The 288,358-nt window shown below is 22.6% G+C and overlaps 9 protein-coding genes and 3 long non-coding RNA genes across 22 annotated transcripts; 7 read left to right on the top strand and 5 right to left on the bottom strand.

The window, feature by feature from the left end:
- Window positions 1-18,142: 18,142 nt before the first annotated feature.
- On the bottom strand, window positions 18,143-22,172 carry LOC129609287 (uncharacterized). The gene is made up of 3 exons (XR_008696939.1): window positions 22,107-22,172; window positions 21,224-21,607; window positions 18,143-18,697 (listed from the first exon to the last, which is right to left on the bottom strand). It is a non-coding gene; the product is annotated as an uncharacterized LOC129609287 (long non-coding RNA).
- A 32,021-nt stretch (window positions 22,173-54,193) lies between these two features.
- Window positions 54,194-175,267, bottom strand: LOC129609170 (poly(rC)-binding protein 3). Of its 10 annotated transcripts, none has more exons than XR_008696934.1 (11): window positions 174,024-175,267; window positions 124,691-125,227; window positions 82,316-82,372; window positions 81,544-81,757; window positions 81,289-81,452; window positions 80,667-80,786; window positions 76,843-76,974; window positions 68,223-68,307; window positions 64,830-65,112; window positions 57,105-57,545; window positions 54,194-55,163 (listed from the first exon to the last, which is right to left on the bottom strand). XR_008696934.1 is itself a non-coding variant. In XM_055521084.1 (11 exons), exons 3-11 carry the CDS (start codon window positions 124,769-124,771, stop codon window positions 62,710-62,712), a joined length of 1,593 nt encoding a protein of 530 aa, XP_055377059.1. In that variant the 5' UTR covers window positions 124,772-125,227; window positions 174,024-174,922; window positions 175,027-175,267; the 3' UTR covers window positions 62,570-62,709. The 10 variants fall into 10 exon arrangements, 9 of the variants coding, with proteins under 9 accessions (XP_055377064.1, XP_055377065.1, XP_055377066.1 ...); XM_055521084.1 differs by lacking the exons at window positions 54,194-55,163; window positions 57,105-57,545 and adding an exon at window positions 62,570-63,166 and having other exon boundaries at window positions 174,024-174,922; window positions 175,027-175,267; XM_055521089.1 differs by lacking the exon at window positions 57,105-57,545 and having other exon boundaries at window positions 54,201-55,163.
- A 1,513-nt stretch (window positions 175,268-176,780) lies between these two features.
- LOC129609325 (membrane-associated protein Hem) lies at window positions 176,781-180,600 on the bottom strand. Its single transcript, XM_055521290.1, has 3 exons — window positions 179,349-180,600; window positions 177,995-179,294; window positions 176,781-177,926 (listed from the first exon to the last, which is right to left on the bottom strand). Exons 1-3 carry the CDS (start codon window positions 180,418-180,420, stop codon window positions 176,924-176,926), a joined length of 3,375 nt encoding a protein of 1,124 aa, XP_055377265.1. The 5' UTR covers window positions 180,421-180,600; the 3' UTR covers window positions 176,781-176,923.
- An 896-nt stretch (window positions 180,601-181,496) lies between these two features.
- Window positions 181,497-191,592, top strand: LOC129608975 (protein RFT1 homolog). Its single transcript, XM_055520781.1, has 7 exons — window positions 181,497-181,635; window positions 183,981-184,195; window positions 184,268-184,736; window positions 184,800-185,063; window positions 190,290-190,672; window positions 190,742-190,862; window positions 191,216-191,592. The coding sequence occupies exons 1-7, from the start codon at window positions 181,576-181,578 to the stop codon at window positions 191,411-191,413; spliced, it is 1,710 nt and encodes a 569-aa protein (XP_055376756.1). The 5' UTR covers window positions 181,497-181,575; the 3' UTR covers window positions 191,414-191,592.
- Window positions 182,357-183,866, top strand: LOC129608977 (transcription initiation factor TFIID subunit 8). Its single transcript, XM_055520782.1, has 2 exons — window positions 182,357-182,651; window positions 182,728-183,866. Exon 2 carries the CDS (start codon window positions 182,876-182,878, stop codon window positions 183,776-183,778), a length of 903 nt encoding a protein of 300 aa, XP_055376757.1. The 5' UTR covers window positions 182,357-182,651; window positions 182,728-182,875; the 3' UTR covers window positions 183,779-183,866.
- LOC129608974 (tectonin beta-propeller repeat-containing protein) lies at window positions 185,325-189,955 on the bottom strand. The gene is made up of 2 exons (XM_055520780.1): window positions 189,857-189,955; window positions 185,325-189,801 (listed from the first exon to the last, which is right to left on the bottom strand). The coding sequence occupies exon 2, from the start codon at window positions 189,707-189,709 to the stop codon at window positions 185,750-185,752; it is 3,960 nt and encodes a 1,319-aa protein (XP_055376755.1). The 5' UTR covers window positions 189,710-189,801; window positions 189,857-189,955; the 3' UTR covers window positions 185,325-185,749.
- A 1,851-nt stretch (window positions 191,593-193,443) lies between the features above and the next one.
- On the top strand, window positions 193,444-234,690 carry LOC129609218 (uncharacterized). The gene is made up of 2 exons (XR_008696938.1): window positions 193,444-193,866; window positions 234,646-234,690. It is a non-coding gene; the product is annotated as an uncharacterized LOC129609218 (long non-coding RNA).
- A 30,480-nt stretch (window positions 234,691-265,170) lies between these two features.
- LOC129609051 (protein I'm not dead yet) lies at window positions 265,171-270,159 on the top strand. The gene is made up of 14 exons (XM_055520905.1): window positions 265,171-265,243; window positions 265,324-265,486; window positions 265,556-265,672; window positions 266,297-266,330; window positions 266,407-266,521; window positions 266,587-266,701; window positions 268,156-268,205; window positions 268,312-268,437; window positions 268,504-268,833; window positions 268,920-269,014; window positions 269,078-269,164; window positions 269,230-269,423; window positions 269,507-269,644; window positions 269,698-270,159. The coding sequence occupies exons 1-14, from the start codon at window positions 265,197-265,199 to the stop codon at window positions 269,869-269,871; spliced, it is 1,785 nt and encodes a 594-aa protein (XP_055376880.1). The 5' UTR covers window positions 265,171-265,196; the 3' UTR covers window positions 269,872-270,159.
- Window positions 270,160-272,059: 1,900 nt separating this feature from the next.
- On the top strand, window positions 272,060-276,428 carry LOC129609121 (coronin-2B-like). Its single transcript, XM_055521001.1, is given in 10 exon segments — window positions 272,060-272,192; window positions 273,733-273,807; window positions 273,893-274,078; window positions 274,140-274,256; window positions 274,344-274,493; window positions 274,557-274,724; window positions 274,791-274,994; window positions 275,057-275,644; window positions 275,710-275,874; window positions 276,067-276,428. Coding segments are annotated over 9 exon segments (1,716 nt in total). The 5' UTR covers window positions 272,060-272,192; window positions 273,733-273,792; the 3' UTR covers window positions 276,190-276,428.
- Window positions 276,429-279,253: 2,825 nt separating this feature from the next.
- LOC129609132 (U-scoloptoxin(05)-Sm1a) lies at window positions 279,254-281,006 on the bottom strand. Of its 2 annotated transcripts, none has more exons than XM_055521022.1 (3): window positions 280,730-281,006; window positions 280,406-280,567; window positions 279,254-279,617 (listed from the first exon to the last, which is right to left on the bottom strand). In XM_055521022.1, exons 1-3 carry the CDS (start codon window positions 280,779-280,781, stop codon window positions 279,406-279,408), a joined length of 426 nt encoding a protein of 141 aa, XP_055376997.1. In that variant the 5' UTR covers window positions 280,782-281,006; the 3' UTR covers window positions 279,254-279,405. The 2 variants fall into 2 exon arrangements, with proteins under 2 accessions (XP_055376997.1, XP_055376998.1); XM_055521023.1 differs by lacking the exon at window positions 280,406-280,567 and adding an exon at window positions 280,019-280,168.
- Window positions 281,007-282,187: 1,181 nt separating this feature from the next.
- Window positions 282,188-283,797, top strand: LOC129608945 (RNA 3'-terminal phosphate cyclase). Its single transcript, XM_055520752.1, has 6 exons — window positions 282,188-282,232; window positions 282,309-282,553; window positions 282,628-282,813; window positions 282,883-283,140; window positions 283,221-283,479; window positions 283,568-283,797. The coding sequence occupies exons 1-6, from the start codon at window positions 282,188-282,190 to the stop codon at window positions 283,649-283,651; spliced, it is 1,077 nt and encodes a 358-aa protein (XP_055376727.1). The 3' UTR covers window positions 283,652-283,797.
- A 185-nt stretch (window positions 283,798-283,982) lies between these two features.
- LOC129609294 (uncharacterized) lies at window positions 283,983-285,084 on the top strand. The gene is made up of 2 exons (XR_008696941.1): window positions 283,983-284,148; window positions 284,389-285,084. It is a non-coding gene; the product is annotated as an uncharacterized LOC129609294 (long non-coding RNA).
- The last annotated feature ends 3,274 nt before the right edge of the window (window positions 285,085-288,358 follow it).

Here is a 288,358-nt window from a genome sequence, read left to right as displayed (position 1 = left end):
ATGTTCGTTATAAAATATTTGAAATTTTTAAAATGTAAAAGAAGAGATTTCCTTTTCTGTTTTCCATTTTACGCACTTTGAATACAACGGCGTCTATTTGCTATAGTTCAATTAAAGAATAGTTCAAAAGGCTGATTATCATTAATGATTTCTAATGATATATAATTGCAAATATGTACAATGCAAATTTTTTCAGAAATTTCAAAAAAATTTTCGCTCATTTCACAAAATGCAGTAACCACAGCATATCACTTTCTAGTAAAATCAATCCATTTAAAGAATTTGAACCAAAAAAATGTTCGAAATGGTCGAATTAATTTTTTAAAACTTAATATCTTTTATACTCAAAGATTTTTTCATAACTATATTAAAATTATCAATTTAATATTTTATTTTTCTACTGATTCTAGGAGACCAAATTTATATGTTCCCCACATTAAAATTAAAATATTCCAAGGAAATAATTTCTTATATTACAGAAAAAGCAAACAAAAAAAAATCCTTTAATTTTATTTAACTGAATAAATTTTCCCCTTTATAATATTCTGGAAATATTTTATTATATTTTAAATAATTTAAGTACATCTTTCAAAATTTAATATAAGCATATAAAAAAAAAAAATGATTTCATATCGGGTACTTTTATTAAAAGTTAAAAATAATTAAATTTTATTAAAGTAAAAAAAAAATATTAACAAAAAAAGGAAGTAGAAAAAAAAAAATAAACATTTTTTTTCCTTTTTTTTTTTTTTTAATTAAAAATTTTATTTTTATCGTAAAAAACACTGTACATTTTATTAGCATCACCATATTATACTTATAAAATAATTTATAAAAGTAAAAACACAACAAAAAAAGTACAAAGCGAAAAAAAAAATTATGAATTATTAAAGAGGAAAAAGATGTCCTTGGAAAAATTTTCCAAAGAGTTACTCTGCTCATCACTTTCAATATATTTATACATGATATATGTACATGTGTGTAATTTATAAAAAGGATATATATATATATATAAATTAAATACAACTACAATTACACTAAATGCTCATGTAATAAATATAAAGAACATGATAACATACAGGTATGTAGTTATATGCTCTATATGAACTCTAGTAATGGGCAATGATGTAATCATATATAAAAATTGAAAGAAAATTATTATTCTCTTTATATAGGAAATTGTAAATCAAGGTACTATATTTTACTATTTTATCTAATTTTAAAATGAAATTTAAACTAATCAAACCAATACAGGACATACTTAAGACCTCCCCTCATATATTATTATAAATGAATTCTCAAGTGAAAATTTTCAAGTACCTAAATTAAGTACCTACTAAAACATACACATGTTTTGTACACATTATATGATATAACACTTATATTCACTTTATTCTATGATATAGGTTTAAAAGGGAATAAAACAGGAACAAGGACGATTAATGTTTTTTTTTTGATTTAAAATAAATGTCAAAATGAATAAATATATTTTACTGCCCAGAACTGCTCTTAAAGTGTAGTAACTCAAAAAATATCATTCTTTAGCTTAATAAGATGTGCTTTAGTTTAATAAGATGTTTTTCAACGAAATTCAAAAAAGTTACTGCTAAAATTAATTAATTAAAAATTTTTACAATTTTTTCAGATATCGGACAGCACATACTACAATTGCATTATTGTATAAATGACTAAATATATTATATATCTGAAGAAACTATAGATAATATTAGGGAGGGTTTTAAAAAATCCCCTTTAAACAACTATTTCCAATTCTATATGAAAATTTGTAACTATAGCCTCTAGTTAATTCTTTTAGAAAAATGTAAAATTTTGTTATTAGAAAAGAGTAATTTTGTGTGATTCGATTTTCCTACAAAATTTCCCAGTTAATTTTTACCATAATGGAAATATTAAATTTAAGGGTATTCAATCAAATAATTCCATTTTGTTCGCGAGATCTAATGTATCCAAAAATAATACTGGTACATTACGATTAAATAATTGATAAATATAATTTTCAAGGAAATCTGTTAATCATTTCTCTGTGCATGATCAAAAATGTAAATTCGGCTCGTCTGACATCTGATTTCATTAAAAATTTAAATTACTTGTTACATTATCAGACAAAACTTATATATATGATGAAAAAATCAGGAAAATCCACAAATATTTGTTTTAAATCAATTTATATATAAAAATCAACGTTTATCACAATAAATTCTGAGCGAAAACTGTTGAGCTGAACAAGCTGATCTGTTGATATTATACTCAGTTCTCTGGACGAGTTCTGAAAATTTTGTTCGAGCTCTTTATTCCGAGATAAGTGACTGTATATGGTTTAAATATATCATAAAAAACATGTTAAACATACCGAGAAAGGTTTGTCTCTGGAAAATAAAATTAAAGACTTTTAAAAATAAGTTATTATAAATAAAATACAGGTGGTGTAGGGTGAAAGATTTAGAAAAAATTTTAATAAATTTTTGTATTCAATTTAGTACACAACAAAAATTGTTTTTAACGAAAAATCAATTAGAGTATTAATTTGATTATTAATTTCCTAAATTTAAAATCAGAAAGCGAATATTTGTTTTTAAATTTAACTGACCAACATTCAGAACCTCCCAAATTAAATATTTGAAAAATAAGCAACAAGCAAATTGTAAAGACTTTCATTTCGTGGACAATTAAATTTAAAACCAGTTGTGTATAGAAAATTATTTTGTCACTGATTCGCTAATCAATCAATGTAATAAAATAGAATTTTTCTACAACAACGTTTCCGAACCCTTTTATAATTTCGGACCTATTCTTCTTATGACCGTATTCTGCATATTCTGTTAAGAATAATTGCTCTAAAACATTATATGTTAAAATTTATTGTTTTTTTTTTATTTTAATTCAACTGAATTTCTATGAATTTAACAGTAAAAATAGCAAAATTTCGAAAAATTTGTTTTACGGTCCCATGAGCAATTTCCTTTCTTTAAATGATTTCGAACACTGTAGCATAGGGAAATTTTGTTACTTTGAATGAAATATTTGTTTTTTTTTTTATGAAAAACCTAATCGACATGATAAGAACATTTTAATTGGAGCTCATATCCCATATATCCTCTTGCTCAAAAATTAAATATACTTATTAAGTTTATACTTCCAAGACCACATTATAAATTTATTTTTCAAATATTTTTCCATACATAAATTTAAGGAAAATTTTTTATATATTTTATAATATTGTTATTTTTTAATTTTTAACAACAGATCAAAAAATATATGTGACAACTGCATACATGCATAAATATTTTTTTTTTTGTTCTATGAAAGAATATTCTACCATATGATATATGTGAAAATTCTACCTTACCAAGTACCTAACCACATTTCCCTTACTATTAATAAAATATGTTGAAAAAAATCAAAAAAAGAAAAAAAATGATTTAAGTCAATTAATATCCATAGTTTACAAAGTAGTACTTTTCCTTATAACAATTAAAGTCAAGAATTTGATCTAGTATTTACAAATGAAAACGATCTAAAAATATTTCTATTTCCATATAATTTTGCATAAATCTAGGGGAATATTTTTCAAAAAATTTATACTACATCAATAGCTTGCAATATTGTAATATTAGCAATTTAGTTATGGGATGGAAGGCTACATTCAGTTAAAAAAATTAATATTTTGCTAGATTTTCGCTTTAATAGCAGTCCAATAAAGCATAAAGTAACGAATAAATTGAGTTCAGGAAATAATTGTATTTTATAAATTATTTAAGAGCAATAGATGGGATAGAAAGATTATAAAACAAACATTTTTATTTCAGTAAAATACAATATTTATCGATATAGAAAAAAAATTTCTACGAAAATTAACGAAAAATTGGTTTAAAACACCGTTTAAATTTTTAATATTTTGTTAAAAACGTGCATTTCTATAAAGATCTAACTCAATTTGGAGTAGGGACACGAAAAAAATTTTATGCTAGAAAAAATAATCTCTTCTCCCAAATCTATTTCTACATAAAATTTCATTTTTCTATTTAAAATGGTTTAGAAATTTTGTAAAACAGAACGGACAGGCAGAATAAAATTAATAATGAAATTTTTTCAAAATAATTTTCTTTTTTCCAAAAATGTACCAAAACTAAACGATTCGAAAAATAGTTTTTATATGTGAAAATATTTAGCTATATACATGCATACTTACATGTATATTAGTGAAAACTATTTTACAATGGTCAACAAGCTGAAAATTTTCATTGCAAAAATTTTTATAAAAATTTTCAGTAAATTTTTTTTTTTTGTTTTTTCGTAATAAAATATGACTTTTTTGAAAAACAGGTTTATTTTCCCTGTTTTATTTTTTTTTATTTATTTATTTTTTATTTTTTTTTATTATAATGTGAAAAATCTCGAGGACAAATTTATCATTTATGTATAATATTGTTGTAATACACGAATGTTCAAGTGATGTTAAGCTTAATTTATACCAGTGACAGAGGGAGAGAGGGAGAAAAAAAAACACAACAAAATGTTGGGAAAAATTTTTGTAAAAATTTTTCTCTTGTGGATTTTTATTAACAACTTTTAAATATTTTATAATACATGGTAGCAAGTAAAAAATTTTTTTTTTTGAAAAATTATCTACCATAAATTACATTGTATGTAGTGTGAAAAATTTAAAATCGTAAATTGTTATTTTGAAAACAAACTACTGAGTTATTTTAAATTTTTTTTTATTTTTAAATTGAATAAACAAACTTATGGTCAGATGTAAAAATTTTTTGAAAAAAAATACGAATATAACAAATGTATAACATGGAAATTGTATTAACAATAAAATTTTAGTCAAATATCTTAAAGTAAATAAATGAGAAATATTTGTTTCAGGAACCTTATAATACCGGAATTTCAGCGGAAATAACCATTAAGAAATTCGAAAATATCATTATTAATTCATATTTTATAGAATTGTTGAGTTATTGAAAATGCATGCAGAATGAAACCAATTTTGCAATAGAAGCTTCTATTATCATAGCATTACCTTTGAAATTATAAAAGTTTTTCAAATTACTGCTTTTGAAATTTCAATCTTCTTAAATTTTTGCCATAAGTCGTATTGTATATAATTTATGTTCCACTTCTTTCATTTTACTTGATATAAGTTAGATAAAATGTAAAATTTTAAAATCGCTTGAAAACATTTTAATATTTTTTAAAATTACTCAGTCATTTTTTCAAAATCACTCAGTCATTAATATTTTAAGGGTTAAAGTCATTTTGTAAATTATATTTTCGCAATATTTGAGTATTCCTCATACATTCATAGGTACTGTTTGGTAAATCCATCTTGGAAATCATCATGATTTTTATTTCAATTTGAAAATCATTTTCTACAATTATTTGATAATTTTCTTTAAAATCTTTTTAGAAAAATAAATTTCTCTTCATAATTCAGTGTTTGGAACTAAGAACCAGAAAGGATGTTTCTTACAGATTCTGTTATTTTAATTTATTTGCTTATATTTTTTAATGATTTAAGATTAAATCTATCTATATATTTTTAAATAATTTAGATATTATGTACTTAAATATATTATTATTAATTAAATTAAAATATTAAATTTTCTTCATACAATAAGATTTAAATTAATTTTCATAGTAAATTTATTTTTTTTTTTTTTTTTTTAATATCGAATGTTAGGAATATTTGAAAATTACTTGTATATTTTTATTAGTATTGTATATTAAGTTACGAGTATAATAATATTGAATATAATTTTTATAGTGACCTGACCGGGGTTTGAACCCGAGACCCTTCGGTTAAAGGACCGGTGCCAAAACCACTGCACCAATGGTCAGATATAGTAAATTTATAAATAACTTTTAATTTTTCCAAGAGAATATTGTGACCTAATAGAATATATTTGGTGTCAATGTTGTCCAATTTTATATACGGTAACATTACACTCTATTATATTTCTATATAATTAGAAATTCTTTATAATTCTATTGTAGTCTTAAATATGTCGTCCGTAGCGCTCATATATGCATGTACAATTTAAAAATAAAATCAATTTTTCCGCACTTTTTTTTAAAATTCCTATTTTAAAATAATTTTTTTTTGTAATTATATAGTTAATTTAAAAATTATAATATAATTATATTATAATTCAATAACTTCTGTATTATAATTCAATAACTTCTGTATAGGGTGAGCTCCCCTATATATTTCGGCACAAAAAAAAGTTAAAAATGCAACAGATAAAATTAAAAAATAACTAATCTATTAAGAATAATATAAAAGACTAACTTTTAGTGGCAATTTACTGTACTCATTTATTGTACTATTACGAAAATATTATGATCTATTTAATCTTTTTTAGTGTATTAAGAAAGGTGGAGCAATTAATTTCAGATAGACAGGAATCACATGATATACTAAATCTGTAATTTCCTCTTTTCGATAAAATAATATGTATTTTTTAATATCAACTTCAAAAAACACTAAAAAAAATTTTTTTGTTTTCAAAGCGAACAAGTTTCTAAAATGATTTAAAAGGACATCATAACGAATAAGAGCAACAAATTGTTTCTAAAAGTGCAAAACATTTTCTGAAAGCGTATGCCACTTAATAAAAACTTATATAATGAAATTTTCGGAGATATTGCTACTATTAATGAGTAATGCCGTACATACGTGCAAAAACTCACCCTACACATTTATAAAAAATATTTCAATTACAAATTTTTTTTAATAATTATTTATTTTATGCAATATACCATTTCCCCCACACCTTAATTTTCATATAGATACACTACACTATAATGTGTATAACAATATAATGTACAAATGTAATACGTAAATTATTCAATGGTAAATCTTTTGTAACTATTAAAAAAATTTCCTATATATATGTATATATATATGTATATATATATGTATATATGTATATATATGTATATATATGTATATATATATATATATATACATATAAAATCCTTCAAAATTTATTTTATTAAAGCAACATAATTATTTCTCTCAAAAAAATTTTTTTTAACACACAAAAAAAAAAGACAAGAGGAAATTCTTTTCACTTTATTACTGAAAATATTGAAAAAAAAAATTAAAAAAAAAAACTGAATTTTAATACACCATGCATAAAAATTAAACCAAAAAAAAAAATCTAAAACACTAAAGTAAAAACAAAAAAAAAAAAATTCATCAAAGTTCTAGAATTTAATCTCTCCTCTTCTCCACCACATATATGCAAAAAATATACTTGTATAATAACATTATTATGGTTCCTTCTCCCGGAAAAAAACCTAATGGAAAAACTTTCATATATATATATATATATATGTATATTTGCAATATGATAACATCAAATTAAAAGTCATTTACAATGATTATTATACAAAATGTGGAAAAAAAGAAGAAGAACAAAAACAAAAACAATAAATTAATAAAATTATATAAAAAAAAACAAAATATCCTTTAAAAGTCCTTGTTAAAAGAAAGAATCTGTTTTTGTTTTTGGTTTTCTCTTCTGTTTTTGTTCCTGTTGTGCTGATGATGACATTAAGAACTGACTTTGATCATTTTAAAATTTTTGTTTTTTATTGTTTTATTTTGTTTTTGGTGTATGTGCATGCAGGTACCATATAGGTGTTTTTCAAAAAATCTTTTATTCATTATCCTTATACAATTGTATATATATATGCATATAAGAGTGTAATATTGTACATATAAATGAAAATATATATATAATTGTTTTATATAAACCTATATATATCATAATGATATATATATACAAATATATATGAAATGCAACAGAAGATTAAAAGTTTCTATGTGGTTTTTAATGTTATTCTTTTCGTTTTTTTAACTTATTTTAAATACAGTTGTTGTTATGCATACATTATTATCTAAAATAATAGAGAGTATATACTAAATATACACTATATAAATACTATATATATATATATATATATTGTGCATATATACCTGCATATTATTGTGGAGAATATTCAAAATGCATATAATAACGATTGTATACATATATATACAAATATTTATATATACTTATAGACGAATTCTTGACTAAACCCACAAAATTAATTGCTTACAGGAAAATTTATATTTATATATGTATACAGAGAATATACATTTTAATAAGTATGTTTCATAGTGATAATATACGTATGTTTATATGAATATAATTATAAAATATTTCACTTCACAGTAAATTTGTATGTTTGTATGAATGTAAATACCAAAAAAAAATATTATTAGTACACTTGAAATTATATGAGGTCTTATTTTATTCAGAAAAAAAGAAACTCTTTTATATATATATGTAGATAGAAGCTATAGTTGATTTTACATACGAGTATATGTAAATGCCTAATATATACTATTATAGTCTTAAATATTAAATTGTTATAACTACAAAAATTAATAATTAAATAATTGAATTGAATATAATTTTGATCTAACAATAAGAATTTTTTATTATTACAATAGCAATTAATGGAATAAAATTGAAATTTCCAGGTCTTGGGTCTCAAATCTGAGTATGAACCCAATAAAAAACTATTTCAAATAATTTTTTTTTAAAATAATTCATAATCATTGGTTCAACCTACTTCCATGTAAAAGAATCCAACTTGAAATTATTTTCTTAAAATTATCTAACGGGGTAGAAGGCCTACCACAGCAAACGCTTTCGTGTATAATTTTCTCACATTATATTAGCATACACGTACCAACCCATATTAACTTTTAAATGCATAAATGCATTACGTTGCGTCCTTTACAAAATTAGGAAATATGCACTTATTTAGTTATTTATTTTGTATACATAATTTTATACATAATACATTAAGTATTTTTAACTCTTTAAAATTTTAAAAATAATATTTTATATTATAAAAGTTATTTTTTTTTTCTAATATTATTGTTATTATTATTTTTATTATTATTGAATTAAGTATATTTATTTTTGTAGAACATATTTTCTTTATTCATATTCTATTTTTACGCATATATGCACACTATTTTGTTATCTATAAATTATATTAACCCGGTATTCAAACAAAATTCATTGTCAGAAATTGGTGGAAACAGAAGTAAATTGAGCAAACATTACTGGCACTTCAGTGGCAGTGTAAGTTACAACTGATTCAGTCAGCATTTGTTAGTTTTCAATTTGTTCCTTAAAGAAGATAATCTGATAAAATTTTGTAAGGGCTGTATCTCACTTAAATTTCTCTAAAATTGTTTTACCAAAAGAATTTTTTCAGGCTCGAATTTTTTCGAACTTCACATGTACATTGAACGTTGGCAGCGCCGCACCGCTGTCCAAGAGCACATAAATAATATGACTTTTATACCCACTTCTAAGTTGGCTCACAGACTGATCTTTATGGCATTTATTTCTGTTTAAAATTCTGTCTATACATGACGCATATATACGCGAATTCGGGCGGTCACCAATTATAACCGAGTCCACTCCCGATTCCTCCTGGACATGTCCACGTACTACATGATTGAACTCGACTCATGTACTGACCCGCCCCTATCTCTCGTCCATCGATTGGAAAACAAAACCTTATAACTGTAGTCAAAATTACACCATGATACTCAGGAATCCGGTATAATTATACCCACAATCAAATCGCCCTCAGAGAAGCCACTGTGAGTGCTGTTTGCTAACTTTCAGCCTGCCTCGTTCTCACCAAAGAGAAGTCGATAAGTCTTTTTCCGAACTTCTTTTACTATAAGGAAGTGCAGGCGTGGCAACCATCTCCAACGCCGATTAGATTATAAAAAACTTCATTTAAATTAATTTTTTAAAAAATTTCAAAGACTTTTATGTATTCATAGCTTGCAAATTAAAAAATAATTAGTTCGTTCTTGCAACCAAAAACATTCTGCTTAAATAATTTTGCATATAATAGACACAACAATACTACTTTTCTTAAGTGGTTATATTCGTTAAAAGTGAAACAATATCACGACAGGGCAGTATAACGAAAGGGATCAACTGGAAAAGTAAAATAGAACCATAAACTTTAACTTGTCTTAAAAAAATTGAAAAGTTTAAAATTTTTACTATTCAATTTTTTATATTATTGTAGGAAAAAAACTCTTAACTCCACAATTCTTAATACCAAAATTTTTTCAACCAAAATTTATTATATTTTCACTGTACTGTGATTATTGCAACTGTAATGTATATATATTTGCAGTATACTATTTGAATTATTATGGAAACAAACTTAATTAAAATTTGGAGTTTCATATTAAAAACTCCAATGGAATTCAGTTTTCGTAAATTTTCTTTCTAAATAAAGAATAACTCCCATAATATTTTTGATCTGTTACTTGGAATAATATTATTTTCACTACATATACATTGTATACATTGTATAAATTATGCTCTTACATAAATACTTATTGTATACACATATGTATATGGATGCAATATTCCTTTGTTTTCTATATGTTTCTTATTATTAGAACAAAATTTGTTAACTGAATAACAATAACTATTTACACAGAAATAAATGTATACCTATATATAATAGGATACAAAATATATAATACATAACATATGTATATACATTCTAGCATTATATTCTAGCAACGTTTATTATATAAACATACAAACTAACTTTTATTTAATATAATTATATTTTATACATGTTACTCACATACATTATTACACATATAACAACAAACTAATAATAACATTAAAGAGAAATATAATAAAAGAACTATTTATAATGGAAATGAAGTGTGTTTTTGAATAAAAGGAAAAAAAGAAAACAAAAACAAATACTCAGAAAAAACAATGGAAAATAATAACAAATATAAAACAAAATATAGAAAAAACAACAACAAAACGAAACAAAAAAAAAACTGGGTATCTGTTGCGCTGCGTTGCATCAATAATTTATTAATATCAATATATACGCACACAATATACATATTAATACATAATTTTTATGTATACAGATTTATTTACTTAATACGCATCTGTATATATATATATATCTGATATATTTACATTATACAGTATAAGTTAAGAATAATAATAACAAATAGTAATAATAATAAATCTGCAAAATATAATATCAGAAATTTAATATGTATGTGCATAATATGTAAAAACAACAGTTAGTTTTCGAATTCAATTCATTATATTGTGTTACATATGCAAAAAAAACTACCCGTATATTTTTGTATATCAGTTTTAATATACTTCTAATAATGTAATATAAACGTGTACCTGTATAGTACTACTCGTATATTACATAAACTTTTTTGTTATACAAAATTTTCCATTACAACACCACACATATGTATGTATGTTGCATACACCAACATACATTCATATATGTACGCGTCATACTACACGCATGCATATAAAATATGTAAGTCTATATACTTTTTAATGTAAATGTGTATATATATACTTATTATATTTCATTACATCCTTTACATTTTTACTTTTTTTGATTTGTTGCTATTAATACATTAATACAAAATAATAAATATTTCCTCGCTAGTCTCTCTCTCTCTCTCTCTCTCTCTAATAAATATTTTCGCTCTCAATCTCAATTTTTCTCTCTATATCTCTCCTTTAAATCTCATATAATGCTAGTTTCCACCTCATTTCGAATGCAACATATTAAGTATATATACGAAAATATTGTTTTCGTTTCTTTCCCAATTTTTATTATTATTATTTTATTAATAATATATTTTATTAATATTACATTTATGTATTTATAATAAAATAAAATTATATAATATTAATAAAAAGTAATATATGTATTTTATTTATGTAACTATTATAATATATTATTAACAGCAATATATATAATTTTAATATATTATATATATTATTCGTGTTCACTATAAATAACTTGTTGTTGGTTTTTTTTATTAATTTATATTACAAAATATTATATATGTATATATATGTACTCATAATATACTCATATATAGTTATGATATATATGTATTATCAATATATAAATATAAAATGCCACCTATGTAATATTACAAATATATTATATTCACCTTGTATGAACATATAATAAAACAGGACTATTATTATAAGAGAATTTCAATTTATAATATAAAAAACAAAAAGAAAGAATAAGAAAAATATAAAGAGAGAAAGCAATTAAGTAAGTTAAATAAGTAAAATAAGCAATCAATTGAGAGATAGAGAGTGAAAGAAAGAAAGAGAGAAGGGGAAATTGTTATATAGAAAAGCAACAAACTGTATGTGGTAACCATATTACTTTTCTAATTTCAAATATAATATTTTATGTAACATATACAATATATCAATATATATATATTGTTATACAATATATTGTTATACAACTATTTTTGTATTACATTGTAATATTAAGTAATTCACCTTTGTTTTATACAAATAACATTAATTTCAATATAAGGGCACATTTATATATTTTATAATATATTTTGTTTTTTTTTTGTAAATGTGCATAAATTGTGTATATTTATTATATTAATATTATACCTAATTTTGTATCTGATGAAAATAAATAAAAGAAAATCAACAAAACAAAAAAAAACAAGAATAAAAACAAAATTTGCTGTAATAGCTTTTTTCTAATCAGTAAAATAACTTTATTTCGAAAGCACCCCCACACTTCATCCCTGTTCCCTCCCTTGTACATTTACTCTCTCTCTCTCTTTCTCTCTTTCTCTCTTTATACTCATATTCATTCTTTTAATTTCCTTTTTAGTAACTAGTTTTTTTTTGTCATTTTTATTATTCCTTTATTTTTTAGCTTATAGTCTCTATGTATATTATTTCTCCTCTTTTTTTTTCCATTATATTATTATGTTTTTCTTGTATGTTTTTATTTTTATTATCCTTTGTTGCTTCTTTACTATTTTTATATTCGCTTTCAAAATAACTTATAGTTGATTAATTTATTGTTTTGAATATTTTCCTTTTGCGTATACTTTTATATTGCATATATAATTTTCTTTATCCTGTGCTCTTAGAATATTATATTCTTTTCATATATATATACCTAGTTGATATATATATACTATCATTATACATACATATTATATTGTAATACAATATTTTCAAAATAAGAAAAACGGAAATCATCAAAACAAAAAAAAAAGCTAAAACTTATTGCATAGGTTAAAAAAAGGTCATAAAAGAACATAAAAATTTATATATAAATAGATCAATAGAAAAATTAAATATATATATATATATATGTGTATATAATACATTAATTAATTAAAATATTTATATATTTCTTTTTTAATTTCAATGTTTATAATAATAATAATAAATTTTGTAAAGAAAATATTTCGGATAAAATTAGAATTATAAATGAAAAATGTAAAAAAATAAATCTTCCAAAATATATTTACATAATATATTTATTGACTAATATACTGTTTTAAATCTAAATATTCATATACAAGGGTCATATATTACACTTCACTTATATAAACAATTCTTGACGATCCTATATACCTATATAAAAAGAAAATATTCGGTAAAATCCTTTTATCCTTATAAAATTTTAATATGCATTTTAATATATATTAAGATATACTCATATATACTTAACTTATTATATACTTAACCTACGTATACCTAAATAAAAACTGTTTTAAAATGCATATGTTACAACATTATATATGTATATAATACATACATAAAACCTATTATGTATATAATTATGTGTATGTGCACAGAAAATATGCAACCAGTGGTAGAGCTTTTTTTAAATTTGAAGTAATTTTACTCTATATATATAATTTTAATAATAATATGCGTATGAAAAGTATATTTTTGAATTTCAAAAAAATTTAAGAAATTTAAAATGACATTTTTTTCAGATTTAAAATATTGAATGTGAATTATTATGCGATATATAGTATATTCGATGAAGGTATTTTTCTAAAATTGTAAAATCCTTTAAGGACTTTCTTAATTTAAGAATATTCCTCTTCTAGCGCGTAAGAAATCTAATTATTTTAGCACTTATAATGCAAACTAGCTAAAATATATTAAATTCGAATATTGAATATTTCTCGCATATAACGAATTTTTTCCCATAAAAGAGAAATTAGAATTTCTATTTTGATTATTGGTCTGAAATGAAATCAATTTTGAGTCAATTGAAAAATATCTATACATTTGGTTTTTTTTTTAATTTAAATTAGAAATTATTTACTAAGGTCATTTTAGCTGTAAATGGAAAAAAAAATATAAAAAACAAATTAATAGAAAATATCACAAAATTTAAATAGCACAAAATTCTATAATTCATTAAATTAAATAGCCTAAAGAAACTATGTATTTTGAACAAGTAAAATTCATACATGAAATTGCATTTAATTTTTTTTTTAAATTTCAAAAATCTTATTATAAATTTATATAAAATAATATTTAAAATTCAATATTATTTCAATATTATCGCAATATTATGTAGCTGCTACAATTAAGCATCCTAAAAGTATGCAAAATCAATTTAAAAGTAAAATAATTGAAATAATACTGGTTGGTTGGTTAGTTTGACGTGCCAAGTACAGCATGTCTACCACACCCCAATTACCACAAATGTGTCATTTTGCTACCATTACCCCGTGATAGCCAGGCCAGCATGGCTTAAATATGCTACGTGTGGTACGCTCCATGCTGAATAACCTTGAATGACAATAATATGTTTAGAATGCTGTTAAAACGGCTTTAGAGTAAATGAATGGTATTTATAGGAATTAAATTTCAGATTTAAGTTTAATATTTACTCGGTGTTCGAACAGTAAGTAATACTGGTGGAATATTCATGTTTAAATTCGTAAAGGTAATTCTATATTTAAATTTCTTTTAATACATATTTAATATTAAAAGAAAATTCCCAAAATATATAAATTTCAATAATATTAATTAAATAAAGAAATAAATTTCTTCATATCCTCATATAGCTCACAATGCAATATACTGTTATAATATTATGTATAAGAATATACTTTAGTATTTTAATATTCTATTTACAAGTACGTGTATTATTTATATTATGCTATATTTTAATATTATATTCTTATCAATAATATAATTTTATAATTAATTTTATTACGCATATATATATATATATATATATAAATTCATATATATATATACATATATATACATATATATATATATATATATATATATATATATGTATATATATATAAATTGTATATAACTCTATGATTCATAAAATAATATTTTCAATCAGAAAATTAAACAATATAATAGGAAAATCAATTAAAATTCAAAATTTATAATTAAAATATTATACGTATATAAGTATATATTTGTACTCTTACAATGTAAATGCACTTAATTTTACGTATATAACATTATAATCAATTTATACAATATAATATATATATATTATATATTTATGTAAGAGTTCATATTATAAAGTATGAACCTATATATAAAATTAACACAATATTTTAATATAACACTAACATAAATACATACATATATATATTGCAAGTTTGTTTCTATAATATATGTAAGTATATAATTTTATTATTTTATAAAATTTCATATTACATACTAAAGTATTATAATATTACATAGTGTTCATAACCTTTTATTTTTTAAAACCAAACTTTTTCAAATAAAAATGCATAATATATGCATTTAATGTGTATATAATATATCTGCATATGGATATATATATACACACATATATTTTCTATATAAAAGCAATATAATTAACCTATTTTTAACCTTCTGTATATAATAATATCACATATTAACTATAATATTATTATGTACATGTATATATGCTAAGTATATATGCATTTTGTATAGCGAGGATTACAAGTTATAACAAATGTTATGTGAATAACTTTAGAAGTATGTGTACGTATACTCGTACAATAATATATATAAGCTATGTATACCTAGCTATATGCAATATATTAAATTTTATTCAAAATTTATTCTATAAAACTGAAATAAAAATTAAATATTATCAATTATATTCCTAAATAATATATTAATTTTTTTTTTTCATTACTATGCATATAATTACCAAAATAATACATAAAATATTTTAATATTTCAAAATATATACACACACACACACATTTTTTGTGATTTGGAAATATCGATACAAAAATATAATATACATTAGTTCAAAACAATAAAAATTGAATTTTACAGGAGAGCAATTTGAAAGCTTGCCAGTATATTATGTAGCGTGCATGGAAATGGTGCTTTCATTGATATTTGATATAGTTTGTTGGTCATTTCCATTAATGCTATGGTAATTCAATAATTCACATGATAATTATTTTAGAAAAACCATCACTTAGCATAATGTTCGTACTAGAGTGTCGAAATATACATGAATATTTATCAATTTTTTATTAGCCATTCTTATGAATCTTAATTCGACTGACCACATAACACGAATTATAATAGATTTCATAAATTATTATAATATAAAAAAGAATCCACATATTATCAAAAACTTACTATCCTATGACATTCAATGAAACAAGAAAATTTGTATATGTTAACCATTACTTTATAACTATAAGTTGATATTGGAATAATTGATATAAAATTGTAGTATTAAAATGGGTATATATTATAATATGATAAACTAGAACTAAAAACTATTAATCTTAAGACATTTACTTACATAATCGAGCATTTTATGTCAAGTTTTGCCTTCAAAATCTTATTAAAAGCAAAACAAATTTATTTTTCGAAAATAGTTCTAAATATTTTTTTACAAAAATTTTCTAATTTTAAAGCTAAAACGTCATATATTTTATTCAAATTTGCTGAACTGCATGAAAAATGTCAAATTTAATGCAAAATCTCTCTTAAAAATTTTGACTTAAGCCGCAAAAATTTTATTTTTTTTTTTTTTAATTTTACAATTAAAAATTATTTAATATTGAAAACAAAAGCCCATAAATAAATTTCAATTATAAGATCAGAGGACAAGTTCTCTTAAATAAAATAGTACCAATGGCAACCCTAATATAAAAAATTTCTTAATAATAAAATTTAGAACAAAAACCAAAAACTTACCTGATGTCTTCAAAGACATTTGTAAAAATTTTCTTCTTTTTCTTATTTGTAATTTTATTTTTTTATTTTTTTTTTTTCTTCTTCTTTTTATATGAGTTTATTAAATATTTTGTTATATATATATGTAAGTATTCTGTTTGTATATATTTAATAATTAATTTTAATTTCTTAAAATAATTTTTTTTTTATTTTGTAATTATTATTATTATTATTTTTTTTTGTCTTATTTTAATTTTTATTATTCAATATTATTTGTTTTTTTTATTTTTTTTTTTTATTTTATATTTTGTTTAAATAACATCACAGAATTTCTAGATGGAAATAAGTGTATATATATGTATACTTATGTGTACACATATATATGTATTATATATATTATATATATATATATTTTTTTTGTTTTTTCTCTAATTGTTTTTCTTTAAAAGTATATTGTATTTATTATAATAATTTGTTATATAAGTAACGTATATAATTTAATATATATAATTTAATAATTATTATATATATATATATTATTTTTAAATAATAAAATCTATAATTTTCTATTTAATATTTTATTTTCATTATTATTACTATTATTATGAATGTAGTATAGTATTATATACTTAAAATGTTTTAGTTATTTTAATAAACTATAACTATATTGTTGCTTATAATTTTATATATATATATATATATATATATATATATAGCGTTTATTTACTATAATATATATGTATGTATAACTTTTTTTTTTTTTTAATATATAATATATAGGTGGTGGTAATTCAATTCAATTATTATTATTCAATTTATATTATTATTATTGTTATTTATGTTTTATCGTAAATTTTCTTTATAATAATAATTTTAATTATACATATAGTTTGTATTAAAATTTTAAAAAGTTTAAATTTAAAAAATGAAAATAATTTTTCTCTTTAATATAATTTTTGTTTTTTGTTTTTTTTTTTTTTTGTAATAATAATTATTATTATAATAATTGTTTTTGTTTGTAATTTAATTTTAACTATGTATATATAATTTTTTATTATATTATTTTTTTATATAATTAATAAGCGTTAAGTATTATTTTTAAAATTATATTTAATTATAATATTATGATTTCTATTTTAATTGAATTATTCAATTATTATAGTATTCTTAAAATTCATTAATTATTATTATTATTTATTAGCGGTGTATCGTCGGTGGTGGTATTAAGCTTCCAAAAAAAAAAATTAAATATTAAAAATATTTTATAAATTTTTTTCTGACTCTTTTTTTTTTTTGTTTGTTAATTATTTAATTCTTTCCGCAACAATTTTATTAACACAATTTCTTTAATAATAATTCACAAATGTTATCATAGAATTGTTAAAATCATTAAAGTTTTTAAACTATTCAAGTATAACATATAAAAGTCCTTTACTCCTTTTACATTTTATATAATGAAATTGTTTTTATAATAATTTTTCTACTACACTTTTCCAATTTTTAGTTAATATTTTTTTATTATATTTTTTATTATTTCTTTAATTTTTATATAATTTACTGCATCAACAACATATGTAATTTTTCTAAAAAAAAAAAAAATATAATAATAATAAAGAATAAAAGTTCATGTGTTTTTTGTTTTCTTTTATTTAAAAAAAAAATTTTTTTAATTAAAACAAATAATATACAAAATTTTATGAATAAAAAAAAAAATACCAACAAAATTTAAACCAAAAAATATATTTTATAATAATATATGTGTGTGTTTATGTGACAAAAAGGAACGCAATTATGATAAGAGAATATTTTAAAACGAGAGAAAATGAGAGAAGAGCAAGATGAAAAAAAAGCAAGAAAAAAACTTTTTTTTTTTTGCTTTTAATTTTTTTTGTTTTTCTTTTAAGATCAAAAATTTCGGCTAAAGCTTTCTCTTTTTTTAATATATTTGCTATATTTTTCGTGTTACCCCTATATGTATGCAATATTTTTTTTCAAATATTTTCACTTTGGTTTTACTTTAGAGTTGTGTTTTTATGTATTTAATTTTTATTATATATTTTTTAAAACTTCTCTTTGAATTTAATTGAATTTGTATGTATGTATGTATACAAACACAGATTTGTGTATATGTGTCAAAATAAAATTGTGTATTATATAAATATTTATGTATTTATAAGAGTGAAGTTCATAAGTTCATGCACTTTTTTATTTTGAATTTTTTTTATTTTTGAATTTTTTTTTTTTTATTAAATTTCTATCTTTTATAGGTTACCACATATATGTTCATAGTATATAATAGGTTATGTTATAATATTATATGATATATGATTTAAAATATATAGGAGCACAACTGTGAAATTTTCTAAAATATCCTTGGATGACAAGTATTTTTTTTTTTGTTTTTTTTTGAAAACTGTTTTTCATTTCTAAATTCTTTTAAAAAATTCTCTCTATTTTCATATGTAATTTTTTTTCACTTTTTATTTTATAATCTAGTTTCTTTTTTTTTTTTTTTGCTTATTTAACTGAGTAATTTTGTAATTTTTTTATATAAAAAAAAAAAAGAAGAAAATTTGAATGTTTTCCAATTCTATAGCTTTATAATTTATCCGTACTTTAAAAATATTTACTAGAAATTACAGAAATTTGGGAGCTAAATTATTATTAATAAAAAAAAAAAAAACTCAACACATTATACAAGTATTGTGTGAATATTGTGTGAATATTGTGTGGCTATTGTGAATTATTAAAATTTGAACTACTTATAATACTTTAAAATTCATTATTAAATTCATAAACAATATGAATTTTATTATCCGATTATTTTTAATATAAAATATAATTTAATTTTTTTTTATTAAGATTTTCAAATAATAGTAAAATTAATAATGAGATTCTCTTATTTTATGAATGCAGAAGATTTATAATAGTAAAGCGTATGTATATATACTACAGTAGATGTATATATATAATTAATTTTCAAAACATATGGAAATGTCAATAATCGAAACACAATTATATATACTCATATACATACATAAATAAATATAATATAAAGTAATGAAAATAATGATTCTTTTTTTTTCTTTTTTTCTTCTATAATTTTAAATAATAATTTTGAAAATTATCAAAGAATTTTAGGTAAAAAAACCAAAACAAATATTTTATTTTTAAATGTTATAATTTTAAATTTCTTCACAATAATTTTAAATTTCATCTGTTATACATATTTCAAGTAATATTAATTCAATGAATTAGTAACCAAAATTTTTATCAATAAATATACGAACAAGTTTAGTATATATAGAAATTTGTCATTTTTTTCAATATTGAAAATTTAATATATTTAGAAAATTTCATGTATATGTATTTTAAATTTAACACAAATTCTTATATTTTGAAATAATTTTATAATTTTAAATAAATATTAATGAAATTTGTGAGAGAATATTAAAATATTTAATATATTATTTTTAATTTTTAATATTTTTTGAATATAAAAATGTTATGTGTTATGTTATTTTATATTAAGTAATTGTGAAAGAAGAGAAATGAAGAGAAATAGCAAATAATTATTATGGTATATATATAACAGTAGGTATATACACACACGCACACAATATGAATATAGTAATATACACAATTTTATATAAAACTGTTACAATGTTTTAAGTTAAAATATGTGTAACAGAAGAGAACAGCCAAAAGGATAATAAATGATAATAAATATTTTGCACAAAATATATTATGTACTTTTGTTTATATATTAAAATTTATATGATATATAAAATATTATTTTACTATTTACTTTTTTTCCGGACTCTCTCTCTCTTTCTCTTTCTCTCGCTCTCTCTCTCAGTATAATTTATTATCTTCACTTGGTTTTTAAAACTCTTCTTATTACTATTATTATTTTATTATTAATAATATTTATAATAATTAATAATTATAATAAAATAATAATTATTATGCTCTGTCAAAAAAAAATTTATTATATTAGATATGTATATAACCCAAAAAGTGAACCAAAAAAAAAAATAGAACAAAAAATTACTATACAAAAACAAAAATAAATTGAACACAATTTTCCACAATTTTTTTTTTTTTACTTGTTTTTATTGTTTTTTTCGTTTCTGTTTCTATTCAGTTTTCCTCTTATTGTATATCGTAATTATTATATTTTAAATAAATTACACGTTTATATTATAACAGTTTTGTTAATATATTAGTTTTTTTTCATTCTTTATACAATTAACCATTTTATTATTAAAAGTTTTTTTGGTAATTTTTAAAAATATATATACTTGTTATTATAATTATTATATACTTTATGTTATATACCGAATTCTGTTTTATATACACATAATAATTTGGTATATTTTATATAGAGTTCTTAATTTCACTTCTTAAAGAAATATTTATTATATTTACGTACTATATATTCGGTTATATATATATATATAAATTATTAATCGTCTTTTGATTTACAATCTCTGTAATAAGATTTTTTTTTTAAATATTTCGTAATATCATAATTTAATTTAATAATTAAAATAATATATTTAATAATATGAATTTTATACCAATATATATTATATGATAATATTGATATATATGTATATATCATATAATAATTTAAAAAGTATAAAAAAATCATAATAATTCATTTTGTTGTTATTTATTATTTACTTATATTATATATTAATTATTATAAATATATAGGTAAATGTGAACATTATCCTTTATATGAACATTATTTATTATAAATTATATATACATATATATCACAATATTATATAAAATTCGAATATAAAATAATATAAAAATGAAATAAAAAAAAAATTTTGTTGTTTTTAAAAAACATTTTTAAATAATTTAATTTTTATTTGAAAAATTTCCCAAAAAAAAATTGAAAAAACAAAATAACAAAAAATTATTTAATATTATTAAATATATTTTAATTTTTTTTTTTTTTCAAATTTTTTGATTCACATTAAATAATGAAAATTCGCACGACACTTTAAAAAAGATAAAAGCTTATTATATTGTATATTGGACACACAAGTCATTTATGAAGAATAGAATTGTGGAAAAAAAAATTATTGTAAGAAATTTTCTTCGACAGAAAAAAAATTATCTACATTCATAATGTATATATAGTTGTATCATGTACACACTTTTATATAATACTATATTTATGTGTACACACTTATGTATTTACTCTTTTTCGCTTTTTATATTCCTTTTTTAATAATATTCTTATTCCAAATATTTAATATGTACCAACATATTATTTTATGTACATACAGATATATATTTGTATCTGTATATATGTTACTATATAATGATATATATGAATTTTAAATACATATAACAATATTATATATTCGGATGATGAGAGATGGTGATGATGATGATGCGATGTTCAAATAGATTTTATAGTATAGTGAAAATCACAAAATAAAATATTAAAAAAAATAAAAATAAAAGAAAAAATAAAAAAAAAAAATATTGAAATAAAATATAAAAGCTTCTATGGATATTTTTTTTTTCTTTTGTTCTTAAATATTAACAGTATATATATATATATATATATATATATATATATATATATACATCTATATATATACTATATATATATTTGTATTTAGATCTCTTTAACATTTGTTTAATACTTGCATATATATAATTATATATTTAAATAAAATGTGTGTGTACACATGTGTACCAAATTAAAGAATGTTATATATCATGTATATATACACGTATATATCAGATTTTATAATGCAAAAGGAGCCGAATATTATTCATAAAGTAAGTAAATAATATATAGAAAGCTTCTTTTTTAATATATATCACCAATTCGATATATATATATATATATATATATACCATATATACCAATCTGGATATATAAACATAGTATATATTTTATTGAAAACTTAATAAATACATGCAATATTCTATATCATATGTTTATAAACACGTATATATATATATATATGCATATATACAATAAATATGTGCTCTTCTGTACCCAAAAGTTCGTGGTCTTTCAATATTTTCTCTACATTTTCTCAATGTTTCTGCTTTTTTTTTATTATTCTTTTTTTTCTATATTTTGGAAATGAAATTAACTTTTTATCATCATCATATAATGTGTATTATGTAGATATATATGAATGCTATATGAAAAAGATTCTAGAAAGAGTAAAAAGAAAACAAAACTAAACAGGATAAAATAATAAAAATTTTCAATGCACAATAATAATATACAATATGTTGTCGGGCTATCGTCAAAATCATAAATTTATACATATATTTTTTTTATGTCATTTCTTTTTTTTTTTTGTTATAATATATATGACAGATTAATATGTACGTGAATTCAGCGAATTTACAAAAAAAAATGAAATATCCTGCAAAAAACGAAAAGAAAATTGCAATTTTTAATAACAAAAGAAAATAATCAGCTCTTAAATTTTATACTCTAGCAAATTTTTAAAAATCAGCTACAATTTAATTTTTACTTAGATCCTCTATTTGAATTATTCAGTTCAAATTAATTTTATATATTTACATTTAATTAGTGTTTCTTTTACAACGTATTGTCAAAACAAACTGGGCTTAATTGTTTTATTACAAAATTTTCTCTGCAAATAAATTCTGTTTTTTAAACTGTTTTATGTAACTATCACTCTGCCATATTAATGTTGTAAGGTTATAAATCAGTTAAAAGAATGATGACCATACTGGTAATATGTCGTTATAGAACCCTAACTGAACGCCAGCTTTGTCTCCTGTTTAATAAAATCGAGAATGCCAATTACACGTCTCCTATAAAATCCCTTTAAAGGGAAAAGACTCTATGATAACCTCCGTTGCAATCTTACAGCATCTTGAAATGCTAAAAAGTTTAAACGAAATCTTCGCGATGTCACTTGGTATCGGTTGGGAATAAAATAAATCAAATTTCATTAAATGAAATTTTATATTAAGCCTATGAAATGTGTTTTTAGTATACTTTTATTTTTATTTTTATAATATGATTCGGATTATTTATTTTGTATAATGGGTTTAAAAATCGAATTGTATATTATTTTGAGTAAATAAAAATATTTAACTATCAATATAACCAATATAATATTTGATAATAATTTGAAAAATATTACAAAATCTCATTTTACAATATGTAACAATAAAATTAAGAACATTTAATTATTGAGCCCTTCTTATTTTATATTGTACAATATGGCAAACATAATGTTCAAATAAAAAAAAAATTCACTGTATACCAAAAAATTTCTGATCACATTTTGTCTATACATTACCTTGCTACACTAAAAAGAAGCGGAACATGTGTGTTGCATACATAAAAATTTATACATATACACACATACAAAAATATATAGGAGTAAATTACCATAATAAATAATATGTTCAACTGGAAATAATGTATATTAGCATTTATATACGAAAATTTATATAAAAGAAATTTTGAGCATTTAAATAGCTATACTATTGAACCGAATAATAAAATATTTCACATGCATATACATTAAAATACCCATACATAAATGTGTAAATATATATATATATATATATTTTAATATTTCTACATATTATATACATGAAACTTGAATGTAATCTATATACCAGAATATGAGCTATATTCAAAAGGGTATTATAAAATCTATATTTATTTTGTAACACTTAGATATAATTAAATTTAACTATGGGCACATGACTCTTATGAACTACGAAAAAGATGAGTAAGCAGGTATATTAAACTTTCTTTAAAAGAGAAATTAACAGAAAAGATTCCATAGTGCAGAAGCAACGGCTTAGTGTTTAGTCATTGTATTCCAATAAAAACGAAGTATATAGAAGCCTAGTGTGACTATATAACTGTACTCATGTACACAGGAAATTAAAAGAGTTATCAGAGCCCATGATATGAACTTCTGAAAAAATTTTTTTACAGTTTCACAAATGTTTAAAATTGAAAATGTCACAATTCAAACAGTGTTACAATTAGCTATTTAAAATAATTCAACTAACAATTCTGTAATAACAATCTCTTCCTACACTCCTTTATTCACTACAGCCTTTTACAAATAAGATAAGAAGAGTCAGTCAAAAAACTATTTTATCATAACAATTTTTCAATTCTCGAAATTTAATTGAATTTAAAATTCAGCATGACCTAATTAATTGTTTAAAATAATTATGTTCAAGTTTTGGTAATAATATGGTAAATCTCGTTATAAAATATAGTATATAATAATCTCATATAATTTTATACTCATAACATATAATAGTCAAAGAAGCATGTATATTTTCAGTGTCGAATTCTAAATCAGTGAATAATAAGTTGCCTTCTCAACACTTAAATTGCCCGTATCAACTCTACCTATATATTATTCTTATTTCATTAAGAATCAATTTATTTTTGCATAAATGTATATATTTATGTAGATTTGTATGTTTCTATCACGTAATATACAAATAATTTTCGGTAACATATAAATGTCAAGATTCTGTATATTGTTATATGTATAAATAAAATATAATACACACATTATATACATGATATATATCCAATATATGCTACGTATATTTTTATATTTGAAAATAGAATAATATTATTCAAATATATATATATATACAAAATATATATATATGTATATGAAATGTTATCGCTCAAACTTTTCTTATACAAAATATTCTTTGTAATTTTTGCAAAATATTTTTCTATTCTTTCATTATAAAACTTATAATATTATTCTATATTCCTTTGAAGTCCTTCTTAAATGTCAAATGTGAAGAATATAATAAATAGGTGTACATACATATATCGTAAAAACATAATAAGAAATCTATGTTACACACATTTGACGAACAATGTTAATATAGAAATTGAAGAGCAGAAAAAATAAAGAGAGGGTGAAAAATGTGAAGTGCAAAGAGCTGTGTACAACACAACATCAAAAAAAAAAAAATTTACTGTCATGTGTACACAAATTTTAAATATATGAGTATATACATTTGTGTAATAGAATGTATATTATATATATACTTATAAATATTATATATATTCTTATATATATTATATATATATATATGTATATGGAATTATAATGTTATTATACCCTCGAATTTTTCCATTTATTTTTTTTTTTTGTATTATCATTTTTATAAAAATATTGTGTATTCACAGGATATACCCAATATTATTGTCAACGGTATAATGTTTGTATAATTATATAGTGTATATTTGAGTATCAAGTTTTTTTTTCCATAATTTCTTTCTTCTTTTTCTTCAGTATACACGAATAACAATTTCTCTCATTTCATTATGTTTTCTAAATTTATTAAGTATATAATAATGGTATTTTGTTTGTGTACATAAATATTATATACTTAAGATATCATCAAGTGTTGTTGTGAATATGTGTGTATAACATAACGACCTTTTTTTTTTTTGTTTTTCCTTTTTATTATTCCTAATACAACTTAATCAGATAGCAACAGGCATTTAAAAAGTTTTACAATTCGATTTGGGTTTTTATTTTTGTTGTTTCAATATTCTTTAATAATTTCGTATATACTTAATTTTTTTCGGATTTTTCATTCTTTCATCACAACTTTCATGATGGTATTAGTTAAATATATCTATTTGTATTTTATGAATGTATGTGTAAGAGATTTTCTTTATATATTTTAAAATTCTTTTATACGAGCAGTATTGTGTTTGCGGAGAGAATTTAAAAAAAGGAATGAAAACACACAAAAAGAGAATAAAAAAATAAATATGTAAAAGCACTTCCATTCAGCACAGTAACCTTTATAAAGGTAAAAAAAAATTGTGATGGAAGAAATTTTTGTTGTTATTTGTTTGTTTTTTCGGTTTTTTGTTATTTTTCCCTCTTTAAAAGTTTATAATAACAAAATTTTCAAATAAAATAAAAATTTTTTTTTTTAGCTTTTATTGAAAAAAATGATTTAAGAAATTTTTTTGTAAAAAGGATGTTTGTTGAATTTCGGAGAGAAAGAAGAAACTGTCAAAGAAAGCTTTCATTTCTATTATGTTTCGTTTTTGTTCCTTTTTATGTTTTGTTTGTTTTTTTTTTTCACTCGCAATTTTTTTTTATATTTCATATTTTGTATCCCTAAAGATTAATAATTCCTTAAGTGATGGAATGTATTTGAAATATTTCTCTTTTTTTTTTCAACTATTTTTCAACAGTAAATAATTGTGCCAAGAGATACTTAAATATAAAATATCAATTTATAAATAAAAGAAACATGTACAAAAGATGTTGTTATTTGTACTTAAACCCATTAAGAAAATAATTTTATATTCAATAACATTGTAGATAATCATGCACACAAATCATAAATTACATATTACTACTTATATTGTAGTTTAATCGCATATAAACTACTCTACCAAATGCAGTACTTTAGAAGGTTGTTTGAGGTTATATATACAATTTAAGATTATCTTTTTCCTTAATTATTTTATAACATAACTAATTGTAAAAAAAAAAAAAAACAAATAAAAAAAAGTTATTTAGAAATCAAAAAAATACCTAGGAGCTAGCTAGTTATTATGAAAAAATTTTAAAAAACTAGTAAAATATTAAATGTGCGCCGTGGCGGTATGCAATATTTTGAAAATTTGGGAAATTTTTAAGAAATATTATTTAAATTTTACAATTTTTGAGAAATTATTTATTAAATTCTAAATTACAAATGATTCTTGCTTTCAGATACTCATATTATGCTATTTTTAAAAACGTTCCCTGTCGCAATACAAAAATGCAAAATTGATCGACAAGTCTAATATTTTTTAGTATGACCCGGTGTTTTTCTTTACTTCATTATCGTACCAGCACTTCTAGTGCAGAAACTGTACAGTTTCGTAACGTACAGTCGAATAATTTCCTTTAGAAATTTCATATACCCTCTGACGCACAGGAACGTATCAGTGCTTATCAAGCGCACGTTTCCTGAACCATATATGGTTTAGCGGACAGGGAACATGTTAATATTGTTTTAATATTTATCTGGTCGGTTTTACATAATATATAGAAGAGTAATATCAAATAAACTCTCTACAAATATCAAAAATTTAGATTTTAACAGAAAATATTTTAGAATTGATGAACAAAATTTTAAATAATGGTAATACTTACATTAACTTATTTATAATTTCAGATCTTATTAACAGGTCTGTAATCACTGTTTTTTTTTTTATTCAAATTTTTGCAAACCAATATCATTTATTTTTAATGTTAACATATCAAGAAAAAATGAACTGCCAAAAATAGTAGCAATTTTAGACGAAAAAAAAATTCAATGTCATCATATAAACTATCACTCCACAACATTTTATTTTTGGTTATCTTTTTTAGCTGTGAGACGAAGAAGGTTACCTGACTCTTCAAATCCTTTACTATCTAACAATAGAAAAAAAATTTGTTTTCTGAGCTTTGAGTTTTGTCTCGATTTGGGCACTGATCATTAGTTCATCAACAATTTTCAAAAAATGAAAAGTTTCACAAATTTTTGATATTCATGACACTAATTTGGGTCCTTCACACATTTTCCTTTTTTTCTTAGTGAAAATAATGAGTATAGCTTACATTTTTTTTGTATAATTATAACGTCTCCTGTTCTAATGCTGTCATTTTTAACACATTATACGTAGAAACAGTACAAAGTTATTTTATATTTTAATGTTTTTATACCTGATAATTATTGAAAAATTAATAAATCTTTCATTTGACAAGTATTTAGTTGAATAAAGTACAAACTCTGTAACAATGTAAATTTTTGTATACGAACAAATGAACGTACCTTAAGTATGTAATATTATAAGAACATTCGATTTGGAAGAAATTTTAGGCTAAAAATTATTTCAGTCCATATAAAGTACAATAATTATTGTTTAACTTGTCGCATTTTGCACAAAATTTACAAGCTTAAAAAAATAAAGCCAAAACTCTTCCAGAAACTATATACATGTATATGTATATGTTTTAATATTTTAAAGGAATATTTTTTACAATCTGATTATGTATCAAATTTTTTTTCTCTCAAAATATCGACTGAATTTGTCACCATCTAAAACAAAAATAAAATAAATATGGTCGAAATTTTGGAATTGTGTTTAAATTTCGGAAAAAACTAGATATGTACTCAACTTTCTTCTTATTCGCCGAGTAAAAATACAATATACATAATCTAATCCTTAGTTTTAGTTCTATCGTACAAAGAGGAAAATATTGAAAGACATTACAAAATGAGGTATTACTATATAATGTGACTTTCCCAATACATAAATCTACTATAGTACCCATAAAATATACTAAAAAAAATTTAAGTGTAACACTAGAAAATTAAAAAATATTAAAATTCCACTGAAATCGTAGATAATTCAGTAATGGTTACAATACGTAGTACACCTATTTCTATTGCCGTACTACAATTGCAATAATTCTTCAACACTGACCGCTTAATTCTTTAGCACTGACAGTGGTCAACAAAAGCTAAAAAGAAATATAAAATAAAAAATCATAAAGATTTTATTTGGAAAATTTTCCATTTTTATTTAAGTGCAACATTTAAAAAAAGTTACCAAATATAACATTTATATTTGAATAATTTCAAATCAATTTTATTTTGTTTCATTTGTTTCTTTTTTTTTTCATTTTTATTAATTTTATTTAATCATAATTTGTTTTTTTTTTTTTCATTTTTTTGATAAATTTTTTTTTTGTCTTAAATTTTTATAAATAATTTTTTTTTTTTTATGTTTTAAATTTAGCTTTTCTCTACTTCGCAGTCGACTAGAACTTACAAACAAATTTCGGCATTTTTGGATATGCGAAACGGAAAAAATTTTTTTTTGTGTACTCTTTTGTTTTTATTTTTTGTTTTTTTTTTTTAATTCAATGGTTCTCTTGCATATTTTTTGTTTTGTTTTAAATTTAATTAAATTTTTTTATATTTAATTAATTTATTTTTTTTTTCCATTTAATTTTCCTTCTTCTTTTTTTTATTGGTTTTACTTTTTATATTCCGATTTTGGTTTTTTTTTTTTTAATGCACTTATATTTGCACAAAAAGTTTGCATATACAATATAGATTATGTAATTGTGTTGGTTGGTTTCTTTTTTAATATGGTGTAAGCGTGTGAGTAAAAATTATTATTTTTTTGTTTTCATATGAAATTTGAAAAGATTTTTGGTTTTTTTTTTTTTTAATTTTTTTATGTTGTTTTACATAAAATTTATTCTCCGTTATTTTAATTTTTGTGGTTTAAATTTTATTTTAAATGTTTATTTTTTTCTTGGTTTTTTTTTTGTGAATCTGGAATTTTTGCCCTACGGAGGACCGACATGTCAAATATACGATTTTATAACTATGTATAAATTATTATAGTTAACAAAAATATGAAAAAATTAAATATAAAAAAATTTGCAAAAATTGAAAAAAGAGAGAGGGAAAAAAATTTAGGAAATAAAAAAAAACAATTTTTCTTTTCTTGGTATTTTCCAGGGAGCTTTCAGTTTGTTTTTTTTTTTTTGGAAAGGTTGCAGCAGCTGGGAAAGAGTCATGTTTTTTGTATGTTTTTAGGATTATAATATTATAATAGAATTGTATTGAAATTATTACTAAAAAAAATAAAATATTTTAAGAAATAAAAAATAAATATAATTAAAGTAATGAATTTTAATAACATAACATGTAACATTACATAATGTTTTTAATAAATTTTAAAAACAGAAGCGTTACTTTAAATTGGAAAATATTCAATATTTTTTTAGAAAGTAATCGTTCTTTACAAGTTTTTAAAAAACTTGATATCATACCCTGAGTTCCATATTGCTATAGCCAATTCGGGTTTGACATAAATTAAATGCAACAGTTTATAAATTAATCTAGATTCGATATTGAGTAATATAAATTTTGAACTTCTATAAAATTAATATTTGTGGTTTGATATGCTCATTAAAACTTTGGAAACATCTTGAAATTATAAATAATTTCAAATTTGCATATAACATTTAATTTCGAAAATTTAATTTTCGATAATTCAATAAAATATTCAATGCTCTGGGAATACATTTAGAGTTTTGTGTTTTGTTTTCGAAAAAATGGAACGCATTTATTTTTTATTTTTAATTAAATTATGTAATTATTGAATTTTTAATAATAATTTAATTCAATATAAAACCTAATTTTAGGATTAGCTTCTTGCAACCAAACAAAATGTTACTAGAAGCCTTTCCTTACAATAGGATTTAAACATTTTTAAAAACCAAAAATTTTTTAAGAATTTAATCAGAAGTTTTGTGAATATGTAATATTTTGAAATTTTGAGTACATAATATTATTTCAGATTTTTGAACAATAATTGTGAATATGTGAGTAATTTGAATTTTCAACTAATTACTCGTTCAGTACTCAATATTTTTAAAGCTAAGTAATTTGTATTTAGTGATATAATATTAAATACTCATTTAATACATATCTACGTTTATGTTTTAGGTAATTTAAAACTACATAAGTAGAAGAAAAATTACTATTACTTGTATGACACAGTATACAATTGTATGACCTATATGCAACAATATAATTCATAAATGTTTTATTAATTCACTTTTGCATACATGTCTAGTAAAATACTGGGATTATAGATTTTGAAAAATCGACATGAATTTTCTCTTAATATTATTAATTAATATTGAAAATTTTAATAAACAAAATTAGAAAATTATTATTAACGCAGTATTGTTACATTACCATATGTTATTTAAAATTAAATAAAATTAATTAAAATAAAAAATTAAATTTAATAAAAATTTTAAAATAAAAAATTATTTTCTTATATAATTTTAGTACTCTTTATTAAGGTGGATTTGATTTTTAAAATGATTTTAAGTAAAGATTGTTCTTTTGTTTTTCATTTTTCTTTTCTTTTTCTACTATTTTTATTTAAATTCATTTGATATTTTTCTTTATTTTTTAAATATCTTTTTAATTATTTTCATTTTATTTTTAAATTTTATAAAAAAAAAAATTTTTCTATTTGCCTATTACGCTCACATTTATAGTATCGTGCAGCCTACTATTTAAAAAATTAAAAAATAATTTAAAAAATTATTAATTTTAAGAGAATAATAATAAAAAAGAAAATGATTGAAAGAGTCGCATAAATATTCAATTTTTAATATTTTTAAACGTTTTTCTTTGTTTTTCTTTTTTTTTTTTTTTATTAAAGTTTTATGTCATTGAAACCTAGTACATAAGTATTGATTTTTTCTTTTAAATATTTATTAAATTTTTTTTTATTCATTTTGTTATTTTTATTTATTATTTGATCATTGTATTTGAAAATTTTAAATGAATTTTAGAAATAAAATAAAATTTTCTTAATATCGTGCTATTCTTTTGCGACAATTGAATAAAATAACCTTGTGTTTTTGTTTTTGTTTTTTAATATCACGAATATTAAAATATATTTTTTTTAATTATATTTTATATATTTTTATTTTATTTATTTTCAAATTTTATGTATGTTTGTTTTATAATATGTTTATTTTTTTTTTTATTTAAAATATATTCTTTTCAATCTTATCCATTGTAATCGCGTACGAACGTTTATAAATATGATGAATATAAGAAAACGATGAAGAATAATAGATGTATTCATGCCAATGATTTTGATTATGTATAAGTACAATATCGATACCACAAAAGCAACAAGACTTGCCACACTCTTAATTTAAAAAAATTTGAAAAACAAATAATAAAATTCATGAAATTAAAGTGAAAAAATGCAATTAAAAGAGGAGGAAAAATGTTGGCTTAATTTAAAAAAAAATGGAAAAAATGGGCGCGTAATATGAAATAATTTGACCCGAAATGGTAACACTGAACGCAACCATTAATCAAAACATTAAATTAAGAAATTAAAATAAAAGTAATGTTTAGAAAACAAATTAGTCTCATTATTTTTTTTTAATATTTCTGAATTTTAAGGAAATATTTTATTAAAATATATTCCAAATAAGTACAAACTAAGAAGTATTTATTAGATTGCAAATAATATTAGAATGCGACTGTGAAAAAATTGTTTTAAGAAAATTACTACAATAAATAATATAGAACGTGTGGAGTGATTTACAAATTAATCCAATCTTATTTCACATAAAATCATTAATTATAAATAATTTTATCATAAATTAAAGCACAAATCTAGTACAGTACTAGAAAATTTTTGTCAAATTCGATAAAATTTTTGCTCTGAGGTATCGATACATGAACATTTAAGATATATTTTTTAATATATGAATCTATTACAGTGCAATTGAATATTGTTTTTAATAATGTTTTAACAAAAAATGAACAATTTTTTGTTTTTTCTTCTTATTTTTATAAAATTAACATGAAAATTTGTATTTTTTGAATACACAATATTTAACTATTATATTATTCTAATAACTATTTTAATATATTCAATTTTACTCCCTGTATATAAAGCTGTTTTTGTTAAAATTTTTTCTTTAAATATATTATATAACAATACACATAAATATGTATGTATATTTTTTGAAAAAAAAAAAAAAAAAATTAGTAAACTGACTGAAATGACGTACAAAATTAAATGAAATTTAAATTACGCATGTAAATTTAACGAATTGAGGTTTAAAATAAACACTTAAGCTTATAAAATTTTTAAAATATAATATGATTCTAATAAATTTTGTAAATCAGGTATAATAGATTTTAAAAATTTAATAAATTAATTCTAATAATTTAATAAATTAATTAAAACGATATCTTTTTGTATAATTTTTGAATTTAAATAAGTTTTTCATGTCTATAATTGAATTCGCATTTGCAATTCGGACTGTGAGAAATCTTATTAGTTAAAACTAACAGAAAATCTTTTACAGTATCACCAACAAAAAATGGAATGCTTTTTACAGCAAACTACAAAAACGTGCTGCCCTTGCAAATATTTGTTAGAGCTGCAAACACGAATTCAAACTATTTTCAATTATTTCTGATTAATGCAATAATTGTTCATACTTATATAAGTTTCATACTCATTCAAGTTTTAAATATTATTAATATTCACACAAGTTTTATTTTACGAAAAATTATTATTAAAAATAAATTAATCAATTCATTATTAAAATTAAAATTAAATTTGATGGGAATAATTAATTAAAATATATTATGTTTGGTAAATTTACTTTGAAATTTTTTTGTGTATATTACAAAATTGATATGAATACATCTAATACTATATATTTAAATATCTTTTTTATGCTTATATAGTTAAATTTTGATGTTTCATTTAAAAATATTCAAAAAAAAAAAAATAAAAAAAAAAATTTTTCTAAGCTTTTTTGTTTTTTTGATTGTCATACAGTATTTTATGTATTTTTTAATAGTTAAATAAAAATTAAACAAAAAAAAACAAATGTAAAATTTAATTTTAGCAGAAAAAAATTTAAAATTATGAAAAAGTATAAATTATTTTAAATAAAAATTATTTATAAATCAATTTATCAAAATTGGCAGTTATATAATATAAATTGAAAAGTAATTTACAAAAACAAAGAAATTCCCTAAAAAAAATTTTCTAACTTAAATTTAACAATAATAATATTTGCAATACATAATCATATAAAAATTTAACACTTAACTATCTTTTATTAGGGCTTAATAAACTCTTTATTGCCAGATACAATGGTATTAAAAAATAAAAAAATTAAAGCTTTAAAGCTAATATGGAACCATAACTTATAAAACAACTTCTTCTTTAAATAAAAATTGAAACTCTTGATTCCCGGAAATATTCAGCTTTGTTACACAGGTAACAATCACCGATTTCTGCCTTCTGCACATTCAGCAATCAATTCAATAGAGAGACAATATTAACTCCGAAAAATCTCTTATTATGCTTCAGCTGATATAATACAGGTAAAAAACCTTAAATTCCTTGAATATTCTGCAACTGTTTGATGGGATGCACTACTGCATAGATCCCAAATGTATTTTCCCAATTGGCCATTTCTTAGTTTGCCGAAATACAAGTCAATCTCAAATTCTTAAATTGCATAGATATATATATATATATAATTGGCGGCACATCAACATATTTTCTTCTTTAATTTTCATTTTGAAACATGCTACAAATGTTTGAAATTTCATTAATTTATTCCTTAGTCATTGAATCTTCATTACTGCCTCTAAAATATCAAAAACATTATATTAAAAAGCCGTGGCATGTTTTTCTTAGTATACAGCCTTAGTATAGACGGTTCCATTGGTGCAGAAAAAGATTTTTCTCTGGCGAGTTTTCCTAAAATTTTTATTAAGAAATAGTTAAGTGTTACAAATAATCATTAATTATAATAAAAAATAATAATAATATTTTTATGATTTATTAAATTTATTAAATAACTATTTTTATACTTTTAAATATTTAAAAAGAAAATTTGTTTTTGTAATTGTCTTTCCACCTTTCCCTGTGATTAATTTCTATTCAATTTCTATACTAACATACACTTTATTTTCCTACACAGAAAACAAAAAAAAAAAAGTTTATTACAAGTAAGTATAGAGTCCTTTACATACCAAATAATAAAATTGGAAAAAAAAAATTAATAATTTCTAATTTAATTCCCGATGATTCCGTTAATTGTTTTCGATACGCCAATTAAATGAATTTTTAAATAGAAAATTTTTAAAATAAAATTTTATTTTACGAGTAAATTTTAAATAAAGAAGATAATTTAGAAAATTTGTTTTTAAAAATTTTTTAATTTCTTTTAATTTTTATTTTAATCTTTAATTTTTTTTTTTTTTGTTTAATAAATTTCGTTTTGTTTCAGTCTAGTCTAGTTGATCCCTTTTTTTTTTTAATTTTTCTTTAATTAAATTTCAAATATTTTCAGGCAATCAAATTTATTTAATATTTTTCTTTGGAAAATAAAAATTTTAAAAAATAATATTAACTTTATTTTTTCTTTTAATTGAATTTTTTCAATTTTTTTTAAATGTAAAATTTTAAAATTTTTAATTATTTTCATTTTAATTTTTTTTTTTTACACTTCAGAATTTTTATATTTTTTGTGTATAAATTTCTTTTGTTTCTTTGCTGTTTAAAAAACATATTTGTTAACCCTTAAGTACTATAAAATATGCATACAGAATCTTAAATACATTTTTACGCTTTATTGTATAGCCTGTAACGTAAGTTTTATTATAGAGGGCAATGAACATGCAAAATTCATTATATTTTGTAAAAATATTTACTGCACAAATTTCTATTTTGTTATTTTATTGATTAAATAATTATTGAAAATAATTTTAATGATATACTCGTAAGACTGTTGAATTAACATAAAATCAATTTCATGTACTTAAGTGACCGTAGTATACACTCAAAACTGAGAGAAAATGTGGTAAGATTTTAAATTTAGCCATTATTTTTTTCATTAATTCAATTATTAAACTATTGTTTTCAGTATAAATTAATACTTGTAAAGATTTTCCAGTGATTTTAATGTTCGGTGAAGTCACTGAAAAAAAAATGGCATTTAAAAATGAATTAAAAATTAATTATAATTATTTTTTTTTTAATTGCATAATAATATTGTAATAATAAATATTGGCATAATATTATTTTTGAATTCCTTCAAAAAAACTCATTCAATAAGCACTTTTTTTGAATGCATAACGGCTCAGGCGAACATACAATTTTTAGTTTTATTGTAATTACAGTTTAATTGCAAAACTAATTGCACGCACATTTACAAAGCAATAAAACTATTTGAAATTATTAAATTGCAATCAATTTGTAATAATTTACAAACTGCTTGATTGTTAAATTTTATGCCATCATACAAGTTGCATGTATTGCGCCTTAAATCAAACAATTTTAAAACTAAATATTGCATATCTGATAGAGCCATAATTAAAAAGTATTTAATCAAATATTAGTATAGTGAGAAAAAATTAATTAAGAAAAATAAAAGAAAAAATATTTATAAATATTTTTCCCCCCAGTTGTTTCCAATAGTTTCCAATTACTGAAGTTATTGAGTATATTTTACAAGTATTTTAACGCATGACTAAATATTTGTCTTGTCTTTTGTTTTTTTAAATATATACTGTAGATTCACATATAAAATGCAAAGTACAGAAAATATAGAGTATGTTAAAAAAATTGAAAATAAATTTTTTTTTTAAATTGAAAATTATTAATTTTTAACTTAAAATTTTTTGAATTTGAAATGAAATTTCTTATAATTCTATTAATTTTATTTCCTTTGCATTCTTTTGCGTTATACAAAATTTATTAACCAAAAATTAATTTTTATTATTTAGAATTTTTTTATTATTTTAATTTTTCATTCATTTTTAGAGAATTGAAAATTATTCAATTTGATTTTTGAAATAATTATAATTAAATAATTGATTATTAATAAAAATATTGAATATTTTATAATTATTTCTTAAAATTTTTTATATTTAGTACTTAAGGATTAAATCAATTAATATTGTTTTTTCTTTTTTTTATATTCTTATATATTTTTTATAAATAATTCTGCTAAAGACATCAATGAATATAAAGAACAGATTTGTTTTTTTTTTATTTTTTTTTTTTATTTTTATTAATTTTATTAAATTCTTTTATTTTTTTTTTACATTTAAATATGCAATTTCTAATTATTAAATTGGTTAATGTATTTTTTTTTGGGTTTTTTTGTTGTATTTGTTATAATTTTTGTTTTGTTTTGTTTGAAAAATACACTGTTTGTGCAAATATTTTAATTTAAATTTTGAAAAAATTGAACAAAATAGAGAAAAAAAAAAGCTGATTTTTTTTTTCCGTGGCTCTATTCTCAAAAATTTTAAATATTTTTTTTTTAATTTTATTTTTTTTTTGTTTGTTTGTTAATGCGATTTTAAACATTGAATTCGATTTTGGAGAATGTTTTTTTTTTTATTGGTATTAAATGTGTGCTCTTTTAATAATTTTTATCGAGAGGGGGGTGGGGGAGGAGGAAAAAAAAGACGAGAAAAATTTTATTTGTTTTTTTTTTTTTTTTTGTAAAAGAAAAAGAAATTTTTTTGTATATTTTTATTAAATTGTATAAATATTTAAATATTTTCAATTAATTTTTTTTTGTTTTGCTTATAATTAAATGTTTTTTTTTTGTTTTTTTTTTTAATTTAATTTTTTTTTATATTTTATTATTATTATTTGATAACATTAAAGCAACTTTGATCCATTCTACAATTTTTATTACGTTTTTTTTTTTTTTATTTTTTTTTTTGTTTGTATTTATGATATTTCCATTATAAATATTTTTACTACGAATTTATACTCAAAAGTACGTTTAAAACATGCTTCTAAAAAATATGCACTTATTTTGTTTTTTTTTTTTTTATTTTTTTTTTCTTGCTTATTTTGACAGTACGTTGTATAAAAACAATTTTTTTTCTTTTTAATTATTTGTAATATTTTTTTATTTAATAATTTAATATTTATTTATAATTTTTTTTTTTTTTGTTTTCTTTTTATATTTTAGTATATATCGCTTTTATATTATATTAAATATTAAATATTGTTTTAAAGTTTGTTTTATATTTGAAAAAAAAATTTTGTTTCTTGCTAATTTTGTATTTTTTTGTTTTTAATATTTGAACAGAAATAGTTTTTGTAAATGTGCAAAAAAAAAAAATTATTATTGTTTTTAAGAAGAGAGAGTAAAATATTCATTTGTTGTTTTGTTTTTTTTTTTTCTTTTGTTAATTATTTTCAATCATAATTTTAAATATGTAAATTCTTGTGTTTGTTATTTTGGTTTATACGGTTTCTAATAATTATCTAGACACATTATCATATAATATACACATGGGTACAAATAATTTCAAACTAATGAAAAAAAAAAAAATCAATTTCAAGAAAATTGTGAATTTAATTTAGAAAAATTGTGAACTTAATTCAGAAAATTCGAATTTAATACTGAATTCAATTAAGATGAATTCTAAAATATAAATAAAAAAATTATTGCGAATTCAATTTAGAAAAATTTTTAATTTGTTTCAGAAAATTCTAAATTTAATTCAGAAAATTCGAACATAAAAAAAGTTCTGAAGTTGATTTAGTAGATTTCTCGGGTATAAATAGAAAAACAAAAAGATGAAATTAATTTAGAAAAATTCTGAATTCATTTCAGAAAATTTTAAATTTATTTCAAAAAAATTCCAAACTTAAATTATGAAAAAATAAAATATGAAAAACCATGTTTAAGACATTAAATTAAATTTTTACATTCACAATAACGAAAATTTCATTTACAATAACTTTTAATAAAAAGTTAAAAATTCTCAATTGAAATTTATTCTCAATTTCATGTAGTTCATAATTTTACGAATTTTATCTATGATATGCGAGTGAATATTTTTAATCATTTTAATCAGAATAATTCGAAGTTAGAATTATTATAGCGCTAGAATGAAATTATTTTATTTGACAATGTGCCGTTAAGAATTTTTTTTTTTTTTTATTTATAAATATTATTTTGTTTTCTTTTTTCTTTTGGGATGTTGTTTATTGTTGAGAGGCGGCAAAATGTATTTTATATTTCATGTTAGTTTTGTTATGATTTTGTTTTTCATTTTTTTTTTTTTTTGTTGAATTAAGGAAGTGAACTGCACGTACCTAAAATGTTATTGTGTACAATTAATGGTTATATGTGTTTTTTGCTGTTTATTTTTTTTATTAGCAAATGAAATAGATAATAATTTTTGTTTTTTTGAATAATGGCAAGAATTGAAAAATATGTTTATTGTTTTTCTTTTTTTTTAAATATTGGTTGTTGGTTTCTGTTGTTGATGATGTTCTTTTTTGGTAATTTTTTAAAAATTTGAAGAAAAAAAAAATGCGAAAAATTTTAAAAAATTTGAAAAAAAAAAATAATTAAATAAGAAACTAAAATTTTTCAAAATATTGCTTTTCATTCTTTCGAAATAAATTTTGGATTCTTATATCACATTTTTAATAAAATAAAAATTTTATTATTTTCTTCCATTTTCTCTTAATTTTTCATTTTAAAATTTATTTTTTTTTTTTTAATTATTTATTTTTATTCCATATTTGTGTTTCAATTATTTTTATAAATTGTATTTTTTTTTTGTTTTTTTTTTTTAAATATTTTTTAATTTTTTTTTTTGTTTTATAAATATTTTTGGCACTTAGTGCAAAAAAAAAAAAGAATAATCTTATTAAACACACATTTTTTTTTTATTTTATGCATTTTTTTTAAATTCTTCTTTAATTCTCTGAGCACTTTTTGTTTGTTTGTTTTTTGTTTATTAATTTTTTACTCAATAGGTACACTTTTAATAATCTAACGAATTTTTACGACTTTTATTTTTTTTTTTTTTTTTTGTGTAATTTTGGTTGCATTTGTTTTTACATTTCTAAATATAATTATATAATTAAATATAGTAATTATATTAATATACATATTTTCTATTAATACATAGCATATATATATATATATCTTCTATTTATATTGGTATATAGAGTAAATAATAAAATAAATATAATTATTATGTATGTAATTATATATATATATATATATATATATATATATATATATTTGATGCTAGCTTTAATTAGTAATTTTCAATTTTATTTAAAATTTATTAGAAAAAATTAAAACAGAATTTAATTTATAAATTTATTTCAGAAACAGAATAAATAAAGAGAATAAGCAAATTTTTTAAGAATATAAGATTAAAAATTGCTTAGTTTTAATAGTCGAAATCGCAGTTTTTTAATCAAAATTCAAAGCTTTTTTTAGTATGAAGAATATTGAATGAATATTTTGATTTATGGCAAAGTTTGATTGAATTTGAAAAATACAAAATGAATTTCTCATTGAATTAAGAAAATAATTACTTCATTAATCCAATAGATTTAAAAACTTTATTTAGTCATGTTATCAGTAAAACCGGTAATGGGCCTGAAATATCTTTATTAGTTAGAAAGATATTACAGAATACATAAGTTTTATTTAACGCGAATTTCTCGTGTTTCACTCTACATAAATCGGAAGAATTAATTGCAATTTATTTTTTTCAATTTTAAAATATTTTGCTCTTATTTTTAATTTTTTTTTTTTTTTTTGTAACTTTAAATAGGCTTAAAATTACATAAAATACGAAAAAACAAAATTAATATCGGCATTAAGTCAGGTTGAAAAATGTTAAGAAAATTCAATTTTTTTTCAATAAAATATTTACGATTTTCGTATTTTACAGATTTTACCAAATTTTTGAAGGTATTAATTACAATTAAATTCTGTAAGGTTTATAATTGGGCATACGTATTATTTGATAACAACAAATTATCACCCCTAATATGAAATGTCCTCGTTAACAGGTTTTAACTGTAATTACAATATTATTTCTATTAACAATTAATTTTTGCAAAATATTTATTGATTTTGATGTTAATACGAGTAATTTGAATAATTTATACAAATAAATTTGAAATATTTTTTTGCAAAATAAAATTTTTTTTAAAATACTTTTAATAATACAATATAATTTTTTATTATAAAATATATATAGGTATTTAATATTTCTTTATATATGAATGAAATTCTTGGATCCTTGAATTATACTAATATTTTATATACGATTGGTTTTTTTTTAATGTTTTATACATTTTGGTTGATATTGGTGTTTTTTATTGTTGATTTCGTACTTTCTTTTTTTTTTAAAATTGAAAACCACTAATTTGTTTTTCTTTTCTTATTTTTTTTTTTAATTTTAAATATTTTAACTACATTTATATATTTATTTTTTTATGTATCGTTTATTAATATAATATTTATATGTATATGAATTGTATAATTGATAAAAAATAATTAAAATATTTAATAATAATAATTATATAAATAATAATAATTATATAATAATAATGATAATAATAGAAATTATAAATTAATAAAATATTATATGTAAAAAGAGTTGTGTGTATTTATTTATTTTGCTGATTTTCATTACGTGATTGTATCTTTTTCAAAAAACATCATTTTTTTTGTTTCCTTTTAAACTTATGAATTAAAAGTTTTTTATTTGTTATTTGTTTTGTTTTTTTTTTTGCTTTTATATAAATTTATTCTAAAATCAATTTTTTTAGTTATGTGTTTTACTACCTTACTACTCCGTATAATAATTTAATAATGAAAAGAGATACAATATTTGTTATTTTTTACTTGTTTCTTTGTTATTTAAATTTTAAATATTAGAAAAAAATTTTAAATTTAATTTAAAATTTCTAACTTGTTCCCAATTTCCATTTTTTTTTTTGTTTTTACTTTAATGATTGATTTTAAATACTTAAGTTTTTTTTTTTTTGTTTTATTTTAAATTTCAATACATTGTTTCTATCACTTTCAATTTTTATTTTATTTTTAATTTTTGTTAATTTTTTTTTTTTGGTATTTTTTAATTTAATTTATTTTAATATTTAAATTTAATTTTAATCTTAACAACTGAACAAATTTCTTGTTAAATAATTGAAAATAATCAGAATAATAGGAGAATTTTCAGAAAAAAAAAACACAAAAGAGAAGCATTTAGTATTATGGCGAAAATACAAAATTTTTTAATTTTATTTTTATTAAACTTTTGTAATGTGTTATAACATTAGTCCTTTTAAATCATATTTCATTAAAAATTATTGATCATGTACGGTTTATAGGGAAATAAATTTATTTTTTAAATAAAAATTTAATTTAACATCAGAAATTTTGGAAATTAATTTACTAAAAAAACAAGTTGGTATTAATATTATTAATATTATTAATATCAAATAATTTTATGAATAATAACAATGTCTAATTAAAATATTATATTTTAATTATTTGTAAATAAATTTTAATTTAACCTTCGAATATTTTATAAAAATTATTTTCATTTTATTTCAAATTATTTTTAATATGAAAAACAAATTTTTTTTTATAGCATTCTAATTGATCACATTTTAAATTGAGCAAAAAATTAATACTATATTTTATTTTAATTTAATATTTATTATAGTATTTAATTTTATAACAATAAAATTTTATTAAATATTATTAATATTGATATTACCAATATTGGATTATTTTCTTATATATATTTTTCAAAATAATTTAATAAAATTAAATTTTATTGAAAATTTACTATTGGAGTAAAATAAAATTTCAAATGACACAATTCTATATAGAACATAGAATTTATATAGTTTTCATTATTGTCTAATAGATTGTGTGTGTGTGCAATCTTATTTAAGATTATGCATTTCTTATTTAAAATGCAATATAATTCAACAATTTTTTCCAATTTTCCGAATAAAATCAATTTCGTAGTTTAAAATTAAATTACTGAAAAACCACAAGTGATGCATTATCTATTTTAACAGAATATGAGTGAATATTCTATATTTCTGTTATTATTATTAATGTTTAATTATTAGGAAGTAAAAATTATTTCTTTTTGTCGGATTTCTAGGAGAGAAAATATAATAGAGCAAAATAATGTCAATTTTAATATAAAATAAAAATTCTATAAAATTTGAGGAATATTGTTTTAGAATGTATCATAAATATTTTCAAAATTTTTTACTTCTATTTTTACTTTTAAAAACAAAATTTATTTATGATATTTAATGAACTAAATATATGTAAATTCTTATTAATTAATTTAAATTATTATAATTTTATTATATTAATAACAAATTATTCAAAAGAATATATTATGATAATTTACCAATTTTAATTAATTTTAATTATTCGATTAATTTTCAATTAATAATCAATATTTTATATTAAACAATTTTCTAATTAAATATAAATATAATTTCTGATGTTAAATTAAATATTTTTAATTCAATATTTTAATGCATTTTTAATGAATTATGATAAAAAGGATATTACTTTTGTTTGCATTTTTTTTTTTCTGGTTTTTTTCATTTTTTGTTATAATTGATATAATTAATATTTTGTAATAATCATAATATGGAATAGGTTAAATGTGTGTTATAATAATGTGGGAATATTAATTGATTATAATATTATATATATATATATATAATATTAAATAATTAAACACAATTAAATGTATTATTAAATTTTATTTATATAAAATGTTTCTTTTTTTTTTTTTTTAGCATTTCGAATTTGAATGACTTATTTCTTGTCAGATTTTTAACAATATAAAGTTTGCATTTTTATTATATTTTGCATTTACAAATACATTTATTGCTTATTTTTTTTTTTTTTTGTTTTTTGTTTTCTCTTCTTGTTCCTTTATTTTTGTTTTTAAACATTTAAATTGGATTATAAATTTATAACAATCATTGTTCTTGTTTATTATTATAAATATTATCTTATGATTGTATAATAATTAATGATAATATAAAAATAATAAAGAATATAAATAAAATAATGAAGAAATTAAATTAAGAGAGAATTGTTAAAATTTTTATTAAGAAAAAAAATTTTATTATTTATAAAATGTATTCAAAATTTGAATTGTTTTTAATAAAATTGTCTTACTCTTTTACAGAACTAAATAAATATAATAAATTAGTTGATTAATGAATGGTAAACCATTTTAAGAAACCTTAAAAAATGTAAAGGAAAATAAGAGTTGAAGAGTAAACGAAAAAAATTAAAAAAATATTTTTAATTTAACAAAACAAAAAAGCGTTATTTTTTTTTTTGTTTTTCATTTTTAATAATTAATAATTAATAATATTTTTTTTGTTTTGCTTGTATACAATAATTAATGTAATAATAATTAATATATAATAGTAATAATAATAATAATAGTTTAATAATATAATATACGTAATTTAACAATAAAATACTTAATTACTAATATGATTAAGTTTTTTTTTTTTTTTTTTAATGTGTAATATTAAATTTTTAATACTTTTTTGTTTTTTTTTTTTCATTTTTTGTTTTTAAGTTGATCCCGATTTTTCAGTTAAATTTCATTTATTTTTTTTTTTTCTAATTATTGCATTTTATACGAATAAAAACATCTTTTCTTTATTTTGTTATTTTGTAACATTTGAAATATTTCTTGTTGGTTGAATACACTGTTTGGTTGGTGCCTTAAAAATGAAAAGGATTAATTTTCATTTGTTTTTTCATTTTTCTTTTGCATTAAGGATAAACTATTAATAATATAATTATGGTTTTCCTTCAAAAATGACAATAATATATATGTATACGTAAAATGGTTATGTGATTTGAAGGAAAAAAAAAATTTAAGAATTATTGAAAATATATAAATTTTTTTTTTTATTTTATTTTTTTCTTTATTTTCTTATTCCATTTTCGTTATAAGGCATAATTATAATATTATAATCTAATTATGAATTATAACTATAATAGAATAAAAATTTGAAAATACCAATTTATGTGTTTTTTTTTTTTTTTTTGTATTTTAATATTATTTAATTAAATATTTTTGTTTTGAGAGTAAATGGTGTTTTCATCTTATTATTATTTTTTTTATATTTATTTTTTTTTTTTGTTTTCTTAATTTTCATAATATGTGATGGAAAAAGGCCATTTTTAAAAAATTTCATTTGTTTTTATTCATGTTATAAATTTTTCTGTATTTTTATTATTTTTATTTTCTTCTTCTTTTTTTTTTTTGATATCGTAATATCTTTTATTCAAAGCAATTTAAATATTATTTTTCAATTCCTTTCATATATAAAATATATGATTTATTTAAAAAAAAAAAAAGAGGTTTTTTTTTTTTTCAAATTCATTTCAAGAAGCTAAAATTTATTATACAATCAAATATTCATTTAGCGAAAGAAAAATGTAAATATTAAATAATTTACAATATAAAAGATAAATTAAAATCAAAATCGAATTGTGTATGAAATTTAGAAAATTAATTTTTGCCTTTCAATTGAAAATTTGAAACGTTTTGCTTTTAAATTATAAGATAAAAATTTGATGATAAATAAACAAATAATTTTATATATTATTTTTATTAAATTATTTATTTATTTATCATCGTTAATTAATTTGATGATAAATAAATAATTAACAATTAATAAATTAATAATTAACATAAAAAGTTTTTGCAATTTTTAATGAATTACATTTTTAATATATTTTTAATTATTAAATAAATAAAAATTTTAATTTAAAAAAGAAATATTTAAAAGAAAATTTTGGCAAAACGATTACGATATTTTGTTTTAATCAATTCTAATAGTAAGAAAATATTTAATTCAATTTAATATTTAATTCTTACTATTAGCTCGAAGGGGTTCTCTTACCCCACTCGGTTCCCTTGAAATCTACAATCTACAAGAAAATATTTAATTTAGTTTTGAAATAATATAAAATTAATAAATGAAATTGAACAAAATTTAACAGTTAATATTATAAAATACAACAAATTTAATTAAAATAAATTGATTGATATTAAAAATTAAATAATTTTCATATTAAATGAACATTGATTGTATATATTTTTTATTAAGGGAGGTCCTTTTTATTATATTTTATAATCTGATTAAAATTGAATATTAAAATTAATGGACCTATATTTTTTAGCGTTTTTTTTTTTTTCTTTATACATTGTTAAATGATAAATTAACTAATTAACAGTGTATTATAATATTGGTAATATAATGACAAATTTATTATTTATTATAGCGGTTCTATTATTAAAGGATTTTAATATCGAATATATTTTATATTATAAATATATGTATATGTAGATTTTAAATAGCAAATAGTTATATAAATTGATGTTAAATTTGGTATGGTAATTTGTGATGGTAAATTGTATTGTTTTTTTGTTGGTAAAATTAATAAGAAATAGGATTTTTTTTTTTTTTTTGTGATTGCTTGTTATTAGCAAATATATTTTCTTTTTTTATTTTAATTAAAATGGCCTTATATTTTTTTATGTTAAAATTTACAATTGTGTTTATTTTTAAGAGTTTTTTTTAAATATAAAAAAAAAAAAAAAAAAACAAAAAAGCAAATTATTTTAAATTCTAAAAAAATTCTTTTTTTTTTCTTTTTACTTAATTTTTTCTCTGTCGGTTAAAGTTTATTCTTTTTTTTTTGTTTGAAAATATGGTTTTCATAAAGATGCTTCAATTTAATACAAAGAGTATATATATATATATGTATATATATAATTAATATTTTTTTTTAAATATATTTAATATTATTTTTGTTTTGTTTTATCAATAACATCTTGGTTTTATTTATTTTTTTTTAAATTAATTATACACACACAATATTGTCTTTTTGTTTCAAGAATAAATTGTAATTATTTTAATTTTTTTTTTTCATTTATCATCTGTCGTTTTTATTTATTTTATTTAATTTTTTTTTTTTACATTTTTTTATATTTAATATTTTTTATAATATTACAATACCTAAAAATAAACATTAATTCTCAAAATTTTGCTATTTTTACAATTAATAATTCTAATTTGCTTAACATTTTTTTTTTTCATTTTTTGTTAAATTTTTTTGTTAATTAAATTTTAATTGTTTTTTCTATCATGATTTCTTTTCTGTTTTTTTTTTTTTGTTGATCTTTACGCTTTAAATTAAATTTGCTATGTAATTATTTTTATGAATTCTCTTTTTCATACTCTTTATATAATTAATAATATGTGTACGTTTTGTAATTTTTTTCATTTCTTTTAATATTTTAATTATTTATTGCTCGCAAAAAACGAATCATTCTGTTTAAAAAAATTAAAAGCAGTTAAAAATATTTTGTGTTAATAAAATATTTTAAAAAACAATTCTAAAAAAAAAAAAAATTTTTTTTTGTTTCCTGGAAGTACAAATCTTAGTAATTTAAAAAATATATAATATTATCACGATTTTCAAATGAAAAATGAACATTTTTATGAAAAAGAAAAATTTCCAAATTTAATGAATATTTAAATAAAAATATAAAATTTAAGTAAAAGCTGTAAAATTTTAAAATTTTTAATGAATTAAGTTCAAAAAAAAATGTTTTTTAATTGCAAAATATCAAATTGCAAATTCAAACGTAATTTAACTTACATTATAATAATTAAAAATTAAAAAGTAAGAAACATTTAAAATTTTCAGATTTCTAAAATATTTTTATATTTTTAATGTATTATTGATTTTCATTTGCTATTTTCAAGATTTATGATTAAAATTTACAATAATAAAATCTAAAATAATCAAAAAAAAATTTCTATAAAAAAATTTAAGAAAAATTTTTTTTTTTTGTTTCTAAAGATTTGTACAAAAAAAAAAGAAAATATTAATTTTCTCTCTTTTACATAAAATAATTACAAAATTTTTTTAATTTTTTTTTTTGTTAATTTTTTAACAAACTTTTTAAACAAATTATTTTTTTTTTTAAAATTGCATTTTATTATAATTAAAAAATATTTTCTTCTAAAAAAAAAAATTCTATTCGTATAATATTTTTCATATATATTTTATTATCTATTATAATTTTATTTAAAATAACAAAATTTGAAATAATTATTTATTCTTTTTTGTTTTACTTAAATATATATAAAAATTGTTTATTAATAAAATGCTATATCAGTAAATAAAATACTGCATACAGTTTTACGTTAAAAAAAATAAACAAAAAATTCATAATAATTTTTAATAATGAATAATAAATTTTAATAATAATGATAATAGTAATAATAATAATAATAATAATAATAATAGTACAATATTACTAATAATAAGATGATAAAAAAAAATTTATATATATTTTATTTTATTAGTTCTATCAATCGTTTTTTTTTTGTTTTCAATATTCTTCAATCAAATATATTTTAATCAAATTTAAAAATTATTTTTTTTTTATTAAAATTTAAAATAAATTTCTCTTAACAAATAAAATTTCTTTAAGTCTTTTTTTCTTCATTTTGTTTTCTTTAATTATTTCATATTCTTTTATGCTGTATATAATAATAATAATATATATTTATATATTTAATGTACGTATATTTTCATATTATATATAATTATATTTATTAATACATAATTTTTTTTTTAAAACGTCCCATAATATAATAATATTATAATAATTAATAACTAGTAAAAATTTTCAACATATTTTAAGTTATATTATATGTAACTAAGTTTTGTTTTTTTTTTTTATTTTTTGGTAATATAATTGTGTGTTTATAATATTTTATGTAAAAAGTATAATTTAATAAAAAATAAAATACGATATGCTGGTTAAATTGTTTTTTTGTTTTGTTTTAATTATTTAAATATTGGTTATTTACCATACCTGATTGAATAATATAAATTAAATCTGTTGTGTATGAAATGTTTTTTTTTTTTGTTTGATTTAAATTTATTCATTCATTTTGTTTTCTTTAATTTCTTTTATTTTTTTTTTTTTTTGTGAAAAATTTGGTTATTACTTCAACAAAACTACTTTAAATATACAATAATATAATATGGTATTTGAAATTTTTTTTTTTTTGTTTTAATATAATTTAATTGTTTTTATTTGATATGATAAGATTTGATTTTTTTTACTTAAACAGACAGAAATTCGATTAAATTTTTTTACTCATATATTTGTTTGGTTTTTGATAAGGAAATAGATATGTTTTTCATTAAGATAAAATGATTATGTTTTATTATTATTTGCTTTCTTTGCTTTTGTTTTTTCTTGTTTAACTGTGGTTTATAAAATTTCTTTTATTTGTTTTAAAATATTTAAACTTTTTGTTATATAAATTTAAATATGAATTTTTTTTTTTTACCATGATTTCAATCAAATTACATAATCAAAAATATTGAAGAATTCATAATAAAAAAAAAACGGAAAAAATTAAAAAATAATGCCATAATAAAAATTATAATATTTAAAAATCAAAACAAAAAAAAAAATACTATTAAATATTTTATTTATGATAAATTTTTTTTTATTTTGTTTTTGAATAAATTTACCATAAAATAGTTACCCATATTTTATACCTTGTCTTTAAATACTTTTTTTGTGTTTTTATTTATTTGTTATTTTGTTCATTTTTTTCTCTAAATATTTATCACTACATGCATAAGATTTGATGATTTTTTTTTTACAATGTGATTTGAAAATTTATAAAACAAAAAATCATGTGTAAATAAATAATAAAAATGACAAATATCCAAGTCTAAATTAATATCAAATTTCAAATTGAAACATTAGTATTAGAAAAAAAAAATAAAAAACAATTAACACATACTTTTACCATATAATATGAAATATTTATTTGGCTTCTGGACATAAATGAAAATGAAATATTTAATTAAATTATGAATTAATTGGGACCTTATGAAATTTTTTAATATTGCAGAAATTTCAAAGAAATAGAATTTTAAATTTGAATAAATGAATTTATCTAAATTCGTTTAATAGAATAAATTTTTATGAATTAAAATAAATGTAATTAAAAAAATACCAGTTTAAATAATATATTAATGATTACTATTGTATATAATTAAAAAACCAATAAAAAATTATCAAAAAATTAATTAATGAATAATTTTGTCTAGCAAAATTTTATCGATAATTTTTTTAAGCTAAAAACTTTAATTAATAATTTTAACGATTTTCATATAAAATATTTATTTTTTCATTAACTATTAACCAAAATATTGATTACTTCAATTAACTCTTTATTTATTTTAAGAAAAATTTTTACTATACTTATAAGCTCTTAAATAAAATATTTAATATAACACTTTAAAAATTTAAAATATTTGAGATTTTTTTTTTTTTCTTTTGATAAAATATTTAATGCTCAATAATTCTGTTGAGCAATTTCAGTTCGAAATAATACCATTACCAAATCCATAATTTAAAATATGAATTTGTAACTCTAATATTAAATTAATTTGAAAATAAAATAAGTTATATTAAAAATCTCTTTAAATATAAAGTAAAATAGAAATTTTAAAAGAATTTATTGAATTTTACTGATTCAATTGAATAAGTAAATAATTGTTTAGAATAAATAATATTATAAATATTACTAAATTGCAGACAATAAAATACAATATTAGAAATTAAGAATAAGATCTTTTTGTTTTAGAGATTATAAAGTGTCCCTCCTTTAAGCAAGTCTTTTCTATCAGAATTTTTTTATTCTTCCACATAAAAATTAACTTAAAAAAAAAAAAATAATAAAAAAAAAGTCTATTATATTTTAAAACTCTTTGAGTTTTTGCTTCTTTTATTTAAAATAAATTCAATTGCTTATTTCCAAATTATATAAAATAAAAACTAATTACGTAATTAAACATATAATTAAAAAAAAAAAAACGAAATAAAATAAAAACAAAATTTTTAAAGCCTAAAATCAAATTTTGATTGTCATTAATTGTAAATATTTTAAAATTTCTTTTTTGTTTTATTTTTTTTTTTGTATTTTTTTTACATTTTATATTTTATATTTTCACACTTAAGCTAGGTTTAAATATTTCATGCAAATTGCAATAAAATCTTCAAAAAAAAAATTTATTTAATTATCATAGAAGACTGACATACAAAGTTAATTTTTAAATACTATTCAAATTATTTGTTTTTTATTATTATTTTTGTACAGATTCTATTTGAATTCGCATGAAAATATTATAAACTCATACTTTAAATTAAAAAACTAGAAAATTTTTTCCTAAACATTTTTCCTAAAATCACAACATTTTTTTTTTTAATTAATTTTTTATATTTTTTTTTTATTTTTTTGCTTTATATTTTGTTTAATAATTATATTATGCTTTTTTTTGTTTTGTTTTATTTAACAAAGTAATATTTAAGTGGCAACATTCAGTCAAAAACAAAATAAATTTAATAATTATTAAAAAAAAATTTTTTCAAACTCTATTCAATATGTATACAAATATATATATATGTATATATGTATCCATTCATAATATATATATGTATTTAAACAAATAATATATATATATATTTATACACATAATTGATATAATTTTTATGATCTATGAATATATTCGAATATATTGTAATAATTAAAATATATCTAACAATACGATCAACAAAAAAAAATGTTTAATCAACGTTCAAAGTTTATTTAGTTTAATTAAATAGGGCTATTGGTTATTTGTTATTGGTTATTGGCTTTAAATGTATTTAAAAATATAATTGCATTTGGATACAAAATCCGCAATATAATTGAAATAAAATAAAAAAAAAAGAAATATTAAAAAGGAGAGAAAAATAGAAAGAAAAAAAAAACTTTATAAATGCGCGTTATAAGTTTTGAGTTTAATTATTATATAACAGTATCGTCACTGATCAATTTTAAAAGCTTTAATATTTTAATAACTTTCCCTTTATGCTTAACAATTTAAATCAACAGAATTTTGTGTTTTTTTTTTTTAAACACTTGTAACAAAATGTAAAATTAAAAAAATTATTTTAATTAATAATATAATAAAATAATTTATTAATATATATATATATTATATATATTTTTTATTTCATTTATGAAAGAATTTAAAAAATAAAATAAAATTTTTTGTAAAAAATTTGAAATAATATTTTTAAAAACATAATATTTTTGTATCTATTATTTAAAAAAAAAAAAAAAAATGATAAATTCTTGGGGGCGTTTAAATTAAAATTAAAATTTCACGTAATTATTCAATAATAATATTTTATGAGTTTCATTAAAATTACAAATAATAATATTTTGTATAATATACTTTAAAGAAGTAAAAGTTGTATTGTAATGCAAAATAATTATTAAAAGCAATCAATTAAATTAAAAGTAAATATTAAAATTATATGTTAAAAAATTAAATTGATTTTGAAAACCTGATTTTTTTATTTCTTTTTGTTTTTAATAATTTTAATTTTTTTAATAGTAAAAATTAAATAAGAATTAATATTGAAAATAAATTAAATATTATAATAATTGTAATAATAATAAAAAATATTCTATAAAATTAAAAAACAAAAAAAAAAAAAATCTTAAAAAAAATTTAATTAATATTAAAAATTTTTTTGTTTTTAATATCCGATCAAAATCTTAATACAAGTTAGAAAAATACCAATATAGTATTAAATATATATATGTATATACATATATTTGTTAGTAAATTTTTCAATAATATCATTTTTATTATAGTAGTTTTGTTTTTCAAATCAATTCCTTTTCATTTGGAAATCAATTAAAATTTCAATAATTTCTAAATGTGCAATAATATATTTTTTTTTTGCATTTTTTTTTTTTGTTGTATATTAAAAATTATACTGGAAATAAAGCCTATATTGAACTATATTTTCTGGCTAAATTTTTAATATATAAATTTTATATAAAACAAAAAATTTAATGCATCTTCTATTCGAAAAAATTTAAAAAAGAAAATGAAAAATTAAAATACTGTTTTGGTATTAATCTAATATGTTTTAAGAATAAAATTTTTCTTTTTAAATAAAACAATTTTAAATTTAATTTTCTAAAAATAATTTTCGAGAAACAAAAAACATTTGTTATTATTATTAATTTTTCTTTTTAATTTAACTACAAACTAAAAAAAAAAAAAAAGTTAATATAAGTCTTTTTCTTTTCATACGTTTATTATATAAATATAATATGTGTTTCTTTTATATATTTGTTTAATAATTTGTTTTACATATATATATATGTAATTATATATGTATATATTAATAATTATTAATAAAAATTTATACTCGATTGCTTTTCCTGTTTTTTTTTTTGTTTTCCTTAATTTTTTTTTTTTAAATTAATTTATTTATTTTAAGTATCGCTTTTATAATCTTGTAAATATTCATTTTCTCGTAATTTTTATTTATATGTATATATATATATATATATTTACTATATATATAATATATACAGATATCTATAACATATACATATATATTGGAGTTTATAGATATATATATATCCATAAACAAACTCCTGTTCAAATATTTTTTGTTTTCTTTTTTTAATATTACTTTGTTTACAAATTAATAAATTAAATATATAATTTTATATTTTTGCTTATTTTAAATTATTATATAAGTAATACATAAAGTATTAATATATATATATATAAAGATATATTTTTTGCTTTAATTAAATTGCTTTGATGATGTCTCATAGTTGTTTGATGTTTTTTAATTTATTAAAAAATTTTAATTTATCATTATTGTTGTTTTTTTCCATAATTTAATTGTTTTTTTTTGGTTGTTGTTACTTTGTTAATTTGAATTGTATTTTTATGTTGTTTGTTGTTACATAATATTATTAAAGTTGATGTTATTGTTGTTTATTCTTATTATTATGGCTGTTACTCCCGCTGATATGCTATTATACTCGTAATAATAATATTGATGTTGAATATTTGTAGCATATACGTACAGTTCAAAATAATAATATTTTTAAAAATTTGAAATTATATTATATAATAATAATATAATATTTCCATTGTGTTGTATATTTTCTTTTTTCTATTATGTCTTCTTTCATAATATATATTATGTACGTTTCAAAAAAAATCCTTTCTCTTATTTAATTTGTTTTCCATATTTCTTCTATTTTATTAACATATTATTTTTTTTTTAATTAATTATTAAATATATATATATATATTTATATGAACATTACATATATATATAATTATAAATATGCTAAAAATACATATATATATATAATATATTTAATAATATATGTTATACATGTATATATATATTTATATATATTTCACGATGCGATGCAATTTATTTTGATGATGTTATTCGCAAAATTTTCTAATTGCTGATTTTTCTTCTTTTATACTTTTTATATGAAAACATAATTATAATATTTCTCTTGTCTTTTAATGAATTGATGTTTTAACTATATGATTTGGAGCAATGTAATGGTATCCGGGTATTGGAAGTCCTGCCGTTTCCATTGAAATCCTGAAAAATTATGAAATAAATACGAAATATTAAATGTAATTTTGATTTTTATTTTGAACATAAAGAAAATAAGTAAGTAAATAAAATAAAAAACAAAAAAAAAATGTAAGAAAAAACAAAAAAAAAATAAATTTTTTCAAATATTTCATTTTTAATTTATGTTTGTATATTAAGAGAACAGAACGGAATGAAAAAATGTTTATTATAAAAAAAAATTTTGCTTTTTTTTTTTCAAAATTTCTTCTACATTTCATTTTTTAATATATTTTCTAACGACATTTTAAGTTTAAGCGACTAATTTCTGAAATATGTTATTTAAGCTTAACAAATAATAACTGTTTGGTTCAATAGCATGAATACTTAAATTTTAAAACACCTGCAGTATATCATGTGCAAACTCATGCCTCTTTTTAACCACAACTAATTGTTATAAGTTTTATAACGGTAGGTGTTTTCATAAACGCAATATATCATGATATATAGCATCAATTTTCGTTTTTTAAATTTTCTTAATTAAAAAAATTAGTTTTTTTTTTTTGTATAAAGTGTTATTTCGATTGTTTATATATTATATTTTAAATTATACATTTTTTATAATAAACATTTTTTGTTTTTTGAGAACTATATGGAATTTTAAATTTCAAATTAAAAAAAAATATGTTTATTTACTAAAGATAAAAAAATTTGTTTTTTAAATATGTTTTAAAGAAAAAACATGGGTAATTTTAAAATAAAAAAATATGTATAATAAAAGTAAGGTATATGTAATTCATTTGTTTTCTCATTCTTTTAAGGGAAACAAAATTCTTTCTGGGACGGTTTTGAACAAAATAAAAAATTTAAACATGTAAAATAAATGGTTTTTTTTAATTAATTTTAATTATTTAAAATTTTTTTTTAAATTATTGTAAGTTTTACGCTTTTTTTTCTCGTAGTATATAGTTTCTTTTTTAGGTTGTGACTATATATATATATATATAAAATATATAGTATACAAATGGAATTTTGGTTGATGTATAAGTATTAAAATTAAATAATTAAATAAAATTAAATAAGTATACAATAATATGGAAAAAACATTTAGGTTTTTCTGTTTTAAAACAGTTTTTAATATTAGAATTGAAAAGCTTAAAAACTACTAGGTCTTTTCCCATTATGTCAACCTGTTTATTTTGTAATTCACAATAGTATGTTATTAAGTAGTAATCGTCACATGTTGCAAACCTTATTGACATACTGTGATTTGCCTTCTTTTTTATATTTTATTATGCTCTTTTAAAGCTTTCCACTACTAATATTAAGAACTGCATTTTAATCTATATTAGACTTATAATTTATGTAGGTGGTAGTGGTATATAATATAACAAAAAGGATGCAATATAACATTTTTTTATTTATATATATCATATATATATATATATATATATATATATATATATATATTATACATATAATATATATATATTATATATAATAATGTTATAGTAATTTGTTTTGGATTTCAGTTTTGATTTTTTTATTGTTTCTTGGTAGGGATTTTTTTATTAAATACGGTTTTATTTTTTTAATCAAAATTTGAATATTATATTGGAAATATATATAGTTACTAAATATATCATATACTTGTATATAGATATAAAAAATTTTTATATGAATTATGTATATATTATTAACGTTCCTTTAATTATTTTTTTTTGGTCAAAAATGCAAACAAAAATTTATATTATTACAGACAATAAATATAAATATATATATATATATGTATATATATATATATATATATATATATATATATATATATATGTAGGTATATAAAATGGCAATGGATTTTTGATATATTTTGGTTTGTCTTGTAAATATATAAAAATACTTCAAAAAAAAAAAAATCGTATTTCTTTATCAAGGGGAAGGAAATTGTATGAATACAAGGGAAATAAATACCTTCCTCCATTTATTCAGAAATCAATTTTAGTTTTTTATTTTTTATTATTTTTTTAATTTTTTCTTTTTCTCATATCAAAAACTTAATTTTTTTTCACATCAATTCCTCCCATTTAATACACAAGTTGATCTGAATCTTGAATTTTATATTCTCCCTCGGAATTTCGATTCCTTTTATTTTATTGTGAATACGTTCTATAATATTGTGAATTGTTTTCAATATTTTCTTTTTCAAATTTTGAAAAAAAAAAATTATTTCTTTATGTTTAAAGCTCAAATTAAGAGATTTTTCTTTTGCCTATAAATTTTTATATTAACTTTGTCATTGTATTTTTTTTTGTGATATTTCATTCTTTTTTTTTATTATAATATTCAATCAAAAAGTCCAGGATCAGATGAACCATATTTATTGACGAAGTAGTTATATATAAGGTGTACCACCTAATTATACATAGAAAAGCTCTTGTTAAAAACTCACGTTTTTTTATTTAATAATTTAATTAAAATATTTAACAACAAAAAAAAAAAAGACAAAATTTTGCAAAAAAAAAAAAGAGAATAATAAAATATATAATAAAAATATTTCAATTCAATTTAACAAAAAAATAAATAAATAAATAATAAACTTCAACATATACAATTAAATATTAAAAAAAAAAAAGGTTTTCTTGGATTCCTTATTATTTTTTTTTTTTTTGCAAGTTAATAAACAACAAAATTAAATAAGGTATAATGCCTATATTTATCCTTTAAATGAATAAAAGTATATATATAATATTTATATAGAATAAAATGGCAAATGAAAATGAACTAAGAGAAACAGAGAGAGAGTAAGAGAGAGAGAGAGAGAGAACGATTAAAAAAAAAAAAAGAGATTTATGAGGGAATGTTTCTTTTGTGTATATTAGTGTTTCTTAAAATATGTATGTATATATATTATGGTGATGGTCATACAAAATTTAATATAACAATATATTATATAAAAATGTATATGTATATTATAAAGAATGGTTCTGGAAATGGATATTTAATATTTTATGGAAAATAAATAAACAAAAAATAAAAAAATCTTCTGGCTCTTTTAATTGGATTAAATGTAATTGACAGATTTGAGATATCATATATGTATTATTGTTATTGTTATTTATTATAGCTCACATACATTTATATAGAATATAGTCGCTCAAGGTATATTTAATACTATAGAATTCGAAATATAATATCAAAAAGAATACATTTAATTCTAAGAAAAATAAAAAGGATTATTGTGAAAATCCGTTTTGAAATCCAGTATAAAATATATTTTTATTCAAAGTATAACAATAAAATTTGAAAAAGAAATGGGATATATGTAAAAGTTTTAATTATTTAATTATATAAGAGAAATCCGTTTCCTTATATAGCGAATTAATTGAATAAATATAAATATGTACTTGATTTACGTTCATTTTATTGTATTATTTTATTAATTCTGTTTAAGAAGTTCAATTAAATCTTTAACCTGTAAATTTTTAAAGAATTTCGTTCAAAAATTAATCTCATAAACGCAAATCAAAAATACCATCGTGATAAAAATTAACAGTACATTTTTCGATTATAATCAATAAAATCGATTATTTAAACTGTCAAAATGAAATAGAATGATTACTGTGTTCTACTTTGAATATTCTTAAAAAATTTTTTATTCAACAGAATTTCAGTAATTAAATTTTTTTTCTTTCTTTAGTATTTAACATTGAGAGTTTGAATTGAAATTAAGATTTCTTAATATTTTTGTTTTCCCAGTACAATTTATTCTCAAATACATGATATATATCATTTTGCAAATTCCATAAATTTTAGCATACAAATATAGAATTGAAAAATTTAAAATAATAAAAATATTTTTAAATTCTTTATCATTTAGTATGGAATACAAAATTCATCAATTTTTTTTTTTAAAATATATGAAAATTTAATAAATTTTCAATATTTTTACAAACATTAGTCAAATTTTGAGCTTAATATTCTATACATTTCCATGTATTATAATTATAATAAATCTTAAGAGTACAAAGGGTAAAATAATAAATATTAAAAGTTCGATTTGTATAGAACAATAAAAAAATATAAATAAATAAAAGAATTTAACGTAAAGGTAAAAAAAATTTGTTATCATCTAATTTAATTGAATTTAATTATAGATTTACTAAATCATATTCTTTGAAGGAGAAGATATTATGTATTTGTTTGTAAAAGTTTCCATATAATTTTATTATATATAGAACAAAAGGTCAAAAATATATTTTTTTATCTATAAGTATATATATTTTTTAATTTATAATATTATTTTATAATTTATTTGATATTTAACAATAATTTATAATTCATAATAAAATATAAATAATATAGTCAATATATTATAATATAGAGAAATATTCTTTTATTTTTAATTTTATATTATTTTAAATAAAAAAAAAATAATTATATTTTATAATAATAATTGTTTAAAAAGGAATTTATTGTATTGTTTTTTTTTTTTTTGTTTAATTGATTTTATTAATTTACTTACTTTAAAAATAGTTAAAATCTTCATTCCTATTTATTTTATATATGTGTATACATATAAAATATATTCAAATATAATAAATAAGTTTAAATTGAAAAAATTTAATTTTAAAATTTTTGCCGAATTTAATTGAATAAAATCCGAAATAAAAACTTTATTTATTTGAACATTTTTTTTTTATTCAATAAATTATATAACTATATATATAATATAATATATTATATATTGAAAATTTAATAATTTTTTATAAAAATTTTGATTTTGAATAAATTTATATAAATTATGAATAAGTAGATTTTTAAATAGAAAAAATGACAAAAAAAAATCATAGATTTGAGAAAAAAAAAAGATTTTAATCCTTTCTTCTTTTTCACACCCCTTTTTATTCTTTTTATTATTTTATAATATTATCATTGAAATTATAATGAAAAAAAAAGAAAATCGATTATACAAATTGCCTGTCAAAATAAGCAGCAAAGTACCACTAGTTTATGTTATTAAAAAAAATTTTTTTTTTGCACAACATTTTAATGATTAATGTAACACACGCCCGCCTGCCTGCCTGCCACTGAAATTTTTCAAATATTTTTTTGTATTTTTAATTTTAATTTTAAAAATTATTCATTCTAATATGGTTCCTATTTTTGTTTTTTTTACAAACAAGCATTATGAATAAATATAATGCTAATATTGATCAAATTTAATATAAAAAGCTCTCAAAATGGTTGTTAATTAAAAAATGTCGTTGTTACTTTTCAAATAAATCTGATAAATCAGCTTTCATAATAATTCTTTAACTAAATCATTTGAAATTAATTATTTTTTTAGTAGAATCATTGTGAATTTGTATTCTAGTTTAATTAAATTTGTATTCTAGTTAAATTTTTACAAATAAAGTCAAACAAGAACCGATTTATTTCTATTAAAATTTAAAAGGAATTCACTAATTGGTGACAACAAAAGACTGATAATTTTTGACCTGAACAAAAATATTAATTTTCAAGACATTAAAATGTCCATCTTATATTTTATCTTAATAATGAAATATTAATGTAGAGATTATAAATTATGTATAACTTGTTATTATTAAAATGTATTCCTGTGTATGTATGTATATGTGTAGAAATAATAAAAAATTAAAAATTATTTTGAATATAGCACCAAAAACTGCCAATATTAAAATTAATATATTATATTAATTAACCACACCAAATGGTATTTTTTTTTATTGTAATGTATTTTAAATGTATAATTGTATGTAAAATAATATTTACATGTATGTATTTAATATACATGATAATAAAATGTGTTGATTTTTTCCTCTTTCCTTTATAATAATGTAGAATAGAAGACAATAATAATTATAAGTTATTAAATTTTATATATTCAAAGCTAATTATAATTTAATGAAATTTTTTATGTATAACGAAATTATTCTCAAGAAATAAAGAAAATACGTTTTAAATATATTAAGAAATTTTTAAGAATGATAATCAATACACTTTTATATACAATAGTAATCAACAAATAACTCAAATTTCGTAGAATAAGACAACAATACGGTATGAATAAAATAGATACCCAATGAATAATTTCATATAGTGGGTAATTTTTTATTGGATTGTTTGTATATTAAATATGCAATTGCATATTTTTAAAATAAAATATCATTATGAATTTCAATAATTTCAATAAAATTAATTTATCAGAATTACTTAAAGTATAGAATTTGATTTAATATTATTTTAAGTATGCGTACGTACATATGAAAAATCTGTGATCCATGTGTCGCGTAATTGCCACTTTATAACAAAATAATTTTAAAATTTTTAAAAGAAATCAAACTTCGATCATTAAATTAATATGTGGATGAAGCATATATAAAATTGGTAATATGTCAAATATTATGGATAGTTTAAAAACAATAAGTTAAAAGCCTTTCAAATTTCTGATATATTTTTTAAAAGAGTTTTTATAGAAATATGTATGACGTAATATATATTATTTTGGTTATTATAATTAGAGGCAATTTTCACCTCATTTTAAAAAACATTTACAATTATTGTATAAATCACAAAATATTTTAAAATATTTTTTTTTTTTTTTTAATTTTTGGTTCCTCATTTTTCTTAAGTTTTAAAAAAAATTTTTTTTTTTTTAAATTTTGCGTTTTAGTTCGCATTTAATTCCTATACAATAAAATATGCATTTTCTAGCTACTCTAAAAAGATTATTTCAATAACGTTGTATATCTCGTAATATGTATATATATATATATATGTATTAATATAATATAAGAGAAATAAATTAAATCAATTTTTTTTTCTTATAACTTCTTAAGCAGTTTATTAAGTTTCAAATATCATTTATATAGTTTATTATATAGTGTATATAATTATGTATATATAAATATGTATGTAGTATGTATATATTTATTTGTATATAAATTCAAAAAACTTTTTTTGTTTTTTTAATGCAAGTGTATTATATACTGTGTATAATAAATTTTTTTTGTCTTAATATTGAAAAATTTTTAATTAATAATGAAAATTAAAATATATTATTATATAATATTTTATAATTATTTTACTTGTTTTAACATTTAGAAAATAATAATAATTAAAAAGAGTGTGTAATAATTATAATTATTTTAATAATAATTATAATAACATAATAAATCAATGTACAATTATTGTAATAATGGTATATACTTTATATAAATTATTTATTATATATTTATATATATATATATGTAAGTATATATAAATTCGAGTCTATTATATTTAATTAATAAAAATCTAATAATAATAATAATTAATTTTAAGAATTAATTTATTAAATAATTAATTCCATTATGAAATTTTTCAATAATTTTTGTTTCAATTTCTATTTTCTTTCTTGTTTTATTTTTAAACAGATGTTGCCAAAAATCTTTAATTATTTAATTTTGAAACAAAAAAAAAAACAATTTTTATTTTTTAATAATAATGATATTAAATTTTTAAAAATTATAAATCATCATCTGTTTCATATTTTCTTTATATTTTCATTCATTTTTCAATATGGTTTAAATTTATTTCTTTCATTACGTTTATCGCCACCATTATAATTATTTGAATTATCTGAACGTCTTGTATAATTTTTATTTCTATGAACGCCAGTTGTTTGAATTGGTGGTCCCAAATTATTTGCTAAGCCACCTAATAATTCAGTTAAACCGCCTAATGCTGTTAAACTTGATAGGGCATTTAATGCACCTGGTTTTGATAATAATTGAGCCAGTGGTACTGCTGAAGCTAAAGGATTATTGCTGATAATGGGTGTTGTATTATTATTATTATTACTGTTACTATTACTGTTATTATTATTATTATTATTATTACTATTATTATTATTGTTACAGGATGAATTAGAGGATGTTGAGGACGTTGCCTGTGATGTGTTTGATGTGGACGATTGATTTCCAATTGATGTGTTATTTGCTTCTTGGAGATTGGCCTTCTGGAGTTCTACGCTGTTGGGAAAGAATAAATGGATGGATTTTTTTGTTAGGTGTGTGGTGGTTGGGAAGGCGGAGGATTTTTTTTTTTTTTTTTTTTTTCTTAAATAAAAATATTATTTTTTTTTCCTTTTTTTTTTTGTTTGTTTTAAGCGCATGTAATGATAAAATAATTTAAAATGAATATTAAACAAAAAAATATTAAAATTAAAAAAAAAAAAAAAATTAATAAATAAAATTTAAATTTTTAAAAATTCCATCACATGAGTCAATTTTTCTTTATATTTATATAATCTAATATATATAATCTAATTCCGTTAAATACAAAACAGAAAGTAATTAGATATTTTGAAATAAAACCAAAACATACAAAATAATAATTCAAGTTCCGAATGATCACAGATATAATGCTAATAAATATTACAGAAAACAAAATAATTTTTTTTTACTCATGTTTTAGCTTCATTATACGAATAATATATTGGTATATAACAATTATACAAGTTCAAAAATTAAATCAACATTTTAATGTTAGAAAACAAGTGAAAACGTTTGAACATCACACTTTTTAAGATTCGGCCTATTATAAAATTTTATAAACAACAAATCTTCTATAAACTATTTTTAAAAGAAATATGTGTACAGCTAAAAAAATAAACTTATATCAAAGAGCTGGGGAAAGAACCTTGTGCTTTTAATAGATTTTTTGATACAGTTTTAAAGAAATAAATAGCTGATCACTCTATTCCAATAAACCATCTTTGTTAATATTTTATACGTATCTTATAATTATTATGAATTTATTAATAATTACAAAAATTAAGCTATATTTAAAGATTTTGGTTCAATGAATATATATACAGAAACAGATTTCCCAAATATCGAAATAAAATTAATGAATGGTTATAAATTAATGAATAAAATTAATATGTAAATTATATAACAAATTACCATTAATTTTTAATAAAATTTATATAGCGTTTAATTTATATAATTTGTATTTAAGACATAAAAGATGAATGAATTATTATGCAATGAACATTATGGTATAGAAAAATTGACTCAAACCATAGAATATTAAATTAATATGAAATATATCAAATCACCATAGCACAAAATGAAAATTTCAATTTTATTTAAATTTTTAATTAAAAAATTATTTTTTTGCAAATTTTTTCATTTCTGTGCTACATGAAGCTCTTTATATACTTAAACCAAATAAATATTAAAATGAAAATTTATATATTTAGCAAATTAAAAAAAAAATTAAAAATAAATTTTAAATAATAATTTATTTAAAAAAAAAAAAAAAATTAAAATATAAAACGGAAAATTAAACGGTGTATGAATGAATAAAAAATGATCTACACTGATTTGTGGATTTTTATAATTTTTTTTTTTCGTAACTGGTTGGTTGTATTTTTTTTTTCTTATTTAGGAATTTAATTGCATTTTTATTATGTATATATAAAGCTAACAACAAAAAAAAAAATATATATTTACTTTAAAAAAAAAAATATATAAATTTTTTTTTTATTTGTACTTGTTTTTATTTATTCTATTTGACTGGCTCTGTTACATAACTTAACGAAAAAAAAAAAGATATTTTCTAACAAAAAAAAAATAAACTAATTTTTTCTATTTTTCTCCTTATTTTTTTAAACATTATAAAACTCACCTCATATTAATTAAATATTGCGCCAATGCAACAGAATCTGGATTACCGCTAATGGTAATTGTACGATCGGTATTACCACCATCACGTTCTTCACAATTTGATATACGTATCATAGCACCAGATATTTGGCGTATTTCAGCTATTTTAGTACCACCTTTACCAATGATACAACCTATTAAGTCATTTGGCACTGTCATTTCATGTTGTTGTTGATTACGATTTGTATTATTTGTACGTAACTGAGATCCAGCTAATGCGGCAAGAGCTAAAAAATTAAATTGACCTAAATAAAAATAACAATGGATATTTGTTTATTGTCATTTCAAAACCAGGGAGCAAAAAATCGGGAAAAAAAAACAACAACGTTGAAATTATATAAAAAAAAAAGAAGAAGAAAAAAAAACGAAAAATACAATTTGTTTGTTTTTTTTTTATTTTTATTTTTGTTGTTTTTTGGATTTTTATTGTTTTTTTATTTTGAATTTATAATAAGATAAAAAAAAAAAATAACTACATGAGATTTTTTCTTTAAAAACAAGGTGAAATATTAAAAAAAAAATCAAAAAAGGAAAAAAATGATATAAAAAATAAAAATTTTATATAATTTGAATCAGTGTTATTAGTTTGAATTCATCTGTAATTGTGTGATTGACATTAAATCATTAAAATTGGATCGTGTAAAACTTTACTTATCATCTCTATATTCTCAGTGCTTAGCCTCTCTCAGTAAATAGGCTACAAATCGATAATTAGAATTTTGTATAACAATAATTATAGTTTTTTGTATAACAATAGCTGTTATATTTTCTTTATAAATTTTATATGCAAATAACGAATTAAGACGGAATGAAAAAAAATATCGAACAAATAAAGACGGAATTACACTAAAAAAAAATACATTACTACATCTGCCATAGTCTTGTATCCATGTTTTATTGCACTATCAAAAATACAAGTTGTTTCCGTTACACAAAGCCATATTTTATTACCGATACAGCATAAAACTTTATTTTTCCAATTATTTATTTCAGTCAACACTATGTAATTTGACTCAAGTACGTATTGTCTTCCAGATTTTTTATATAGAAAAAGATGCTATTGATAAATCGACCAAATTGTTGGCATATATTTTAGCTATTACAGCAATATTTTATTACTGCATAATCAAAAGCAATTACAGTGAGAGTAATATAAGTGAACAAGTTCTGTTTGCAGAAACTATCATAATATTTAACTAAATTTTCAATATTACGCAGTAATTTTAGAATTTTTTTTTTTATTTGTGATATACAGATGAAAAATCTCACAAGGTCTATTCATAGTTATAAAATCTAGCTACATTTTACAATATGTAACAAGTCAGCTATATACATTACTTTTTAGCAACTTCAGATATAAAATTGTTATGTTTTTTCAGTGTATAAATTAATTGATTATTTTTAAAAATATTTTTAAGTTATTTAAGCGAAAATCTAGTTAATTCTACCATTAATTGAATTTTAGTAAATTACTTTAGCAAATTTGCTCAGTTATTTTCTCTAAATATATAATAGAATTTTCAGAATGAAATTGCCAAGAAAATTCTTTAATATTTCAATTTAAAACAAAAAAAAATCGAATACCTTTGTGAAGTATATAAAATACCGACTGGGCATATCTAGGAAACCAATTATTTTTTTAATAAAATTTTTAATTTTTAAAAAAGCTTTGTCTTATTTAATTTTTCGATTATTTATCAAATAACTTCTAAAATTCTTATCTTACATGAACTTATCAAAAGGAATTTAATTAAAAAATTTATTATTGTTAAAATAAATTGGGTTTTTCTTTTCCATTTAGAACATTTTGTAAAATTCAACATTGTTATATTTTCTAATAATTTCAAACTCTCGAATTAAAACACTGATTCAAATAAATAAAGGTAAAAAGGAAAAAAAATGAAATTAGTATTTTAATTATCTATGCAATTAATTGATGTAAGAAATTTTATTTTATAAATTTAAAAAAAAAAAAATTTTGATTTTTGTTTTCTACTACAATTATTACAAGTTTACAAATTCAAATGTTGGGAAAATAACATGGCCATCATACGTCATACATATGTATGTATAAATAATGTACTACTAAAGTGTAAATTACATTCTCATGCCAAAAATAATCAATTACAGTCGAATAAAATGATTGTTTCATTTAATATACAAATTTAAATAATTAAAAATTATAAAACTAATATGTATAGAAATATTTAAGAAAAAAAAAATTGAAAATTATTATTTCAATTTTTTCTATTTTTACGTAATTGAAAAAGGTTTTGTTTCTTTAATAATAAATTTAAAATACAATAAGAATTTTTTTTATTAAATCAACAATTTTGTGTTAGTTTTAAAATTTAATTTTATAAAATTTATTTAAAAATTTAAAATGATAAAATTTTGTGTAAACAGCATACTTCTTTTTTCATAAATGACATAAATTATTTAATATAAAAAATGATTAATAAATGAGTAAATTATATAAATGCGATTTGTGATATTCCCAAATAAAAATTTACAAATTCATTGTTTTAAAACCTTGAATTTAAACATTGACTTCCAAGGAAATTGGTTGATTATTTCGCTTTATGTAAGCTAAAATGTTAATTTGGCTCATAGTAAACGTCCAGTTGCTATCACTTGATTTCTTCCAAAAGTAAGGTAATTTCTCGCACTGTCAAACTTAACTTTTAGATAAAATTTTAAGAAAACTTGTTAAATATTTTCTCAAAAATTATCAAAAATGCAAAACCGGTCCGTAAAAAGACCTACTTTACGAGGCCTGGCATATCGCAAAAATTGTTTAATCCGTGACATAACCGAAATAAAATCACACATAAAATTTCATCAAAATCGATTCAGCCAAACTTGATATACACGCGTACACATAGACAGACAGGCAGACAGACAGACAGGCAGTCAGACATACAGATAGGAAGACAGACAGACTGACATCTCTCTAAAATATGCTGAACTTTTTTATTTTTACATTTTTTCCGAATCAAATTTAAAAAATGAATACAACTCTAATATTCGACTGCTATTTTTAATTTAAACATAACCAGAACAGAACAAATAAAATAGTAAAGTATATTATTTACAATAGGACAAAAACTATACAAAAAAAATAACTAAATATTATAAAAATTAAAAAGGAAAATAAAATAAAATAAAATATCATCATGCATACCAGGATCATACCATCACAAAATAATTTGGAATTTTTACATTATCATGAAATTTACAAGTAAATTTTCGATGTTTTTTTTATTTTTTTTTTATTTACTATTATTTTAAACAGTAATGGTTAATTATTTTCTATTTAAAAAAAAAGATCTTTTGTTGTAATCTTTGTACATACCAGCTGGATTTAAACCACCTGTATTTGCTGGTGCCATTTGGGCTAATCCCAAAGCTGCTAAACTGGCCAAAGGATTTTTTGAGACCTAAAAATAATTAAAAAATTAATTTGCTGAAGAAAAATAATATTGTTTTTTTTTCGTGTTTTATTTTTCATTATTAATTTGTTATAATCAATTATTAATTTAATTGAAATAAAAAGACAGAACAAAAACTATTTAAATTAAAATTAATAGAGAATTACAAATATTAAAAGAAAAAAAACTAAATGGAATTGATTTGAAAAAAAAAATAAATAAACAAATAAATGAAAAGTTTATACACATATATACGTATATGCTAATAGAATTATAATAAACAAAATATAAAATTTTAAGTAAATTATAAAATCTTTTAATTAAAATTGAAAATTAATTCCTAAAAAAAGAGACGATTTCTTTACATCACTGGAAAAAATTAAAATATTAAAGGAAAAGGGACAATAAGGCTTATTCTAAGCATCAAATCAGTAACTGATAGTGATATCGTAAAAGTTTCAAAAATTTTATTATACACACAAACCATTTCATACAAATGGTTTGTGTTTACAATAATAATATCGAATTATTTACAATATTTATCAATATCACTAATCAAAATTTATTTCTAGTAATATGAAATTTGAACCAGTCCCCTTCTGTTTTCCAAATATGCACGTCATAAACTGCGATACGGTGATGTAAAGAAACTATCAAAAATTTGTTAATAACTTTTGCAGTAATACATAATAATTTTATAGATATTTTACTTCTATACCAAAAATTAAAAAATAGAATGATGTAATTTAAATTATAAAATTATTTAGTCACTAATAAAAAATAGTTTTTCTGTGTTACAATTTAATTTAAATTAAAATTGTGATAGAAATAAATTTTATATTTTCTAAAAAATTTCCAAAAATGCATGTGATCAATATAATTTTCAGTTTGTCTATGTTCTATTAATGATTATAATTTACTAACTCTAAAGTAACAATATTCACTTATTTAATTAAATTAATATTTAAGGCTACTTAAAATATTATACGAACATTATCTAAAATTTCTATTCCAAGAACAAGTAATTTTTAATATTTAATTTCGAGTATAATTTTAAATATGTTTATTAAAATCTTATCTCTATTTCGAGCATAATATTATCAAAAAATCATTAATTCAAATGAAAACTATTTAAAGCAATTAGCTAATAAAGTTTTAAGGAACAAAAACTTGAATGAAATTTTAAATAACTAAAAACTTTTGAATTTGAATTGCAAATCATGTAAACTTTGATAACAAACAATTTACATTTTTTTTTTCAAAAGAATTTAAAAAAAAAACTGTCTAAAGTATAAGTGTTATACGAAATTAATTTTAAACCGAATATTTATAATTATTAATTAATTAAATTGAAAAACTTATATGATTTTAAATGAAATTTAAAATTATGTAAGTTTTCCAATGATATAATTAATTCTTAATTTTTGCACATAAAAACCACGACCTACTGAATTTATATAAAGGAAATTTTAATTTTAAATATTTTGAATATATGGCATATAAAAATTATGATTACCTAATTGAAATGTATTTAGAAAATTGTTTGATATTTTCATATTAGAAGTATTTAATATTAAAGTAAAAACATATGCTAATTAAAATAATGATATTTGCTATATAGAAGTTTACAGATGTTAGGCACACTGCAAAAGCGAAAAATTAATATTTAAATAACTTTAAAAATTATATTTCATTAAAATTTAAGTGAAAACAATACCCTCAATCATTAATTACAAATACAATGTGTAGTTGTTTATATTTATTATTAATTTTTAAAAGAATATTTAATGAAAATTTCTTCATACAATTGCATCCAGATGGATGAAGTAATCTTCATACCATCTTCATACATCTTCATACCAGATGGATGAAGTAATCAAAGGAACGAGTTCAGGGAGAAAAATTTCGAACTAGAAATTAAAGACTCGAATCAGTGACCTACCGCTTTCTAAACAGACGCTCTACCTAGATAGTTATGCAATTGTATTAAGTAATTTCCATTAGTTATTCTTATATCCTCTATTTCAATAAAATTAATATTATCAACCGCTAAATAATTTTCTTTTTAATATTTTAAAAACTCTTTATAATATACTCCCCCCCCCTCTGCATTCAAAAATAATTAACAATTTTCAATGAATAAAAAACATTAACAATTTTCAATGAATAACCGAAATTAACGAACCCATAAATGTCAGCCATATTGAATTCTTAATATATATATATAATAATTTAAGAAATTTTTCATTATAAATAACAATAATTAAATAAATTTTATTATATTTTAATTTGTAATTTATAAATAGAAAAATTTAGTTAAACAACACAGAAAAACTTAATTTTTATAATGTATATAATAATTATTGAAACATGTATAACCAAAAACATATATATATTCTTTTAATATATAAGAATTTTGTAAATATATAAATTTTAAAATGAATTCAAATTGAATACAAAACTAATCATTTAACCTTACAAAATATTTTTGAAAAAAAAAGAAAATATTATTATTTATGCATATTTATGTTGCAATTTATATCATGTATATATGTATATAATTATATTTATAGATTATTTTCTAAAAAAAAAAAATTCCTATAATAAAATAATCTACTTTAATTATTTTATTTTAATTTAATTTTAAATTTTTTGGTGCAATTATTATTTTTGAATAATACAAAAATTCTTAAATAACAAACACATATAAAAATATTTAAAAGAAGAAAAACAATATTTAATTTTAATAATTAAATATAAAGAAGAACAACAAAATTTTTAAATGATTAAATTAATTAATATAATAATTAAAAAAGACAATAAATATATAGATATGTATGTAAATTAAGGTACATTTATATTGAAAAATTAAATAATAATGATTTAATAATAAAATATACAAATCGAAAAAAAAAATATTATTCGACATATATGCATATATATATATATATATATATATATATATATATATAAATTATACATATACATGCATATATATTTATATATATAATATGAATAAATATATATATATATGTGTATAAAATTAACAAACAAAATTTCCACATGCTTTGAAAATTTTTCATTTTAATTTTGTTTAATATTTTCAAAATATCCGATTGTTTAGGAGCCACAAGGTAGATATGATATATATGATATATATATGATATATATTATAATTAATATATTAATATTTAAAGAATATATATGTATGTATATAAAAACAATAATATATGTGTAAATTTATTGAAAAAAAAACATTATACCTTATACATTTACTTTAACATTATAAATTTTTCCAATTATATTCCATTTGAATTAATTTTCAGAAAGAAAAAAAAGTTTTTTTGAATATAATTTTTTTTTTATACATATTATAACATAATGCACTAATTTATATATATTACACATGTATATGTATTTAAATATTAAAAAAGTTTTTGTTGCTTTAATTTGTAAAGTTTTAAACCTTGAAGTTCATAAGGATTAACATTTTGATTCAATAAAATTTTACTTCTCTTATATTTTCTATTAAAATAAATAATTTTAGTTAATGTTCCTAAAATACAGAGATTTCAAAAAATTTTTAATCACAATTCACAATAAAATAAAATCACAATTTAACATTTAATGCATTTTGTGCTTCGATATTTTGAAATAGACCATAGAATGAAATTTTTAATTTTGTCAACTTAATGACATTCCGGTCTCGTAACCTTTGATATTTAAATTGATCACAATATTTCGAACTTTTTTTTTGTTTAAATAATTTCACTTGCTACAATTTTCTTTTTTTTTTTATATATGTATAAATGGTGTTTGATAAAAAATTTAGCAGAATATAATTCCATTATGCTATTTAAAATAATATTAAGTCATTTTCCGTGACTTGAAAATTACAATAGCATTATCTATATTGATATATAACTTAAAAATTATTAGTTATAAGCTTAATTGCGTTTTAATACCGTATATTACGGGAGTTTTGAAATCAAAGATAATTTAGAATATTTTTCGATAAAATTTTTCAAATGAGCAAATGAAATTTTTTACCCACTCAGCAAAGTGAAAACTCCCAGTAGTTATCACTAATGTGAAAATATCACAGCTATGTATAAAATAGTTTAAATAAGCGATATCATTTATGCTTAAATGTCATAAAAATTTTGTAATGTAAAATTTTATGGTATACAAATTAAATATTAAATATGAGAAAGGAAGAATTTAAGTATTTGAATAAATTAGTATTGAAAACTATTTATTATTCAGTTTTTAAAATAAAACTTTTCCAGTTAAATTAAGAAGTTAAAGTAAGAAGCTTTAAATTGAAAATTTAATGTAAAAATAAAAATTTCAAGGGTTTTTTTAATTAAAATTTGAATTGATTCCTTTTTAACTCATTACTTCTAAATATTTTGTCATAAAAAACAGTTTAATCTGTACTCGTAATCATTTAACGTTTCTTGTGGTGACACTAAAGTTTTTTTAATATTTTATATTTTTGTTGAAATGTTCGCATTTAAGAGTTTTAGACATGTTATGAAAAACTATTACCATATAATAGAACATTTTTCAAATCATTTTTTTAGAATCACTATAGTGGAATCAACAATATTTAATCACAAATTTTACATTTTATTATTTGAATTTTTTAATATTGAATTAAAGGAAACAGAAATCGAAAAAAATTTATTTAACAGAATAAAATTTTTATTTAATGTTTTAAGATGTAAAATATCGCCTAATAATTTCAATATTTTAATTTAATAATTCGAAATATCAAAAAATCGAAATTCATAATTATATTACAAAATGAATTTTAAAATTTTTTAAATTATTTTATTAAACATTTCATTGGATTGTATGATTTGCAAATTCGAAAAGTAATTTAGTAAATATTACAATAATAACATTTTAAACTTTTTCAATATTAAAAGACAATAAATATTTCATATAAAAATTAAATTTGGAATATTATTTATAAAATATAATATTTATGTATATGTATAATAATAAATATGGATATGTATGTATTATATTGGTATGTTATATGTGATTCGGTAAGTTTAAGGGGTAGGTACAATATTAAGATGTCATAAATGTATTTTAAGGCAGAATTTACAAAGAAAAAAAAAAGAACAAAAAATAAATTAAAACATATGTAATATACAATATATATATTATATAATCATATATATTCAACAAAACAAATATTATAATTATTTAAAAAATTATACAGAGTGCATCAAAAATATGATGTCTATCAAAGATTTCTTTAACGGTGTTAAAAATAAACATTAAAGATATTTACAACTACTAAAGATTTATATCTAAACGGAAACAATTTCGCGATAGACTAATTATTATAAAATTAACCCTAATCTGATTCACTATATCTCTAATATATAAAAATAAAATTATATAACAAAATCTATTTTATATTTTCTATTTACACAAAAATTTACCAATTTTATACTAGATTAAATTGCATATTTTGCGGCTTATTGAATTTATTCAACTAAATACAATAATAAAAGCAACTGTCTAGATTGATGGACCTAGATCTATTAATAATTCATTTTTAATTAACTGCCTTAAATGTTGTATTTTTGTAAAATAAAATATTAAAAATTAAACAAAATAAAATACTCTTGCAAGACCTTGTATTTTATAATCACAATACGCATAAGTTATTGTGCGTATTGTGATGATAAAATTCTTAATTTAGAAAGTACTAGATATGATTGAAATAAATGAAACTTTGAAATTTTTTTGAAAAATCATCATTTTATAATTTTTTCATATAAAACAACATACGATTTAGCAATTTAAAATTTATAATATAGAAAATATTAAATTGATTCCCGTAGAAACAAGAATTTATTGAAATTTTACTTTTTTTTTTGTATAATTAAATAAATTATTTATTTTTTAAACAAATGTTCTTAAAATATTATTAAACAATGCGATAATTTTTATATTTCAGCTATATATAATATTTAATTAAGTTAAATAAATACTTTGATTAAACATTAAAAAAATTTAAACTACTACTTTTGTTTGTACTACATTTTTTATATAAAAACAAAAACAAAAATGAAACATATTTCGTTTTTATTAATTATATTTAATCTAAAATTAGAATAATTATTTGAATACAAATTAAAATTTGATGATTTTTCAATTAAAATTTTTTCAAAAATTTATAAATTATTTAAGAAATTTTTGCAACATATTTTCTAATTTAAAATTAAAATTCCTATTGTACATTTGTATTGTTTATTGTTTTTTGAAAAGCACAAGAGCATTTTAACTTAATTCAAACTTTAATTTGAATCAAAACCTGAATCTTAATATAAATCTTAGAGCCTAATCGTGTATCTCGCCAAAAGAAAAGAAAGTGAATAACTATCATATTATATTTGTATAATGTAATTTTCGAGTGGGAAGAATTATTCAGCATTATGTAATTATTCAGCATCGTTTTTTCTAAAATGTATACAAAATTAATTCACTTTATTTTTGATGGTGAGACGTTCAGTCGATAATTTGAAAAAAAAAAAATACAAAAATCCAATTGAAAAAAATTAGTAATCTTATTGGAAAAATGGAATATACATCAGAAAAATGATGAATTCTAATTTGAAAGTGATTAAAATGTGAGGTGAAAAAGTAAGATACACGATCAGGCTGTTAATTTAAGGTAATAAAAATTATTTAATTCTATTTAAAATGATTCTAAGTAAATCGTATATTTTCTGTTCAGATAATCAAATTTTAACAGCCTTATTCATGTATCTCGGTTTTTAATCTCACTGTTCGATCATTTTCTAATCAAGATTCTCCAATAAGAATATTTTATTTTCGAATGAAAAATACGAGATACGCAATATGGAAAAATTCCACTCATTCGAAAATTACATTAAACAAATACATATATGTTAGTCATTCAACTTACATGATATACACGATCTTACACCCTATATACAAAATAACGAGGTGAAATACATGATCTTACGCCCTATATTTCCTAACTTAATATAGAATCAAAATTCAAAACGTTATCAAAATTAATGTTAAAAGTTTATTTCAAGTATTAATTTTAAAAATAATTCTACTAAGTAATTTATGAACTAATTATTTAAAATATTTAATAAATTCATAAATAATTATTTATGAATTTCGGATTATGAAAAAAATTTTTACACTCTGTATAATTTTTTTAACATAATTTTACTAATTTGTTCTCATTCTTTTAATATTGTTTCCATTATATTATATTAAACAAATTTACGGTATTTACATATAAATTTGTAAAGAAATAATTTAAATAAAATACGAAAAACAAAAAATTAACATAAAACAAAAATCAATCAGAAAAAACATTTTATGACAATATTTGAACTTTGTTGTTTGTTTTTTGATTTTTTCTTTTTTTAAGATAATGAATTACAAAAATTTAAATTTCAAACAGAAAAAAGGCGGTTAGGTCCGGGATTATTAAAAGGGGGGTATTTTACTTATATTCAATTTTTTTTTAATTGTTTTAAATATGCAAATATATATATATACACATATATGTATGTATATATATACATATTTAAAATTTAAAAGAATAAAAAAAAACATTAATTTTTTATTAGAGAAAATAAGATGGACAATGTAGAAAATTATTATAGGGATTTTCATAGCTTGATGTATTAGTGTTAAAAAAAAGTAAGAGAAAATACAATTTCCTCCAGCCTGTATCGCAACCCTTATGGTTGCAGTAGAAAGTACAATTCAAGATAATTAACTTTTTCAATGTGAAAACTCTAAAAAAAAAAATTAAAGGTAATTTTTGATTTTTACAGTTTTACAGCTTTGCTGTACAGTTTTACTGCACAGTTTTACAGTTTTACTGTAAAGATAAAAAATTACTATAACAAGTTTTCACATTTGTTAAATTTTCATTTGCGGAGGAAATTTTTACACTAATGAGGGAAATTTGAATTTACCGTAATTTTTACATCAAGCTGTGAAAACCCCTATCGTATATATAATATATTCGCAAATCTGTATATATATATATATATTTGATTACATTTAAAAAAAATTATTGAATTTAACAAAATTGAAAAGAAAAATCTTTTTTTTTTTTTTAGAATGAAAATCAATACAAGGGGGAATAACAAGATTATTAAAAAATAATTATTTTCATTAAAACATGGGGTGGAAAAAGGGGCCATAATATAACTTTAAACATTTTTAAATATAAAAAATATATTATGTAATTAAATCGTAAACATTAATTGAAAAAAAAATTTTATATATTATTTATTAATAATAATAAATTAATTAATAAAAAAAAAAAAATTCAAGGAAAAAAAATATGACAAAATTTTTTTATATTATATTTTTATTTTTAATTTTTTTTTAAAAAGGGGGAACATTAAATATTTCAATAAAAATAAATGACAAAAAAAAAAATTAACAAATTAACAAAAATAAAGGGAAAAAAATAGTTAAGGTAAAAAGGGCAGCACCAATTCAATACGATTAACTCACATCAGTTACATGTTGAAGATGATGCTGAGGTAATGCTCCCGACAGATGTACCCCCCTTAATAATGGATCTCCTAAACATGACATGCCTGCATGAAGACCACCGGCCAATGCAAGTGGAAATACTGAGCACGTCTATTTTAATTTAGCATTTTTTTTTTATATATAGTTTTTCGATATTTTATTTTTTATTTATTGTTTTTTTTTTTTTTTTTTTGTGGAATTATTTGAAAATATTAAAGAAAAATTATAAATGTTTTTTTTTTTTTAATAAGAAAAAGTTAATAAAATATTCATTAAGAAAAAAAAAAAATATTTTTGAATATGTTTAATTTATATATGTTTGAATTTATAAAAAAAAAAAAACTTAAAATAATATTTTTAATACTTTATATATATATATACTTTTATATATATATAAATATATATATATATAAAAAACAACATTTATTGTTGAATAGTTAATTAGTTTAGATAATTTTGTTTTTCAAATAATATTTAAAAAATTTTTTCTTAAAATTTATTTTAAACTTAATAGTAAAATATTAAATACAAAAAATTAATTGAAAAAAAAAAATTAACAAATAATTTAGAACATATAGGGAAAATTTTAATATAAAAATATAATTATAAATAAAATAAAATTATATATTTTATAGAGTAAATAATAAAAATATACATAAATAAATATAAAATATTATACGAGTATATATTTTAAAAAGAGGAAAAATTAAATGCTATATTTTTCATATTTAATTGCTTGAACAAAATTTAAAAAAAAAAAAATCAGTTTTATTTTATTCTTGTTACTCTAATTAGCCCTATCATTCGAAAAAGCGAAACAATTCTTAATTAGGATAAAAAAAAGACTTAATTTCGCTCAAATAATATTTATAGTAGCTTATACAATTTGATGGTAAATTCAGTATTTAAATAATTCATAATTTCATAAAATTCATTGAACGTGTTCAATAATTACTAAAAATTTAACAAAACCAATTGCTAAATCTTTACAAAATATCTATAAACATTAATTTTCTAAATAAATTGATAGATTATGTGCAACGCAAAACAAATAATTTCCGTCAGTTTATTTTTCTTCCTAAAAATTTCAGTTCTATGACTTGTGCTCCTTTGAATACCCTCCTTATAGATATATTAACAATAAATTTTGTGAATTTAATAGCACTCTAAATTATGGTTTTTACTCATACAATATCTTTATCATTAAAAATTTAACAATCAAAATTATAAATATATAGGTTGTTGTAACACATGAATCAAATAAAAAGTTTAAAAGTCAAACGTAAAAATTAACGCCAGGCAAATTATCAAAATGCTGACTATTCTTAAATTTACTGTTCGAATTATTCATTTCTATTAGTTACTCTCAACAAATTCATATTAAAATAATGATAAAAAAAAATAAGCTAAAGATAAAGATAAAATTAGATTTATTTTTTTCATATTGATCAGGAAAATGAGATTTTATTTCGAAATTAAGGCACTAGTTAGCAAGAAAGTTCATTATAATTCTTCTTTTTAAATGAGTGAATCGAATCACCTCCCTTTTCTCGCTCATTTTCAATTTCATTTACGATGACTGTCTATGTATCATTAGTCTGCTAAAGATACATAGACAGTCAGTGTGATCTCCTATATTATTTCATTTATTCTTTTATATAAATTTTCCAATAATATACTTATAAGATTTTCATAATATACTTATAAGATTTTAAAAAAATTCTCATATTTTCTTTCATAAAATTCTTGAATCTCTTGAATTACTTAAATTTCTTGAATTCTTCAAATGATTATATTCGTTATTCGATACGCTTCATACTTCTATAATATCAGTCTCACACATAAAACGCATTTTTCCTATTTTCATATTTTTCTTTTACTACTTTATCCGCAAAACCGCATCTAAAATATCAATTGATTTTTTATTGTTTTATTTTTGTAAATTATTAAAATACATAAATAATTTAGATTTTTAAAAATTATCATCAGTTTACATTTATACTTGAACATTTTATACCTTGTCTTATCAAAAATCCCAGCACAGCTACCGTTATTTTTATAATTTTATGACCGTATTTTAACTTGAATTCGGGGTATTTGTTTTTTTGTAAATAAATATATTGTACAGCTCAAGGATATTTTTATCAGAAAATAATTTATTATGAAATATTTTTGTTCTTAAATTTTTAAAAAAGTTTTATTTCATGTAAATGCACGTACAACACACTTCAGCGATTCTAGGATAAATTTCATTCTTAAATATATTTCCTAGATGAAAAAAAAATTAAAATATTTTTTATATTTAAATTTAAAAATTTCGAATTCGGATTTCAGTAAAGAAATTCTTTTCTTATAATTATAATCATAATTAAAATTTTTGTCTTCTTCTTGCATTTCACAAAATAAACTACAAAATACGAAAAAAAAAATTTTTTTTTTTAAAACTTTAACATTGACAATGAAAAATTTCTTTTTATTTGTTTTTTCAATTAAATATTGCTATTCATATATTTATATATATGTGCATATATAATTTTACGTATTTACTGTGTGTACCAACATCGATAGTATTCCCGTAGCAAAATGATAGAACAGACCCAGGCGAATGAGAAATAATTGAAAACATTTTCCTTTTTTCGAACCCTTTCTCAAATTATGCGGTTGGAGACCTTTGTGAAAAGCGTTTGTTTATCTTTGCAAATTCTGATCTTTCTGATCTTCAAATCAAATGTTACCGTGAAAATTTCGGGAATAACGAGACGAAAATTTGAGTGTCAATTGGCTAAGTTAATTTTACCTGTCGTAATTCCAGGTTCGTACGAAAAAAAGTAAATGGTGCTTAGCAGCGTGACCTTGAATATTGTTACTTTTTATTTGTCACGACCCATTCTTCATTGTCTCTACTTCGAAAGTAACATCGAATTTCGGATACCCTGTACATTTCTTTTTTATATTTTCATAAATATTGTACTACTTCTACGTGAAATAAGTATATAGCAAAATAATAAGAATATATGAAAAATAATATTATTCATATATGCTTATACGTTATATGTTTATTCAAATTTGAAGAGTAGTCAGAAAATCATAGGAAAAACAAAAACGAAAAATATAATAAAATTTTATATCACTTTAACAAAATAGTGAGTGAATAATACACGTAATAAAATTTGTAATAATGTCTTAATTAATTTTATACATTAAAAGATAAATACTGAAAGCAAATTATTTAAGAAAATTATTTATGCAATTGCATAATAATATCAAGGAAAAAAATATAAATTTAAAAAAAATAATAATTATTTCAATGTCAGAAATTTGGTGAGAAAATCTTAAACCACTTTCAATTAATCAGTGTTGTTTCTTCGTGATTTGTAAATGAAAATTCTTCATTCTTCTGATAATTTAGTAATATTAATTCATATAGAACAATTAAAATCTTTTAATTATTAAAATTGAATACTAGATAATTAGCAAATTTGATCCGAAAACTACTCTGCTGGGGCTGTAAATATAACAATTTTTACCGAAGGCGGTACAACAACTGCTTTCCAAAGATGAGAACTATAAATTAAAGTATGAAATTTAAAATTGATCGCGGTCAGTTTAGGGTGAAATCTCTAAATAACAACAAATGCAAATTATTCAATTATTAAAATTTTTCCTCTTTTTAAAAATATAAATAAAATTAAATAATAATATTTGTATATACTTAGAAATAAATTCATTATAAGCAACAGAGAAAGCAATATATTAAAATACAAAAAAAAAAAAAAATAAAAAAATAAAAATAAAAAATTTACCTCTGGTCCCGGTACACCAAAATTTCCTTGAATTGTATATGCTTGACCATTGGCAAGTATTACTGGTCCATTTACTTGTGGTTTTGGTCGATATGGTATGGTAGCTCCCTTTGGTGGTGACTATTTTTTAAAAGAAAAAAATATAAAAATTTACTTTTTTAATTCATAATTGTATTTCAAATTTATTTTTAATTTATATAAAACTGAAATTCATAGGAATTAAATTTTTATTGTTTTTAGTCTACAACATAAGGTTTCGATTTTAGATTTACTCCAGTATCTGATTTGCAATTGTATTTTTGAAAATTGGATTCAAAAATCCAGAAAAATTAGCTGTGATAATATAAAATTATGAATTTTGGATATCAGAATTCAAAATTAACATTTTTATTGAAAACAGAGTGAACTTTCATATCAGAGTTACAAATTTTTAGCTTAATTAGCAGAATTTAGTATATTTCTTGAAAAATTTAAATACATTATACGAAATATTTTCCTTACATTAAAATTACATTATTAAAGAATATGTGATTATGCACTAATTTCAACTCATTTCATCGGGTGAATAAAAAATTTACAGAACATTACTGAAGTTACAGAAGATTACTACAAAGATACTTACTTCCAACATAACTAAACATATTTGATATATGCATTGAGTTATTTGTTCTGCTGTTCCATTTAATGTAACAGCACGTTCTGTTGAATTTGGCAGCATTTCACTAGCTACTTGAATTGAACATCCAGTCGTGCTGCGAATTTCTTTAATTTTTGAACCACCTTTACCTAATAACAGGAATAATACAAGCAAATTGTAAGTATTTCATTTAATACTAACATTAAATTAATATATGAATATAAAAAAGCAAAAAATTACCAATCAATGAGCCGCACTGACTAGCTGGTACAATTAAACGTATTGGTATTTGAGTTTTACCACCAGATGCACCAGAATCATTAAACTGTGAACACCATTCTTCAAATTTTTTTGTTATCAACGAAAAAGCTGAATATATAGCACCTGTAGTACCGGTTACTGTAACAATACGTTCTGGACATGATCCATCAGAAATATTGATTTTTGCTCCCGACTTAAAAAAAAAAAACAAAAAAATAGTAAATTATTATTATAGTTATTATAACAATTACAAATTATTTATCTAGATAATATTAATGATTGTTTCTCATTCATAAACAAGAGTCCAAGTAAATATTCGGTAAAACAAAAAAATTATAAATGAATTGCTGAAAATGCGAAATATTTTAAAAATATGGTGAAATAAGATCCAATCCCGTGATCAAATTTTAAACTTGATTAATAAAAGTTCTGATCTTTTCTAACAAAATTGTAGAAATTATGCAAACGTGAAATTGGTGAAAAATGTATCTACAAACAAAGTTATAGAATTTATGGTGAATGTCAAATAGCAATAATGTCAGACAGCCAGGCGTCACTCTAACTCAAAAGTCAGGCGCCAATAAAATTCTAGCCGAATTTCTTCTCGAATGGGATTATGATAAGAGATTCGGTCAAGTTTTCAAAAACATTTTCTACCGTTCGAAGGTCAAATGTTTAAAACTGACATACTAATTTCCCTCCACTATTTTCCAAAAAAATTTTAATAAAAATTTAATAAATTTTAACTTACCTCTTCTCGAAATCTGTTGACGATTTCACCTTTTTTACCGATAATACTTCCAACTTCCTAAAATTAAGAAAAAAATAGATAATTCAAATATTAACAAATTGATTTTACATAGATAAGAAAAAAATTTATTGCTTAAATTTAAAGAAAATAATTCTTAAACCTCATTATTTAATTATTTAAAAGAATTATGTATATCAAAATGTTAAGAATTTTAATATATTTTCTTAAAAGACGTCAACAAAAACAAATGTTATGTAAAATATTCAAATAAAAGAATTTCAAATTCTTTTCAGCTTTCAATGAAATTGTTTGATCATCTTAAAGACAGAATGCGAAGTGAATTAAGTGGTGTATTGCAAAAAAATGAAGGAAGAAATTAATGAAAAAGAAAATTTCCCAAACATTGAATATAGTAGGTTTGAAACGAATAAATTTCAGTGAGCAACTATGTTAAAAGAAAATTTTTGGAATAAATGATCTTAAGGAACCTTGATGATTATATATTTGATCATTACCCTCCTTAAGGAGTCGGAGCATCGGAAAACCCCGCATTATTTAAAGTAAACAAGTGAATATATCCAAAAAGTTGATTCAATTTTCGATAACACTAAAATAAATTCTCAGAATTTAAATATTGTTACTATTTAATGCCCGAATTTTTTTTATAATTTCTATACAATTGTTTAAACAAAATTTTAAAACATGAACAAACAATAACCTTTAACAGACAATAAAGAATAAACCTTAAATAATAAACTTAAATTTTGTAGGTTATCTTTTATTCACGTCTAATATTTTACCTTAGAAGCTGAAATTAAAATTGAATTATATAATATTAATATTATATAATATTAAATTTTATTAATTTAATAACCAATTTTATTTTAGTATATTATATAATTTATTATTTCTTAAATAAACTTGAGTAAACTTTCACACATTGATTAAACACATTGTATTGAACAACATTGTTGTTTACCTAACACAGGTTAAATTTTATTTACCAATATACTAAAAATGGAACTCAAATTTAAGTGGGGATACTATTAACGTTAATTACGTAAATATTAAGTTTACCTTTGGTAAATATTTGAAAATTTTTCTCCACTCAAGCACGTGTTTTCAAGTTTTAAATAAAAAATTTAATTGTGAAATAAAATCATTTCTTAATGTTTTCGAATTATAAAAAAAATTCGTCACCAATAAAATATCAGACCATTGCTCAGTAAAAGCATCTAGTGTAGCACAAAAAATATCACTTATCCAACAAACATAGCTATCAGTAACTATAACTAAAATCATCATCATTTATAGATGGAAAGAGAAGGGAAAAGGTGAGGAAAAAATAATATTAGTAGAATATTAATTTAACATTAATAAGTAACTTAAAAATTAAATGACTAAAAACAAACTTATACTACTACTGTACTGCGAGATAATAGATCAATACTACCGTACAGTCTGGCCTTAAGCACCCTCTTACTTACGTTCGTACAAAAAAACAACGAATACAAGTTAGCTTCGCACATCATACGCGTCACTGGCTAATGCATCCCATAGTCTGTAGTATTACGCGGAACACTGAAAAGCTCGACCAAATAAAGTAAGGACAATCACGTTACCAATAAGTCAAAAACCTAATGCCTAACGAATCAAACCAGTCAATATCACGAAAAGCAAAACGAAAATAATGTGCCATTTTTTTTCATAACTGATTTTTTCATAAGCAATTTATAATACCTCGGTAATTTTATGTTTGATAATCTTTCTATTGCTGAAGTATCAGATATCATAGTTGGAACTAAAATTTGCTGACATATTGTTCTAAATTTACTACTATAAAATACTCTAAAACTCGAGACTATTCTCATGTGAGCATAAATATTAAATTTAACAAAATCTGATTGATTTCCGAAATATTCTATATAAAAATTTGTTTAATTTTCGAATCACTTTATGTAACATTTAAGAACTGATAGAAATTTGAAATCGAAAAATTTCTATCAAAATTTCCCTCAGATTTTTCTTGATTCCTTTATTTTTCTTGATTTCTATGCAAAATATCACAAAAATTTCCATTTGCAAACTACTTCCAACTACTTTGAGTTAAATTCCAATAAATGGAGCACAAGGAAACGTAACAAGAAAATTATATATTTTTTATTATAGGTTGTTATTTCTTTTGGACTTATTTCATAAAACCTATATACAAAACCTATACTTATCAATGATGATTTTTTATGACTCTTCCTTTTTTGTAAATTTAACAATGAAACAAAATAGTTTAAATTTAAAATTTTCAATAATTCTGTTTAAAATTATAAAATTTCTTTTGAAATAGATAGAATTGCATTTGATTTTTAATATCAATCAAGAAAATAAGAATAAAAAAAAATTATTGAAAGTTTAATTTATATTGTACTTATACACAACACACCATTCAAAATACTTTCACACAATGAAAATTTGTTACAAAAAAAAAAAAAGGATAGCCTTTACAACAACCAATAGCACAAAAGGTTTATTGTTTATGGCAAGGACTCTCGAAATATTAAATAAAATTATAAATTAAAAAGAGAAAAAAATGGTGTTATTTACGAAATGCATTTTTTTTTTCATATGAAATTGAACAAAATAGAAAATAAATATCCTTTTTTTTTCTGTGTAAATTGTTGAATTGAATATTAAAATATAATCTGTTGCATTTCTCCCTTTTTTGCTAAAATTCAATTTTATTTTAAAAAGCCATACGTTTTTAATAGTGATTTTTAATATATTTTTATAAATTACATGTATAGAATATAAAATAATTATGAATTCAACAAATGAATAAAATGCTTTTTTTTTTCATTGATTATGTCCATTATAGAAAAATTGTTATAGAAGAATTATTTAAAATTCCGGTGAATAAAGTGCTTTAGAAACAAAAATTAATTTTGAAATATGTGCATACTTAATTAAAAATTGAACATTAATAAATAATGCCAAATGAAATTCGAAAGTCATTTCCATATTTCCAATTTCAATTTGAGTCATTAACAAATCAACCATCTAAACACACGTCCCAAAATTTAATTTTGAAATTTTTTACGATATTGCACAATAATATCGACTGTATATTTATTGTATGCTGACATCATATTATAAAAAAATTATTAATAATACTTTCAAAAAAATAATTTTTAGTAAAAGATAAAGCTAAAATGTCTGCTAATTACGAAAATGAAAAATAAATTCTTAAAGCTTGTAACTAACTTTTAAGAAATTGAATTACCACATTAAAAATTCAGATCTGAAAATGCCGATTTTAAAAATCATTTATCAAAAAGGTGAAAACAAATTTTTTTTTTTTAAAAAATAAGCGCATTTTACATTTTCAAATAATTTAATGAAAATTTTCAATTTTTGTTCTAGGTTTTCTTTAAATTTCAAGATTCAATGCTTTAAATTAACACCTATTATGAATTATTTTAATTTTTATTAATTAAAAAATGAAAGTACATTCACAGACAATATTGATTGTATTCTTATATTGTTAAATTAAAAGTTTCCTTAATAGCACATAACAAATACTTTAATAACAAGAACACCATTTCTACCACTTATGGTTACTGATCAAGATAAGGTGCAAATCTTATAAAAATTTTTCCTTACAAATTTGATCCTTATATATTTACATATACGAAAAATAGTGTATATAACACATTATTTTCACAATTCTTTTATATATTACAGGTGACTTTATCTGTTATACAGGTTTTTCATATGCCGATCTAGGCAGAAAAAAAACTAGCATCCAATTTAAATATTCTTTATTTTCAATAATAATTTATTATATATTTTCACTTTTCAAAAATTATGTATTCACTTTCAAAAATATGTATACTATACCTCCTACGTCTATTTTATTTGTTTTATAAGTCAATGATATATAATAATTTTCGATACTAGTATACATTATACATATTGCATATATTGCATATACTTACAAAGTATTTCTAAATTATTGCAAAATATGCAACATAATGAAAATAATATGCACAAAATTATTTTTTTTTTTTTCGTTTTTAGTAAAAGGAGGGTAAAAAACTCTTATGCACTTTTTTTTTTTACAGATTCTCCACAAAGCAATTTTTTTTTTGTTATTTAGCTTTTATTTAAGTATATATAGAAGAATACACTTTTTACGAACATATATTATTTAGGTTATTTACGAAAAGGATAATTTTAAAAGTATATAATAAATATATAAAACTATTATTTTATAATATTTCTATAATATTATGTTCAAATATATCTATAATATGCTTATAATATTATATATGTATATATACTCGTATATAGTTCCATGTACGAAAATTTATTATTTGAATTTTACATTTTTTAGCTCTAAACTCTTGTAAAAGAAAAGAAAACAAAAAAAAATAAAGCTGAAATCTCTTATATTATAAAATATACTTATAAATATGCATAATACCCTATTATCTGGAGCAAAACTCTTAGTATAAAAATTCATAGAAGAATAAAAACCAACAATCTTATAAAGTTATAAACTTATGCAATGTTTTTTATTTTTTCATTACAGGGATGGCATAGAAATTTTATCAGAGTATATCGACATGAAGACATAATTTTCAGAAAAATTCACCCAAATGTTCACCAAGTCACTAGCAAAAACAGAAATAAATTTAGAAAGTTATGCTTTTATTACAACAGCATTCTATTCCAAATTATTATTACTAAACCCAGAAATATATAATTATACAATTAATTTTTTAAGTATGGCGTTAGCAAGAAAAATATCTGAGTTTTCAATTGAAAAAATCTAATTTAACAAATTATAATTGATAGCCATTATTGCAGATTTGCCAATAATATATAAAAATTACTGAAAATATGCACTACTAAGAAATTTAAAGTTCAACAAGCCAATATATAAATAAATCCCTAAAAGTATGCAATGAAAATCATCAATTTAGAATTTTAATTATGCATGTGTTACGCGTCAACTTAAGTTTTTTTTTTAGCAATTTGCTTTCCTATTTTGATATAATTGACGTAATCGAAAAATCGCCCACGAATTTAAAAAGTTTTACCATCTCTGTATTTGTGTATACACAAATACACTTTCTGTAAACTTTAAGTATTTTGTATATTGTTGACAGAATTAGATTTTTAATATTTGTTTTTTTCTTTCAATTTCTCATAAAATATAATTTACATACATACATATACAATATGATTTTATGATTTAATACAGGAAAAATAACAGTAGAGCAATAACACTTAATACAATATGAAAACTAATGTGCATGTATGTATATATAAAAAAAAATTTTGTATTGAAACGATATTTGGTGTGTTCGAACTATAAAAATAAGAAAATTTAATGATTGAACTGAAATCAATTTTTTAAATATATTCAATCCCTTTAATATTTTTTGAAATATGATTAAATTATTTGTGTAGTTGCATGGCAGGTATACCATTAGAAAAAAAATACTTTAACCAAATTTTGATCACAACACTTGGAATTTGATCATAATGCAAAATTTAATTGTTGTAGCTCGAATAGTTTTTAAGATATAATAAAATGAAGGAGGATAAATGTGAATGTAAGACTGTGCTCCGGTTTAAACTCAAGTGTTTCGAGCGCTCCTTTGTAGCCCCTTTGAAGATCTCACGACTCGAAGTGGACATAATACTGAGATTTGTCAGGGGCTTAGAAATAGTTCTCATGTAATCACAAAAAATCCCATGAGTCGAGATGAGAATCGTTACGGAAGTCCTGGTTCCTCTATTTTAAATTGTAAATATCTGAATAATTTAAAAAGTTAGTATTACAGATTGAATTGATACTCTTATATGGCATAAAATTTGTAGTTCAATTGTATTCGATTGCAATAAAATTTCTAATCAAACGATTTTTTCCTGTCGTACTCGTACTCACCAACTTTTTACTTTTATCGGGCATTAAAATTAAATTTTCTTTTATGATTAAATTATACAAATTTTTTGACATTGTCAGATTTAAAATCCAGAAAAAGGAAATCTAGATAAATAAATATAAATGTTAGTAGAAACCAAAAGATTTCAAAACTATTTAAATTATTCTTTTTTATTCTTTAAGATGTTCTTGTAATAAGTATTCAAAAATTTAGCAAATTATAAAATTTGTTTTTGAAATATCTTGAGGTATACAAGCTCCCTTCTCTCCATCCCTTCTCCCTTCACCTAAAATACTATATTAGATACAATTATATTGTTGGTTTGTTTATGTACCTTTATTTTTTTTGTTTTTTATTTCTTAAAGAAATTTTTAATTAATTTTGTTTTTTGTTTCCTAATTCGATTGAAAATTTTTTCAAGTATTTTTCTTATTTGAATTTTTTTAAAACTATATTGAACTATTATTAAAAGTTATTTAATTTAATTTTTAACAACAGATTTCGTACTGATCCAAAAAAAAAAAAAAATAAGAAAAAAAAACAGAAGTAATATAGGGTGATTTTTTGAAGGTTCATAATGTGATTTATTGGTTGTCAACGTTAAATGTACCCATTTGGTTTGTCAATTCGCCGTGGAGAGTATGACACCGGGAAAACATTCGTAATTAATTAATTATTTAATTTATTAAATTATTTGGCGTTTGGCTGGCATTTTCAGGTATTACAAATGATGGTCACCGATATTACGGCCCCATATAGATTATTTTCTCTGGGGTTACGTGAAATTACTCTTATTTTCATCAAAACGAATATTAAATTTTTGAAAAATTGAACGCGTGAAAAGTTCGTGGTGAAAACTGTTAAGGTTGGGCCCTTCAAATAAATCATTTAAAATGTAATCTTGACAAACATTTTCTTCAAATCTCATTAAAAACGTAAACGATAATGATTTACTTATAGATTCAAATAAATGTTTCATGGAAAATTCATGCGCTTTTCTTCAAATTTAAAAACCAAATTCTTAAAAAAATTATTTTAAATTTAAAAAAAAACAAAAATTTGAAATTCATTTTGAATTTAAAAAAATTTAAATTATTTTCTAACAATAATTTATTAAAATTTAAAAAAATATTTTAATTTTACACTTTGACTTCGACCTGCCATCATTTTAATTTTCTGATAAAATTCTTTTAATTATGAACATTCTTTACCGGTATTGCAATTTTTTCTTACATTTAAAACTAAAAATTTATTAATATATTTTCTTTATTTTAAGTAATCCATAAAATATTTTGATGAACTTTAACATTTTATATAGAACGCAAAAGATTTTCTGTTTTTATAAATTAAAATAATAGCTACACATATACATACAGTGTTGCCAAATTTCATAAATATTTTACGAAGGTTTTTTGTTTTTGTGTTAAGAAATTGCATAAGAACGCAATATTTTTAAAATAATACAAAAATAAATTATAAATTTAAATTTATAAATTCTTAGAAAAACAAGGAAGAAAAATTTTTAATGTTTACATGCATGCACAAATACATGTATCCAAACATAATTCAATTACATTACATATGAACGTGTGTGTGCGTATGTAAATTGTAAAATATACACAAGTTGATTTTACCTTAATTTTTTTTTTATTTCTAAAACTAAATATGTATGTCAATAAAACAAAATGAATTTTTTATGCAAAATTAAAATATTTAATTAAATAAAAATGAAATTTCTTATTTGCAAATTTTATAAAAACAAAAAAATTTTTTTTGTAACCACACTAGTTATTCTTGTTTGTTCGAACGCAGAGCTCATCATACACATATATTATATTATTTTTGAATTTGTGAGAATGATATAAGAAATTCTCCTAAAATATTGTTACATTTTGATTCCCGTTGAGTTGCAACTCAAAATTTTGTAGTCTCTGAATTGTCAAAATTTATTCAAATATTTATTTAAATATTTAAATAATAAAATAATGACACAATGACGCTTTTACCAATAAAAATTTATGTTTTCAGAAACAAAATGATTAAAGCAACGGTTGGTTCACTGATTTTTTAGTAAATAAAGGCATTTCAGGAAAATTGTTTGACAGCTGAAGAAAATAATCTTGACAAGATGGTCTTTTTCTTTGATAGCTTTCCCTACTTTTTTTTTTATTTATAGGTTTATTTATTTCTCTCTCCTGAACAAACGTACTGACCTAGATGAGCTGTCCTGACTTAAAACTATTAGTTGGGGTGCTCAATGAAGGTTATTTCTTCATAGTCCATATTAAAAGAATAGACAAGGTAGAAAGTGAACTGCGCCGGTTCTATAAAATATAACGGTTCAAATATATAGCGGTAGCTCGCTTGAGACTACTCTGCTTCGAGCTCTCTTTCTAGTTTTCACGATTCCATCCACACGCTACTCTCAGATTCGTCAGATGTCTAGAAATAGCGTTCATGTATAATTAAGCTTGAAAAAAAAAATTTAATTCAATTAATAAACAAAATGGAAAATCCTATTTAAGGATGCAGAATAAATCAATTTTGCATTTAGGTAAAAATTAAAGACGACCCCCAGAAAATTAATGTAAACAGCAGACATAATTAAATCGACTCAGAATTCGAGACTGATCGAAAACATGTACTTGAGTCTACAACTCAGATAATTATTTCTTAGCGTTACAAAGGGTAAAAAAAAATTATTCTACCCTCTGAACAAACGTTCGTACGGGTATAAAGGTGGGAATTTTCATAATTAATTTTCAGTAAATTTTTTTTAAAAAAATTAATACCTTTTTCTTAATTATTTAAACTTTTGTAATATTCCCTCCGATTCCCTTATTATTTTACCTGTACAATTCACAAATTATGGTCTCCTTATAAAAAAACCGTGTCAAAATGTGAAAATAAAATATCGTCTCCTCGTTTTTTAGCACTTTTCCAAAAAATTTTTTGAAAAAAGTGCTTATTAGTTTCACTCTGTCCGTCCGTCCGTCCGTCCATCCGTCCGTCCGTGGACACTTTTTTTGTTTACAAAACTTCTACACCCTTGAAGATAGAAAGCTGAAATTTTATATGTACATAGATCTTTACTAGAAACTTACTTCCGTAGAACAAAATTTTTACCTATCTCCCCCCCTCTAGAAGTTATACCCCCCCAAAACCTTAAAAATGGCCTTTTTTAACTTTTTGTTGCAATGAAACCATAAGCATTTTTGAAATTTTGCAAACGCAGAAAGGCAGCGGCTTGCTTTCCCTAGCGCGGTATACTACAGTTAAACTTCAGAAAAACAAAATGGCCGTTCAAATTTACCGTTATCTAAAGTCTTTTTTTTCCAAATTTTTGATGTCGTTTTTCTTCTAGACCCCAGCTTGTAGAAGCTTGAAATTTTAGAGACTTTTAGACATTAACAAATAGTTCATTTCGTTAGAAGAAAATTTTTTTCCATCTCCACCCCCTTTCAAGTTATCGCCCCTTGAAATTTGTAAAATTTGAATTTTTGACACCTTATATTTCCGAAATCGTACGTTTTTTCAAATTTCTATAAACGCAAAAAGCTAACGGTAAATTCCATGACATTAAAAAATATAATTATTTTCCTTAACTCACACAATTAACCCTTAAAATCGAGCATTATGTTAACCCCTTTTTATATTAATTTTTGCTTTATTTCAGACTGCATAAATCGTTCATCCTAAATATATGCAATCCTAGAAAGAGTTTTGTATATGAATGAAAATAATTTTAATAGTGTGATAGGTATACATAGACTGTATTTAAAAGCAGAATTTTCACTTGTTGAAGGGAAAAGTGCTACAATACAAACCATTGGTTTGACCCAACTTTATTTTCTTTATTTATTGTCTTATTCTTAATTATTCTTTTGATAATTTGAAAAAAATGTACTTGCATACTTAATTATAAGTAACTATAAATATAACCACAAAAACAGACTACATATTAAGTACACCTTTATTTTGTTGCTATAATTATACGTTTTCATTATGCTTCCGTCATTCATTATAAATGTTCTTTGAATTCAATTTATCAAATATAAAATTTAAAAAAAAAGAACAAAATTTCTCAACACAATTTTTAAATTCTGATAAAGTGTACATGTATAGATAAACGAATAAAATAATAGCGCCATTTTAATTTGACATAGCTAACAATAGATGACATTTTTTTTTTGGCTTTGCAAAAAAAAAATTCTGAAAAATAAATTTAAAATAAATAAAAAAAAAATTCTTATCCCTTGCCACATTGACGGCAGCAATTGTATAAATGGATGTAGAAATAATTACACTTGTACAAATTGAATTTTATATACAGGTAAGTATAACTTATTTATCTATAAATTTTATATCAAAATTAATTAAATTTTCTTAAATAAAAAACCAATTATTATTATGCTTATGCTTCATTTTGTTGCTCACTTCAATAAAAATTTCAATTCAATTTTTTTTATTTTGAATTTCAAAAATTTTAGTAAATGAAATGAATTCGCAAATTATAGGACGATATACACATATACTCATAATTTCGATATCATATTTAATTATTAAATTCGAATATCAGAAGGATTTACTTTACATACGTTCATATATGGACATAGTTTTAAATATGATTTTATATAAAAACTATAGAAGAGTTTCAAACAATGTATTTAAAGCAAAATATAAAAAAAATCTGATGTGATCAGCACATAACAGACCGCAATGTGTATTGTCTAGTTAAGTGAAAGTGTGACGGAATATTATAAAAATGACTGTTAAATACTTCTTTCCAATTTTTAGGGCATTAGTAAGCTTATGGTTAACATACCTAGAAAAATGTAAATTTGGCTCTTAGTAGAGTTTCGCTTTGTGCTACCCGAATTCCCTGAAATGCTGGCCAGTTGTAACAACCAGAACTTAAATATCAAATTTCAAGAAATTCCATCAATCCGTTCCGTAGATATGGTAAAAAAATGTAAAATCGGCCCGAAGAGCAGTTTTGGAGCCGTATTCTTTCCAAAAAATTTATATGTTCATTGTTTTAATACAAAAAATTTAAATATTAAATTTCAATGAAATCGGCTGATTATTTTCTTCAAAATGATCAAAAATGTAAAACAGGCCCGCTAAAACTCGAAGTCGAAATAAACTTACACAAAAATTTCATTAACCGGACCGACAGACCAACAGTTTGCTAAAAATAGTTTATTTACACTTTCCTAATATAGAGAAGTGCATTCCCGCCGAAAACTCGATATTCAAAATTTGTTGCCATCACAAAACCTACCTATTGTATACACAATACGGTCTGTAAAAATATTCAAGTACATGAAATCGAGATTAAAGTGAAATGTATATATTTACTGGTATACTAACATACAATATCCTTACCCTTATATATACATAAGTTTATACTTGAATATCATCTTAAGGATCTACGCAATACGCAATAGTTTAATTACAGGAAATCTGAACAACTGCAAAAAATTTCTACAAAATGTGTTGTTGTATAAACGAGTACAAAAAATCAGTTTTAATCAATCTTGCCGAATTTCAAAAAACCACCTATTCCAAATTCTTTATATTGAAGTAATTTTGCAAAATTCATTTTTATTTAATTAGAGAGAGTATTAAAATAATATATTAAAAGTATAATAAACAATAAATAAGTACAACACGAAAATTTGCATATTTTCAGGATACTGTTACACCCTCAACACATTTAATAATCTCTGATATCGGAATTTTAATAATACCATATCGATACACAATTCAGCAAATTGGCATTTATAAACTGAATTCTTCATTAATGCAGTATATAATTACATTTCCGCTATAAGGGAATTTAATTAACTTATAAACTTTTTCATTCTATTTATTTTATTTTATGACACTACGAAAATTCGAGAACTGTAATGAAAAATTTGAATAAACCAAAATTTATTTTATGGATATTAATTGATTTAGAAATAACTTTGATCAAATGAATAGTGCCTTATTGTTACCATAGAAAAATATAAAAAATAACTGTAATTTAATAATTAAACATCTCTAAAAACAGATGTTATTATACAAATATTAATTTTATAAGTAAAGTAAGATGATTATAGGAAAAATTAGAACAAATAATGAAATACTGTTATAAATATTAGAATTTTTTCTTGTACCACATATATATGAGTCCATATTTTTTAAATGTATGTACAGTACTTTAAATTCAACTATAGTCATATTCATTACTTATATAATTAGTTCAATATAAAATATTTTAAATTTGAATACTGTCAAATGACCAGCGAATAAAATATATACGTTAAAGAGTACAAGACAAAGAAAATTAATTCTTAACTTCACACTAAAAATTTACATATACAAATAAATTATTTCTATATATGAATAATTTATAAAACTATGCAGAGGTAAATTTATATATTTTTTTCGAAATTCATTCCAAAAATTATTTCGGAAGGGAACTTAACTTTATAATCTTACTAATACTACCTACACAGTACCTATATAATACGTATATAGTAAGTACATGGTATATAAACATTGAGTATTATTGAACTGAAAATTCTATCTAAGCAATTTTATACAATTATTATTCTCCAAAAAAAAAAAAAATCAATGAAAAAAATACTTCAAAAATAAAAAAAAAATATTAAATAAAAATGTTCTTTTTTTATATATATAAAATATAAAAAAACAAAAGCTTAACCCTGATTGAAAATAAATTTTGATCTGACCTAAATTTTAAATAATATTTCGTGTCATAATAAAATAATAAGAACCAAAAAAGGTAAATATGTACACAAAAAAAAAAAAAAAAATCTATTGTAATTTTCATAAAAAACAATAGTGACGTATCCTTCAATAATCTTATGAACCAACGAGATTTTCTAGAGTCTTTTTGTTGAATTTTATTTGCATTAATCTTGAATGCATGCATGTGTCCTTAATTTGAAAAAGTATAGCTATATTATATTATTTGTTGTAATATAATTAAATTTATTTAATAAGAAAATTTTAATAAAATCAATTAAAATTTTGTTAAATGAAAATTTTTAATATTTTCAGAGATATTTAGGGAATATGATTAACAATAAAATAAAAAATCATAAATTTGCATACTTATGGGGGTGTATAAAAAAAAATTAATGATTAATATTATTAAATATCGAGAAATATTTTTCGAGAAATATTATTTGAGATTATAAAACTAACTAAAATTTCTAATAAGTTTATGGTAATACTCAAAAATTTTTGAAGCACATTATTGAACTTTCGAAAATGCTATTATGACAGTATCGGGCATAAATAAATAATTTTATCAGGAAACTATAAATGTATAAATAATTATATAGATAATTATTTTTTGAAAAAAGAAAATCGTGACTTTACAGCACGTACAATAATTTAAAATACATATTTTCGTTAGCATATTTCAAAATTTACTTTACTCCGACGTCTATGCGCCTATTGAAAATATTTAAAAAAAAAAAAAACTGCACTTTTATTCACTAACATCTTTGTCAGTAAAACCTACTTTCTGTAACGCAGTTTTTCCATACACATCTTCGCTCCCTCGCCTTAAGGTAGGGTACTTTGCGGTTATAGCCTTTTAGGGGGAATCGTGCTTCAAAGTTTTGAAAAATTTCGGCCATAATGTTGAAATCAATAGTTTTCGTTTAAACATAGTGGTCCTTTTAATTTCCATTATGTCAAGATTTCTTTTAATTTATGTTCTTATTCTAAATGTATACAACAAAAAAATGTACTACGATAAAATTAATTTTAGTTTTTAGAGGGAAAATGCCTTAGTTCTAATATCTCAGTAATTTGTGGTATTAACATAATATTAGGATATATTCAATATCATAGTTATGATATGTACATTAACATGTGATATACACATTGTTAACAATTTAAGTGGTTTATAAAATTAAACCGCAGATAAATTGTTTACAAGGAAATGTGCTGCCTTTACAAAACCATCGAATTTATACCCCACTTTATTTAATTGTAAAACTTTGTGGTAGTAGCACAGTTTAAAATGAAATCGAATACAATTTTAGGTTTCAATATATACATATATATATATTTATGAATAGCTATTGTTATTTCTAATACATTTAGTATACAAAATCACACTTACAAAAATACATTTATGAAATTAAAATTCATATTATTTTTTGCAGAACTTTTAAATTTATCAAATTAAAATCTGGATGATTTTAAAACTAACTACTCCCAATTTATTATTTAGATTTTATTCATTACGATATTAAATTTAATAAATTTATTAATGATTTCTGGAAAATAAATCTTTAAATAAAATTCAATTTATATGAGAAAACTATTCAAAGAAATGGAATAAATGTAAATATTTAAAAAAAAAAAAGGAAAAAATTTTAAGTAGAAAAAAAAAAATCAATTTCTGTAATCAAACTTGTTTTGTATACAGGGTAATTCAGTAATGAACGTTTTGATTTTAAAAATTTTCTTCTTCAAAATTTTTATTGCTTGTTACTTCGAAAATTCAAAAGAAAGTCACGTTTTATCTTAGCCACTCAATAAACGATTTTCCCAAAAAAAAAAAAAAAAAAAAAAAAAAAAAAAAAAAAAAAAGGATCGAAGTCCGCATCTTTCTTAGACCGCATAATAAAAGCAAAATAATAAGAACTTTACGAAGTTCCTTTGCTACACGTCAAATTAGGTATGCCAAACAAAAACATTTTCTATTTCAGACGCCCTAAACAATGGTACATGTTTAACCACTTATTTCTGAATCACCCTTTTGGAATTTGGTGTAATTGCATGAAAATTTCAAATTTTTTGATATTAATCATTCGTCGTTGTTACATGCAAAAAAAAAAGAAAAAAGAAAACTAAATAAATAATCACTTGGTGTCGGTTGGAATTAGAATTTGTTTAAAAATAACATTAATTACATTTATTGAAATACAAAAATATATTTTTCAAATCTAATCGAAAGTGACACGTAATTCATTTGGTATGTTTTTTTTTTCTTCTCTAAACTTTTAATAAAAATTTCACTCAAAATACATGAGAATAAATTAAAGAAAATATTGAAATTGGAAAATGATAATTTATTGAACTAAATTTTCATATAGGAAGTGTAAGTTTAGATTAAATGAATGTGCTTAATAAAAACTTAAATCTGAATTTTAAAATATAATTAATTTAAGGTATGGTTATGGTAAGTAGTTTAAAACAATCACAGGTGAGCAAAAAATAAGTTGTAATGATATTATTTTCAAATGAGAAATGAAAATATTTTCCAAATTTATCTTTGTAGTTAGTATAATTTTTCAAATTTATTTTATTTATAAAAATCTGATTGAATATTTGTGTAAATTTTATTCGATTTCGTTTGAAAGATGACAAATTATAGAAAATATTTTAAAATTTTATAAGAAATATTAAGGGAAAAACAAAAAATATAATAAATTATAGTTCAAAATTAAAAACTATAATCAATCATACTCATACGTATGGTTTGAAATTAGCACATTTTCATTTAATAATCTAAATTTACAGTTTTAATTTACTATATAATTTTAGTCTTAAGCAGTGGTGTAGTGGTAGAATTCGAGGTGCCGGTACCACGATAAAAAAAAATAAAAATATTTATATAAAAAATAAATATTTGTAGAAAAAGAAAACTTACAAGTTAATTTCTGATACTTAATTTAATTTTAATAAAAATAAAATAAAAAATACAAAAAAAAATTCAATTTATACATAAAAGACAACAAAAAACGAAAAAAATGACTTCATGAATAAGTTAATAACAAAAGCCATTTCTATAAATATTTCCAAATTGGATCTATTTCTCCCACAATTTCTTTGGCAATTCTCGTACGCTCGTCAGTTGCTGATCGATGGTGAATTAGCCAGTATTTAACGTATTCATCAGGGTTAAAACGGCTTAGAGGAGGGCCATGAGTTTTAATAAAAATTAATGATGATACGTGGTTAACAGTGATACGGGATCGTTTTTCTGTTATTATTAAATTCATATTACTAAAGCCCCTTTCACACTCAGCCGTACTGCATAGAATATCAAAACGACAACATAACTCACGTATTTCATTTTCTCCATAATTTGCCGCTAGTTCCGATGTAATTTCTATATGATCTAAAACTTTGAGTTGATTTATTAGGGATTGAGATGAAAAAAGTCGCTTTTCCATCATATTAGTTAAACTTGTTAAGAATGAATTATAATTAATTTTTAATACTTTTGTATTGTCTCTTAGGTCTATCGTCTTAAATTTATTTTCTGTTTCAGCAATTCGAGCTTCTTTAACTCGCTTACCTGGAACTTCTTTCATATACGAGTATTGAATATTTTTTATAGCTCTACGAATCAATCGATCTGCATATACAATAGTTGTATTGCGATTTTGCAAAGACTCTGATAATATAATAAAATAAAAAAATAATATAATATAATATAATAAAATCAGTTTGAGGCCCCGGAGTCATGGTACCGGCACCTAAAACACAACCGGAGTCGGACTCCGGGAAACACCGGCTCCACTACACTACTGGTCTTAAGTAATATAAACGATTCACATATTGAAATAATAAACTTACAATTTAATTTTGCATAATTTTAGGAGGATTGGTTCTAAATAGTTTTATTAATATAAGGTTGTACCGCTTTTGAATAAGAGTACGATTACTGCTAAATTTTTTGTTTTATATAGATGTTCAATAGGATTACTGTTAAAAAAATAGTAGACCAAAAATTAAATTTTACAAATCTGATCGGGTTTTATAAATCGAGCTAGAAAAACACACAAACAAATTTATAGTAATATTATTGATTTGTGGTTTTTATAACTGTTAAAATTTAAGATAATTGGAGATGCCATCTTAACTTAAGCAATTAGTGGAAAGCGGGTTTTAATTAGCGCTCAATTTAAATGGTCAATTCAAAAGCCTGACTCTTTCTGCATATTACAGAAATTGTTTTAGGTTTATTTATTTCTTTATTTAATTTAAGATCTAAGGGCATCTTCCTTATTTAATTTAAGATCTAATGTTTAAGATTTGAACAGAGTGGAGAGAATGACAAGTAAATAAATTTTCAGAGTGGAAAGAAGGGTGAATAATTTTCAATGTTCAATAAATAAATCATTTTCATATGTTCGACTCCGAACCCACCCGATATTTTGATAACAAAAACACAAACGAATATAAATTTCTATTTAATCTAAAAATCTGAAATTTTTATAGAATATATATCATTATTACAATATATTGTAAATGGTTTTTGTTCAACTCCTGATGAAATATCATAAATTCAAAAAAAAAAAAAAAATATTAAAACTACTTTACTTTATAATTTATATTACAAAGTTATTATACTTTTATTATAAATTTCAATAATAACAATACCAAAATCGGAACAATAGTTCAGACAAAAAAGATTCACATGAACCACACACTCAACAAAATGACTTTTTTTTAAATTGACAATATTTTTCAATTATATTGCTCTTATAATTTTTTTTTTTTTGGATAAAAGATATAAATTATAAAGAATATTACAAAATTAAAGCCTCTATATTAAAAATTATAAAATACATAAGTGAAAACTATAATTGAACAACAATGTAATAAAAATAAAATTTTTTTTTTTTTATTTTAGAATTCAGATCAACTCTATATTTTGTATTTGTATGTAAGGCGAGATATTCAAATAAATTTTTATACAAAAATTATTGTTATATTATTTTTTATTAATATTTTGAGTGTGTGTACTTCAAAAAAAATAAATATTATTATTGTAATTGAAAATACAAAAAAAAATTCTATTCAATTTATGTATTTTTCTTTTTTTTGATTGTCACTTATAACTAAATTAAATAGCACACAGACACATACTTTGTATCTTTAAGGGTACAAAGTGAAGTGAACAAAAAAAAACGAAATAATTGGGACAATATTTAATCAAATTTTCAAGAAAAAAAAAAATGAAAATTCTTAATTCACTTATGTAAAATATTTATGCATTATACAATTATTTTATTAAGCACGAAAAATTCATATAAAATAAAAGAAAAAGAAAAATTCAAATCTAATATTAAAAACAAATTATTTTGTAACATTTTTATAACAATTGTTTCAAATTTCGAAAAAAAAAAGAGCCTACGTAGAATAAAATCAAATTAGTTTTTTTTTTAAATAAAATAAGAAGAAGAAGGAGAAGAGGAATAGAAAATTTCAGGTTGAAAATGCGCAATGATTCATGATTATTATTGTTATACAACAGTAATTTTCAAACTGTTTTCTTAAAATTAACAATTGTAATAAAAAAATCTGTAAGAAAGGTCAAATTAAACATCTGCTCTTGATATTAATTTTTGTTTTTTTTTGTTTACACTACATTGATTTTTTTGTAAATTATACTTTTTATGTGAATATAATTACTGAAGCATATAATATCTGTGGTGAGAAGACAAAGCTACATAAGAAAGTCAAAATAAATGAGTTTCGAATAAAGTAAATTTGAAAAAAATTTAAATTAATTTACTGAAAAAAAAAAATTTGACATTGTAAAATTTGAGACAACCTTCTTATTCCTATTTCAAATCTTGCTTATTTAACATAGTCTTGCATCAGTATTTTGAAATTGCAGTATTTAATAGAAACTTTTTTAAAGGTAATATTTTTCCACTTATTATTATTGATTAATATAGGATTGTCCGAATTAAAACTACTTTGATTTAATTCCAAATTTCAAGGATTATAAAAATTTTGATTAAAGTGCTAAGTTTATTGCTGCAAATTTTTCTAATAGGATCGCATGAAATTATTATTGAATCGAATTACGCTTTTATACGATGCTTAATTTTTGGTTATTTATTTACTGTTTATTCTTGATATTAGAGTTTACTGCCTTTTTCACATTATATTTATTAAAATAATAAAAATCATTAAAATTTTGATTAAGATGATCAATTGAACCAATTCTTTGCAAAGGGTGGTTATCTTAATAACCTGAAAAAGAAAAACTTTGTGAAAATTTAAGAAAATATTGTAAGCCATCTTCTTCTCTAAATAATTTGTGAACTGAGATTTTTATGTATGTAATTATATGCTTAGTTCTCCTAAAATTGTTTTTAATTAAAAATTTTTATAATTTTTATAAATGTAATTTATAATGTAATAAATTCATTTTTAACCATATTGTATACTTAACAATCCATATTAATTAATTAATTCGATCTTATAGCATTCTTGAAATATACTTGCAATGCAAAATAATGTGTAAAAACAATATCAGTTGATTACAGTTAAAATATTCCATTTGGCGTTTTAAAACAAATGAGATATACGATTTTTTTTATTCTATTTCGTTGCTGGGTTAGCTTAAGGGCTGGTGCATGATATCGTATATAAACCATGACTCATTTTCTTGTGTCATTAGGTTTACTAGGTAGGTGACGAGCCTACTGTAAGATACACGATTAAGCCCTTAAATTATCAAACAGAAGTGCCAATAATTTTAAAATCCTGAAAAATGTAAAATTTGGCTACTCCATATGAAAATTAATATAAAATTTCCATCAATATTTGAATTTTCTTTTACAATATTTAAAAATTCAAATACGAAAAAGTTTCAGATATCCTGATATAAAAAAAACAAAATATACAAAAGAAAAAAAAACTTTTTACACAATTTTGCATCGTACATTTCAGACACTTTATAAATAAAATAACATCAAAATCTACATACGTACATATGAGCAAACATAACAATAATATATTGATGAAAAAATTTACAAAATACACACATATTCATATACAAAAGTACAATGTAATACATAAATAATATATGTAAAATCTATTCATCTCTTTTTTTTTCTGTTTTCTTCTTTTTTCTTTATTTTTTTTTTTATTTACATGTACATAAAAAATAAGGCACTGTATATAGTGGCATCCTGCCAGTGTAAAATAACATTAACAGATTTTCATGTAAAAAATAAGAAAAAAAAAACCCACACACACAAATAAATAGAAATAAAATACAATAAAAAAATAAAAATTATTGAAAAAAAAAAGAAATAAAATTTATTTTTATATAAAAATAACAAAAAAAAAACTTTAATAAAATCTATTAAGAGCATCAAAAAAACACACACTTATTTACAAACATAATGCATATATGAAAATTTTTTTCTATAATAGAAATAAAAATATTTTTTTTTAGTATGTTTTATAAATTAAAATTATTTCAATAAAATGTTATATAAATTTTACCGTTACAATAAAATTACAAAATTAATAAAAAAAAAACATTAATATTGAATTTGGTCAAAAGAGAATTCATTGAAAAATAAATCCAAAAAAAAAAAAGCAGTAATATTAAATTTCGATATAAAATTTAATTAGAATTTAACAATTAATATATTTTAATTGCAAAAATAATTAATTTTTATGGTTGTTTTGAATGCATTCATCATTATATTTTGAATTAAAAAGCGTAACTGAGTATCTCGGTTTTGTACTGTATTTGTACTGTATTTATACAATGTAAGTTGTGAATGGTAAGAATTTTTTTCGTATATGGACAATGGTCTTATCATCTCGATTTTTCTAAAATATGGATACAAGGTCTAGGGTGTAATCGCTATTTTACTCGCTATTTTTCCCGCTAAGTGAGAAGAAGATAAATTATTATTACACATTTGTATATAATGTAACTTTCCAATCAGAAGAATTTCTTCCTATCTCATTATTTCTAAAATTTGTACAAAAATTTGTTCACTTTGTTTTTTAAGGCAAGAGGAATTCGGTCGATAATTTGAAAAAAAAAAATAAAAAAATCCCAATTGAAGAAATGAGTAATCTTATTGGAAAATTACATATTTAATTTAAAAAAAAAAGCAAGAATTCTGATTTAAAAGTGAGCAAAAAATGTGATACGGATTTAGACAATAAATACAGAAAAACTAAAATTTGACTTTTAATATATTCAAAAATACAACCCCTTCCCCGACGAGCATACTAACATAAATATTATTACTAAAATATTATTACAAAAATTAATAATGTTAATTTAGAATGAAAAATAATAAGCAATTATTTTTGTTCCTAAATTTAAAGGACATAACTCTTTATAGAGGTTTAAGAACAATATTAATATGCGGATCATAATATGGAATTTTTTATTAATTTTAAAATTCGTATTTCTTTTATTTGTCTAATGAAAAGAATAATCTTTTATTATTAAGAAAATTTAAAAAAATAAAAGGAGAGAGCCACATATAATATTGATTTTTATAAAAATTAAAAAACAAAAAATCTTAGCAGAGGTATCTTTGGAAAATAACATAATAGTCGGTTCCATACTCCTGTAATACCAAGAAATTTAATGTCTTATATAGAATTTTAAAGAATTGAAGTAAAACAAAGTGTATCCCAAGAACTTTCGGAAATTAATTCAAAAATTGCATTGTTAAATATTTTTTTTAAAAGATTTGCTTTTTAATTTCCACAATCTTTTCGAACAATTTAACGAAAATAAAATTTTGCTTGCAGTATAAAAATAATTCCGTGATTTTCTTTAGAAAAACGTTTTAAGAACCTTATTTAAGATAGCTTTCGTTTTACAATTTTCCCTTCTATGTTTAAGAATATGAAGTTAATTCGATAAATGATGTTCTATGTAAATTATACAAATATAAAAGTAAAAATCTTCTTATATTCCCAATTTGTTTTGCAACATTGTCCAATTTAACTCATAAAATATAAGTGCACGTTATTATCCTTCATATATCTTAAATATTTTCAATAATTTCTACATTACTCATGAACTGAATAAATAGTGCATTAAATTTATAAGTTTTATATATAGGTGTCGTTTAAGCTGTATTAATTAATATTGCGCTGTTGCAGACAATTTAAAAATTAGAAAAAAAATAAGTAAGCTTTACATAAATTTCTTTAATCAATTTATCTATATTTTGATTTCATCTATAAATATCATATTTTTATTATAGATTTATAATATAGTTCACAATAAAAGTCACGCAAAATAACTTAATTATACAATTTACTTTAAAAACCATATATAAATATTAATTTTATTCGATTGTCGCCGTCTAAGTACTCTTTAAAGAGTATAAATAAAATTTTTTAATATAAATTAAAGCTACGTAATCAAAAAACATCAATTATACATCTAAATTATCCAATATAAAAGTGCAACGAAGTGCAAATAAAAAATATCAAGGATAAAAAGAAAAAAAAAATGTCGCGTCATTTTACAACTTTTTTATTAACTTATAATTAGCGAGAACCTGAAGAATTTTCTTCCATACATACTCGTATTAACGTTTTTACAATTTTTTAAAATACATAATCCAGTTGGTGCACTATTTATATTCACATATCGTATTTTATGATTTAAACATTAATAGTTTGTAAATAAAAATGATTTCGATATTTTATTGTGACATATCATAAAAAAAAATATTTGAAATAGAAATAAAAAAAATCAAGAAAAAAAATATTAAATTAATTTTCCTTTCCCTTACAAAATATAATGTATATCGCCTCTTTCTCCCTCTCCGTAACCCTCTCTCTATAATCCTCTCTCTTTTCCCTCTATCTCTGTTTTTAACTCTATTTCTATTTCATTTTCTATTTATTTTATTCCTTCTGAATCATATATGTACACACAAATATATTTTTATTGAATCTTATATAGAATGCACATGAATTCATAGAGGATGACATTTTTAATATCCCTGGGAATTTTTCTTTTCTACTTCTATACTTTTTTTCTTTGTTTTGTTTTTTATTATATTTTTGATGTGTCTTCATTATTATTTTTGTCTTTCAATATTTTTACCATCACAAGACATCATTTTATAAGAAAAAAAAAATAAAAAGAAAACAAAATAATAGCAAAAATGGCTTCAACAAATGAAGTCCACAAACTAAAATAAAAGAGAAAGAAAGAAAAGAAAGAGATAGAAATATGAAAAGAAAAGTTAATTTTGGTTAAAAAATTGTTTAAATGAAAATGTTGTGAAATAATGAAAAATATATAAATTGCGCATTTACATAATATAAAAAAAAAATTATTTTTAAATTTTATTTAGAGTGTTTCATTTTGAACTTTGTCAATTTAAGACTAACTTCAGCTGACCTTTTAAAAAATAGTCACTGATGATGAATATCTAATGTAAGCTAATCAACTCGTCAAAAAATTTTTTTAAAATGGAGAAATATTAAATTACCATATGAATGACATTTGTCTTGACATTAAAAGTTTATAAGAATTTTGTGATACACTCTAAATGTCAAATGTTATCAAAAACAGAGATAAAATGATCAGAATTAAGTAATAGACTACAACCATATACCAATATTAAATATGACAATTTGTTTTACAATAAACTTGCGTAAAAAGCGCCGCCTGAATCCAAATATTTTGTTCGTAAATCGTAATATATAGAGTAGTTCGTTAAGTTCGAGGGGTTTTCTAAAGCCAAAATTATTTTTCGATAAATAGAGAAATTCATTAAATGACTGGTTTATTGTATAAGAATGGCTTATATTTGAATGGCTTATAAGTACAATTACCAATTACAAAATAAAAGAATCTCTACAGAAATTTGTGGAAATCGAATTATAATATAGAAAAATGTGTAAAGAGCATATACGTCGAGCGAAGTAATGAATTAAAAATAGTTTTAAGGGAAAATAAGGCAAAGTGTAAAGACTAGGTAAAGTTGATCGTGGTAACCCTGTGCTAGTCCTACGAATAAATGATTTTAAGAGTTGTATGCGTATTATTATTATAATATACGCCGTTTACAACATAAAATTATATACAATCTGAAAAATTTTTAACAAAAGTAATTGTGTTTCTTTGAAGTTTTAGCACTTTCAATGTTTCTAGGATACAACCAAATAACTTTTTAAAATTACTGAACCGCAATTATTTCAATTATTCTCAAACTAAATGAAAACCTAGTAATTTCTTCGATTTCGCTTTATTATAACAAAAAAAAAGTGTTTACGAGAAAATTTTTGATTGGAACAAGTTTCTGCATGAAAATTCTATTATACAAGAATAAAAGCTAATTTAAAATAACAAATGAATTAAAATTTTTCATATAGAATAGAAAATTTCTATATAAAAGTCATCTATTTTAATAAATATGCGTAAATTTTAATTAATACTACTTAAGTATTTGATAAATTGAAATATTGCAATTAGGAATAATCAGAAGAAACTATAAATGTAAAATAACTTTTAGGCATTAAGCGAGATTGGGGATTCTTGAGGAATAACGATTAAATACAAATTGTTTTCCTCTTCAAAGAGTTTTAATTTTCTCACGTTTTATATTAAAATTTGAAGAAAACTTTAATGGAATACCCTGTGTATTTATTTATATTTAAATAGTGAAAGGACGTAAATTTATATATACGTACGTATACTTTATTGTTTTTGAAAAACAAAAAATCTATATATATAAATATTCATGTATATAAGAAAATCTATTATAGAAGATTTAAATTAAAAAAAAAAAAAAATTATTCTTATTTTTTCTTCTTCCTACTATAAAAGTCGAATTGCGGTCATTTTATTATTTTCATAAATAATTGAAAAATTTTATTTTATATAAAAAATTTTTTTTTTTTTTAATTTAACTAAATGTTTTATTTCAATAAGTAATTATAAGAATATTTCAAATGTCATTAATTAATGTTTCATCAGTGTTCTTTTTTTTTTCTATATTAAAATTATTTTAAATTGAAAATATTTTTTTTTCTAATTTAATGTAAAATATTACAATTTAAAAATAATATCTTATGTTTCTATTATAAAATGGCTACAATAAGATTTTTATAGGACTTATAATAGAGCAATGAAATAGCAAAAATATTTTTGTATTTATAATAATGTTGCAATATTTACTATATTGGAAATGATACAAAAATAAATTCTTTAAATGTACTATTTGATTTAAATTAAAATTTGAACTCAACATCGAAAAAATTTGAAATTTATTAACTCATACCCGATATGAAGGTGTATAACAATATAATTAATAAATAAAAATTAACCAAAAATCAACCAATACTATAAGACTACATATCAATTTCATTTAAATGAAAATTTGAGCAAAATAAAGGACAGAATACTAGGCACGACGATTAAAGGAAAATTTATTTGAAACATTTTTTTCAAATTTTGATCTTATGCTTAAAGGACTCGGAATTTAAAAAATCTTTTACACCAATGGTAAACCTGGAGAAGGTTAACTAAAATTAATACTAAATTGAATGTGAGTGTCATTTTTGACACGAGTTATCAGTAAAAATGTAAAAAATTTAACGGTTTTCAAAAATATCAACTTAAACTAAAAATTAGTGGTCTCTTAACTTGAGAAGAAGTGCTCAAAAGGGCAAAATGCCACTATCAGTTTTTTGTTTGTCAGTACGTATACCCTTCTCGGGGAGTACCATTGAGTCTCATCCACTCAGCAGTTACATTTCTATAAAAATCAGTAAAATTTTCAAATTGCATCTCATCACATGTTCGATATCCAAAAAGGGTCTCAAAATTGGAGCAAAATAAAAATTTCTTAAATCAAAATTCCAATAAATTTTTAAATTAAAATTTAAGAATTCTCTCTAACCCCCTTCACTATATTGATAAAGAGATTCATGAACTATACTAATGCAATTTCTATACTGCATTTTTTCAAATAAGTTTTCGATGCAATAAAATATTTAATATTTGTAGCTCTAATTCCAAAAATTTTTCATTTGATTTTTCTTAAAATCAATTTAGTACAATTTTAAAACAAAAAACCTGACTTTACAGACGTTTTATACAACACTTATAATTAAAGATTTAAACTCTTAAAATTAAATAAAAAAAATACATAATAAAAAAATATATCATATAATCATCAATTTTTGTTTGACTTGTTATATATTTGAACGTATGTTCGAAGGGTATACTAAATTTGCCTTACCGTTTGTAACGCTAAGAAATAACGGTGTTAGATATAGACTCAAGTGTATGTTTTTGATCAGCGTCAAATTCTGAGTTGATTTAGCTTTGTCTGTCCGTCCGTCCGTCCGTCCGTCCGTCCGTCCGTCCGTCCGTCCGTCCGAACGATAACTCAAAAACTAATTGAGCTAAGCTCACCAAATTTTCACAAATGATTTATTGTAGTAAGTGCCAGAACCCTATTTAAATTGGACATGATCGGGTTAGCGGTTCGGGTAGCTGCCATACAACTTCAAAATTTATTTGGCTATATCTCAGAAACTATAAAAGTTATGGTATTGAAATTTCACACAAACGAATATATTAGTAGGGCCAGTATGCCCCATAAAAGTCGTTGAAATTACTTGGCTCCTTCTGGTACCTGCCATACAACTTCAAAAGTTATTTGGCTATATCTCAGAAACTATAAAAGCTGTGATATTGAGATTTCACACATGTGAATATATTAGTAGGGCCAATATGCCACATAAAAGTCGTTGAAATTACTTGGCTCCTTCTGGTACCTGCCATACAACTTCAAAAGTTATTTGACTATATTTCAGAAACTATTAAAGCTATAGTATTGAAATTTCACACAAACGAATATATTAGTAGGGCCAATGTGTCTCATAAAAGTCGTTGAAATTACTTGGCTCCTTCTGGTACCTGCCATACAACTTCAAAAGTTATTTGACTATATTTCAGAAACTATTAAAGCTATAGTATTGAAATTTCACACAAACGAATATATTAGTAGGGCCAATGTGTCTCATAAAAGTCGTTGAAATTACTTGGCTCCTTCTGGTACCTGCCATACAACTTCAAAAGTTATTTGACTATATCTCAGAAACTATAAAAGCTGTGATATTGAGATTTCACACAAGTGAGTATATTAGTAGGGCCGATGTGCTTGATAAAATTCGCTAAAATTTCTTGGCTCTTTCTGGTAGCTGCCATACAACATCATTAGTAGTTTGGCACAACCAGTATTTTGAATAACACAAAGTACTGAAATTTTGCATAAATTAATATGGTAATACGGCATCTTAAAGCCATAGTCTGCCCCATAGTTAGTTATGGTACATTAGTTATTCGCACATAGGATAACAAATTCGTACGGGTATCACAGAGTTGACAAGGTCAACTCTATTTTTTTTCTCGTTTATATTGAAAGTACCTACACATATCATAGAAAACCTGAATCAACATTAATATGAATTGAAAACCTGTATAATATTTAATAACATGTAGAAATAGAAAATTATAGGTCTTAAATTATACATAAATAAAAGATATTTTAATTTTAAAAAATACTTGATTTTATAACTTTCACAATAATTTAATTATTGATTTAAATAAAAAAGTAAATACGATATGAAAGTATAGTGTCTGCTAGGTAACAGTGTCACATATATTAAAAATTTACTTTATGGGATTTTTAAGATCAAAATTTACTTATATTTTCAAGACACTAAAGATTATTCTAATATTCCGTAATAAGATCATTTATTACTATAAAATGTAACTAAATTTAGGTATAATAATTGAAAAATAATAAATAAATAGAAATCTTTTAACAAATTAACATTATCATGTGATCGAAACCTTAGCGCATTAAAATTCAATACGAAAAATATACTTGAAAAAATTGTTAGCCATAATATCATTGTAAAATCGTGATTAGTCTCTCTAGTAAAGTAGTTGAAAATCAATTATTTTGTGCAGTATATATTTTGATTATTTTCAAAATTTTTATTTACTAATCTAAAAAATTTGTTAATTTGAGCTTCATAGCTTATAATATCATTCAAAATTCGAATTGTTTACATTTCAATAATTTAATCTGTCAAAATTTTTATAAATTTACTTTGAAATGTTCGATTAATTTACTTTACTTTTTTAGTTACATTTAGATTCACTTGATTTAATTACAAACTAAATCTAATTTTTGTACTTAAAATAACCAAAATGTATTATAATGGCTTAGCAAGTTCTTCGTTAAAACCAAGGAATATCTTATAAATAGATGAAAAATAAAAATATTACTGATGAAATCGAAAAATTATTGCTAATCATTCTGCTAAGTAGATTATAAGTAGTAAGTAAACTACAACAAAAATTATTTATTAATTTATTGATGGATTTAACAATTGAAATTTATTAAAGAAATCCCACATCACGTACAGTCAAATTTTTAGAAATAAAATAATTACAGACAATATTTTGTCCGTATTACAAAAATTTAATTATTTATTAGTAAAATTTTAATTTTATTAAATTTTTTTAAAAAATTTTAATGTTTTTTATTTTTGACATACACAAATTTATACTTTAAAATTTTTATTTTATAACACCTGTGCATACTATTAACATCTATACAAATGTATACGTTTTCATAAAAAAAATTCAACAGAACAATACAAACAAGTAAATTTTTGGGACAAAACAAAAAAAAATTTTTTTTAATTGCTAAAAATTGTCAAGAAAATCAAGAAATATTTTTCAGTCTGTTAATTTATTTTTTTTCTATTTATTATTTTAATATTAAACAATTAGAATAATATATGATCCAAATTAAATAAACAAAAAAAAAAAACAGTTGAGACTAAAAATATGAAATTATTGGGTAATAATTAAGTAATAAAAATGTTTATTACAAAATTCATAAAATAAAAATTTTTATTAAAATTGCATGTAAAAGTGCAATTTTTTTTTCATGTTTTCTCTATTGAGATTTAAAACATTTCAATTAATTTATTTCACGAAATAAATATTCCCGGTGTAACGAGATTTTTATGGGATTCATATGGGATTTTTGAGAGTATAGAATTTGGCAAATATCAGGAATATATGAAAATAAAAATTATTTTTCTATATACTTTAATTATAATGCATGCTCTTAATGCCTCTGGGGTTCATACGTTATTAAAAAAAAATAAAATAAATTGGAATTGGAGAGGAAATTCAAAAATATAGGTGAGTCGGAATGTTAATCAATTGGAAATTTTTAAAAATTTTAATTGTCACTGACCTAAATTTAATCTTAAATAAAAATTATGAATAATTTACTAAATGAGTTAACAGATAAAAATGTAGTTAACAGATACAGAAATTTTGATAATTTCAATTTACACTCTAAATATATAACGATATTGTTGCAAATGTTTGGTTAATTCACTTTTGTATTTTAAAATTTCTATATCTGTGGCCTGAGCATACAGCATACCTGAGCATACCTGAGTATAAAATATGCGTATAAGGTTTCGACTTCATCTATTCTAATATTTATTACATGTTTTTCAATTCAATATTAAATTCACGGCCATTAAATAAATAAACGATTATAAATCAAAAATCAGCTTTAATCTTTAGTCTCTGAACTTACTTACAATCGTTTAATCAATGGTATACTAGCTTTTAAGAAATTTTTTATTTTGTTTTTTTTTTTTCAAGATCTTACTCTTAAACTTAAAGCAGTTTTCAATAATTCCAACGAAACTTGTTTAACACTCTCACCGCTACGTGAATCAAAATGACGCCTGACACGTTACTGTTAACAAAGGCCACAAAGAAAATTAATAAAATGTTTCCCGCCACTGCGACAATTTTCAGTATACAAAAAGAAAATTTATAGAACAATTTTAATATTTATCTAAAAATTAGAAAAATCCCATTCCACCGTCAAAATTTTTTCTTGGTTCATCTATATAATCACCGTCAGTCTCTCGAATTAAAAACAAATAAATTCAAAGAGTGGCTGACGAGGTAATTTTTGACAGACTTTTAAAAAAAACAGACAGACTCCTTTTAAAAAAAAGCATAAAATTGCCGCGGCAGTAAGAGGGTTAAATCGAACAGTTTTAGCTTAGTGAAATAAATTCGACGTAGAGCAAACTAAAATAAGAAAAATATAATTGAATATTTGAATAATTTTTAGCTCAAGTTTAAAATGTTTCGAACAAGTATAATGGTTTTTTTAGATACAACATTATATTTGAACCGAATTGAACAGGAGTAAAAGCAGATCATTCAAATAAAGCGTTCACAAATTCAAATAGCTTTCAAATTTATAACAAGTAATGGGTTAGTTTAAATCTACTACGTATATGTTTGACATTTAATTTTAAAAATAAAATTTAATCAAATATTTAATAATAAAGAAAAATTTTTTGAATTTCATTAAAAATATGTTAAATAACGCAAAAAAAAACGGAAGTGAATTAAATAAGTGCGTCAACCTTATTCTCCCGTACACATTATTTTCTAATATAAACTATATATGATAAACTTTTAAAAATTAAAATTAAATTAAATTGCCGCATAAAAAAAAAAAAAATTTTTAAAAGCATTTAGCTACTAAAAATAATTTACAAAGTGAATATAAATGTATGTATGTGTATATGTATGTATATGTATACATATTGAATATTTATGTATACATAGTATTAATGCATTATCAACTAACTACTGCACAAAATAAGCTATATAAAATATATAAAAAGAAAAATAAAATTGAATTATTGAACTTATATTAAGTTTATCAAATGTTATTATAGCAATACATACACACATATCTACATATTAATAACAATTATAGGTAATATATTCATCACAATCATATTACATACGTATATATACGTATTTGAATACAATAACTAATTAAATTATTAATTAAAAAATACATCAATTTAATTAAAAATTAAAGCACTTTGGGGAGGAAAACAAACACAATTTACTATCGGAATTGTGTATACTGAATTTAATATTAACTACATAAAAAGTTCAATATCAGGAAATTACATAGATCATATATATATATAGTATTATAATAAGATATATTATAATAAGTTATTTTATAAATCTAATGAAAGTCAAATTAATGTCCGAAGTGAATAATTGAGATTATTATTAAACAATTGAGATTATTATTAAAACAGAATGGAAAACTAAAATTAGAATATGATGAGAATATAGTATAACTATGATAGTAAATTGCATTATACCAACTCTATGTTATGTTTATAACAAAATTGAGGGCCAAAATTAGAAAATATACTAATCTTGTTTAAAAATTTTTTACATATAATTTGTTTCTCAAAATGATGTTCCTAAAATCAATTCAATTTTTAATTAAATTACTTAATTCTTTGTTCTAAATTACAATTCGAATTAAAAAATTTTAAAATTCAATAACAAGCAAAAGTAGGTACGAATATTAGACTTTATTAAACCCCCAGAAGGTTTTCCTTGTTCGAACTTCCATGAGTTCCATTATTTAAAAATTTCATGTAATGCTTTTTTTCAAAATTACTGAATCTTATAAGCTGTTAAGTTTTGACTACAATTTTTTAACAAATTTTAAACCATTTATGTTAAAATTACAATTTTTACCAAATCTCGCTGCCACAATTATTTCTGAGAATTGCAAACGGAATCAAAAATTTCTAATACCCTGTAATTCAAGAACATATAATTCGAATAAATGCTATAGAGTATAGAGTAAGGATACTATATGAGTTCTTTCATATAGATTTTAATATTTTTAAGAGAAGGGAGTTTTAACTCAAATATTATTTCTATTTAACATTTTCCAGTAAATTATAATTTCTCTAATAATATCAGATAATTAATATGAAAGATGAATAACTGGTTTTTTTCTTATATGCGTATATGTATATATACGTATATGTAAACATACCTGTAAATATATGTACTTCCTACATAATCCTAAATAAAATTCCTACGTGCACTTAAAAATTATAAACTCTTATTTAAATTGAACAAGAATAATTTCCTCAAAAAAAAAAAAAACTCTTCATCAATAACTTATAGGTAAGAGAGGAAAGGAAATACATATAGGGATGCCAACCATGTAATAAAAATATTTTATTAATGAATAAATTTTTTATTATACAAATCATAATTCTAATAATATTTTTAACTCTATATACTTAAATATTTTATGTAAAAACAAAACCATAGCCTAAACAGAGAAAAAAAAAACTCGTAATAAACTTGTAGTCAACTTGCAATTAAATTTTTTTTTTCATTAATCTCGAACCACTTTTCCGGATAACACGTAATAAAAGTTAAATAGTAGTTAAACCGCGTATATACACACACCTATTAATTATTTAAATTATGCTATACAAAAAGTTTAGCGTTTTATTTCCTTTTTACAAAAAAACAAAAAAAAAGAAAGAGGAAAAAAAAATTCCTTTTTGCATCCTGTAAATAAAATTGAGAAAATTGACACTTTTTGAAGATAAAAAATAATGAGATAAATAAAAAGAAAACAACAACAATAAACGACTATAAACGACTATAAACGACTAACGAAACGAGTAAAAAGAAACCAACGCTTTAATCTAAAACACAACAAATGAACTTTAAAATTATACCCTCGGGTTATTATATTATACGTTTTGATAGAAGGTATCATAATCATAAAAGAAGAAAATTAAAAAAAAAAAAAATTTTTTTTAAAAGCGAAATGATTTTATTATTAAATTTTTAATATTTAAAAGGCATTTTTGTCAAGAAATAGAATTTAATAAAAAATTAAATTTTAAATTTTCATTTTTTTTTTTTTTTGGTACCGTGTGATTATAACATTGTTATTATGACCTCATAAATATAGAAAATCTCAATAAATTTTCTAATTAATTGTAAATTATTATAAATATAAGGGACAGGAACATAAAATTGTTATAAAATTTTAAATGATTAACAAAGTTTGATTTCAATTTATTATGCAATATTTACTTTGAATATTTATTTTTTAACTTTCTTATATTCATTAAGGTAAAAATTGAATAACACACCTTTACAAACAGATACAGATTCAAGGCGATATATACGAGGTATTCGAATTTCAAATGCGCTGTTATACCATTGCATAAATCCTCAAGAGTAGAGAAATTTCTTCAATGGTCATAATTAAACAGGCTTCGTTCCTGTATTAAAAAAGGGCACATAATTAAGTATGATATAGAAATGTCAGAGGAACAAAAGAATATTTGCTTTAAGCTACATGACTTAAAAGTTCGAAAAAATTGAATTTTTAATTTTTTATTAAAAAAAAAAAAAGAAAAAGAACAACCTTAATATCACAAGTCACATATTTTGGCAGCTTTCATTTTTGTCATCTATTGTCCCAGTATAAGCTAACCTCAAACTTGATATAGTAAACACCATTTTAGCTATTATGCTTCTGGAGCTATAATTGATCAAAATCATGTACGTAAATTTTTTTTATGCTTCTTCAACAGTGAATTCAAAAATTTACAACTATGTTCAAAATGGTGTCTGTTTCTTTTCTGTTACGCACATGTCCAACCTAAGAACTCAATTTCTTTAGCATTTACAAAAATTGAGGGAGCGGACAAATCAAAACATGTCTTTAATTAATGCGGCCTCATAAATTATTTTTTGTTCCAACAAATTTTTTTGTTTTTCAACTAACCCATACATTATAAATCACGTACAAATACAGATAACTTAAGTAACATTATGTTGAAATAAGTCTGTTTAAATTTAAAACATAAATTACATATTAATAATTTGACGCAATACACAACTAATAACACATATCAAAGAAATTTTCTAATAAAAATATAATAAAAATTAATTTAATTATTAAAAATCCTCTTATGTACACAATTAATATGTATATATATATATGTATGTACATAAACGGAAAATAATTTTCATGAAAAATATCATATAAATATTTTCATGAAAAATATCAAATACAAATACTATATTAATTTATTAACTTTTCCACATCAAAAAGAAAACGAAGGAGGATATAACGCATTCATTTATGTATACATTGAATCCCTCTTATTATTTACTTGCTTCGAACCCATATAACGGGTTGCCACAAGGAGAGAAAAAAATTACCATTTTCATTTATATGGTAAGAGAAATGGTACTAAAACAAGAAGTAAACAAACATAGGCAACAAATTAAGTACTTCTTTGAAATGTTAAGGAATACAATAAGGCCATAATTAACATACATAGAAAAATGTTAAAGTTCATTTTATACGATCCGATTTCATTGAAAAGTTCGTTAGTTAATTGAAACTGAGATACAGATGAAAAAAATTCTGTTGAAAATTTACATAAGAAATTTAATGCCACCATACATAACTTTCCTTAAGGTATTCGCAATACGATCTAAAAATATTATAAGCAGACGAAACATGACAGATAATGCATTTCCTCTCTCTTTAAAAGTAAATCTTCGAAAAAGCCTATACAAACAATTTTAATCAATATAATCAATATAATTTTGAATAAATACAAACAATTTTTTCATAGTTGCAGAGGAACTTTGTTTAATGAATGAAACTTCCAATAATTTTGCCAATGACGTTAAAAAACAAAAATTTTTTTTTTGTTCGCACTCTTTGTCACAAAATTGTTATTTTTAATATTAAGCAGAATATGATCTATAAACAAAAATTTTTGTCTGCTTTGAAATTAATAAACATAGATTAATTAAGAATTTATGTATGAAGAACTTGGTAATTTTTAGAGAAAAGTTAACAAATCAAATAAAATGTTATCAAGTCAACAAACAAAAATTACCACTTTTGGTGTACAAAAATTACAAAAATGGCAACCCTGCCAATATCTACTTAATCCCTCATATCACATATTTAAAAAAAAAAATTATTAATTTCAAATTTCCCTTTACTTGTAAAAAAAAAAAAGAAAAAATAGTTTTAGAACAAATTTTCATTTAAGCAGAAATTCAATAATAAATCATAAAAAAAAAAAAAAGATTATAATTTTCATTTTAAAAATTCTTTATGTACATACATACAAATAATATTTATGTAGCCGTATGTAAATAAATACCACATGTATTTACTCGTATATGCACCTCTATACTTAAAATAAAATTAATCAAAAAATTTTTGACTTAATTTATAACACTAAAATATTTAAAGAGTCGCAGTCTGTACAGCATTTAATTTGATTTAAAAAAGCATGCATACTAACTACATATATACAATTTTATTTATTTATTAAGTATAAAGGTGTTTTAATCAATTATCCTTAAATATTTAATAATATTCACATTGATATTATATGTAATAAGTAAGTAAATGAGTAAATGAGGTGATATATAAGTATATATATAGATACATTTACATATATACTATATTATATACTTTTTTAAATAACATCAAATATAACAAGGAAGACGCATTTTCTTTATTTAAAGAAAATTAATTGAACTTTACCATCTGTTACATAAAAATCATTTGCATATATATATTTATACGCATACATGTATGTAAAATTTAAAAAAATTCATTTTATATGATATATACATAATATATACATGATATATATATGATATATACATGATATATACATGAATATATACGATTTGTGTATGATTATGTATATATCTATAATTGTTATAAATTTATGAGGATATACCCTACACATGTACATATGAGTTATGTGGCTTATATGACTTGTATTATAAACATATATACATACATAATATATAAGTATTTTTACTTACTTAGTACTCGTATGAAAAATAATGAAATAATTTTTTTTTTGTTTGTTATGAAATAAATTTTCTAAATGAAAAATTCGAAATCAGTACATGCGTGTTTCCTTAAGAAAAAAGAAAAACAATTGTAAAATACACATATATATGTATATATATTATATAAGTACACAAAATGAGAAATTCTTTTTTAGTTTGTTTCTTTGAGATTTTTATAATAAGTATCAGAAAGAAAATTTAATATATTATTTTTTATAACTTTTATAAAACAAAAGAAAACAAAAATCTAAAAATTTTCTTCTTTATCCAAATTACAATACTCGTATAAAAAAAATTTTATCTCTTTCCAATTTTTTAATAAAAAAAAAATTATTAAATTAATTAAATAACCAAAAAATTTTTTAAAGATTTTTCGAAAACAAAAAAAAAATTTTTATAAAGAGTAAATTTTAGATTATTAAAGAGAACCGGCAAGCCTGTGCTTTAGATTTTTCCGTTTAACGAACGTATTACGATAAATATTTTACGATATTATATACAAAACATAGAAGTGCAAATAATTGAAACTAAAAATATTTAAGAAATTTAATAAATTTATATTGAGCCCATTAGAATTTTTCATAATTTTTAAAGTGATTTATACTCATATGAGGCGTTAAAACAATTTTTATTGATATTTCATAATTTCGATATCAATTAACGATATTTTTACGGTATTATAAGATTATTTTTAATTTTTGAAAAAAGTGTAATTGAATTTGTATGAGTATAAGTATATAAGTAATAACTAATCTCACACAGGTTATAAGTTTCACTTATCTTACAATATTCTGCCTGTTATTGTATTCGGCCTATATTAAGATGAATTAATTATTATGGCCAAAAAGTGAATACACAAACAAAATACAAGTATTCATAAATAGAAGCCTGAGAATCATCTGCCGAATATTCTGGCCCAGACGAATAAGTAACACAGACCTCTGGGCTTTAACACACCAAGAGCCTATTGCAAGAGAAATAAAGAAGAAAAAATGGCGATGGATAGGCCATACATTACGACGACCACCCGAAACAATTGCAAGGCAGGTGTTGGAGTGGAACCCGCAAGGAAGAAGAAACGTTGGACGTCCCAGGAATACATGGCAAAGAACAATAAAGAAAGAAATCGCCACGGCCAACATGACATGGGCAGGAGTAAAACGAATGGCCCCTAACAGAGTTCGTTGGAGAAGCTTTGTGGAAGCCCTATGCTCCCAAGAGGAGTAAAGCAGGAAAAAAAAAAAAAAAATTATTATGGCCACTATGCTCATACCTCAGGAAACAAAGAACAGCGGACGAAATTCGAATTATTAACGGTTCTCAAATTCCGACCAAATTAATTATCAATCACATTAAATTTTTACGTTAATATGATTTTTTTAATTGCAACAACAATATTTTAAAATCTCCTAAAAGTATGCAACATTATAATTTTTAATGAGAGAATTCATTTCAAATAAACATTGCTGTTTATTATTTTTATGCCTCGTTTTTGAATTTGCATACATAAAGCTAAACTATTAATAGCAGAATCTGCTTCAAATCATAAATTAGATCAACAATACACATTTTTTTTGTATTAAATTTCTTATCGTTGGCATATCGTAACCTTCCATATACAGCATCTCAAATACTGTATTTCAATAAACATCTCAAGATCGCTAATTAATTTAAAACTTAATACAAAAGAAAAAATTATATGTCTCAATAACTATATATACTTATAACATTTTCAAAAGAAAAATAGCAATTTATAATAAATAATTGCAATGAAATTTAATTCTATATTATACTAGAGAACTTAATAACCTTAATAATTCCAATACAAATATTTAAATATTAAATTTTCTTTTTGTTTATTTATGCGTTTAATATTTTTTAGTTAATGAAAAATAATATAAAAATTATAATAAATCATAATTTTATGATATTTTAATTCAATGTACATCAATGTTTCTCAACAAATTTCGCAGTACACAGTACGCAGCATATTCAATCATTTTGAATTGGCTATACGTCCGCGTATAATCATAAAGCACTATTGCCAGTTTATAGTCACCTATCTGAAATAATCAACAATTTATTCGTTACATAAGGTCACAATTAATATTGCATAAAAAATAACCAATAATTTAGGATGCATCAAATTCGTTGATGGGTAAGCACAGTCGAAAAGACAATCTGAACACCACATAAAATTGGACTAAATATGAAAATTTTCAAAATCTCAATTCGTACTACAATTTATTTTGACAACAAATATGAACAATCTCACCAAATCACTCCCTTTCTTATGATTTTTTATTCAAGAAAATTGAATTTTCGCATATTTCAATGTATCTTCTGTAATCTATTGCTAATTCATTTGAAAAATACTGATTTATACCGTAAATATTTAGCATCATAGTATTATTTTTCTACAAATATTTACATACACATATATCTTTATCTTTATATAATAAATGATAACATTAATGTTTAATAAAAAGCCGATAAAATTATAAAGAAATTCTATCAACCTAAAAAATATTTTTTTATACACGCATATATGTACATTCGAAATATTTATGTATATATTAATTTTGCACGTTAATTTTTTGCTTTATTAATTACCATTATAATTTTACATGAAAAACATTCATGCACATTCCCTTTAAATTAAATTTAAGACGTTGATATATGTATTTTTCCTTTACAATATTTTAAGATATATACAGACATATAAGTATGCATGTAAGTATAATAATAATAATAATTTTTTAAGGTCTATTAATAATATTATTTCTAAAGCTAATTAAAAAATATTCTTATTTTTAAGCGTTTTATTATTAAAATTTTTTATAAGAACATGCATGCTTATACACTGTCTAAACACAAAAGTATATGCTGACAACAAAACAAAAAAAAAACAAAAATGTCTTATAGGAAGTGATTATAATATATGAATGTAGGTTTCGAATTTCGTTTTCAAAATTTTCTCTGAAATCAACAATATTACACCTTGGAAGTAAAATACAGGAAACAAGTTGTATCTAGACAATAGTATGTTGTCTAAAAAACGGACTACGTTCAATACATGTGATAATTATTGTAAGGGTGTCTCTTTTGTCTTTAAAATTTTCGAAATAGAATTTATACTTTAATATAATATATGACAAGTAAAGTATTAAATTACATATATACTGGGCCTTTTCATAAACGCAGCATATTGCAATATTAAGCTTAACGTTTGCTATATTTTTATTCATAACAAAATGTTCCTGTGTTTATAAACATTGCTGAATTGTCATAATATAGCGAAATTGTTATGAGTAGAGCATTTTGATTATGTCAACTATGTTTTAATTGTATAGTTTAATTAAATTTGTGTTGCACATTACGTTTGCAATTATATATATGAAAATCTCAAATATATATTTAAAATTTTTTAATAAATTTCATATTTAATTTAAAGCCAAATAAGTGTAATTTAATTTTTTTTTTTGATAAAACTTAATTATGAATTTCAACTAAATTATAGGATGCATTTTTTCAAAAAAAAAAAATTTTATCATCAGCTGCTGTTCTAGTTAAAACTAACAATGTATAACTTCAATTTAATAAAAATTAAAATTAATATTAAGATTTTATTTGAGTAAACGGCAGGCTAGTCACCTATGATGTCATACACTAGCCCTATGCTTCTCCTCGAAGTGAAAAAGGAAAAAAAACATTGAGTAAACGAAATATTCATATAAGTATTTGAAATATTTTCGCATAAGTAACAAGATATTTGTTTAAATATCGTAGAATGCATTAATACGATTTTCAAATTTTATTCCGAATTTTTTGTTTTAGTAGATTTTAGCTTACTTCCCTGATTTAACATCTAAATTTTAAAATTATGTTTCAAAAACTGAATCTAGTTTTGTTGCAATTTAAAATTCAAAATTGCAGATTTACTTCGACTAATGAGTAGATTGAATTCAATGCATTTAATTTACTCTTACAATTTAAATTTTAATTTAAATATTATTTTCGGAAAAGATTATTTAAATTACATAATAATTTTTATTTAATTTACAAATTTCAAGTTCTTCTATAGTCAAATATCATTTCCCTTACAAAACATAAGATTATTTATTTCACATATATCATATATATACATACGTATATATACATCACATATATACTAAATTGAGCAGTAAACATTATTATTATAACTTATTTTTTTAGATTAAACAAAATATTTCCTTAGAACATCCTTTTTCACAAGGATTTTTTATTTCAAAAAAAAAAAAAAAAAAGTAGAACCAAATACTTAATGTCAATTGTATTAATGCTAAATGCTTCTTTTTTTTACATTACTTTGTGACTAAAAGTTAAATTTTCTTTTAAATTAAGCATGTAGCATAAAAAATGTTAGTAAGTATATACGAGTAATACATATGTATACATAGAAGATTATAGGAAATAAAAATTTTTGATACAAAGTTTTCATGTAAACAATATTTACAGTTGACTATACCTGAATATTCTTCTGTATACGAAGCTACAATGAAAACCTTGAGGATAGTAGCATAGCAGTATAAAAGCAGACATGAGACAATAAATAACTATATGTGTAAGTACTATACACAATATGCATTAAAAAATTATTTGGATGTATATATACAATATATTTATATATAAACACAGTTTGTATGTAAATGTGTTTTATATGGCAATTGTAATTATATTTACTTTTATACTATACTTAAATAGTTGCAAAATTTAAAGAGCATTGTAATACAGTAGAAACCTATAAAATGCTTTTTGACTAAACTATTTTTTTTTTTTTGCAAATCAACTACAAGTTACTTACATTAAATGTTTTCACTTTACATATATAAGTTAGTGTTTCTTTATAATTTTGTTATTTTAAAGAGAAAAGTGACAGACGATGAACCAAGTAATAATTCATTGAAATTTGAATGTTCACTCTATTGTTCTGAATTCCATTTTTTACAAAATTGTAAGAGAAAATTAGTGTTGTATAGCTTACAAACTCACAAATGAAATATTAGTGAATTTGAATTTTAAATATATTTGAAAAATATGTGGGCCGTATTCCTCTCAATTCAATGTCGAATCGAATCCACTCTGATTTTTACTAATAAATTGAATGTTTTATTTTTGGCATCCGAAAATATGTAGGCATAAATTTTGATTTTCTATTGGTGTTTCTAAAAATTTTCATGTTTTATATAATATAAAAATTGTAAATATAAGTATACAATAATTATGGGAAAAAATATAAAACAAAAATTAATTTCTATATTATATACGTAAAATAATTTCATCATTGCTGATTTCTTTACAAAATTACTTCGAAAATTTTCTAAATTCACATGTAATCTTTAACATCAATATTTTTAAAATCGAAATTAATTTTCGAGTTAATTACATATTGTAGTTGTAAACTTAAAAAATGTAAGTTGATTGAAGAATTTTAATTGTGCCTAAAGGTATACAATGAATGGTAAACAAATACGGGCGTAAATATTAAAAAACAAATAAAAAAAATTATACAATATTTTCATTGATTATAACCCTTATTGCGATTCGTAATTTTGAATAGTTTTGCACCTATTACCACTAATTATGTATGTACAAATAAAGATTTTCTTTATTTTGTGAATTTATTTGAAATTTTACATACATTATGTAAATAACATTATACTCGTATTCAATGAATGAAAATTATTTCGTACTATTTGCCGAACAAAATTACTTTACTGTTGAATTTGTTGAAAAGGTTAGTTCATGTATAGAGAAAAGCCATCATGTTTTTATAGATAACCTTAAATAAAGTAATTGATAACATCATATTTGCGCTCAAATTTATAATAATTATTATTACAATACGTGTTATTATTTAATTTTATTTAATATTATCATTATGTTAACCCACAAACAGCTGCATATGGTGGAGTCTTCTTTCAATTGAATGTAAAATTTTTTATGATTTTGAATATATTATAATTGTTTCTAATAAATTTTTATTTCTTTTAGACTATAGATTTTCCCAAGACAAGGTTTTTTTTTACGAGATTTTTTACAAATTTATTAAAATTATTCTTATATCCTCTTTCAACTATTACATGATCTTTCGTTTTGAATCTTTACACAATCTAGAATACTATTCTCTCAAGTTTTTTAAATGTTATAATTCAACAATGACAACTAATACTTAATAAATCCAAAAACATAATATAATAATCAGCTAATGAGAATTAATGAGAGTTATGGCTGTGAATGTTAAATATTGCCCAATGCTACCATTGTAAAATTATTACTTGATTGGAAAATTGTATTTAATAATTATAAATTAAAAGAAAAAATCATATATAACAAACAAATAATATTTATCTCTTTCTATTTTCTTGTAATCAATGTTACAAATTGTGATACGCGCTATTGACTTACACCTTGTCAAAAATGACATTTCATTAACTTCAGTTTGACAGTATATAAATATTTGGTTACACTTGTATTTCTTTGACATTTTGTATCACTTTCATTAACTTGATGGTTTTTGTTTTTCTAAAAAAATTTTTTTAGTTTTACATAACTGTACATATATTCAAATATTTAATGTACAGTAAATTTACTAAACATATTGCATTTTAATATGTATACTAAATAAAAATTATAAAAATATATTTTGTATGTAACGGTATACTATGTATATGTACTCATTATAACATTTTCTATATTATTTTTTGTGTATTATATGCATTTATATTAAATTATGTATATATACTAGCTTACCTTTCCCTGCATTATCAGCCTTATTGTTAATGTTACAGATGAATCATCTTTTGCTGAAGAACTGCTTTTGTTTTCCTCCATTTTCTATGGCTCTTTTTTGTTTCTTTCTTATTTTAATTTTCAATGTATTTTATTTTAATTTTATATTTTTTTTGTTTGTTTTTTGTATTTATTTTTCAAGTTTTTTTTTGTTTTGTTTTTTAATTTGAAAATGAAAAAATCACACGAAATGAAAAACGAAAATCCCAAAAAAGAAATGAGAAAAAAATCTCAACTTTTCGCAATAAAGAAATTTTATTTTTTTTTTTTGTTTGTGTATATAAGATATAAATATAATATTGAAGTTTTTCTTGATGTTGTTGTTTTTTTTTTCTTTTTGCTTTTTTTTCTTATTAATTACTTATTTAAATATTCATGTATATAATTTTAGAGTTCCTTTATAATAATTGTCGTCGGTATTTTTTTTTTCTATAATTTCTTCTTACTTAAAATTTAGCAATAGCTTTAAATTGTAGTATTCTTTTTGGCTTTTATAATCTGAAAAGAGAAAGAATAAGATGAAAATAAATAGAAATTAAAATTTAATAAAAATAAAAAGCAAAAAAAAAAAAACAATTTATTTTGTATTTTATGTTTTTATAAAGTTCTAATTTTTTTTATATATTGTACATATTTCTTATATAAATAAAAAAAATACCTATATACAATTTTAATCATAAAAAAGAAATCAAATTAAATATGTTATAAAAATGTCTTGCGATCGCGAAACAACAGCAAAAACAACGAAAAAAAACATTGGAAAAAAAACATTGGAAAAAAAACATATAAAAAATAAATGATCGAGCAACGTTAAATTTTCTTCGAAATATACAAAAAAAAATTTTGAAATTGTAATTTTTTTAAACATAAATACAAAAAAATTTATATACGCATAGCATTTTGTATATGCATACATAATAGAAGGTATGATACATAAACAGAGATGGCAAACCATCATAAATACAAATGAGTAAATTTAAAAATATCCTGAGATTGCACTCTCTCTCAATAACGAAGTTTCAATCCATATTGCATTATAAGGTGAATTCATTTGTTCGTCGGTTTTAAGTTGAACTATGTTGAATTTATATTTTAATTTCAACTAATTTTTCTCTTAATAGTTCAATAGCTCGTAATGGAAATATGGTGAGTCAATTTTGTTTTTACACTACATTTGACATTTTTTTTGGCAAGAATAATATATAATTAACTACTGTTATATAATATATATTAGTAGTAAAGTAATATTAACTAATAATAAAATTGAAAATTTTAATAACTATTTAAAAACTAATAATAAAATTCAACTCAACTATTTGGGGGAGACCAAAAAAAAAATCTATACTAAAAATAATATTAGAAATTTTTAAATTTCCATACAAAATACACCAGGTCTTTGCGAAACCCGTGAATCAATAAATTCAGCTTTATCCGAATTAATTAAGTTCATTAAGTGGTATGAGTTTTGGATGATGTTCTATAAGGCATTCCTGTAGTACCAAAACGATAGAACTGTATATACATATTTACTATATAATATATAATTCAATATCTATATATGTAAGAATCCCGAAAAAATAACAAAATCTAATTAACAAATATGCTATCGGCTTTAACGTTGGATAATATTCTATACCTAGAATCATTAGTTTGCAAATTAGCAAATATATCTTAAAAAAAATTTAAGAGGTCAAATAATACTATTTTTTGACAAAAAAAAATCTTTAATTTCTATTAATTTCTTATAATTGTACTATATTATTGCATACATCCAGGATGAAAAAAAGAAATTAGAAAGATTATTACTATAATACTATTGTAATAGTCTAATTTAGGAAAACAATTGCTGTTTCAAAAAATTTAAGGTACTATTGTGATTATTAAGGTATAGGGCTACTAATCTAAAAAATTGTAAAATATTTAAAAGTAGACGGCCTCGTGTGGAGCACAGTGGAAATAATAACAATAATTTGTCAATTTTTTTTTAAGAAGCCGCCAAAAACCAAGTGCTTTACTAACAGAATGACAATAATAAGTACTTATGTATATGTAATCTTAATTCTACAATAATTGTTTCTTACAATTTCTGGAACAATCTGCATTAATTCTAAAATAATATCTATGTAGTACAACATGAGGATTAATTTTATTCAAAGTTTACTTATACAATTTCAAAATTATATGTGAAAATTTTGTCATCCCTAAGATAATCTTTAAATTGCATAGCTAAAATAGAGAGACATTGTAGGTACACATGCTTTCTAGTATACAAAAAAAAATATATATTTCATGAAACAAATCATTTATTAGCTAAAATAAATAAAATAAAATTAAAAAAAAAAAAAAAAAAAAATTTTGTATTTGCACGAGGAAAAAAATTATTTTTTTCCCATGTTTTTTTTTTTATTTTTTCTAAAAATAATTTTAAAATTAACTTTATGCCCCTCAGAAGCCTCTTTTTTTTCCTTTGATTTTTTATTTTTTGTTTTAATTTTTTTCTCATTGCTCATCACCATCTTCATCATCATCATCATGAAACATACACATTACGCGATTTGCGAGTATCAAAATAAATAAAATATAAAAAATTGTATACAATTTTTTTTTATACATAAAATAGATTTATAAATAAAAAAAAATAATAAAAAAAAAATACCTGATCTTTGCGATCATGTACAATACTAAAAAAAAACAAATTTTTTTTTCAAACTGCTAAACATATGTATGTACATATGCATATAGTTAGTTAGTTAGTTGTTCGATGTTAAGATAGTCTGCAATTTGGACAGGGTGTCCAATACTGGATACATCCCTCGAAGCATAGTATAGGTTCAGACGCCCAGAAATATTAACAGACATTTTCCTCTGCTTGCGTTTCTTCTCGAATTATGAGACTTTAGAGTTAGTGGGAGTGCCGTATGTTATCTTAAAAAAAATTGTTATATTTCGGATTTTACAAAATGGGTTTTCAAAATGGTTATACAGAAAACAGCAAAACATATGCATTCAAAAAAGTTCGTATGCTCTTTTAAAATTTTGACAATGAGTATACCAATATGAATTAGTTCACCTAATTTACAAAAACTATTTTACATTTTTGCTTATAACATCGAACAGATAGAATGAAATCTTTTCAAATAATTTTAATGCTCATAACATTTATATTATAGGAAAACATTATTGTTGTCAGCGACTTTTTTTACCGAAAAGGAAATTTAAATATTTTCAGAGTTCATGAACTTCATATTAAATATGAGTTGAAAATTTCCGAAATTAGATGTCTACGAAACAAAAATCGTGACGTCAAATTATTTCAATTTACTTGAGATGGAAGGAGCAAACAAAAATCTATTCTCTAAAAATTGTTATTCATCCAGATTCATTCTATCATCCTACTTCTTGTAGGAATACCGTCATGTTTACCGTACACTCTGTACACATACATATGTACAATACATAATGTGTACATTTGAAAAAAGAACAAACATTATTATACTAATTTATTTTGTTTTACAAGTACTTTGGAGACATTTAATTAACGACAAAATTTATACATAATTATGTTATATACAAGAGTATATGTGTATGTATATGTTCATATATGTATATAAGATGTATTCGTTATATTATAATTTAATATATTGATATATGTTTATGTATTTTTAAGCATTTCTTATTTATACATACTTAAATATTTTATTATAATTTTAAATTTATATCAAAATAAAACGTAAAGGATTTATAGAAAATACTATGATATTGTGTACCTACATATTGTATGTATATATATCGTCGGCTGAGAAATAAAACAGTGTATAAAAAAAGGTATAGTTTTGAGTAAATCGCGTTTGAAGTTTTTTGCAAAATGAAAATGAAGTTTCGAATCTAAAATCTTCCGGTTGTCATCTTTGACTATCCTGAAAAGTTATGCTAAACATTTTTGGGGGAATAAATAGTTTGTTTGCATAAATTTGATTAAATAAATTTTTGTAGATCTTAGAAAATTAGAGGTTTGAAATTTCTTGGTACTTCTTACACTATTTTATTTTTGGTAGAAATTGTATGAAGAAAGTTATACACTGTTTCATTTTAATTTTTTTGTATGGTATACACCATTTCATTTTTATTTATACGTTATTTTATTTTGTAAAAAATTAATATAATTTGAGAAACAAAATTAACATTACATACTTTAACTCAACGTATGAAAATATAAACAGGTATTTTTATCGATATTAATTTAACATGAAAAGTTGTAAACAAAATAAATAATATTAACATAAAAGATAATTCAAATGTACATTATTTCTACTTGAAATTTTGAAACTTAGTTTTAAAAATTAATTATAGCTCTTCAATCTCGTCTTCTGAATAGCTTGGTTCGTTTAATTTAGATAAATTATGTTTAGATGAGGCTTTTTCTGCCAAGTTTTGATAAAATGCTACTGAATGTTTCTAACTAAGATTGATTGATCATGTTTTCATATTGCGCACATGAAACGAGTTATTAAATTTTGTATTAAAGATTCTTTTATAAGTATGCTAGCCAACTTTTATGTGTATTTTATAATGCTTAAGTCAAGCTTTTTTGCAAACGGTTTTACCATACAATGTATAACAAGGCGTAAAATTTTTTCGAGACATTCGCGGTCGTTTTCTTGTATATACTTTGTGTGTGAAAGTATGTTTTAGAAATAATCTTTTCTTTCCATAATCACCCAGCTTTCAATACGAATTATTACTATTAATTCTTGCATCTTAAGGAAATTTTTCAACGCAATTGTGTTGGCAGTTGCAAATTCCGTTGTAACGTTCTTTTGCTTTGAATTCTTTCTTTTTTAATTTTTTTTATTGCTTTTTTACATTTTCACTTAGATTAGTACTTTATAAAATTTTTTCGAGTAGTGTTTCCGGTGATGTAGATGTAATGGTTTCATTATCAAACGTTTAGTCTATAAAACATTCTGTAAGTTTTTCTGGTTCCGCTTCACCCGTTTCAGATGCTGAACTCTTGCTAGGCTCATAATTGTCATCAGAGCCAGAAGAAAAGTCTGTAATAGAATTTTCTGGTGACTTCTCGAAAAACGTTACCACTTCTTCATCATTAAAATTTTTATTCCTTTTCTTTTTACGTGACACAACAAAATTATTTTAATTGTTGTGAGTATAAAATTTTGCCTTAAATTATTAATTATTTGCTTCACTTATTAAAAAAGTTATAACTTTAAGTTCTGTACTGATCAACAAAATCCAACAGAATACTTATTTGTTAAAAATATTTGTCTTATACATGAAGATGCATATAGAATTAAACAAAATTAAACAAGTATAATGTACATATGTACGTTTGTTTTGTACGCTGTTTTATTGCATTGTTTGCCAGGGAAGACGATTCAAAATTCAAAATTAAAGTAGTGTATAAGACAATATGAAACAGTGTATCAAATTCTTACACCGTTTTACTTTTCAGTTTATTGCAAAAATTTTTTTTATTAAAATTTAAAAAGCGTGTAAAAGTAACATACACTTTTTTATTTGGTATTGAAATTAACAACTGAATGATAAATTTTCTACCAAAATAGTGTAAGAATTCATTACGTTATTTTAAATTTTGTAAAAAGTTACGGTTTGGCAATAAAACAAAGTAAACGCATTTTACGCTATTTTGTTATTAATTAGTTTCTAAAAATGCTTTATACAATATTTTCGTTTTTATTTAAAAAGTATGTTAGAATGAAAAGCTAGAGAAATATAAAGTAACTCAACTTATAGAATCGACTATGGAGAATCCAATGGTGATAAAATCGGATAACGACGTATAAATGTTATACGCTGTTTTCTTTCTCAGCCGACGATATATACATACAATATGTATGTATATTTGTATACATACATATTGTATGTATATTTGTGTTATAAATAGACAAAATGTATTTATGCAGATATGTACATTCATTTTATATCTATTAGAAAAAATTTCAAAAAAAAAATTCAACACATACAACTTCATAGTATAATTTTATAGTTGTCAATTTTAGTAAAGTAGAAAAAATAGAAAAATAGGTGTGTAATCTAAAATTTTTATAAAGAGAGGCATTAAAAAAATGATTAGGAATCCATATTTATTTTTCTTAATTATTTGCTTAAAAAAAAAGTATTTCATAACTGTAATTTAAGTTTTAATATTAAAAATTTGCTGTTTTCGTCAACTTGAGTGTCACACACATTCTGACTCTGTATATTCCTAGAAATAGTAAAAACAGAGCCATGCATTACCTAAGATAGTGGGGAAAAAAACTTTCTCATGTCTATTTTCCATGGCAATTGCAAATTGGTAAATGCAAAAGCAACCCTATAATCTAATCGCTTACTCTTAAATCATTAATATCTCGTGTTGAACACCATATTAGACCACGTCAAAATTTATCGCTAGAATTTCATTTCAAATATACACCACTTTAAATTTTAGATAGTTCGAATAAAATAAGAAGACTTTAAAATATAGAAATTTCATTTTACCCTAAGTTCATAAGAATAGCATTCAATATAACATTTATTTTATTTTTTAAAGTAATAAAATTTTTTTTGAACATTTTACGATTCATTTGAAATGCCCGAAAATTTCTGTTCTTCTAATATTTTCCTATCAGCATTGTTTTTTTTGTAATGAAATTTTAATATTGAATTAAGAACATTATAATAGACGCAAAATGGAAAATTACTTTCCTTATACACATACATACATTTACGCTTCTTAAACATTTCCTTTTTAACTAAAAAATTTGAGAGAGAAAATATCAAAATTTTCTTTTCCTTGAAAACATTAATTTTAATTTAATTACATTATTATTATTTGTTTGTGTTAGTGTGATGACCGTATAAATATATTATTAATGAAAACATGATGGATTTTTATGTGTTTCTCTAAAAATTCTTAAGAAAAATATGTAGATTTATCAGTGACAAATCCAGAATCAGAAATCAAGAATAAAGTTTATTAAATTTAAAAATATTGAATTACATAGCTTGCATAATTAGTATATTTTCAAAAATATCAGTTGCAAATCGGGTTAAAGAATAAGCATTAAAAAACTTTTTCTAAAACAATTGTGCATTCGAACACAAAGTGATGTAACTATTTGAGCTAATATTAATAACTTTTGATTAGTGTTCAATATACTATTTGTAATTATACATTTGCATTTTTCGAAAATTTATAAATTTTGGTCTAAATTGTGGGGTATATGATTATAATTTTTTAGATTGTCGATTATTTAATGCAAACAGTTTACATCTCTTTATCATTTACAAATTAAATGGCTTTTGTCTGTATAATTTCAGTTGCAAAAATGTTTGACTAGCGAGTACCATAAAACAAACTCTTCCAATTTGCATTTTAACATTAACCGACAATTGCAGTTGCATGCTTTCAAAAATTATATTTTTGGTTAAACAAAATATTGTGTGAATTAATTTTTCCCATATCTGATAAATTTTAACAAATTTTACTTAATAATCGAATACAAATTAATTATTAAATTTTGATTGTACCAAAAACCCTGCCAGACTAGGTGGGAAGCTTCATTTTAATTGAACAAAACAAAAGTAAATTAACATTAGAAGTACATAATACATTGCATTTTTTACAATATTTCAAATTGCAATACCGGAAAATTGGAACTAACAGAGATGCAAATTAACATTTTATATAACTTTTAACCGTTATTACAACAACAAAATCAATAAATTGCAATTAAATAAATGTTCATCATCTCTAAAATTATGCAAAAAAATATATTGTCAGTGTCCTTCAATACTTTTACTATATATATATATTTACAATCAATCGTACAAGATTTCTATATATAAAAAAAGACAAGACCACTCAAATAAGAATTTAATATAAGATTTAAAGATTATTAGAAACTTGCTTATTACTAAGAAATTAAATAATAATTTGCCATAGAACTAAAAAAATTTAATTTTAATATTAAATTTGAACTAAAAGAGAATATATATATATATATGTATGTATATATACATTGTTAACTATCGGATTGCATACAATAAGTGACTTCATGTGTCGAGTTTTCAGCAGAAATGCGATTTTCTATACTAGAAAAATTCAAATAAACTTTTTTTAGAGAGATTTCCGTTTGTCTATCTGCCAGTCTGCTTGTCTGAATAGATTAGTATTTCAAGTTCGGCTGAACCGATTTTCTCGTGGACTTTTACTACGGGGCGAATTTACATTTTTGCTCTTATACAGAGCAAATTTTGTTATTAAAACTTAAAATTACACCTATTACTAAATACTATTAAACCTTAAAATTTTGTTATTAAATCAATGAACCAGCAAACTTTTCATGAACACAAGAGCTCGGAAACTGGAGTTTCACTAAGAGCTGATTTAACATATTTGACCACATCTCAGAAACAAATTTGCGAAATTTAATATTTGATTTCTATGATTGTTAGCGAAATTAGCTACAAAACTTTGCTGGAATATCTTATTACGAAAACTGAACCACTACTAAAAACCAAGCTTACATATTTCTATGCACGTATAAATTAACAGAAGCCTACTATTTGTCTTTCATAGAATTTCAAATAAATATTTAAAGTTTCATAATCTTATGAATCGATTATTTGCTGGGCACATCAGAGTTTTTTTTTTTAATTAAATTTAATGGGATTTTTTTTTTGTTAGAAATCATGTGAATATTTCCGAACAAACTACACAAACCTGTTAAAAAGCTAGAATGTAATCAAATTATAATATTTAATTAATTCTAGAATAATAAAAAAAATAAAAAAGAAAAATCTAAATTAGAAAGAGAAACATTTTTTCTTTTAAATTTAACATTGTATCTAAAGAGCTACATATACTAACTAAAAAATATTTTTTAAACACTGAGATACTTGATGGAATTTTTGTTTTTTTAAAGTCATAAAAAACAAAAAAAAATATTTAATTCGTTTTTAAGTTTGCAATAATTGTTTGTCTTTTAAATAAATTTCAGCTATACGGAAACACCTATACTTTATATTTTACACACATTTTGAACTAACACGAATTTGTCGATAAAGAATATATATATATATATATATATATATATGTGAGACCAAACATGTGTTTTAATGACGTATATAAATATATATATATTTATGCAAATACTAAACATATACATACATAGTTAAAAATTTTATTTAAAAAATTAATTATTTTTATAAGATATAAAGTAATTAACAGTTAGGTTAAGAGGGCAGCAACTTAAATTGGCACCACAAAATATGCAAATAAAATAATTTGTATATATTATACAAATATATATGTATTCATCAGTCTTAGACTAACCTTTGGATAGTACAAAGCAATTTTATATTTATTTTGAGTTTAATTTAACTAATTTGTTCTGCACATTTTCTTCAAATAAATTTGTAACCTTTTTTGGTTTGAAGGAGAAATCTTATAAATTGCGATATAAGATAAAACAAACTGAGCAATGCTGCCTTTGGGTAGCGCAAATTCCTTTCAGCTGCTAATGGAAGAAGAATCTACAAAAAAAAAACGTAAAAAAGCTAAAAGCAATTCATCGTCCACATCAGTCATAACCTCAAATGCAATTTTTTCGCAAAATGATGGCAAAAGATTCCTTAATATTAGTTCTACTGACGATAACAAACCTCTCAGAAAGTACAATAAGTTCCTAATCAATAAATACCTAGAGGGGATCTACCCCAAATTCAAAGCTTCATGGAATAGAACTGATAACATTATACTGGAAGTTGAAAACAAGCGAATTGCTGATATTTTTCTAAGGCAGGAGAAACTAGGCAATATTGACGTTAAAGTTGAATTAAATAAAGCTCTTAGCCAATCTAAAGGTTTAATTTTTGATCGTGATCTGATACACGTCAGCCAGGAGGAAATTCTTGCCAATTTAAAGGAAAAAAATCCAATAATTTCCGAAGTTTTTAAGCTATCAAAGTTACAAGGCTCAGAACGTGTATTCACTGGAGTTCTTATAATAACTTTTGACACAATCCAAGTACCAGAATATGTTAAAAGTGGTTTTACGATTCACTCTGTGAGGAAATGGTATCCTAATCCAATGAGATGCAGAAAATGCCAGAAACTAGGACATCCACAAAAATATTGTAAAAGCTCGCCAAGATGTGCAGATTGTGGCATCGAAAGACCAGAAGGAGACACCAATCATTCCCAAGAATGCAAATTTTTTAATTGTGTCAACTGTGACGGTGCTAATCATAGTGCAGCTTCAAATTCATGTCCATCCTACCTAAAAGAAAAAGAAGTTTTAAAAATAAAAACAGATTTGCACTGCACAAAACGCGAGGCTTACATCCAATACAAAAAAAATTTTAATAATAATTGTCAGCTGTCACATGAAAGTCAATGCCAAACTTTTTCTCAAATTCTACAAAATCAAAACACACCAACATTCACAATCCCAACTCAAAATAATTCAGACAATCATACATTCAAAAAATTAAAATCACCAAATGAAGTAATTCAAAATTCTACAAGAAGTCATTCACAATTAACACATTCGATTCAAAATATTATTCAACAAACAAAATCTACACAAAACAATCATCCAGGACAACAACCATCTACACATATAAATAGCACAACGGTAACTAGTGGAACTAATAAAAATGATCATAAATCAAGTAAAGATACTAATATGATAAGCAGCAGTAGTAATGTAAATAATAACAATAGTAGTGTAAACAAAACCAGTAATCAGAATACTAACAATGTAAATATTAATAATATAGAATTAAATTCAAATTTTACTAAATTTATTAGCGCAAGTGGAACAAGTGAAATGCAGTGTTGCCACGAAACTGAAAACATATATGATGTTGCTTCAACATCAAGCAGTAATGTAGGAAATTTTATAAGTAAAAATTTAGATAATTTTAGTGAGATAAATGCGTTGGATAACGATATTCAGCCTTCTCGTTTCGAAGGTTGGAAAGGAAGCTCCTAGTCCTAGAACTTTACTTAGTCTAATATTTAAGATTTAATAAATAAATTTGTAATTTAAAACATAGAAAATATGGAGCGGAATATTAGTAATATTTCTAGAAAATATAGTTTAATGCAATGGAATATTCAGGGTTATCACACTAATAAAGGATATTTAGAACTACTAATTAGGGAATATAGACCGTTGGTCGTTGCTTTGCAGGAAACGCATGTTCCTGAGTCCTTGGTTCCTTTGGAGTGTGGGAATTATAACTGTATTTTTTCAGGTAACAATTCTAATTCATCTTTTGGAGGTACGGCTTTTCTTGTTGATAAGGGTTTGAACTACGAAATAATAGATTTAAGTACAAATATTCAGGCCGTTGCAATAAAAGTTTTTTTCCCCAGTCACGTGGGGCCAATTTCAATAGTTAATTTGTATCTCGAGCAAGATAACGTTTTTTCAAGGCAAGATTTTGCAGATTTAGAGTCCCTTCTTCGCGGTCCATTTATAATTTTGGGTGACTTCAATGCCCGCAATGTATTGTGGGGCGATGTTATTACAAATAGCAGGGGTAAAGTGATAGAGGAATGGATTGAGGGTAGCGATAACTTGTACATGCTTAACGATGGCTCACCAACCTTATTTAGTACGCGTGGCACTTTTACTTGCATAGACCTGACGATATGTTCCACTGATATTGCTACGAAGTTTTTCTGGTGTAGTGTGCCAAACCCAAAGGGTAGTGATCACTTTGCTATATTTCTATACTCGGATGTTAGTAAGGCTGAATACAAGTGTAGGGCTAGGTTTGTTGAAGCCACGGCGGATTGGTCAAGATTTTCGGTGAAACTTGACGAGTTCTTGGCTCTCAAACCTAAGTCTTTTAATATCAATAAGGAAGCGGCGACCCTATTAAGGAGTGTTAGATTTGCTTGTAGTTGTTCCATGAAACTCTCGGCCCCTCCTAAAAAACGTAGACCCCCATGGCTCAACAATCGAATAGGCAAATTATTAAAGGAAAGGGATAAAATGTGGAAAAACTATAAGAGGGATCCAAATCGAGAAAAGTTGGTCAGGGTTCGCAGAATGAACGCAATTTTAAGAAGAGAAATAAGGCAGGCAAGGGCCAAATTGTGGCAGGATTTTGCGAATAGCATTGGAAATGATGATGTTAATTTTTGGAGCAGAGCTATGTGTATTTTGGGTCGTAAAAATTCGGCAACACTTGCCATGAGACATGATCCTTTGGGTCCTCTGGTTATTGATTCTAAAAGCAATGCAGATTTCCTTGCTGATATGTGCTCGAAGTATTCGTGTGGGGTTGGAGAACGCCTTTCTGGAGATCATCCTTTTGAGGTGTCTGGTTTAGCAGAGACTTTTGACCTGTTCAATGAGGAAATAACATTAGGTGAATTTGAAAATGTTCTGCATAACTATAGGGGAACTACGCCAGGTTTAGATGGAGTTACGTATGGTATGCTTAGACATACCACGGAAAACTTTAGAAACCGACTTGTTGCGTTATATAATGACATTTATAGTTCGGGTAACTTTCCACAGGCTTGGAAAGTTGCCGAGCTGATTCCCATCCCGAAGGGCTCGGGAAATCCTAACGATCCTCAAAACTATAGGTTTATATCCCTGCTGTCAACTTTGTCAAAAATCTTAGAAAAAATCATAGGCAACAGATTAAGCTACATTTTAGAAAGAAAATTATCAAGTAGAATACATGCTTATAGGCCTAATAGAAGTACAAACACCCTCCTACACACTTTGGAATTTGATCTCTCTATGGCATTACACATGGGCGAGCACGCTACTGCAGTTTCCTGCGATATAGAAAGGGCATACGACAGGGTGGCTAAGCACATAATTTTGAGGCAACTCATTGAGTGGGAAATTGGTGCCAAAATGACCAGAACGATTGTAAGCTTTTTGACAAATAGAAGGATCGTCATGAGAGTAAATGGTGTTCATTCGGGTGTTAGAAACCTTTTTAGAGGGATACCTCAGGGATCACCTCTATCTGTGCATCTGTTCAATGTTTTTATAGCGTCGTTACCTAGGACCTTGCAGCAAGTCCAGGGCATTAATGTCTTAATATATGCGGACAATGTGCTAATATATGCTGTTGGTAAGGATAACAAAATCGATGAAAGGCTACAGCGTGCATTGAATCTGTTAAAGGATTGGGGCGATTTACGTGCCGTTAGGTTCCCTATAAACAAGTTGGAGGGCATCCATATATGCAGAAGAAGAAGCTGTCTCCCGAGATCTTTGACATATGAGGGATGTAGGGTTCCATTCAAGAATGAAATCTCCCTACTAGGTTTAGGGTTTACAAGGAGATTAAATTATGAACCTCATGTTAACCGACTGGTCCAAAAATTAAAGAAAACTAACAACCTGTTAAAGTTAATTTTTCGAAATAGATTTGGCCCTTCTTTGGAAGTGGCACTCCAGATTGCCAGAGGCTTGCAAATCGGTAAAATTGATTATGCAATCTCGATTTATGGTTTTTGTACTCAAACTCAAATATCTAGGATCCAGGTGCAATTGAATCTAGCTGTTCGGTTGGCGTTGGGGGCCTTGAGAACGACAAACGTCGATGCGTTAATGGTTGAGTCGGGTTTTCCGACCTTTACCGAAAGGAGAGATTTTTTATCTTGTAGGTTTGTTCATGAACAATTTGGTGACAGGAGTAGACCTTTGAATAGGGTAGTCGCGGCGCTGTATAAAAATGATATAGTGGTACCCCATAAGTCCTCGCTTGCCAGAGCTATACAATTATCTACAAGTGCGGGAATAGTCTTCGAGAATTCTTTGCCAAACACACACAATTTTAGGCCTTGGTCCTTTGATTCAATACAGGAACTTACCGATACGTCGTTATCTCGTTTTTCAAAGTCTAGCACGAGCGCTCATAGTTACAACCAGCATTTTTTGGCACTCATAGAATCGAATCCTAATTCATATAGGGTATACACGGATGCTTCTAAAACTACGGAGGGGGTAGCTTACGCTGTAGTTGATGAACGAAAATTGTTAATTAGGAAAAATATGGCACCAAACGTTGAGATTTACAATGCGGAAATCGCTGCCTTGTACGAGGCACTGCTGTACTGTAATGGGCTCGATCACGAATCTATAATAATATTCTCAGATAGTCTGTCCGCTCTGAATGCAATCAGGAACTTTAGAAATAGACAGCCAATCATTCGAGCGATTCGTAATATTATCGTTTCTCACACTAAAAGAATTAGAATAGTATGGATACCGGGTCATTGCAATATAAGTGGGAATGTTTTTGCGGATAGGGAGGCCAGGTCTGCCATAGGTAGTCCTTGCGTCAATAGATCTATTTATTTTCGATCAACTAAGGCAAAAGAAATTAGAAACTACATAGATACCAAAAGGCAGGAGAGCTGGTGCATCTCTGGTAGCTTTCTTAGATGCCATTGGCCGCGCGCTGCTCCTCCGGTATACAAGATAGGTAATAGATTTGTAGAAACAAAAATTTGCAGATTGCGTCTGGGTCACACGCTGTTTACGAAGAAATATCTATTTGAAAATACTAGTGCGCCAACTTGTTCCTTTTGTGGCAATATTTTAAATGTTAAACATATTTTTATGGAATGCTCTGTTGTTAGGGATTATTTGGAGTCCTGCTCTAAAGAGTTCTATGAAATTTTGCTTCCAATAACCGAGAATATAAACTTTATTAAGAGTATTTGTGACCTATTTAATATGTGGAATTTGATTTAATTAATCTTGTTAAGAAGTATATAAAGGTCATAATGCACAAAAAAGTAAAATGAAAAATATTAAAATTGTAAACTAACGTAGTATTAAGTCAATAACATAAGTATTAAGATAAATTAATTTTCTAAGCCCATAATGGCCCTGGCAGCCGAGGGTGTTGATAATATTATTATAATTTATTATATAATGTTATATAAAATAAATAAATAAATAAATATATGTATTCATACACACATTCAATAAAAATGTATATACTTCATACATATACAACAATAATTATATAAATACTATATAAATGTCATCAGAAAGGAAACAATTTAAAATCTAAAAAATTGTACATTTGACGTAAAAACAAAAAAAAATTAAGTCAAATGAATTCACTTTTATTTATTTATTTATTACAAAGGTGAATATACGTGAAAATATTGTACACGATTAATATAGGGTAATTTTTAAATTTAACAAAAAAATAAAAAATCAAATAAAAATTCCACTAATAGTATTTATTTATAAATTAAATTTGAAGTATAATTACTAGCCATGGCTAATTGTGGATAAAGTATTCCACTCGAACATTTTAATTTCTAGCGATTTCCTCAAAAATTTCGACCTAAATGTCAACAATCTCATATTTGAAAGGTAGAAATCGATATGATGAAGAAATTTTATAAACACCGCAAAGAAAACCATATACGGATACAAAATATGTCAAAAAAAAATATGATCTCGGTAAACAACTGGTTAATGATCGAAAATATAAAATATGTATAATTATATACCGAATTCACTCTTGTGTTAAAATAATTTAAAATTTGAAAGTGGTATTCGGATTTCTATACGTCTGAGAAATATGTTAAACCATTCTAAATCAATTTTAAAATGACAACTGAAACGATGTAGCACGTGAAATGTCAAAAACAAAATTTCATATTTTTGTTAATTTCATATTTTAACCAAGCTGCAAAAATAATCACCCTCTCTCTATATATATTTTAGTATACTTTAATGAGCAAATGAATTTACACATTTATAAAATCAAAAATTCTAATTACTTATATTTTATCTTTAAAATTCGTGTTCGACTTTTAATTTGAAATAATAAAAATAAAACAAAATACTTAAAGTTTATAATAATTATCACGATAAATCTAGTTTATTGCAAAATTTTGCATTTTTGTATAATATTTGCACTGCCTATACTCAATATTATTATTAAATATTTAAGTACAGTTATTTTAATAATGGTATATTATGACGATGTTGTAAAGAAATTTAATTTGAAAAATGTCTAGTATTTTAAACAAAGTTGAAAGAAGTTGTTATAATTATTGTACATAGAAAATATCAGGGATGGTACTGTCATTGTGTCTATAGTTTATAGTGAAGAAGACAATTTTTGTAATTACATGATATAACTACTTTTTTTTGAGGGCGCTAGTGATTTTTAAGTTTTTTTAAATTCAAAATAGTACCACTCAAAACAAGTATAATCCTATTGTGTAATAAGAAAAAATTGTCTTCTGTATGACTGTATATCATTATAAACTGTAGATACTATTCAAAAATTATATACATTTTCATGTATCTATAATGTTAAGAGAGAGATTTGCAGTATTAAAGTGTTATACTTCAATCTGATATTATATTATTGCTCCCATTTTGAATTGTAGTACACTGAAATTATCGCTCAACCATTACATTTTTATTCTTGTAATTTTTGAGCGAATTTTATTAAGAAAAAAGAATCAATTAAATCTTAAAAATTTATCAATAATTATTGTTTATCTTTTCAAAATCACTATATAATAAATTATCACGAATTTTTAATTTTTAAAATTTCAATTTGAAATCTTATTAAATTTATTTATAAAGTTTTTATTTGTATATTGTTATTTAATAAGTACGTATATTTATTTTAAAATCAGTATAATCAGAACATGTCTACCAAACATATAGACAAATATAATTACGAGCATATTTACTCTAATGCAATTACTTAACTCATGTAAACAAGTTTATTTACTCTTTATACAACATCTTGTACTCGATTTTGAAATAATTTTGCAATATGAAGAATGTTATCGGCTTTTACAAGAAATAAAAATTTCAAATTAAATATAGAATAAGAAACAGATTTCAGATTCAAAGGAAACTAATAAAGACTATGGAATTAAAATAAAACGATGCATATCAGTAATTATACAAGAAGTTTGTTAAAATAAACTAAATTACTTAAATATCATGTAATATAAAAGTTTCTTATTAAAATTTTTATTTAAATAAGGAATAAATAAATTACAAAATTAGAGCTTTGAGAATAATTCTTCGTGTCAATCGTTATGCATCTGTTACTTTTATATTGCAATTTCTGTATATGACATTTTATTTATATTCTGTACTGTTAATATACTACATAATAATAATATGCTATCTTTGTGGTGGCATTCATAACCGCAATTTAAGAATGTGTATTCGTACTTTGACTCAATATTTTGACTCAATTTTTTAAGAATCAGAAAAACAAACTATCAACCTAATAAAATTAATATAACAAAAATAATCTAATTTGAAATCCTTTCTATTTGTTAACAACAGAGGTTGCTCCATTTTATTTCGATAAATGCCCAACACAAGAGTGTATTGAATTCAAAATCTTAACAATTTGAGAGAAGTGCGCACGTGTTCTTAGTTAAGCATCAAAAAGGAAATTAAAAACAAGCTCATTATACTAAATTTAAAAACGTTAGCACAATAATATTCACTATTATTTCATTTTCGCCATATAATATTAGCCATATATTATAATAGTGTTACTGTTAAGGTGCAATATTTTTATTAAGCAATAACACGAAGTAAACCAATAAAAAATACCGTAATATTTTACAAACTATATTGGATTTTAAAATACATATAATTATTTAAATAACTTAAAATTGATTTGCCCAACTGCAAATATTTCCTTAATTATAAACATTTATACAAAAATAATATTATGTAGGCAATAAATATAATTTCTTTTTTAAAATACTATAATAACATACACAAGTACATAAATTTTTAAAATGTCACATGTAAAGCTTAATATATTTCCATATATATGTATGTATATATATCAAATTTATGTACTTATAATAGCAAATTTGTTATACTTCATATAAATATAATTATTATATATTTATAGGCGTATATTTAAGTGTAATTAATTTAAAATTCACTTTGACGAATCATAAATAATTTCAACGAACAGATACATTCGAAATACAAAAACGACGACAACATCAGAAGCAATAATAAAAGGGGAAAAAAATATACTTAGCATTTAAAATAAATAAAAAGAAAAAAACAAGTTTTTTTTCCTATACTTTTAATTTAATTTTCATTTTTAATTTAAAATTTTTAATTTCACAAAATAAAATAAAAAATAAATCGAATATATTGCGAATTAAAAAAACTAAGAAAAATTTTGTTCTCTATCTTAAAAAGAAAATTTCTTGCTGATTTATATGTCGTAGAGATCTACCTAAACGGAACAGCCAGTACACACGCTATAGCCGACAAAAAATAAAAATAATCTTTTTTTTTCTATTACACACACAATTGCACAAATATTATTACACGCATACTTTTTTGAACAGAAGCAAGAACATAGCGAGTAAAATTGAAAAGATTAAAATTTTATTTAAAAAAAAAAAATAAGAAATTCGCATTTTCATCTCTGAATGAGCATATTTCAGTACAAAAAAAAATTTCCATATTGTACCATAAATGAAAATTTTATGCTTTTTTTTTAATCGGATTATTGCAATTTTTTACACCAGCCTTTTTATAGTTAAAAATAACAAAATCCCCTCAACCCTTTTTCCTCTTTAATCATCAATTTACTGTGAAATGATATTTAATAATTTTTAAATGATAACATTTTTATCAAGGCAATGCTATCTTAATCCATATGATTTGAAGTAGATTTAATAGACAACACATTAAGGAAATTTAAACTGAGACACTGAGACTTATCACCTATGTAGTTGTATATACATATAAATATATATATAAATTTTTTTTAATAAGCTAATTATGTATAAATTTTTTTTATATTTCAAGAATATAATTTTGTGTAAATCCTACTAGATTAACAATAATGATCTAAATTGTTTAACAAAAACTGAATTATTAGGCAAAAAAGCTTAATTAATTATGTAGCAAATCGAATTAGTCGAATTTGAAAGATTCTATCTACTGGAATTTATTGAAAAGAAAACAAAAAATTGGAATCTGCAATAAAATAAAAAAGTATTTAAATTAAAATAGGGAGTTATTGTTTGCAAACGCAGAAATATACTTAAATTATTACGAACAACAAATAGAAGCATTTATCTATAAACTGGAATAAATTAACCTAGAACTAGTCATTTTTACATTAAAAATCTAAATCCACCATAAGTTTTTTATTAAACCTACGTATTGATTATATTATTGACTTTTTCACGCAATATCGTAAAATAACAACTGTAGTTCCCAATACTGCGAAAACATAGTGTAATAGAATATATATTTACTATATTATACAAAATCAAAACAGTTCATATAATTTAACTGCGTTACACACAATTATTTTCGTTATACGTTATAGAGAAAATTAAGCAATGTTTATGAACAAACTATAGATTAGGAACATTTATTTACAAACACAAATATAGCACAGTTTTTACTATATGTATATGTATTTCGCAATATAATGTGTTTATGAAAAAGCCTATTATTAGCAGATACACATAGACAAATACTATGTAAATTGTAACATACTATGTAATACATAGAACCATTAATTAGAATAAAAATAAATGTCAATTACAATAAAAATACGTACATAATTTTCCATTTATTATTGGCCGGAATCAAATTTCGAGTCAATCTCTATAAACCAACCTTGCCCATCAAAAAAAAAAACTAAAATCATCGAATAGATCCTTTTTATGCCGCCAAATGCATTCGAATGATTTTCTGGTATATTATTGCAAAAGTTTCAAAAACTCTAGAATTTTTTTTTCTGAATAACATGTTCAAAAATTGGCCCCCATAACATATTTTTTTGGTAAATTTTTAATTTTGAAGAAACTACTACAATAAATTCACCTAACTTCTATTCTAATTTCAAAATAGAACCAAAATGTAATTAAATGTGATTTCTATCTTATTACGTGCGTAATACAACTGAACACTGCGCGAATAATTGTCGTCAAGTAAAAACAAAATTAAATCTAAAGAAAATATTAATTAAAAGAAAAAATAATTATTTTTCTGTCTAAAATATTGCCTTTATATTTAACATTAATTTTTTCAAATTAATTTTTTTCTATAATAAAATTTACTTACAATTTGTTAAAACGACAAGAATAATGTATACATTATGTATATATATATATATATGTATAAGTGAGTAGGAGGGAGTGATTTGCAATCTAATTTTATATAGCAATTTGATTTGTTTTTGTAATTTCATTAGACCACATACTTTTTTTTTTATAGATGGAAAATAATTTCTTTCAATAAAAATATTGTGACAAAAAAGAAAATAATAAAATGAAAGAATAAATTTATTTCAGGTGCTTTCAAATATATTTTATTAAAATTATATATTACCCTATAGTTAAAAATCTTGCGCCTCTATAAAATAATTTATATATTTGGGTACTACTCCGTACAGCAGAATATTAAAATAAATAATATTTGATTTTTAAGTACATAAACATTTTAATTGAATTTTGAAGAAAAAACTTTTTAATATACAAGATTTTCCTATATATGTATAGAATATAGAATTTTTCCTATATACAATATAGGAAAATATGTTTAAGGTTGAAATAAATTCCCCATCAGAATAAAATATTTAAAAATTCTTCATTTAATATTTTACGAGTTATTCTGAATTATAAATATTCGGATAATTTTCAATAAGAACCAAACTTATTTGCAATTCCAACTAATTTAGACTGCCTTACACTTCTCATCAAAAAATTAAACAGCGCAATTTATAGTTGGGAAAATAATATCGAAATATTGAGAAATCGATATACATATATTGACGAAAATTCCAATATATTGACATATCGATACATTTTTTGTCGATATATGTTCATTTATTTCAATATCAATAGAAACGTTTTAACATTTAATATTGCGTTTGCATTATCTATAAATTTTTCTCGTAAAAAAAACATATTTTTTCTCTACGAGTAGATATACATATACAGGGTACCGGAGATGAACAAACAACACATAATGACATTTTGCTTTTTGAGTCCTCCTTCACGAGTTGTTCAATTTTAAAAAAACAATTTATTTTGTCGTTATGCAGTTTTAAAGAATATGTTTTTTAAGTTTTTATTGACTTTATTGAATAATGTAAGTATCGATAAGTCCAAGACAATTTAATATATCGTATCGATATATTTTTACTAGAAGTTCCAACCCTAAATAGAAAACACTTAAACAAACCGAACCAGACAGTTTTTTTATAAGATACCGAATTTAAAAATAAAATTAATTAAAAAACTATAAAAAAAATTTGCGGACACTACACTTCTTAACATTATTTTTAATTTAATCCATTAAAGCATACAATAAAATATTACTCTGTTTTCCTTAAAAAGCACATTTTATTCTTATAAAAAAATTAAATATAAAATTCTTTTATCAAGTTAAAATTTTTATTAAATACTTTTTTTACAGTTTCCTTACAAATTTTCTACAGTTTTCTTACAGTTTTTGACATATAACGTAACATGTAACATCATTTTCAAATGAAATTGACAGATACTGAATTTTGACTTTTCTTATCAACAAAAAAAAAAACTTAGAAAAACTTTTTAGAGAGATTTGTCATGATGAATCCATAATGTTCCATGAGAGAAAGTATAAATTTACCATATGTATTTTCTCTCATATTAACTCTCATTATGATTCGTTTAAAATATCCTGTCCTGCATTCATCTGTCAGAATTCTTTTCGTGCAAATATCTCAAGTTCTTTTAAAATATGTTTTTGATAATTATGTAAAAATAAAGTGATTAAAATTAAATTTTAAAAACGCACACCGAAATTTTTCTTGAAATTTAAACAAAAGTAATTACAGGGTAACAAAAAGACAGCATCATAAAATATTCAATGTAATTTCAAGTACGTTATTATTAAAATTAACATTGTTGGTTTAATATATAACACTAATTACTGCAATTGTTTATTATTACCTTAGGAATTTTTGAAAAATATATTTATTGCAACTATTATATAAAATTATTAGAATAATTTTGAATGACTCAATTGCAAAAACCATTCAAATTCGGCAATCATCAAATTCCGAATTATCTATTGAAACTTTATTATTAAAATGATTTTATATATTTTTACTTGAAATGAATAAACTTCAAGTAAGTATATGAAATTCTAAGTAAATTAATAAACTATTTATAAGCAATTTTATAAAGACAAAATTCCATTTAATTCTAACAAATGAAATACATATCGAAAATATTTTAATTTTTTGTGTTTTACTTTTTTTTTTTAAATCAAATTAATTTTCAACAATAAAAATGTAATAAAAATTTTCAACAACTCAAATTTTTTATAAATATACTAAAATAATCAAATATACAAAATTTAATAGTAACTGAAATAGAAACACACCCGCGATTCTACATGGATCGCTTCATACTACACGATACAAAACGATATAAACAATAAGATGTAAACTTCCATACCATTATTATACAAAGAGATTTTTCAAGAAATTTCAAGAAAAATATATACATAATATAATTCGTGATTTAAAAATATTCTATTATTATAACAGTTTCTAATCTAAGAAGTTTTATAAGTTAACAAGAATTTTAGAAAATGAAAATTCATACAGAATTTTAATAAAATTAAAATTTGACCGTACTTTGAATCGAATAATTTTGTATGAGCTCTGAGGTACCTATATGTTGTTATGTAATTGAATGTATTATAAGCATTAGTACCTAAATTTATTCATACATACACAAAACACATGTATTGTATAAAATATATGTATAATAGCGTAATTATTTATTAAGTATTTGGTAATTTTGTAACAAAAAATTGTTTATTTTAAAAGCTTTTATAAAAAATTTTTTTCCAATTTTTTTTTTTCAAACAAAAATGTAGACTTTATAGTTTACAAATAGTTTAAATGTTTTTAATTTTCTATTTTTTTTTTCTTCTTTATTTATTTATCTTATATATATCTGTTAAGAATATAAAAAATTTTGAATTTTTTTCATGATCTCTCTCTATTACTGTACGGCTGTTGTTTAAAATTAATTGGTTCAAATAAATAAAACAAAAAAAAAAAATTTTTGTTTTTTGATGAATTTGAAAGAATATTAATCGTGTTTAGTACGTGTAAATATTGAATGCACCCATTTAATTTAATTGTAAATAATATAGAAAATAAGCAAGTAAAGTAAAGAAAATTTAACGTGTAATGGAAGTGTAATTTCTCAATCATAAGATAAATGTGAAAAAAAAAGAAAAAAAATTTAACTTGAACCATAGCAGAATGAAGAGAGAATAAAGTGTAATTCATATTCAGGGTGATTTTTTTGCTTAGGCAGATATAAAATGAAAAAAATAAATGATTAAACTCCTAACGAACTCTGAGACTGGGATCAATTTCCGAAATTTATGATCAGAATACTTTGACAGTATACATTCATCATTGATCATGTATACTCATACATGAGTACATATTATAATGGACAATGCATTACAAATTTTTTAAAATTTGCAATGAAAAAAATCCGGCCGCCTCAATGTATTTAGTAAGGAAAATAATCGCATTTTGAATAAAACTAAAGGCAATTTGCTATTTTCATTACATTCAGAAAAAAAAACACATCATTTTGGTGTAGTGTATATAAAAAATATGTGGCATAATCTAAACTTATATTTCTTCAAAAATGAGAAGGTTACACCGGAATTGTAGTAGGAACGTCACTGTGACCGTGATCTGGATAAAATAATGTGCTATCTCATTTCAATAACCAATTTAAATCAGAATTCTGTCGTCTTTATATCTAACGTAAGTTCTTTATATCGTCATAAAATTGATATTTAAAATAGCATGTCCATAAAATTTAAAAAATTTTTGAAATAGCAATTGTTATTTTGTTGTGTTAAATAAAAATAATTAATTTCTTCCGAAAATCTTTTAAAATAAATTAAATTTAATGATTATTCCGACTATTAACGTTATTCCTTATAGGAAGCATTTTATTATCGTATACCAACTGCCTAAGCGAGGGTATTAAATTTAATTAAATTTTGAGATTAATTTTTAAAAACATTATTAATAAAAATCAAAATTTTGATTAATTAAAATTCAAAGCATTTTTTAAAAAAAAAAAATTTAAGAAAATTTCCCATTTCTTTTTTTTTTTTGGTGTTTTTTAATAGAAAACAAGTCGACCCTTTTCAATTCAATTATAATATTTCAATATTTTGCGTGTACTTAAACAAATTTATTTCAGTATCCCCTAAAACTTGTCACTTTTAATTTATCTTGTATTTCATTTAAAATAATTAATAATAATCAACATAATTTTTGTCATAAATCGAGAATATGTCAAAAAAAAGGGTACTCGTATTATGCAAATAATTTCTATATATACCTTTTTCTATGTAATTTTTAAAAATTCTTAAAAAAAAAACATTTGGCAATTATATAGTCTAATTCTGTTTGAGGAAGAATTTTTATTTAGGTTCAGGTGAAATTATAAATTTAAAATATTAAAAAAAATAATTAGGTTAAGAAAAAAATGTTAAAATATAATTAATTTTTTTTGTATTTTAATTGCATTACACAAAACTTTTGCAGTCGTGCGCATATTTTTATTCATTACTTTTAAATTAAATTATGCTTATAGTATATATACGGTTACGAGTCATTTAATTGATGCATTTTGTAAATTAAACTGTATATATTATTTATGTATATTTCTGTTCATTTTAAAAATAACTGTATATAAATTATTTTAATAAAAACATTTAACTAATTTTTTTTTTCTACTTCTTTTAATTCTCTCCATTTATGAAATGAGAACATAAAACTTTCTAGGAAATGATCAATTAATATAAATGTATATATAGGTAAGAAATACATTGTAGTCTGCAATATACGTGATTTCTTGTATTAAAACTATTATAAAATTGTTATAATTTTTATTAAGTATAACACTTTTTTAAAGTTTCGTTTTTTTCTCCACGGATATCATTGTACATATTATAATAAAAATTAAATAAAATTCTTTGATTTTTTCAAACACACAAACATATTATAACAAACAACTAAATATAATAATAATGTTCTTTTAATATAATAAAAAATTATTGCTTCCTGCAAGAAGAAAACTTGTAAAAAAAAAAAAACAGTTGATGATAAAAATGCACTTCTTTTTTTTTTCTACTATATAGAATCTAGACGATGCCATTTAATATTTATCAGATTATATTAAAAATTTTATTTTATATTTATCAAAGCAAATTATATTTTTTATATATAATATTAAAAAATTATTCAATTTCTGATAAGAAAAATAACATTGAAAAAATGGAAAAATCATTAAAATTTAGTTCAAGTACATAAGTTTTTCATTACTATGGTATATATACTCGTAAGCTATTAAAATAACAAGTTCAATTCAAGCTATAAGTATAGATTCACTTGTTTCTCGTCATTACGAGAAATTTGTTTAAGAATTCTAAGATATCCCGAGAAATTATAAAAGAAAGTAAATAACGTACAGTATTAATTGTGTCATTTCTGAAAGAAGAACACGATATAGTTGGAAAATTTTTAGCTATATATATAAAAAGCTTCCTTCTTTTTTATTGATTTTGACCTAATATTTCCTAATGTTTCTGAAATATTCAAAGAATTTGAAATATACATCTAGCCCCTAATATTAAAATATCACTATTCTTGGCATTTTCACAAATCTTAATTAGTTTTTACTTTACAATCTGTTTCAACATCTAATTCAATAGCCTTGAAAACTATATTTTGAGATAAAAAATTAACGTACATGGTTCCCCTTGCCATTTTTTTAAGTAGCCCTATACCAACCCACTTATTCGTACAAAATTTGAATACCGTACAGTTTTTATCATTTCCGAGATATGACCAAATTACAAATATTGAAGTGTATGGCAGCTATTTCAAGATATTCTAATAAAATCATTGGCCTGTTATACTGGTCTTTTTGACAAAATTTTAATATTGTAAATTTTATAAATTTCGCAATATGATCAAATGATTTTTAGAGTTACATGACAAGGACTCGAACTACTGTTTCCATTAAACCGCAAATCAAATAGCGTTTTCAAAAATTTTCGAAAATTTGATTGGTAGCTTGATGATTTTTTGAGTTATTACTTGCATGGGCAGACGGACAGATGCATAATTCGATTCAGAGTTTGAAGTTTAGAGAACACAATTTTTTCTTAGCATTAGAAACGAGGTGATGAATTTCTAATTGCGTTCGAACATTCGCTTATACTTACGCAGTTATAACAAGAATACTGTAAGTTTTAAGTATTGTTTTTTCTAAGAATAAAATTTAAGTAGATTGCATTTTAATAATATGCTTAGTAAGCGAATTTTTTTAAACTTCAAGCTATACTGCAAGTATAACATTTTTATTAGTAAATTAATATTATAAAAACTTGTATACGTACATTTGTTTTATTAATATCAAAATGCATTCAAGAGCTTATAATTTTGATTTTTATTATTATTAAAAAGTTTGTATTTAAACAAAAATAGACTACACGAGTAAATTCATTATAAATTCAATTCATATTCAAAATGCGTTATGCATTTATAAGTAATATCTTTCGTATACTTAAGATAATTTAAAAATAATCTGTAGAAATGTAGTTTTTTTGTAATGTTTTAATAAAATTTTGCCATTTATTGAAAATTTTGAAATGTGAAGGCAGTAGTTTAAAAAACAAAGCTTAAATAATGAATAATTAAAAATCATTCCAATACTTTTCTGTCATAAAGATAATTCGAGTGTATATGAGAGGTGCGCCACAAAAAAAGATAATATATTCGACAACACTGCTTTTAAAAATATTTATACTTATTTAGAATTCAGCATTTCCCACTTGGAACACATGAATTTGCTGAATTTATTCTTATTTGCACAAAACTGTAACATGTACGGTAAATTTATTATTATTATAACCATATAATAATTATTAGATTATAAGTTTTAAATTACTGAAGAGAGATACCGACCTTACTAACCACCGCAACCAGCCATGACTTGTAGTGCAACCCTCTCATGTCCCACTTATATCACCCGTTTCCAAGTAAATAGCCGAAAAAATGCCTCATGGAGTTGGACAAGAGCTCCCCAAAATTAAGACAGCCTTATCTTAACTATAGTAATAACTTCTTAACTATGAGAAAGCGCCCCATATAGTAATTTTTTTTATTAAATAATTAGATTTATGATGAGTGCCATTATTTAGCAATTCAATATTCAAAATTAAATGCATTAGTATTGTTGTATTATTTATTGCATTAGTATTCGATAGGAATATCAAAACTCTTTTCTTAATAATGAAATCTATACTTTTATAACAAAGCATACAATACTAATACATATATATTGTTATATATTAAATTATGTATGTAAGTATTTATATTCCCCATAATAAACATAGCTTATATGAAACAAAGCGTGAAGTTAAAAATAAAGCCGTTAAACAAAATGGATGAAAAAATAAAGTGGAAAATTTTCTCTATACTTTCAAAACACAATTATTTTATGTTTCAAATGAAAAGAAATTAATATTCAATTTAATTTACAAACAAGAAAATAAAATACAAATTTTTGACCTAAAGGGTTTCAATTATTCCATTATTTTTTTTTTGTTTTTAATTATCCCTTCTAAACATTCATTTATACAACAATATTATTGGTGATTGTGTGTACATATAATAAAACACTCTAAGAAATATAAACCAAAAAAAAATTTTATTAAAAAATTCAAATAATTTTAAGGGCAATAACTGTTATACTCCGAAAGTTCACTAATATTAGCAAATAATTACATTTTTGGATTGATTACAATAAAAATTTGAGCAAAGTTGCTATAAATTTTCCAAAAGTACTCATATTTTGGTAAAATTTAATTTCGGATTTTAAGAGAATCATTATAAATTTTGACTTTATTTTGAAATTTAACAATTAACTATGGGATAATTAAGCAAAATTTTTGAAATTCGTAACTCTTATAATTTTTATTAAAATGTTATACGTAATATATACAACAATTAATTATTTCAATATGAATTTCAAGAAAATTTTCTTGGAGTGTAATTCTATTTCTAACTTCTATTATACTTAATTAAGAATTTAAGAATTCAAAAAAAAAAAAACAAAAACTTAAGTACAACAATGAATAGATTAACCCCAAAAGACAACCATTTTTTTTATTATAAAAGTACACTTAAGTATACAAAACTATTCTAATTCGGTAACTATAAGTAAGTACTATGTATGTACCAACTTTTCAACGCGTCAGCTAAAAAATAAAAGGGAAAACAAAAATAATTTTAAAATACAAATGAATTTTGTTTTCCTATTCAGTATACTTTGCTAATATGTAATTAAAAAGACAAAATATTTCAAATGCCCTTTTATTCCGTCAACGCGTTTTCATTTTAATTTTTAAATAAAAATAAAAAAAAATTGGAGTTTTAAAAAATTTAGCACAAGTCTTAAATATTTCCGTACTCCAATTTTATTTTTGAGCAAAGTTGCTATAAATTTACTACAATTTTATTTTTGTAACGCACCATAGTAAATATTTTATTATTTTCAATTATACGCCGCCGTACTCTTTCATTTTAATTCTTTCGTTCAATAATTATTGAATTAAAAGGTAAATTACAAAATAATTTAATGTAAAAAACATAGATATAATACATATATGGTTATTTGTGTAGGACAAATAAACGTTCACGTAAATATAATATGAAAGCAACAAAAGAAGATTTCGATAAACGATGAACTATAACTTATAGAAAAAAAACTTTAAAGAACTTCTGAAAAACTGAAAAACTTAGACCATTTCAATAATTTTTACGCATATTCGAAAGAAATAGCAATTTTACAATTATGTGTAAAAAATTTTTACTTCCCAAGTTTTAAATGGTGGAGTAAAGCGGGAAATTCTTAATTGTGTAAACCAATTCCAATATTTTTATGTACTCTACTTTATTATTTTATAAATTGTACTCAAATTATGATTTAAAAGTAAATAATTAAATTTGACAAAATTTTTTGAACAATTATGCGGTTCGAAATCTTAATATTATTGATAACTATAGCAAATTCATTTACAAAAATTAATAAATATTTCAAAATAAACAAAAATATTTCAAATTAAACACTATTTACTTAAGTTAAAAATTTTATTACAACTTATGTTTTAATTTCTAATATAACACATTTTTTGTGTTTAAAATCCATTTCGTAATCTAACTTAAGATTTATAATATTTTTAGTAAAAAAATTGTATATTAATCAGAAAGGGAAACTAACTCAAATGAATTCAATGAATACAAACCAGTTGATTATCAGTTCGTTATTATGACGACTATACACAACATTTTCAAATGAAACCAAATTCTTTATTACAACTAAGTAATTTATGAATAAACACACCCCAGCAATTAATTACTACCAAGCGATTTTTTCAATATACTTGAAGAAAGCTTGAATTTTAGTACAATATTTTAAAATTTCTTATAAATCCTGCAATTTACGTACAAGAGTAAATTTCAAAATTATTTAAAATAAATAAAATATACTTAATTGAAATAAAATAGTAATTTCAAAAGAACTAAGAGAAAAATTCAGTTTAATAAGATGCGAATTAAAAAGAAGAAAATAAATTAACGATATGTAGAACAAGAATTTTCAAAAATTTATAAGTATATCAACAATTTAACTAACACTTTGCCGACGGCTGCCTTATCTAATTAATGAATGAACAGCATGCGGTCAATTCTATTTGCAAAAAAAAAAAAAATATTCGATTTTTTAAAAAAATTTCAAGAACTCAATCATATACATAGATAATATAGATATAGGTACATAAAATTCCATAACTACAAAGTCCATAAAAATAATAAATTTTGTCAAAAAACAAAACAATCAATAAAGTCAGCTGAAAATGTCGTTTCTTTTTATAACTATAGGTAATGTATGAAATTTGAATGGTTCACACTCATACTCACATAGTAAATATTTGCCCATAACCTACAAAATTTTGCCGACGGGTTGAATTAAGGGACATTATTTAATAATTTTTCAAATTTTAATAAATTACATCTCGTGAAATATGCAACTAAAATAACTAGGATTTCTTGAAATCTGCGAACCAATGCAATTTTCAATAATTCTTAAAATCAAAAATCTCATTTCAAATTTTATTTTAAAACATTCAGTTGAATATATTTTTTATATGTACTTAGTAGACAAACTTTTAATTTAATTTTTCTAAAAATTTTTTTACATTTTATACCAAATGACTTGATTTTTAAAACAAAGTTCAATGATTTTTAGAAAAACAAAAAGTAAAAGAAAACAAAAAATATTCTTAAAATATCTGAAAAAATAAAAAAAAAAAAAATTGCATTCACTAATTTAATGCTTTCAATATTTAATTAGGTCAATATGAACTTTTTAGATAAATATACACATATGTACATATATTATATATATATGTATGTATGTATGTAACTAGATGTTTAGTTAAGCTACATAAAATATAAGCATAATAAACAAGTATTCCTTTTTTTGCGTTTTATTTTTCTTGACTTTCCTAAAAGGAAATATGTATGTACATATTTATATGTATATAAAACGACAGCACTAAATATATTTAAAAACGCACATTAAACATTTGAAAACTGTAACAAAAACACGTTCATTTATATGGAAAATAAAATAATTTTTTCCTTTTAAGAAAAAATGTTAGCTTATAAGAAATAAAATAATGAAATAGAGTGATTCTGAAAATATTGCAAATGAATTAGAAATAATGTATGTATGTATGTACTTATGTATGTCCAAAATAAGAAAATTTTATGCTTTATTAACAAAATACTTACATTGTCGTTCGACAATACGATATTTTTCCAAAAATTACATTTCTTAATAAAATATTGCAATTTTTAAGTTTATAAATATATAAAAAAAAATTTTATATTTATTTACAAAAGTAAATATTTGCCATACATGAACTTGCGCAGACAGTTTTAAAATTAACAAAAGAATTTTCTATGTATGTAAGTATATATGTATTTAAATTTTACACTTCAATTGTAATATTCTTAATAATATATTTTCTTGCTCAGAAGACAGCACGAGCAATAATAACATTAACACTTACAACCACAAACACAATTAATATAAATTTTTTATTGTTCCAAACATAATTGCAAATGGGGGCATTTTGGATAATTCAGTTCTAATTATGACTTATAAGGTCGTAATATAAAATCCATTCAATAATTCCAAAATCTGCAAAAGTGGCATTTTCAATTAATTTCTGCTATGTAAAAAGGATTTATTTGAAGTTGTACTCAAAATTTTATAAAGCATTTTTTAAGCTTCTTAAAAACAAATGTAAAAATATTATATAAATTAAAAGAGAAGCATAATAGAAAAATGTCAAATATTAAAGAATTATTCGATATTTTTTTAAAATTAATAATTTTAAGACATTAGAAATCTGCTAAAAATCTACAAAAAATTTAGTTTCTGAGGATTTGTAAGAGTGCACAACAGGAATTTTAAAAACTTAATTAAAACGTTTCAGTGTGTATATCTAAATTGTTGCAAAGAATGGTAGAAACCAGTGAATGAAAGTAATTATTTAACATGCAATGAAAGTAATTTTTGGTAATGGAATCAGATGATCTAATATGCAACAGATGGTACAATTAATTTAAATTTATAAAAAATTTAATTGAAATATTTCTAATTAAAAATTAATTGTAATATTTTAATTATTTAGTATAAAAAGTTATATTAATAGGGAAAATATTTAGTGGAATTATCCTTATGTCTCCAAAGAGAATAATTGAAAAGCTCATACCATAGAACATTGGCAGCAGTGCTTAACCTTACGATCGCAAACTGAAATGTCTATCATTTTTTGCATTTGCAATTAAGTACATTTCTTAACATAAAAACAATAAATTTTATAGTTTTTAATATAACAATTTCTATTCTATAGTACAAAATACAAAGAATATATAAATTTATGTAAAACAAGGGAATTAAACAGAACTTTAGAGTGCGTTAAATTTTAAAGTATGTTTAATTTTCTCTATATCTAAGATCATATCAATATAAAATAACCTCATATATCACTATAAAATCTTAACTTTTATATTAAGAATATTACAAATATTTTTGATGATACCACTCATTTTACATATGTAGTTGCAAAAAAAAAAACGATTTTAGAAAATTAAGCGCATTTACACACTTATAAAACGAAAGCATTTTTTTTTTCAATTACTTATATTAGCTTTTTTCTGCATACTTTTCAAGTTTTTAAGAAGTATGGATGCAGAAGAAGAATATTTTATTATAGAAAATATAGTAGAATAGAAAATCTCAAATAAGTATATGATTAGTATTTAATATTATATAGACATATATACATAAATACATATGGAATATGTAAGAAAATTGATGTCAATTTTCTAATTGCTTATATGCCTAAGTTTTTAATTTCATTATTCGAAATGCATGTATATAAATAATACCCATTAAAATAAATATACTCAAAATATATTTATGTATATATGTATTAGACTTGTATAAATGTGCAAAGATCCGGAAGTATACTAGAGTGTACATATATACAAATTTATTCTGGTATACATATACTTAATATACTTTTATAATATAAAAATGTGAAGAAGAAAATCAATAACTCTTTATTACATTTTATTTATCTTCTGTCCCAATGGTTTTTTTTCTATATTTATAATATAATATCTATATATCACATATGTATATACGAATTAAGATAGACGAATGTTTTTTGTTTTTAAAGGCATAAATACTAATGTATATAATATAATATCACATGTGTATATAATATCAAAATACACATATTTTATGCAAAAATTATGTAGAACTTTGTACATTAATAGGGTAAAATTATTTGACAATAAAAAAAACCCAATTTTTTTATTGAATGAAATAAGAGAAAATTATTTAACTAAAAATTAATAAAGAGCAACAAAATTAAGTCAATATTTGCATTGTTCTCTTTTCTAGTGTTTATAATGAAAATTCACTAAAAATAGATTTCAATCAATAAGATAGATGAATACAATTTTTTACCACAATATAATTTTAATTAATAATCTATTAAAATTTGATATACTTTTTAAAAAAAAAAATACTTTATTCGATATTGTTTCTAAATCGTAAAATTGATCGAAAATTTTAGAGAAAATTAAATTTTATTCTAAATTTAATCTTTTATATTTAATATTTTTGTAGATTTTTCTATTATATAAACCTATATTATGTATAATATTAGGATATTTAAAATTGTAGAAATATTTATTAATTAATTTTATAATGTTATACTCAAAATAAATACTCGAATATTTAATTATTTTAAAAATTTCAATATTAAATATTGTATGAAGTAGAAAATAATACACAAATAAATTAAATATTAAAATTATATTTTAAGTTTTCAATGTACCTATATTTGTCGTATAATTCTGGATTATTATGAAAAAAAACTATTTATTAAACTTGTTAAAATCCTAATGTTTTTAAATCCAATGTGAATTAGTTCTAAAGTAGAGTAGCAAATTTACAAAATCTAGTTCAAATTATACAAAACGAACAAAAGTTATACCTATAAATAGCGCGAAAACTGCGCGAAAATATATCTTTTACACTTAATCGGTTTATTTTAACCACAAGTATACATTATTATTTCCAAGATTATTATTATCTTAATTTCATTTCATTTATTATAATATAAAAATCAATTATTCAACTGCTTAAATTTTCGTTTTACAATTTGCCCACAATCGTCAGAATATTACATACAATAATAAACTAATCTAATTTAATTGGGATAAGAATATTTATTAATTATATTTCAAGCTATAAAAGAACATAATTTAATTGCAATATTCTTAATTTTCTTATACGTTGTATAATTATTAATACTTAAAACACATATGTATATTCTTAAACATATTAATTGTTATATTATATTACATTTAAGTGAAACTAAAGATATTTCAACTTTATACATACAAATCTACTTATACATAAAGCATATAATGCTTTAGACAAAAAAAAAAGATTTTAATAATCATTAAAATGAGTTCGCATAAGTATTCGGTCATTCAATTTTTAAGTCTTTTAAGAAAAATTAGATAAGATTCATCTAATAATCCTAAAGAAATATACAAGAATTATTAATTTTATAAGTAATTATCTACTGTATAGTAGTGAACTTATACGTATGTATATGTTGAATTTCAAATTTTGCTAAAAGAATTATTGAACCTATATGCTAAATTATTTAGTATACGTACATATTTATAATTACATAGTCATTTAAAAAGGACTGTTATAATATATAATAGCAATTTGCTTCTATATTAATACTCATAATTATTTTAAAAATTTTTTTAATTAAATTATATTTAATATTTTAATATTATTTTAATAATTTATTCAAAATTGAGTCTAACAAAGAACTTTTTTTGTGATTTTAGACCTCAAAATTTGAAAATAAATCAGAAATTTTTTTATTTTTTCCAAAGTGCAATGAGTACGAGTATGTTCCAAAAACCCGATGATTTTGCGACGAAAAATATTTATTCCTGCAATAGATGCAAATTGTTGTTATTTTTTTTAATCAAAATAGTTTTTTCCCTGATTTGCCACCAATTAAAAAATTAAATCATTCATCGAACTTTACTATACACGGAATCTGAAGAATTCCGCTTGCTCAAAGCAATAAATTTTACAATTTATCAAATATAGAGTGGAAAATAAGTATAGAATTTATAATTATGCGAATTTTGAAATCATGCCCATATGCCAATGTTATTATTTCTCAATAAAAATTATATTAAAAAATTTTCAAATTAATTTTTTCAAAAAAAATTTGAGAACAATTTCCTCAAAGTTCATCGAAAGTCAAGAATACAAAGGAAACCTTTCTAATTGAAAAATATTCAATCAACTTTTATACAAAATACATAATTATTAAAAAAAAATTAAATTTTTTATTGAAAGAAAATAAAGTTGACAAGTATAACTAACAGTTTACGTAACTTTATTTCCAAAAGCCTACACAATTTATTGACAAGTCCAGTTAATTGAATATTTAATTCTCATTTCCATTTTATATATTTTTCTCCTTCTTCTTCTTTTTCTTTCTGTATAATTAACTCTTTAAATAATTTTTGGATATCCAACAACCAATTAATTTAACCCATTTATAGTCAGAAAAATTCTGTTATAAAAAAATTTGAAATTATGAAAATTTAGTCCAATTATCCAAAAATACCGATAAAAATTCGAAAATACATTCTTGAAAATATGAATAACTTAAGAAGTAGCATTAATTTTGTCTAAATCAAACTTGGTGCAGAGGCTTGAAATGGGTTAAATAAAAATAATAATGTTTTTAAATAGAAATTATTTTTTCTTTCTCCAATTGGTTAATATTTTTACACTTTAATATTTAAAGTATTATTAATTATTTAAGGTTCAACGTAAATGCTGTTTAGAAAAAAATAAAATATTCATATAAATATTTATACATTTTTTTTTTTGAATTAATAAAACGAAAATGTTGTTTAATTGTTTATAAAAAAACCAAAAACAAAAAATGGAAATTTCAATATAACAAATAAAGAATTTACATAAAAATTTATTTATATGTTCCAGTGTATTGAATATTTGTGAGGGAAAATTCATTTATTTGTAAACTAAATTCATTGAGTAAAATATTTAAAATTACAAAATTATTTTTGAATGAGTGGCAGATCAACCCATGAATTCTAAACAACAAATGGAATTCTAAAGTATTTGTTTTTTCGTCTCCCAGAAAGCGAATTTAACCGATTTCTAAAAAATAAATCATCTTAAAAATTGGAAATATTATCTTTGAAATACCTATTATTTCAGATGTTTCAATGTCTTAGAAAATGCTAAAATAAAAAGCTAACCCTTAGCATTTTATTCTATCATTTTCTAACTTAAAGCAAAGATTATTAAGAAACTTGAAAATTTTCATAGAGCAATTAGAAATTAAATCATTGAGAGCATTGTTTCATGTTAAAAAACGAACTTAATTTTCTAAGAGCTTTTAAGTTTTGATCTAAATTTTTTATATATAATTATTTCTGTAACAGTATTCTAATGTTATCACTACTGCCTGATCGTGTATCTCGCTTTTTTACTTACTTTTTATTCATTTTCAAATCAGAATTCTCAGTATTTTCTAACGGATGTTTCCAATAAAATTACTCATTTTTTTAATTGGATTTTTGCATTTTTTCTCAAATTATCGATTGAATGTCTCACTTTCAAGAGCAAAGTGAATAAATTTTGTATACATTTCAGAAAAAAACGAGATGCGCAGTACCAAATAATTCTTCTCCCTCGAAAATTACATTATACAAGTATATGATAGTTACTCATCTTCTTCTCACCTTCCGAGTAAAGTAGCGAGATAGACGATCAGGCCTTAAATATAATATAATAAATTATATATAATTAAATTTTAAATAAATATATTCTAATTTATCTCCATTTTTAATACACAGTTTATATATGGAAATTCATTTTTGAGAAACATGTCGAAAATATCTATACTTCAAAATATTAAGTATACTTAATATACTTGAATAAAATAAATTGTTAAATTACTTTCATATTTCATTTGAAATTCTAAAGTATTTTTCCATAAAATTCCATGAAATTCTAATAAGAAATTATTTGTTGTAAACGAAGCCGAAATAAAACTTTTATTCTTGTGTTAAGCAAAAATTTCAGTCAAAAATTAAAATTTACTCGAAAATATTACACATATCTTTCAGTATGATTACCAAGTCTTCTAGTGCTATTTCTATTGACATACAATTTTTAGGAACGCATCATTAAAACTTAAACTCTGCTAATTTTAATATAAATGCTGTTTCCCGTTTCATACATTAATATTACCAATAGAATATTAAATATAATAATAAATTAAATATATAATCACAATCTATAATACTATATAATAATATCTATTTAAAAATAATTAATTAAATTGATTTTAAACTGCATGTTCGTCGAAAACTTCACAAATATGTAATGTAAAATTAAAAGAAATTTTAAAATGCAAAAAAAAAAAAAAATATTTTTTTTTTTTTTAATTTTAAAATGTGAGCAACTATTGTATATACATATGTATATGTATATAAGTATATTATGTATAAATAAATAAGCATTTTGTTTGCATTGACGCGCTCATAAATACAAAATAAATTATAATAGTTGAACTTAATTCACCTAGCCTAGCCATTCACCTACTTAATATTTTAATTCTATTTTATTTATTGTTTTATATACTCATTTATTTATTTATTATATTCGTAAAAAAAATATATATATATTAATAGATTCATTTATATATACATATTGTGTATAATTATAACCTAACATACGTATACTAAAATGCGATACTCGTATTATTGAAAGAAAAAACTGCTTATTACTAATGTAAATGCAATGATAAGAACCTCTATATATATATACTAATATGTATATAATGCTATAATTTTATTTATTTGATATATATACAGAAGTATGAATATATATTTAAAACAAAACTCATTTAAATTTATAATAATATATACAATCTAAATATTTAAGTAAGCATGTATATATTTTCAATGAATACAAAATATATTTATACAGATTATAGTATAGATGTAGTTACTTGTACAAAATTAAAGCAGAAAAAAATATTTTCTTTTGTTTTATTTTTTTACAGATTTAAATGCGTTCAATCAAAGACGCTATACATTGTAATTATATTAAATTGTAAATATATATATATATATATATATATATATATTTACAATTTAAAATAAATGCTTTCAAAGTGAATTATTTGAAATTTTAAAAAACAAAAAATATGATCAAATTTCACCTCTTCTTATCAATTTTTTTTTTTAAAAAGTCATCCAAAAACCAATGAAAACCACATTTAGAAATGAAGTTTGCAAATTTATCTTTCAGGGTTGCATAAAATATCAAATAAATTATTAAAAAAAATCTCTTTATCTACGAGTCTACTTATCTGAAAGAATAATTTCAAATACTTATCTCAAAATGAGTTCAGCCGCTCGTACAGAGTATGTATAAAAAACAACCACATTATATACAATGTATAATATTATTTAGGGAATAATTTGCAAAAAAGAGACTTTAGAAATAGTTTCTAATACTTATTTAAAATTTTCAAAATTCAAGAATTCAATTTAAATTTAGAATAATTACTCTATTTGAAATACGTTCGAATTTTTCATTTTAGGTACTTTTGCACATTTTTTGACTATTAAGTATAAATATTTTTTTGTATTTAATCTCAAAGAACATAGAATTGAATTGACAACTTTTTTTTTTTTTTAGAAAAATGTTCTAAATCTAACTTTTATCGATTTTTATCGAAAACTATATATTCAATGACAAATTTTTTTGTTTTCAATTTTTATATATACACACTATTCCTGAGATACGAATAAGAACCCTCGTATATTATAATATTCATACTAGTGTATATTATATACTACTCATTTTATATAGAAAATTTTTATATCTTAAGCTCAATAAAATCAAGTACATGTATACATATATGTATTTTTAGATGTAGATGCACTCATATTGAGCATACATAATAGATATAATATACTTAAAAGACATACAAGTATGTGCATGTATGTTTATCAAGAAAAAAAAGGGTATACAAAAATTTTACTCACTTATTTCTAAAATTACATTTTTTTAATCTTATAAATAAGTAAGTGCATATAAATATAAATTACATATTGGTTGTTTAAGACAATACTGACCTAAGTTAAAATTTGTGCATTTGTATAGAAAAGCGAATTTTGAAGTTTTAAAGTTTAATATTCTTTTCTCCCTAATTATGAATGAGACTATGTCTAAATGAAAAGAATAATATTTTATTTATTTCATTTACAATGAAAATATTAAAATATCGTTCGATTTTCTAGTACAAAAAATTAAGGAAATTTTACACAGTTTTAATTCAAATTCGTTTTGATTTATGACATTTTATGATAACAATGACAATTTTATGACATGTATAACAAAAACCAATGTTGCAATTACCTCAAGTGATAAGCAAAATAATCACATCGGGTATGTACATTACAAATAAAAAATACAAGAAAAAATAGGAGTTCAGCCATAATAAAAGCCTCAGAAGAATGGATAAGTTTGTTATATTTTGAATTGTTATTTTATATATGAAAAATCAAGACACGTCATAAGGACTATTTTACAACTACCCATATACAGGGACAATTTAGAAAAGTATACATCAATTTATACCATTCAAATTAGAGAAATTAAAAGATGGGTAAAATTTTCGTTCCGAATTGGGTGTTAAATCTTAAGCGTTTTCGAGACATAGGTATTTTAACGAAATTTCTATACTTGTCCAAATATTTTTGCTTATAACTCCCGTTCCGAAAAAGGTAGAAATTTTAAACAAACAGTTTCTGAAATACTTATTCATTTTGATAAGCAATTCAGTCGGCTTATATCACGATCAATAACGCACAAGTCATTATTGTGGTTGTGTAAAGACGATAAGGATACAATATTTTCAAAGGAGAGAAATAGCAATTTTTTTTTGCAAAAAAAAATGAAATATTTTATATGCTCATTTCAGAAAATATAACTCAGAAATCGTACTATTTTTTTTTCGAGTTGTGTCAATGTTGTCCGAAATAAGCGATATACTTAAAGAAAATTATATTTTAACAATATTAATAATACAATTTAAGTTAATTTTTCTTTTTTCTAATTATATTCAATTTTATTTTTTGCTTTCTTCTCACATTTTTTTTTTAATTTATATTTTAAGTAAATAAACAAAATATATTAAAACATGTTTACAATTAAAAAGAAATTTAAATTACTTGTTAATGAATATATGTACATACATATGTACATATGTATATATTATGTGGAAAATTAGAAAAATAAAATAAAGAGCACATAATAAGTTCAAATGTTAATAAATATTAAAGTATGTACATATAAATGTATGAATAAGAAAAAAAAAATTTCATACGTGCAGAAAATTCATTTTAAAATAGAAATTTTCTACAGTAAATATACAAAAAAAAAAACAATCCATATAATTACAAGTGAAATAGCTACTTAAATGTAAGTATAAAATAAAAAATAAAAAAAAAGTTAATAACAGCTTAAATTAAAAAAAAAAAAATAAAATTAAGCGAATACTTGCATTTTATCCATAGATTTTATACAATATATATATAGACATACACTTAGACATATGTAATTATGTGTTTACTATACAAGTTTTAATAGTTACTTATAAAAAAATTATCTTTAATTTTCTAATTTTGTGAAAAAATACAATATCCATACATACATACATACATTATGAGTACCTGCTTGCAAGTCTAATAACGTATAAACTATAAATACAAGATCCCCATCTATTAACCAGTTAAAAAGTTTCAAAAAAAAAAATCAAAACAAAATAAAGATGGTACAGAAGTTCACTTAATTTATAACCAATGCAAGTAAAATATCAATAAAAAACTAAGAGAAAATTGAAGTAAAAAAATAATCAAGAATAAAGGTATATTAAATACTGATATATACATATATACATAAAATTATATATGCAAGTAAGTATAATAAAAAAAAAAATAACGAACAGGAAAAATTATTAGAAAAACCAGATATTGAAAAACCGTTAATATAACCGATCCACTATCCTACTTTTAAGAGCAAGTTGGTAATATAAAAAATGAAAAAAAAAAAATAAAATAAAAATTACAGTAAGATAATCAAAGTTTTTTTTCTTCTTATTTTGATATATACCAACAATATACTAGTTATGTATGTACATGTGTTCAAAAATGCATTACTATATGCATTGCATTCCAATATTTTCATTATAGACTACTAGTTTATGTATCAATAATATTTAATATAAAATTATATACAAGCATACATACACATGTACAATATTGTATGTCTGTATAAAATTATATTTATATTCATGTACATATATTAAGTATATGTATTAAAAAAATCTACAGATTATGTTATACTGATCGTTACTTGTTTTTAACAAAAACAACAAAAAACGAAAAATGTTCATCTTGCATTTTTTGATTTTCACGTTTTATTTATTCTCCTTCTTCTTATTGTTATTATTATTATTTTTATGATTCTTCTTATTTATTTTCTTCTATATAAAGTAATATAATATATACCGATATATTTTCTCATATTTTCTGTATGTATGTATATATATATAAATATATATATACATATTATTATTATGTTCATTTATTATATTAAAAGACAAGTTGTGGCATCAAAATAAGGTGCGCAAAATCTAAAATAATAATAATAATGAAAATGGGAAAACAAAAATATGTAGGTACATACATAATTATATTTATGTATATAAGTGTATACAAATATATATATCCACATAAATGGAATGAAAAATAAATGTAAATCTTGTATGTGTGTGTGTATGTTTATTTGTGTGTTGAAGGAAAGCAATAGCACATCTGCTTTTGCTAAAATAGAAAAAAAGTAATACTGATAATAACAAATAATAATAATAAGAATAACAATAAGCATATTTTAGCAGCATAGAAGAGAAGAATAACGCGAGAATAACAATATACATATATTTTATGTATTATCGCGTTATTTACTTACATACGTACGTGTACGTATATATTTTGTACACAAATACGTGTATGCTTATATGAAATCTTTCATTTCATACATGTATGATTATGTTATTCATACATTATTACTATACTTAAATAATACACCATTTTTTATTTAAATATAAATACTTAAATATATAAAATATATTATATTATATTATTTATTAAAATAATATGTATATATATTTTGTTACATACATACATGTGTGTACACATTATGTGATATACACAAATTTATAGTTTGTGAATTAAAATACAATCTAATATGTATGAATAATGGAATCTGGCAACAAAAATGTATTAAATCGAAAAAATGAAATTGATTTGAAAGAGAAGCAGTGAAAAGACTTTTTCCAATTATTGAAAGTACGTATACACATAATTTTAATTGTGTAAAGGAATATAATATTTACATAAAATAATTTAAAATCTAAATCGATTTTGCATAAATAAAATATGTATGTATGGTTGTAGTTTTTATCAGTTAAAATACGGGAAAAAAACCGATACCCACATTGAATTTGTTGAATTAAAGTAAACATTAATATATTATGAATTTACTAATACAACATCATAGTTGTGAAATTAATAAGTAATGTGCTTATTACACTAATAATTTAACTTAATTTAAATTTCTTCATGCAACTGCAGAACAGATGGATTACGTAATCAAAGGAACAAGTTAAAGGCAGAAAAATTAATTAAAAAATTTTTCTCTTCGAACTGGACTCGAACCAGTGACCTACCGCTTTCTAGCTCAGTTTGTAGAGCGTCCACCTAGAAAGCGGTAGGTTTCTATTATACTTAGGTAGATATATTTTTATACTTAAAATTTACCAAAAATTCGATAACCCCAATAAATTTTTTTTTGGTTATATTTTTCTCATTAATAGCGAACATGAATTTAAACTATCGAAATTTGACTCCATTGTGGCAAAAACCCAGTAAAATTAGTTTCAAAATCTCTTTAATTACACAAGACTTTCTCTTTTTTCAAAAACTGTAATAATAATAATCATTGTAAACAGGTACCTATGTGTTACTGAAAAAATTGCAACTTTTGAGATATCGGATTTTTTTTGAAAATTTTTACAAATCTCAATAAGTATGCTACTTTAACATGCAATTGAAATACATTAAAAATTTTCAAATTTTTATTAAGTGTGTCTCCTCAAAAATTACATTTTTTGGAGTTAATAGACTTTTGACATAGGGGTTCGATACTAATTCTATGCTGCTTAAATATACATACGTGTACTAATAATAAAGATTTTTTTTTCCTTCTTATTTAAAACTAAATGTACGTGTAAAAATTTCTATAAATGTCTTTTTTTTTTTACAAGAAGCAGAAAATAAACAAAAAACAAACAAACAATAATAATAAAAAAAGTAAAAAAAAAAACTTTTTTTTAACACACTTGAAGCAAAAAAAAAACTGCTTATAATGGGTATTTTTTTTTTTTTTTAATATTTTCCTCAATCTTTTGAGGATACTTAAGGAAACTAGAGGAGGTATTCGTATGTTTGTATACTTGCTACTCTCGTATAATTGTACAATATATTCAGTACATTTTTTTTAGTTTTGTATATGAATGCACATATGTACATATAATATGCACATACATAGTTATACTTAAAAAATTGTTTTTCGCATATTATAATAAGTACTTACATATAATATGTTTATAAACACATGTAAGTATGTGAACATGTCTACACACATACCACTCTCTAGACATAAAAATTATATTTTTTTTTCTACTTCTTATTTCTTCTCTTTTTGTTTCTTGTTTTTTTTTCTTTCTTTCTTTTTTCTAATAAGAATAATATTCACATCGAATTTAAGAAAAAGCAAAAACAGTATTTGAATAGATCTACATTTATTTAATATCTCAGTGCTGCCTAAAAAATTGATTACCTTAAATATCTTTATATTTTTGAGATAAAATTTTTGATTCTGAAATTTTGCTTGCTCTTCAAGTTCTAGCCACAAAAAATTTACTATTTATTTTTTAAGCTTTCGAATATATCCGTTCGAAATTTGGAATCACATTGCACTGATATATTTATATTAACTCTAATATTGTAAAATGAAATTTACTAAAAAACTCGTTCTCTCTTCAATGTCATATACATATAAAATACAATTGTGTCGTTCTCCAGAAAAAAAAACCACTGGAATTCCTTGCATTTAATGAATTTAACGATTTACTGTTTTCCATCATTTTGCGCCGCGAAATGTCCAAATTCATATAGGATACACATACTATTCATGTGGAATGGGACTGTTCAGAATAAAAGAAAATTACAGCAGCGAATTTAACCGAAGGCGATAATATACTCCGGTTTTTCGACATCATCTGTTTGTATATGTGTGACATTTTTTTAATTATTAGCTTTTGTTCAGTGTTAACAACGGAAATCGTCCATCGTTGCCGTTTCTCACCGAATTGATTCTTTATATTTATATGAGTACATGATAATAAATTTTCGATAACTGTTGAAAGCAGAATAATTTTAAAATTTAAAATTCTAATTTTGTAACAAAATAATTTATCTTCGTTTCAAAATTTCTAGAGGAACCAATTTGATTATCTTTTTTTCTTCAATTTTTGGAATTTTTTCTTCATTCTTGATAAATCAATAAAATTTGGAAATTCGAAAAAATTTAATGCACACTTAACTCTTGATCAATAAATACTCTAAATATACTAAAATTTCTTTCTTATATTTCATTTCTTTTCTTATATTTCAAAAATACAATTAAATAATAGCAAATTGAACTTTATTTTTAAAAAATCTTCTGTGACTATAAACAAAAATCACCCATTTTGAAGATAAATCTTAGCATTTGGCAACAGTTTACATCCTATACATATTTCATATAAGTATACACATCTAGCCACATATACATGTATAATTATTCTAATATGATTTATCAATATATATGCACAAACATTTAAGTCTTAAGCTCATTTAAAATAATAATAAAAAAGTAGAAGGTAAAATTATAATAATGAACTAAGTTTTATGCAAATTTCTTTTTTAATTTTACCTTCTTCTTTTCACATTTTTTCTTTTTGGTTTTTTTTTTATTTTTTTTTTTGACAAAATATAACAACGACCATGAAGGCTCTTTAGAATAATCATACACAAAAATATAAAAAACAAAATGTACCTATCTAGAATGCATAAATTACATGAAATTTTTAGTTACAACAGCCTAAGTATTTGCTATTCTAAACTTATTTTTTAAGCCAAATAAAAATAATGTTGAAGAGACTAAAAGTGAAACGAAAAAAAAAAAAATATTGTATATAAGTACACAAAACTATAAACAGGAAGAGTCATAATATTATCTACCCCGACCCCAGGTTATAATTATTATTGCAATCTCTTCAAAAATTTTGTTTTTATTAAAAAAAAAATGTATTTTTATAATCCGTAAAGAACATAGAGCAAAAACACTTCTTTAAAAGTAAGAAAAAAAAAATCAATATACTCAGTTAATAACCTTTTATTTAATTAACTTATAATAAAAATATAACTACTTATTTATTTTTAATTTCATAAAAATTTCATGATTTTTTTTATATATATATATATATATATATATATATTGGTATTGAATGTTAAATTAAATAAATAAATTATGAGTTTATTAATCGATTTTTCGCTTGTTTGCTGCAACACTGTAATAACTTAAAATTTGCGCATTTGAGAAAAACGAATTTTATAGTTTTTGAATTATTATATTTTTCTCGTCACCCACCCAATTACTTTATAAGCTAGAGAAATTGTGTTTTTTGTCCAAAAAAGAAATATTTTAAGAGCTTATTTCATGTACAAATAACTGAGATATCGCATTTTTTTAGTTATGTCACTGTTACAGCAAGCGGGCGACATGTAAACGTGCTCAACAAAAATTATATTATGTATACAAGAACAAAAATTTAACTAAGTACGTATATACTAATCATTATAGATATACATATATATATATATATATACCTAAGTAATTAAAATTTAAATTTAGAATAACAAGTTAATGGTAATATCTTAAAAATTTCAATAAATTTTTTTTTATTAAAATTTTCTTAAAAAGCCTATACCAATACAAAATACACAAAAAAAAATTTAATTTTTTTTTTTTTCAAGAAAATGATTTCTCTTTTTTTAAGAAAAAATTCTCACAAAAAAAAAAAAAAAATTGTTATCAAAAAATTTATCAATTAGCAGAATGTCACAAAATCGAAAAAAAAAGAGAAAATATTAAAATCAATGAATTATGGTAGATAAATAGAAAAATACAGTCAACCTAAAAATTATTTGTACATGTATAAATTTTTATAAATTTCGATTCTTTTTTATTAATTTATATAATACGGATCTTTAGTGGTTAATGTTAGAGGTTATGCGTCGAGGTTATTACGATATTAGAACAAAATTTTGCTTTACTACAACATCATGTGCCCCGCAAAAACTTAGTGTACCTATGATAAGTTATATTTGTACCTCTAGTAAAATTTTAAAAGTGATTGTAAAAAAAAAATGTTTATCTTTATTTAAAAACAATTGAACTTCTAATTAAAAACTTTAATTTGTGAATTTAAAAAAAAAAAATAAATAATTTTCTCAAATATTTCTGAATTACAAAATTAAAAACATAATAATTGACAATTTTTTACAATTTTACATCGAAAATCTCCTTCGGTCGCTCACTAGTTGGAGGAAAATTATTATTATTTTTTTCGCTTTTTTTGCGCTACAACATGGATGAGTTACCCCTAATATATTACATTAAATTTGTTTAAAGTTTTTGTATTTTAACCAAAATTGCAGCCGATTATTAAAAGCATTATGTTATATTAAAAATTTGCATATGCACAAATAATTTTTGATATGATTGTATTCTAGTTTCCTTCCTCTATTATATTTCTTTATAATTATGGATGGAAAAAAATTAATAGTATAAATTAAAGATTAATATACATAGATAATTATTTGATAAAAAATTAATAAAATAAGAGAATTTTAAATTGTAACAATTAAATGTCTAACTAGATATCGACTAAATTAATAAAATGAAACCTATAAATTTTCAAAAAATCTAAAAAAATCAATAACGTTTTTTTTATAAATCAGGTGAGTAATTAATTACGTGCCTTGGTCTTGAAATCTTAAAATATTTCAATTTATTGTTAAAATTTTCATAATTATTCCCTTAAATCTCACAGAAATAAGAATATTATAATTGCCATTGCCCCAACTAAATTAATAAAGAAAAACACAAAAGAATTAGAGAAACGAGGAGGAATGACCATTAATACTTAGAATGCGATGTCATAAATAAGAATAAAAAAGAAAAACAAAAACATGCCAACAATTTAATATTCTAATTTCTTTTTTTTTTTTTTGCTTAATTAAAATTTTACTAATTATAAAAATAATCAAGAATGACGTGAAAAAATTTGCATACTTATATATTTATACATGCTTAGCAATAACATTTATTATAGCAATAATACTTTATAATATACATTCATACATACTGCCTACATACAGTGTGTGCCTATGTATATACCTATAACGTACAATTTTATAACATTTACGTATAATTATTATAATAAATTTAGAATATATTATTTTGCTTAGGCCTTATGCTAACCAAGAATTTAACTAAATCTACATCACAAAATAATTAGCTATTTATTATACCAGATTTTCAACATTTTATTTAAAACATATTTTTCATCTTAATTTTAAAATTCTAAAAAAAAGAATATTATAATTTTTTAATGTCTAAATTTTTTTTCTGTTTTTTTTTTTCATGTAGAATAAAAATTTAAGAATAAACTTATAATGTGTGTATCTAATAAAACACCTTTAACCAATAAGTAAATAGGTATATATATTATATATATACATATATATAAGTAAAATGTATAACTAAGTAAGTATATATATATATTAAGATATCTTGAAAAATTATTCATATGTATCTAAAAATAATTTACAGGTATCTATACCATAGACACATTGTAGATAAATGGCGGAAGTTAAGAGAAAATTAATATATATATATATATATATATATATATATACCTATATATATAAGAGGAAAAATATATGTATGTACTTACAGAAAATAAAAAAAAAATGAATAAAATCAATAATAACCTAGTTGTTCAAAAAATATTATACAAAAATGGAAAAGAAACTTATAGGAAAAAATTTAATAATAAAATTAAGAATTTTTTTATTACTTCTAGTTTGTTTAATTTTTTTAAGTTAATTGTAATTATGTTTAGGTAGGTATACCTAAGTAGGTAGATGCATTAAATTTATGTATATACCGGCTTTGTAAATTAAAATATGAAAAGTAAAAATTAAATTTATAATTAATTCTTTTACTTAGTAATTGTATTTTTTTTTTTTGTAATTTTGAATTTTATTATAAAGGTAGGCAGAAAAATCACCCACATTTTATATATATTAATAAATACGTATTTGTATATATGTATATATAAATATGATCATATTATACAGAAAATTATTGTTAAAGGCTAAAAATTATAGATAAATTTTATTATGAAGACAACAAAAACTATATTAATATTTTTCTATACTTATCCGTCTATATATACAAGATTTATTATAAAAATTTAAATTATAAATTAATGAATTAAAATAGATATTAATTATAAAAATTTTATTAATTAACAATATTAAAATAGAATTTTTCAATTTCCTATTTTCTTGTCAATCAAAATCCATTTACGCAGATCAAATTTTATTCAAATCAAATAAAATCTATAATTTTTCATTAAACACATTGTCTTTCATTAAACAAAATTCATAAATAAAGTTTGATATCATTCTAAATTCAAGACCTTATGTCTTGAAAAAAAAAATTCATATGTCTTTATAAAAAATTCATAAAATTCTTAAAAATTTTTTTAAACAAATTATTATTTATTATTATTAATATTCTTTAATAAAATTTGTAATATTAATTATTATAGAATAAGAATATTATATTATAAAAATATTAAGAATAGTAAATAAAAGTTACACCCTAATAAATATAATAAGAATATAACAATATATTTTTATTATATAGAAATTTATATACATATTATTATATAGTTATTAAATATATAATAAATAATAATTATATAGGTAATTACTTATATATATATATATAAATTCTTATGCATGTATTTTAAGTTAATATAAGTACTTATATACATATATATAATAATTATATTTCAAAGTTAAATATAGAATATAGGTATAGGGCAAGTACTTATACTCGTATGTATATACATATATACATATATATAATAATGTAGATAGGATAAAGGTGTTGGTTTGTACTTACATTTAAAATTCTAAAAACGATTTATACGAAAAAAAAAAATTTTATTTTTTTTTTTTATTTTTTCTTATTTTTTAGTAAATCCTTGTCTTTTTTAATAATTTTATATTAATAATTATAGTTTTACCGTAAAAATAAATACGATTTAAATTTTCAAATGTTTTTATTTTTTATTATTAATTTTCTTGTGTTTTTTTTTTTATTAATATTTTAATATATAAACATTTTTTTTATTTTCTCATTCAGAATTTTTATTTTTTTTTTGTAATATTATTGTTATTCTTGTTTTTCGACAATATAAACAATATAAAATATATACATATGTATGTATGTATGTATGTAATTTATTTGATCCAAGAGACCCCCTCGACTACTTTTATTTTATTTTTTTCTTTTGTATATATATATAAATATATAAATCTGAAATGTATGTATATATATGTATGTATGTATACAATACAAGCTTTTAATTCTCAAAAAATTTTATTTTAAATGCAAATAATGCAATTTAAATTCCAAAAAGAAAAAAAAAAATTCTTTACTTTTATTCTTACTTTTGTGTTTTCTTTTCTTATCTTTCGGATTTTAGTTAAAAAATAAAAAACTTCACTTTAATTGTTATTTCGCCCTTTTTTTTTCTCTCTGTGATTTTTCAATATTTTGTTTTTATATTTTTTTATTTATATTAGTTATTTTATCCAATGAAAAAATTTATTGAATTTGATAAAATTTTTTTTTTTATGTGTGTATACTTTTTTTTACAATTCACGATTTTTTTCTTGTATTTTCAAAAATTTTTCCTTTTATTTTTATTTATTTTTTTTCTCTGTGTTTTTTTCTTTCAATTAGAATAAAATTTTTATTTTACAAAAAAAATTATTTCGCAAGATGAGAGCCGCTGTCTTAATAATAATAATAAAAAAAAAAATTTTATAATAAAAGCAATTTTTATTTTTTTTTTTTAAAGTTATTTTGCGAGATAAAGATATAACGAAAATATTAAGACCTTAATAGAACGTGTGAGATATAGTCAAGGTTTTATGACTTTAATTTACAAAAAAAAAAAAAATCTTTTATAAAAAAAATTTATCTGCAATCGCGCACTTTCTTTTTTTAATTATTTTTTTTCTTTTTCTTGTTTTTTTTTTTATATATTTTCAATATGTATGTATATATGTATTTCTTTTTATTTTCTAAAATATATTATTCTAAAAAAAACTTCTTTACTCAATCACTGTACGACGAGAAATGCATGCATTAAAAAAAAAAAGAAAGACAGATAGTGGAAAAAAAATTCGATGTGAAAAATTTTCATAAATAAAAATTTGTTTGTGTAAAAATGACATACGACGACGAACGACATCAAAGACCAGAACGGATGGAAAAGGCAACGAAAAATCAAAAAAAAAACATGTTTTTGGCTTTTATGGTTTATTGGGTTAATGTCAATTTTAATTTTTGGTTTATTAATTAGGGTTGTATAAAAAATATGATAGAGTTGTATTAATTTTAGAGATATGTATTTAGTTTCTGTAGTACACATACGATAAAATTTACGATTTATTCTGAGTCTGATGAAAGTTGTATATTTAAATAATGCTTGACGTCAGGCTTCGTGTGACAGCAAAATATATAAATTATTTTTCGAAATTTATACTAATTATAGACGTTGATCAAAATTTTTTTCGAAACTTTTGATCAACGATCAGCTCTATTTTGGTTATATTTTCGTAGCAAATTTTTAAATTTTAACGTAATTCAGTGTGTATTATAGAAAAAAAAAAAATAATAATCGGCCAATTGCGGTTTTCAAAAAACATCCTTTCCTGAATAAAATATTTTATAAAAATTGTATTTGGTTATTATTAAAACATTTTAAAAATTAATTATTGTAAAAAATCAATTTTAATTATGATTGAATTTGTTTGCAAAATCCTTACCAACTTGGGACGGCACATGTGGAAGAACTAATTAAAGTTAAGAAAGATTCCTATTTGCAGCAAATGTCAAAACTACAAAATGAAAAAAACAACAAGGCAAATATTATCAAAGAAGAAACAACTTGCTGCATCAAAAAAGTATTATCTGATGCTATAAAAATTGTTTGAGAACTTTCAAAAAACATCAAACTAAACGTAATGCTTTTGGCAGAATATTAGCAAAAACGTGATGCAACTTTAAACTTAACTTTATATCGACGACCTGAATTGCAAAAACAACCAAAGTAGCAACATAATGTCGCATAGTACATACACACGAAAATTGACAATGTCAAAAAAAAACGGCGATTAAATTAGCGGCTGTAATTTCAATTGATTCTATGTGGTGCCATTTATATTGTGTATTCCATATATATTCTGGAATTTCCTTGTGGAAAATCGTTCTTATTCTATGTTGAAAACAGAAATATTTAAATTTGAATACATATTTAAGCTGAAAACAGAACAAAAGCTAATTTTGCCAGCAAAATCTTAGAATTCATATAGAATACACACATATTTAACTGGGACTACTCAGAATAAAGTAAAGCTTCCGCAGCTAATTTTGTTTAGCGGTTTTTTTTTGCATTATCTGTTTCGTCGCTCTGGTTCTGTTTTTACATTCATATCAACAAGTCCGAAGGAATATATACATATATGTATATATGTATATTCTGGTTTGAATCACACAAATTATGTATACCGTTTCTCTATTCATTTCTTTGGGTAGAAGTTTGATTTCTGTCCAAAAGTATTGACATAAAAAAAAAAAAAAAACAGGTTTTGCTTAATACTTTGGGATTAAATTTATTTTATTACTATAATTTTGAATATTAAATCTTATAAAATATCTTATATTGTGCTTTAAATAGTTATATTATTATTATTATAGGTATTAAATTTTATATAGCGTATAAAAAATTATTAATTATATAATGCTTGTTCTTGTTTATAAACTGCATGGAAAGCATTCCTTATTAAAACATATGGGAAACAGGATTCTAATAAATCCATAGTCAAAAATGGAGATTGTTGAACAATTTCATCTAATAACAAGTAAACAGATTCTCGATTTCTTGTAGCCTCCTTATCTGATTCTTGCCCAAGCCGTAACAATGAAGAACTAGCTAATGCCAAAAATTCTTTCATTCTGTCTTCTATGTCATTTTGCCCACATATAGTAAACAGCGCTCCAAAAATACTGTTTATGGCTGTTGCCATGCAGTGAATATTATTTGAATGAGCGTCCAATGAAGCTCGATAAAACGAACCTTCATTTCTTGCCAATTTCGGTATTGAAACCGCTACAAAAACCATTAACAAGCAGGTAATTAGGTGTTCACCTTCATCAAATTCGGGTTTTTGAGATTTTAAGGTATTAGCCAAAGTTGGATCAACTTTACAAGGTAAACCCGCAGCCGTAGCCATTTCGGATGCTACTTTTATTTGGTCTCCACCTGGCAAATGTTCTTGAAGATCGCGGATAGAACTTAATAAAAACGGAATGCGCTGCTCTAATACATCGACTAATGCTTCATGAACTAAATTTCTGAAACATAAGATCACCCCAATTATTGTCATTCTTTGTAGTACGTTATCGACCTGCTGCAAACGTTTAAAATAATCCTTCATAACTTCTGGCTTGTCAAAGCTTGTTCTCAATGTTATAAGAACATCTTTATTAATAGCAACCAGTCTCTTGAGCTCTTGAACTTGATTAGCGATATGCCACATTAAACTTTCATTTAAAATTTTTATTCCATACGGTCCGACCAGCTCTACTAAAGCTCGCAATTCTTTTAAATCAGAAAATTCTTGAGGATTAAAGGGGACGCAGCCATCTGTAGTAATATGAACAAACGCCTTTTGGTTTTTCGAGAAAACTATATTTCCAGTACTTACACGGCGAAGAAGAGCATCAGAGTACCTAAAAAGTAAAAAGGAAAAACAACTTTATAAAAGTATTTGAAAAGTATTTGATTGAATTATTTTTACCATGAATTATAATGAGCGGCAATGGTTTTTTCTCCATGAGAATCTTGAGACTGGGTTTGTTGCAATAGACAATTATTAAATACTCGAGTTATATCAATGTGAACGTAATTTTCAACAGTTTGTAATACATTCATATAAGCTCGAACTGAAGCTAGTAATTCAGATGGTTTTGCAATTTCCATTGTTTCTGGATTAAACATTACCATTCCCACAAGAGCCCTTGAAAATCGATTTTCTAGATGTTGACATAAATACTCTCTTGGAGCAAATGCAAACTCCCACACATTTACTGTTGGGCAATAGTTAATGGCAAAACAAAGTTCTGTCAATGCCATATGCAGCTTGTCCATTGTAGTTAAATCTTCTCTGGTTTTTCTGTAGCTCTCATCTCCAGGTTTTCTGATGTCATCTATTTGCTTTTTATTTTTATCTTTTTTCTTGCGGGAAGCTTGTACAGAAAGTATTTTAGCACAATGTTTAGGTAACAGAGCATCTGCCATTATTCCCTGTTCTTCACATATTGTTGTTATAATATTTTTCGCTTCTTTAGCCATTTCTTCCAAAAACATATTTACTACAGAGAGAGAACGTTCGCGAATATGATGACGCTCTTCTGGGCACATTTCATGCGTACAATTTTGAAAATGACTGCATATCAGAGGAAAAGCAATTATATAACGGTTTTGTGCTGGAAATTCCAAACACATATGAAACTGATCTTCAAACATTTTACTATAGAAACAAAAAATTGATAGATCTGAAGTTTCAACTAATATTTCGTCCAAATTATCAACAACTCTTGTATGAAATACCATTGAGTCCAATAGTCGTGCCATTTCCACATGTTCAGTGATTTTTATAGCTGCCTTCCCAACACTCATAAACGTTTGAAGTCTGAACCAGTCTAATCTAAATGGTCTGAAGTCAAAAATTTCGTTATCTTCCACTTGTTTCACTGTCAAATTAGAAGATGTATTATATAGGGAGGACAAAATAACACTTTCATCATCTGGGCATATTTGTAGACTTTGCATTCTTTGACCTAAATCAATTGTATCAAAACCAGATAAATATTGCACGTAATATCTTTGCATAACTTGGCTGTACTTGCGAACCAAAGCTCTTAACTCTTCCATATGAAATAAAAGCTCTGGCAGCTGCCGGTCTACTAAATCTTCTGAGGCTTTGCCTTTTCCTTTAGCAAGTGGAGGATTATCATTATGTCTTAGAAGCCATAAAATTTCGTCACGGGCGTAGCATAAACCAATAAATATAACCAAAGCCTTAGGACCCAAAAGACCTATAAAAAACATTAGTCATAACAAGTGCCACTTTTTTTAAATATAACATTTACCTGGCTGATCAGTTAAAATTATTGCTAATTCTTTTAAAGCTGTTCTTAAAAACTTTCTCCTTTCTCTATGAATTAAAGAAGCCTTCTGTATAGCTATATTATGAGCTTCTTTTACTTCAGATATTCTTTTCCCATAACCCTTTATACCATCAAAAGTGTTATGTATATACTGATGAATATGAATTACTTCATCACGAAATAGGGCTATAACCCAGTTACATTCTAAAGCTGATAGCCACATTTTTGTAATTTCTGGTAATTGGCCAAGCATTTGATGATTTAACAATAAACCGAATATTATCCATCTATCTAAACTTTCCAGTGAAATGTATTCACAAGACATTATATCAGTTTTAGTTGCTTTTAATAATGTTGCAGGATTTCCAACTAAGCTTAGCTTTTGCGTATCTCTCCATTTATCCGCTGTCAAATTTCTAAAAGGATGTACTGCCAGCAATGATTTAATAGCATTCGATAAAAGGCGTTGATGCGGAATAAATTCTTCAGAAAGCTTTTTCAATGGGACATCATAATCAATTATCATTTGTCCAAGACGTGGAAAACTTTGATCTGTTTGATTATTTTGTAACTCATATGCTGCATTAAAAAGCCCTAAGACTGCTTTACGATCTTCAACTCTTGATAACAGAATCATTAAAGATACATAAGTAACAACTAAATCTAAATAATTTTTAGTCAACTCATAATTTAAAGTCAAATCCAAATGAATTTGGCAAGCATCCATTGTTGTAAGCAATTCACAAACATTATCCTTAAAATCTAATAGGTCTACAAATGTATAATAATACAATGACAGCGATTTGATGATTTCATTCTTTATATTAGTAATCGCACTCAATCCCTTTACATCAACATTGGGGAATTTTTTAATTATAAATTTTATTGAAGATTCCAATGTTTTCTCGGATAAAAATCCTGGTTTAGATTTTGTATCTCCGCAAGCTTTTTTAATATTATATATTCTAGTTAATATACCAACACCTCGATCATTTAATATTATAAGTTTTTCAGCAATTTTTTGCTGATTGGGGTTTATTGATCTGGCCATCATTACATCAAAATAATAATTTTATTTTTTTATATTCTGGTACCACAAAATATTATATGAAATGTCAGAATGTTACTTATTTTTATTTTAACTGAAACCTTTATTTTATAATTTTATTTACTTTTTTCTTATTTGTTTATAATAATTATAAATATTTTGAAAATTAAAATTTTAATTTATAATTTCACGCCCATTGTAGAAAAATATTATTTCAATTCAACACGAAAACTGACATAAAATTCATCTAAAAAATCACCAATAAATAAATGTGGTGAATAAATTAATAAATGAAAGCATGTTTATATGAACTTTTATATAATTTGTTTGAAGAAATTTTTCAAATAAAATAATTAAAATATAAAATTGCGCAAATTCTAAATTTAATTTGTTTTATAAAATTTTCAAAATATAATTATGTATATTGATTTTCACCATCATCTATCATGTTATTACACCTGCTCCAGTAGAGGTTTTTATTTAGAAAATTTCATTTATTCGCTTTTGTTTGTACTAAATTTGCGAGTAACGAGATTTGTTAAATTTACCCAAGTCATTAAAGAGCCTTAAAAAGATTATTACGTAATCCTCAAAACGAATTCAACTGCCGACAATAAAAAACCTAAATTACTATTTTTCTGCTGACGCTCTCGTCATCATCTGTGTGTAACATCACATCACATGCAAAATATTTAACAACTAATTTTACCGTTCTCCTCCTGTTAACAACGGAAATCATCCGCCGTTTACCACTTTGGTTCAATTTTTACAATTAAAATAGTTGAATTCAAATTCAACATGACTACTTGACATAAATAACATGTAAACAGTTTAAGTTTTAACTGTTTTGCAGAAGTGTAAAATAAAATAAAATTTTTATGCAACGTATCCAATTGTCATTATCAGCTGTTTATTGTTTTCAAAAATATCTATTGTAAAATTCTAGGCACAATACAATAGTGATTTGATTGAAATCGTGGGTATTTTTAAGAAGAACATAAAAAAATGATCAAAATCATTGATATTGTTGTGTAAATATTTCGGGATAAAAAAAAAATTATGAACAAATCTGATTTATTATTGAACGAAATGAATTCAGTATTTTCCAAATAAAAAAGAAAACTAGAAAAAATTTTAATATTTATTTTTTGAATTAGAATTATGAAACGAAATATTTTAAAAAGCAGCGTTCAACATGCTTATTTTAGCATTATTTTTCAGGTATGTCTTTTATTTTTATTTATGTTGATTTTTCTTATTATAAAAAAACAATTTCAATTTTATATGCCTATAAATTATATAAAATACCAGACCAATCCTAGACTCACATTATAATAGACACGTAATGGGTACATAATGTTCTTAAAATAGTACGCAATTTTATCTCCAATTGATCAACTCTCATAATTAGAGTATTATTATGCTTTAGTTTTGTTTTTGACTATACCTAAATTATACCCAACACAAATTTAATCAATCATTTTCTTTTATATATGATAAAATACAGAGATAATAAGGAACATGGAAAAATTGTATTTCGATGAACCAAAACAAGTGTCTATGAAATAAGCAACTAAAAATAGAATTAAACAATAAGAACTAAAAATTTTTTTTTTTTGGATGACAAAATTAAAAAAAAGTTCAAAATTTCTCAATGTAATTGACGGATTATGTATATACATATTAATATGATTATGTTATCCTTGAGATTATTATGAGGATATAACTAACATACGCGTTCACTTAACCAATAATTTGAAATTTTAATATTTTTAGATTTTTGTTTATATATGTAGTTTTTTCCTTATTTCAATATTTGAATTTAATTGTACATTTTTAGTAGTGATTTGTCATTTCAAATAATATTTAATTTAAAAAATCATATCGGAAGTGAAATATTTAGTATAGTTTTATTTATATTTATTAAGTTATAAACAAAACAAAGTTATGAAAAGAAAATAAAGATCAAGGCAACATTGTTGCTAAACAATATTGGAGGATATTTGACATAACAAAGAAAAAAATATTTGTAATGTCACGGAAAGGCTTAAAATAAATGCAATGACACTTTAGCAATTGACAATAAACAAAATTTTACAAGTCAAATTGAATTGGAAAATTAAATATACTTTTTTGGCATAGTTACCTTTAATCGAAGACTTTAATAAAATTAAAATGTATAATATCAAAGAGAAGGGAACTTATTAAAATTGATAAAAAAATAAATTTGGAAACTTGTAAGTCAATACTATTTTTCGTAAAATAATTTTTGAATTAAAATTTTATTTTATTCTTTATACTATGTAATTTTAGATAAAATACATCTATATATACTTATGCCTTTAATCTGTCAAATATTCGTTTATTATTGGAGTATAAAATATAAACAATTCAAATAAATAAATTAAGTAGAATCGAATTAGTAAAATAAAACTCTGACAAAAAAAAAAAAATTAACGTAATGGAAAAATCAGAGACACAAGTGACTACAACAAATCCAAGAAGAAAAATTTTATCTATGGCAGTATCAAGTATATTATTAGAAAAAGGATTTGATAGCGTTGATAAAATCTGTTTAGAAACATTAACAGAAATTATACAATCTTTTATAATTGAATTAGGTCAATCTTCGAGAAATTATTGTGAATTATCTGGTAGAACTGTACCAGTTATTGGAGATGTAGTATTAGCTTTAATTAATATGGGGATTTCAATGCAAGGTTTTGATGCATTCGCAACAAGAAGTAATCGTTTAATTATAACTCCACCACAACAAGTACAAGCACAAAAACAATTAAATTTATTACAAGCTGGTACAAAATGCTCTCATCCATCGCATATACCAAATTTTTTACCAGTTCTACCAGATCCGCATGCATATGTTAGAACACCAACGCATAAGCAACCCGTTACAGAATATGAAGCAATTAGAGAAAAGGCAGCAAATCAAAAACGTGATGTTGAAAAAGCATTAACAAAATTTCTTTCTAAAACAAGTGAAGTTCATACATTATTCGATACAGAAGATAATTTATTTCCTTTAATTGCTTGTAAATCATCATTTCCACCATATTTAGCAGCATTAAATCCAACTGATCAAGTTTTTGATTTTGAAGAATTAGAATATCATTATCAAGTTGCAAATAGAACTGAAGATGCCAAAGATAATGAAAATGAAAGCGGAAATGAAGAAGAAAATGAAGAAAAGGGTGAAAAAGAAATAAAAATAGAACCCGAACAACAAATAAAACCGAATTCATCTACAAATAATGCCATTTTAAATAATCCTAACATAGATAATCCTTATTTACGTGCAGCAACATTACCTAAAAAAGCAAAAACTTCAAATCCGTTAAATGTATAATGAACTTGACAAGAATTACATGTTATATTTCTTTTAAATAAATTCAATTTTAAAATTTTTCAATTCAAAAAATTTGTTTTATTTTTAACTAAAATGCTTTAACTCCGAATTTCTTTTATAATCATTTGTCAGAATCAAAATTTTATATTTAGTTTTACCATTTTTATAAAATTTTATTCATAATTTGTATTTATTTTTGTAGATTCTATGTAGAATCATCACGTTTGGTATCAATGCTTTCATAGTACGTAGTGTAGGCCGAGAAGTTCTCGGTATAATGAATGTTAGACTTCTTTTACTTGAAAGTACTCTGTTATTTTTATCACGTGAAGCAATTTCGAGAGCTGTATTAAGCGTTTCGACTCAGCATAAGGGGAGATGTAATTGGCCCCAAATTATAAATCAAGTTTGGTTAACGTAATTATAACGTTTATAATAATCATATTTTATTAGTTAAAATGTTAACTTTTTTTTTTCGTTTTATTTTAGCGTTCCTATTTGCTTTATCTTATCCATTCCATGTCTATACATTTGGCTAGCAATATTATCACCTGTTGAAGATTCTCTTTGGGAACAATATAAATTTGGATGTTATTCGATGGCTATATCCTGTATTGTAGAATTATTTGCAGAAGCCCCAGTATTTGTAGCAAAAGTGTTTTGTTTTGTAAAATTAAAAATTGCAATGGATACTTTACATATATTTATTCGCTCAATAGTATTTTTGACGATTGTCTTTCATGACAAAGAAATTTGTATATACGCTTTTGCAATAGCACAGTTTTGTAGTGCTTCATTTATTGTAGTAGGATTTTACAGTAGCATGCATTATTATATAAAGAATGAGCAAGCAAATAATTTAGACAATGGCGATAAAAAGCGAAGAAATTTATCAGATTTTGAAAGTTTTCCATTTAAAAATATTATTGAAATGATACCTGGATATTTACCTAACGATGTAAAGAATCTTTAATATTCGTATATTAATTCAATATTAATTTATTTTTATTTTATTTTCTAGGAAAAGAAATTTAATACTGAATTGCAGGTATTAACATTAAGTTTTGTAAAACAGGGTGTATTTAAGCAGATTTTAACGGAAGGTGAAAAATATGTGATGTCAATTAGTCCAGTACTATCTTTTTCAGAACAAGCCACTTATGATGTTGTAAATAATTTAGGAAGTTTAGCAGCTAGATTCATTTTTCGTCCAATAGAAGATAGCAGTTACTTTTACTTTACACAAACAATTTCAAGGGATCTCAGCTTAATTAGACAAGACAAGGTAAGTTTTAATCGAAGATATTTCCATTATTTTGAAGATTTAAGAATAAATTGAGTAGCATAAATTTGAAGGCATTACAATATTTTGTAACTTTTATTTTACTTAAAAAAACCTTTTATTTTAATCTTGAATTTAAAAACAAAAGAAAAGCTCATTCGTTCGCCTTGATAATCTTAAATTAACACATAATGTCGGTTATTTATTTATTATATTTTTGGTAAGGTTGATTGCAAAACAACAAAATGAAACATCGGATTATAGGCGAAACTTAATTATTTATTTTTTATAAACTATAATTATTACAATGTCTTTTTTATAAATAAAATATTCAAAATATCTTTTCTCAGTCCAGCTTTTATACGAACGTTATAACATACAACACATTATTATTAATTCTACAAACTCGAATATTTAGAGCGTACATTAAAATATTTGAGAACATTACGACTTATAAATATATTTGGTTATAAATTATTTACTAAAATGTAGACAAGGTACAAACATATAAATTAAAATATACACATAAATCTTAGGAATGTTAAATATCAATGTTGATTTGAGTTTATGATAAATGGCAAATAAAAATTTTTGGCGTGGAATCAAAAAACAAAAAAAAAATCTAACGTAGAACATAGCATGAAAACTTTCCTTTATATAAGCTTATCAATAATTTTTTTATAACATAATTAAGCGTATCCTTCTACAGATACATGCTGCCATTGTCCTGGAATACCAATATGCCAGCCAGCTCCAGCTGGATTATCTTTGGTAATACCAGATCTTTTACAAATTGCTCCACTTAATGATGTTGCCCAAACTTCATCACCAACTGAAACACATTTAAATCCCACACATCCTTCTGTATGCGGTGGATCACCAGCTATATTTGGTAGCACTTGCCAATGTGTACCTTCAGGGAATGTTGTGTTTATTTCTTTTCTCACAGCTAATTTACCTTTTGAATCAACGGCCCATACTCCTTTAATGCCGATTGCAACTTGTTTAAATGACAAATCATTAGCACTTTTAACAACTTGCCACGCATCGCCTTGTATGTTATCCGATGTTATACCGTAACGATAGAATACGGAGCCGTTCTGGCCAACAGCCCAAACATTATTTTCAAAACTTCCTATAGAAATTAGTGGCGGATCACTTGATACATGTTCCCATGAATAGCCACCAGGGTTTGATGGTGATACGCCTTTTCGTATTAAAACATCACCATTGGTTGCAACTGCCCAAACCATTAACAATGCATCTACTTCTTCAGAATCATCTTCATTTTTGGACATTGATATTGAAACATCAACAATTTTTGAGTTACCTATTTCTTGCCAGGGCCCTGTTGTGGTCAAGCGACATTTCCTAAACCATCGGCGTCTTCTTACATAGTCAGTAAATTGTTTTGTACCATGATAAGATGCTGGAAAATCAACTGCATATTGCCAGCCATCACGATCAACGCCACCTGGAGTTTGAAAATCAACTAACCAATCGGATATCCATTGCCAGTGCATAGACAACAACTTTGTGTGTTCTTTGCTGCGTTTATGACGTCCTGTTATATCACTCCACATATGACGATCGGTAGGTAAACCTGTTGTAGTATATCCACTTAAAGGATTCCATCTCTGGTTCTCATATATGTAGTAATTTAAAGCATCTGCCATTGGATTAATTTTACCAGTGCAGGCCTCTAGACCTTTTAAAAATTGACCACCCCAGCCGCCAGTGTAGTACCATGCCGTATTATCAGATCCAATACCCCAAACAACTCCTGTTTTAGAACTATAAACCTTTTTCAAATGACCACCAATTTGCCTCCAAAATATGTCGCGAACTGGTATAATTATACGAGGACTTCGGTACGAAATATTAAAGAGTTTAATACGGCCGCTTACATATAAACAAGTTACAGCTTCGGGGTCCATACGATGTTTGAAATCTGCAAATGGTTTATTATTTACTTCTATGATATATCCTTGAATAGTTGAGCGAATTATTAATGTAAAACTACTGCCCGGTGAAAATACTACGTTTTTATATTGCAATTCTGTCATCCATTCTGAATTCTCCATCGAATTGAGAATAATAGACTTTTCGTTAAAACGCGGATTAATATGCATGGCAATAACCCTCAGCTTTTCAACTTTATGCCGAAATTTTATATTTGGGTGACTTTGTAAATCGAATCGGATTTGATCTGCATCTTCAGATATAAAGCCACTAATTTCAAGTTCGGTACCTGGTGACATACCGTTGTGCAAAATGTTGTAGTATGGTGTCTCTGTTGCTGATAAATCAATTTTTTCGGTATAACATTTATTTTCAGTATCAAATTGAGTCGATTTGAGACCAACAGCATCAAATACAAATATTTCACCCAGATTACTAGTAACCCAAATTGCGTCGTTTGAAGGTTTTCCTAAAGTTTCATTAATTTGACAACACACAGATGTTAAATGGGAGAGCCAGTCTTCCATTTCCAATTCACCGGCGAAAAGTAATTTAACAGGCGAGAAACCAGTTGGCAACCTCGGAGCATGAATAGCAATTTTTGGCGAGCCAGGCTCACTGCATGTTTGCACACATGTAATTTCTGAAAGCGAAAATTGCATTTTAGTTGTAAAACCATCTGGACTTAAAATTGTGAATGTTCCAGAGTCCTGTTCTCTATTCGTCGAAGAAACCCATTCTAATTCTATTAGGCATTCCTCGAAAGTTCCACCAGGTTTTTGTGCTCTAGCTTCTCCAGATTTTATCCAGGAGGACATTTCTATTGCTTTTTGACATCGTTTTAAATTCAAACCATCAACAGTTTTGGAAAGTGTTTTTAATCGTTCAAGAATACTAATCCGCCATTCTTTTTTCAACTCTTCCTGATTATCTGAACTAAGATGGTCATTAAACCAATTTGGCAGATTTAGTGGGTCAATTTCCACTGCCCCAGCCGAACAACCAATCCAGACTATATCACATTCAGTAAAATATTGGGATCCTGACACATCATCGTCAGCAAAAACATCAGTATCTCTTGAATTTTCAGGATCAAATACTGCCAAATCAGTTTCTGGATGTGCTTCGGCACCGACAATTGAACCAACACTTCGTACAGGTGACCAAGCTCTTGGGTTTTTCAATTTAATTTCGTAATGCATTTTTGAAATATCTTTGACATCTGCGGCGGGTGCACTAGATGAATGTTGACTAGATTCTCGAATATGCGGTTGATGTATGCCGGATTTATGATCCGTTAAACTTCCAGCAGAATATTCACTAACTCCTCGCCACAACTCTGGTTTGTTGCGTTGTTGAGCAGGTAATTCACTTGGGGCGCTATTAAGTCCCTCAATCACTTGAGGCTCCTCCACTTGTGCTTTTTCTTTAAATAATTTACATAAACTTCCAGGTTTGGAACCTGATGAAGCACTGCCACTCTTTCTTGATAAAAGACTAACAGTAGATGAAGTACGGCTCATTTGCATAGGACATTGAATTAAACGCCATTTTTTTCCAGTTAAATCCGATTTACTTACGCCTGAACGAAAATATAATGCCCTATCTTCAGAGCCTATTGCTAAAACTTGATCATTATGAGCCACCGACACCATTGATATATTACCAACCATTTCAACCCAGTTGTTACCAATAGCAGCATCTTCACTTATACTGGCTGCTTCACCTTTAACTCCACGTCGGAACCAAACATGTTGATCATTAGTAACACACCAAACTGAATCTGTACCTACCGATAGCTGAATAATTTTAAGTCCATTTCCCGGTGGTTTGACTTCTAACCAGCTTTCTCCATGCAGTCTGTCTTTGGATACACCAGAACGAACTAAAGCTCGACCATTTGCTAAAGTTGCCCAAACTAAGCCAGTTGCGCCTACACTAATTTGAACTACATCATTTCCTGGTTGTGTACTTATTGCAGTCCATCTTAAGCCTTCAGGTGATGTAGTACTGACCCCTGAACGAAACATAACTCTGCCGTGCGATGTTACTGCCCATACAACTAAAGTTCCTGTAGGTGCAGCTGGTATATTTTTTCCACCAACAGCAACATCCATAAAAGGTTCTTCAGTAGGGTCTTTGTGCAAAGGTGCAACTGCACACCATGAATTTAAAGCAACATATCGTCTGAATCTTACCCACTTACGTCTTCTAACGTATGTATTCCATGCTTTTTTAGTTTGATAAGTAGCAGGAAAATCTAAGGCATAAGTCCAACCATCATGGTCAAGAGATTGACCATCTAAATTAAGATCTAACTGCCAATCACCTTCCCACTGCCATGCCATTGATGGTAATCTAATTTTGTCAAAATTACGATCAGTAGTTCCATCAATAGAAGAAAATTTATATCGATCGGTTGGTAATAACTTCTTTGAAAATCCTTCGATAGGGAACCACCTTTCATTTTCATAACTTTCTTCTTTGACACGTATTGGTACATCTAAACCATGAACATGAACGTATACTTGTCGATCACCACCTATTGCCCACATAAAATTATGGATGGCTGATACTTTTTTAAATTCGAAACCTAGATATTGAAATTCTCGCCATGCTGAAGAATACGTGGATAAAGTATAAACTCGTCCTTCATTATTAATCGCATAAAGCACAGTACTTGGCATTTTTGAGAACTGGTAGATCGTGGCAAGTAGTTACCTTGAAAATCGTTTTCCAGAAGTCTAATTGTTACTGCATGGCAATGTAATTTAAATAACTGCAAACGAAATATTTAAGTAAAATATTTATTAAATTTTAGAATTTTTGCTCACTCCGCAGCTCTACCAAATCATGAATATGAAATCACTTTTTATTTTCCTATTTTTTTGTTTATTTGTCTCCTTTCTGTCTGTCTTACAATAGCAGCAATTTTTCTTAGGAATTTCTAAGCAACAAAGAGTATTAGAATATGGCAATAAATTATGTTTAGAAACATATGTTTATATACATATTTAAGTTGGATATGTTGATTCAACAACCTGTTGATATTATTTTGCCTAAATATTAATTTTGTAGTCTGAAAGTACCTTGAAATAAAAAGATAAAGGAAGTGGAGTTACCAAAGTCTTAAATTTGAAAAGCTCTTAAGTTCTTTAAATTTTAATTACTGAACTTGCATCCCCTCTGCAAAAAAGTAATTTAACCTTACTAAAAAAAACTTAAACTTAAAATTAAATTTATTATTTTTTATTTTGTTTCTTTTAGGAAAAAGTAAATGAAACTGGATTTGTACTTAAAACATTATTTATGATAATTACATCTGTTGGAATAATAATATTTGTTTTTGGACAATATTATTCTGGCATAGCACTATATTTATATGGTGGTGCTGATTTCGTATCTGATGGGCTGTCAGAAAAACTTTTGCGATGGCATTGTTTAGCTATTTTGTTTTTAGCTGTTAACGGAATAAGTGAAGCATTCATGTTTGCCACGAATTCTAGCATTGAAATTGACAAATATAATGTATATATGGCTGGCTTTTCAATTGTATTTCTTTTATCTTCTTATTTACTGACTAATATGTTGGGCCCCGTTGGATTTATCGTAGCTAATTGTGCTAATATGTTTTGCCGCATATGCTATAGGTAACATATAAAAATTATTGCAAACATAAAATATTAACACATTTATATTGTTTTGTAAATAATTAACAGCGTTAGATATATTAATAAAAAATTTGAACCAGTATCAATAAGACCATTTGATGGATTTTATCCAGGAAAAATGTTTTCATGTTCCCTTATTGTAGCTGTTGTAATATGTTTTATGTTCCAGGTAATTATTTCATAATCTACCAGGACCAGGCAGGCATACAGTTTTTAGATTGACAAGTGCGCATGCAAATGCATTTTCATATGCAATTAAGTAATCAAATAATTTGTAATTTTTTACCAAATGATCGAAATTTGGTGATTCCATATAGTTTAGTTGCTTATTTGATTTGCAATCATACTTCAATCGCAAAAACTTAAAATTGCATACCTGCCAGGGCCCTTAAAATATTGTAGGCATGTTTCCTAAAATTTTATTTTCAAAAAATATATGTATGTATGTATGTATGTAGTATATAATTAAATTTCATACTATTTAGTTATTAGAAATTTCGTAATGTTTGCTTTTATTTGCAGGTATCTCACACAACTAATATTTTACTTAATTTATTTGTTGGAGCCTGCTGTTTCATAATATGCTTATTTAGTTGGACATTAGAAAATAAGACATTAATAAAGACGTTATTAAATAAATACGCAGAGAAACGTGAACTACAAAGACGCATGAGTATGACTACTGAAACCAAAGATAATCATCACACAAAAGTAGAATAAAAATTTCTTAAATTTGTTTTTTTTTTTAATAAACAGAAAAAATTTGTTTTACTATACATCCTTTATACAATATTAATGTAAATAGTGTTTTTCTTACCTAAATATGTAAAATTAATTTATGAGCTTAAATAAATAGAAAAAGGAATTCCAATAAAATCATTATAAATTTTCAAACATAATTTTAGTTCATTTATTACAAAAAGAATTTCTTTAGTTCAATATTAAAATAAGTTAGAAAATTAAGATTGTAATACTCTTTGTAATTTAATTAGTTTCCTAATTAATTTCATTCAACATTCACTCTACAATAATTATTACACAGTAATATATAAATTTCGCGGTGACGCATTCCGTTTTTCTTACAGATATCTTATTACTTAGTATTTAAAATAAAATTTGTGTAATGATTGAGCTTAGAACATAAATAAAAAGCTTCGAAAAATCGTAGAAATTTTTGTTGAATATTCAAAAGTAAAAAAAAACGTTCTGAGCAAGCGTATCGCGTTGTGATACAATTGTGTTTTACACCGAAATACTAATTATGTATGTAAAATGTTGGTGGCAGGATTTCATTATTATCTAAAAACGAAAGTAGCGAAGTTTTAATGCACTTCAAAATTTTGCATAGTGAGAAAAACAACAACGACTTAATATGCTGCTAAGGCGTATGTTTTGACAGCAACATTTACCTACATTGAAGCGTAAATTTTTTTTACATTTGTCAAAATATTAATTGCATATTTGCTTCATGATTATGTTTATGCCTTCCGAACACGGAACGACAAAATCAACAGTTTAGTATATTGCATAATATAATATCACACATCTAATATGGAAACAGATGATATAAAAAAAACGCCAGCTGTAAAATAGAATTAACGGTAAAATTCGCGGCGATAATTTCGCTTCATTCTTTGCAGTCCCATTTATATAGATATGTATTTTATGTGAATTTGATATTTCGCCATGAAAAATCGATCTCTTTTTCTATTTTGCAATTAAAGGAGAAACTTATATAATATATTAATTTATGCTATCATTTATCAGCATAAAATGTACTAAATATGTAAATATCGTACTAAATTTTTTCTTCACTGTAAACACTACATTTTCATAATATGTATATAATGTACAATTGTACTGTACATAGTAAAATATCAAAAGAAAATTAAAGGTGATTTCACATTGAAATTTTTTATTCTAAATAAACAAACACTAAAATAGAATGGAAACGGAATAAAAATAAAAGAAATATAAAAAAAAATTTGTATTTTAAAGATTTTCGAAGGTAATGAGCTAAAAAGAGAAAAAGAAAAGTTCTCATTTATTTTGAGTATTAAAATGAAAATTTCCGTTTTTAAATTCAGTCTGCTACTGATGTTCAACCGTATAAGTTGTTTTTAATTAAAAAATGATAGTTCAATTATATTTATCGTAATTCACAATCATTTATCGTACATCATATTAATTTTATTGTTTTAATCGAAATAATTAAATTTTTTTTTTTTTGTGTTCTAAAGAGAAAAGGTGTAGCGTCTTTTTTTTTTTTTGAATTAAAATTCTTCTCATTGAATAAAAAGAATGAGTTAAAAAGCATTTATGCATTTTTTGTATGTGTGAAATTTGTTTTAATAAGAATAATAATAATAAAAAAAATAAGAGGGAAAATTCATAAAAGGAATATACAAAAATAAATACAAAGTGAAATTTAAAAAAAAAAAATGCAAGAAAATTTTTAAATAAATTTCAAAAGTAAATGCAATTTTTTTTTTTTGATTTTGAATTTTTTTTAAAATATCTTTATTATTAAGTTTTAAATTCTTGTATATTATATGGATGCATGTGCTTTATATGTATATTAATAATTAAATTGTTAATTACATTATTGTAGATTAAAATTAAAGTGAAGAATCGCAGTTGGTTGTTGTTAGAATAAAAAGTATAAAATCAAAATCAAACAAACACAAATACAAAATTTGAAAGCAAACAGCAACGTCATATTCACATAACAAAAAAAAAAAATAAAAAAAAAATATTTTTAACTTTTAAATGTGATCAAAGCAATCTTTTTAAATTTATTTGAGTTTTTTTTTTAATAAAAATTAAAATAATTTGTAATCATTTTGGAATATTGAAAAATATTACATATGTGTACACACCGGTATAATTAAGAATTTCATAAGATATTCAAAGAATTTCTATTTGTTTATAAATTTACATGCAACTGATAAATTCAAAAAATTAGCAATGTAAATTTTCTCGATTTTGATGATTTTGTGAAGTGAAATTTTAAAAATTTAAAATCAAAAGGGGACAACTAAAAAAAGAAGAAGAATTTTTCTATAATTGTTACAAGAGAAGATAATCAAAAATTTAATTGAGAATTAATTGAAAAAAACGAAGCTACTTTTTACATACATATACATATTTATTTTCAATAAACGAAAAATTGGGTAAGTTAGCTGTTAACTATTTTTCAGAAATTTTTTATTAATGAAACAGAAGGGAGTATGTAGTCATTATGCCAGACGCCCTTAATTCAAGCCTATATTCTAAAGCCTTCATTGTTATGAGTGGAATTTTTGTTATTAGGGTAGTGGGCGCTAGATCCTGTAATGTCAAAAATTTTCAACAAGAATTTTGTTGTTATAAAATAGCATTTTACGCATAACTTGTAAAATACATACGCATTTTAAATGTTTGTTTAGGTAATTTAATGATGTTGTAACCTACCTAAATCAAGTACATGCATATGTATATAAATAAAATATAAGTACATTATGTATGTATATAGCAACCAATATGAATTTTATCCAATAAGATTTTTTTTATTTTGGTCAAAAATTATTTTCCAATAAGTAAATTTAAAAAACAGTAAGTACCTAGATAGGTACGTGATTTATTGCCATTGTACTTTTAAAGAATCTAGGTATATTATTATTAGTCTCGTATTATTAACACACATATATACACATGTATATTTAAAAATAAATAACGATTTTAAAACAAATAATTCTGTTTAATTAATAAAATAGTGTATTAATGTTGTTGACACAATATGTTATATAAGCAACATTACCTTATACATGCACAGGTATAGATAGTCAGTATGAGTACTCGTAATGTACCTACTGTTATAAATTTACCAGCTGCATAAATATTTAAATACCTACTTACATTGTAAATTTATAAGTAGTACAAAAATAAAACGTGCATACTTATTTTTTTATATTTTTATAATGACTAAATGCAGTTAAATATACATATACAAATATAATGTATATGTATATAATATGTATAGTTTAAGTAACACATATTATTATGGAATATAACTTTCTTATTTTGAATGAATTTTACACGTTCAATTGAAATTGTATTTTCATACGTCATAAATATTTTTTCATTCATTAAAAATGAAGAATAAAACGGACTAGACAATGGCAATATTTAACTATATGTATGTATGTAAATAAATATAAAAATATACTATACTTATATGTACATAAATATAAGTATAGTATAACAGATGTACATATAAACATTTAGGTAAAGAATTAGGTGAAATATTTTTGAAGTTATGGGTATTTAGATTTTGAACTCTAGAACAAGAGTGTATTATACCAAAAAAAAAAAAATTATTGTAATCAAACAATGTTATCATTTTCAAGTAGAGGTAATCTAATAAAAGTTTATAAGAAATAGAAATTAGGAGGAGAAATAATACAGTGATGGGACTTTAATTGCTTGCCAGTCTAGATCTAAGAGTACCCTTGCCAATAGTAGAATCAAACAACAAAAAAGCTCGTCATTTAAAAGCATAAAATTTAAATCTATTTTCTATATCGTATTCCAATATATTTTTACTAGAATTAATATTTAGACAAATAATTTGGGTTTTCAATGGTCTTGAACTTGGTTTATTTTATTGTAGTTACGAAGTTTACATAAGGAGAACGGTACAGCCTGCATATGTATATGAAAGTAATGTACACATTACTTAAACTACCACGCACAATATTAACCAAAAATATACAATAAGTACCAATATGTGGTTTGCATGCAAAATATAAAAAAAAAAATAAATAAGAAAATATAAAATTTGCCATGTGGTTAATTTTAAATAAAAAGCACGTTTTATAAAACATTTTTTTCGAACAAGGAAAGTTTTAAGTTGTACTACAATACTAATATAGAAAAATTTAGCATTTTGGCAGTCGTCGTTAAATTTTTAATGTTAAAGTTTCACCATTCGAAATTAATGGCTTTAAATGTAAAAATTAAAATTCATAAAATTTTTTGATAAGTAAGATTGTAGACAATTTAAAATCTCAAGTAATTGATAAGTTAGCAATAAAGTTTTTAACAAAAAAACCTAATAAGTTGGCACATATACATATATACATACATATATAAATATGTATTACAGACATGAAAAATGCCAGAAAAGAAAGAATTTCATTAATATTTCAGCCAATTTAGTCATATTTTTTTTTTTGACTCGGACTAGAGATCTAACTAAATTAAGTTAATTATTTATAACTAGGAGTCAATATTTTTATTAATTTAATTTTCAAGAATTTATAATTATGGAAAATTAAATAGGCCAAAAAGGTATTTAAATAAATCGTGCAGCATTTGTGTATGTTTAATATCAAAACAGCTATGTAGAATCAAAGTGGTATATATGTATGTGTGTACGAAGCTATATAAAAGAATTCTAATTTAAGTGATATAAATATACAGATACAATACAGATTTTCGAAAATACATTTTAGGATCAAATACTTAAATAAGTAGTGACATTGTTGTAGATAATTATAGTTTATCTATTAAGTAATTAGTTATATTATAAGTATGTACTTAAACTTATTCAAACAATAAATTAGATAAGTACATAAGAATAAATTTGCATTAATTATAAAAATTTACAATTATAATAAGTGTATATACTGCTCTATCCAATTACATTTGCTCTATTCAATTACTTAATTGATAATGTACTAACGATACATACACATGTAAATGCTCTGGTATGTTTTGATAATTAAGTATACTTGAATTATTTCTCTAATTTTTAACCCTTCCTATAACTGATTTTAATAAAAGAAGTTATAGAAATCTGTTTTTTGCTGATAAAAAAAATCGTGTAGCTGTAAGAAAATTGTGCCTCTACATATTTATGCTTTAATGTTTTGTTTGCTATTGCACAATGCACAAACATTCCAAATACTTTAGGTTGGTTTTGATTATCATTTTTTATTATATTAAAAGTATAAGTACATTGCGATCATACATGTATATATAAACAATTTTTATAAATTTCAATTTTTATAATTTTCATAATTTATATAAATTATTTTAAAAGTAAAATAGTGACAATTAATTTTTGGGAAAGTTTTGAACAGCGATCAGCTGATTTTTATTCGGTTTATAATTTTCATAGCATACTCGTATTTTTGAATATTGACGTAAAGGTTAAGCACCGTCATATAATTTCAGTCTAATATTTAAACAGTCATCAGATTTTATCGTAGATTTTATTTCAGATTTTACAGTACTTATATGTAAATAGTACTCTGCTGTATTAAGTGTAGTGCTCAAGTTAAGTATTTAGTGATTCTCAAAAAAATCTCTTTAATAATAAAATTTGTGAATAATTTTATATTTATATCAACATTAGCTCTAATTTATAGACTTATAGAAAATTCTTATTAGAACGGTATTTTTGTTAAGCAACTAGATTTGGAGTTTAGCCATAAAGGGTTAAAATGCTACAAGAATTGCATTGAAAAGCAAGTTGAATTTCGTTTGAAACTGATAATTTCGCTTAGCATTTTAAATGCAACGCAAAAGAGTGCATTGTTTGCGATGCACCTTTCAAAATATTTTTAACTTTTTTGTTTATCATTTAAGTATTTATTATAGTTTCTCTCCCAACTTATTTTACTTCTTACAATGTGTGTATATGTATGCCATCGTTTTTGTTCATTAAATATACATATATGCAAGTATGTATTTAAACAAACAAAGAACAATGGGAAAATTTTGATCATTGAATTTTTCTTTTACTTATTTTTATTTTTATAATTATATATTTTTAGAATAAAAGAAAATATTGAGTTTGTAAAAATAATTTTCTTGATCTTGTTAATGTTCACTATTCTTATGTGCTTCTTGTGCATATAATTTTTAAATCTTCACAATTCACACTCACATACAATATACATACATAAGCTGCAGAGAGCTTCAGTTTTTGTGCATCAGGCATATTGTAAATTCCATATACTTACATACATTACATATACGAATCTAATATTAAAAGAGATAAGAAATGTGAGCCCAAAAATAACTGCAAATAAAATAATTTTGAAGAAAAAATAACTTGCTGCGTCGTCATTTGGGCTAATGACCCACAGAAATTCGAAAAAAAAAACAAACAAACAAAATAAAGAAAAAACTAAGTAATATTTCAAATATTCCAGACAGGTAAAACGACTTTCAATCAATTAAAGTTCACAGTCAAAGTACAAGCCAATAAAGAAGAGATAATGTGATAATGTGAATAAGGTACACACACCAATGCACAGCTATAATTATTACATTTACTCATACATTCATACATATATCTGAATAGGTCATCTAACTATATAAAAATTGTTTAAGTAGCATCGGATGTTTAGGAAAATAAATCAGGTCATGAAAATCTCAACTTTTGTTTGAAATGTTATTTATGTATGTACAATGTAAATATTTATGTTAAGTGATTAAACGTTTGTCTACAAGATTGAATGAATTTATATTCTCTTTACAGTTCTTTTGTGCCTTGGTCTTCTAAAAAAAAAAATTACTAAGTACAAAAAATGTATGAAGTCAGAAGAATTTTAACTTGTACTTGAATAGTGCTTTTGCCAAGTTAACTAACTTATTTGTAACAATGTGGTACTTATGTTATGTAAAAATAGGTGCCATGTCAAGTTTACAACATTTACTTAATTCGTTTTCAATTTGAATAATATATTTCACAGGCCAATGCAGATCGTCATACATATGTGTATGTCAGAAATGGTTAGAACAAAAATAGAATATACATACACACTTCCCTAGATTTAGTGGATATTTTAAGCCAATATTTTCTATTCAATGTCAAACAATTCACCAATTTGCAAAATGTGTGAATTACAAGTTGTATGTGCGTATATACTTATGTTTTATGTTACGTAATTAAAAAATATATATTTTGATTCAGAATTAAAAATAGGTACGTATACTAAATTCATTCAGTCCTATTACATTTAGTGCTGGTAATAATAATCGAGTTTCATAGTCATTCCAAGTCTTATGACAAAAAGGGAATTTTTTTAAAATATAATAAGTTGTAAAAAATGTAGACAAATTAATTTACTTATTTTAACATACATAAACATTTATATTTGTACTTTTAGCCATATTATTATACTTACCTACATTTAATTTTAACCTTCAAATTTTATTTTTTCATCTTTAATTAATTTAATATGATTTTAAACTTTTAAAACTAGGTTATGTTGCATATTAGTGTCTCAAATTAGAAATGTAAGTTATTTGTTACAAAATTTAAGTATATAAAAACTGGCATATAATTAAAATATCACTAAAGAGTCATTTGTAATGCTATTAAAGATTTTAAATACAAATTTAAAAATTACCCTTTTAAGATTTTGTTAAAGAAAATAATAAAACAAATGTTTAATGCAATATCTTTGGTTTTTATCAAATATATAAATCTGTCGCAATAAGGCAAAACTATACATATGTAAGTCAAATTATCACAAAAATGAAATATTACGATATTTAAATTTTCTATATTCAAGTCTAAAATTCAGTAAAATTTGACTTTAGCAATTATTGTATAATATGATTGAGCCGAACCTAGATTTAACTTAGTGTTTTTAAATTTTTGTTAAAAATGACTTTTAGCTTTGATATTTAAATTTTATTTACTCGAACCTGATTTGGGAATTAAGGTACTATTTTGACTTATATAAGTAGTTCTATCTAATTGCCATATAGAAACAATTCAAGAACATATCAAATGAAGACCATTTTTATTTAAATATTATTAATAAATTGTTTAAAGCAAAGAATAGAAATTAAATTATATACAGTTATTCTAATTAACTGATTTCTTTTCGCAAATTTGCAAACTTTTCAAAAAGCTCCCCTGTATCCAGCATTCATTTACGGTATTAGTTTATGATTTAGTGCGAGTACATTCTTATACTTTCTTATAATTTAACCTCAGTATCTTATTTAAAATAAATATTGAACTGTCACGAACTAGTATTTATCGAAAACTAAAATCATTAATCTGTTATACTTACTTTAATCTGTTATATAATTGCTACAAATATTGTTATAAAAAATTAAATTGTTTTTATTAAAATACAAGATTTTTATCGGTTTCATTTCAACAAATATAAGCAATAGTGTTTGCAATTCTTTGTCACGAATTTAAACAATTTGTGTTTTGTAATTCGGGGTCACGTATTTTTAGTTTAACACTCTTAAATCATATTTTTTTTTTTCAATTTTTAAATGAAAATGTAAAATTAATGTTTAATGTTGTTAAATCGATTTTTATGATAATTTTTTTTAAGCATGCTAGAAAATCTAAAAAATTTTATAATCAATGATTCTAATATGATTGTGTTTAGACGAATCGAAATTAATTAAATTCTTAATAAAATTATAGCAAATTCAATAATTTTAATTGATGTTGCGTTTTGCTTTTGAAAATAGCCGCACATAAAATCAAAAATTAAATTAGTATGCCTACAATAAGTATGAAGCTATTTTCAAAGAGTTTTTAATTATTATAATATTAGGGCTTTTATTCTGCATCCTCTTTTATATTCATCGTTTTAAAAGAAAGTGAATAAGTAAGCGTCATACTGGTCATACGCATAATTGTATAATTAATAGCAAAAATTAATTATTCGATAACTTGCAAGAAAAAATTCAAGTTAATTAGTAAGTGACAATCTAGGATTAGTAAGGGAATATTAAAAAGAGAGAATATATATATATACAAATAAAGTTGGGTCAAACCAATGGTTTGTATTGTAGCACTTTTCCCTTGAACAAGTGAAAATTCTGTCTATGTATACCAATCACACTATTAAAATTATTTTCATTCATACACAAAACTATTTCTAGGATTGCATATATTTAGGATAACGCATATATGCAGTCTTTGAAATAAAGCAAAAATTAATATAAAAAGGGGTTAACATAATGCTCGATTTTAAGGGTTAATTGTGTGAGTTAAGAAAAATAAGTAATTATATTTTTTAATTTCATGGAATTTACCGTTAGCTTTTTGCGTTTATAAAAATTTGGAAGAGCTTGCGGTTTCGGAAATATAAGGTGTCAAAAATTCAAATTTTACGAATTTCAAGAGGTGATAACTTGAGAAGGGGTGGAGATGGAAAAAAATTTTCTTCTAACAAAATAAACTATTTGGTAATGTCTAAAAGCTCCTAAAATTTCAAGCTTCTACAGTCTGGGGTCTAGAAGAAAAACGACATCAAAAATTTGGAAAAAAAGGACTTTAGATAACGGTAAATTTGAACGGCCATTTTGTTTTTCTAAAGTTTAACTATAGTATAGCGCGCAAGGGGAAGCAAGCCACTGTGTTTCTGCGTTTGCAAAATTTCAAAAATTCTTATGGTTTCATTGCAACAAATATTTAAAAAAGGCCATTTCTAGGGTTTTGGAGGGGTATAACTTCTAGAGGGGGGGAGATAGGTAAAAATTTTGTTCTACGAAAATAAGTTTCTAGTGAAGATCTATGTACATATTAAATTTCAGCTTTCTATCTTCAAAGGTGTAGAAGTTTTGTAAACAAAAAAAGTGTCCACGGACGGACGGACGGACGGACAGAGTGAAACTAATAAGCACTTTTTTCAAAAATTTTTTTGGAAAAGTGCTAAAAAATAAGGTTTTAAAAGAAATTTGAATTTGTTCAAGTTCTGCCTGTTACATTTCATTATTACTTGCTTAAATTTAAAATTTCTTCAATAAATTTTAAAAACTTAATTTAAATAAAGTTGGGTCAAACCAATGGTTTGTATTGTAGCACTTTTCCCTTCAACAAGTGAAAATTCTGCTTTTTAATACAGTCTATGTATACCTGTCACACTATTAAAATTATTTTCATTCAATTACAAAACTATTCCAAGGATTGCATATATTTAGGATGATGCATATATGCAGTCTTTGAAATAAAGCAAAAATTAATATAAAAAGGGGTTAACATAATGCTCGATTTTAAGGGTTAATTGTGTGAGTTAAGGAAAATAATTATATTTTTTAATTTCATGGAATTTTCCGTTAGCTTTTTGCGTTTATAGAAATTTGAAAAAACGTGCGATTTCGGAAATATAAGGTGTCAAAAATTCAAATTTTACAAATTTCAAGGGGCGATAACTTGAGAGGGGGTGGAGATGGAAAAAAATTTTCTTTTAACGAAATGAACTATTTGTTAATGTCTAAAAGTTCCCAAAATTTCAAGCTTCTACAAGCTGGGGTCTAGAAGAAAAACGACATCAAAAATTTGGAAAAAAAGGACTTTAGATAACGGTAAATTTGAACGGCCATTTTGTTTTTATAAAGTTTAGCTGTAGTATACCGCGCTAGGGAAAGCAAGTCGCTGCCTTTCTGCGTTTGCAAAATTTCAAAAATGCTTATGGTTTCATTGCAACAAATAGTTAAAAAAGGCCATTTTTAAGGTTTTGGGGGGGTATAACTTCTAGAGGGGGGGAGATAGGTAAAAATTTTGTTCTACGGAAGTAGGTTTCTAGTAAAGATCTATGTACATATAAAATTTCAGCTTTCTATCTTCAAGGGTGTAGAAGTTTTGTAAACAAAAAAAGTGTCCACGGACGGACGGACGGACGGACGGACGGACGGACGGACGGACGGACAGAGTGAAACTAATAAGCACTTTTTTCAAAAAATTTTTTGGAAAAGTGCTAAAAAGTAAAGAAAATTCATTCACTAATATTCAAAATGCCTGACGTAATATTGAAAATTTTCTTTTTTTTTATGTTAAGTAATAAAAAACAGCAAAGAAATTAAATAAAAACTCATAAAAAAAAAAAAAACAAAATTGCGTAAAAACAAAAGCTTTCCAAAAGAATTTTTAATGTCGTCGACATAGTCCTTCAAACAATACAATCACGTTACAATATTTTAGTTGAAAAAAACCACGTGTACCGAAAATTTAAAAAAATTTTTTTTTTTTTTAATTTGAAATCATCTGGTTCCAAAATGATTTACTATATTAACTTTTTATTAAAAATTGAGAAAAACAAGACAAAAACCTACATAAAAAAAAATTAAAATTTTTAAAATTAAATTTAAAAAATAAATAAATTCAAAAATAGAAAATAACATTGTATTAAAAACATTATAAAATTTGTGCCAAATTTAAATAAAAAAAAAAATATTTTTATTTTTTAAAAAATTATGCGATTTTTTCTTAAATAAAAAAAATACAAACAATACGTTACAAACACACAATAAATAGGTGTGTGTGCTTGTGTAAATGTATATGTATAACAGATGTTTGTTTCTAATCGGAATATAAAAAAAAAAAACGTGTTCGTTACCTATTATGTAATCAGAATTTTAATTATTAATAAACAGTATTGCCAATGTATTTTTGCTTTATTCCAAAAACAGTTGTTCGTAGCACAAATAATACATATGATATGATTTTACGATAATGAGTAAGTATATATAATTATGAATATACATAAATGTGTAAGATATAAGTAAACTGCATATATAGAAATAGGTTTCGTAAATAATATAGTGGCATGCAAGTTAATAGCAGGCAAATTATAGGAGGCAGACAAATAAAATTGCAATATCAGGCCAAGCTTTTCTCAATGTAATTTTTTGTGAAAGAAATATGTAAAATTTCATAGTATGTATGTTTTGCATTACCTTGTTGTTCCACTCTACCACCTTGTTGTTGTACACTGACAATTCTATTTGATTTCTCTTTGAAATTGATTGAACTATTTAAATATTCTACTGTTCTGGATTTTCTACTGTACTGTTAAATGGATTTTGTAATATAGATATCATAGTTACTTATATTTATTTTAAATTAAATACTTTCTTTTTACAAAATAAAAAATATCAAGGTATAAAACAATAATAGGATATTAGCTAAATTGTAATAATATTAATTTTTCTCTAAGATAAAGGTGATAAATTTATTTCAGATTAAAAAAGACGTCATTGTATACAAAATATTTGCTATTTTTAAACAATGTTATTTATACGCTATACAACTAAGTTGTAGATATAATGCTATTTATTCTTATACTGCAATAAAAAAATAGTTAACATTAGAGCAACCAACAATTTCTTATTGTAGGGACACTTTACTAGTTTTACACTAGTTATTTCAAAATTTATTATATCGGTTCAATATGTAGGACTTAAGAGTAAATTGTAAATTTTTAAAATTAATTTGAAGAAAGTCTCCTAAACAAAGTTTATTTGTTTCATTTTGATTATGATTCAGTTTACACTGTTAAAATTGAAAAGATAGCATTAAAATAATTATACTCACGATAATAAGAAGTTTTGAAATTTCTAATGTCATAATCTATACGTCATATTCCTTCCAAATTTGAATAATTTTTTAAACACATAATTTAAAATCAGTAGTTACACAGTTACAATTCTTTTGTAAATTTAATTGTGAATATTTTTCCTTATTTTTATAAAAAAATATTAAAATGACGAAAACTTAAGTAAGTATTTAGAATACACTATTTATAGAGTGTAATAAACTTATTGTAAATTAAGGTTAAAAAATAACAATACATGACTTAGTAAACGTATTTACAAAGTAGAACAGAAAATTCACAATAAACTTGTGTATAGCTTATATATATACGTGTATACTCAAAGGTTTCATTGAATAAATAAATGTAATTTAAAGTTCAAATGTATATATAAAACTAGTTAGTCGAAATAAAAAATGAGTAATTATTTACGTGGATTCTATGCATGTAATTGCCTAGATAAATTACCTATTATTTTTTCAGTAAATATTATTGTTTGTTTTATTTAACGAATCCGATGATTAAGAATTTCTAAAAAAAATTTACACTATTTTGTGAATTATTACACGTTTTTTTTTTTTTTATAATTTTATTTGACTATGAACTTGTATATTTAGTTTCATTTAAGTAAGAAGCTACATGTATAAAAATTATTGTTTGTACCTGCGCATACATTCAATTATTTTAAATTCCATTCATTCCATTCATTTATTTTAGAAAATTGAATAAATAAAGGTATATGAGTGTTATATTCACATAAAAATTTAAGCATATACACATGTATGTACCAATATTTACAGTATTGACTAAGAAATTTAGCACTCGATAATTAAGTATACTTACTTACTTAATTTAATAAGAATTTGAAAAATTATTTGGAATTTGATTTTAATACTTAATTAAATAAAATTCCTTATGAAATAATTTATTATTCTAATTTTAAATTTTTCAATGAGCAATAATTTAATTGTAAATGACAATTTGCTATTTGAATGTCATTCATAAATTGCGTTATACTCGTAATTTAAAATATTTTTAGTCTGCAATTAATTAGAAATTCAATTTGTAAAAAAATTTATTTAGAATTTATGATTCTTATGATTTGCAAATAATAAATGTGATTGAGAAGTCTCTTTAAATGAGAAATATTTCTAATCGATTTTTAATGCCTGCCATTAGATAAAATACTTTGCTATTAGATTAAGCAGAAAAGTCAAAAATATCAATCGTTTAGCATTTTTCGCATCAAATTTTCTTATTATATTATAAGAGTCAAGTAAAATATTAGCCATGCAATATCGAAAAACCTTGGTAACACCATTAATGTAGGTAATTCAAATAAATATGTATATAATATTAATGTTATGAATTTGACTTGCCTTACGTATACGTGGGCATGTATACATGATGTACACAATGACACAAACACAATTTATTAACGTGACATAATTTTAACCGGCTTTATTATCAGATTGTGTTGAACAAATAAAAAATTTTGTTAAAGAAAAAACAAAAAATTCTTAAAAATCAAAATGTTTGTTTTTAATTTAAAAAAATATTATGGAAAAGTTTTTTATTAGCAATTCTTATTTGGAAAGTTCAGTTTTGTAGACTTTGATTACGTTTGATTTTGAGTGTATATGTGTATATGTACTCTAAGTGTATACTTTAAATAAGTATATGTGGCGGTTATCGTCTAAGTATATTCCGACAATTTTATTGTTTAGCAATAATTTTGAACTAGATTTCAATTTGAAAAAAAAAAATTCAATGGAAAGAAAAGATAAAAGTACGAAATTTTTTAACCTTTGAAATGTCTACAATTCTACAGAGTTTTCAATTCAACAAACCAAAAATAAATTTAAAAAAATTAAGTATAAAAGAATAACAAAAAATGGAAGCCTAAAAATAGAATTTTAAAGAAAAAACAAAATTAAAATTAAAATTTTTCTGAAAATGTATAAAAATCTAAAATATTCGAAATACAGTAGGATTCCATATTTTGTGACAAATATTAAAATTGCATTGTAACTTTGTGATTATAAAACCAATTAAAATTGAGGGTTAATGTGCTTCCGCCGTAATTATGTAGAAGATATAAAGGTTCTTGCAAACAGTTTTTCCGAAAACTTTGAAAAAACATAATATAAACATAAGTGAACTTGCTAATATTCTAGTCTAAAAGCTAAGAATAAGTTGTGAAAAATAAATTCCATTCTTTTACATTTTAGGAATTTATAAAAATCAGAATAAGTATCCAAATAATGCGAAAAATTTATTCTATGTCATGCGGCTTTCTAGTAAAATCTTCAGAGAAGTTTCATTATCAACAAAGTCAAACATTCTAATACTTTGACTTTCTGTTTAAATTCCAATTAAATATATTTAACTGTTCATACCAATACTAATGCAAAAATAAATTTCATTGTACTCATCAATTTTGTATTTGTACAGCAATCAACATAGAAATTTGGCCACATTCACATATCAAATTTAATTACAAGTAGAATTTTATATTTTACTTGCACATAAATTTTCTTGTGTGTGTCTGTAAAAATGTACACGCACAATTATTTTTGTACCGAAAGTAATTAAAAATATTTCAAAATTTATGGTTACTCTTTAACTTTGGCTGTTTCTATTAATTTAGATAAGTATGTTACTCTATATGTAATAAGTATGTTTACTCTAGTTAATGTCTAAGAAAAATGGTTTGTGATATTTTCTTTATTTCTTGATGATTTTGATCCAAAATTGACTCCTAATAAAAACTTAAGAGGTTCTTTGCCCCATTATTTAGAAACATGTTTACATATATTATGTGCGTAATAGTGTTTGAAAATCTAAAAATTGTCGTATAAAAGTTTGAAGTTTCCACTTTTCAGATTGAATTTTATGTGTAAAACATTATGTGTAAATTTATCTACGCAAAGATCTTGCGTTTCAATAGAGCGGAAACATGTTAATTGTATTTCTTAATTCTAATTTGCATAAGCATTAATAGAATCATCTGCTTCTAAGTATTATAATAAGAACGGATATGTTTGGCTTATATTGTAATGTCACGATACCATTAATATAGCATTTCATACCAAGAAGAAAAAAATTATGTCACATACAAGTGTCAATTATTTTAACTATTTTTTCATTATCACATTTTTTTGTTTTTGTTCTGATTTTTATAATAATATTTATGTTGATAAGCAATTTAGATATAGACAAAAACTTAAAGTTGTTAACATGAATGATATTTTTTTTATCAAATTGTAACATTAAATTTTGTAAATCACGTGCAGTTCTATAAAAAACAAAAAAAAGGAACATTAATTTTTATGTAATATTATTTACTTATCATTAATAAGAAATGACCTTAAAATAGCAAATTTTTAAATACACACATACGTACATTTATGAATATAAGTACACACTAACATAAATAATAAACATCTAGTGAAATGAATGAAAAACGAATTGATTTGCTCTATATTTTAAGAATTTAACTGAGGAATCGAACGTTTGTTGCTGTTTTAGCATATTTATAAGGCATTTTGTGCCAAAAATTACATGAAGCCATGTTAAGAGCACAAAGGACACATTAAGTAACACTTGACAATTTACATGGATCTGTCATGTCATGTGTTTTGAACTACTAAAGATATTACAGGAAATACTTAAACAATTTTGAATTTAGCTCACGAATTTTTTGGAAATTAAAAAATTTTAAATTCGGTTTTCGAATTGATGTGTCAATGATTTTTATGTCTGTTATATTGAAGATCGAATATTAATTTAAAAATGAATTATGCTTTAAAAAGGATCATATAACACAACATTTTTATTTTCATAAAATTTTCATTTTCCCTACGTTTCTGTTCTTAATTTTTTTTAACTTTTAAGATTAACTTTTAAGATATGCAACAGTTTAGGTGGAAACAACCTGCATACAATGTAAATAAATGAAGTATGTAATTAGAAACATAAGTACTTTTGCTAAATGTAACGATGATATATATGTATGTATAAGTAAGCAAAATAAAACATATGCTAACTACATATTATATAAAAAAAATACCCTAATTATGTTTTACATCTATCCCTTTTCAATAGGTTAATCAAACGATTTAAGATTGTTAAACTGAAGAAATTAACAGATAAATTGTTAAAGAAGTATATGTATAATGCGAAAAGTAGAGCATTTTTCGAGGAAGAATAGTTCAAGGACAAATACAAAAGAGAACGGTTACAGTATATAATATATACTAATATAGAGTATATTGACCTTCAAATACTTAATTAGCTTTAAGTTGAATGAAAGTAGAAGGTTATGATAAAAACATTTACATATATACATGTACATTTTTATGTACGTATATATTATATAAATTAATAGCAATTTGTCGATTTAGTTGATCACGATTATTATTATATTTGTTTTTATGAATGTAAACTTCATACAATGTACATACATATGTTCATATATAATTAAAATATATTTAGAATTGTGTTATACTTACCTATCTTAAATATTTAGTTGAAAAATATTAATTATTATATGTATGTATACTAATATTTTATGTTTATATTATTTTATTCGCAAGATATCCTTGCGCAATTCGCATTCTAATACTTACTAAGATATTTAAAATAATAATCTATTAGATCATAAACTCAAATTCATATTTCTGATTCTATAAATATAATTTTTATTTTTTAAGGTTATATACTTGAATCAAAGAATGTATATTTATAAAGAATCGCAAAAGTCTAAAAAGAACATTTTTTTTCATCTCTACTTTGTGACAACGATTAGCTATTCACCTCAACATAATGTGGTGTGTTGAATTATTTTTATTTTAACTGAAATTCTCATTTATATATGTATGCTGGTGAATACACAATCATGTAAACTTTAATAAGTCCATAATGTGTATACGTAAAATAATGCTTTGCTAAAAATTAGTTGTTCTTATACATCTAAAGCTATGCAATTTCTTTATGGGTGAATAATTCTATATATGTGTGCATATGTTTATTTACTTAGAATTGAAACGAAGTTCAAAAGAAATGTTCACTTTTTTGTTGAAACTCAATGTTGATCAGGTGCATTTTTTGATAAATTTTTATGAAATATATTAATCTATTTTGAATTTTTTAATCTATTGAATTGTTGAATTTATTAATCTATTTGAAATAAATTTGGTGCTTAATACTCATATATTCGTAATTTTTTAATATAATTCAAACTTATTTCTAACATTTTTAATTTTTTGAAACTATAAATTAAGTGTGATTGAACTATTTATAAAATATACAGATATACTGCTTTATTTAAGTTTTCTTTACTTTCTTAATTAAGCTAATTTTTCTAATTTAATATAAATCTAGTGTATATCTTATATAATATTTCTAAGTCTTTTCAATTTCTAAAACTATTAAACTTATTTAAACTACTTAAAATAAGAGATTAGATATAGTGCTTTAAATATAATTTCTTAAATCAATATAATATTCTAAAAATTCGCTAACATAAATATACAAAATGGATAAAAATAAGATTTCAATTAGAGATAGTAGTACCTGTGCTAGTGATACTTGTTGTGTTACTGGCTGCAGTATAGCAAAATGAATGTTGCTGAAGGTATACATTTATACAAATTTCCAAAAAATGAAAATATAATTCATAAGTGGTACCACAATTTGCAAATAAACTTAAATATAATTTCAAAATCAAAAAGAAAAATTTGCACAAAGCATTTTGATAAAACATTTGTAGGTAAGAAAAAGCTTCTAGATGGTGCTATCCCGACAAATTTTCTTGGTCATAAAAAGGATATTCAATTATTTATACCATCTAAATTAAATACTTGTAAGAAGAGAATACAAAGGAAATGTGTTGTACCTAACTGTAAAATGTCAACACAGAAAAAACCTTTATTTAGTTTCCCTACAAATGCCGAGTTGAGACAAAAGTGGATTCTTTATTAAATTTACCATCAGAACAACTAATAAAATACAAAAATTTCGAAAACAAATCCGATCAAATATTCTTAAAAATTCCGAGCGATAAGTTTTTCGAAATATGTAACCAAAATTTTAATGTATTTAAACATATTTTTGACAATTTTTGGCACAATGTAAATTTAAAAAAACAAATAGTGGAAGCATGTGTCTCAAAAACAAACGAATTATATCCCGATTGGTTTGATCCAGAAAATGAATGTTATGATCATCGAAAAACTATATTAGATTTCCTTGTTCTCGTTTTATTGCGAAAAAATTGCTCCTGGTTAGCGAAAAATTCCACAGAGCCATTCAATAGAACATCTTCTTCACATCACCGACTACTAATTTTGCAGCAATAAAGATCATTCAATAAATACTTCGATAGTTTTATACCATAGAAAACTTTACTACTATTAAAGTCTCATCAAACATCATGAATATTAAATTTATCTGACTTAAATAACTGAAATTTCATTTATACTAAAAATCTTCTCTTCTAAAATACTTTAGAAGAATTTTCAGATCAAAAAGGAAATTATATTTTGTTAATGCTTATTAAATATGTATGTACATATATATGTATGTACATATGTATGCATGTGCGTACCTAAAAAAAAATAAAAATTCTTGAAAAATAAATATGAACAATTATTATTACTTTAAATAATATAAAAAACTATTTGAATTAACTCATGTAACCAAAATCAATTTTTAATTTTGCAAAAAAGTACCATTATTTTTGTTATTCAAGCCATACATATTACCTACTTTTGTTTTTAAATATCATATTGGATCAAGAAAAAGAACTTAAAAAATTTTCAAATACATATGTATGTAAATAGTTTTCTACTAATTGGTAAATTATTATTGAATACACATATTGAATTTGAATACAAAAAAAGTGTGTGTTGATTTAATATTGAAGAATTATGATGCAGTTCGTATGTGTTTGTAAGTATATATATTAATATTTTATTTATTGTCAATTCTTAATTTTATTCTTAATTCTGAATTCATTTGAACGTATATGTTCACAACAGTAATAATAAAATTCATATATGGTATACATACGAGTATGCATATGTACGAGTATGTATGCATATTATTAGATCATTCAACAAACACTTTGTTAAACCGAACAACACCATATTACACATAACAAAATTTGTTATTGCTTTTTCACATTCCTTATTCCAAAACAAATTTTTTTGTTTTTTTTTCTTTTTAAGCTCAAACACACCACATTATGTTGAGGTGAATAGCTAATCGTTGTCACAAAGTAGAGATGAAAAAAAATGTTCTTTTTAGACTTTTGCGATTCTTTATAAATATACATTCTTTGCTTGAATTTAGTTGTCAGCTTTAGCTTTTAGTTGTTAAAGCATGAAAATCTTATTTAAAATTCTGTTTCTTTATAAAATCTGTTTTTATTAAGATTTAATTTTATATTGCATTTTATATTGCATTTATTATTCCAAATGAATTTCATAATTTATATAAGTAAGTATATGAGATTTATTTGGGATTTAAATTTGTATATGTATGTAGTATCATGTTCTGTGATAACTCAAAACCTTTTAACTTAAAAAATCTCCGTGGCCAAGTATCGGTTTTAATCAATAAGTATTAGATTACAGTTAATTAATTATAGTTAATTAAAAATTGAACGAAAACTATTACAACATTATTATTTTAAAATATGATTAGCATAAAAATTTCTTACTTATTGTGAAGCAGCAGGAATAAGTATTTAGTATGTACTCGAAACTCTTTTTGAAAATTTTCAAATCATCAATTAAAAAATTTAAATTTGAGAATACTTATACGTTATTTGGAAAATTTTTAGAGAATATAAGTATAAAATTTATTTAACGGAATAAAGAAAATTTATTCTACTCCCAAGGCAGGAAAATGTGTTAGTTTCCATTTCCATCAATAATTCTTCAATATAAATGATTAAAACAATATTGAAAATTATTTTCTCTGTTAGACAGGACATTTATATGTTAATTGGAGTGTCACCTATTATCCGGAAATTTCAACTTGCAAATCATTGAGTTACATTTTTAATTTTTAGTTCCCGTATCTTTTAAAATAAAATATTCAATTATAAATTCCATTGACGTATCTACATATATTTACTTAACTGTTTCAAGTAGATTTTTATTAAATAGATAAATATTATACCTATATAGTAAATATTTAATATGTGCCATTTAATGCTAACAAAATTGAACACTAATATTATAATTGTGATATATGCATAGGGCTCGCATTTCAGTTGATTCAATTTTAGATATTAATTACATCCTAATTATAGATATCATTTGCGTATACTCTCATATCAGCTACATATATATAAATAGTTAAATAATTTAAAATATCTACATATGCATATATACACAATTTTATGATAAATGAGAGGATGCGATAGCAATTTAATATTTTACTGTCTTATAACTTTTTAAAATATTGAACGCATCATTAATTATTATAGTTATAACAATTATTTTTTGTAATGCTATTATAAATGTTAATTAACTGCGGTTTTTTTTTATTGTGAATAAATGCATTTAATATTTAAGTATGCAGCTTATTGTTCTCATAATAATGAAATTTTGTAGAGTTAAGGTTTATAATTTAATGGTGATATGGTTTTAAAGTAACATTTAAAAATGTTTTAAATGTGCATAAAAATGAAAGTGCATAAGTACTCGTATCTAATTTTTCTATTTTTAGAAACACAAGTGACAGAAAGTTTTGTCATGTAATCGCGATGACAATACTGTTACTAAAATATTAAATTATCTCAGACAAAACGAACTGCACTATACTTTTAAAATATTTGTTGCAATTAAAGTATTTTTATATGTACGCAAGTATTTCAATATATAAATACAAGTACTAACTCTTACTAAGCTATTTGAGAATATTAGATTACGAATTTTTGCTTCGTTTACTTTTATTTTTTCACAAATAACGTCAAATGAAAAATTTAAGTATATTATTCATAGACATTGAAAACACATACAGAATTGAAAATAGATTTTAATTTCACATAATTTTTATTATTCAAATACTGTATGTTGCAAATATTTCGAGTCGGTCTTGTATTACGGAATAAATATTTTCAGTAAGACGGTAGTACTTATAAGAGGTTTGAATCCTTAGGTTTAAATAAGATAAAGAATATTAATAAATTAATAAATAAGTATAGAATAATTAATTGTTATAAGTCACTTTTAGTAATTTTGGAATAGACGGTATGAGACCTCGTATTCAATAATTGAAAATCTCAGTAGCTCAGTTCGCAACAGTTTATTTCGAACTATTTTATTGCTTAAGGTAATAAAATGAAATACGATTCTTATTTACTTATATTCTATATAATCAAAAGAGAACTGTTAACTATAGTCAAAAAATATTTTAATTGTGGCTTTTGACGTCAAATTTTTGAAAAATTGAAAAAAAAAACAAATGCTAATTGAATGTTATAAAGGTTATCATTTTATCAGTAATTTTTAGCAATTTTTTAATACAAAATATTTTTAATAGTATTTTTTTACATAAACGTATACACCTATACTAAATTGCAATTTAAAATTTTAATTCGAAAAATGTAAAAATGCTACTTAACTAAAATTAAGTAAAATATTTAACTAAAATATTTAAGAAAATTAAAACATCGATAAGAATTCTTGCGTACTTACTATTTAAGCACTTAAACACTATAAAATTGACTTTAAAATGCTTTTAAATTTACTTTAATTTATTTGCCCCTTTTTACTAATAATAAAAGTTTATATTTATGATTAACAACTTACATGCTGTACAATTAAATACAAAAAAAAAATTATCGATTCAATGTTAGGCCGTACCCCTTTTTTTTTAAATTCACGCGCGATAAATATTCTAATAAATTATTATTTGTTTTCAAAGGTTAGCTGCCCGAGAAAAAAATTTGTTTTTAATTTTAGAATTTGAAATATTGAAAAATTTATTAAGTATTATGTTAGTTAAGCAAGTAAATAATTGAATATATAGAAGCTCAATAGTTGATGGAAAATTTCGGTGAAGAAAACAATTACACAAAACTTTGTGTCCACCTTTGAATCAATAATTCTTAATTAAATACATATAGCTAATTCGGAAGGTTTTGAATATTTAAGGGAAGAAAGTTGAGATAATTTTTATTATAAGTGCTAGTTGTCTTTTTATAAAGTAACACTGTATTGGTTCGGCATAGTTTTATAAAAGTTTTGCGTATAAAGCCGTTTGCTGCGGTATAAGTTACTAGCGAAACTCTTCCCTTGTCGATATTCGTTTACCGGCGAAGTCTAAGTATAATTTACATTTTAATAATTTTAATTGTATATAATTTTTGAGTCAACATAAGTGCATATGTGGTAACGCTAATTACAATATTTCCATTTCACTTGTAAAGCGTTTACGTATTTAAATACATATGATTGTACCGAATATATTGTGTAGTTTCTCTAGTTCTATAATATATACTTGTTATTTAATTGACTTAATCGACTTTATCAAGTACTGAAATACATACATATATATATATGTACATAAAAGTATATTACGAAAAACAAAAAAAAAATTTTTAAATTTTTTGATTATTTAATGTTCGGATCTCAAGGTTTTTCCACGGCACACCAACAAAAATTTTCTAATCAATATTTAAAAAAAAAACATCTTGTAAAGTAACTAAATGAATTTATGATCAATTAAGTATAACGAAAAATTTGTCAAATATAAATTGACAAATTGAAAAAAAATCAACTATCACTATAAGTACTTAGTTATTTTAATTAAAGTTCTTACATGTTGGCTAGTTTGGTCGCACCATATTTTTTGAAATGAAAAATTAAATTAAATTTTGCATTAATTTCGTACATAAATTTATTAATAAATTTTTACCATTTAAACTTTCTTGATCTCTATACATTTGTAAACTCAGCAACTTATCAATTAATATCCTATCTGGTTGAAATTTTGCATATGTTTATGATTCTGATGATATAATATGTTAGATTTTCCGAGTCCAAAACAAACTAATTCTTTTTGAATTCTTTAGCAAAAATATAAACTGATTTGATCCATTTACATATACGCATGTATTTTTGCTCAAATTTATTGTAAAGAGCTCAAAATTATATGTGCTCAGATGTCTTGTGGGAGAGTATTACATCCTAAAGTGTAGTTTAATTCACACAATATTGTCAATTTATAATGTCTCTATACATTTTTCAGAAAATTCAATTTAGTAACCTTAAAATTTTAAAAAAATTAGTTATATTAACTATGATTTCATGGTATACAGCTATAGTGAACGAGTGGTGGGTAATACTAAAGACAATTCAACTTATTTAGAATCAAATGTATAAACTTTTAAAATTGCATCATTTTTAAATTCAAAAACATTAAATTTCCAATAATATTCTCAAATCAGTGCTAAACGTCAACAATTTATAAGTATATAATAATGTATGTATGTGCATGCTGTCATTAAAATCATTGACGTTTACAAATAAATTTTATATGTTTATTTTTTTTTATTACGATTTAATAGCTGATTTTTTATTGTTACATCCAAAATTCTAAACTAATACGTTGAAAATTTTTAAAATAAAATTTCTTTGAAAAATATTTAATAAAAATTTTTTTAAATATTTACGAAAATAGTTTCAATTTGTCTTGTGTGTGTGTGTGTAAGTGTTTATTTGACCCTGAAAATGTTGGACAATTAGAATAAAAGTTTTCTTTTTTTTAATTTTAAATACTTTGTTTTTGAAACTATGAACTGATGAGACCTGTGTGTGAAAATAAAATCAGGAAATTTTTTTTTATTTGAACAATTGCACATAAATAGCTGAATAATTACTGAAAAAATTTATGTATACTTAACTATGTATGTATATTTAAAGAACTACATTAAATAAATCTATTTTTAAATATACAGGAAAATTTTAAATGCTTACAAATACTTGTAATACTTTATACAAATGAATTAAATAAATAAAGGAAAAGACGCCACTTTATTTATTTGGCATTGGCATTAAAGAACTCACTTTTTCTTTTCCTAATTTTTGTATAAAATTGCATCCATTCTTTGTACTCAATTTATTATAAAACACATAAAAATAAATAAATACTTGAGTGTTAGGAAAAATTCTCGAATGTACTAAAATTGATTTTTTCACATTCAACTTTTCCAAATTCTCTTGTTATATAATATTCATATGATCTTCAATTGCATACTTTGCGGCGGAATAAAAATTTAATAAAGCATTTGTAATGATTATAGACGTAGATTTGATGCACCCCAACTCATTATTATTTGTATTTTCCGATTGTGTACACATGCCCGATTGTGCCCAAAGTATCCGCCGAGACCTATTTTCTCAACAAAGAATCGTGTTGTTGATCAAAGTACATTGAAGTCTCTTCGTTTTCCTCATATAATCTAGAGTGTTATCGTTCTTCAGATATAGCTTCCGAAGGTGTCCTCTGAACTGGGAATGCCCACTTAGGAGAGCTGCGACTTTCTTAAAAATTTTAATGACTGTAATGTTTCTGGTCATAGCAACTCAGAAGCTTCTTGGACTGTCGCAACCCGGTGAAGTCCGATCTTTCGACTTCTCGTATGATGGAATTTTGCATATGACTGGAGCAGTTTAAAGATTTTATTTTTTGAATACATATTTGCGGTTACTTTAATTTACAATTTTTACTGAAATATAAATGTTTATATAAAGCTTATATAGTTTTAAACAAATAGATAGTGGAAAATTGAAATTGAACGGAGGGATGGAAGGTTTGACAGACGTTCAAAGTAAAATTGATATGTAAACATACTTATTTTTTTTTCTAACTTTCTTAAAAATTTACTAAAAATGGTTAATGTTTCTTATAAAGTATTTTTCAATTAAATGTTTACAGAAATTTACTCTGAAAAGCAATATGATCAATAAGATTTTAAAATAAATTGATTGACAACATTTTAAATAATGAATAAGTGTAATTGAATGTATTATTCACCTAAAATAAATGAAAGTCTCCGACCTAAATGTTGCAATGAAATAATTTTCATACAAAGTACCTAATTACAACCGTTTCGAAATTTTGGTTTTTTCTGTTCTCAAATCAATTAAATTGTTTTTTACTTAAATTTCAAATTAAATGCTTGCAATCTGCCAAGATTTTCAAAAATAATCAAATTAAATACAAAATTTCAGATATATGTACGTAAGTGTACATATATTTGTTATGTATGTATGCATAAATAAAGCGATTATAAAATTTCCTATATTTTTTTTTCTCAATTTAATTGAATTAATTTATACAAGTATCTATGTGTAAGATTAATAGGGGAATAATTAAAAATAGTGTTGTTTCAGTATAGTTGTCTTTGTTTATAACATGCAAGTAAATAAAACAGCATTTATTATTTTTGGCGTAATTAGTGAAATATAAGATTTTTTTTTTTTAAATAAAATGCATTTTGTATAAGAAAATTAGAAAAATTATGAATATTTTATTAAAGTGCAGTAGATTTAATTAATTCCACAATTTTGAAATTTATTTGTTCTTGATGAGTTCGAATAAACTTTTTTGTTGAGGCACATATTAACGAATATAACACTTTAATTCTTCATTTATTTAAAAATTTATATAGTTTCTAATTTATTTTTACTATTAACTAATTAAAAATATTACTATATTTTTATGTAGGCTACAGGCTTTTGATATCTATTTAATTACTTATTATTGTCACTACTGGCTTAACATTTATTGAATTTCCTATCGCACTATCTATGGCTTAATAATAATTTTATTTCCTATTTGTTGTCTTCTCAAATAAATTTTCAAATTCTTTTATAGTCTTAGAAGCAATCAAATGTATAAGAACTAATATGTAAATGAACGTCGGTAAAATTTTTTTTAAGATTCTTGAGTATACAAATATTACGAAGACTCACAAAGATATTGCGTAATTAATGGCTGCTAAAGCAAATGATTACTTACATATATTACAATTATCCATAGCAGCTTAAAAATTATAGAAATTCTAAGGTCTGCAGAAGGTACATAAACAGTTACATAATATAAATCAAGTATAAAAATAACACTCCTCAAATTCTATAATATATTATATAAATATAACTTCTAACAAATAAACAAAGAAAAAAAAAATATTTGATGTGAACACCACACGACCGATCTTAAATAAATAAAGCCTACGAAATTTATTGATTGTTGTCTTAGATATAGTCAGTATGTCCTAGTTGTAAATATTTAAAATTGATATTTAAATGATGATTCAATGGTCTCTAAAAATATAATGTTTAATCGCATTCACAACACCGACTCAAATTTAAATTTTGATTACAAGTGATTCGATTGAAAGTGAGACACAACATTGCAGAGGACGGTAAATCTACTCTCTAAAGAAGAAGAAATGAACTTTAGTTCAATTCAGTCTTGTTCAGTTCTGTTTATTAGTTCTCAAATGAACTTTAAGCACATATAGAGTAAACAAAGTATGGTATGCATATTTCCGTAGGAAATTTGGTATGTCAAATTTAGTGCAAATACTCCTATACTGCAACAATATCTTCTTTATTGTATTGGAATACGGCCAGTAAAAATATGAAAATGTCTCTAATAAAAAGGATAATAAAAGTTTTTATTGATTCTTGGAAACCAGGAAGGGAAATTTTTTTTTCCTTTTATTTTTATTTCTAAGGTTTTTTTTGCCAAAATAAAAAACAAAAAGTCGAAAGAAAAATCAAATAAAAAATTACGATGAAAAATGTTGAAACTTTATTTTTACCTTTACAATTTTAATTCAAATATATTATTGTGTATTTCATCAGACACGCAGTTATGTCGTCTCTCATTCATTTTTAGAAAATATTTCACAACAATCACGAATTATTTACATAGTATTATGTGTGTGCCGACTATTTATTTTATACTCATTCATACATATGCATATACCTACGCATTTAATATTTGTGTATTTTTTAATGTTATGCAAGAAATCACGTTTTATTTTTACATTCATAATCTTTTTAGAGTTCAAAAATTTTTTAACTCTCGCTTTCACTTTTCATATTTTATTTTTTATTGGTGTTAGTGTCATTGAATTTTATGAAAAATAACCTTTACTATACTTAGTCCTTTTAAAAGGATATTTATAATAATAAAATATACAATGTGTACATGTGTATTTGTGTGTGTATTTTGGTTGCATAGAAACGATATGTTTTCTCATTCTATCCGTTTACTCATTGAATTTTCTCTCTATTTACATACCTAATAAAAATTTCACTCATTTTTATTTGTTTGCTATAAAAAATTGAGTGTTTTTCTTTTTTATTTATTTATCGTCGTAAAATAATGGTAATTTTCTATTTATATTACGCAGGATTATAATAGAATTATAAAGGTAGTTCCTTTATTGGATTTTATCAAAATAGGTATGAAATAATTAATAATTTTTTAGTTATTCTTTTGTGCTTTCATTCAATTTCTCAGTTTAACAAAAGAATTTAAATTTAATGATAAGTTGGTCGAAAAATTTTACAACTTTATTGTTATTGGGTACACCAATGTTTTCGGTAAGTTCACCTTTCTACTACGTGAAGGACATGTTATAAATTATTAAGTAATTTATTACTACTAGTGGGCTTGCTGTTTAAATTCGAGCAGATCAATTTCTTGATTCAAAATTTTTAAAATTTCTACCATTTATATATTAAATTAGGTACCATTTATATATTATTAATAAAAATTTTATTTTTATTAGAATTGAAAAAATTCTAAATTTTCTGTTTATTAAATTTAATAATCCGCTATAAATATATGTATACATATTTATATCTCGAAAACTATATGTATATTTGTAGTCATAATAAAATTGTCTATTTCGTGAAATAAATTTCTATCAAAAATCTTAAATAAAGTCTATTACTCTATAGATTATAGCGAGATTAATTTAAACACTGCTTGCACACTTTTAGTTCTTCGTATTTGAGAAATTCTTTATAGTTACTGTTCAAGGTCAAATTAAAATTAAATAAAAGCAAACTTTTGAGTAGATCTTTTAATTTTAATTCTAAAAATGGCTAATATTATAAAAGTAAAATTGTGCATGACTTAAAACTTTAAGAATTGTAAGACTGATAAACATTAGTAGGGTACGCATGCTATATACGTATAGCATATGTAAGTATAACTGCACGTGTATCTGTAGCGTAAATTGTATATGATTTACAATAATATTGTTATAGTTAATCAAGATAAAATATCCATTTCATGGAAATTCAATAAAAATAATGTAAATTTTAAAAAGCATTTTCTATTCTTACAAAAAATCAATATTTTAAATAACGATTAAATTTAAGAGCTGTTCGTATGTTCGTATATGTATTTGATTTCATTATAGTATATCAAGTAATAGAGAATAGTTAATTTCATAGTATAAGTATATCAGTAATAGAAATTAAATTGAAAATATTCATTATAAAAATTTATTAGTTTTATCTGGGTATTATATGTGTATGCACACATACTTATATACAGGGTGATTCAGAAAGGTATACAACAACATATATACCATTGGCTAGAGGGTTGAAAATGGGTAAAACTTTTGTTCCGGAGTAGGTGTGAAATCTCAAGGATTTTCGAGATACAGGGATTTTAACGAATTTTCACGAAATTTCTTCACGACTAACTTCCGTTCCGAAAAAGATAGGGGCTTCAAACAAACAGTTTCTGAAAGGTCTAGTTTTTTTACATTTTTTAGGGCCCTTAAATTCTTGACATAGAAATGGTTTTCGTGCTATATCTTCTGTACCATAAAAGATTTTTCAACTCTTAGTGACTAAACTTAAGGTTTGAGAAAGTGGTCAAAATTCTGTAAAAAAAAAATTCAAAGTTTCAAAAAATTTTCGAACGAAATTACCTGGTTAGAAAAAACTGAAAAAATAAAAAAAGGGTAAAAACTTGATTTTTCCTAAAGTTCGAACGATTGGTATTCTGAAAGTAAATCAAGCAAGATGTATATTTTAAGCCCTTCACTAAACCTTTCAGAAACTGTTTGTTTGAAGTCCCTATCTTTTTCGGAACGGAAGTTATAACCAAAAAAGTTTAGATAACTAGAAATTTCGTGAAAATTCGTTAAAATCCCTGTATCTCGAAAACCCTTGAGATTTCGCACCTACTCCGCAACAAAAATTTTACCCATTTTCGAAACTCTTACCAATGGTATATGTTGTTGTATACCTTTCTGAATCACCCTGTATATAGTTGGTTTTTTCCCTGACATTCAATTATTTTACGAATATTATTACTTTCTTTTATATATTTTAAGGTGTGCATAGCATTATTTAAACTACATTGGAAAATATGTAAGTGCTATTATAGTTGCTGTTATTTATAATTTTACTGAACGGCAAATATAAGCAATTTCAAAAAGCCTGCATAATAATAATTATATTTAATTTGCGTTTCAATTGATTGATATTATCAATGTTTAGTTATTTATGATTTTTATTCATGAAGAAATATAATTAAAAATATTATATCAAATATAAAACATAAATCATAAATTATATTTTAATAATTCGATTTTCAGCTAAGTATTGTTTATCAGTAGGTGAAATAAACATACAAACTTTTACTAATAACAGTTAAGCAGACAATTGATGATTAATTTAAACGATTTGATATGTTAATTTTTAACTTCAATGTTACTAGAATTTATTTGATTAGGTTTTCTAATAACATTTAAATTTATCAGGGATCGACTTCAAACCAAATCTCCAACAACATAATTCGCAAAAAAGTAATAGATTTTAAGAGCGTTAGTGTTTATCCTATAACTAAGGTAACAGTCTGTTACAGCTCTAAATATCGCACTAGGAAAAAAGATGCACTATTCAGTATAACGTTACCATAACAGAAACGGTTAATCATATATCCACATTATTCTAACAACTCACCATTTGAAACAAATCAGGAATGGAGATTCTTATTCCTTCCTCGTGATTAATACGTGAAGCAGGCAAGAATCTACAATACTACTCTTGTCATTAAATGACTTGACTGCAAAAAAAAAATTGCAACACTCCTGTTCTATTCCTAATCTCTACGATATTTTTTACTTGAATTAAGGAAAGTAAGAATTTTTCAATTGATTTCGAACCACAAAAGTGTTGTATATATTGCAATTATCTTATACCACCAAATATAATAAATATAAAATACAAGTATATGCACCTACAGTGAGTGTCAAAAAACAACCGGTCAGTAGAATTTTTTTGGTTAACTCTTAATATATTTTATTTTAATTATGAAATTTAAAAATAAATTTATAAAATTGAAAGTTCACTCAATTATTAACAAAATTTATGAAAAAAAAATAACATTAAAAAAACAACAAAACCAAAATTAAACAAATTCAAAAATACAGCCGTTTTTACGCGTCAAAAAAAAACCGCTCAGTTACAAAAAATTTTTTAATTTTTTGAAAAAGAACGTGAATTAATATTTTGTATGCATTTATTTTGCATACTTAATTAAAATAAAACATATTGAGAGTTAATCAAAAAAGATTCTACTGAGCGGTTTATTTTGACACTCACTGTACGTATACAATTCATATCTTGTACAATTAATTTGAATTTTAAATTTTCAAATAAATAAAATTCTATAATTTAATAATTTTTGAATATCAAATTCGAACACAAAAGCTTGTTAGTCTGTTACGTATTTGCTTTTGACTTAAAATATGATTTTAAAATAACCTTGAAAAATATTTTTGATAATTTTTTTTCTATCACTTTTTAGTATAAAGAAGAAAAAGCTACTGTTTTTTACTTTCATTTGTTAAATAATTTTTTTTGTGATAAAAATATTCTGGTTTTTAATTATAAAAGAAAAAACATTTCTTAATTTAATTGTATCGTATGGACTAGCTTCTAATATTTGAAATATAAGATAATTCAACATTTTTTATTAATACAATGACAACTACTTATGTAAATGTAAATTACCTTTGAATGTTAGTGAAATAAATTAATTTTTAAATGATTTGTAACAATTAAGCAATTTCAATGACTTTTATTAGTCACATTAGCCCTATTAATATACTTGCTCTTGTGCAGCAGCATTTATAGTTTTTGAGATAGCCAAATAATTTTTGAAGTTGTATGGCAGCTAGTCGAACTAGTACCCCGATCATATCCAATTTAAATATGGTTCTGGCATTTAATATAATAAATCATTTGGTGAACTTAGCTCAATTAATTTTTGAATTATCGTTGGGACGGACGTACGAACGGACAGACGGACAGACGGACAGACAAAGCTTAATCGACACAGAATTGGATGCTGATCAAAAACATACACTTGAGTATACCCTTCGAACATACGTTCGTACGGGTATAATAGGCTATATAATACACAAGCTATACGAACGAATAGGAAATTTTTAAAGAGAACATACATAGGAAATTTTTAAAGAGTTACATACATATTATATAGTAATTATTGCGATTCATTTCAAGAAATAAAACATTTCAAAATACTTCAAACAGCTTGGGAGATTTTGTAAATAGAACGTTCTATATGTTGGTTCTAAACAACGACTGGTTTAAGACTGTGACGTTTATTTTCAATATAAAAATTTTAAGCCATCTTTTAGAATAAATGTGCATAACTATTACTCTCAACTATACTTCTTTATATAAGCTTGTATGGATGCGGTGAATGTTATGTAACTAGAACGTTATACGGTTAGACCATTATATGGGATTGAATGCAATATTATAAAAACCATGTATACTTAAGTAAGTATATGGTAAGCCGGTAATGTAATGTTTTTCTTGGTTGACTTTGTCGGTGCAGCAGAGTAGCCGCACTCTAATTAATATGAACGTGCGGTTTTGCTATACCATCACCCCTGACCACCAGATCGTCATTGAACGTTCGATTACAGGTTGCCTATCCAAGTTAAACGATTCTTTTGAGGAATTTCTCTAGGCCTATTTTGCTTACTTAATATAAAATTTTAGAAAATTTAATTATGAATGCTTTAAATTAATTTTTTAAATGGTAAATGTCCTTTAATTATAATCAACGAATAATTAATTAATTGAATCTCATTTGAATTTTGCAATTCACCAAAATATTGTACATTAATTTTATATAAGACAATTGAATATTGCTGATTATGCATGTATTATAAGCGTGTCTGTTATAAAATTTATATTATTTTGACAATTCTAAATTATTTAACAAATAATTTTATATTATTTTAATTATTTAAGAATTGTCATTCATTATTTACATATTGATGACTTGCATATAAATTTGCTTACACAATTATATTGAAAAATATGTGATTATTCATTTATACACTTAAATAAAACTTTTCTTTAAATTAAAATCATAATTTTCTTTTTTGTATTTATTTTAATTTTATTTAATTTTAAAATGAAAATATTAAGAGAAATGCTAAGAAATGTTCTTAATCAGCGCCAGATGTACCATATATACCCAATTGCTATACGCAATATGCAAGGTTTGTCGCAATAATTTTCATTGCTTTAAGAGCAGACAGGCGTACTTTTTGAAAAGACAGAACTAAATACTAAATAATATGTACTAAATAATTTTGTGTGTACAATTATGATTAAAATTTCATTATACTTAAGTATATTATGTCCATCAATATAATTTTTATATAACGTTCCGTAAACGGATAATTTATCTTCCTCTTACAAATACATTTGGCTTGCCTTTATTATTTAATAAATATTGTTTATACATTTCATTCATTTAATGCAAATTTCATTGAACTTGAACTCTTTATAGTGTATAACATTTGAATAAATTCAATTGAAAATTTATGGTTATTGAAATCCAAATAGACAAAAAATCCTTAAACAAAAAAAAATTTTTTTTAAATATTATTTCTATATTTTTAATGTTTAAATATTAAGGAGATGTAAAATTAATTTTTATTTCTATTTCATTCTATTAAATTTTGATCTTAAGAATGCAAATTGGTTTTTGTTTTTTTACTTTATTTTCAATAAATTAAAAGCTTTTTTTTACGTAAATTAAGTTTTAAAGTAAATAATTTTAAATTTCAACATTCTACGAGTATTTCTAGTCAATTTTTTTTTTTTACGATATTCTATAAGTAAAATATTTTTCACTTATTCAAAGAATTGAAACATAAAAATGTAAATGAAATTTGTCTAAAGCTAAAATGAATAAAAAAATTTACTTAATGAATTTCTGTTTAATGCAAATTATTATAAACAAATATATGTATATATATGTATACATATATATACATAGATACATATATATGGATTTAAAATTAATTTTACAAAGCTTTCGAATTGTATTCAAATAACTTATATTTATTGTATATATATATACACTTTGAGTGTCTGTATTAATTGAAAAGTATGCAAATAATGTTAAAAATGTAAAAATTTGATCTTTAAACGTCGCGTTTTTTTTTAATGACCTTAGCACTTTTTCTTTGGCTTTTTTTTCCCAAGTTTTTGAATTTCATTTATTCTACATTAAGTAAATTATAAATACGATAAGTAAGAGTTGAAAGTCTAAAATAATTTATGTCTCTTTATATTTATATAAGTAAATTAAATTTCTATATACATATGTATGTAGGATTTTAATTAAAGTAAAATATTTTGCTTTATTATATGACGCACTTTATGTATGTGATGTGAGAGTAAAAAATTTTTTATTAATTGTTTACTGTTTATTGGGAAATTATTGAAATTAAGTACTTAGTTAAGATTGAAATTTTATTACAATTAATTGCAGATGTTTTCGTTTTTAAATACTAATTTATTTCTATATTGCCAATAAAATTATTTGTTTAGCATTTTAAAATATTACTAGTTCGTTAGGTTACTCATCAATTTAATCCAATATTTTCCAAATGTACCCATTTTAAATTTGCTGCGAATAATGATTACTTGAACGTTCGAAACCAAATGCATCGAGTTCTCAATGCTTTTTGAAAAAAGTTTGTTCAATTAACCTTCAAATTCTGGACCAATTGTTGGTACTCTAGAAAAAAAATAGGTCAGAATTGAAATGTTGATTAAGGAATAATAAAAAAAATATTACAGTTTTTTCATTACACAAAAGTATTAATTATGATTTTGCATATACATATGTACATATGTACTAAGTATATGAATTATTGCGAAATATCTTTGTAGCATGATAAATAGTCTTGGTTAATAGGATTAGTGCCCTTGATTGACATTCTTATCAATATTTTAAATCAAAGCAAATACCAATGGCCATATGCATATATATGGTATCGTAATTAACAATGTGTACAACACTATACTGAATAGGTTTCGCTGTCACCATTGAGGTTAAATTTCCAATTATGTTCATACTCAATTTAAAATTATGTTCATTTGCAATATTAATTAATTGTTAGGTTTTTTGTCCCTATAAGACCATATTACTTAAATTTCAAACATAATTTTGTTGCATTTGTAATTTTTTGAAATCTTCCCCTTGATAATATCAAACAATAAACTATAATTATTTTTCCATTCATTAAAATTTTTTTTTGTTCACAATTTGTGTGTGTGAAAAAAAAATAATTTTACATTACTGAAGGTTAAATACAAAAAATAAAATTACAACATACTTACTAAATTACTAATTTTTTTCCTAAATTTCCCGTCTACAATATAGTTAACTATTAAATATTATAAAACAATTACAAAATATGAAAGCGTAAAGTAAGAAAAAAAAATTAATTTTTCGCCGGTATAAAAAAACATTTCACGCAAAATTAGGTTAATAATTTATTATCATAACTATCTAATAATTTTCTTTTTAATTCCATCATATAATTTTAGCTATGCTCTATGTAAAAAAAAGTTTATATATGAGTAAACCAAGTAGGTAATTATTATTTCTCACGTAAAAATTGTATACTTTTAATTCGGTGTAAAATTCTGACTCATTTTTCGATCTTAAATTGGATTGAATCGAATAGACAATAGTTATTAAGTTAAGTATGTATTTAAAATTAGTATGAGCAACCACTTAAAACAAAAGCCTTTAATTTAGATAAAAAAAGTATTACTTTCTAAAAATTGTATTTGATTGTCAATAAAAAATAGATTTGATCATGTCAACTCTATTTTTTATTAGAATTTCGTAAGAATTTGTCATTCTATGGGCGAACAAATACGCCATAGCTGATTATGGGACAGATAGTGATTTTAATTACATATGTGTTGATCCTTTTGTATCTGGCTGTATTCGACCATTTACTCGAGGAAAAAGGGGAAGAAAAATTTGTTTACAGAAATTATTTGTTTACATGTACATACATTTTAGTTTTAACGAAAGTGAAGTATCTTTTAAGCATAGTTCAAATTATTTAAGTGTTACCATTATTTTTTAATGACTGCTAGAACTCGACACCATGTATGAATAAATATGTGCATATCTATATCACATACTGTTATTTCTTATCGTTACGAACGGTAAGGCAAATTTATAATAGTCTTTTGGACATACATTCGTACGTATATAAATAATAGAAGGTACTAACAGATACACGTTTAGATATGAGTCAAAATAAAATCATCGTAGACAAAATAAAATTGCAACATAGTATGAAAGGTTAATTTTTTTTTTTTGATAAGATAAGCAACCCACTTTTACTCAGTTTATTTATATATTTACCAGTATAATTTACCGATACCGATATTGTAAGAAATTATGTTTAATTGTGAATGGATATTTTATTTGATAACGTAATTAAGGGATTTAATATTATTTTGATTGATTTTCAGTTGAAAAATTATTAATTCTGTTAAATTATTTTTATGTGATAATCATTTACCATTTATTTATTATTTATTCACAAAATAAATATTTTATGAGTTTTTTAAATTTATGAAAATTCTTTTGTATATTATAATAATATTGCTGTTAAAATTTGGCCACACAAGATGGTGTTAGTTTTATGTCACTAATCTCGACTATAAGTTAACGAAAAAATTAATTGAGAATATTACGATTTTCAAAGAAAATTTTTTTCTTTTACGAAGAATTTTCCAGAGAAAATTCTAGAATTTTATTAGAAAATAAGTATATAGAGACGAAAACATCAATGTTGGAAAAATCTAAACCAAATGAAGAAAATACAAAAAAAATCAAGAAAAATATCGTATCTGTCAAAGTATTTTCTTCCTTATGTCATATTTATCTTTATCTACATAAGTACTAATTTCTGCTACACATCGCTTACCATCAGGTTCGCCACTTTTGGAAAACATGCCATATTACTTGTACAGATCACCTCTACGATTAAGTTCATTAACAATGAATTGTTTTCAAGTTTTATTTGTTTTTAAAATAATTCAACCTCTAGCTTTCATTTATTATATTTGTAATAAATTCTACTTACTAACTTATTTAAAAACAAAAATATTATTTTATAAACTTGAAAATATGCCAGTTAAATAATATTTTAAGTTATCTTACAGTTTTAATAAAAATATTTTGTTACAGAGTACTTAATAATGATAAAATTAAAAAAAAAATAAAGTAGAATGAATGAGAAAATTTTAAATACTTAAATCGTCATAAATTTTATTTTGTTTCTTTAACAAATCAATTAAACTTGTGACGCTTTTAAATAAATTGTAAATAAGTCAACATTTTTTTTTTCTTTATTAATTGTAATAAATGCAAAGAATTCTAATATTTACAGTGATAATAATTTGAATTCGTTAAATGAAATTATAATTTTAAAACTTTGTTGCTCAAAATTGTTAAATGAGATAAATGAGAAAATTCGACTAAAACAATTTAGTTATGTGAATGCGAACAAAATGTAAAACTACTAGTAGTCGACAAATGCATATGTGACTGATTGTATAAATGGTACGAAGCAGTTTACTATTGAGAGGGCAAAATTTAACCAATTTTTTGCAGCATTATATAACAAGAGTATAAAATTACTAAGCTGGTCAGGCAAAAATATTATTCTTCCGTTTACTGTTTTATATAGAAAACTCGTCGTTCCAATGGCAATGCGACAGTTCTTCGCTGACTAAAATTCGTTGACTAATTTGCAACATTAAATTTTGCAAATTTAATGTGTTAAAGAAATCGAATGTCTTGTTCAGTAAAGCTAGTACTTTAGTACCAGCTTTTCAGTACTTTAGTACTGAAGCTACTTTGGTACCAGACCGTAATATCAATTGAATAGAACTATTGTTATTAGTTAAGCACATGTTTTCCTTAAGATCAATAGTAACTATTCTTTCCAATTTGACTCCCATTATTTTTATGTAAATTATTTTAAAAAAAAAAGTTTCTTCAGATATTTTTTAAACAATAGTCAGTGTTCGAAATATTGAACCTAAAAATCAGTTCAAATAAATGAGTTTCTTTTCATAACTTAGCCAAAGTTCAATTGTTTAGGGGTTTTACTAATTTATGTAAAATTATCTAAAGTGGACTTATTTTATTTTGATTCTCACACAATTGCAAACTGAATTTTCGAAAATAAATTTTTGATACAGATTTAATAAATATGCAGTTTACATACTGTTCAATATAGTTACAATAAATTGTGTTAGGAATAAGTTGTAATATAATTTCTATTAATTTTTAATTCTTAAAAATAACAGACGAACAATATTTTTGTTAATATTCTTAAAAACCTAGTGTCTCTAGTACATGAGTTTCGACAAATTGTTTACTTTCCTTAGTTTATTTACTTTTCATAAATAAACAGTAGATTTTATTAAAATTGGGTGAAGTGATAATGAATCTTGTCTGAAAATTATATACGCTACAGTATATACTTACTTATACAATGAAACTTTGTGTAATATAGGCCAGCCAGCAAGTGTATATAAGTATTTTTATATATTGGTGGCACAAAAAAATCAATATTTAGATTTGAATTATTTTTTCGTATTAATTTATATAAAAGTATAACACTATAATTTTACTATAACGTAGCAAAATTCAATTTTTATCCTTCAATTATCAATTAGTTTCAATTAATTGTATTTATTGATTCAATTTTTATTTCAAATGTATATATAAAAAGTGTTCTTTCATTATTAGTATTTGTGCGAATAGTAATATTCTTATTTAATTTTTACAGGTTATAGTCTAACTAACATATATATATATATGCGAGTAGAATTAGAGTTTACAATTTAAATTTATGAAAAAGTGACAATTATTGGCCGATTTTATTTTAAATTGATCGTGTATAATTTACATTTACGTATGCATAAATATACTAATATATAAATATGTAATTAAGTATATTTTAATAACAGTCATTATATTGTAAGCAGAGCAGGATTATTGTATCGTTATGGGCCTTGGAGGTTTATTGAATTCCCGAAATTGAAAAAGGAGTGTATTTTACTTTAAATGCTAACCCTAAACAGATTTGCAAGTAATTAAAGAAAATATGTATATTAAGTCTGTATAATTAAAAATTTGCTGCTTCGAAATGTTACTCAAAAAATGTGGGACACGGATTTATGATTATTTTCTTGAATTGTTACAATAGTAAACAAATTTTGTAAAGGAGAATTTTGTATAGCAAACAAGTTTTGCAATTTTTGAATTTGAAATTTTGAAATTTTTAATTACCAGGGATAAGGGAGGAATTAATAGCTCTTGATTCTGTTCTTTTAATATTTAGCATTGCTTTTAGTTGTGTTTAGATCCAGCACTGATCGTTAGTTGAGTTTTGTTTAAATATTTTTTATAGTTTTTGTATTTCAATGTAAGTAATTTAAAAAATTATTAGTTACATTTTGAATGAAATGCAATGCAATATAGCAATAATTCAATTATCAAAGAATTTAGAAAGCTTAGCCAATTTAGTTGATTGAAACTAGTTTAAATCGATAGAAATGGAAAATTAAGATGATTTATGCGATCACTTCATAATTATTATAAATTCCTTTAAGTATGTAAGTAATAAAAACTTAAATTGTGTATAAAATGCAAAAAATTATGAGCAGATTTTTTAATTAGATGATTATGTTTTAAATTTTTTCTCATTTAAATGTTTAAATTGTAATTAATTTCAATTGAGTTATGTGATATCTAGATATATACATGTTATATGTTTTAACATTTAATGTCGCATGCCAAACTGATACCAAAATTCATGTAAAATTATAATTGAAACAGTTTAAGTATAGCATAAGTACTTAAATGTTTAAATTAAAAATTAATTTAAGAAAAGCAATTTAGAATAATATTTTACTTTAGATTTAAATTCAGTCATTAAGAGAGTTCTTCTTAATTTGTAATGCTAAATAGCTCAAATTGACGAGCCTCTTGAATGAAATCTTGTATTACCTAAAATTTTTATTTTACAGGCTCTTATGTCAGAGTTCGCAATATAAATGAATTATTCCAAAATATGCGTAAATATTTTTTGTGTTCTGCTATTAATAAGCAAAATTTTTGAATAAAATTTTGAATCAAACATAAAATAAGTAAATTTTCTGGACTTTGATCATTTTTATTGTTTAAGTGTATATGAATACTTATTTGTGTCCAGTATTGTTTCATAATAATTATTATTAATAGCATTTTTTAAATTTTTAAGAAAAAAGAAAAAACAAAATTCAAGATCACATTTTGCGAACTCAAAAATTTTGACGTAAAAAAACAAAATTTCTACGCCAATTTTATATTTCTGCGGGGGAATACTTAAAAAAAATGTGATCTACATTGTGGGTATAGATGTGCTAAGTATATAATAATAAACATAATATTGCCGCCTTGAAAAGTTACCATAAGTGTTCTATTATACAACAATGCTGACTATTATACGTACATAACATTGATGTATATGTATTTGCAATTCTCAAAATCTGTCTTTTAAGCCTAATTTTTTGAAATTTTGACAAGAAATTTTAACTTTTTGTTAATATTATTTTATTAGTTTTGCGTAATGAGTGAATGAGTTGTTAGGTTCTGTTTACGTATACAATAAAATTTAAAATTAAATCTAATATAAAGCCTGGTGATTGCATTTAGACAACAAACTGAAATTATCTGATGGAGCTCAGATATAATCAAAATTAAAATTAACCGATTGGTGTTCAGAATTTTTTGAAGAAATTACATGTTTATTTGACAGTAAATCTGATGAGAATAGAGTAAATTCTATTATTTTGCTTCGGACAAAGTCTTATTTCGAATAATGTTTATATATTACGAATATCATCAGATTCGGTTTAAATCTTAAATTTTGTCTTAACTATAATGTCGTAAAAGCACTTTATTGTCATATTCATACGTTAATAAGATTGTATAAAGAACAATATTGTTAGAACAGTGCATATGCCTCCCCGATCAATAAAATAGACAGTAGTTGTGCATATGGCTAGTGCACAACCGAAACACTCAAATAGAGTGGAAAAAGTTCAGAATCTATGGCAGTTAGAACTTATTCTAAGCTAGAACAAATAATATGTGTAGAGCTAGAACAATAATTATTAAGTTACTCAAATAACAAACCTATGAGTAAATATTTGCAAAAATTTCGTGCTTTAAATTTTATACTTACTACTTATATTTGACTTAGTTCAAGGCATACTTACCTATCTATAGTTAATAAATTTTTTTCCTTGCAAAATTATCATATTTTTATTTTTGTTTTTTCATTATCATTTTTATTCGGTTTTTTGCGGTTGACCCTGGTTGATGACTTCATGAATAAGTGACGACTATCTAAAATTTAAATTAAAATATTCTTAACCATTAAATAAGCACGTATGTATGAAAATGTATTTGAAGTAATTTTTTTTTTTTTGTATTTTATTGATAACCTTATCAATTGTTTGATTAAAATAATTTCAATAAATGAAAAGAAAAAATAAAACACAAAGTTTAGGGGTAAACGTTCACACTTTATTTTATGAATTTAAGGTTTTTATTATATTTTTTTATTATTATTGTTTGAAATTTTGTATATACCTATACGCAAAACAAGTATTTTATTGGGGGTAAAATTATCAAGGACATTATGTTATTGAAGTTTAAAGTTATGTAAGAATTAGAAGACGGCATAATTCCAAAAATAATTATTAAATTTGTATTTTATTCAAGAATATCTATAAGAAATTTGGAAAAGAAAAAATTAAATTGTTAATTCCAAATTGCAATAAATTATTTAATCCTGTCATGCATACACAATAAGAGTACAATATATGATTAACTCTTAAGTTTAAAGATTAACTGCTCGTAGCTGTTAGTGCAACAAATCAAGATTTTAAATTTAAAAAGCAACAGTAATGTATAATGTATACAGAATGCAGCTATTCTTTATATCTCACGCAACTGCTGTTGCATGACCTATTAGACCTAAGAGTATCTAATTACAATAATATGCCATTAGGCTTAATCAACTAAATTTTCTGAATAATGGCAACTTTATGTTTTTTTTATTTATTATTTAATTTTATTAATTATTTCGGCTTTGAAAATGAATAGCGGCTATAATTAATTATATATAAGTACGCACTCATGTTTCTTTGATAATTTGTTAATTTAAATTCAAAATATTATTGGCGATAATAGGCGGTCGTATAAATAGTATATAATCGATTTAAATAATCTTTTTTTGTTACTATAATTAGTAATTATTACTTAATAACTTTATTTACAAAAATTTTATTAGTTATAATCTCACATCCAAAAATTTTTTATAAGCAGAATATTTGCACTTTGATTTTTGAAATTCGGTAGTTAATACCGAACATATTTTGTTTCACAAGTTATTGTTCTAGAAATGCTGCAATATTATTGAATCATTTAAAAAATCAAATTAAATCTATGTACATTTCAAGAGAAATGGTCTCCCTAATGGAACGGATGTTCTCCAAAATTTTCATGTCCTCAACCAAAAAATAAGTTTTCGTCATAATGGAAACAGAAGAGAGATTTTTGTTATTATTCTATAAGGAGCAAATGATCCTAAATCACATCGCGGGGAAAATCTCCAATATTATCTGAAAAAATATTGAAATTGAGGAATAAAAGACAATTATTATGTATTTGCTTCAGTAGGGATAGAAATTTACTCATTTAAAGCAATTTTCTGGAAAGCATATTACAATTTTAATTTTAAAGTGTTTACGGCATGGAGTAAAATATCAACATTTTTTGCTATTTATTAAATGTTTTCACAATTATTCAATACGAAAATATTTGTATTCAATTGCAACATTTCGAATTAATTTCCCTTTATTTTTCATCCTTATGCACACACACACATATATATATATATATATATGTATATAAATGTGTATCTATACGCAACAAAGTAATTACTAATTTTTACTTCCTTCTATATTTCCTTCTATTTATTTATTTGTTGATAATATATTACAACTTTTGAATGATGCAAATAATAAAAAATTTTCATAATTTTGTAAAACAAATTCTAAAAAAAATTAAAATATTTTAATTTAATTTTTCTCATTATTATTTCAGAATCTTCCTGCTTAATCTGGATTCTTTATAGTGATATCATTAAAAGTAAGTAAACAAAATTACTTGCGTAGTATTTTTATATTAATAAATTTTTTTACTTACTAAATTATTTTATTATTCTTTCACATTTACTTATGTATAAATATAAGAAAAGTGTGTTTATACTCGTATAACAATATTGCACGCGTAATAATTTTGTGTCTGCCTTGAATCTTTGAGGATATATATATAAAATAATAATAGAAATAATTAAATTTTAAAGCCAACTACAATTGCAGAAATTATTAAAAAAATATACTTATTTTATGTATGTAGTTGTTCGGTGGAAATTGTCAGATTATTTTGAAATTTTTAAAATAATATTTTTTGTATGAAAGTTTATAAATTCAAAATAAGTGACCCCTTCTCTTTTATGGCATCATTCGTTTATTGAATATTTATTGCAATCATACGATAAGATTCTCATAAATATTTGTGAGTTATTCTATACATATTTCCATATTTTTAATCAAATAAAGGAAATAAATTATTCTGTTACGTAAAAAGAAGCTTCTAATTATAGAAAATTTTTTTATATATATGAACATAAGTACGTATGTATATTGAAATAATAACAAATTACCATTACAAGTTATAATTTAAATTGGTGAAATGATAAGAGAACAAAATGTGAGTGAACTGAATCACAACAACGCAATGATTTCTAATTTAAATTTCTATTGGTTCAAGTTCAAAAATAAATTATAAATTTTTCCTAATACGTAATTAGTTTTTTTTTTAATTATTTTTATAATATTAAATCTTATTTCTTTATTTATTTTTGTATAATATCGAAAATATTAAAGAGAGAAATTGTTTATCTATATACTCGTATTTAGTTTTGCGGAAACAACTAAAAGTTAAAACAAACACATTCGTATACATATGTGTTTGGTGGTGCTTTATGTATTAGAATTATTCATATAATGCAATAATTTTTTGCAATTTAGTAAACTAATTGTTACGAATATGCAGTGTTGTTAGATGATCAACTAAAAATTGCAGAAATTTAAAATAAACAAACAAAAATGTTTCAGTGCCTTTGATTCGTCTAACGCCAATTAAATTATACCATGATAATCTGAATAAAGAAGTAATTTTTTGAAATTTTTAAAATAATCCCCTTGAGTTGCATGATAGCACCTGAACCCGTTCTTTGAATTTAATCAATTACAATAGTATGGGTCTTCTACAGAAAGCAAGCAATTTCCGAAAGTTTGGTGGTGTTTGCTTTATTCGTTTTTGAGTTATTTTGCGATAAGACGAACTCAGAGTTTTATGCTGAGCTTTATGCAAGAAAATATATATTTATACATTTTCACATTAAAACTGTAACGTAATATATACTTATACATATACAAGCTTTTCTTGCATAAATTTAATTTGCAAAAAATTAATGAATCCTTGTAGTTCCAACGACGTGGATGTGTTCTTTATAAGGGTGTACTAATTCTAATCAAACAAACCTATTGGAAAAGATATTAATGCATTATTTTCTGCATAACAGAATAGCAACGATTGCAATAGATCAAAGAGTTGCAATTTTAAGTTTTAAACGAGTACAAATTAGAAACTAAACTTGTAGTTTGTAAGAAAGTTACAATTTTTAAGAAAAATAGCTTTGTGACCCAAACAATAAGAACAATAATTTAAGATGAACATTTAGGTTTATAATGCATGATTAAAGAGTTGAAAAAAAAATTTGTATTAAGTTCACTGAACACTAAAGTTTCATGAAATTTATTAGAGTTAAATTAGAATTGAAAGGTCACAATCCCTTCTTCTAATATGTAAATCGTTAAATAATTTATTTGTACACAGTATTGGCTAATGGAGTTTTAGTGATTAAAATTTTCAGATTATTAAACATAAGAGACAACAGAACATGCCATAAAAGTACGATATTTCAAACTTCTAATTTTCTAATGCTTAAAATTATTCCTTATATTTGAGTGAAATAATTATCTATACATAATTATGAAGGAAAAATATAAAATTTATTGCAAATGCTCAATACATACATATGTATGTAAGTATATATTTGGTGCATGGTTGTTTATAAGTTTGTTTACCATTATGAGTTCATATTATTAATTAAAATAGCATTTTTCCGATAAAAATGAAATATATTCTTAAAAAAAAAAAATTTTGCTATTAATTTTATTCTACAAATTTTTTAAGTCTGTTTCAATAATTTTGTCATTCGTTCTTTATTTGTTTACAAACCTATTAACTATGAATATATTTGTATCTTCAACAGGTTAAATAAATAAGAAAATATTTAGTTAGAGATTCTAAAATGTTTTACAAATATTTGACGTTTAAATAAACATTCTTTTTTGCAATTATTTCTTACTTTTATGAATAATCAAAAATTTGTAAGAAAAACGAAACGTTTTGGTTTCATACTGTGCCTTTAAAATATTTCTCACATTCCTACAGTGCCTCTTAAATATTTCAACCAGTGCCTCTAAAATACAAATAGTTTTCATACAGTGCCTCTAAAATATTTCTTATTTTAGATTTTGTATCACAACTATTTACAATCGTTTGGGCATTGCAGCTTTAATTAATGATTATTATAAGTAACATTTGTAAATTAATTATTTCGTAGAACTTGTATAAAAAATTATTAGACAAATTCGAATTTAAAATTCTACAAGCATGTTACATAAATAAATATGAACTAAATTTGTCACAAATCAAATTTTAGTTTTTAATTAATATAATTTAACTATAAATCTGCTTCAACATGTAAATTGGGTTCCTTTATTATTAAATTATTTTCTTTTGGAAGAAAATTCAGCATCGATTTAATTCCATTAAACAATGTTGAACGTGTAGTTCTAGTCGAAATGTATAGGAAAGTTGCTTAAAATTCGTTCATGTAGATGGACCATTTTTAAAGTATAGAGTAGCGCAATGTTATTGTATAAATCAGAACAATTTTTAGAAGATAATTGAATAATGAAAAATATTAGAATTTTTGTTTTCTAATACCAAATATTAAAATTCAATTCAGTTCTGTATACCTTAAATTTTGCACAAAATTTGTTCATTTTGACCGGTTATCTGTTCAGGAAATAAAAAACAAATGTTCTAAATATAAAAATGATTTTTTTTTTATATCTCTAATCTTATCTTACATTCCTTTTTTATATTTTAAATTTTTATAGAATCGGATATTAAAGATATAACATAGAATTTAATATGAAAGAAAAACGGACATAAAAGTCGCAAATTCTAAAACAAATTAAAAATTTTTAAAATAAATACTAATATTAATTTATATTAAAAATTTAAATCTTAATTAAAATGTAAATGAATCATAAAAAGGCAAAAGTGTTTTACGATATTTGTGAATCTAATGCCTCAATAATTCTACATTAAATATAATTTAGCTACTAGAAAATAAATATTGGGTACTATAACATTTCTAAGTGTTGAATAAATAAAGTAAAAAAGATTCTTACAATTATCGGACTTAATCATGTATTTACACTTAATTAAAAAGAGAGGGAAATGCAAATATTTAGGTTTTATTAATTTTCGTTTACTTAAGTAAATTTGGAAAATTGTAGTTAAAATTCACTTAAATTGGACTAAAATTACTTTTGATTGTAAGGTGACCTTTAATTTAAATCAATTTAGAAAGGGATCAGCATTAGTATTCGTAACTTGAAACTTCCAACCTCATACTGTACATATACCTGTCTTTTCCGCTATATCAATATTGATAACTTGCATACAAATTTATTATAATAATTTACAACCCCAACGTGCGTACGCCTGGTTGTTTTACAACATCAGCATTCATATAACTTGTAGTTCATACCATGTTTTTTATACTTGCCAGCGATTATTTTTAATTTAATCTATTAATATCTTCATTTTCATATGTTTTTTACTTAATCCGAATTTCAATAAGGATTAACAGAATTCAAATTGTGACCAAAATTGTTGTTAAACTTAATTTTACTCAAATTAATCCACTAAATTTAATTTAACTCTATTTTCAGATAATTGTTACATAATATTCGAATATATTAAACTTTTTAATCAAATTGCTTTTAAATAACCTTCAAATGTTCTTAAAATATTAATATAAATTTATAAGAGTAAGCGTAATTATTATACATATACACACTTCCATACACATTTTCATTCGTTCTGAAAATTGAAAATGAAATTTAATGTTTCACACTGTATGATTATGCCTTATATAATATTGTAGTATTGTACTTAATAAATGAATTACACGTGTATCATAAATTTACCATCACGATTACAGGAGAAATAGTACTTACTGTAAAATATAAATATCTGAATATAATCTGGCTTAACATCGAACTCTGACATCGATTTGTGTCCGTTAGTCCACCGATTCCTACGCCATTCTTCTCTGTAGCAATTACTCAAAAACAGAGTTTGCCAAAGCTAGAATCTAGAATGGTGGCAAGAATCATATTCAATTTGAGATCCCATTGAGACAGTAAGTAGTTAAAATACTAAATGGAAAGTAGTTTAAATCGTGTGTGCTATAGTTGTAATCTGCCATCCAAATTGTAAAATTATTCAAATACAATAATTATATGCGCACAATTGCTTAATTTGTTTGTAAGAGACCGTCACGTTTTCAACAAACTATTCTTTAAAATTGAATGAACCCTTACGAATGGTACGTATTCCCATTAAACTTTGAAAATTTGAGCAAAATTTAATTGTGGGCTTTCAAAAGAACGAGGGTAGAAAGAATGCGACTTATAAACAAAGAAAATTGGTTGCTGAAGCATGATTCTTATAAAAACTACATTGTGTTCAAAATTTTCGCCAACTTTTCGAATCACAATCTTACTACATATTTTAAAAATAAATAAATAGTATAACGGGAGGATATGATTTATTATGGCAATTTTCATAAGAATTTCAAAAATTATTCATTCGTCAACACAGTAGACATGATCAACTCTATTTATTTTCATTTTTAATCAGAAGTCAATAACTTTCAGGATACTTAAGTATAACTATTATCATTGACAATAAGATTGAAAAGGTGAATCAAAAAAAAAAATAATCGTGGTATTAAAGTTAATGACAGGAAAATAAAAACAAAAAGAAAAAACAATAAATACAAATAAAAATTACAAACTCAACAGTAAACAATCGTTTCAAGTTTATTTATGATTTTGGTGTGTGTGTGTGAAGGATTTTTTCTGTATCGTTTATTAACACGCATTTTTTTTATTTTATTCCTTTCAAAAGTCTTGAAATATCAAGGTGTAACAATTAATTTCATATAATTTGATATACTAAATATAATATAAAAGACAAGCATAATAAACAACTTATTATGTAAGTAAGTATTTGAAAGTTAGTGTCGTGACAATTAAAAAATACAGAGAGAAAACAATCTTTCATTGCTTGTTTTTTTTTTCTAATAATAAAAAATTTCTTCAAGTTTTTTTTTTAATTAAAATCTAATTCTAGTTGTATAGTAGTAACACTAGCTGGGTATTGCTCTATGCTAGTAAATTAACTTTCTCAACATAAATAAGAATTTTATGTCAAAAGTTTTAAGTATAGAAAATAGAATATTTGTATTTTTGGAACGGAATTAAGTTTTGAAGTATGTATTTATGTATGTATGTAAAAAATAATTAACTTATAGCACGTAATAGTTCAAATGTCTTTGAAAATTTTATGTTCCTTCTTTTATTTATTTTTTTATTCAAACATAATTTATATTAGAAATGAACAAAAAACTAATTTAAAATGACTTTATCGTTAATGACCTTTAATTTTCTTTTAAATGTAGAAACATTGGAAAAAATTTTCTATATTATTCAAAGTTTATTTATATACACACAAACATACTAAATTTATTTTGTGTATATTTAAGTAAGTAGATAATATAATTATGAGTTTTATTTATAAAGAACTTTTACGCGGGTGTATTTGTATACTTAAGTAAAAATAACCTCAGCAGGAAATAGTTCAAATAATAATGAGTAGATTTTGAGAAAAAACAATTATCTTCTATATTGTATTATAATATGTATTTTAAAAAAATTCATATACATATACATATACTTAAGTATTAATAGGGTAAAACACTCAGTAAAGAACCTCCCAAAGAGAAACCAGTACTTTGATTGAGTATTTAGAAAAAAAAAACATTTTAATTGCTTGTAATATAACAGAAGAGAAGAAAAACACCACTTTGCACAGTTATTGCACATTTTTCCATGTTATTATCGTAATCTTAAAGTCATGTTATTCCGAAATTTTAACAGATTATAACTAATATTAGATATGCGTGACAAAGCCGTTGTTCTGAAATTTCTGAATTTTATATTTAATAATGTGCCTTTCTGACAAATGCAGCAAGTTATACTTAAATTATTATACTTAAATTATATAAATTATAAAATCAAATAAGATTGACTTGAAGCCATGGTAAATCGGAACCTGTTGATTTGTCAATATCGTCTCCATACAAATGTTTTGTCTGTGCAATGTTATATAGCAATGCATTTAGCGTATCTAAACACGTATCTTAATATATATGTATATAAGGTAGCCTGACAAATTAGTGAAAAACTCTTTCTTACACTTTTTTATTTTCTTATAATTCAATTTTTTAAATTTGCATAAGCATATGTATTTCATTTTGTTCTTTGTAATAATTAAGACACAATATTATAAAATTTAAGAATTTTAAGAATTCACTTTCACTTTTATTTTAATATTATGCCATATTTATTCATAATTCAAAAATATCAATGAAAATATTAAATTTTCTTGAAATGTTATATTATGCCCCATTTATATCGAACAATAACATTATATTTTCATATCATAAAATGTCTAGAATAAATTTACATAAGTACAATATTGAATTAAATTTTGTATAATTAAGTAATAATTTAGTTATAAGTGTATTATTTTTTTACAATATTCTTTTGAAGAAAATCCTTTAAAATTAAAATAAAGTCATATAGGGTAACTGGGTCGCATACAATATTTAAGCAATTTTTATAAAAAAATTATTTATAATAGATAATATTTTATTTATTTTCAATTAAATTTTATTAGAATAATCAAATTTTAATATCGTAAATTTATCACTTATTCATTAATATAGTAAATTAATCCCTTCCAATTATTAATTTCACTTTGTGTAAATTAATAATTAAATAATGCAAAATTATGTGCCGCATCTCTCATTTCTTTATTTGTTGTGAATCGAAAATGCTCTTTGACAGTAGAGCGTTTTAAGAATTTTTTTTTTTTCATTTTTTTTCTGATTTTCAATAATTTTTCGATCGTATTTAAGTAAGAGTCTTGTAAATGTAAACTAATGAAGGAAAATTAATTCTTTTTCGAAACTAGTATATTGAAATTAATTTTCGGAACATTCAGGAAAATATTATATGCTTTCTGTTCTCAATAACTCGTACTGTAAAATTTAATGAAATTTTAGGAGAAAATTACACTATGTTAGGAGTTGCTGTTACGGTATGTAATTAAGTAGATCGCAATTTTTATTATAATTGTAAAATCATATAAATCTTATATACATGTTTGTATATTTAATATCATCTAATATTTCTTAATCAATACAAAATATAGTATTTAATAACTTCTTCGATATAACAAATTGTGCTATGAAACTAATTACAGTGTAATTTAAAATATACGTAAAATATTGTATTTGATCTTCCGTATAGTTCAAGGGGTTAAATAACGTAATATGTATAGGAATCTGTAATACACTAACAGTAAAACAATATAAGTACATATATGAATTATTTAAAGTTCAATCTTAATTTTATGTTATGTATACAAAACATATTAAATGTAAAGATTAATTGAAATAAACAGCAGCGACAATAAATTTTTTTATATTGTCTTTATTAATTCCTGTAGTGTGGAAATAATATTTTTTTTTGTTTTTGTATAATATTATTAATTCTTCTTTTTGAAAAATCATCTCTATTCGGTGAGAACATCAAATATTTTGCTTATGTGTAAGGTTAAGACAAATGAAAAAGAGACTTATGTAAGTAACTTTGATAAATTTGTACTGATGAAAGATAAAAGTTAATTTTGACATAATTTATGACAAATAAATTTGAACGAATTGCATTTTAATTTTTTAAAATGACGTTGTTATATCCATAATTGGAACAAGTGTTTTTAATCAAATATTTCGTTAATTTGCGAACAACAGACATAAATAAAAAAAACTGAATTTGCGAGTTAAAAATGTCATGCGAATGCGAAAATTTTCAATTCATTTATTGTGCAAGAATAATGAATGAAGCAAGAGACTTCTTACATTATGGTATCTAAAATTTTGTGTCCATTAAATTTTGCACTATATTTGAATTTGGCCAGCCTCTAAAATAACAGTGAAAGATTATTTGCTTAACAAATTTAAGCTTGTTAGATAAAATTTAAAATGATTTATGAGAAATTTTGTCTACATTTTTAAGCCCTACTATTTCAATTAAATAAATTCTAAATAATGATTAAAGGTTTACTTATTTAATTTTAAAATCAGATGTCATACTTAATCAAAATTACAATATCATCCTTCATTTTAAGTAATTACTATACTATTGCAGTTATCTTATAGTAGTGCTGTTTTTAAAATTTTCATTAAAGATCTCTGTAATAAAATGAACTGAATTTTATTTTTTAAATGGTCAGTGATAATAATTTAAAGTTAAATTTAAATTTTCTGAATTATTGAAACACTTGCAGAGAAAAATTATGTTATATTTTTTTTAAAAGGAGGATATTTTGTATATTTGAAGGCTTGTCCTGTGTTTTTCTATTTGTTCAAAAGAAAATGAAATTTTAAATCTGTTTAAGTACTTATTTCCTATAATCATGTATGTAGGTACACATATATAAGGAAGAAATAAATTATTATTCCCTCTAAAGTGGCATATACTAGTCATATAAGTAATAATTTCAATTATAATAAATTAAGTAATTAAATAGCTTAAGTAATTATGATATTCAATTAATTATTTCTCAACTATACAACACTTTTTTGTTAGTAAATTCAATTATATAGAATAGTGGCAATTCCAAATATTTACCACAATATAGATAAAGTTAATAATGTTATCTATAGAATGATACTATAGAAATTCTATAGTATACTATTTAGCATAATTAAATATTTAATGAAAGTAATTAATTTTCACTTTGATTCAAGATCTATGAGAGGCACATTAATAATTATTAAATATTTTTTATCTTATCTAATAAAAAGAAATATTTCCAGTACAAAACAATTATAGAATCAGAAATATAACATAAAATTCTTGTAATAAGAATCATTCGCTTGCTATATCTGTACATATTTTGTTAATGAATTTTACGTAAAAAAATTTGCAAATATTTGCATATTGAAGACATATAATTATCTAAGAGTTTAGTAAATTTTTTTTCAATATTACGAGTATAAAACATGCCCGGATGTTAATTTTTCCTGTATAATTGAGTTTTACTTGATTGAGGTTTCATTTCTAATTTAGCATTAATATGAAAAAATTTGGAAAATACTTACATATGCATTTTTCAATATGAATTCGGTTGATGGACATTTTTGGGTTCCTTCTACGTTTAATTGAGTCTAAAATTAACTCCAATTCTTATATAATAGTTTCGAAATTTTCATCGGATATTTTAGCAAATTCACCTTTTACATTTTGTCTTTATCTAACATTATTATTGTTATAACTTTAATTATTACTAATTAAATAAAATAATTACACTAACGTTTTCAAAGGAAAATATGTTGTGTTAATACCTCCTTAAATAATTAAAAACTCCCTATAGTAGTAAATTTATTTCCTTTTCCTGCAAAAATTAGTTATTTCCCAACGAATACAGAACCAGAATCAATTGAATAAAATTATTGTAAATCTTATCACTGTCATTTTTACTTAGTAATAAAGCGTCTTTCTCAAATTTTTTGCTATGGTTTACTTAACAAAAAAAATTGTAAAATATAAAATTATAAAATTATTCAAATGAAACAAAATAAACTGGATTTAAAATTCTCTTATAAAATGCAAATCAGTTTATAAAATAAACGTGTTTTCTTGCAATTTGAATAGATTTAGAACCATGATCCATGTTGATAAACTCAAAGAATTCTTAGAAATTAAATCTGAAAAAAGCTTCTTGTTTCTAAATGCAAATGTGTACATATATATGTATGATTTTATTATAACTTTTTGTCATTATCATTAATTTTGTATAGTTGTTATATCAATATTTATATTAAATAATATTAAATGTCATAAACATAAAACAACACAAACAACACATATACACATTTGTACACGTACATTGTATATGGTTGGAATGGACTGATAAAATTCTTGAGATTGTAATAATAAAAAAGCTTACGTATGTTATTCTTAAGCATGTAAATTCGATTTAAATTAAATTTTAATTTCATTACGGCGGCAATTACATGCGCAATTATAAAGAGTCTTTGTTTAAAATTTAAATTTTTCAGATTATTTTCATTATTAAATTTTTGTTATTAAATTTCCTGTGAGAATAAATAATTGGATATTAAATTTAATATACTTTTAGACTCAGTTTAATTTTAAAACGTAGTCTTATGTATTTTAATAGAATAATAACAGTTAAGGAGATGTTAAATCCCTTCTTATTGAAGATTGAACTAATAGTAATATAATAGAGAAATTAATATAGTGAGTTTAAATATAAATAGATGAATTTTTATAGGTGAGTGTAGTTGCGTGTGTTGGCCACAAAATAAATTTTGTGATAAAATTATGTTTTATATTTAATATATTTTTAAAATCAAATTTTTTTTAAAGATTTAAGAAAATAGCAAATAATTTTGTAAATGCAAGGGCATTTTTGAAACCTTTAAATTTAAAATTTTTACACTTTTAGCCAAGTTCTGTCAGTGTTTATTTAATGTACCTTATTTAATTTAACTATTTAATTTACCCCATCAAAATTAGTAATGATAATTTTGATTTAGAATAAATTGAACTGAAAATAATTGCAATCAACCTCCTGTGTGATATTTTTGATTTACAGGCGTGTACGTTTATATTAATTGCATTACAATATAATTTTTATTTTCATCAAAAAATTTCAATGATGGTGGTAATACCATTTATTATTCAAAAAAACTAATTTTATGCTTGACCTAAAAATATGCAAAATTTTCTTTTAACTATAAATTTTACTTAAATTTTTTTACGCCAAAACATATGCAATTTTTTTTTAATTTTTCACAATCGAATGTGGTGAATAAAAAAAAATGTTTTTTTATGCCGTTAAAAGCGTTATATTAAAAAAAAAAATTTTAAATTAAAATAAGTGGGTTGGTTTTTGGTTGCATGCAATGAAAATTAATTTGATATCCAGGAAAATTGATAAAAAAACAAGATCTAAGAAGAAATTATAGGCTCCATGATTGATAAAAAAATGATTTAAGATCGATGGACTCAAGACAAAGTGGACTGAGGGTTAAAATAGTTTCATAAAAGAAAGTACATATTTTTAATTGTACTCAATTTAAAATATGTTCGTACTTGGAGAAAAGATGGATAACATTATTAGTGGTACGAGTTAAGAGTTTAATTAAAAAAAACATTTTCTCCTTGAACTTGACTCGAACAAATGACTTAGTGTTTTCTAGATGGACACTCTTCCAACTGAGGAGGGTATGAAGCAATTAACTTTCGTCTTACGTTTATCTTTGATTAAAGCTTAATTCCTTTTGCTTCAACACTTCTAAAATGAAATAAAAATTATTAATAATTGTATAAATTGAAATTGGTATTAAAATTATTTATATTTTCTTATCTCTTGTTAAGAGATATTCTTTTTATCTCATATCATCAGCAAAATTTTATAATAAATAATTTTAATTAATGGTAATTTTGATTTTAATTATAGAATCACTGAAAAAGGGAAAGAATTAACTTTCATAAAAATTTAAATTTTAAAATAAAATATGCATTCGCGATTCATTTTACATTCATGCAATTATATTTAATATTGCATATAATACAAGTGTTTTAACATATTTCGCATACTTTCTGAGAAAAATATGCGCAGGTTGCAGACAATTTTACATTTAAATTATTTATTTGTTTCTTTGTTTTATTCAAATTGCAATAATTATTGGAACTAATTACGTATTTCTTAATTTCCAACGCATGTCTAGTTCTTAAAATTTATTAATAATAAGTTTTACTCTTAAATATCTTCGGTATTAAGTAATAACCATATAACACACTTCTGAATAATTGTACTATAATTGTCCATTTTCTCCATGAATTTTTTGTGTTTTAATTTTTACTCAAAATTTCTATAAAATTTTATTCTTTTAATAAATTTTCTATCTTATCTTTATTATTTAAATAAAAATTTAGTGACATTTCCCAAATTATGGTATGCTATTGCATAAATTAATTCAAAAACATAAGTACTTAATTAAAAATTAATGTAATTGGTAGTAAAGTAAATAATGTATTTTAAATAAATACGGCTGTAACTGATAATGGAACTGATAATGAGGCCCGAAATTGTTCTTAAATAAAAAAATTATTACATTATTTCAGTTAATATTGCTAAAACTGTTAATTTTTAATTATAAAATTAATTAATTTTCGATATTTCGTTAATATATTAATAAATTAAAATCAGAAGTATGCATTTTTCCTTTCAAAATTTAAATTAAAAGCTAATAAACCCATTATAACACTAGTGTCGCTTTTTACGCAATCAAAACCACAAAAAATATAATATGGTATATATACGTTAAGTGCTCTAAATTGATTATTTCTAATTCCCATTGAAATATTGTTAACCTTTTGTTAATGTATTAAAAATTCATTGTCAAATATGATTTATAGTATAGCGTAAATAAATTATAAATCAAAGTTTTAAATAAATATAAATTTAAAACTTTTAAAATGTACACCTTTCAATATACAAGTTAATTGATAAAATATACACTTTGTTATTTTAAAATTTATGAGTACAATAAATATATATATAGTAAGGATACTTATGTAATTATAAAGTATTAAGCAAATATGGATAAAGTTTTGAGTACGGCATTGTCTTGAAGGTTTAAATAGCTTAATAGCTTTTTGTTTTTTTATTAATGAACTTTTTAATTTATGAAAATGATTTTTAAAAGCAAATAAAAATTTAAATGTATACAATTTATGAAGAACTGTTATACATATACATATATATACATATAAAGGAACGTAAGAGAATTTAAAAAAAAATAGTGTAATCAGAAATTTTTTTTTGATTTTTGCATTAAGATGTTTTGTATATCATTTATACAATGAAAATTATTTGCATAATTTTTATGACTTACGAATTCTTGAGGTCGAATATGATTGACTTTGCGTAAAATCCCGCTCGGCAATCCATGCGACGTCCGCTCTCCAAATTGTTTTAAAAGAAAGCCCCAAGATTATTAGAGTTTCTTTGTTGCCTCAAGAAGTTTTAAAAAAATTCAAAGCCTTAGTATTTTAATTTTAATATTAAAAATAATTTTAAATTTAAAGAAGTAAAAACGTTTTGGTCGATCTTGAACGAATGAATAACACCCTGCTGCACAATTATTCACTAGAATATCAAGGCTATGTCTGAACTGTGACTGTACATATGACTGAAAAGTTTCAAGTAGCTGGCTCTTAAAGATTGTGTGAAGCTATGTAAACTTGTCCTAAGCTATTCTTCAAGGACATAATTAAGCTATAGTGGGGCATATAACTGCCCATAAGTTATAAAATAAGCTTCTAGGGCTGGATGATAACCACCTGAACCCGTTTTTCTAATTTCTGAAATTTGAAGGTGTTTAATTCAATCGTTTTTGAATTATGGTGCGATCACACAGACAGTCGGGCACTAACATAACATTCACTAACGTGTGTAGGGTGTAAAAACGGGTTTACTTTTATCTTTTCTAATAAAGCAACTAAAAATATTTTTCATGAATTTTTTTTCTCAATTTTTCAATTTAATTTTTCTTGGCAATTCAATTGTATTTAAAATTTTTGCTATACTCGTATAGTGTTAAAATATTTTTCTTATTTGTAACAAAAGCAAATAAAAACGAGACTGCACATATAACAATTTTGAACCCCATAAAAATGACTACTTTTTTTTTTAATTGTATATAAGAGAAACGTGCATAAGAAGAGCTAGTTATAAAAAGATATATGCAATTTATTCATAAAGCCCAAAAAATGAATTAATTTTTCACGAGTTCAGCCTACAACTACCATTTTTATTTGAATTTTTTCCGTCTTCCCGTCCTTCACCTAACCAATATCATGTCATCTTACTTACAGAAATCCATTGTATAGTAGCTCCCAATCTCTGGCCATCCTCCCTACTAATATGTTGAGGTATAATATTAGTTAATTGAGCTATAATATTACATCCTCTTAACAATTCTATATATTCAAACAAGAAAATTGTATATTTTATTATTAAGACAAAATTTTAATATGTATCCTCATATTAAAAGCTTTTATAAATGAGACAAACCTAAAATGTGACAGTAAAATACTTTGAAGCTTTGCAGTTCTAAGAATATATATTTATATAGAATTTCAAATATAGCTCTTAGAATACATATTCTAAAAACTACATAAAATTTGCAAGAATTCTTAAATATGTGTTTGGCGATTTAATGAATTTTATAAAAGCGCTCAAATAATGTACCAAGATTAATTTAAAAACAAGTTTAAAATGGAATCCATATATATAAGATGATTGGGATATAAAATAATTATAATTTATAATAATTGGGATATAAAATAAAAATAATTCTATTTGTTTGTTCGTTTAATCATTTTTCAATAAATCGATTTAAAATTTATTTCACTGGTACCACATGCAAAGGAGTTTGCTTCGAGGGTATTTAGGTTAAATGTTATAAATTTGTATTATAATTTGAATTATATTAGTATAGAAGTAGAAATGCACAAAACCGGATTTTTTTTAAATTGGTATTCATATAAAATTAATTGGGTTTTCCCTCTCGAACACTTCAAATTATGTATAGATATAAAAAAAACTTGTTCCTAAATTTCTTAAAGAAAATAAATAAAAAATTTCAATGAAGAAATTTTATTATCTTCAAATAATTTTGAATTTTGAATTTTAACAAAATTTTGTATATACATACGTATATTTAAGCTAATAATGATTATAAATTATATTTTAAACACATTTTTTTTAAATTAATTTCAAAATTTATGTGATCAATTAATTTTCATTGTATTTTTGATCAAATAATGAAATTAAATCACAAAGTAATAATAATTTCGAATACAATAAAATTAAAATTTGCATTTAGTTATTAAGTTTTTTATCAAAAATTGTAATTTGCAAATTTTTTTTTTTAATTTCGTATTTATATACAGAATAATGTAAATTAGATGAATTTGAAATTTTATAACGTGAGGTTCAAATTTTTCAATCTCTTTTATATTTTATTTCTCGCTATCAATTATTATTAACTAATCGTTTATTCAATAATGTAAAACTATTTTGAAAAATTCAAAATTTTGTATTTCTTCTGTATTTCTATCCAATAAATTTACCTAATTGTTATACAAAGTTCATTTATTTCAAATAAAAATATAGTCACAAAATATAAGCTTACAAAAGACTAGTGATAATACAAAAATATTGAATAATTTCTAAGTAAAATTTGTGGGATATATTCAAATTAGTGGAGATATTGCACATTCGCGAGAACAATGACTTAAGTCAAAATGCCGAATCACAAACTTTCTTTTTTTTTTTTTTTATTTTAAATGCTTTTCTGTAACAAAATTATACAGAAAATTTGTTTGAATACTTCTATATCAACATTTTTTAGCCTTTGATAGTAATTTACATTTGGTAAGAAATACTTCAAATTCCAGAACCCGAAGTTGTATTTTTGAGTTCTTCCGTTTTTTGTCCCAAAGTGCGATGTATTAATTAGCACTTTTCCAAAAAATTTTTTGAAAAAAGTGCTTATTAGTTTCACTCTGTCCGTCCGTCCGTCCGTCCGTCCGTCCGTCCGTCCGTCTGTCCGTGTGTCTGTTTACAAAACTTCTACACCTTTGAAGATAGAAAGCTGAAATTTAATACGTACATAGACCATCACTAGAAACTTATTTCCGTAGAACAAAATTTTTACCTATCTCCCCCCCCTCTAGAAGTTATACCCCCCCAAAACCCTAAAAATGGCCTTTTTTAAATATTTGTTGCAATGAAACCATAAGCATTTTTGAAATTTCGCAAACGCAGGAAGGCAGTGGCTTGCTTCCCCTTGCGCGGTATATTATAGTTCAACTTAAGAAAAACAAAATGGTTGCTCAAATTTACCGTTATTTAAAGTCCTTTTTTTCCAAATTTTTGATGTCGTTTTTCTTCTAGACCCCAGACTGTAGAAGCTTGAAATTTTAGGAGCTTTTAGATAGTAATAAATAGTTCATTTTGTTAGAAGAAAATTTTTTTCCATCTCCACCCCCTCTCAAGTTATCACCTCTTGAAATTCGTAAAATTTGAATTTTTGACACCTTATATTTCCGAAACCGTAAGCTTTTCCAAATTTCTGTAAACGCAAAAAGCTAACGGTAAATTCAGTGAAATTAAAAAATATAATTATTTTTCTTAACTCACACAATTAACCCTTAAAATCGAGCATTATGTTAACCCTTTTTTATTTTTAATTTTTGCTTTATTTCAAAGACTGCATATATGCGTCATCCTAAATATATGCAATCCTAGAAATAGTTTTGTATATGAATGAAAATAATTTTAATAGTGTGATAGCTATACATAGACTGTATTTAAAAGCAGAATTTTCACTTGTTGAAGGGAAAAGTGCTACAATACAAACCATTGGTTTGACTCAACTTTATTTTTATTAAACTGTTCAAAATATCAGTTATACATGTTTTGTTTTCAATACTTCTTCGGAATGTAATTAAAGTGATTAAAATTTTTTCAAGCTCTTCCATGATTTCATTAATAAGTTCATATCAGATTTCAACATCAGATTTTTCTAAATCTATGGTTAATTGTAAAGCACAAATTATAATATATACATACTAAGCAAAAAAATTCAGATATTTGTATATATTCACTCGTTTGTGTTAAAAATATTTAGAAATAATTTTTTTTTAAATATTTTTTAGTTGTAAATTTAACATATTTATCAAATATGCACAACAACTATCAAAAATGTTAGAATTACACTGAAATTGCAAAAACTCTGGGTAGACTAAGGAAGCTACTAGGGTTTGTGCGGTATAAAGACGATTTCTTTTATGTTAAATATGTAGACAAATTTAACATTTATTATTAATAAATTAATAATTTTAATAAACATTTCAATAATTGAATTAATTAAATTAAATAATATAAAATAATTAAATATTAAATTAATAAATAATAAGAAAAATTTTAATAACTATACTACGATTGCGTGTCGCATTAAAATAAAGGCGGCTTTTAAAAATATAAGCTTCTCGTTTTAAGTTTTTTTTTTATAAATATACCTAATCTTTTAATTTGTTTACTAGTATAACAAATATATTTGTATATTGTGCCGGTAAAAAGCACTTTAAACTATTATTTAATTATTTAGTAATTGAAAAATTTCAAAGGTTCAGTTGAAATTAATTGAGTTGTTTTATTACTACATAAATTAATCGAAATTACTGAAATGCCGCACATAAGTTTTGTTCTAAAATTAAGCTTACACATATTTACCAAAGTACATATGTACTTAAATATGTATTTTATAAAGGTGCACGTATACAGAATTTTCTTTTGAAGAAATTTTTATAAGTGTAATTTTGAAGAATTTTCATTTATCATTGTTAATTAAATAAGTAGATTCAAAAATAAATAATTAATAAATGTTCTGCTTCACCGTAAAATAATCTCACCAAAAATTTATTGTTAAGAAGGTCAGTTTACAATAAGTCTGTATAAGAGAAATATGCCATTTTAACTCAATGTTCGAAATAAAATATTTAATTCTTTACCCATATTACCATATATGTATAGTTGACGAAATTAATATTGACCTCAATGCTATTGTATACATAATATTATATAAAAGAGAAAAAATTCAATGAAAAAGTGAGTAAAATAATACCGTCTCAGTATTATATAGGATGCGTATAATAAGGTCAATGAATCATATACACACGTAAGTATTCACATATCGCTCAATCAACACAAAAAATGTTACAACTCAAAATTCATTAATGTGAACAATAAGCTTTCAAAGTTTTCTTTATTTAAAATTTGGATTTTAGAAGAAGGATGTGTCATGAATGAAAGAAGGTATCACAAATGGAAAAAATAATAATAAAACTTTTAACAAGATGAAAAATAGAAATAAGACAAAACTAATTAACACAGTCAGTTGAAAAAAAAATGAATTAAATGTCATATTGACCTAGAAAATTAAATTTTTTGAGTTATTCCATTTTCATAATCGTCGGATATTGTCAACAGATATTAAAATTTTATTTTATATATCAATATTTTTCCGAATTTATCATTTGCAAATTTATATTTTGTTAATTAAAATCTTACTTCCAATGATGAGGTAGTGTGAATTTTGTAATTCATCCATTAATCATGTATATGAGAATTTCTTCATCTGACTCTGCGTGAACTGACATTCTTAATACAAAACTAAATTTCGTACCACGTTTACGTGCATAATATGTAAATGCTAACGATATTTTATTCCCAACCTTTAGAAGTAAATTTAAAAATTCTATATAGCATCTACCTACTAAATTCAAAATACTAAATGAAATATTAATATGATACTTATGTATTGGTTTATGTCATCTATGTGTCAGAAATATGAAATAATGAATTTAAATAAATTAAAAGAATTTTTATGAGAAATAATTTTAACGTTCAAGTTCAAGTTTAAAGTTGACTAACACTCTATAAGTATAGCATAATTGAATAATAGTATACTATTTGTACGCACACTTATAGTATAAATGATATAATTGACAGTTATTACAAAAAAAAACAGCTTCTGTATATAAAATTTAACATCTGTTATTCCAATATTATGTTACTGAATGTAACTGTAGTTTAAACCTTAGATTAATTTGTTTGTTTTCCGTAATTCAAACAAGTTGGAATGAAATCAATGACTTTTTAAAGGACATTATTTTTTATAAAGTTTGAAAGTTTGTTAATGAAACATTTTCTTGCGGAGCTAAAATTAGTTAAGTTAGTTATATGAAAAAGTAATTTTAGAAAACTAAGTAAGTAAAAATAATTGATTTTTTTTTGTAATAAGCCTGTTTTGTTAATAATTGAGGAAATTTTTAGAATTTTTATTAAATGTTTGATAATGAGCTTTGTTTACGAAAAATATGAGATCGCCAATTTTTATTATCGCCAAATTTTATCGCCAAATTTTAAACTATATTTAAAGTAGGGTGAAAAAAAAAATTCCTGTGTATGGAAAATTTAAATGAATTAGAGATCTAATTTTGAATTTAAATGGCAAACTGTTAACACAATATTTCAGTTAGTTTTGGTAATTTTAGTTTTAAGTTATAGTAAAAGTCAGCTTATAGCAGTTAACTATTTTGATTCAACTGAAATAAATGGTTGAATTTAATCAATGGTGCAGTGGTTATGGCATCGGTCCTTTAACCGAATGGCTTCGTGTTGAAATCCTCATCAGGTTATTATAAAAGTTACGGCAGTCTAATCACCCGCCTTTTTAAATACAATAACTTATGAAACTTGATTCTTCAAAGCTAAGTAGAAGGCCCAAATACTTTCAAGTGGAGTAAAAAAAAATGATTGGCAAGATCGAAATTGCCTTTTTAACAGGTTAAAAAAATTTCTTGTTTTTTATTTTCTTTTACAAAATTTACTCAAAAATTTGCAACTTCGTGTTTATTTTTTTCACTTATATGGTGCACATTCATGAATTTTAATTACTCAATAATTAATTAATATGCATGTCGGTTTGTTTTCATATTTTTCGTTCATACAAAATTTGATTTTATTAAAATAAATGTGTAATTATAGAAAAAAAAATTAATTTTTAGGATTTGTATTGAAAATACGTGTTAGAAATTGAAATTAGAAGCTTTTCAAAGTTTAATGCCGGTCAATTAACTATGTTATTTATTTGTTATTTATTTATGTACCAAGAGTTTCAGTACATATTATTAATAGCGACCAATATTAACATGAATGTATAGGTATGTATGTATATGTAGTTAAAACCAATAATTAAAATTATTTTTATTCTACAAAATCATAAAAGCTGTTAATGTTTTTTACTTAGCGGTAAACAGCAAGTATAGATTTTGAGTAAATAAAATTGTTTTTAGTATGATGACCCTCTGTTGTTAAAGTTTGATTTTCCGGTATTATGAATAAGTAAGTTTATACATAATGGAACTATTTAGTTAATAGTTTACTTAGAATTATAAATGCATGAAAATTTTGTTATACATATATATGTTTAGTGTTAATGCAACAGGAATCACATCGTTTAGAATCTAAGTTCTTTTAATTTATGAAAATTCACAATTACATGTAGATAATACCATTGATTAATAATCAATATCCAATATTCATTTTTAGTCAATCATAACACACAAAGTTCCAATAATATTATGTATAGAGAATTCTGAAAATTTAAATCTAAGCAACAGAGAAAAAAAATTGATTATAAATAAGCAAGAATTTTATAAGCTTGTAATAAAATCTAACAATTACTTATCAAAAAAATTTTTAAATGTAAAATTCTTGTATAGTACATGCAAATTTTATTAATTCATATGTTTTAACAACATTTAAACTATCGAACCATGAAATTGAAGGTTTTTAAAGCTACTTAACAGTTAATTTAATTTATAAAATTATTTAATAGATAATTTCAGTAAGCGTTTATTTTTATTTTTTTGTGTAGATCATGTAATGCTGCTATTCAAATAAAATCAACTTTAACATTATAATTAAAATAATATTTATCTAAAATATTTAATAATTAAATCATATCAAAAATATTTGCATATTTAATAAAGTCTCGGCAACGTCATAATGCAGTTACATGCTTTACTAACATTTAATTTTATTTTTAAAATTATTGTACAGCTACAATAGTATCAGAAACAATGAAACTGAACTGCTTAACTAATAAAAAAAAAAAACTTAAATTTTAAATTCGAAGAAGCTTACTGGATTGTATTCTAGTTATAATAATCAGAATTATTGCAATCACTAGAGTGATAAGAACAAAATGACTAATAAAATAATTTAAATAAATTTTCCTCACTTTCTATTTCATTTTAAATTTTTTATTACAATATGTAGGATTATGTTCGATAACACACTAAATTAAAATAGATACAGTCGGATCCGGTTATGAAAAGTACATTATAAAATTGTACGATTTTTGGTGCTTATATACAGGTTTTCTTGCTTATATGAGCAAAAAGAGTTTAATTATGAGCACAAATTTTGCTTCTAGTTCTAAGTGTTTTTTTTTTACTCATGCAAGCAGCTTGACAAACATTTCAAAGAGATAGTACATATTATATATGGAAAATGAAATTCCGAGTAGATAATTTTGTTTAAGCTTATTGAATTTATGACAACACTGTATATCAAATTTGAGTTTTATGTTAAATCAAATAATTTTATTATAAATTCTAGGTAAAAAGAGAAAGAAGAAAATGCAACAATTTTTTTTTTTGTGTTTATTATAAAGGTTTCTCAATTGGAATCGACATTGATAATGAGCATGTATGTTTATTTAAGCGATTTTTCTTTTTCTAATAAATGAGGTTTCCTTTTATACGAGTTCCTTATATATGGATTCAATTATATTCTTACAATACAAGTGCTTTAATAATAATATTTTTCAAAAAAATTCCTAAGTGCATTTCTAATAATTAATTTCGGAAATATGAACTTACCACTAATAGGATGCTATTACCAGTTCATTCTATTATTTATAATTATTTTGAAATTTAGAAATTGCTCATAAAAATTTAATTTATTTAAATTTATTGAATTTTCTTAGTTATACTAATAAATTCATTGCTAATTAGTTCTATTATAAATTCAGTTGTACACGTGACAATAATAGTTAATAAAAATTAAATCGTTCGTCTCAAATATTATGAAAATTTTGTTTTTTTTTTTTGCAAAAAAAAAAAACAATAATTTTGAATTTTTGGCAATCCAGTTTTTCAAGAATTTAGCACGGTTATTATAGATTTTTCTCTATATTTTTAAAAAAGAAAAGAAAATGGTCGCAGAAATGATTTTTTGAATAACATTTAATATAATAAAGCAAGTTAGCAATTTAAAATTCTATGACCAAGATAATTTGAATACAATATTATTGTATTATTCTATATTGTTAAACGACGAGATTATGTCTGAGAATCAATCAATAGCACGTTTTGAATTCAAACTCTACTTTTTTATTTAAATTCTCATAAAAGAAGTTATAGCTAAATTAAAGATTTTTTTATAAAAGAATTGGATTTTTTTAAATTGTTTTTAAATTGGGGTACTCGAACATCTATAGGGGTAGTTAAAGCTAAAACAATGAGTTGTTCAGAAGCTTTTTTCTCAATTGACAGACTTACATAACAATAAAGCCGATTATTGTTGTCAGACTTATCATTTTCTGGTTATAGTCATTCAAACATAAAATTTTTATTAACAATTTAAAAAATTTAAAAAAAAACGCTAATTTTCTAAAAAAAATGTTCGCAAATTCTTTTTTATTTTTTTTTTTTTGAGGTGCGCTGTATCATTCGCTACATACCACTACAATTATTCCTTATATAATCCCTCCCCTACCACCTATATAATTTTTTTTTTTTGTAAAAAAAGTCTAAAGAATGACCATGATCACCCGAACGCGTTTACACTAGAAATGTGTAATTCATCCTGTATCACTCTGCATAATTCTTATAAACTAAATTAGTGATATACATTTATATTATGAACGTGCTCACCTATATGCTTTATTTGCATTAAACTTGAATGAAATACAAATATTTATATTACAACTGGATGATGTCTTTTTGAAGCTTGCGAATTCTGTTTTTTTTTTTAAGTTCTAATAAGTAATTACAAAAAAATATTTCGCGGTTTTTTTCTCCTTAATTAATTTACTCTCTTTTCTTTAAATTCTGTACTACACTACTTTATTTATTATTATTATTTATTGTTTCTTTTTGAATAAAATGCTTAAGTTTGCGAAACGTTTTGTAATTGTGTTTATACACAATATGCGTTAACACTTTAATAATTATTATTGTATTATATGTAAGTAAGTACACTGAGCAAAAAAACAACCTAAATTCAAAAAAAACAACTTTGAATCAAAGTGAAATCAATATGATTTCCGAGTAAACGCGTTTTTTTTTAATTCAAAAACGAACAACTTTGATTCTAAAATGCTAAATTTGCATTGAAAAACAACTTTGAATTAAAGTAGTTTCATATAGATTTAAAGATGGTACATTAATATTTTGAAAACGATTTAACATTGTTTCTAAAATGTTGGATTTTAATTCAAAAATTAACCGATATAGTTTTAAAAATGTTCGTATTTGATTTAAAAATGTTCGTATTTAATTGAAAATATTTCGTATTTGATTTAAAAATGCTGGTATTTGATTCGTATTCGATTTAAAGATGTTCTTATCCCATTTAAATATGTTCGCATTTGATTTAAAAATGTTTGTATTTGATTTAAGAATGTTTGTATTTGATTTAAAAATGCTTAATATTCTTTTGAAAATAGGTATACTTACTTTTCGAAATTAAATTTGTAATAATGCTGTAAAACAAATTCAATTATGTAAAAAGGGTCCTACTTTTTTAAAAGTTTTTGCATATGGAAATAATAAAATACAAAACAATTTTTTTATCTTAAAGCTTGTATTTTTTTATAAAATGTTACATACTTAATTAGATTTCTTATAATATAACTTCCAATTAAATATATTTACTTATTATTTACATTATATGCTTTTATTTCTAATGTAAGTTTTTCCATTATTATTAAACATTTAAAACATAAATACATTTTTGATTTAACAGTTCATATAATTTAAAAGAGAAGTGATACTTGGTGATTTAAAATCAAAAATAGTAGAAATATCAAAAAAAAACTTTTGTATAAATAGCCACGGTAATTTACATGCTTGAGGATATTCTAAAGATAGCACTTGAAAAATTTTGAAACATACATTTAAAGCTTCTAGAAATGACTCAAACTTATATAAGGTTTTATCAAAAAAAATATAAAAACTTTTTACTTCTTCATCGGATATCCCTTCAACGATGATAAATCGTTGTCCAATTGAATAATATTTATTTATCAGCTCGCTGATTTTCCTTTCGTAATCATTGATTGACGTTAAACGAAGGACGAAACTCTCTTGAGCGTCACTAATCGTCACTTTTTTCTTATTCTTTCCAGTTTTGGCCTTAAATCTTGCTGTGGGTAAGATAACTGCATTCAATAAAGTAGTCAAAATATAGTTTTTGCACTTTTAATATAATTAATATAAATAACTTTATTTTAATATAAATAACTTTTGCCACACTTTATTTTTTTTAAATAGTTAATTTTTCAATTTGTAATTAATTTTATAATTTTATATGCACTAATAAGTAAAGACCTCAACTCTTTACAAAGTCTCAATTAGAAATGAAAAAATAACAGTACATTTCAAAACAATGTAATGTCAAAATGTTTCAATTTTAATCTAAAAACGTTCAACTTAATTTCAAAAACGTTCAACTTAATTTCAAAAACGTTCAATTTAATATCAAAAACGTTCGACTTTATATTGAAAATGAACGAAATGTTTTTTATTTTGACAATTTTTGGATGTATACCAAACATAATAAATTTTGATTCAAACAGGTTCATTTTTAATGTAAAATTGCAGCAATCTAAAATCAAAAATGACATTTTTATATCAAAGTTTTCATTTTTGAATTGAAAATGCTATCAAGAAATTAAAATATTTCAACTTTATTATAAAAATGTTCATTTTTGATTTAAAAATGTTTCGTGAAAAGTTTTAAAAAATGTTTTATAATGCAACATTTTTATTTCAAATACGTTCGTAATTAATTCTAAAATGCATTTTTTCGCTCAGTGTATATACTCTAATCACGTGCATTTAATAAATTATATAAGAAAGGTATTGTTTTCATTTCAAATTCAAAATCATTTTAGGTACTCATATTTTGACACATAAGTTACGTATTATTTTATTTAATATACAATATTATTTAAGAAAAGATAAATCTTTTAATTAAAATATAAATAATAATATGAATTAAATTAATATGTTAGTTAACTCAAATTTATATAGGCTCTTCTTTAAATTTAAGAATATTTGAATTGAATTTGCTCAAACATTTGAATGAAAATCTTAAATAGGTTAAAACAATCATAAGTTAATATCGTCGGTTAAGAAGCAGAAAGCATTAAGTCAGGAAACTGTGTTTTGAGTAAATTCAATTTGAAAAAATCGTAAAATTGCAATACTAATCAATTAGTGCAATGGGAGTGGTCTCTTTAATTTCTGGATTTTTAAACTATATTCTGGATTTGCATGATTTTTTGCCACAAGAAAGATTATATTATTCTGATTTAATTCATCTATGAAATCCGAATTGTCTTGTAGAAATATCTAATTGATTTCAAATTCAGATTTTTCTCTTTTAAGTATATTACTTTTTTTTTTCTCTAAGTGGATACACATTACAAAAAGTTGTATTCAATATTTAAGTAGTTTAATATATTTTCAATTTAAACAATTGGAAATCGTAAAACTAAAAGAATAGCAGTCTGCCCGAATTCCGTGGAGATTTGTCCAAATCCAAAGAGCATAAATATTTATTAAACCTTTTTCATTTTCCTTTTTTCTAATGGATAAAATTGTCCTAATTGTCGATTTGATAAAAAAGGAGATTCGATAATCTTTCCGTCTATCTTTCCGTATTATTAAAATGAAAGTTGAAAAAACATAAAAGAGTTATCGATTTTGAAAAATTTCCATAGAATTGTGATTAAAAAATTGAAAATTAATTTAAAAATCGTTAACATAAATTAATTTTAAAACTTTTGGAAATTTTATTAAATAATTTTAATTTTAGATTACGAGCGTTTATGTTATGCTCACACCAGATAAGTAGATTTCTTTTTTCGTTTTGTTTTGATTTTAAAACAGAAACAGATACATACTGTTTCTTAGTTAAAAAGTCTTTGCATAGTAAACAAAAACGAACACAAGAATAAGCAGAAAAAAAAAAATTAGCGAAAAAAAATTGATATTGCAAAGTTTTTTTTTACAATATTTTCTTGCAGAATTTTTTTTCAGTTGATAGAACACCGTGTTTTGAAGTAGATCGCGATTTTTTAGCTTTTATTGAAATAATTGAAATAATCTACTTGTTTTTAATTGTTTATACTAATATTATAAATTAATTATATTATTTTATTAAATAATTTTCAAAATTTCTATACTAAATGTTATTATTTAAGTAATTTGTTAAAAAAATAAATAAGTAACAAAAAAAAATTATTTCAAGGATAAAAATAATTAATTTTTTTTTTAAATTTAATTCCTGTATGTACATAAGCTATAAATACATAAATTAAATTTCATTATAGTTAAAAAAAAAATTTAAAATAAATTTATTATTGAAATGAAAGTAAAAATAATTTTTATTTTTTATATTTTTTATATTGTAAACACACTACTTACATAAAAATTACTTGCATCGTACAAAATGAATGAAAATGTGTGTGATGTGTTTGTTATCACTTGCGTAAACCAATATATTTGTGAATTTTATTTCCGCATATAAAATGAATATTTTTTATATAATTATTGCAATATGTAATGTTTACGATTTGCATATACCATATGGAATATTCTGCGAAATCAACAAAAAAAAAAATAAAATGGGTAAGTTAATATCAAAAATTTAGATCAGATTAATATGCGGGAAAAAAACAAGGTTCCACCCACCACCAATCAAATGATCATTGATCAGTTTAATAGACAAAATTTTTTAAGTCACCGTTCAATTAAAAAATTATTGCAAATTTTGTATTTTATTGCAAAATGCAAAAGATGCTTTATTTCCTAAGAGAACAGTGTCAAGCTTTCATAGTTATTATAATTTTTTAGAAAAAATTGCCAATTGAATGTTTTTCTACAGTTCTTTTTACAATTTATCTAAAAACTAATATTTGCAGACTATAACACTGATTGTGAGTCTCGTAAGCAAAAAAAAAAAGTATGTAAGCTGATTTTCATTATTACCTTAAACAAAATAGTAATTTTTAAAGAAAGTATTTGAAAATTATTAGTTTTGTTCAAAAAAATACGAGATATTGAAAAATTACTAAATCACTAAATTACAATTATGAGAGAAGAAACAAAATGTGAAAAATGTTAGTCGAAATTTGCGACTGCCCGGTATTGGTTGTACGGCGTCGCAATTGCCTTAGGCAGTGTTTCCTGAGTGTTTGGACACTGCTATCTAATTCCCTTGGGGATATCTCCAGTTTTATACTTCGAACCGGAATATTATATAGTCTACAATAAGTCGAAAATGGCTGCGGTGACCCGAAGGATATACATATATCCTTTTGTTCCATGCAGTTTCCTTGGAATCTGCTAATCTACATACATTTAACAATTTAAGTTGCCTTAAAAATTAAAAAAAAAAAATTCTCTCGTTGATAAACTATTTTTACGCCTACAATAGATTCAAATTCAATTTAAAAACGACCATAAGTGCCGAATGAATTTTCCTCACTTTCGTTTGCTCGTATAACAAAATTAAAATTACCTTCACGTGCTCTTTCTTAGTACCAAAAAAATTTTTCGGACTCCCGTTTGCTCGTGCAACAAAATTAAAATTACCTTCACGTGCCCCTAGTACCAAAAAAATTTTCCTGACGCCCGTTTGCTCGTACAACAAAATTAAAATTACGTTCACGTGCCCCTAGTACCAAAAAAATTTTTCTGACCCCCGTTTGCTCGTACAATAAAATAAAAATTACCTTCACGTTTCCCTAGTACCAAAAAAGTTTTCCTGACCCCCGTTTGCTCGTACAACAAAATGAAAATTATCTTCACGTGGATCTATCCTATATAATCGAGTAAGGTTGTCGATTCATTATTTATCTGCGCCTTTTCTTACATATCCACATATGACTCTTTATATATATGCACACATATTTAAAAAATTTGAATTATTGAGAATATATTTTAATTATTAAAACTCATTAATTTTTATTTTTTAAAGCTCATTTCAAATAAGTATAAATTTTTTTTTCATTTTAATAAAAATATGAAGTGATTAATTAGAATATTAATTCCTTAATTTGTTATTATTTTGTAGATATTATAAGTATATGTACACAATTTGTTAGCAATAACATTTTAATAATAAATTCTAATTTTATTATTAATTTCCTAACACTTTTACTTGCAATAACACAGAAAATAATAATAATCATAAATAACCCACTATACTAGTATAGTTAAACCAAGCTTTCTTTTTCGATTAATATTTTTTTAATGAAATTCTAATGAATATTTTAATTTTTAATACAAAAAAAAATTTTAATGACATTTTTCGACTTTCTTCAATTAGAATTTCACGTTTTCTTATTTTAATTGCTATCATGCCACACGAGCTGGTATATAATACTTAATGTGAAAGTATTTTTGTATAAGTATGTTTTACTTACTAGATGTCTTTATCTAATAAAATATATAATAGATAATAGTAAGAAATTTGAATGTTAAAATTAATGAAGTAATAAAGTTTTTTTTTATTATATAGGAAATTATTTAATTTATTTGCCAAAACAGGTACAATTCGTTTAAAAACAAAATGACTCAATAAAATATTTATTTATTTTTTGTACTGTAATTTTTATTTCAATTTTTTTATTCAAAATGAAAAAGACATCTGTCATTTAATTGTAATCGTAGATTGCAGTGATAAATATTCAATTTCCCTAAAATTTCCTGACTATAGTTACCGCATTGTATGTGTTGCTTCAATGTGAACTACTGCATCTAAATCATATAGAATATACATATTACCGCATCTAAATTATTTAGAATTATACATAATATCTACGCTGCAACTATCGCAGTTGCATTGCCGCATGCCTATAACAAAAATATGAACTATTCTTAACTGAAATATGCAGGGATAATTATAAAATATGGGCGTCTCTAAAAATTAAAGATTTTTAATTATACGGACATTAATCGAATAAAAAATTTGACATCATTTTCATTTTTTTTTTAATTTTGGTAAAATTTGCAGAAAGTACAATTAATTTCAGTAGTGTTTACCAAAATTTAGATAGATTGAAAAAAAAAATTTTAGCATGCGGTCAATCTGAAGGAACAAAATTACCTTAACAGTTCTGTAAACAAAAGGAAAACAAAGCAGATTCTGACTCTAGAAAATAATCTACTTAACCGAAATGTATCGTTTGCTTTTTGGTAGACGCCCTTTACTTTTGAAGAATTTTGTAATGGTCTACCTTTAAATAAAATTTGATTGAAATAGCAAAAAGAAATAATTAATTTTTAAAAAGTTTACTCATTTTGGAGTCCATTTTACCTTCGTTTATATGCATAAAGACAATTTTTTGCCTACTATCTATTTACGTCTACTTATTTATATTATACATTCATAAAGATACATATATTTATATTATTAATAAAACATGATACTATTTTATTAATAAAACAATAGTGAATAGTCCTTGATCTGATCTACAAGTTTGTCCTCATTGATATCTGTGAGTATAAACAAACATTTAAAATCGGATAAAAAAGAAATTTTTTATTGTTTCATAGTACCCTGCTAAAGTCGAAAAAAAATTCCATTGTTAGATTTGGTAAAGTTTTGAGAGGGATTAGAAACTTAATTTCATAAAACTTCTTAATTAAATATAGATTTGTATATTTGTGCAAACGGAGCAACAGTGCACCACGACCATGTGTAAGAGTGTGTTGTGCGCCCTCCCCTCCCCTGAGCGTGCAGTACGTCCTGCAATATATGCTGGAGACCAATCCTCCTGATGAATTAAACATAATTATTTAATATAATTTATGTACTTATATATTATTGATAATTAAAATCCTTTAATCGTAAGCATTTCTTCATAACAATGTTTCCAATGTCGAAACGAGAAATTTTTTGTTTTTAATTTTTTTTAATTTAATTATTTTCAAAAATGTGTTAATAATTTTTGATAAACAACTGAATTACTCACATAATATATTTTTACATATCATTATTAATGTAATTCATGGTTTTTCTTTAATTTCAGAAATAAAAAAAAACTAATATTTAAAATGGCAGAGACTGACACTATGTTAAAAGGAGTGAAAGCTCCTCCAGAGTAAGAAAATCAAAAAAAAAAAAATTATTCTAAATGAATGTTTTTTTTTTGCTTTCTTTAACATCTTCATTTTTTTCCAGGATATTTAGTATTGATGCAGAAGTTCAAGCATTAAGACGACAAAAATTAACATGTGGTACAAGAATAGGAAAATTTTTTCAATATCATTGGAAAGGAGTTGTAGTCCTTTTATTACCAATTTTATTTTCACCTTTATTATTTATAGAAACACAATATGTTAAGGTTATTTAATAATATTTTAAAAATAGTCTTTATAATAAAATATAAATAATTTTTTATTTAATATTTTAGGAATACAGATGTCTGTACATATTACTTGTAATGTCATTTTTTTGGTTAACAGAAGTTTTACCATTACCTGTAACATCAATGATTCCAATAGTGGCGTTTCCAGTGGCGGGAATTATGGTAAAATATTAGTATTATACTTACTTCTTAATTGAAAATAGTGGTGACAGAATATTGATTCATAATAGTATTGATTCGTTAAGTGCATTCATTATATTAATTGAAAATTTTTAAATGCCCTACATTTTCAAAATGTTAGATTAATAAATAATATGTAGATCTTGAATTAATTTTAAGTGTTTAGTTTAAATACAAAAATAATTGACACTTAAAGACGGATTTTCGATAAGTTTTTAAATTCCGCCATGAAACTTGACAACTTCGGGCAGTATGGGGAGACTAGTGTTGTAATTTTTATTTTTTTCTGCAAACAAAAGCAAAATTTTGACTTGCTCAAATTTTTATAGCTGTGGTATTTAAATTCTTAAACAAAAATCTCGAAAGTTTACCATAATGGACACAACCATTTTATAATAGAGACTTTCGAACCTCGAGGGTGTCAAAATAGATTTATTTCATGTGTTTGTATTATTTGCTTCAAAATTCTGTTACACTAGATAAAATTATAAAGGCTATCATAACAATTGCGGCAATTTAATATAATATTTTTTGTAAAGTCATTTAAAATTGTTTCTTCCAATTTTTTAATTCATTTTATTTTTTACTTCTATTTGTTTTCTGTAGTCATCGGAAGCCACTTGCGCTTTATACTTTAAAGGTATGATTTAAAAAAATTATGTAAACATAAAACTGATTAATGAAATTAAAAATTTTTTTTATTTTTATTTTTTTAGATACTCTTGTTATGTTCATTGGAGGTATTATGATGGCCTTAGCTGTAGAACATTGTAATCTGCATAAAAGATTAGCTTTAAGAGTTATACAAATTGTGGGCTGCAGTCCCAGAAGGTAACAATTTTTTTTTTTATTTTATAAAATTTGTATTTTTTAAATGTATTTTTAAATTCTTTTAGATTACATTTTGGTTTGGTTATTGTTACAATGTTTATATCATTATGGATAAATAATGCAGCTGCTACTGCAATGATGTGTCCAATTATTCAAGCCGTTTTAGAACAATTAGAAGCAGTATGTTTCCTTTAATAATATATTAAATAATTATAAGAAATATGTTAAAATTAAGAATACTCGTATGCATAATGTATCGAGTATGATTTTATGCAATGATTCCCAGCATTAATAAAATAAAATCATAAATATAAGCTCTTTGCAAATGTTAGACAATGAAATTCAGAATAAAAATAGGAAAAATTAATTGAAAAGTATTAGATAGGATCGGAAAAATAGGATAGGTTTTTGTAAAAGCATCAACTAAGACTGTATTTCAGGAAGTTTGTATTGGTGTTCAAGGGAATAGTTCCGCGATAGAGTAATTGCATTCAATTGCAAATACTTTTTTTGTTAGTTTTCCTATATTCTAACTACACTCTCAACCGAATAGAATATGGTAGTAAATATAGAATAAATTGCATTTGATTGCAACTAATTTTATAGTAATTTAGCGACTAATATTATATGTTTTCAATATAGTAGCTCTCTTAAATCCTACTATAATTAAATAAAATCTTTGTTAAATAGACATAATATTAACAGCATTCACAATATAACTAGAAAAAATATTAACTTTGGGTTCCAAGGTTGCTTGGTTGATATTTTTTATTAATAAATAATGTCTATATAAATAAAAGTTTCATTAAATTTTAATTTTTAAGTGAATAAAGCTAAAAAAAAAGAAGTTTATTAGGTATTCATTCAAGTAGAACATTTTATAGAACAAAATATTAATAAAGAAAACGTAGAGAATATACAATGTATAAAAGAAACTGTAATAATTCTAGATTATATTATAGATTTGTAAAATTGAGTTACTATATATTTTACATATTTATGCATAAATTCATATGTGATTAGTAAGTTATTAAGAAAATTTTACAATAATTATTCATAGGTAATCAATAATTTATATTCTAATTAATAGGTTAGAAAAATTCCGAAATTATGATTGGAATTTCTTTATACGAATCACAAATTATAATAATTATGCATACTTATTCTAATTAAAATATTTAAATCTTTTAATAAATATTAAAAATTATAGGATTTTAATAAAGTAATTAAAATAGATGCTGTTATAAAAATTCTTCATGTTTAGTCTGTTTTATAACACAGAAATTTATATAGCGTAAGCAATCTGTTCTAGATTCTAGTAAAGTTGGATTTTCTAAATTTTTATATACAAAATCATCTAATAACAGGTTTGCAACGTCTAGGTAACTGTTTTAAAAAAACAACTTGTGGGAATATTTTAATCAGTTGATTTCCACTAGAAACAATCGCAATTGTAAAAATGGTATTTTTAGATAATCCTTTACGGAAGTATTTTAACATTTAATTCCACATAAAAATCATTAAAAGTGACACAAATTTAAGTTGGGTAGCTTGCTTAAGCGCAACATTTCCCTAATTTTTATTTTTAAAATTATTATTCTAAAATAAGTTGTTGTTTTTTGTTATATTTGCAGCAAGGCATGTGTAAATTACATAGAGATGATGTCAAGAAATCAGATGATGAGTAAGTTTGTCCAAAATTTTGCCTCTATTAATATATGCTAAATTAAATTAATTTTATATCATTAGAAAAATTCAATTAAAAAATTTATTTTACTACCATTTATTAGACCGCCATATCCATCAAAAATAACAATGTGTTTTTATATGGGAACAGCATATGCAGCTACAATGGGTGGTTGTGGAACAATCATTGGGACAGCAACAAATTTAACATTTAAAGGCATATATGATGGGTATAAAAACCAACTCAAATTATTTATATTATATAATTAAATAAATTTTTAATATTTTTATTTTAGAAAATTTCCAAATGCCAAAGACTCAATTGATTTTGCAACATTTATGTTCTATTCAGTCCCACCGATGTTAATTTATACATTTTTAATGTATTTATATATGCAATGGGCATATATGGGTTTATTTAGACCAAATAGTAAAGAAGCAAAAGAAGTTAATCTTGGTGACGCTGGCGCACAAGTTGCTCGTAAAGTTATAGATGAAAAATATGAACAATTAGGACCGATGAGCTGTCATGAATTCTCTGTGATGATAGCATTTATTTTAATGATTCTTTTATATTTCACTAGACATCCAGGTATTTTTACTGGATGGGATAGTTTATTTGAATCGTAAGTTCATACTGTTAAAATATTGTTATATTTTACATAAATAATAAATTTTAGAATATTTTAATAATAATTTATTTTATTTACAGTGAAATTAAGAACGCTTCACCAACATTATTAGTTGTCATTTTATGTTTCATTTTACCAGCTAATTATGCGTTTTTGAAATGGTGTTCAAAAAGCAGTAAGAAAAATTGCAAATAAATTTAAATTTCCAAAATTAATAACTTAACAAATTTTATTGCAGCTGACGTTCCTAATAAAACTATTAATTCTCTACACTCATGGAAATTTATTCAACAAAAAGTGCCATGGGGTTTGATTTTCTTGCTCGGTAATGAATTTAAATGTTTTCCCCAAAATTTTCTTTATTATTATTAATTAATCTTATTATTTAAGGTGGTGGATTTGCATTAGCTAAGGGAACAGAAGTTAGTAAGTTGGATAAATTACTTGGGCAAGGATTAAAAGGACTTAAAGGACTTCATCCATTAGTTTTATTATTAGTTGTTATATTATTTGCTGAATTTGCAACAGAATTTAGTTCAAATGTTGCTATGTGTAACATAATAGTTCCAGTTTTAATAGAAATGGTAATTTTAATTTATTTATTTATGGTTCTTAAATTATTTACAATTTTCGTTTTGTTTTTTTTTTCTTGTAATTTAAAATTTAGTGTTTAGCAATAGAAATTCATCCATTGTATTTAGTATTACCAGCTGGATTGGCTTGTAGTATGGCCTTTCATTTACCAGTGGCGACACCGCCAAATGCTATAGTGGCGAGTTTTGCTAATATACGAACAAAAGATATGGTAAATGTTAATTTATTTTGGAGAATAATTTATTTTATTTTTTTTAATTTTAGATAATATGTGGAATTGGTCCATCACTCATTACAATAGTAGTTTTATTTATTTCATGTCAAACATGGGGTTTAGTTATTTATCCAAATTTAATGGATGGGTTACCAGATTGGATTGAACGTGTTAATCAAACAATTGCACAAACAGCTTTAGCAAATAATACATTGCATTTGTAATAGTTATAATAAATAAAAACAAAATAAAAAATTAATTTAAAAATGCATTCGATGGCTACAAAACTTAGTTAATTTTGTTCTTAAGATTTTAGTTTCTGTTCGATTTTTTTTTATTATTTTTCTTCATTATTAGATTTTTTTTTTAAATTTACAAAATAATATCATTGCATGAATCATCAACTTTTTGTATGTTTATATCATTATCTTAAATGAAGATAAAGCATTTCTTAAAACAAAAAGAATATAAAATAAATTAGAAAATACTTAATAAAATAATTTTTATTTTAATTATCTTTGAATTTTATTACATAAAATAGGCTTAGGTTTAAGATTTTATGTTAGGACATTATTGCTTAATGGAGCTTTTTAAGTGGATGAACAAGAACTCATATTATTTTTCGAACTAATTTTTGCTTAAATTCTAATATTGAAAATAGATTGTAAATATTTAGGTATTTTTTAAAAACTTGTTTTCAACAGGTACATATTTTTATAAAATGTGTTACATATTCACTTACATAATATTTGCCTCTTAACTTATTCTTGCATAAGTGCGTACTTATGAGTACATATAGGTAATTTTTAGATTTATTAACCGGTTAAGAGATTATGTCGTATATATGTGTCAATTTCAAAAGTTCATTTTTTAGTTGATGTCGTATATGTGCGTCATGCCGAAAAAGAAAATTGCATTTGCTATGAAATTTAAAGTTAAGCAAAAAACGAATATTTTCCCGTTAATAAAATTTTGTAAATACGCGTCTTCGCTTGAAATTAAGTCAGCACAATAAATCGAACTGTCTAAGAAAAATTAATCGCTTAACAGGTTAATTAATTATGTATAGCAAATTCGCTAACTTTTTGCATTCTTTTGAGCTGGCAAATTTGCTATCATTTCATATTAAATATGTATGTACATATTGTGTATGTCGTATGGATTTACAAGCAAATTTCTACGCAATAACAGAATTGTACAATATTGATAGCTAATACCAAATTGTTAAATTCGCTTGGCGAACTTGCACATAATATGTGAGTTTATATTAAATCGATAAATCCGAAAAGCATTTATATAACTACATATGGTTGAAGCTACTTATATTCAAACTTAATTTAGAAAATTTTGCTATTGATTAATACATATGAGAGTATAAAAGAAGAAATTATAAGAAAAAAGAAGAAAATAGTTTAAAATGAATTTAAATGGAGTATAAAGATACGAACTGTATCTTTCTATAAAAAAAGGTAATTGAAAAGAAATAGAACTCCATTCAGAAGCATTGTACTCAAGAAAAAAGTAATTGAATACATTTATTTCTAAGACAGTATAAATCAGCCGTTAATTACTTCTTTTTTGTAATATGTCACTAATTGGCAACAATAAAAACTTTTCGTTATCAATTTCTAAACGTACCCAAAATAGTGTAACCGTTTCGTAAAACAAAATTTCAAACGATAACACTTCGTTGGAAAAAATATTTTTATTTTTCTTTCTTTTAAACATTATAAGATAATTAATAGATGGACTTTGAAAAAAAATGTAAATTCTGTGTTATTATTAAAATAATTAATTAAGTCCAATATTGAATTATATAAAAATAAATAAAAATGTATATGACATGCTGTGTATAATGACATTACCTTTCATCTATAGAAAATTTAATTCAAACAACCATCATGAACAGTTGTCAAAAAATGACAATTGAGAAACACTCTAAAATACAACTTAAAAACAAAAAATACATATTTCAAATTATTTTCTTGAATAATAGAAAATTCCGTAATAGAATTGAGAAGGAAGAGTTTCTGATTAAAAACTAAAAAATGTAAACTCCATTATAGCTAATTTAAATATTAAAATTTTTCTAATATTTTAAATAGTTTTAAAACTGACTATATTTCAGTATATAATGTCAACATTCAACATTAAATATGCAGTAGAAATTTAGCTAAATAACTTTAAACGGCAACACATTAAATAAATAGTAAAGCAAGCCGTCATTAATAATCAAACAAAACTTTCTTATTTTAATCGGATCGTGTTTTTCTCTTTTAAATATATTTTATTAAATTATTTTCAATTTAAAAATCAAAATTATATAAAAAAAATTAAGTTTTTAAAATATAAAAAGCTACGAAATTATTTTTTGTTTACAAAAATTTTTGTGAAATCAAATTAATTCAGAGGATTAATTTCTTGTAATATGCCCGAGGATATTCTAAAGGATACGTTTATTAAAAAGGAGCAAGGACACGATTTAAAGATCTCTTTAATTTCTAGTGTTATTGATTCAAATTCTTGTGTTAAACCAGAGAAAAAGGTATTTTTTTTTAAATTTTTAAAAATTCAAATTTAGATTTAGTATTGAAAAGGAGTTTAGATAATGAAAAATGCTGCGTTATAAATTTTCTTAAAAATTTTTTTATATATAGAATGTAGATTGTACGCAGGAAGACATAAAATTTTTTATTGCCTACAAAATGATGTCACCCTATCAAAAATTCAATATTCTAATTAACTTAAAACAAAATCTATTGATTGACATACATAATATATGGGAAGAAAACACGAAGTATAAAGAAAATTCCAGCTATTTTGCATATCAACCCCCAAACACGAACCTTCTTTCAAAATTCATACAATATAAAAATAATAATTCATATTTATGATGCTACAAGTATAGAGATAGAGAACCTGTTGATGTTTTGTTTTTGTGGAAAATTTTCCTTAGGTTTGTCAATTATGTTTTAGCTCAAATATCAACTGTATAATAAAAGAGGGAAAACAAAATTACAAAAGAAAAACTGATAAAATTGTGAACATTTATGAAAGCATACTCTTAAAATATTTTTATTAATTTATTAAAGAAGTAAAATGGATTTGAATAATCTACTCAATTAAAAATATACGAGAAAATTTTTGTTTTAAATTAATTGAATGGGTTCTAATACTGCTTGTGGAATTTACCATAGACAGGGTAAACATTAAATTTTTACAAATGTGGAGTATTTCCAATTATGTGTATACTATTAAATAGTAGGTACTGAACACAATAATGCAAAAAAAAACCGGAACAAGATGTGCTCGAGTCAATGTTTCTATTATTATTTTTTTATTATTACAATTGCAATTCATTTTTTAATATTGCATGGCTATACAATATTAATAATGTATGGCTATTAGTGTAATAGCTTTCTTGTTTATTGTTTAGTTTTTCAAAGTTAATTGAAAAATATTTAAATATTCTAAATCATGATTATTTTCTCATATCTACATTTCTATATAGCCAGACGTACTTATATATCTGTATAATATATTGTACGCTTAGCGATAGTAAAACACAAATACATTGCACATTTCAGATATTGTTTCAGTATATTGAAGAACTCAATAAAAGCATATAGGCACGTATCTATTTAGATATACATACATATATGCATGTAGTTTATATTTTTTTAATTGAAGATAGAAATTATTATCTCGCATTTTATTCAATTTATTACTGATTTTTTCAAAGTTTAATGATGTCATTTTGTCAAAGTTCTTCCCATTAGCAAATACCCAAGGAAATTCTAAACAAAAAGAATATATTCAAATAACTTAATTTTAAATTTTTATAATTTTTTTTATTAAAATTTTTAAAACTTTCAAATTATTCGGAAACTTAACATTTAAGTTAAGGTTCGTAAAAATAAATTACAATATCAAAAATTTTATACGGGATCAAATAATTAAATTATCATTATTAATAGCATTTTTTGTTATCAAACTTTTTTAAAGTTTATATATATTAAAAATATATTTTTTTAATGTGTTTTCTTATTATTTTTTAATTTATATTTTTATTTTTTGTTTTATAGTAAATAGTATTTTTCTTTTATAAGTTTATTTCTGAAAATTTATTTACAAAAGTTTTGAAAATGACAAACAACAAGGTAAAGATTTTAAAAGAATAATTCTCATTTTAATAAAAATAGTTAATATTTAATTTTTAAACAATGTCTTTTATCAAAATTGTAGCTTTGGTTCCGTGGTGTAAGACCATCAAAATTTCGACATGTGTACGGATTACCATCAAGAAAAGAATCATGTTATACAGATGTAAATGTTGTAAGAAATACGAATGATGGACATGTTTGCGCAGCAAATCCAAAATTTTTAGCATTAGCTGTTGATTCCACATTTGCGATTATATCCGCGAGCCAAGTATAAAACCCATTTATTATAACCTATAAAAATTTTAATGTCGTATGTTTTTTTTTTGTAGACTGGACGAATAGATTTCCAATCATGCAAAATAATTGGGCATTTTGGACAAATTACAGATCTCAAATGGAATCCCTTTAATGATAACATTATTGCATCTGCTGCAGATGATTGTACCGTGAGTTAGTTTTGTTGAAAAAAGATTTAAAAAAAATATATTTAAAGTAAATGAGGATTTAATCATTTAGTATTGTAATTTCTTTAGATTAAAATTTGGGAAATTCCTGAAAATGGTCTTACATCAAACATGGATGAATTCAAAATTGAACTACTTGGTCATAAAAGGAAAGTACTTCAAATTGAGTGGCATCCAACAGCCGATGACATTTTATTTTCTATTGGTTTCGATAATTTGGTAAATATATATTTTTTTTTGCATTATTATTTTATATATTAAGCTAATTGTTTTATTTGAAAGGTTTTAATTTGGGATTTAACAAAGCCAAATGAAATTCTTAGCACAATTAACTGCCACACTGATACAATTTATTCTCTGGCTATTAATCGTGATGGATCTTATATAGCCACAACATCCAAAGACAAAAAACTACGCATTATAGAACCAAGAAGTGCTATAGTAGTATCTGTAAGCAAATGTTTTTTTAATATATATTTTCCTGTTTAATTTTTTAAACATTCTTTTATTGAGCAGGAAGGTATTTGTCATGCTAGTACTAAATGTACCAAAGTTGTATTTCTGGATTATGGAAAAGTGTTGACAACCGGTTTTTCTCGTCATTCTGATAGACAATATGCTTTATGGGATCAACATGACTTAAAAACTCCATTAGTTCAAGAAGTTGTGGATAGTTCCTCAGGTGTTATCACCCCATATTATGATTACGATACCAAAATGGTATAAATGTTATATTAATTAAAATTAGACTAAAAATTAGACATAATCATATAAAATTTTAGCTATATTTAGCTGGAAAAGGTGATGGTAACATAAGGTACTATGAAATTGTTGATGAACCACCATATATTTATTATTTGAATCAATTTTTATCTGGTCAACCACAAAAAGCTTTAGGTGTATTACCTAAACGAGGACTAAATGTTCAACAATGTGAAATATTTCGCTTTTATAAAATATATGCATCTGGTAATATTTGTGAACCGATATCAATGATTGTTCCAAGAAAATCTGCAGGATTTCAAAGTGATTTGTATCCAGATACAGCGGCAATGAAACCAGCTACAACAGCAGCTGAATGGTTGTCTGGCCGAAATATTCAGCCAATAACGATGTCCTTAGCTTTCGGTAAGGTTTCAATGCGTACCTCAAATCCATTAAATCAAATAAATGTTTTGTTTTTGTATTAAAAATTTTTAGAGCAAAATCATCAAGATAACAGTATTGTAACAAATGGCAACGATGAAAAAAATTATAAAAAAAATATTGATAAATATGAAATTGAAAAAATGTCGGCAAAGAAAGTTGATAATAATTCGAAAAAATTTGCATTTTTATCTCGTGAAACGGTTCCAGATTACCGTCCGAACGTAAGAATAATAAAATTTAGTAGTTTAACAAAAAATATTCAATTCAATTCTTTTTTTGTTTTCAGTTTGATAAAAGTTTTAAAACTTCAACAAATGAAAGCACAAAATTTAACAAATTACAAGCTGCATTTACTCATCAAACTATGAAGGAGATTTCAAATTATCAAAATACTTTGATAAGTTCTAAAGATTCTTACGAAAATATACCTTTAAATTTAACTGAAAAAGAGGTAAGAAAATGTATTTTTCGTAAATGATTTGTGATTTGAATTTTTATAGTTTTAATAAATTAATTATTAAATACATTTAAACAGCAAAAGGAAACATATTTTCATATATTCAATTTGTTATGAATGCAAATTTTCAAATTAATAACTCAGATCAACTAATATATTCAATTTATATTTTTATTATAATTTTAGTTACGTAAAGCTTATGGATGTCAAGCAGAAGAGATTAAAAATCTTAAAAACCAATTAATGTGTTCCGAAAAACGTGTTCAAGAATTGGAACTGGAAATAAAACGTTTAACTGCTTCCAAATGAATGAAAAAAAAAGAAGTTTTTTTTTTCTTTTAAATTAAATGAACCATAGTTTAAAAATAATAGAGAAATTTTTGTTTTATAAAATTTTCTTTTTGCTATAAAAGAACGCTAATCATTATCATGGTGTCAACAGAACGAATTTTTATTTTTTTTTTTTTAAATAGTTTAGAAAACAAAATTTTAAAAATGATATAAAAATTGTGATGTATTTTTATACAAAAATAATAATTTTTTATTAGGAAAAAACCATGTAATAATCATTTTTTTTTGATTATATATATATATACATATATATTTTTTGGATTTAGTTCAAATTTTCATACAATTGAAATTATTGAAAATGAAATTAAATTGAAAATAATATCAAATTTTTCTTACTTTTATTATAATAATTTTTTTTTAAGTAAAAAAGTATTCAATTTTAAACGAATATGGTGCATTTAACATTTTAAACATAAGTGTTTTTTCGTAACTCACTGTTTTTTAAGAATGTTCTTTTGAAAAGAACCAACATGTTTTTTTTATAATTCTTTTTTTATTATTAATGGTTGACTTCATATATTTTATAATCATTCTATATTAGTTTTTTTTTTTTATATAATGAGATTCTGTTTATTTTTGATAAGTAACTATTTTTTTTAAACAATATTGTTTTTATTCCTTTTCTTGAAATTATTACAGGTTTTCTAAATATTTGCGAATAAAAAAATTTTTACAATTAGATTTTAAGAATAATAATGAAAAAATATACATCTACAATAATATTATAATTAACATAAATAAAACATGTATGCTTATATTATGTACATGTGCTAAATTATTAGATTGTATTTCAAAGTGAATTAAAAACGTATAAAAAAATTTTATATGTAAAATTATAAAAAAAAAATTTTTCTAAATCAAAATTTAGAAAGCTTAATTAAATAGCAAAAAAAATTTTATAAGAATTTTTCAAAAAAAAAATTGCTTTCGCATTTTATATTACAAAAATATTTTTTTCTCTTTGAAAATCTCTTTTAAAAATCTTAAAAGTTGTAATTTTTAAAATTTTAAATTTTTACATTCTTCTTTATAGTTTTTATTCTATGCCTGCCGGATAAAAATTAATTTATAAATACTAATTTTAAAAAATCATGATATACAAAAATATTTACAATTTAAAAAATAATTAAAATTTAAAATCAAATTTAATTTTAACAAAAAAAAAAGTAAATTTTTTAAATATTATATAAATTTAAAATTCTTATAATGAGTGTTATTGACGGTTTCAAAAACAAAAGTGAAATTTACCTAATTTTGTTGATTAATAACTATTTTTAAATATCTGATTTCATACAAAAAATAATTAAGATTATCTGAAATATTTAAAATCAATTATATATTTTTTGTTTCCTGGGCAGAGTATTAAAAATTAATTCATAATCTAATTAATTAATAAAATAAAATAAATTTATTTTAATTGAATACATCATATTTTAAATTAATTACTTAAGATTGCTAGTTATTTAGTATTGTCTTTTTAAATTTAAGAAATTTACTCATTTTACATTATTCAACAGTTTGTTAAATATCAAAAAAAATCTTAATATAATTTTCTCCCAATAAATTCTATATAGTATCTATTTAAATATAATTTATTAGAAAAAAAATAACACAAAAATAAAACCAAAAAAAAAAAACAAAACATAATCAAGTGAAAAATTCAAATTAAAAATTTGTAATTACATACATATAATAAAATATTCATACTTAAATAATTTTAAATTCAATCATTAAAAATATTAGAGCCAATATTGTAAATGTCTAAATAAAAAAAACTCATATCCAACTCTGATTAAAATTCATTTTTCAAAAATATAAAATTTATAAATAAAACAAAATGTAATAAAGAATTTTCAAATAAAAAAAATAATGTCACAAATTTAGCTTAAAATAAAAACACTTAATATTTTGCTCAAATTCAAATAGTATTTTGAAGAAAAGAAATGTATTTAATTAACGCAATTTTAGTTCAAAATTATAATAGAGAAAAAAAACACAAAACAAAACAAATAATTATTTCAGTATTTATTTATAAAACATTTACATAATATAGTAGTATATTATATTAAAAAAAAAAAAAACAAAATTAGTAATAATTAAGTTAACGTAAAGCTTTTTGTACGAAGATAATATGGTAAAAAAGAAAAGAAAAATGAATGAAATTTATGTATTTTGAGAATTTATTTTCATACGAATTTATTATTTAATAATTATAATTGTAGTTCCATGGCATTTTGATGTTATTGTGAAATAAATTTAATATTTTTAATTAAGTCAATAAATAAATAAAGCTTTTCGCTTAATATTTTTTGTATTCTTTATTAATAACTCAAAATATTTAAAAAAAAAAAAGATGTTATTTTTTAAAGATAACAAATTATATTAAAAGGATTAAATATTTAAAAATTATTACTGATATTTTTTCTACCAATAATCAAGTAAGTTTGAATTATTTTTCAAATTTTATGCATTGAAATAGAATTAATGGAGTTATAAAAAACATTTAACAAGTTTAATAATCTAGTTAATTATTTAACTATGTAGGTATTGAACAGCTAAAACACAGTACGTATTTATTTAAAAAATGTCTAAATAAATAAACTATTAAGTTAACACTGGGGATGATGATAACTGGCGTACTTACATATCCTAGTTTTGGAATTATAGTGACTATAAAAATAAACAACTCTAATTCATACGATGAATTATATTTTATATCTTAACGAAAATTTTTATATTCCAAAAAAATTTATTGGAACATTACTTATTACATGACCCTCTTGTACTATCTTTACTAATATATGATCAAAATATTAATCCAATTATATATGCATTCATTTCTCTTAATCTAATATTTTACTAATTTCGAATGAATAAGAATAAAAATTGTGTCGTACTTCATATTTGGGAAAAATATAAAATTTATAATATAAATTTTATTAATTTCGTAATCAAAATTAAATAAAAATAAACAAAAATTTTTTTCTAAAATTTTTATTAAAAAATTTAAAATGTTGTACATTAATTTTACAATTTTAATTCGATTACACAAAAAATGGACGGTATTTTAAGCGTTTTACATTTTCAAATTTGTAAATTGTCTCTTTCTTGTTTGTTTTATAAGGAATGACTATTTTTTTTATTTTTCAAATTATAATTGCTTAAATAAATATTTTACTTAATAATAAATTTCATACAAATAGTTAAAATTGTCAAAAATCCAATAGTCTTTAATTGCGGTTGTATAGATATTGTGTTGTTACATCCATCAGTACTACATGTAAATATACAAGATCGATATTCCATAGTATCTCCTCGTTGTTTAACATAATCACAATAATTGCCTAAATCTTTAGAAGAACAGTATCGTTTAGCTCCAATTCCACCTAATTTTTTTTTTTTACCAAAAAAATTTTAACAAAAAAATATCTAAATATTAATTTATATTGTGACATGAATATATAGTAGCAATTGTGTTAAGAGTGTTTTGTTAACTTCAAACAGTGCATATTCGATCTACAAGGAAATTCTAAAGTTTAGGATAGATAGAATTTAAAACGACAAGCACAGAAGGCTTATTATAAATGAAATAAAGGATTTTTTTTTGCTACTGCTAGATCATAAACTTTTTGTTTTCTATCAAAAAAAAAAAAACTCGACAAGCAAAACAAGAACAAGTATTTTTAATAAAGCAATACTTTTAAATTTCTTTTTTGGAAAATATTATTGTATCAAAATGTTAAAAAAACCAGGAAGAAAAATATAAATATGGATTTCTTATATTAACCATTTAAAGCTGTAGATTTGATACAATATTGAGCTTCAATTACATGATCACATGGTTCTGGTTTTAAAGGTGAATCGGGCATATTTATTATTAAATCAGAACAACTCATTGTTTCTGCTGACGAACATTGATAACAATAGATGGAATTAACTAAAAATTTAATTGAAATATTGGTTAAGGACAAGTGTTAATTTGTTAAAAGATTACATAAATAAAATTAGTAAGAAATCAAGGTAAATTATTATAAAATTGTAAGTATGATAACCATTTTGATGTTTTTGTTAAAAAATATGGTATTTATGAAAATATTAATATTATGATAGATTGTTAAATTATGTAGTTGCCATTCCCATTTTCGGTCAGTGTGTTTTTTTTTTGTGACAATACCTTCAAAACGTCCAATATGCTTAATACAGTACTGTGCTCCATGAACTGCAGAACAGTCTTGAGGTTGTATATCAGGATGATCAAATCTTTCAAACCACTCACCACATTGGAATGGAGTTGTTGAATCAGTTGTATTACATATATAACATCTTATTGAGTAAGCTAAATGCATATTTTAAAATTTTGTATTTTATAAAAAACAAACAATATGTTCAGTGGGTGCATATGTAGGTAGAATTTCTTCTTTTTCTCTCGAATAAATTTTACTCCATTGATTTATTTGAAAATAATTAAGGTAAACATTTAAATGTTGTATAATCTTACCTGATTTAGTTAAAATGCATAAAAATAATGGTAATAATAAAATTGTCTTCATTCTGAGCAATAGTGTATAAAAATACTAGGGCGTGACCTGAAATCGAATTATTCTTTTCTAATTATCGGGAAGAGCTTATTAAAAAAAAATTATTGTATTTGGAAATTATATATTTCTTTGGCTTTTAATAAATTTAATTTTCTGTTATGAATTTAATATTATAGAAATTTGTAAACAAAACATTTATGGTGTTGTATTATTTTTGTATAAAATATGTAAAGTACTAAATAGTGACTCTTATTATGACAACTAAAATTTTTATATGACATTTAAAAGAAACCATAAAATTTAACCCATGTAGCAAAAACTTTTGTTAATGTGTTAAAAAGCGTTTCCTCTCACTGTCAGGTTAGAACAAGATAATTTTTACTTTACAATGTAATCTGCTTATGATTACATACAGTTAAATTAAAAATTTTGATTAGTTAAAAATTAGGGCCGAATGTCCGGATATAATATGTATTATAAAAAAATACATTACAAATATTATTTTTATTTATTTATTTTTTCTCCGTTTTTCTAATGGATATTTCACCTTTCCAATAGGATTATTAATTTTTTTCAATTGGATTTTTGCAGTTTTTCTCAAATTATTGATTGAACGTCTCACTTCCAAAACAAAGTAAATAAATTTTGAATACATTTAAAACAAAAAATGAGATACGCAATACCGAATAATTCTTCTCACTGGAAAATTGGCAAGTAAAATAGCAAGATAGACGATCAGGTCCTAAAAATTTCAGACCGCTAGTAAAATTTTTGTATGGGTTGCAATTTTGCTTGGTATACTGAATGTCTTAATATTTTTTGACTACATTGTCACTTGGTCGAAATTGTATAATAAAAACTCATGAAAAAAAAGTAGCTTATCAAACAATGTAGAAAGCGTTGTCTCATAATTAAAATACGTTCTACTACTCCAATTTTTTTTGAATTTAATATTAAATTTTTGAGACATTTGAAAAGTCTTAATTTCTTATTCAAAGAAGTTTGAAAAGTCTTAATTTTAAATTCAAAAATTACATTTTCTCGATTTCTCGAAATTCCTTAAACGACAATATAATATGAGAAATTGTGACATTGCATCGGGTTAAAGTATTTTTATTCGACATTTACTATGTCAAGCCGGTAACATGCTTATGTAAACGGCTGGTTATTTAATTTCAAGTATTCATAAATTGTTTTGTAAATATTGTTGCAAAACTTTTCAGCAACATTCAATATGCTACATTTAAGCTACCGAAACTTATGCTACTCAAAAACGTCAACCCGGCTTTTGACAATTTGAATTTTAATTTTTTATATCAAGCAGTAATCTATATAAACACAACATTTATAATAATTTCGTTAGAAAGGAAGTTTTGATTTTGAATTTGGAAACTAAAATATTAGGCATACTCAAAACTATGTCTAATCAGTATTTTAAAATTGACGGAAGTGTCCTTGAAGGAGTAAGTATAATATGATTATTAAAATTATAGTTTAGGAACAGATGTTAATTCTTATTTTTAATATGGTGCAATTTAGGGTGGTCAAATTTTGAGAAATGCATTAAGTTTGAGCTGTTTGTTAAAGATTCCAGTCCATATATTTAATATACGTGCTTCACGTCCAAAACCAGGACTAGCTGCTCAACACTTAAAAGGTGTTCAGTTATTAAAAGAGATAAGTAATGCTCGTGTACAAGGAGATCATTTAGGTTCGACAGAGCTTCACTTTCATCCCCAACATATTAAAAATGGAATTTTTTATGGTGATACTCAAACAGCTGGGTATATTTGATTTTAACATTTAAAATAATAAATAATATTTTCATACATATTTTCAACAAAACTTAAATTTCTAGGAGTATTGCATTATTGATTCAAGTGGCCCTTCCAGTTCTATTATTTGCTAATGGTGAATCAACGTTAGACTTAAAAGGCGGAACTAATGCAGCTATGGCACCACAAATTGATTACATAACAGAAATATTTCGTGCCAATTTAGAAAAATTTCATGCAACATTTGATTTCGATCTTTTGAAAAGAGGGTTAGATACTTTATAAATAAACAAAGGAAATAATGTTCTATTCAACTTGTAAATGATCTACAATTACAGATATTTCCCAAAAGGTGGTGGACATTGTAGAATAATTATAAAACCTGTAAGACATTTAATACCTTGTTCAATTACTGATTTTGGACAAATCGATAAGTTGTTTGGATGGAGTTTTGTTTCTGGTGTTTTACCAGTTAAAGTTGCTAATGAGATGGCAGATGGAGCTAAACGAATATTTTCAAATTATTCACAATCAATAAATGTAGAAGCTTATAAAGAAGATCCAAAGATTGCAGATGGTAATTGCTCGGGGATTGTGTAAGTCCAGAATCTTATTGAGATAACTTAATATTGTAAATGTTTAAATGTATGTATCGAAAATTCCTATTTTTTCAAAGACTCGGATGCGAAACAACTACAAATTGTGTAGTAGGAGGATCTGCACTAGGAAATAGAAAAGAAAAACCATTTGATACGGGACGAAATGCTGCTGCTGAAATAGAACAATGTTTAAAATTAAAGGCTTGTGTTGACTCATTTACTCAAGATCAATTAATTATATTTATGGCCCTTGCCAATGGTGTAAGTCGAATAAAAACGTTACCTATTACTTTACACACTAAAACAGCCATTCATATTGCCGAGTCTTTGGCTAAGGTAACTATAATTGCTATTGATAAGTTTTGTTATGTCTACATTCTTAAATCTTATATCTTAAATTATATAAAATATTCTTAATTTGAAGGTAAAATTTCAAGTAAATGAAAATAATGATGGAACATGCACAATCGAGTGTTCAGGAATTGGACTTAAAAATTCTACAATTTAAAAATTTTGAAGAAAAGTAATTATACCAAAAATAGATATTTCAATCTAAATCTTGACGTTATTAACAACGTATTAAATTATTTTTGTGTCTTATGAATAAATTTCTTGTTTTTATAATTTCTATTTAAGAAACTAATAAACTTAAACATTAAATATTATGGTCTTATTAAATCTCTGAAATTATTAAATGCAGCAAAAAACGGACTGATATAACTAATTTTTGTGAATAATTGATGAAGAATGCTTAAAAGTACAATTGTTTAGTCAGTTTGAAAAGAAATATTTATAATACAAAATTTTCAATTGGATTCAATGATTTGCGTTCCCGAATACATAAAATTTTGAACAATCACTTCCAGTGATCCATCTAACAAAATATGAATGTTTATTCAAAATAAAAAATTTACAAATATTATTGTTGTGATTGAAAGAAGAATTTCTTCTAGAATTTCTCTAGAATGGAACAATAATAAGAAAAGCAATCAACAACAGATAAAGGTAAATAGTTTTTAACTAGTTTAAAATACTACAAATGAAATTTCATTTCAAGAAACTTTAATTGTAATACAGCATTTATCAAATTTTTAAAGAAAATTTAAACTTTCTATGTATTTTTAAAAAGAAATTATGTAATGAATCCAATTGTTCCAAAGTGTTGTTTATGCAATAAATACAACTAAATTGATTACTTTTAAATTTCAAATTATTAATTGAAATATGGTAAACAAATATTTTTAGGAACATCATGAATTATTAATTAGTTTTGATCAACTTATTACACTATATCAACACCAATTGGTGGAGATTCATTAGAAGAACAGTAAAATATTCAAGAATAAGAAGAAAAGTAAATATTCAAGAATTATCAAATAAAATTACAAAAACCATCTAAAAACTGTTGTACAATTCGAGGAATTCTGAAATAGTTTAGGAAATTTTAAATAAAACAGAATTTAAATAATAGAATACCAGTTTTGAAAAATCTGCTGAATATATTAAAAATAAAACTATGTGTGCAAGTAGTTTATTTTGTGATATAAATGATTTTAGATTTGTACAATGGGGGCAACAGTGCAACGCGACCACGTATAAGGATTTATTTTGCGCCCCCATGCGAGTGCGGGGCATGCCCTAAAACATACGCTCGAGATCCACCCTCCTGATGATATAAGATAGAAGATTATTGTGGAATTATTAGAAGCTATCATGGAAGTTATTCTGCAGTTATTATATATGTCAAGTTAATTAAATATCATTTAATTGGTATGTTTAATATAATTAAAGTATAATTAAATAAAAAAAGAAAATTATAAATTTAATTTACTAAAAACCACTGAAAATGTTTTCGTAATATTTTATTTTTTGTTCAAATGAAACCAAAGTATGTACAATATTCATTTACATTACTAGGATGTACTGAAATATATATATATATAAATAAATTCACAAAACAATATTAAAAATTAAAAACAAAAATACAAAACAAAACTTAAAAACTAAAATTTTTTTTTTTTTTGTTTAATAATAATATATTTGTGATTATTTCGCGTTTTTATAGTACCTATATAAATAGTTAATTTTCGTTTTTCTAAAAGAGATTTTTTTTTTACTAAGAACTTTTTTTTTTTTTTTTCAATTTTTCCTTTTTCATTTTTTTAAATTTAATTTTCATTTTTTTTTATTCATTTTGGCAAATAATGAGCTTAATTTTTTTTTTAAATATAATAATAGTTCACATTTATAAAATATTGAAAATAAAAAATCATAAAAATAATAATTACTTTTTATATATGTATGTTTTTTATTTATTTTTATAATAATAATTGCTTTATATTTTGTATTTAATTAATATTATTATGTATAAATATTAATTGTATATTTTTTTATGTATTATTTGTGTAATATTATATTTATATTATATTTTAAATTAAAGATTGAATATTTTTTTTTTCAATTACTAGGTTTTTTTGCTCTTTTTTTTTTCTTATTTTAAAATTTTTTTGTTTTTATAAATATTAAATATTAATTTTTTTTTTCTTTTTAAATTCTGTCAGACTCACTAATACATAATTTATATAGTAAAATTATTTAATAATAATATTATTAAGTTAAATTCATAGATAATTAAAATTATTATTGATTAAATCTTTTGTTTTTTTTTTTTTGTTCATTGAAACATAATATTATGATTATAAAATAAAAAAAAAGAAAGCATTAATTTAATTATTTAATTTTATTGTAAATATTTGAAAGGAAATTTTTTTTTTTTTTGAAAAAATAAGATCAAATAAAAATAAGATATTATAAAATTTATAATATCTTATTTTTATTTAATTTATAGCAATTTTGTTTTTAAAATAAATAAAATTTTATATTTATGAATTAATTATTTAAAAGTTTCTATATTAAAAATTTTTAATGTAGTTTGTTTTGGTTTTTTGTTATACAAAATTAAATGCACAAATTTAATATAAAAAAAATTAAAGACTTAAAAAAAAATTATAAGAACACAATTAACATTGCAGATAAATTCACTGTCATTATATTTTTCTTGTGTAAAATAAAAAATTTGCCAATAAACAAAGTTGAAATTTATTATAAAAAATATGCTTGTTTCAATATTTATTTATTTATTTTTTTTGGATATTTAATTGTTTCAATATAAATGCTATTTATATTTTAAGAAATTAAATCAATTATATTATAAAATGTATTTTTTTAATTTTATTCATTTCTGTTTAAATTATTTATGGTATATTTGATATTTTCGAATATAATCGTGTACATACTAATTTTAAAAGTTAAAATTATTCAATAAAATAATAAAAAAAGGAATTTTTTTTAAAAATTTTGTAACAAAATTTTTCAAGCATATTTTTTTTTTTTTTAATATGACTTTAATGATTTCAATATGATTGGTAAAATTTATTATTCTAATTTCTGAGGAAAATATGTTTAATTTTTTAATTTTTTTCAAATTTTCTAATCTTATTAAATTTTAAATGGCAAATAAACATTGTAATTAATATATTTTAAATAAATTTATTAATAATTAATTAAACAATTAATATTAATATCTGAAAAAAGAAATGAAACAAAAATTATAGTCCTTTTTTTTGCCCGAGGAAATAATAATAAAATACAAAACAAATAAAAATTTAAAATATAATTTTCTTTAAAAAGGTTCGATTTCCTTTTTGTATCTATTTATTTTTTTTTTTCTATAGTAATATTATTAGTTCAGATACTTATAATTTTTATTTTAATTATAAGTATATTAATTATTTATTTATAGTTTATAATACGAAGATGCAGAGCCTGCCGCACCTTTTTGTTTTTCTTTTTTTTTGATTTGATTTAATCGTTTGAAAATAAATTTATTTCAATTTTATATGATATAAATATGTATATATGTTATGCATTTTAATTATTTTCTTTAATTCAATGTGGCTTAAATGTATATTATGTAAATGTAATGTAATTATGTTAATGCAATTTTAATGAAATATATATTTATTAGATTGTTTTATAAATAAACATTGTAATCCTCAAACTGACTGAAATAAAAATAATAAAGATTTTTTCCTTCAATATGGAAAAATTTTAAATTATTAAAAAATTTTTTTGAAAATATAGAATGTAGTGTTAAGGAAAGAATATGATTTTATTAATATAATAAAAAAAAAATGAAAGTTTTTTTTTTAGCAAATTTCTTAAAATAGAAAAAATCTTGTAAAAAATTTATATTTGAAGATGTTTTTGCATTTCAATAAAAAGAAAAAAGAATATTAAATTTGGAAATTTATCAATCACTTAATAATTGAATTTTTAATTGAAAAATTAATCAATTAATGATACAATTAATTCTTAATTGAAAAATTTAAAATTTTTTTTTCTTTGTTATGAAGAAAAAATGTATAATTAATTTATTTAATTAAATATTGGAAAATTTTAAAAGAGAAACGATATAAAAAATGGAAAATTTTATGGAGGATACAATGCAATTTTTTGATTAAATTTTTCGGCTTTTTAATTTTTCCTTCAAAAATTTCAATTTATTTAATTAATTTTAATATTTATTTATGATTTATTATGTTTAAAATAAAACTATTACGTTAATTTTTTTGTTACTTAGTTTAGTTTATTTGTTTCTTTGTTTTTTTTTTTTGCTTGCTTGAAATATTTTTGTTTTAATTAATTTTACTAATTATAATTTAAATTCCTTAATTCATGTATGCATTTTTTAATTTTCTTGTTTCAAAATTCAATATTTGAATTTTTTTTTTGTATTTGCTTTAAAGTCATACTTAAATATTTTTTTTTTTTGTAAGATTGTTTACATATTTTGTTTATTACAACATTTTTGTTTTTCTTAAATTTTTTTTTTAGTATTTTTTTGTATTTTCTTTTTTTAATTTAATGCATTTACTTAATATTCTAATACACAAAAAACACATTTATTTCATTTAATTAATGTTTGTTTTCATTTGTTTTAATTTTTACTATTTTTATACGACTACAATTTAATAATTTTTAAGAATAAGATTAATTTTTCTTTTTTTTTTTATTTTTGTATTTTAATTTTAATTTATTTTACTTATATTTATGTTTTAATAATATAATATATATATATGGTATATAAATTATTAATTTTCAATGTTAGTTTTAATCATTTAAAATTAAAAAAAAAATAATGATAGTTAATGTT

The sequence above is a fragment of the Condylostylus longicornis genome, unplaced genomic scaffold (genome assembly GCF_029603195.1).
Source record: "Condylostylus longicornis isolate FDR11 unplaced genomic scaffold, ASM2960319v2 ptg000038l, whole genome shotgun sequence".
NCBI classification, from domain to species: domain Eukaryota; kingdom Metazoa; phylum Arthropoda; class Insecta; order Diptera; family Dolichopodidae; genus Condylostylus; species Condylostylus longicornis.
Note: the sequence above shows the minus strand (reverse complement) of the source record. Positions and strands in the feature narration are given on the sequence as shown.

Coding starts and splice junctions, on each gene's coding strand:
- LOC129608975 (XM_055520781.1), top strand. CDS start 181,576: ATGAAACGAAATATTTTAAAAAGCAGCGTTCAACATGCTTATTTTAGC. Junction 184,196..184,267: donor ATAAATCAAGTTTGGTTAAC/GTAATTATAACG, acceptor GTTTTATTTTAG/CGTTCCTATTTGCTTTATCT. Junction 184,737..184,799: donor CTGGATATTTACCTAACGAT/GTAAAGAATCTT, acceptor TTTATTTTCTAG/GAAAAGAAATTTAATACTGA.
- LOC129608977 (XM_055520782.1), top strand. CDS start 182,876: ATGGAAAAATCAGAGACACAAGTGACTACAACAAATCCAAGAAGAAAA.
- LOC129609325 (XM_055521290.1), bottom strand. CDS start 180,420: ATGATGGCCAGATCAATAAACCCCAATCAGCAAAAAATTGCTGAAAAA. Junction 179,295..179,348: donor AATTTTAACTGATCAGCCAG/GTAAATGTTATA, acceptor TGTTTTTTATAG/GTCTTTTGGGTCCTAAGGCT. Junction 177,927..177,994: donor GCCGCTCATTATAATTCATG/GTAAAAATAATT, acceptor TTTACTTTTTAG/GTACTCTGATGCTCTTCTTC.
- LOC129608945 (XM_055520752.1), top strand. CDS start 282,188: ATGTCTAATCAGTATTTTAAAATTGACGGAAGTGTCCTTGAAGGA. Junction 282,554..282,627: donor GGTGATACTCAAACAGCTGG/GTATATTTGATT, acceptor TTAAATTTCTAG/GAGTATTGCATTATTGATTC. Junction 283,480..283,567: donor TTGCCGAGTCTTTGGCTAAG/GTAACTATAATT, acceptor CTTAATTTGAAG/GTAAAATTTCAAGTAAATGA.
- LOC129609051 (XM_055520905.1), top strand. CDS start 265,197: ATGGCAGAGACTGACACTATGTTAAAAGGAGTGAAAGCTCCTCCAGA. Junction 266,702..268,155: donor TTTTAGAACAATTAGAAGCA/GTATGTTTCCTT, acceptor TTATATTTGCAG/CAAGGCATGTGTAAATTACA. Junction 268,438..268,503: donor TTTAAAGGCATATATGATGG/GTATAAAAACCA, acceptor TTTTTATTTTAG/AAAATTTCCAAATGCCAAAG.
- LOC129609132 (XM_055521022.1), bottom strand. CDS start 280,781: ATGAAGACAATTTTATTATTACCATTATTTTTATGCATTTTAACTAAA. Junction 280,568..280,729: donor ATGCATTTTAACTAAATCAG/GTAAGATTATAC, acceptor ATATGCATTTAG/CTTACTCAATAAGATGTTAT. Junction 279,618..280,405: donor GCATATTGGACGTTTTGAAG/GTATTGTCACAA, acceptor AAAAAAAATTAG/GTGGAATTGGAGCTAAACGA.
- LOC129608974 (XM_055520780.1), bottom strand. CDS start 189,709: ATGCCAAGTACTGTGCTTTATGCGATTAATAATGAAGGACGAGTTTAT.
- LOC129609170 (XM_055521083.1), bottom strand. CDS start 124,771: ATGGAGGAAAACAAAAGCAGTTCTTCAGCAAAAGATGATTCATCTGTA. Junction 80,787..81,288: donor TATGTTTAGTTATGTTGGAA/GTAAGTATCTTT, acceptor TTTAAAAAATAG/TCACCACCAAAGGGAGCTAC. Junction 76,975..80,666: donor TTGGTGTACCGGGACCAGAG/GTAAATTTTTTA, acceptor AAATTAAAATAG/ACGTGCTCAGTATTTCCACT.